The sequence below is a fragment of the Eublepharis macularius genome, chromosome 4, assembly GCF_028583425.1.
Source record: "Eublepharis macularius isolate TG4126 chromosome 4, MPM_Emac_v1.0, whole genome shotgun sequence".
NCBI classification, from domain to species: Eukaryota; Metazoa; Chordata; class Lepidosauria; order Squamata; family Eublepharidae; genus Eublepharis; species Eublepharis macularius.
In genome coordinates, this window is record NC_072793.1 from 37,577,416 (window position 1) to 37,865,773 (window position 288,358).

A 288,358-nucleotide genomic window follows, 5' to 3' on the forward strand; every position below is an offset into this window, starting at 1 on the left:
ATTCAGGTCAAACCAAATACAATGAGCAGAAGAGCTTCATTTTTTCTTATACCTCTATTGCTGAATATATCAGTCTCTGTCCAGTTAACTCCGGCCAGGGGGCAGAGCTAAAGAATATTGTTCAGCAGTCTGCACACGGGCAGCTATCCAATCTGTGGCCTCGGTCTGTCAGATTCCTGCAGAAATGGGCTTTCCTCATATTTGCTTTTGTTTTACCTTTTTAGCAACTGCCTTCTAGATAAAGTCTCCCAATGACATAATTCCCTACCAAATCAATGGTCACTTTAAAATACCATGAGGACAGGACTCCAATCCTGCTCCTTATTGGTTGAAAGGACCAGCAACAGAAAGCAGATGTGCTTGTAAAGTTTACAGTAAATTCTGCCTGCATTTTATTCAACAGTGAAGACGCAAAAGGAAACCAACTTTAAGAACTCTGCAGGTTGGAGAAGATTTATTATCTACTGTTTTTGCTGAGATCCAAGAAATACTCTAATTGCTAAACAGGTGTTGTTTGAAAGTGGAGATATCTTCACAGAAAAGAGCGGGTGTAGCCAGGATTGCTGAAGGGGATCACAAGCGACCTGGGTTGTATCCGTGATTTACTTGAACATACAAGTTTGCCACTCTGGATTATACTGAGTACTCAGTGCTCTTCTCTGCCATGAAGCTGTGCTCTGGGAGGTTTCCTAGACTGGTGCTTACCATTACAGTGCTATTCCTAATTAAACAGGTAAGAAACCATGTCATTTTGAGAGTTATCTATTTTAAAATATGGATGTTCGTTTGGGCTGATATCTCAGCATGTGTCAACTGTGTGACATTTCCACAAACAGTGCTTCTCTAACAGCTTATTGGTACAATGCATAACAAAGATATTAAAAGACGTTGCATGGTCTGTAGTCTCTAACTGTTGATCTTTTTCAGGTCAGGTATTAATGCTTTTGCTTTTCAATTGCATATAATTTATTCAGATTTTCCTTATGTGAGCGAATCGACTTCAACACGGGTTTTACTTTGTAATTTTACCATGTAAACTATCATTTGTTAATTTCACCTCACTGTTCTCCACCTTCCACCACACACATCTCTGATTTCCATTTTGAAAGCGTCTCACACATTTCACACGAGGCTTTAAAGAGGAAATATTGGTAACTACAGGTTTATATTGTTTATTTTATTCACTGCTGGAACTTTCTTTTGAGTTTTAGTCTTGGATTTAAAATCTAGCATGTTTACAAAACATCAGCAAATACATGCAGAATAACTAAAACTATTTCACTGCATAACCAGTTCACTGTGTATAGCCAAATATACACTTCTACAAATCTGAAACCACTTCCTGAAGAGTTCAGAAAATGCTTCAGTTTGCAAACTTTGCAAAATTGTTTTTCATGCTGCGTTAATGCATTCATTCATCTCAGACTGACTTTATAGACTGGGTTATAATAGAAGAATTTTAGTGCAGATAAACAGCCTTCACAATCTTTTGATTCAGGCAAAAGTTTCTGGAAAAGTTATTTAACTGACGATAACGCCCATCATCAATACATCTCCTCATTTGGTAAGGAACTGTAATATTTATCTCATGAGGATGATTGTCCTGGAAGAAGAGTATTAATAGGAAGCAAAACGGCTTTTACGTCACTCCCCTGTAATCTGCATATTTAGTCACTTTAATGGCATTGTGGTGTTACGAGTTGACCTGAGATGTTTTGATTCAGTAGTATGGTTTGGTATTACTATACTGGCAACAGCCACTATCACCAGATACCAATCGTATTGTATTGTTATGGATCACACTATCCCATCGTGGCAAATGAAGAAATAGTCCTCTGTTCCTATTTAGGATGACACAAAGAGCATAGAAAAGGTTAGTGCAATACAGCTGCAAGAAATTTATCACAAGTCTTGGACCTGTAACATTGAAAGATCCTCCTCTAAGATGCAACAAGCTGGATTTTAAAGACATTGCCAGGTCTACAAGGTGATGATGCATTTGAATTGCTAGATTTTTTTTTAAAGCTCCATCATGCTGCTTCACCTGTTGGCAAGATTAGGCTTTGTGAATCTGGCCATAAAAAGAGAAAAACAGGCCTGAGACAGGTGGCTTTATTTAGCCTGGGGGTTGAAGAGCTGCTATTGCTTTTGGTGAATCATTCTGCTTTGGGAATAGGATTGCCTGCTTGCTTCCTACCTACCCAGCATCTAGTAAGCAAGCACACACACCCCGCCTGCATGCACACAGACATGCACACACACACACACTGTTCCAGTATTCTAATTGCCAAGGAAGCAAATCCTATAAAGCAACACTGGAACATCTACCTGTTCAGAGAAATAGGAAATGCAAAATGATATAAAGCAGCAGCACAGTACAGAACTGATTACATAGGATGTACTGGTATGAAACTTGGGGCCACATGATGGAACAGTATCCTATCATGGCTGGTAGACTTTTCTTGATACTGGAAAGACAGATGCACCAATGTCCCCAGAACATTGCTGTCACTACTCAGTGCCAAAAATGTTTCTAATAGCTTAGTCCTTATGCATGTTTATTCAAAAATAAGTCTTGGTGATCCAGGGACGTAAGTGTGCGTAGAATTGCTGCATAAAAGACAGCTTCAATCATACACACACATTGGAAGCAAATACAGCTGAAATTGAAACAGTGAGACTTAAGTTCTATGCAAGTGATTGGTCTGTATGGAGACGTATGCATGGAGAGTGGATTGTGCTCATGTCTGCTGACATTGCGTAGTATTGTCCCTGACCTCCACATGTTTGAAAACCTGCAAGGTGCCTATGTGCATACAGCGATGCCCTGATGTTTGTTCAGAGCCTACATATGTTAGGGTATACAAATGTAGGTCCCTGTGCAAATGTTATCACAAACCCATGCAAACAGGTCATGGCCAGTAAGCTAACCAATGAACACAATCCAGAACTCTTCCACATGCCCATCTTGCTTCATCTACAAAAGCTTTATTTTCCAATAAACACGCATAGGATTGGGCTGTAAATCTACAAGCAAAGTTCATAACGGCTGTGGATTTAGGTAGACCAGGTGGCTGGTTTCCTCCTTGGATAAAAAACATAGAAGGCTTGCATGATGTCAACATCAGCTGCCAGCAATTGTCAATCCCACCCAGAAAGTGATTAATAGAGATAAACTGCCTTCTTCAATTGTTATGTTGAGGGATGCAGAAAGCAATTATCAGTAGTTCTATGAAAGCTTTTGGAAAGCTTGATTTATTCCAAAGTATTGTCGAAGGCTTTCACGGCTGGAGAAAGTTGGTTGTTGTGGACACTGTCATAGACACTGAGAGATCTCTGTCTTTTGGTGCTACACCTCTGAAGATGCCAGTCACAGCTGCTGGCAAAACGTCAGGAACTACAATGCCAAGACCATGGCTATACAGCCCGGAAAATCCACAACAACCAATATTCCAAAGTAGTTTAATCAGCTGGGAATGTTGACATGCTCAGAAGAGAAATCCTAGGCGGAATAAAGTGCAATGCTTGTGGTACATTTTCTCACCTCTTTTTCACTCTCTAAAATGGCCAGAAGAAATTAATTCCAGGTACTGAAATTGGTACCCGGGTGGACTGACTTGGATAATGTTTACAAGTTTCAGCAAATGCAGAATGATGACCACAGAGTGACCCGTTCCTGCTCATTTGACCGTTGAAATGAGAAGGGAAACCTGGCAGAACCCAGCAAGGCTGATCCGGTCCACAGCTTTCCCTTGCAGCACTGCCATACCAATTCATTCATCTTTTATGCATTTCCTTCCTTCTAGAGATTTCAGTATACGCTGTGCACTCATGTTCTACCTTGCAGGAAGACTATACCAGTTACATCCTTTTGTGAGAAAGTAAGAGTGCACTGGACTACTACTCTAGAACAGGCTTGCTCTACTTAAGTGATCATTATAGCCGCCATTGTATCATCTATTTTGTCACCTCAATTTCAGAATTCCAATATTTACTTCCCAGTTTTAAAATTAATTTTCTTTATTTCTCTTCACTTTTGCTAAGTATTTTGGCTATTTCTGATGCCAACGGAGGCAAGGCATGGTGAGCAATATGTAGGCAGAATGGACTGCATAGACAGCCTGCAAAATGAGGAGGATGCCGTCAGTTCTTAGGAGTGTGCAGTCTGGGATTCATGATTGAGCTAGATAGCCAGATTTATGCCAATCCAGCATGATCCAGATCAAATTGGAGAATCTTGGATCAGATCCAGCGAGCTAAACTGTGCTAGGAAGTATTTATTTGGTTACAGGTAACTGCAGCAGAGGCACAGCAACTACAAATGAGAGGGCAGCAGCATGAGTGAGAGGGCAGCCAGCAGCCTGAACAAGACGGTAGTGGCATGAAGCACAGGCAAGCTCTACACTGTGGCAGGAGAATGGTGCCAGGCTGATGGGGACAGGAAGCACCAGGCAGAGGGGATTCCTGTCTCATCCCAGCCCCTCCACCTCCACCTGAGCACCAAACTCCTCCAACTGCCTAAACTTCATGGCTCCAGTGAGCCTCACTCCACTCCGTTTGCTTCAGTTATTGTCTTCTCTACTTTTACACAGGGGTTCTTTGGATGAACATTGGGATTCTCTGGTTAGGCATTGGTTCTCCTCCTTCACTTTGGTTTTGTTGGGCTTTGTTGGTTCAGCTTCATTGGAGTGGGACTTGCACTTGGGACTGGCTTTTGGCCAGAGGTTCCCTTTGGATGAGGGTTTTCTTTGCCTGGAAAGCCTTGGAAATTTCCCCCCATGGAAACAATGGAGAGAGGCTGGGGGCAGCTTGTTCAGGGGACCATAGAATTGGATCCCAGAGTCCAATCTTCCTGAAATTTGGGGTGTCCTTAGTGGACAGGAAAGAGTAGGTTTCCTGAAATTTAATGGAGTTTACTTAAAAAACAACTCCCCAGCCCCCATAGGGAATAATACCCAGATAAATTCAGGATTCTCTAAGAAGATTAGAGAATATGACCCAGATTTAGGAATACAGAATTTTTTTTGTATCTCTGAAACCCAGACCCAGATCACTTGAATTTTGGGAAGGTGCACACCCCTATCAGTCATATCTTACCCACTCTGATATGTTCTGGGTAAATAAGTGTCAATGGACTGAAATCTCAGGGCTGGGTCTGTTCTGCCTCTAGGCTTGAGAAATCACACTGACAGTAGCAGTCTCTTCTTATAGTCAGCACAAATCCTGGGGTACCCCAGGCTCTTATACCAGGTGGTTAATGAGATCATAGCTTTAGGGGGTAAATATGACTCAAGGGTCAATTGAACTTGGCTAGAAGAGGAATCTTCTGGGCACCTGATACCACTTCCTCACTGAGGTGGTTTAGGTCAGGTCAGTTTCTGCATAGGCGGCTCCCTGAGAGATCTATGCATGCCACCTTAATTGATATCTTCCAAGAAAATCAGGTTATTAATGTAGTAAATAGATAAGTAGCCATTCTATTTAGTTTTTAGTGCTGTGTAATATTTACAAAGGCGCGGAAGGATTTTTCTTGATTTTTTTTCCCATTCGTACCAAGCATGATTGATAACATGCGTGCACCCTTACCTTTTGTCTGAGCTTTATTTTTAATCTGCTGCTGAACTGGGAAAGGAGAGAGTTGCAACTTTTTCTGTCATCAGCTCTCTTCCCTTGTCACATTGTGTGGCACATACATGCAGCAGAGGAGAGTAGATAACAGGGGCAAGGAAAGAGGGGGTGGGCATTCGGCAGCAGATTTTAAGGCACGGGGGAGGGCATATTCCACAGGTGGCAACCTTTCAACTTGGCAACATTTTGGTATGTTAAAAATAAATTAACGAATGTGTGGTTGGAGCATATTTGAAAAGGTACATCATATTTCCTCGACTGCAAGGGGGAAAAGGAAGAGGAATAGCATACAACTGAACATCAAGTGTTGTTTAGCACGTACAGCTTGCACAAACAGCGCCTGCAGGTTCACTCTTGATTTTCCTTTAAAGGTTCTCATTTTTGACTGCTCCCTGGTTTTTTTTAAAGCTAAGTTGGGTCTGCTAAGTTCAGTGAGCATTTCTTTGAATTTTTTAAAAATGCGTCATCTCAGTTCCTTGCCTCTTAAGACAAGGTTCATTGACCAACAAGTCTCCTTTCCCCTGTTTACATTTGGGGAGGGGGAGGCAGAGAGAGGGAAAGAGTACAAAAATCCATTTGGTTTGGATCCTGTCTCTAAATGAGAATTCCTTTCTCATGGCTCTTGAAAACAGTCTTGCCCTGAAGATCATCAAGTGATCCAGTGTACTCCCAGCACTTGAAACGTTAATTAAACTTACACATATTTTTTCTGATCCACACTAAAAAAGCATTAAGCAGCCAGGGTTGGTGTAACAACAGAGATGGGTAGAGGAAGAAGTTATTTAGCTCTTCCAGATTTCAAGGTGTTGTGGTCTGTTCTGAACTAGATGGGGTAGCAGAGAACTTAAATGGATACAGCAGTAGCCAGAGTAGCAAGAGGTTGGATTGTCAAATCTGAAAATGAAAGCTGGTTGAGATGGGGGGGTGGGGGGGTGGATCTGGTAGAAGGAAAAGAAGTTGGAAAAAGCCCATAAGAGGTAGGAAGAAAAAACTGGGCCAGTCTAAGATATTTCGGTGCCTGAGGTGGCACCACACTCTGTGTTTCACAAACAACTTATAAAGTAGCACAATCTACCTGTGCAAACTGCATTGCATGAAAGCACCACCACAGCTCTTGCACAAGTCCAACTTATTTGGTGAAGGTTATACGTTCTAGGACAGGTCTTCCACCTTTAACGATAGCCAAATACCTCAGTGATAAAAGAAGCTATGATGACTAGCCTTTTGGTGTAACAGCATTAGTTAGGGAGAATGTCTTCTCTGGTTGTGAGGTGGATCCTTCCCTTCTTACTTGAAAGAATTGCTGTTTGGCAGCACACACACAATTACAAATGAAAAAAATAGAATAATAAGAATTAGGAAGGAGCACCAGCTTTCTCCCTTGCTTTTTATGCAACCAGCCAGAATGTTAAAAAGCAAGCAGACCGTTTCCCCCTGAATGACTGGTAAACCTCTGTGGGTGATGTGGCTGCCACACATCCTCGAGGCAGCGGAATGTGTTTCCAACAAAATAAAAGAAAGGTAATTATTGACTTTCAGCCAACTGTCCAAATAGGTTAGAAGTTCACAATGTAAAGTCTGGAGAACAGTTGGATGGAAAACAGGAAAAGTTAGCCTATTCATATTCTGTGCTTCTCTAGAAAAATTTAGTAACCAGTCCAGGAACAGAGATTCTTGCGTACTGAAGCCAAGTTAGGCGTATGTTGTATTTCCCTGTCAGTACATGAAACTTTGCCAAGCTGCTAACAACTCAAGACACCACTCTTGAAGGGAAGGGCATTAACTTTCTGCTAAATGAAAAATAGATTTTCCCTGGAAAGCTCCTCTTTATAGGCATTTAAAAGGAAGTTTTGGCATATAGTTAAAAAGCTAAATCTGACAATTTGAACAACTGTCAAAAAATGTAATTTCCCATTTTGGGTTAGGATAATAGCAAATGTAATTTAGGTATATATAGTTGCAATATTGATATTCGACTGTTTAATCTGAAATAATTGAAATGACCCCTGCTATCAGCAAAAGCTACCCAGTCCACAATCCCATTGAGCCAAAGTAGTAGAACTAACATGCTACAGTCTTATTCAATTAAACAAGACATGCCTGTCATATACATTTGCATGATTTAACAGTCAGTGCTGTATTCCTAAAGAATTCCTGCCATTTTAGCTCCTTCTTCTCCTTACTCTGCAGAATTAAAAGCTATTTCATACGTGATGTTCTATATGGGAATTAGAAAATATTTAAAAACGTTTGGATATTGTTGCGTCTAAAAGAAAAATATCATTCATGAAGCAGCCTTACTAGGATTGCCACCACCCTCTTCAGAAGTGGAAAAGAGGGGGTCGCGAGACAGTCCTTAATCCTGGCTCCTCAGATGCTCTGGAGGCCCTGATGATGTCACCTCGGGTTGAAAACCAGAAAATATGGAGTCTCAGTGGGGCCAAAATCAGCCACGTTTGGGGCTGATATGGCCCTGCTGAGACCATGTAGCTTCCAGTTTTCCACTGGGAGTGCATCATCAGGGCCTCTGGAACACTTGTGTGTACCATTTTGCCACCTGCTGCAGTGGCTCCTGGCTAGAGATGGGCACGAACAGTAATACGAACAAAAAAAAAGCCACAAACAGCCTAATCTGCTGTTCGCGAACAAGGTGTTCATGAGGCCCCATTCTAAACTAACAGGTGGTCAGTCCAAGCCTCCTTCATTGCTGTTCTTCTTGCTGTTTGTCAAGCCAGACAGTCTGGCACCTGCAATCAATTCCCTTGGCAATTTAGGCAGGGATTGTCTGAACTCTGTCTGAACTCCTGCTGTTGTCCTGGAAACCCCAATCTAAGCTCAATTTAGCTTGATAGGCAGGTCTTTCTTTCAAGTATGGAGCTCCAAATTTGTTACAACAAGGGAGCAAAGACCAGGGGGGCTCCCAGCTCTGACTTTGCAGACAGTGGAAAGGGAGAGACAGTTGCTGTTACCATTTTGATAGAGAGAGTGCATTGGAGCTTGAATTTTCTTTGTGTGTGGTGAGATAGGGATCTACCCCTTCAAGTTCCAGGGCTGCTGCCAGGCTCTGGGCCAAGCTATTATTTATTATTGGTACCTTTCCTGCTGCCTGCTCAGGTCTGGGAGTGGTGCGGTAGGGATCTTGACCAAACTTGGATGATGGCTGGAGGAGAGCCTGCTGGCCCCCACGAACAGCCAACCGCGAACATGTTCGTGAACAGAACCATGTTCATGGTTGTTTGTGAGTCCCTGTTCATGGATGGCGATAAACAATGAACATCATGTTCGGGGGGGGGGGGTTTCTGTTAGTGCCCATCTCTACTCCTGGCCCACCCCCCTCCTTTCCCCCCTGCCTGTCAGGGGGCTGGCATCCCTAAGCCTTACCTTACAATATGGAATTGTACATTCTTTGATGGAGCTATACTCTTCTAAGAAAAGTCTCAACCTCACTCACATCATAGAGGGAAAACCATGAAAACTGAACTCTTTAAAAACTCTTTTGTAATTCAGACATTCCTTTTTTTAATTTAAATTTTGTTTATTTAGATACTTTTACCATGCTTTACTGCAATGAGTGTAGGCACAAAGCAGCTACAATATGGAAGAGCAACAGAACATAAATACAACAATTCTGCTATTCTATGCAGAGTTACTCCAGTCTAAGCCCATTGAAATCAGTGGGCTTAGACTGGAGTAACTTCGCTTAGGATTGCACTGCAAATCTATTTAGCAACTCACAGGAGAGGGAAAGGGACAGAGCAGGTGGTAAAATCTTTTCCCCTGATGGCAACAGTCCCCTGATGGCAGCAGGCACTTCTTTCCTTCCAGGAGGCAGCTCCCTTTAAGCTTCTAAGACTGGAGGGCAGAGCAAGAGATAAAAGATATGCCCATGATGGATGGCAACAGTCTCTTTCCAGGCGCTATCTTCAGACATACTTTCTTAATTCAAGTATTTATCCTTCACTGTATTGCAACTTAGGCTGTGTAGTCTGCAAGATGTGTCATATCAGTCATGTTTCATTGTTTAAAACCAAAGGATGACTAACAGAACCCTAAATGGAAAATTTAATTCAAAAACTTCACTTATCTGCCTCACAAGATGGTAATTCTATTAGCGGTTCCCTCAAAAAGATATTACAAGTGGGGAACCTCAAGGACTTGCAGAGGGCATCTCATCTTCCCCTCCCCCACCATGTCCTCTTTTCTTCCCTGCCCCCCATAGCCTCTCCTCCTTTTCCTGCTTCATTCTCTCCTTCCCACCCACCGTTGTCTGCCCCATCTTCACCTTTCCCCCTCTCCCCTATGGCCCAGTTGCATGGTGCTGGCTGAGCTCAGCCCATGGAGTGGAACCTGCAAAGACTTGCAGGGAGTACTTTGCTTTTCCTTGCATCCTTTTCCCCTCACTATTTCTTCTTTCCCTCCTCCTGGCAGCCTCCATATGCTCACCTTTCCCTGCGTCCTTCTCTCCTTCAAACCCACGAAACAACTTACTTTTTATCTGCCCCCTCCATCTTAAGCTATATTACTAATTTAATTCCTTTATATACTGCCTTTCTCCACAATGGGGGCCCAAAGTAGCTTACATCATTCTCCTTGCCTCCATATTATCCTCACAACAATCCTGTAAGGTATGTTAGGCTGAGAGTGTGTGACTGGATCAAAGCAGATTGGTGATTCAAACATGGGTCTCCCAGATCTTAGTTCAAACCATTACACTATACTGACTTTGGGCAGGGGGTACTGTTGAACAGTAGCATGCAGCCAGGTCTAGGTGAGCCATGCAAATCATGTGGTATCAAGTCATCTGGTGGCTACTAATGGGCCTAACCCCAATGAGTCCTCCCTCAAAAGCCAAAGCAGCACCAGAAAGGGCACCACCTCCTCTTCCTGCCTTTTTTTGAGAGAAATCAAGCCTGGAATACGTGCTAAACTGTTATGGTTGCCTAGCAACAGCCATTGAGGGCATCTGGTGCTCCTTTTATCATTTTGGGTCCCCCCCCTCCCGGCCAGGTATTCAGATTTTTCTGCAAAACTGGGGCAGTTTTCAGGCATGTAGGAAGATCTGTCTTGTCTGTTTGTGGCTGCAGTCTCCTGATTTAAATATCCACAGAACAGAGCTACTTAATTATTAGTATATAAGATATATGTGACCAAATTCTATTATTTTGATTGTGGGCCCTTTGACTTTTCTGTCTTCCACACCTTCTACAGAAACTTTCAAGCAACATGTAGAAATATAGTGAATCCATTTGATTTCATTTTGATATGGGGAATTAGGTCCTAGAATTGGACATTTTCAAACTGTTCTTGACTGTGACTAATCTAAAACTTTGAGAGGTTTTTTAAAAGTTTCAACAGATTTATAAGGTTAATAGTGTTTTAGTAAATTGGAGTTCAAATCCCCACTCAACCCTGTCACTGGGTGACTTTGGGCCATTTACTCCCTTGATTTAATTTACCTCACAGGATTGTTGTGAATAGAGGTGGGCACAATAAAAAAAAAATCCCCGATCAAGCTGATCGTGGATCAGTGCCAGCGACGATCCCGAATTAACAATCCACACCGATCATCTCCCCTTTCTGATCCGTGGATCGTGGATTGTGGAGGCAAAAGCGGAGGGGCGCCAGCGGCATCTGTGTTTGTGTTTGGCTGTCTGTGTTTCACCGTCAGAGCTGCCTATCAGGGTTTGCAGGGATGAGATTGGAGTGCCCATGGCTACAGAACACCCCCTCCCTCCCTTGGGTGTCTTCTCCCAGCTGGTGACTGCTTTGCTGCTCCGTGGTTGGAAGGAAGCCCTGCTGATCAAGGCAAGCTGGGCTTCCATTCGCGTTTCCAGGGCGACAGAAGGAGGGCAAACACAGCTCAGGCATTCCCCTGGCTCCGTTGCCAGGGCAATAGATTGCTGGTGTCTGAGTGTCTGGCTTCCCGATCCAAGCACGATCGCCCCGATCCAGCCCCCCTCCCGACCGCTGGATCATTGGCCGTGCCCAAGCACGATCCGCCAGGTCCCGATTGTGCGATTGCCATTATCGTGGGTTTTTTCCGATCATAATGCGGATCGTGCCCATCTCTAGTTGTGAAGCTAAAATGGAGGAGCAGAGAAAATTGGCTTCTGCTCTGAATTCACTGAAGGAAGAGTTAGGTAAGGTTTGTAATAGATAATACCACTTCAAAGCTGCGTATGTGTAACAGCGAACGCACAGTTCCAGTGAACTCTGAAAAATGTGATCCTGTCACAGAAGTAAAAACTTTACTGAAGATTTTGAGACCTTTCTAAGAACTGTATTTCTCATAGTTCTTCAACTCAAACTCATTAAAAAACCAGTTTATGTTTGTGGGATAGATAAGCCTTAAATGAGAAGGAGACTGTGCTTACACTTTCACAGTTCCTGACCTTCCCTTTCTGTCAGAGTTTAAATCTGTGTTGTGCACCACCTAGCAGTCTACAATTGTTAGGCTACAACAGTCAGAACAGCAGTGGCCTACTTTCCATATGCCTAGCTGATAATATAACCAATATGGTGAGCCATCCAAGATAAAACAGCGAGCCATCAAAGTATCCCACAATATTCAGCTGAATATCATCCGATCATTTTGCAACCTCCATGACACATTAACATCAAAACCATACTTTCTTGGCTCAAAACGATTGGGTACACTGCATAATCAATTTCCCAATGTTTAATTATTTTACAGTTCCAGGGATACTGGAATTAGTGTGAATTTTAGAAAGTAGATATAAGTAGCATCTCTCTCTTTCACACTCACAGAAAGATTTGGGTGGAGGAAGGGTTCTGATTGAAATAACTCAGAAATATACTAACTTGCAGAAATACTAGAGCTGAAATTGGTGAAGAGTTTCAATATTTCTGCCATTTCACTGAACAGCAGCACCTCTGCCAGAAGATAAATCCTGTCAGCTCACCAGAATTGCTTTGGTCAGAAAGAGAAGATGTGAAATGTATGAGAGAAAAGATTCTGTCCAGAAAAGATGTCAACAGTTATCTTGGTTTCCTGCTGAGAAATGGAGTGGAAATGAATGACAGGACACAGAAGGCCAAAAATTGAAAAGGCGGAAATGGGACAAGGGGGCTATGGGAGAAAGTAAAATAGAAATGAGAGATGCGTAAGAGAAAAAGTGAGGGAAAAGCAAATAAAATAGAAATGAAAAGGATGCTCTAAATGATAGAAGGGAGTTGAGCATTCAGGTGGAATTGGTATTACTTTGGATCAATTGCTTTATTCCCCTAAAAAAAGTAGTTTCTCCTTATTCCTACCAGATTTTTATTAGGATTAGGGAATTATCTGTTGTTTGTTGTTTCAGAATATTTTTAAAAAAAATAAGTGAGACTTTCACAATATCCTGAATGGAAATAATCACTTGTCATTTTCAGAGGCGCTGGGGAGCGGCTAGGCTTTCTTTAACTTCAAAGAAGCAGTGCCCTGGCATGAGGCATGGTAATCCCCTAGAAGGAAGAGTGAAATTCAAATGTCACTGACAACAAATATTGATAATAATAATAAATGTCAGGAAAAAGAAGGAGAAAGGGTGGTAGTAAGAGCTTGTGTCCTTTGGTCTGCCTGGTCATGAATATTGGCAGCATGTCATTTTGAGGGTTTAAGAGGTGGGAAAGAACGTTGTTATATTTGAGTTGATGCAGACACCCTCTCATTTAAGCTGGCCCTCTCTACTTTAACTGTCTCTGTTTGTCATATGGTAACATTTTATTCTATGAAAAGTCAGCCACTTCACTGAGCTGTCATAGTGTCTAATAGGATGCACAGAGGCGGCAATTAATTTGTCCTGTTTACGAAAATTTAACTTGGCAGGAATATATCTTCTTCACAACACATTGCCTTTCTGAGATAACCTAGGGTTGTAACTGATTGGTTTTCAGGTGTTCAAAATAAAATTGCCAGCTCATTGTCAGGTTCTACTCTTGTTCTTTTAACACACTTTGTGTAACCATATCATTTCACATCCATACGGTCATGATGTATTCTTTCTTTACCTGCAGGCCAAAGGATCTCTTGACACAGTAACAGTTAACTGGTATTCTTATAAAGAAGCATGCTTGAAAAAACTGCAATCATCTAAGGTAAACACAGGTAAGAAAAGAATGATCAAGGACAAATATGCCTTTTATTAGCTTTTATTAGATCTCTAGATTCCATCTGTGAGTTTGCTATAGCTTAATGGCAAAAAACATGCCTTGCTTTTAGAAGGCAGGAGGTGCATTTCTCCTCGGTGTCTCAAGGCTAATAAATTATTCTGACATGCCAGAGTTCCTGCCTGTCAGATTAAACTGTACTTTTTCTTTGTTTTAAATTTTTGATTTTGTAATTCACTTTTTAGAAGCCCATCAAATTTTGAAGCAAAAATTGACTGACACACATAGACCGAATCAAAGTCATTCTCTGTCAAAATCCATCGATGTGAATTGTTTCAGCTTTCTAGTTATTTGTTGTTTACTAAGAGATGTGGCTAACCATCTGTGCACAAAAGGCGCACAGAATTTTCCTGCTTGTCTTTCCATTCCTGCAGCCCCTTCTAACTCCCTAAATGATCATTCATGAATCCTGATATTGTGGGACCTGTGCAAAAGAACAGCCAGGTCAGTGGGCTAGAGTGTGGAAGAACAAGGGGATGAAATCGACCCTTTTCCTCTGCAAAACTGTGATTGCAGAAAAGCGATTTTTCCCCACCCCATTCCTTCCTCACTGCCCACCCCCATCAGTGCAGTGATGTCTCCACACTCAGGGCCGGCACACACATTGAGGCCAGGTAGGCGGTAACCTCAGGGTGCGGGGTGCCAGAGGGGGCACCGGAGGAGGCGCGGGGGGCAGAAGCGCACGCCATGGAGCTGCAGCCTCCTAGCCCTCCCGCGCCGCGCCGCCGCCAGCACACGTCCCCGGCTGGGCGCAGCAGCCGCAGGCAGGCATCTGAGGCAGCGCAGGGCAACCGAGCGGGAGAGCTGGGAGGCCACCGGCACGCCATCCCAGCTGCCCGCCACAGCAATCAGGCTGGTGGCGCACACGCGCCCATGATGATGTCACACGTGACATCATCATGCAGGCTGGTGCGTGTGCGTGCCTGGCCCACCAGCCGGCTGGCTGCGGGCGCCAAAAACCCTGGCGCCACTGCTGTCCACACTGGTCTTGCAACCCTAGGACTAATATTTCTGGGAGTCAGAAGATGTTGCAGATCTAAAGAAAAAGGAAAGAAAACTCTGCATTCCATACATAGAATGGCTGAATACACATTGCTATATTTATTCCCTACCATTCAGCCACTCATAGGATCGGAATAACAAAAATATACAATAACAAAAATATTACAATAACAAAAATATAAACTACAAAACTGCATAAACCTATCAAAACCCACAAAATAATTTTTTTTAAAAAAATTCTATGTCAACTTTTCACCCAATTCAGGGTTCCCAAGGCAGCGAACATCAAAATATTTCAAACATTAAAAAGTACTTAATATTCAAATATATATATATAGTATGTAAAATATGAAATATTTAAAACAAATAAAACATAATATTAACACATAAAAATATAGCCACATAAACATATAAAGGCACGCAAACAGGTAGGAGGCTTATAAAAGTTATTGAGGGAACAGCAGACCAAACCAAATCAATTGCAATGGTTGTTGTGGGTTTTCCGGGCTGTATTGCCGTGGTCTTGGCATTGTAGTTCCTGACGTTTCGCCAGCAGCTGTGGCTGGCATCTTCAGAGGTGTAGCACCAAAAGACAGAGATCTCTCAGTGTCACAGAGATCTCTGTCTTTTGGTGCTACACCTCTGAAGATGCCAGCCACAGCTGCTGGCGAAACGTCAGGAACTACAATGCCAAGACCACGGCAATACAGCCCAGAAAACCCACAACAACCATCGTTCTCCGGCCATGAAAGCCTTCGACAATACATCAAATCAATTGCATTCAGTACTCTGGTTTCTTCCTGATAAAAATGAGTCAGGTTTATTCACGGGTTCACACACTCTTTCCTTCCCTCATTCCATCACACACAAAGCCAAAACTGATTCCCCACTTGAAAAAAACTACAGTTTGTTATGATGTCCCCATTTGGTTAAGCCAGGTTTATAACCCCAGTTTGTAGGGGGGGGAAACCACCCGAGTTTGATCATCGCAACAACCTGCAGTTTCTTTCAGACAACAATCAAGTGACAGAGGAAGCAAATGTAGAAACCTGAGAATAAACCAAGATCACTAAACAAACCAGCATTTGATTGTAAGGTTTGAATATAGTCAGTGTGGTATATCCAGCCTTCTGTGGACTTTGTTGACCAGGACTTCCCTGTATCCTGTTCTCTCTGTAGACCACTGAACTTCCAAAAACTTGTGTCTGGAGGGTTAGCAGTGCCTTCAGGAACAGGGCCAAGAACAAAGTGTAGGTTCTATAGTGATATGCCATTGTGTCTTCATAATTCTGTGCTTGGATACATGCTAGTATGAGTTACAGTTCTCGTTTTTAGATGTATATAAGACAGCTTACCTAAATTGGTGGCAAAAATCCCACTGACTTAAATCGACTCAAGGTTCCATGGCACCACAATTCTAATGACATTCATGCACCTGATGTTGCCTTAAATAAACTCAGGATTTCCACCAGGGACAACCATTGATCTTCAAAGAGACTGCATAGGTTCCCCCCTCACACACGTACAAGAAGTGTCTTCTTTGATTTTCACTGGCTTAATTCCATCAATATAAACTTTGGTCGTTTCCATGTCAAATGATATGAATAATTACATTGTTAAAATGAGCTTCTGTTTGAAAGATCTCAGAACAGAACTACATTAAGCACGTGGTGGTTGCCGCCAAAAATGGCAATGACATATTGAATCCTCCACTTTCATTTGCTATAATGTGTACTCTACAGCAGCCAATCTATGTTCAGATATCATGAGGTATTCATTATTCCATACCAGCAGTTAATTTTGAAAGGCAGAGAAGAGGAAATGTGCAATACTGTGCCAAATGTGTAATACTTTGCCCTTAGGACATAAATAAATTGCCCCCTCACAGGGTGAGAGGGAATTAAATACAATAGCGCCATTATGGGTAGTGGCGGCACATTGCGTTTATGTGTAGCTCTACCCTCATGCCATGGACACAGCAACCAAATATACACATTCTGAAATTCGGTTATTGTGTTCGAGAAACTGTATTTCTTTAGCTCTACTTATATTTCCCTCAAATCATATCTTCTGACATTGGACTAACACCAATTCAGAGGATGAATTGCTGTTTGAACCATTAAAGGATCCAAGCGAAGGTATAAAAATTAATTTGGGGGCTAACCTATCTATTTAGGAAGTTCACATTTTTCTGGCACTTCTGGACACATCTGCAAAACCCATTAGCCCGTATTAAGATACTTTCACAGCTTTTAATCACAAAGTAGATCCTTAGCTGTGATAAATGGCAGATCTACGGATTCTACTGTCAGCCATGTTCCTACACCTCATGGTCCTGCAAATTAGTGTGACCTGGATGCTGATGAAGTGTTTCAGCACTCTTGCCAGCAGTGTTAGCGTGGGACTGTCCTGTGTTCTCACATTCGCTGAATAACTTTAAGTGGGAGTGTAGCAAATCCTGACAGGGTGACAGGGCAGGCACAGTCTCTGTAAATTAATAATCCAAGGTGGCTGTTCTGATATGGTCAGTGCTTTGGATTGCAGGCATTCTCTCAATTCTGTATCAAACCATGGGCATGATTATTTACTGAAGATGTTTTTCACCAGCATTTCTCTGACAATGGACTGGTTAATGTGAAGTTTTCCCAGGTTCAGCACATCACTCTAGTCTCAAAAGCTCCTTGATTTCTCACTTTCTTTCTGCCACAGCATATAAGCCTTCCTATCAATAAGCCCTATATGAGGTAGTCCTGTTTTCTATTTGTCCTTCCTTCTTTTGACTCTATGGGCCAAGCTACAAGTGGTGAATGACACTTGAAGGGCAAGTATTGGATTCTAATTAAGGCACGTTAACTAAACAAACTGCACATAGAAAGCTCTCATCCAAGTTAGAGAACCTATGATTGTTTATTTATCTAAAGAAATGTATTTACATAAGTTTAGTGGAGAGAAAGAACTAGCTACTGATCTAACTAGCTAGGATGGCTTTAGATTGAAAGTAGGCCATCTCTGTCAGGAGGAGACACCATGCTGCCTCCCCTGGTGCATGCAGGGAAGAAGTGAGAGAGAAGGGAAGGAAGGAAGTTCCCCTGGCGGGAAGGAGACTGATAGGAACCTATCTATCTAACTGACTCTATGGTTGTTGCCTTCCTTCTTCTCTGCTGGCAGTCCTAAAGGTAGGGTTGCCAGTTCCAGGTTGGGAAATTCCTGGAGATCTTGGGGGTGAAACCTGGAGAAAGTGGGGTTTGGGGAGGGAAAGGACCTTGGCATGGCATAATTCCATAGAGTCCATCCCCCCAAAGTAGCCATTTTCTCCAGGTGAACTGATCTCTGTGGCCTGGAGACCAGTTGTGATTCCAGGAGATCTCCAGCCACTACCTGGAGGCTGGCAACCCTAAAGGCCTGAGCAAGAGACATTGCCAGTCCCTTCTTCTAACATTCTACTCATCATTCCTTCAAAACTGTGTTCCACTCTCTGTCACATTTTCTTAAGCCATACTATCAGTCCCTCTCAACTTCCCAGCACAGGCCATTCTGTGACTTATTCCTGCATGATCTTTTTCTCTATTCTCCATTGTCCACTGAGCTCCCTTCTATCCCTTTTATTTTGGCCTCTGCTTCCAGCCTCCTCCACCTAGCCATCTTCTCAGATTCTGTTCTACTGCCACCACTTCTCTTTTGTATAAACACCTGAGGCAGGACCTGCCTCTGGAGGTCTCTGTCCCTTGACTTTCCTATTTCCTGGACCTTCTTCACATGATAGTGGGATTCACATATCTAGCTTTTCATACATAAACTGAGAGCCAAGCTACAAGTGATGCCTGACACAGGTTGGACACTTGTCAGCTTCCCTCAAGTTTTGATGGGAAATGTAGGTGTCCTGGTTTTACAGCTTGGCTCTCCATTACAGCTGCAAGACCAGGATGCCTACATTTCCCATCAAAACTTGAGGGAAGCTGACAAGTGTCCAACCTGTGTCATGCGTCACTTGTAGCTTGACTCTGAGGATTTAAGGTCTATTTTAATAGATAATGGAGTGTGGGCTGTGCTTTGTTTGAATTGTTTCCTAGCCCACCTCTGAAATGCAGATGCATAAAACAATATAGGAGAATGACCTGAGCAAAAGGCAGGTTTAGTATTCCTCCTCACCCATATGTGCAACTTCTGTAAAAAGAGAGAGACTCCTATTCCTCACTTTACATATGAATAAATACATGTAGTTCTCCGCCCAACCATTTCCCATCTACAGTTTGGCACTTGAGCTGTATGGCTGTTAAAAACTCTGCCTGCAAAGCTGTCTTTGTGTGATAGTTTTTCTCTGGCCAACTTTGTTTTTCATTCTTCTTACAGAAATATCTATTGATCATATTTTTATTGTGGGCAGTGAATAAGTTTTTGAAAATTCTATGACATCACAGCAACTCAGCTAATGACTGAGGGTGGAATGTTACAGACAAGCTCTGGTTCAAATATAATCTCAGCCAACAGCTTCACTAAATGGCCTTAGGCAAAACACTATTCTATCTGCCTCACTTCAATCTGTATTATTGGGTAATAATAACATGTATCTGGATGTTATAGAGATTATTCTTATATATAAATGCTAATTATTATTATTAGATTCTGAATCATTTGACTAAAACTGTGCTCTCTTGAGATCTTCCTGATTAATTTTTTCTCACTCATTTTGGTTTATTTCCTGTGGGTATGTTGCCTGACCAAGATGATAACTTCTGAGGGTTATTTGAATGCTGATGATTATTGTTATTCATTTTTAAACTTTTAAACTAACCTCTTTGCGTCTTGAGAACATCTTGATTCATTTTCTCTCACTTATCTTCATTTGTTTCCTGTTGATATGTGGCAAGACAAAATGTGACATGGTTAACCAGGGGTCATTTCATAAAAAAAGAGCTGCAGGAGCTCATCAGCATAACTCAGAATAACACATTAGCATATACCACGTCCCTTGACATCACCGGAAGTGTGTCATTAGCATAATTGATTTGATCTGGCCCAAAATGGTCAGGATTTGGCTGCTGTCAGATGGGGGAGTGTTCACCCACCTGGATGTGGCCCGATCAGGGCCGGTTTGGCCCCAATCCAGGCTGAAAAGGGCCCAAAATGACTCAAAATGGCCATTTTGGGCACGTTTTTGCCTGGATTGGGCCCAAAACTGCTGAGATCAGGTCAGTGCTGGGCAGGGGAGGGGTCCCCCACCAGGCACCAACCCAATCCTGGTGGTTTTGGCCCTGATCCGGGCCAAAACGGGCCCCAAATGCCCAAAAACAGGCATTTGGGGCCTGTTTAGGCCCAGATCAGGACCGAAACAGCCTGGACCAGGTCAGTACTGGGCAGGGGAGGGTTTCCCCAGGGGAGGGTTTCCCCACCCAGCACAGACCCAATCCCAGCTGTTCTGGCCCCGATCCCAGCAGAAATGGGCCCAGAATGGCCATTTTGGGCCGGTAGGGCCCAGATTGGGGCTGAAACAGCTAAGACCAGGTCAGTGGTGGGTGGGGGAACCCTCCTTTGCCTGGCACCGACCTGATCCTGGCCGTTTTGGCCTCAATCCCATTGGAAATAGGCCAAAAAGTGGCTGAAAATGACCATTTTGGGCCCATTTTGGGGCCAAAACGGCTGGGACTGGATTGGTGCTGGGTAGGGGAGGCTTCCCCCACCCAGCACCAACCTGATACCAGCCATTTCGGCCCTGATTCCAACAGAAATGGGCCAAAAATAACCCAAAGTGGCCATTTGGGGCTCCTTTGGGCCCGGATCAGGGCTGAAATGGCCTGGATTGGGTCGGTGCCAGGCAGAGGAGGCTTCCCCTGTCTGGCACCAACCCACTCCTGGCCGTTTTGACACTGATCCTGGCAGAAATGGGCCCAAAATGCCCCAAAGTGACCATTTTGGGCCCTTTGGGGCCTGGATCAGGGCCGAAATGGCCAGGATCAGGTCGGTGTTTCAGCCCCGATCCAAGCCGTTTTGGCCCCAACCGAGGCCGAAACGGCCCCAAATGGCCAAAAGTCAGATGGGCAGGGCCACCTGACACATAACCTGTTGGGGGAACTGCCGGAACGGCATTCTGGAGTGTTCCCCCTCAAAATGAGCCCTGTGGTTAACCAGTGCATTCTTTTGGTATGTTGTGCTTGTTTCGCTAGCTCATTTCATTATGCTGAGTTGCAAATTTGTTCAGTTTGTGTGTTTGTGAGAACCTTCAGTTACATCTAGCCAGCTTTTCTGCTGGTGAAAAAGTAAAACAGTGTCCCCTTTCCTGCAAAAAAGGCTTTGCTGGAGATCATGGAAACTGTATTGACAAAAGCAATTTAGAAGGTTTGCCAACTCTGTGTAGTAGAATTCCTGGAGATTTGGGGGCAGAGTCTTAGGAGTTTGGAGGGAAGGAGCTTAACAGGGACACAATGCTGTAGAGTCCACTCTCCAAAGCAGCCATTTTCTCCAGAGGAATTAAATGCTGTGGTTTGAAGATCAGTCATAATTCTAGAAAAGCTCAAGCTCCATGATAAAGAGTGTGAAACAGGAGTAAAGCTAGCAGCCCATCAGGATGACTTTGGGGCAGTCTTCCCTGACCCTTCCCCCCCCCCCCCAATTGTGGGAACGTGGATAGTGTGGAGTCGCAAAATAGCTGGTTGGGAACAAAGAGGAATAAACTGGACACAGTTTACGTTTATTACTACTTACCCTTTATTTACTTGCCAAACTGTTAATGCATAGTGAAGCGCCTACATACAATCTACACGAATGTTCGGTATGGTGTGAATAATATAAGCAAGGTGTGCTTGAATTGGTACACACCTTTGGAACAACATTGCACACAGCTGTCTACCGAAAGACTTACTATCGGGTTGTTTGGAGCAAGAGCACAAGACCAGGGATATATTAGGAGTACTTATTGAGGATTGTTGAATATTTGATATATCAAATATGAATATTTGATATTCATATTTATTCTGATATTCATATTTATTCTGTATTTGTTCTGTATATATTTATCTATTGTATTTGAAAGTTGATGCAGTTTGGGTATACTGTATATGAAATTCACTACATGAGCACTTTGCACTTTATAAAGCGGTAATTGAGAATTTTCTATATTGGTCTTACTGGGTTGATTGTATCCCATGGGGACCATCGGTCCATTTTGGTTGTGAGCATATACCCGTGGCAGCCTCTAGTAGGATTTTCCCATGTGGAGGTTAGCATCCCTATAGGATGAGGAATTGGGCACGGCTGAGTGAAAACACTAGTGAGATCTAACCTGTTGGTTGTAAAGATTTCAGCCTAAAAAATACTCATCTCTATCTGAAACGCTCATGTAAGTTATTGTTTGGATCTGTACAACAATAGTGATTGATACGCTTCATATAGAATAGGCTCATTCAGTGTGGGCATAGAATGTCATGTGATCCAGCTGTACACTTCTCTGAAGATATGAACTTAAACGCAAACCTGCTGGGTTATCACAGAAGTAAATACAGTATATTTAATACTTAGGGCATGCCCTGATGATCAGTTAATAAAAGCTAAAAATGTATATTCTCTCTTTCTATTGCAGGAATACAGTGCAATGGGACATTTGATCAGTTTGTTTGCTGGCCTCACTCATCTCCAGGAAATGTCTCTGTTCCTTGCCCATCTTATTTACCATGGCTAAAAAATGGTAACACAAGACTTTGAAAATCTGTGCAGGGCTATCATATGAAAATGTTTTTCTCTTCCTTTCCAGATTTCTGAGTTAGGTATCCTTTTGCCCTGCAAAGCTGCTGCCAACCAAGCCTCCTCTGCATTGATGACATATTGTAGTATCTTGAGGAAATGTTGCATCATATCTTTCCTAATCCTGCCATACTCTATACACGTTGCTGGGCAATATGTATAACTAAAGGGTCTAAAAACTGGGATCTGAGAACTGGCCTCTCTTCCACATAATAATACAGTCTATAAAGCATGCACTAAAAATCTATGTATATAGAGTATACCAGTTCTCTGTACTAACTCTATAGTATAGATCATTTACAGCTATTTGGGGCTTTGTCTGCAGGGAAAATTTACTTTTTTTCTTGTTTTTGGTTCCTTTTAAGTTTTAAACATTTTTATTCTTTTTCCCTGTATTATAGTTGTTATACATATTCATTCTTTAATCTTATCTTTATTCATTTCCTCTGGTTTCCATGGCAAACAGATTTTCTGCTACAACATTTCTATTTTCCACAAAAGTGGGATGAAATACTCAGGGGCTGTACTGTGCACCTGCCAATTAAATTTCTGCCAATTGCAGAGCGAGCAGAAGTAGATAGTTTGGAACATTCCCCTAGAAGAACAGGTAGAGGGCAAAATAACATGTAATAGTCCCTATGAATAAGTCCACCTGTTCAGAGGATGAGGTTGAACAAAAACGGGCAAGGAGAACCAAACTCTGACCCATTCTATGCACTCATAGCTCTCCAATGCTTTCACCGTCTTTCTTGCAGCCCAGCTCCAATACTGAATGTAAGCCAACCAGGGAGGAAAGTACAGAAAGCACCCAAATGCAGCAATATTAAGAAGGGAGGAGAGAGAAACAGAGTATGGAGTATAGCAATCAAACAGAAGGCATTTGTTTTATTATTTAACAAAATTTATATCCCTCCTTTCTGGACTCATGGGCCACCAAGAAAGCTAACACATTAAAATATGCATAATAAAGTCACATTTTAAAATGATTAAAACCAACCAAAGCAACAACAACACATCGTTAACAGTTAAACTAGAGTGAAAAACATATAAAGACATAAAAACAACAATTAAAACATTTAAAATAATTAAAACGTTATTGTTCCCAGACAAAACGGGAATCCCAAATGAAACAAAGTCTTCACCCACTGGTGGAAGATGGCAACAGAAGGGGACAGATGAGTCTCCCTAGGGAGAGAGTTCCAGAGTTTTGCTGCCGTGACTGAGAAGGTCTTCTTCTGGGTTGCCACCCGTCTAATCTCAGAAAGTGGAGGTTAAGTAGGATTGTAAGGGAGCAAACAGTCCATCAGATATGTTGATCCCATATAAGGCTTTGAAGGTCAACACCAGCATCTTGAATTGTGCCTGGAAACAAATTGGGAGCCAGTGTAGATGAACCAAGACTGGAGTGATATGGTCTTTACAGCCCACTCCAATCAACACCTTGACTTGAACATTTTGCACCAATTTTGAATACTGCTCAAGGACAGCCTCACATACAGTGCATTGCAGTAATCTACTCTAGATGTAACCAGAATATGCACTACAGTGGCCATATCTTTTCTGCCTGGGAAAGGCTAACCAGATGAAGCTGGTAAAAGGTATACAGCTGCCACTAACTCATCCAAGCAGTACTCCTGGATCCAAGAGAACCTCAAACTACAAACTTGTTCCTTCAAGGGAAACATAGGCCCATCCAGAACAAGTGACACCTGAAATCCCAGGTCAGATCTTCTGCTTACAAGTAGCACTTCTGTCTTGTCAAAGTTAAGCTTCAATTTTTAAGACTACATCCACTTCAAAACTGCCTCCAGACACCAGTCCAGGATTTCTACAACCTCCCTAGGATCAGCTGGAAGTGTGAGATAAAGCTGAATGTCACCTGCATATTCATGACAACCCAGCCCAAATCTCCTGATGACCTCACCCAGCAGTTTCATGTAGACATTAAAGAGCATAGGGGATAAGATGGAACTTTGCAGGACCCCATAAGCCAAAGGCCAAGGGGCTGAGCAGCAGCCCCCGAGCACCACCTTCTGAAACATACAATCCAGGTAGGACCAGAACCACAGCAGAATCATGCCTCCCAATCCCAGCCCAGAAAGGCAGTCCAGAAGGATACCATGACTGATGGTATTGAAACCAACTGAGAAGTCCAGAAGAATCATTAGAGTCACACTCCCTCTATCTATATCCCAGCACAGGTCATCTACCAGGAATGGAACATTTGAGACTGGTTGATAATTAAGGTTGCCAGCCCCCAGCTGGGGGCAGAGGAGCTCCTGTCCCCAGCTTACTGCTCACCTGGCCAGCAGGTGGGGAAAGGCATTGGGAAAAGACCTCAGGCACATGGGCAAAATGAGCAGCTGCACACCTGTGTCCCCTAGCAATTCCATCATTTCTGGTATGACCTGAAACCAGTGGGTTGTACCAGGGTTGTGCCCTAGTGCAGCCCATCAGCCCCTGGTGCGGCCCATTATTTCCACGTTTGCTGGAAATGCTGTCAGTAGTTGAAATCTCCTGTGTCCAGGGTATGCTTTTTAGAAGTGATCATCCCTTCTGTCAAGGAGGCATTAACTACCTTAGACCCAGTTAGCCATCCCCCCTACCCTAGCAGATTTAAGTAGCCAGGAAGAGCAAGGCTTATACAAGCAGGTTGTAGGCCTCAATCCTCCAAAGATCTGGTCTGAATAAACAGAAGGAGTATCCCAAACAAGACTGAATAAACAGAAAAGTATCCCAAACAACTGGACAAGTTGGCACCCTGGCACCACCTCCACCCGTCACTGCTAATGTAGAGTCCAATTTGGAACTATGAAAGCACTATGAAATGGTTACAATGAACAGTCCACCTCCTCTTGCAGGTCAGATCCCAACTAGGGTTTCCAGGTCCCTTTACCCTCCTGGCAGGAGGGGGACACCTGGCACTCACCTTCTCCTTGTCTCTCATGTGTGTTCTTTGAATGCATGCTTCCCCCACTGGCACAATGACATAACTTCCAGTGATGTCACTTCCAGGTGATGTCATTGCACTGTCCTGGGAGTGTGCCTGGGAGGCCTGTTCCCACGCCTTCCCCCTTGCTGGCCAGGTGAGTGGAGGTGGGGGGGAAGAGAGTGGAAGCAGGGGATCTCCTATCCTCACTGGGGGATCTGGGATCCCTAATCCCAACAAGCTTCTGGCCACGTGGAACAGCTCTGTTGGCCTATACTGTGCAGATGCAATGATTTTGAAGTAACATTGCTTGCACACCAGTTCTTCCCATTATACTCATTACACTTACATAGAATCAGATCAAACCCCATCCCCCCCAAACCAGCAATTGATATAAAATTACTTTTCAAGACAAGCTTATGAGCATTATCCCCTTTGGTAGCAAGGTCTGTACGTTACTTTGCTCATTAGTAACCTGTGTCTTACAGATCTGCCCAGTCACTCTCTCCTCACTGTCACCTCTGATCTTCTCCAGCTCTATGACCCTTTTTGCACTTACAGTTTAAACCACCATTTATGAGCATTCGCCGTGATCGCAATGGCTTTGGCATGGCACCCCCACGTTCTACATTGTCTGAGGCAGTTTTGATTTGGTGTCTTGTTTTTCACTTTAGACAAGTTTTGAAACCTTGGTGCAGTTTCGGGCTTTCGGGGCTTTGCAATTCATGTCACACTTTTTTTAAACTTTGAGTAGGAGTAGTAATGTTGCACTGTTGGACCTCCACCCCACCCCACCCCCCACCCCGTATTTGCTGATTGGGCTGTCCTGTGTCAACTGGAGAGGCAATTGGTGGCAGAGTTCTGGAGGAAAATGTACTTTTCATGCTTGTTCCACTCTTATTTTTTTTAAAGCCTCGCCAGAAAAGAGTTAAAATGCCACTGCTTCATCCCCTCTTGGCCGCTTTGTTTTGCAAACAGCTGTACAAAATGCTTGGGGTTTTTTTGCATTAACAGAAGATTCCGGGAGGGAAGGGAAAGCAGCCATTTAACCCTTTCCTGGCTTTTAAAGTCAGGGGAAATTAGCAGTAATGTTACAACACAGCAATCATTACAACTCATTCCTGGCTTTGAAAAAGAGACAGTGTGCGCATACCCTCAAGAGAGGAAGGGAAAAGCAGCCATTTAACCCTTTCTTGGCTTTTAAAGCTAGCAGGGAATAAGTAGCAACATTAAGAATCATTCCTGGCTTTGAAAAAAAAATAAGAGAGTGCTTGCATACCTGGAAGGAAGGAAGCCAACGAAGAAGCAGCCTTATGACCCTTGCCTTGCTTTATTGATAAAAATGGTGGAAAAGGAGTTCAGAGAGCTGAGGCGGGTGGGAGGGGTTAATTCCACACAGACCAATCAGCTCTGGGGGAAAAGGAGGGGGGAGAAGAGAAGCTGAAAGGGAGTATAGAGTCCACACTGACATTAATCAGGGCAGATGCCACTTAGCTGCGGCTTCAAAGTAAAATCAGGGTATGTCCACAGGGGGGGAAATCAAGGATACCATGGAAAAACATCAGTACTGCATCCCATCACTACCTTGCAAGTATGAAACTCCTGCAAACATGGGAAGCAGAACAGATACTGAAATACTCTCGTCCCAGTGTGAAAAGGACCTAAGTAGGATAGCCAAGGACCATTTTTTTTAGATATTACAGACTGCCATTAATTTTACAACTCAGTTATACTATAATTATACAAAGAATGGAGGCGGGGCGGGGGGTAGTGGTTCAGATTTTCATTAGTTACAACCTGAGCATGCTTCCTTATTGTCTGTTCCTTTGCATTTCTCAATCAGAGACATACAATCATCTGGGAATTTTGATGCTATGGTTAAATTCGCCTTTGTATGCAAGGTGAACCCCAAACTAGTGGCCTTGCTTAACAGTGCAGACCTAGAGGTAGGATTGCCAACCTCCAGGTGGGGCCTGGAGATCTGCCAGAATTATAATTTATCTCCAGGCAACAGAGATCAGTTCCCTTGAAGAAAAGGGACTGTATGGCATTATACCCCAGTGAGGTTCCTGCCTTCCCCAAACCCTTTCCAGGGTGCACCCCAAATCTCGAAAAATGTCCCAATCCAGAGTTGGCAACTCTTCCTGGAGAACCTCCAATAGGTATGCTGCTGCTAAACAGTAAGCCTTGTACATAATTCCAAGGGACATCCCCCTCCAGTAGTACAGTACAAGATTTACACACAAAGGCCATTTCCACACATCCCAGCATAAAGCTAAACTTACAGAATGAGAGCATCTTCCATCCTGGTGCAATTTCTAACATCATCAGATGCTCTTGTTCTGTAAGTTTAGCGCTATTCCAGGACATGCGGAAATAGCCAAAGATTAGAGAGAGCTAATATTGTGTACTGGTTAAGTAATAGGGCTGCAATGCAGCAGTTTGCTGATTTGAATGTCACCACTGCCATGAACTCACCAGTGGCCTTAGGTAAGCGCTCCTCTCAGCCCCAACTACATTGTGGAAATAATTACACTGACTTTGTTCACCACTCTGAGTGGGCACTAAACTGTCCAGCAGAGCAGTGCACAAATGAGGGCTGGAGCAGGGGGGGCGGTCTGCCCCTGGCACCACCAGGAAGGGGGCACCGGGAGCAGCTGCCAGCTGCCGGAAGCGTGTGGGTGGCAGCACAGGCAGCCTCCCACACTGCCTTTCGCCTGCCCCGCAGGACAGGGACGGCCAGCTGCCCCCTGTCCTACAGGGAAGCGAATGGCACGGGTAGCTTCCCAGCCCCGCATGCTGCCTCTGCTGGCGCACCACATGGGCGGCACACTCCACCCTGTGTGATGGTGTCACAGAAGTGATGTCATCATGCAGCGCCAGGAGTGCGCGCGTGAGGGGTCGGACTAGGGTTGCCCTGGTCGCCAGCAAACCCTAGATCCGGCCCTGCACAAATAAACTATTATTATTATGACTGCAGAAATCTGCATTCAAACCTACTGTGAGTGAAGATTGGCAGTAGTCTGGCTAAATGCAACATTTGTTTGTTGAATTCAGGCACTCACACTCATAACTTGATGACTTGAACCTCAGGGGCAGACCAGGCTGCCATCAAGGATTAAGCACCACAGAAAAAGCAATCGTTTTCAGAGGCATCCTTTCATGTATTTAACTGAGATATTGAATGTGACAGAGTGATAAGATAAGCAGTACACATGGATGAGTGAATCCATGCTTAGTAGAAGTCATATTTTTTTAACCTTATGCCCTGAAGGTGTGCTCTTATCTGTTGACCATCCAATAGAAAGCTAGTGGGGGAAGAATTTGTCTTGACAGTCATTTAGATTTCTTACAGAGTCATAATTTGCCATGTTATCCTGCAGCAAACATAGGAACACAAAACATCCAGTTGTCTCCTTCACTGGCTGAGAGGATATTTAGCAACATGCCTATGAAATCCCAGGAGCTCAGATTTGGCTAGATCCATTCAGTCAGAATCCTGTCTTTAATACGCAGCCCTGAGTTGGTTAATTATACCATATCAATTATTTTCCAAACCCAAACCCAATTAATCTAAACGACAGAGAAAGAATTAATTGAAATACAATCTTATCCTTTGGATTTAAACATGAAAAAAGCTTTAAAAACAGAGAATTAGGAGCATTTGACAGTGTTAATCCATTTATAAATATTGAGCTTTCCACAGTTACCTCACAACTAAACAGACATTATAAAAAGCCACCTATATCAAGCCAAGTCTCCCTTTTCTGGGGTTTTCAGGCAAGCGATGAAAGGGTGACAGCATTAAACTATGTCTGAAAAATGAAATTTGTGGCTTGACCTTTGGACCTGAATCTCTGTTTACTTTTAGGAAGTGAAGGAAATGTATACAGAGTCTGCTTGGACCAAGGAATTTGGAAAACATGTGAAAACTCCAGCCAGATTTGGACTAACCGTTCAGAGTGCATTAAGAATCACATGCAGTCAAAAGTAAGCAGCCCTTGCCTTTTTATGGTTTAACAGACTGACCTACTTAATCCTCTCTTGAAATCCTCTCATAGTCAAATTGTCCTTTACCTGTGTGTGAGTCAGTCATGATTATATCAGCTGAAAGTCAGTAGCTTTTGTATTTATTTAGAAGGGGATTAGGTGGTTTCAGGCTGAAGTGGTTAAGCTGAACGTTCTCTTCTTGCGTATGGTTTGGGCTTTCTCCCTTCTGTTGAGCTTGCTTTAAAATAAATGAGGAGGAAAATGGAACTCAAATCAAGCTAATAGAACATGGATGCACCATAAACACCCTTCATTTGTTTTGATACCTCATATATGACTATTATAGCCACACAAAATGTCTCTGAGCTGTAATGAATTCTGCAGCAGTAGTACAGGGGCTTAGTTCAAAACTATTTCTGGCTGGCTTTAAGGGAATTTTTGTTTTATCATAGCTTTTGAAACAACTGCCAGTAAAAGCAAAGGCAAGGTTGTTCTTTGCCCTCCAGCTTGTCTTTTTAAGCTGTCCAGTTACATGAATCTTGACTCTGCCACAAAGTTAGTGGGGGAGGCGCACATGTGCCAGAACTCCCCCAAACCTGCAATACGGGTACACACCCACCTTGCATGACTGTTGAAGTATTACAATGAGGTAACGTGGAATATTTCAAAACGATATGCAAATACTGGTTATTATTATGTGAATATTCGGGAGGGGTGCTCTCATACCCACCAAAAATCACCTTGGTGTCTACTGGACGTGCCTGTCTAGAGGACCCATATATTTTGCCACCGAAACACCTTCTCATGCTGGCCCTGGTGGGACCAAGATACACTGCAGAGCCAGCCCACCTTGGACATGAACAACACTAGCACAGGTCTGATAGACAATGATAGGCACAAGCCATGCCTACTGCCTATTCCCACACTGCCATCCTTCTCCAGTTCGCCAGTGAACCAGCACTGAGTGGCATGACGATTTTAAAGGGCTTTGGAATGGAGTTAGGGGGATGCTGCTAGAGGAGGGAGCTGAATGGGTCCTCCACATTTGCAAATCACAGAACTTTGGGTCCTGGTCAGCAGAAAAAATAACTGAACGCTCAAGTATCGTATATGAGTGACGAAGGAAGGAAAGCCATGAGGGGGAGGAGGAATGTGGGGGCATTTGTCATGTGCTACTTGTGAGGCATAATATATAAGGGAATATCTGCAGCTGCCCATAGACCCAGGCTGTAGCATTGGAAGTGTCCTTAGAAAATTCAGGTATTTCTTAACTTCACTCCCCCAAACAGCCCCTTATACAGTAGATACTAGTAAGCTTGCCACAACAATTTCACAGGCCACAATTGCCCTGTTATGAGCCAAGCCCAGGTGGGATCCTCTGGATAGCTGCACGTTATTGATATTGTACACACTACATAAAAACATAAGAACCTATGTGTTGGAGCAGACTGGGATCTATAAAAGCAAACACTGGGTGACCAGAAGCCTCTGTGACCAATTACGCTTATGCTAGGGATAGCCAATTACGCATACAGGGCTTATGCTAGGGATAGCCATCTGCTGTTACTTGCCTGCAGCTTCAGATGTGTCTGTGAAATGCCTCTGAATGTGGAGGTTACATTGAGGCAACATGGCTAATAATAATGCTATGATACTCTGTAAACAACTAACAAATGCCTCTAGTTCTCAAATACGTAATGGACAAATGTTCTCTGAAATATGTGTTAGAGGGATATGCTACAGGGTCTTCTCTACTGGGATTAGGAGCTCATATTTCACAGTCTAACTCCTTTGTTTCCTTGTCGTTTCTAGAATGAAAAACATCCACTGTATGTCACCCTCGGGCATCTTTATACTGTGGGATATTCTTTTTCTCTTGCTTCCCTTTCATTAGCACTACTCATACTGGTGTTGCTGAGGTTAGTATAAGCTTGTCTAGAATGGGAGGGTTTGGAATTATTCGGCAATATATTTTCCTGTTCTCAAGAAGAGCTGGAGCTTTCACCAGTGGGACATTGCAATCCAAAGGTCAATCATTATTAGGACATCATGGGGGCAGTGAAGGAAGCTTCTTTTTCACATTATTGAGAAACAGGCTCGGCTGAAACTGCTCTTAGTTGTGTAATTGCTATGAGATCTATAAGTCTGCATGGCCGTAACTGCATTGTGAATCATGGCAATTGATAGGATTGGAATGACTAGCTATGCATTGGTCAGATATTGTCAATGGACTGCCTGTGCTTTGATCATGATAAAATATTCTCACATGTTCCATGAAGTGAAGAATGTTCTTTGAAATGAGACCTGTAAGGCTTCATAAGAGTACTTGGAAGGGTGAGAAAACACTTGCATGGATGCCATCTTTTCATGATATCATAATAACATCTGATAACAATGGTAGCTGAGCAGTCCCTTTGGTCTGCAGGAATCAGGAGCATATAAAAGCATTCCGAGTGCCAGTTTGGTATAGTGGTTAAGAGCGGCAGGACTCTAATCTGGAGAGCCAGGTTTGATTCCCCACTCCTCCACTTGAAGCCAGCTGGGTGATCTTGGGTCAGTCACAGCTCTCTTAGAGCTTTCTCAGCCCCACCCACCTCAAAGGTGATTGTTGTGGGGATAATCATACTTTGTAAACTGCTCTGAGTGTGGCATTAAGTTGTCCTGAAGGACAGTATATAACAAATTATTATTATGTTATTATTATTGTCCTGTAGTTTTTTCCAAATAGCTTTCTAATGAAGGCCAACAACCTAGCTTCTGTTAGGAACTGCAGGCTTCTCTGAGCAGAACACAAGCTTCAGGAAGTAAATGCAAGTAGCTAGGCCCAGTATCTAGCACTAGCCCGAGTCCATTCATGTGGATTTCTACAAAATGTGACAAAGTGGTCTAAAAAAGTTCTGGGAAGGACTAGGAAAAGCAGATGTTGTTATCATTAGCAACATTTTCCTAAATCAATGAACTGCATACATCAGCGTCTTTCTTTAATGTTGTCAAGAAACTATTCTAAACCAATATATAGAATATCAAACATACTTGGGAGAACACATACTCTTGAATTAGTTATTTAACTATTTAGTTCAATCTTGGAAGCATACCATATGCTTCAATACTTTCAATCACTGTGAGTCCAAATTCTGTGTCCCCTTTCTTTTTATAAGTAGTGAGGCACAGTAAAATGCAGATGGTATTAATCTTCAGCCAATCTTTTTTAATTTTTTGTAGGATTTTCAAACTTCCATGCTTTGGCAAAAAAAAGTGTCGCTGCAGTAATTATATACAACACAATCTGCCACTGATGGTTTGAGATCTGTACAACATAATTCAGAAGTATTTCTAGTTAACAACATAATTCAAATTGAATACCATATGATAATACAGAATAATACAGGTTGAGAATACAGATAATACAGAAGCATCAAGCATAACCGCTACGTATTTATTTTTAAAAGAATATCTTTCAATACATGACTGATCAGTTGATCAAGTTTTTTATTTTTCACTTATCAGAGTCTAGCACCTGCCTTTTTAATACTGGTCGTATCCAATGACTCATTCTGGAGATTTATGGGCACTTACAGTGAAATCCTAAACAGAGTTACCAATCTAAACCCACTGAAATCAATGAGCTTAGATTGGAGCAACTCTTCTTAGGATTTCACTGTTAAACTCTTGGAAGAAGGGACAGCAATTTTCACTGATTCTCTACTCCTCCTTCAGCCCTATGCTGTTCCTGAGGTGCCTTGCCTCTAGGACCAAAATTTTGGAGGCTGCAATGGGGTGGGAGAGTCAACAAGAAATACTTACCCCACTTCCAGAAACATAAAGTGCCCTTAAGTTTTTGGAATAGCATGGTTGGATACAGGCCAAAATGTTCTTCAAAATCAAAATTAAACAAAACTCCAGTGGTACTGGCCACTCAACTCTGTGGATATAGTTCCAATTAGAGATGGGCACGATCTGCATTATGATTGAAAAAACCCACGATAACGGCGATCGCGTGATCGTGACCCGGCGGATCGTTATCGTCCACGGCCAACGATCCAGCGATCGGGAGGGGCCTGGATCGGGGTGATCAGGATCAGATCGGGGATCCAGACACTCAGGCGCCAGCAATCTATTCCCCTGGCAACGGAGCCAGGGGAATGCCTGAGCTCTTTGCCCTCCTTCTGTCACCCTGGAAACCCGAATGGAAGCCCAGCTTTCCTTGATCAGCAGGGCTTCCTTCCAACCACAGAGCAGCAAAGCAGTCACCAGTTGGGAGAAGACACCCAGGGGAGGGGGAAGGGGGTGTTCTGTAGCCGTGGGCACTCCAATCTCATCCCTGCAAACCCTGATAGGCAGCTCTGACGGCCAAACACAACCGGCCAAACACAAACACAGATGCCGCCAGCATCACCCACCATTCCTGTATCGCTGGGAACAGCGGGGCGCTCCTCCGATTTTGCCTCCATGATCCACGATCCACGGATTGGGAACGGGAGATGTTCGGTGCGGGTCATTAAATCGGGATTGTCACCGGCGCCGATCCACAATCAGCTTGATCGTTAATTTTTTCTGGATCGTGCCCATCTCTAGTTCCAATCACCATCTGCTATAACTGTGTTTATCTACTTAAGAGAGGAATCAGACAGAAGAATATTTTGATAACTAGTTATAGGTCGTTTTCACACTGCTTTCCGGCCACGGAACATCGCGCCGAACTCCTGGAATTGACAGCATCTTCCTGGTGTGATTTCACGCATTCTTGCGCAAAATTGCACCAGGAAGATGCTGTCGTTCCGGGAGCTCAGTGCAATGTTCTGTGGCTGGTAAGCAGTGTGAAAATGGCCATAATGAGCAGAAAATGGAAGAAATTCTCTACTCTATGGCCTGTCATGGCTGTGACTGTCTCCAGTCCTTTCTTGTTTCACTTAGTGACCCTAGAGTGCTGAGGCCAGTGTCAGGGCTAGCAGGGCATGGTATTTCCCACAATTCCCAATGGATAAGCTGCTACCATCAAGGGAGAAATCAGTCTTCAGTGCTGTTTGTGGCAAGCAGTAACTATTTGTTCAATTTGACTTAGGGTTGCCAGGTCCCTCTAATCCCCCGGCAGGAGACAGGGAACCCGGCACTCACCCTTTGCGGCGTCCGGCATCCCTTCTCACGTGTGCGCGAAGCACAAAGTGCGAAGCGCATGCTCCCGCATGTGTGATGATGTCACTTCCTGGAAGTGACGTCATCTTGTGGGTCAAAGGGTAGCCTGGCGTGCGCTCCCATGGTTGCCGAAGGGTTGAATCGCCCCCCTGCTGGTCAGGGGGAGGAGGTGGGAACAGGGGATCCCCTGCCCCGGGTGGGGGATTGGCAGCCCTAGTGTGACTCCAGTCAGTTGTTAATAGATTACACTTCTTTTCTTCCACAGGAAACTGCACTGCACAAGAAACTTCATCCATATGAATCTGTTTGCTTCATTCATCCTGCGTGCTGCAGTGGTTCTCATAAGGGACAGTATAACACACAATACTTACGTCTTTGTTTATTTTGCCTCTGAAAAGCCAAGTGATGAACATGGATGGCTTTCCTTCTTAAATGCGGAGGTATTACAACAAGCTCTAGCATCCAATACTAATATTAAATGGGAAAACAGGTGCCTGGCATTTGCATGAGTTCACAGTGAAATTCTGAAAATGGAGAGTTTGCTGGAAAATTATAGTTGATTGAATTGCTTCAGCACAAAGTGTTTTCATGCTATGTATATTTTGCTCCCCAAGCTCACCACCTTCCGGGCTGTTTGAAATGGTAATCATTGATGGGCCAAAGCAAAAATAGCTGGTGCATGTTCTAAATGTATTTATTTTGATTTATTTATAAAACATATGCAAATAAAGAACAAGATGATTTTAAATGGTACATAAAACAATAAACAAATGGTGCAGCAAAAATCAGAATCCAATTTCAGCAGCAGCCAAAATTTTAGCCATGCAGAGCTGCTAAACAGACATTGTTTTCTTCCTCGTCTAACAGTGTGAAATTAAGTTCATTAGAATGTGATGGTGACCCGACAGCTATCCATCAGAAAGCACTTAACATTTGCAGACAGCAAACTCAGTGTGAAAATGGGTTAAGTCCTGTTAGGGAGGGTTGCTAATTACTGAGCAGATGCTTCATATATTTTACCTGTCATTTATTGTAAGCATCTATTAGTACTCATTCTGCAAATTTTAGAGTTCATCTAGATGGCAGCTGCATGTGCTCTTTGTTAGGCATCATAGCACTCAAGCAGGAGACCTGGAAAATTCCTAGAAATGACCTCAAATGGTCTACAGTCAGCCTACAGGAGCCCACCAGGAAGATTGTACTCCTGGTCCTAGTCAGACATGAGGACTGACAAGAAACTGATGCTGGAGGGAGAACTCTGGGAATGAAACACCATGCTGTATAATAATAACAATAACATTCAATTTATAATCAAAAAGAGTCCAGTAGCACCTTTAAGACTAACCAACTTTATTGTAGCACCCTTCAGGGCAACTTAACACCCACTCAGAGCAGTTTACAAAGTATGTTACTATTATCCCCACAACAATCACCCTGGCCGTTTTCACATATGCCCCGGGAGATCACGCAAACTCATGGCATGAAGCTTCTTCCTAGCACAATCTCCCGGCATGATCCCCTTTAATGGCCCAGTGATGTCAGAAAAAGGGCCATTAAACAGGATTGTGCTGGGAAATCGCTCTAGGAAGATGCTTCTATGCAGTGAGTTTCGCACGATCTTCTGGGCACGTAGCCATGTGGAAACGGCCCCTGTGAGGTGAGTGGGGCTGAGAGAGCTCCTAGAAGCTGTGACTGACCCAAGGTCACCCAGCTGGCGTCAAGCAGGGGAATTGGAATCAAACTCGGTTCTCCAGATTAGAGTCCTGCCGCTCTTAACCACTACACCAAACTGGTTCTCCGTACTGGAAGCAGAAGTCAGAAATATTGACAGAGCATACTCTGTCCAAAATGGGAGCCCTTCTGCTTGAGCTGTATAGTTAGGTTCCCAAAGACTGATAATTGTTTATTGAGACTGGCAAAATACTTGGAAGGATGCCGCCATAGTGAAGAACTCTTTTGAGGGCTATGAAGACACACACGGTCTTCATAGTGGTCTAATCTGACATTGCTGTTTGGAGCAGGAATTTGGCTAGTCTATCAGGCAGAGTTTGGTAATTTTCTGCCTTCACCTGTTTGGGGCATATCGTTGCATTTTTGTTTCACTTTCCTTGTCATAGACACCTTGCTGCTTATTAGTCCATCTTTCTTTCTGTGAAGTACTATCCTCAGCAGGACTAATGTTAATGTGTTAGGATACTGTATTTGGATTTGGAAAACATTCCAGTTCATGAGATGGGACTAAAAAGACTTCCCTTATACTTTTATGATTTTTGTGGAACCGTGAGTGGCTTCAGATGTTAATGATATATGTAAATACAGGACGCACAGCTCATTAATGCTTATTTTTACATATAATTGTCAAGGCAAGAGGCAGGGAAGACGGGATTCAGTACTCAAGCTAGAGTTATTATATACAAGGCTAGCTAGAATCCTATTGGCTTCTCAGGTCACCTGGTTCTGTTATATTCTGATCATGCGTAAAGATCATGCAGCGTATATCAGTCGCCTTGGCTTGAATGCGATGAAGGGCTGTTCTACAGTGGTACAGCCCCTGCTTTTCACACAAAATGCCCCAAAGTCAATCCCTGGCATTGTTAGCTGTAGCTGGCTGTGTGCATGTAGAGAGGGGACTGCTTCTGAATAAAGTCCACTACTTTAGGAAAGAAAATGATGGTCTGTTTTGTTAAAGAAATCCATATTGTAAGAAAAAGCCATTCTAGCTATCTAACTCAAGGATGGAGAGAGATTCAGAGACTGTCTGTTACTCCTTTGATGGTCAGATAGAGAAAGAACAGGAGGAGGAGTAGCTGGAAGTCCCTAAGAACAGTAATCTGAGATCGGAGACAGCAGCAGAACCGACAAAATAGTCCTATTTTGTCATTATTTCCTATTGGTTTCAATGAAAGACGCACACATATCCCTTTCTTGGGTCATGGAGAACTTTCATGGTTCTCCATCAAAACTGGACAAAACTCAGGATGATTGTAGTATTCTCCAAGCACATCCACACCACCAAGATTCATGCAGATAGAATTAAAGGGCCCCATTTTCCAAGCAATGAATGGCACCCATGTTTAACATTAAAGTTTATGGGAAAATCAGTAGGGAAGATTCCAAACAGTAAAACAGCACTGCAGCTACTGAGCTTGAAGAACAGAAGCACGAGGAAGAGGCAGACTGACCAGGCAAGGGTATTTGGTGGCACAAGGAGGGTAAGGCATCTGGCCAGGCAACAACAGGAGGACTTTGAGGTAGGTTTGCTAGATTGGGAGAGAAGGGTTGGAGAGCAGCGGGCAAGCAGGGGTGTGCAGACTGAAAGGGAAAATTCGGCACAGCAGGGCAAGCACTGATAAGAGAGAGGAAAGCAAAGTCCCAACCCTTATCCTACATGATTGGAATACCTAAAACATGTATGCAACAGTGCAGCCAATCAAGAAGGCCCAGAGATTCTCTCCCCACCACCACAAGGAACACTGTGTTCTCTTCGGGTCTTTTATTAGGAAAATGCCTTGTAAAAGTCAAAGACTGCAATAACAAAAGAAACCAGAGCATAATGAAGAAAAACATGGTAGAGAATGTTATTGTTGCTTTAAGGTGTTTAGATGGGAAATTTTATTTAGTTTTCATATTCATTACAATAATTACCAAACACCCCATTTCTGTATTATTAAACTGTCATTTGTATTATTAAACTATCATTAATAATGAATGTCTGACCTGGATAGCCCTGGCAAGCACAGGGCCAAGCTACAAGTGACGAATGACACTTGAACAGCAAGTGTATTTCTCCCTGTTCACTTGCCCTCCACTCAATCCACTTGCCATTCAAGTGTCATTCGTCACTTGTAGCTTGGCCCTCAGTCTCATCAGAACTCGGAAGTTAAGCAGGGTTGGCCTTGGTTAGTAATTGAATGGGAGACCTCCAAAGAAGATCAGGATTGCAGAGGCAGGAAATGATAAGCCACCTCTGTTAGCATCTTGCCTTGTTATTTACCAGGTGATGTGACCTGACATTAACCCCCATGCCATGAAAATCCAACTGCCCATTGTCATACAATAAGTCTCTATTAAAGGGACAGGTCTATTGGCAACCCTATTGACAGACCAAGGCCCTGACAGTATAAGGCAGTATCTTGTATGCGCTAATATAGGGAATAAGGACCTGGGCCCTGCTAATACAGTTCAAGACTCCTGGAGTATTGCAATCTTTAGCATCCAAAGCTGTTTTGAAATAAAAGGATTCAAATATAGCTATGAAAATGAGGATTTTTTGCTGCTTTTAATTTTTTAAATTTCCATGTATTTGCATATCTAAATATTAAGTTGTATTAAAATACAGCTGTATAATTTTATTGATATTTCTTCTCATTCTTTCATTTCTACAGAAATTAACTGTTTGCAGAGTGGTCCAGCTTTTCGCACATTACTTCATTGGGGCAAACTTTTTCTGGCTTTTAGTAGAAGGAATCTACCTCTATAGGTTATTGGTAGCCACTGTGCTCTCTGAGAAACACCTGCTGCAGATATGTATGTTCATTGGATGGGGTAAATAAGTATATTTTTCTAGAATATGAGTTACAGTTTATTTCCTTTTTCTCACATATGCAATTAGGGCTGCTAACTGACCTTAAGAAAAATGTCCTTTTTCTTTAATATAGACTTAAAGTAATGTTATTTACCAGGTGATGTTATTTACCGCAGTGCCACAAAAAGTTTCAACTGCCTGCTTCCACATGTTAAGCCTCTATTAAAGCGACAGGACATACTTCTCCAGGCCAGTTGGCAACCTTATGACACAATCCTTAATGTTTCCCGATCCCCTTCCATTACCTACTCGAGTATTTACTAATCTTTATTTTGTATTACATAATTCTAAATGCAATCGGACCTATTAAGTATGCCACAATTTCCATCACCATTTTTCTTTTCTTCCACTTCAAGGTGTTCCAATTGTGTTTGTAGTCTCCTGGGGAATAATAAAACACCAATTGGAGCATGAAGGGTAAGTTATTGCCACAACAATGTCCTCCTGAATTGGTTTGTTGATTCCCTTTCAGCCTGCATCAGGCCATAAAAAACAATGGCTTGCTGTCTTTTCATAGATGTCTCAGGCTAGCTATAGATAACCCTTTGTTCTGTGGTGGCCAGTTGTCAATTTGCTGCAGAGACAGTATGACCATACAGTGATGTGAATTTTGTGAATCCCTCCCAAAACATTTTGCTACCATTCTGGAAGCTTGGAAAATTCTGTTTCGGAACATCCAGTGCTGTTGCTTAGCATTGTTGAAGCTGAGAAGGTGGGACAGTGCTTGGATGGGAGAACACGAAGTCCCAAACTTTCTATTAAGAAAGAGTGGGATGCATATGATGATGAACGTGCAAGAGGTGATTGCTCATATTAAACAGCTCCTACACAAGGTGGGCAAGCTGCATTGTAGACATGCCCAGGTGAACACAAGTGAATCATCATTATCTGCTCCTGTATATCAGTTGCTTTGACCTCCATTAGCAGCCTAAATAAGACATTGCATTACAATTCCCTTCAGCCAAGACCATTAGAGTAATACTCTGCAGTTTGGGAAAATGTATGCCTTGGGATTACTTGATTGGGAATGGATTATCGTCTAGGACTGATGCTGAAAAATGTAATCTTGATGAGTAAACTGATTATTATCCAAGGCAAAATGCTTAGAATTTCCAAACAGGCTTTATTACTTTCTAGAGAAACGGTGGGGCCGAAGGCAGGTGCACAGCATATTTCCCACTATTGGTTTCGCAGTTTAGTATTCACTTGGAAGCTTGCAAAGATGCTTTTGAAGGAAGAAGAATCCTTCTGGTTTATTAGTGGAGAGGCACTCATCATGGAAGGGGTGCATGTAGGAAGGGGTGGTGGAAGAAATCGATGCATTCCTAGAACTATTCTGTTAGGAATTCCATGTCTCCTTTTCTCTCACTGTTGTGATCTGATACTGTCTCTAAACCCTCTAGCCATTGACTAGCCGAATCATTTTTTTTAGAGCCTCAGAACCATGGCCGTTTCCACACAGCTTACCTTGTTGTGGAAAATAGCGAAATCTCGCGCAAAATCACGCGAGAAGATGCTGTTATCGCGTCTTCTTGTGCAATAACAGTGTCTTCTCGCGAGATTTCGCGCGAGATTTCGCTATTTTCCACAACAAGGTAAACTGTGTGGAAATGGCCCATTTCTAAACAAAGAAGGATTTGGTTCCCTAAGAGTAAAGAAATGTCATTCCTTGGTGGAGAGTGCTAATTTTCATTTTGCCTCCTTCAGGAGGCATATAAACAGCAAAACCTACATGTTCTGGTATTCTTAACATTAAAATCGAAAGATGACACTGCTATGGCCTCATTGAGTCAAAACGTATTATTTTGGCAATGGATTCTAGTTAGGATTGCCAACTTTGGGTTGGAAAATTCTGGAGATTTGGGGGTGGAGCCTAGGGAGGGCAGGGCTTGGGGAGGGGAGAGAGCTCAGCCTATTAAATGCCTCCAAAGCAGCCATTTTCTCTAGGGAAACTGATCTCTTTCATCTGGAAGAAGGGATGCCCTGTGTATGATAGCGGCTGTGTTAAAAGGAATCATAGAGTCTTTCTCTGAAACCAGTAGAATCCATCCCAATTTGTGGCTGCAAAAGGGCCAACTCCTGCTTGCTGGGGCTCAGCTTTCCCTGGCCAGCAGCAGCATGGGAGGAATCAACAAGCAAGCCCAATGCCACTAGCCAGGAGGACTGAGAAGGAGAAGGGCAAGAGGCAGCGGCTGCATTTGCCATCTTTGCAATGAGTAGCAGGCATTAGCTGCAGCCTCTCCTCCCTTCCCAGGAAAGCAGTCCAGGTGTGATTACAATGGCTGTCCTTGCCTATTTGCTCACCCATCTGGACTGGCTTCATGAGGAAGAAAATGGCTACATAGAGGGTGCCAGGCCTCCATCTGCTCACTTCTACAGCCAGTAGCCCTTTGCCTCAGTTAGGATGGCCTGGATCAAAAGTAAGGTGTCATGTGACATGGGCCATTTCTACACCCTTAAAGGGATAGCCCACTCTCGAAACACTGGCAATGTCTCCATTTGCAAAACGTTTGTGGGCCATTTGACTTCCATGGTTGGGGGGGGGGCTTTTTGTGACCATAGAAAGTGCATTCCCAGAAAAGGTGCAGAAAAAATGGAAGCCGAACAGCCCGCAACTGTTTTGCAAATGGAGACATCTGGATTCCTGGGGAAAAGCCACCAGCACTCGGTGAGTGGGCTGTCCCTTTAAGGGTGTGTGGAAACGGCCATGGTATTTTTGTTTTCCAATCCATCAGAGAAAATATGATAGCAACAGGTTAAGAGGTCCTATTACAAGCTCTGTTTTAAACGATACTATTTGTACATATAGAACATAAATGATAGCTCTAGTTTTGTCTTCCTTTCTAGATGCTGGGCAACAAATCGGAACATGACATTCTGGTGGATCATTCGTGGACCCATATTTTTTTCTATTGCTGTAAGGATCCTGTTATTGTTTGTTTCATGTGCCCCATAGTTGTGGTAGTTTGTTCTTTTGTATTGTCTGTTCACAAAATAGTGATACTGAGCTCTTTCCATTACTAGCTGATCTCTGCAATGTGCAAGATAAAGGCAGAAGCTTATATAAGAACTGGAAAAAATGTAGGCGGAAGGCAAAAGGCAGGACAGGGATACAGTCAAGCAGGTTGTGAAAACATGAAAAAGACAGTATTTTTTCAATGTGTGTATGTTTTTGGTTTAGGAGACTATATACTATAAATTCCATTAAAAGCAATCCAACTTACATGCAAGTAAATCAATTAATGCAGAGATCTTATGTGTGTTTAGTTCTCTTATGGTAATTGCATTGCAAAAGACAATGGTCCGTCAATAATTTCAGAAAGGATTTCCACCTGCGACTTTGTACATCCCTGCTTCTGCTACACCTTCAAATGCTAATCAAAATGATGCTCCTGGAGGACAAAGGATCCCCCAGGAACAGCCATGAAGGGGCATCCAAAGGTCTGGAGCAGGAAGAGAGGATCAACAAAAACTGCCCTCCATTTTGTCTGCCGAAATCTCTGGTGGATGAAAACTATGGGAGGATTTCCTTAAAGGGCCTGTTTAAAGAATCAAAATATTTAAGACTGTGATCCACCAATTACTTAAGCTGCCACATTTATACCTAAACCAGCATAGTTCCTTTGACAATAGTACACTTGATAAGCAGAGTTACTGCAGTCTAAGCCCATTGATTTCAATGGGCTTAGACTGGTGTAACTCTGCTTCGGATTGCACTGTGACTTGAATACCTTTCAGACTGCAACACTCCAGCTAATTCAGCATTTTCATTCTATACTGTAGCTTATTAGAAGTGTTCACGACATGTGCATCAAAACAGTTCTATTTTGAGTGTTAAATGCAGTTGCAGTTGACAACCACCATTCCTTCCTTCCTTCTTTTCTTCCCTCCCTCCTTCCTTCTTGAAATGTATATGATGCCTCTCCAGTGTCCTGCTTGAGTCCTTTTATAAATGTGTGCTAGCCATTTTTTCCTATGGAAAATCAGCTTTGCTAAAGGAATGTGAAGCAGAAAAGCAGCTGTGACGAAGGAGTACTTGAGCCTGCTTCTTAGAAACAAATTTCCCCTTCCTTCCAAGATGTTTTCCCACCATAGGATTCTATAGAGACAAAGAGGCACACGGAGGACTGGAGAAATAAGGATGGTTGAAGCACCCGTTCCTCCATGCCTATGTTTTCCCTGCTCTAAATCCTCCACTCTACCTCTCGTGATTAGGAAGAGCTACTTGGCTTTTGTTGTACATAATTGTGCATAATGTATGGTGAAGACCCTATGCTGCACAGGATGCAAGTGAAGGACATAGATGAGATAACAAACTTCAATGGTGTGTCAGTTAGGCTGGACTGCTGTATGTGTGAACAGCACTCACCTGTTCTGTTGTGTGTTGCACATCTTTGGTGTCCTTCTCAAATAGTGCTTCCTTTTCCTCCAGCAGCTGTGGCTAGCTTGGATCAGAACTTGTCGACTTGGAAAAAAAATACAGAATAAACCAAGGCAGTGGCAGCTGAAGTTGCTTATATAAAATTAAAAATACCTCTTTATACATTCAGAAGTTTAGTTTGTGCTTTTTAAATTTATCATAGTTCTATCTTTAACAGCTTTTCTCTGTCTATTGACAGATGGATAGGAAGGAAAACACTCACTGCATTAACTGAAACTAACTAAGGTGTGTTTTTCTCTTTGAAGGTTAACTTCTGTATCTTCTTAAAAATTCTAAAGCTGCTGCTTTCGAAACTTAAAGCCCAGCAAATGAATTTCCATGATTACAAATTCAGGTAGGCATTAAGTTCCTAGATTTGTACCAATCTGTTTAGCCTCTGGCAGCACTCTTTAAAACTCAAAACAGAATTTTACAGTAATTTGCAGTCACTTTTGCAAGGAGGAACTGACATTTTTAAAAGAACGTTAGACAGGAAAATAAGAAATTCCATTAACATGTACATCTGTCTTGAAATTAAGGATAGGGGACTCCATGTAGCATTCCAGTTTTCTCCGAAATAATGAAGATAAAAATTATTACTAATCTTTGCCCAGGTTGAAAAAGTTTTCAGGATATGATTTTGGAGAACCCAAAAGGAACTGCTGGGGTAAGGGAGAAAGGAAGACATCTCCCTCACAGTGAGGTGAGCCCTCCTTTTGCTCCCATCAGCCATGGACAGAGGATTAAGTTCAGAGACACTGTAATCCAGTTCTTCCCTTCCTGGGGTGGCTGCTGCTACAGCCCAAGAGCTCTCAAGTATAACACCACTCTGTACTGAATTGACCCACTCAGTTTTTCATATTAGCTGCCCCAGGAAATGAGCTAAACTCATTTCCTACATAGCCATTCCCTTCTGTCTCCAGGGTTGGTACCAGTTACTAGTCCATTGGTGAGGTATTCCCCACACCCAGATGACACTGAGCAGCGGTAAAAGAAAAATATAATTTTTAAAACTGCTGTTGGCTGATGTCATGCCTCTCTAGGACTTGGTCAAAACTCTGTGATAAAACCATAGCATTTTCAGTGATTTCTAAAAAGGACTGATGTCACTTCTGGTTCCCTCCAAGAAGTGATGTCAGTCCTCTCTCAGAATCGCTGATAACTCTATGGTTTTACCACAGAGATTTCACCAATTCCTAGAGAAACGTGATGTCACATCTGGATTTTCCAACTACCACCTCCCTATGTTTTTCCCCCTCCAGTCTCTCCCTGGTTGCCAGACTTACATCATTGTCCTCTCCTCCATTTTATCTTCAGAACAACACTGTGAGATAGGTTAGGCTGAGGGAATATGATTGTCCCAAGGTGACCCAGTGAGCTCCCATGGCAGGGTAGGTATTCAAACCTGGGTCTCCAATATCTTAATCTAGCACTCTAACCACTATATCATACTGGCTTTCTATATCCCCCCCCCCACCTGAAACAATATTCAGCTTGCACCAAGTAAATCTCTAGAGTCAGTCAACAAAGACATACTTGTTTAGCCAGATTATTTATTATTTGAAATTCTGCACACATTGGATAATGCACTTTCAATGCACTTTATCAATCGTTTGAGGTGGATTTTTTGTTCCGCACATGAAAAAATCCATTCCAAATGATCTATAAAGAGGTTTGGAAGTGCATTATCCAACATGTGCAGAATCAGCCAATATTTTAATATATTGTGTGAGTATTTTAAAGCTATTTATATTGTTTTTGAAGTAGTTGTAATCACCTCTGGTAGAAAGAGTGAAATAGAAATGATTATATTATTATATTGTATCCGTCTTGGTTTCTTGATCGGTTTTGCCTCAAGGTTATATAACTTACAATTTTATTTTATTTTAAGGCTGGCAAGATCAACTCTGGTGTTAATACCATTACTTGGGATTCATGAGATTGTCTTTTTCTTCATAATTGATGAACAAGTCAAAGGGCTTTCCAGGCAAATAAAACTCTTCGTACATCTGACGATGAGTTCTTTTCATGTAAGTTTTCAGGATAAATAGATGCTTTAAATACCAATTTTATTTTAAATGTAACAGACTACGTATGAGAAAAAGTAAAAAATAAAACACCCAAACCATAGGGGGGAAAAAGGAGGGGGTGTAGTATTTCACAACAAGGAAAAGAGATTATACAGTTCAATAGAATAATCAAACCTCTCGTTCTAGTATGGAATAAACAGTGCCCAGCACAATGGAAACTTATTATCTGCCTGGCATCCCTCTCTGACCCTAATATCAATTTGTCACTTTTATCATCTCAGCTATTTGCCGTATCTTTTCCAACCACTCTTAGGAGAGGTTGCCTTTTTCCAGTTTGGTGCCAAGTTAATCCTGGCTGCATACGGATGTATAATAAATTCATTGTGTCATATCTTGGCCTTCCCATTCAAGTTATAAAGAAGTATGGTTAATGGGTCTAATGATAATTTATAATCACCAAAGAGTAAGATCTAAAGAACCGTGCTCAGAGTTTTATTTACAGAACAGGGATTTCTCTTTCTCTTCTTGCTACAGCCTCAGAGGGACCTTCAGGAATGGTGTGGGATACAGCACAGAAGGGGACTAAAGTTGAGAGGGTGGGGAAGCATGGAAATCATTTACCTTCCTTTGTGCAGGCAAAAGTATCTTCCATTCACACTAACAATGGTTTTGAGTCAGCCTCATGTCTGACTTCCAATATATTTATATTAAAGGCCAAAAATGAATGAAACCCATTAAAGAAAAGGACATCTCTCTATATGCATAATCTATAACTCTTTCTATATAATATAATCTGTAACTTAAAATACATTAAATACTTCTGATACAACTTTTTATTAATGTTTCTTTTCAAGTTTTAAGGTGTAGCATGTACCTTACACATCAGTGGGAGCCTTGGTTGGACTTGCAGAAGTAGTCTCAGGTCTGATGATCTTGAACACCTCCAGGGTGGTTGTTCAGGGAGTGGACAGGGGCTTCAACATTCATGCTTAGGTGACATTCACTGCAATCCTAAACAGAGTTCCCTCGATCTAAACCCTTTGTTTTAAATGGTCTTAGACTGGAGTAACTCTTTTTAGGATTACACGGATTGTCAGGATGTTACCTTCTTGTGACCAAACCATTTCCGCTGAAGTCCCAGTTGTTCTTTGTGCTTCCCATCTGCAGGGGCCAAGGACCAATTAAGAAGGTCTGCTCTTGGAGACTAATGGATCCAGTTGGTTTCCAGAAAGCTTTGGGGGATTTTGAGAATCTCAGGGATAACACTTCTGTTGAGCTGGGAGCCTGGAATTCCAAGTCTCAGAGATAATTGATAGAATCACTCCTATGTGCCCTTTGCTACCCTCAAGTGAGCCCTGCTCACTGGTTTCTCTTGTTCAAGACGGCTGTGAGATGGCTATAGTGCTGTTGGTGGAAAAATCATATTGAGTCTAACAGCATGTCTTTTACATGTTTCTTTGCTGATAAAGACTCTCAGCCCCCATCTGACTTAAAAGCTACTATGGAGGCAAGTCAGTTGGTAAAAGTGTCAGAGGTACTTTCTGGTCAATATTATAAGGATCTTTTTGGATTGGTCTCCTTGAATAATGTTGACATTATCCTGAAGCATACTGAAAAGAAAGTGGAGTTGAGAGGCATGAAGCTAAAATGGTTTCCGTTTTTCTCTCTGGTCATTGCCAGACAGTCATGACGAGGAGTTGTCCAAAAATTTGGAGTTGGATTTCATCAGTATGCATAGTTTCTTCGCAGTCCAAATACATGGGGAAATCTTTCCAAAACTGCAGAGGAGGGCTGCCTGTCATGTGACAATGCAGTTCCATTTGTCTGTGAGTCGCTTCCCTCTCTCTTCCTCCTTGGCCTGGGAAACCTCTGAAAAGCAGAGGGAAAAAACAAGCTGTAGCTTCATGGTGAGGAGGGTGTGCTTTTTTCCAGGTTGAATTGCCAGGTTGAACCCATAGAATTGAACCCCTTGACCCAATTTTCTTGAAACTTGTGGAGGTCTTTAGAAGACAGGCAGCCCTCATTCCACTGCAGTTTTGGTATCGTTTCCCTCGACTCCGCTGGAGTCCGCTATATGAAATAATGGACCCAGTTATTTTTGGAATCCCCTCCAAAAGCCAGATCCAAATAAAATACTGGTATTTTTGGACCTCAATATTTGGAATGCTGATATTGATTGGATTCCCAGTACACCGATTTATTCGATGCACACCCCTAGATTAATATAACATTTGCCTTTTCCCAAGATCCTGGCAGTTTCCCCTTGATCACAGCTTGCAGGAAAGGGACCTAATGGCAGTAAAGGGACCTAGCAATGTATTCAGCAAAGTTAATACCTAATTATTAATTTTACTGATAACTTTCTTCACCTCTTCCCTAGTAACAAACAGTGCAATTCTAAGCAGAGTCACACCCTTCTTAGAGTCTCTGTACAGGAGACACCTCAAGTGCCACGAGACGCAATGTTAGCCAAGAAGCGTAGTTTTAAATGACAGAGCCGGAAGAGATCGCTCCAGAGAAGATAGATTCTCTCACAGCCCTCCGCCACCTCTGGTGTGCTGACCTGTCTCCTCTTCTGGAGCCTTTGTCCTGCCAGGGCTAGGTTAATTCAAAGTTTTGAACAGCGAGGGTGGCAGGGCAAAGACTCTGCCCTCGGCTTCTCGGCTAACATTACCAGCATCTCCCAACATGTGAAGAACACATGTCAGAAGTCTTGTGCAGAAACACCCTCAGTCCATTATCTTTAATTAAAGGGTGTAGCTCTGCTTAGGATTACACTAGCAAGCTTTCAACTTTCTAAGCTGCTCTATTTGTATGTATTGTCGATGTATTGTCGAAGGCTTTCACGGCCGGAGAACGATGGTTGTTGTGGGTTTTCCGGGCTGTATTGCCGTGGTCCCCACAACAACCATTACTCTATTTGTACCTTATCAGATCTGACTTATCAGATGAATATGTGGCTGTAAAAGTAAATAAAACGCCTTGGATCCATTGAAATGTTTCTATGGACAGTTGCTGCCCATTTTTCTCAGTTCCCTCCCTCCACTGCTGCCCAAAACACTTCCTGAAATGCTGCATCAAGGGAACAGGGAAGAAGTAAGCAATATGCTGGAACAATGTTAGTTTTCCTCCTCCATACAAAGGGTTCCCTTTTTGTGCTAAGTGCCTTTTCTCTAGAGTTTCCTTCACCACAATGTGCATGTCTGTTCTAAGTGTGCTCAACATGAGGCTGTGGAGATATAGCCCTGGGCTACATGCCCTGTTGCCTGGGCTATGAGTGCCCTACCTGTAGTTTATATAGTGCTACAGGAAGCTATGGCTGTGTACAGACTTGACCTTATCCTGGGCTAAGCCGTGAGTTGTGTTTGAATAATGGAAGATGGCAGGTTTTTTGCTCCTAATGAATTCAGTGGGAAGTGTTTCTACTTGCATCAGGGGTTTTCCTGGTGTAATGAAATGCCCACAGTAAAGGCCAAACACATATGGAGGGTCTTACTGACTAACCCTTTGTGCCCCGCTAGGCTCTTGGCCTTGCTCATATCTAACTGGCATCCACTGCCCATGGCATCTGTACACAGTTGCATGAACTCTGCTGTCCATTTGCTTCTTGCTAAACCTTCAGTACAATTACCTCTTTCATGCTCCTTCCACCTCAGGATTCTAGAAGGCCATTCTGGAACCTTGGAGCATCTGGAATTTGTTCTTCTGCACTCTGGATGCTGCTTTCAACTGGTCTAGTTGAATATATACTGAATCAGGACTAACCACACTATGGGATGGATCCAGCAAATCTCTAGTGAAAGGATCAGGGATCTTTGCACAAGGATCTTGAATCTTCCCTGCTTTCCTGTTCCCTCAGTAGCCATTCCCAGCCCAAAGTACATTGATTTCCAGGGTTCCAGGACTTGCATAAAGCAATAACCACACAAGTCATGATGTATACTGGGGAGAGGGAAAGGGGCAAACCCGTTCCATTCTCCATCTCCTGTCATTGGAGCTTTGCTGACAGTAGAGGCAAAAATGGCAATTTCACTTCCTCCTCCTCCTAACCCATGAACCGGAGTGGATATTACTGCATGTGGTACTATGAACCCATGAATTTCCTGGAGGTCGAATGCCGGGCAGAATGACATTCAGGGAAAATCTATGATTGTCAGTGCCTTCTAGCGATGGATCCAATCCATGTTCTTAAAAAGCCTGTTTATTTTTACCTTCAAATGCTAATAACATCATACAAATCCTAGTTTCAGTTAGTGAAACTGAGCAGGGGGCTTGAAGGGTTAAATTTCTTCTTCCCTTGCCCTGTGGCCCTGATTGAAATTGTAGTTGTGTGAAATTTACAGAAGTAACAGAGTTTCACAGTGGGTTCATTATGTACTAGCAAACAGAATTTCAAATTTACTTGGAGATGTGTTGGTCCCAAAGCAGGAAACATATCAAGTAAGTAAAGAGATGCAGTCTTTCAAACCTCTGTCTCAGTACAAGTTGTTTAAATTTTAGATGTCCTGACCGCAACTGCTAACAAAAACCCTGTGTACTGAAGTCAGATTCACATTAGTCCCATATGGATTGTTCAGAGCGGATTAATTTTTTTACATGTATAAGGCACAATTTTATCCCCCTGTATCAACCTATATGTAAAGCCTTACCAATCTATATGTAAAGCCTTTAGGATAACTCATGCGTAGCTGTACAACTGGATGCCATTAATATGCAGATGATACACAGCTCTATATCTTGCTATCCAAATCCCTTGGTGATGCAGTAGAGGTACTGAGTCACTGCTTGACAGCTATTATCAATTAGGTAAAAGAGACAAACTGAAATTGAACCCAGACAAGACAGAAGTGATGCTTGTTGGTAAAGCAGAGATCTTGAAGGACGTTGTGTTTCCGACCTTTGCTGGGATTCAGTTAACCCTGACTGACTCAGTTATGAGCCTAGGAGTTCTACTAGACCCATCACTGCTGCAAGAGAAGCATGTAAATGCAGCTGCAACAAAGGTGTTCTCACAACTCAGACTAACCTCCTTGACACGGCCAATCTGGTCGCCTTGATTCATGCAATGGTAACATTGAGAATAGACTACTGTAATTCACTATACATTGGTCTCCCCTCAAAGTCAACTCAGAGACTTCAGCTGGTGCAGAACGCTGCAGCTCATTTACTCTCAGGAGCTAGATGGAGCATGCATGTCACCCCCATTCTGCAGTCACTTCATTGGCTTCCATCAGTTACAAAGCTCAGTTCAAGGTCATGACTATCACATTCAAAGCCCTTCATAGCCTTGACTATTCATATCTGTGCAGCCGCCTCTGCCCCTATGTTTCACTCCGGCAGCTTCACTCACCTGAACAGTGCTTTCGGCAGATACTGCCCTACAGTTTGGCAAAACCAACAGCTGTCCATACACGTGCTTTCTGGGTGGTAGCCTCCACCTTATGGAATGGCCTGCCTGAGGAGGTCAGGAAGGCTCCCACTCTCCCGGGCTTCCTGCAAACTATGCAAAACTTAATCATTCGGAAGGGCTTTCTACCCAGATTATAGGGCTGTGTCATAAGAAATAGCTCAAAGAGAGATTCCTTGACAGGGACAAGGACTATACTTTTGGGTACTGTCTATGTAGGCACCTACATAGGGAGTTTCCACGTCGTTCCACGTTGTTAAACATGTCATGTAAATTAGTTATGCTTTGTTTCAGAGAGATTTCATCTCCATGCTTGCTTTCTGCTTTTCAGATTTTCTGCTACCATACCATACCATACCATACCATACCATACCATACCATACCATACCATACCATACCATACCATACCATACCATACCATACCGTATGTTTCACTGAATGTCCTAACTGTTGTTCATTATTGTACTTTGCTCAGTGAATATCCTAACTGTTGAATATATTGTATTTCACTTGCTCTGTGTAATCTGCCGTGAATCTCAGTGAGAAAGGCAGAGGATAGATAGATAGATAGATAGATAGATAGATAGATAGATAGATAGATAGATAGATAGATAGATAGATAGATAGATAGATAGATAGATAGATAGATAGATAGATAGATAGATAGATAGATAGATAGATAGATAGATAGATAGATAGATAGATAGATAGATAGATAGATAGATAGATAGATAGATAGATAGATAGATAGTAGAAGGCAGGGCTTTTTTTCTGGGAAAAGAGGTGGTGGAACTCAGTGGGTTGCCCTTGGAGAAAATGGTCACATGGCTGGTGGGCCCACCCCCTGATCTCCAGACAGAGGGGAGTTTAGATTGCCCTCCGCACCGCTGAGCGGCGTGGAGGTCAATCTCAACTCCCCTCTGTCTGGAGATCAGGGGGCGGGCCCACCAGCCATGTGACCATTTTCAAGAGGTTCTGGAACTCCGTTCCCCCACGTTCCCCCTGAAAAAAAGCCCTGGTAGAAGGTATGTTGGGAAGTTGTCTAAAATTGATGCTTCTCAAAACCTCACACGTACATTCTCGGAAGAGATAATTTCAGCAGAGTGAATGTAATTTTGATCTAAACCTTAGCCTCTAATTATTTCTACACAATCTAATGGGAAAAGCACAGCCCAGGTGGGAGTGATCTATTTAACTGGATCCAATTTAGTGGTTCAAAACTGCAAATCAGACAGTTCCTTGGGCAAAACTGTTAAAGGAGAAATAAAATGAATTACTGGATATTGGCATGGGTTTGATGCTTTGTCATATGGTTCTTCTGAGTCAAAGACCATTCTTCAGCAAAATAAAATTAGTTGTATTAATGTTCAATTTGGCAGCTTGATGGCTCAGGTTTCAAGTGCTTTTAGGAACAATATTATGTAATTGTATAAGCTCAGAGTTGAATTATATTTTGGCAAATTCCAATCAAATCTAATTTATCTTTTTTTTCTCTTCCAGGGATTTCTCGTAGCACTTTTGTACTGTTTTTCTAATGGGGAGGTACGTTAAAATGGTGATATCCTTGTTGCTAACAAATGTATGAACAGCATTAATGGAAACAAGCCAGAAACGCTATCACCAAGGCACAAAAAAACATTAAAGAAGGTGCCTGTACCATTTGTTTTTCCCAGAATAGGACTGACTAGCAGGTACAGCCTGTAGCTCAGGCTGGGTAGTGTTCTTTGTGGTCTTCTGGGTTTTATTATGGGAAGGTTATTTTCTGATTTAAAAGGTGCAAAAAATTTCCACAATGTTCTTTGGGGTAGTTAAGGAGAAGAGCACACAGAAACAGTTTGTTTGTTTCTTGAAATAGGCCAGGAGAGTGTGTTGTGAATGGATTAACTTTTGATCAGATGCCCCTGTCTGTAGTGTCAAGCAACAGGCTGACATGTTGCCTTTGAATTCCTCAGTTCATGAGAAGTCTCAGCCTGTCAAGTTCTGCAGCAGATTGGAATAGAGCTACAGCTGGGAGGGGTATATTTCATGAGCACTGTTATAGGCCACAAAACGCAGCACATTTTCTGGTGATTTTTCACAGTTATTTATCAAAAGGTGTGAAAAAAGATGGCATCTCTCTGGCCAAAGCAACTGGGCTGACATTCCCTGTCCCTGATCAAGTCACACATAGTTGATTATATGAGGCAGAATACGGATGGAGTTGTCTTACTCAGATACATTGAGAGAAATGCAGGGCAGATGCAGTATTCCACCTGCACTAGATTATTTTTGATGAGATACACACTCAGCAGGCCATTACCATCCCAATTTTGCCATAACTAATTGTACATAATTGGGCATGACTAAAGCTGCATCTGTTGGAAAAACAATGTCTTGTCTACAGAGAAGGCAGAAGACACAGGATACCTGCAGAGGGCAGCAAATCTGACAGAGCCAAGCTACAAGTGACGCCTGACACAGGTTGGACACTTGTCAGCTTCCCTCAAGTTTTGATGGCAAATGTAGGCGTTCTGGTCTTGCAGCTTGGCTCTCCATTTTATTGAAGTTTACAGAACCGCCCCCCCCCACATACTCAGCGGAGGGGAAGGGGGGCGCCCGGTGAGAATCCAATGCCTGCACTCCTCTCCTGACTGCATGTTCTCCCTCCCAGAGACTGCCTCTCTATAAACTTCAATTAAATGGAGAGCCGAGCTGCAAGACCAGAACGCCTACATTTCCCATCAAAACTTGAGGGAAGCTGACAAGTGTCCAACCTGTGTCAGGCATCACTTGTAGCTTGGCTCTTAGATAGGTGCCAGGATGGGATCCTTCTTTCCTCCTCTATTCTGTCCATCTTGCATGTCTCCAGATTGGTATTCTTAGGCTACTTCCTGCTTCTTCCCGAAAGTCCCTCTCTCCCTGTTTTGTGAGGTAGTTGGTATCTATTCTGTTTCTCCACTTTCTATCAAAGTTGTAGTTCCTGAATAAACTCTCTTCATTCACTCCTTAATCAGACTCAAGATCATTCCTAAGATACCATACCCTACAGGATCAGGGCAAATGTCTTGATGTGTAGTCTGGTAGGCAAGCAAGCAACCAGCCCAACAGGACTGTAATCTCAGCCCAGTTGGCTGGGCATGGTTTCCATTGTTCCCCCACCTCCACTAAGTGAGGGTGAGGGCTTTGAATTCCCTCAGTGACATCATCACGTAATCAGACCTGATTGGCTACCTGAAACTGTGGCGGCATCATGTTCATTACACGATCCCTGATAAGGCTGGGACCACACAGAAAAGAAGCCTTTTCAAGTTTAAAATAAAATGATGTCGAAGCAGACCAGGAGGCATGGAAAATTAGGATTTAGGGGGGTGGGTTTCCTGCACTGTTTTGCAACAAAATTTGAATGAATCAAAATTAAGTATTATTTTAGCCTGGAATACACACCCCTGTGCCACTTTTTAAAAAAAGTCTATACCATGTTATGTTGGTTCTTCAGGAAACTGTAAACACTTACCTATAAAGATCAACAATCAACAGGGAGGAGTTAAAGTACAGTTGTTCGTGATTGATAAGTAGTATAAAAGAAGGATGTGTGGGAGAGAAAGTATGTGGGAGAATAGACTTGTAAGGGAGACAACAACATGAATGAATGTTTACAATTTCTTCTGCAATGTAAAATCATATCAAAGACATTGAAATGATAACTAGCTACATGTATCTGGGTACTCTTGCCCAAATACTGTAATAGTGTTCTTCTTGATGTTGGCTTGTATACATCATGTAAACAGTACATAGAATGGCCATTTCCACATGCCGATAAGCCCCCAGAAAATCATGCAAAACTTATGGCACAATGGCATCGTCATAGCGCGATTTCCCGTCATGATCCTGTTTAAAGGCACGATGATGTCAGAAATCGCACCAATAAACAGGATCATGATGAGAAATCGCACTATGAAGACACCATCATGCCGTGAGTTTTGCGCAGTTTTCCGGGGGCTTACCGGCATGTGAAAGCGGCCAAAGTAGCAGGGCAATGACAGGTGCAAAATAGATCTGGAGCCACTGCAAGATGTTTGAAGTATCAGTTCATGTGCAGTGGCTGCCCACTCATTGTGGGTCACACTTCAGATACTGTGCAATGGTCCCAGAACCCTAAGAGTATTCCTATGGATTTCTACTTGTGCTTTCCTTGGCAGTCAGGGCTTCCTTCTGTAGGATGACTGAATGTTCTGCAGAGTGCTGCTTCAAGAAGGTCTGGAGCATGGTGAAAAGGGCTTATCTCTGTGCCTGCTCTGCAGGCTGAGTACTGAATGTCCCTGGATTCACAGTGCAGAATTTGCAAAACCCTGCTGAAGAATTCTCACCTGACTTACTGTGTCTCTGTTGTCCAGGTGAAAGCTGAACTGCATAAGCAATGGTCTCGTTTCCTGCTGGCATACCCCTTTGTTTGTCTGCCATGGGAGAAGATCAAGCTGCTGGGAAGGTGTCCAAAGAAATCCAAGAAGCAGCACTCCTTGGAAATCTCTCCGCCTCAGAGCATGCAGGTGACAAAGCAGAGAACGTGCTGCAGTGTGGAGCTCAGCCCCACATGGAGATCCAAGGCCAGAACAAACAGCTCTGACAGCAGTGAAGGAGAAGTCACAGTTGGTGAGACCACTGAAGAGCTCTTTGAAGAAAGTGAGATTTGGAAGCATGGGGCAACTGAAAACAGAGACTGAATAATGAATGTGACAGGGACCAGATCTCATAGAGTGCCTGAAAGCTACTGGAATCAACAATCCAGTGAAAGGCAAGGACACAAACAATTTACTCTCATTTACCTTCCAAATAATTTTGTCTAAGGCAAATGTGAGCAGAGCCTGCAAATGGAAGTGGAAAAGAAACGGTCCCACTTGGGTCCTTCAGAAGCCAAAAAGCTAGATGTGAAATTATGAAAAAAGGAACAGATTGATCACCTCCCCTAAAGTATCCTGCCTTCTCCTGTGGTACCTCTGGTATGTCTAAAGGTGAATGCTGCCCCATACATTGCCCTGTGTCCTTTAAAAACTGGTTGGCTGCACAGAACTGCTCTTCAGCTTTCCATAAAATCTCTTTTATGATGCCAGAAAATAAGCAGGTGGATGCCAGCAATGAATAAATGAACTGAACTGATAGTTGGGTTGTACACAGCACATTCGGCAGCTTGCATGTATATACTTATCAGCACATTTTTCAACCTCAGCTATAATAATTAAATGCTGAACTGTCTGGTTTCTAGGACAGCATTATTAATGGTTCTACTGCTTTTAAGATACACAAATACTTTATAGTCCTCATTTCCATTATCCATCCAACAAGTAAGTCATGATTATTTCTACTTTGCAGATAAAAACCCTGACATTTTAAAAGTACTGACTAACCCTGCAGAAAATCTAGTTTGGAAAAGGAACGGGAGGAGATGGGAGATCTGAGGGAACATAACCCACATGCATCTATTTTCAACTACTGAGACAAGGTGCAATGTGACTTATACGTACTAGATGAATAGGCGATCCAATAAAAAAATGATCAAATAAGCAAGTAAATAGGAAAGCAGGAAGCAAAACAGAAGTTGCCTGCAAATGCTTGTAACATTTCCACCCAATTTTTTTTAGTGAAAAGCAGCCCTCGGAGGCTGTGTTCTTGAGTGGAAGACTAGTGAGGGATGCTTAACCATGTCACAACTAGTACTCCGAGCCTTCTCAAAAACTAGCAACTGCTAGACTCTGCTTTCAGCTCAGCCCTACTGAGGTGGCAACTTTTTTCCCTCTCAAGCAGTGACAGTCTACAACTCGGTTCCCAGAAACGTGGAATGAGAGCCTGCCAAATGGGTTGCTTCCTTAAATATTTGTACTCTAAATTGCAATATGCCCAAACTGAAGACTGGTTTCTTGAAAATGCACAAGCCAGGCAAATTTTGCAAAGCCGTAGCATGGAGGAATGAATATGTGTTTTAGCTCTTGGCAAACCATTGTACCCCTGCCCCTGCCCCTCCCCCCAGTTTTCACAGCGGCAGGAACAACGGAATCCTAAACCCCAAACTTTACGATAGTTAGAAAAAATGGAGTAGGATGAAAACAGTGTCTGTACTTAAAGGATGCAGTTGCTGATTTTCCAGAGATTCTTCCACAGGAGAAAATGAAAAGTATAGAATCCATGTATTTGTTTTATTACAGAGGAGGGGGAAGGGACTCAGAAAGGTGAAAGAGAAGGACAGGTAATTGTGTTGAAGCTTACATGTAAATAATGTCATTTTTACAAGGAAGTCAATAGCAGCTTTAGGGATGGTTTGCAGATGGGAAAAGAGTTGGGGTGGGGTGAGAAGCTAAAGCTGCTGCTTCTGGCTTTGGTCACAAAAGGAAAATAGCCAGCTTCCTTCTGGGGCAGCACAAAGCCTCCCATCATACGTGTGATGCAAAGCCCCCAATAAACATGAGGGTTTTGTAACGAGTGCTGGAATCTCAGACAGGTGAAAGAGAAGGTAATTTTGTAGTTGTGATGGCTGTAGGAAAAGAGGGAAGTATTATTCTTCACAAGTGAGTGAAGAATAATAAAAGACCTTTAGGACATGTCAGGATGCAGTACTGGGATCAGGAGTTCATTGTCAAAAGTCTCCTTTACCCTTTCATCCTAGAGAAAATGTCTCAAGCTCCCTTGACCGGACAGTAAGTTGTACTCAGGAGGCAAGCTGATGATCAATTTATCTGAGGACAGAAAGTTGTTCATTTTGAGGATTCTGCCTGCCTTTTTTGTTTTTGTTTATTGCTTTTGTAGCCATTGACAAGAATTTCTAGAAAGTAATTTGGTTTAGTACGCCAAAGCACCTCTATTTTGTGGCATGTTTTAGGACATAACTCTTGTTGACATCACAATTACCTCCTTATGAAGACATTCTTTATTTTTGTTCCCCGTTCCAGGGTACCAAAGACCTAGATAACACAGGATTTGTACTACAGTAAATTTCAGTTTACTATAAACTTTCTGTCTGTAATGATTCTTCCAATTCATTCCTGATCCTCAGTTGGGAATACTATTGCAACATTTAATGAGAGGCATCTAAAATGGCACCCAAACTGCAAATACGTTGGATGCAAGCCACAGAAAAATTAAATTGAAGTCCTAAAAAGTTAATGGAACAAACTTCATTAGAACTGTACTTAGAGTCATGCAGCCTCCATGTAACAAACATCAGTTCCTTCGAGAGCAGCTGGAGCACTCTGGGATTCATCTCTCAGATGATGTGCTGAAGTAATGTTTACATAAAGGAAACTGGAGAATGCTCAGTACATCCCTGTTCCATATCATTACATTGGACAGACAACTCTGCAGACCTTAAGGGGAAAAAGTTTTCCCTATAGTCAAGGAAAAAATGAGCAGTCTGTACACAGATCCCTTGAACGCAAAGCTCTGTACAGGCCGGAAGTAACAGCATTACCCAGCAGACAGTACTCCTTTGTGTGGTTGTTTGGCACATGAAGAAACAAGGATCTCTTTGATCAGATCAACTCTTGTTTTGAGAACTTAATTTTTTTCATCGAATATTCAAATTAAACCAGTTCAAAGCAAAAAAAAAAGTCCTGAGTATAAGAGCTAGATTAAAAGAGAGAGTGGAACACTAAATTGTTCAACGATTTAATAAGTTTACTGAAAATTCCCAGACATTTTCAAGTTTACTAATTACATGGATTCCAGCAAGGTGTTTTAAAAAGCACCTTATTACTTCTGAGCAGGATCCGGGCTGGGCCTTTCACCAGGCCTGGCGTCAGAGAGCCAAGCTAGAAGTGATGAATGACACTTGCCTGGCAAGTGAACAGATTCTCGTGTATTCCTCCCTGTTCACTTGCCATGCGCTCCATTTGATCAAGTGGAGAGCAAGTGAATGGCAAGTGAACAGGGAGGAATACACGCGAGTCTGTTCACTTGCCAGGCAAGTGTCATTCATCACTTGTAGCTTGGCCCAGAGACTGGCCAAATGAAGAGTCTGTTGGGCCATTGGTTAAAGCTCTTGATATGATTGCCCCACTTCTCTCTCTCCTCTAGGGCTGGCTGTTGTGTGAGCTGGCAATTCTGGTGGGTAGATGATGTGGGAATCATTCTAAAGTTTCAGAAGCTAAAGTTTGAAGCAGTTCTGAGCTCTGGTTCCAGAAATCAAAAGAGGCAGAGCAGTTTCTAAGCCCACGCTGGCACCCTCCACATACTTGGAGATCTGATTGATGCAATCCACCCATCCAAGAAGCAGCTAGCCAGCCCAACAGGAAGAGAGTGTATATGGGTTTTAGCCAGCCCAACAGGAAGAGAGTGTATATGGGTTTATACATAAAGCATCCAGCTTTTGTGACAGTGCACATCTTTCCATATGTTTCTGTTTTATGCGCATGAGTATGGGAGGCAGCATGCATGCATGTCTCAGTGTGCTTGAAAGCACATGACAGACCAATGCTGAGATATTGTTTAAGGGCTACCTTGACCTTGAGCAAGGCCTGGCCCCAAGATCAGCTTGGAAATGTAGGACAAGATAAAAACAATTCCAAATTGAAGGTAAACACAGGTGCTCCTTGTTACCTTTTTTCTTGGATACGAATCATTTTCAGTGATGTAGTGTTTATTGTCCATCTATTCTTATCCAGTGTTGCAGAAGAGCCTCGTTAATTGGACTACTTGACCTTATTCTGAAGAAGTGCATGTGTGTCTAGGACATACATCTTCAGACCGCAAGTGGAGGCTTACGTGATTAAACAATTTTCCATTAAAAAAAATCCTGCAGGTGCATAAGACAACATCAAGTAAAAGAGTCCTAGCAGAGGCTTCACCCTAACATAACAAGGGATGGTGGGTTTTGTTACTGCTGTTTTTGTTTGGGTCGGTGTATTCTGTAGAGCAGGGACCCCTGACCTTTTTAAGCCTGTGCAGAACATTTGGAATGTTCTGCACAGCCAATCAATACTCCAATAGCCAATCAGAAGCCATGCTTTGTAAAAAGCCTCACCTGGTGCTACCCACTTTCTAAAAACACTTGGCGGGCACCAGAAAAGGTGTTGGCAGGCACAGTTGAGCCCATGGGCACCATGTTGGGGACCCCTGATGTAGAGAATCGTCAGCTCGAAATGGAAGTGGTACAACTGATATAAGTTTTATCACCTAATAGCACTTTCCAGGTAACACCATGTTAATTTCCCATTGTAAATATTTTGTATCGTACATGTGCAAAAGCTGGCAGATGTTTTTCAAAAAAGGTATCTGCAAAGTACTTTTAAGATAAATGCCTCTTATAACCACTAATGTATGTCTGGATTCTGCTTTTGGAAATCGAGATCTACCTCCTAGATATGTTCTGAATTTACACACTTTGATGGGAGAGTAGCTGTCTTTTGCTAATTTATAATGAAACAAAGACCCACAGGGGCTTTAGTAAGATGCTAGGCATGACTGGCCTATTTCTGTGCTGTCTTGGAGGCTGTGGAGAAAAAGGAACAGTGTCCCGCCTCTTTAAAAAGTAATACAATGGCATTAAAGGGTTTAGCACTTCAGTTACAGGTTGGATCATCAGATTATCACCCTGCAGAATATTGAAACATAAATCCATGGCAGGAAAGAACTAACTTGATGCTCCTGACCTCACAGGTCAGTTGGAGGATTTGCAGGGGGGTTCTGGGTCTGCAAATCAGTTTATAAATTAGAGTATGTGGGAAGTCTTAAAGAATAAATGAACTTTTGAAAATTAAGTATCAGGTGCAGCAGATTCTTTAAAAGACTGCAAACTTGTTCTGGCCCAGACTCAAATACAGTTTTGTAAATGTAGCAATAGAGTGAAAGCATCAACCATGGGGAAAAAACAATCTCAGATTTTAATCAGACAGTGCAAGCTATTGTGATTCCGGTAGCAAGAGGCTGCAAGGTCAGTAACTGGTGTAGAGCAATAGTTAAGAGTATCAGACTAGGACAGCAAAGGCCTGGTCAACCTTGAAGCTCATGGTTGTGACCTTGGAATAGTTACAGTCTGAGGCTCCTCATGAGACCTCTTACATGAGGATGCTCAACTGTAGGGAGACACCATGTTAGCCAAAGGTTCTGTCAATTTCACCTCTCTACAGGAAGGTATTTTTCAAAATACCAGCCAGCAGAGAGAGCTCCTCAGAGAGTTTGTTAATTTCATCTTTGCCGCTGGAAGGCTCTGTCAATTTCACCTCCCAAATTAACAAACCTCTGAGGAGAGATCTCCTCCGGCTCTGTCTTTTAAAACTACCCTCCTGTTGAGAGGTGAAACTGACAGAGCTTTTGGCTCTGTCTTTTAAAACTCTGCTTCCCGGCTAACATTGCATCTCCGTCCACATGAGCGTCCTTGTGTAAGAGGTCTTGTGTAGACTTAGAGTCTAACCTTGCTCACAGGGTTGCTGTGAAGATAAAATGGGGAAAAAGGAGAACCAAGTACACTCCCCGGACCACCATGGAGAAAGAATAGGTGAAAAATATAATAGAGTTTTTGACTTCAGAACTGCACACTCTTAGCCTTTAGAACAATTGAAAATGTATGCACAGGGGATTTGCTGAAGGCTTTTAAATCAGTTTTTCAGTGAGAGGGGACTTCTGCACTGATGCATGGTGGACACATGAAGCAGCCTTAGGGCTGCCACCTCCCAGGTGGGGCTTGGAGGTCTCCTGGAATTACAACCAAATTACAACCAGGTGGGGCTTGGAGGTCTCCTGGCATTACAACCGATTCATTCCCCTTGGGAAAATGGCAGCTTTGGTGAGTGGACTCTATGGAAACATATCCTCACTGAGCTCCCTCCCCAAACTCCACCTTCTCCAGACACTGCCTCTAAATATCCAGGAATTTCCTAAGCCAGAGTTGGCAACCCTAGCCTTGTATGAAATCTAACTATTAGTCCAACATAATCAATATTATCTAGTCAGACTGGCAGCAGGTCACCAGGGTCTTGGGTAGGTCTTTCATATCACCTACTACCTGATCCTTTGAACTAGAGACACCAGGGACTGAACCTGAAACCTTCTGCATGCTAAGCAGGTGCTTGACCACTGAGCGACAGTCCCTCCTCACACAGCCCTATCTCTGTAGTTTTACTAACCTATACCAGGGCCGTTTCCACACGGCTTACCTTGTTCCAGAAAACAGTGAAATCTCGCGCAAGAAGACACTGTTATCACGTCTTCTCAAGCAATAACAATGTCTTCTCGAGCGATTTCGCTCAAAAACAGCGTCTTCTCGAACAATTTCACACAAAAACAGCGTCTTCTCAAACAATGTCATGCGAGATTTCGCTGTTTTCCAGAACAAGGTAAGCCGTGTGGAAATTGCCCAGATCAGCCTTCCAGGACCACTCATCACTATGGCTTTGGCAAAAACAACTCCCTCCAAAAACCTGAAGCAAAGAACTTTCTAAAGTGCTATGAGTATTCCTTGTTTCCATTCCCAAGTGGAAGAGCATGAAAATATATACGGATTTTATTCAGCTGAGGGAGTGTGAAAACAAACACACACTTGAAGGAATGTTGATAGTTTTCTCGTAACTTTTCTGGTTTCCTTTAAACTGCATAGGGGAAGAACCACCAAATTTCCTTTGAGTTTTGCTATTAGGTGAAATTTTGGTAGTAGTTATGTATTCCAGTTTCACAATTAGGGATTTCCAGTGGTTTCTTATTAGTGTAAACCTACAGCTCATCCTAGGCAGTTTTTCCTTTGTTGGAGATCTAGACAGGTATATATTGCTGTGCCTTGGCACCCTTCCTGCAATGGGATTTTCAGAAGCATCCGCATGATGCTATTCATCTTGTTTCTGTGTTTCAATCCACTTTGCTGTGGTCTTTCCCCAGGCTGGTTTGATACAATTTTAGTCAGACAGTGCAAGCTATTGTGATTCAGGTAGATTGGAAGATCACAATCAAAGCGTCTTTGGATGTTTTGGCGACAGGTAGATGTGCATTTTTTCAGTCCCTGCTCACATTGGCACCATTTTCCTGACCTCTGTCCCTACAATGGTTATTTCTCCCATTTTGTCAGGCTTTGTTATTTTCTTTTAATCAGTAATAGTTATAGTACTATAATGTTATAACATTGAATCATCTATTATAATGATGTACTCCTTGCTGGCTTTCTTTCTTTTCAAAAGTAAATACTATTTGTTATGATACTGGCTACTGGCTACACATTTCTTCTCATAACTTGCAACCAAAAAGGCTAGTCTAGAAGCTTCCTTTTTAAAGAGAGAAAGAACGAGCAAGCACGGGAAACTAGTACATTGTTGCAATAGAGCGTTATCATGTTATAAGTAACACCTCAGTTAACGGTAGCTGCATTTTGGAAAAACCCTAAAGCCCCTGGCATAGAGCAGTGGTATAAAAAAGTTTGGGATGGCTAAGTTAGCGGACAGCATGACACAACTCAATAATGCTGGCTACAGCACTAATGTTCATACCACCTGGTACCCAATTCTGCAGCATCTCTCAGAAAATGATATAATCCCTCCTAGAACTATTTACAAAGATCTTCTACATTTTTGAAAACCCTGGCTGTTTAAAATTACAATATATTTTTATAATTTCTTTATTGTTATGCTTTACTGCATTTTAATGTTATGTTTTATTGCAATTAAATTTATTTTAAAAAATTTTTTAAATGTTGTAAGTAACACTATAGCTATTATGAATTGCTTTTAAAAACCCAAAAAAGCCTTCTAGTGATGGATGGGAAATGGCAGCCACGGAAAGTTGAAGAAGAAAAGTGAGAGGAAAAGTTATGTCCAGATGCTCCAATGCTGCTGCAAATGCGTCTGTATTCGTAACAACAAGAAGAACTGTTTCTGTGTGGAAGCAGCTGTCGTAGTGATTTGTTTTTTGCAGATTCTGCCATTTCTGCTTTTCTTCATTTTGATCACCTTACGTTATGACTACATTGATTATTTGTTTACTATTAAAAGCAAGTCGTATTTCCAGTGGTTTTGCACCTATGTAATTGATGGAATTTGGCCTGGCAGCTGGCTTAGGAGATGCTGTAGGCACAGTCACTATTTGTTGATTTACTTGGAATAGCTATGCCACAGAGTCATTATGTGTTTTTCATTAATTATTTTAAAATCCTCTAGCTTTCGTGTGTGTGTGTATTACTTTTACACCTGCATAGTGGGCAGAATTTAGCATATGTACACACATGCTCAGAACTTACTGGACTGATTACAGTTTCCAGATGGCAGTATGAGAACATTCAACGGTTGTGATCAGGTTTGGGAAACCGGTGAAATGAGCAGGGCTGGAGTATTAAAGACAAGCCCTGCCATACCAGGACTGGAAAAGCCATGGAGTACTTAAGAGCCAAGCAGGATTAGGGGCCCTGAAGCTTAAGCTTCATTAGTTTCATAGTAAAACCTCCCTTGGTGGGACTATATGTGTACTGACTGCAACCACACACCCCGTGGCCACTTGGGCTAAAACATCTGCGAAACATCTCTCTACTGACACTGAACTAGAAAGAACAACTTACCTGCTTTATTTACAATAGAATCAAATAAGTTAAATCTCTGTTATGACATACTGCCCAGTGTATTACATTTGGTGGGTGCAGAGAAAAGAAGGTAGCATGCACTGAGAGAGTATATTAGAACTGCACCACCACAACACAGTGCATTTAGACAGGGTTTTTTTTCTGGGAAAAGAGGTGGTGGAACTCAGTGGGTTGTCCTTGGAGAAAATGGTCACATGGCCAGTGGCCCCACCCCCTGATCTCAGAGGGCAGTTTAGATTGCCCTCCGTGCCGCTGAGCGGCGCAGAGGGCACTCTAAACTCCCCTCTGTCTGGAGATCAGGGGCGGGGCCACCGGCCATGTGACCATTTTCAAGAGGTTCCAGAACTCCATTCCCCCGCGTTCCAGCTGAAAAAAAGCCCTGCATTTAGAGTATTTAACTTTGCTGTTGTTCATCTTCTAATCTCTAACATCTTCTTTTCCTAAATAAAACCTGAATTCCAGAAAAAAAATTAAAACAGATTTAAAGCCATGCTAATTAGGCAAAGAGACACTTAGAAACATTCAGGGAAGCTTCTCTATTTCCCTCCAGTCTCTTTCTCCAAGAACACTAGAGTTCAAACAAAAGTTCTGACTAAAAGCTTTTGGGGGGGTTGGTGCCATGAGATAACTCCAAAACAAAATGGCATGAGGACTAGAACAAGAAATTGTATTAGGTGAGAAAATGGCATGGGAGGGGAGGCTGAAGCCCTGTCTCTCCCCTATCCTGCACTCCCAAGCGAAACTGGGCCCTGGAGCACTTGGGAACTGTAGCTCTCTGATGTAATATGTGACTGCAAGTTAGGTCAGGGGACCTCCAACCTGACTCATGCCGCATGTATCATCTTGCTGATCCAATTATTTTTGTGTGTGGGATGGATGGGGAAGGGGACAGGGAAAAGAAGACATAAACAGTATGAGAAAATACGTGCAAAGCAACACAATTTAGAACAATTTCAAGTGCTTGAAAAAAAGCAAGCTTCCTGAACATTTGATGAACTTGTGATCGGAGCAAGGGAGTTTTCTCGTACTGCTGAAACAATTATAGCTCTTTTAGTGGAACCAACCTGCTGGTGGGATGTTAGCCAGCCTCACTCTGTCTGGCAACCTTCAATTCTGCTTTCTCATGCATGGATAATCTTTCAGTCCATTCTGCTTATTGAGGAGTACAGGAACAGTCAACTGACCTTATATAATCCAAGTGGTCTGATGAAAACATTATTTTAAGCTGCTTCAACGGATTGCGAGATTGCATGTGTAAGTCAGTTGGCAATTTTAATCTCCGAAACACGATGCTGTTACTGGAGAGGTGTCATTTTTTTCCTATTGGTATGAAGACTGAGTCAGTCACTCGTATCATTCATTTATCAAGAAAATAAAACGGCACACCGAATTCTCGTTAAAGCAGCCCAAAAACTCACACCTCCCTTTTCTTCAAAGTATGAACAAGGAACAGCCTTTCCTAAGTATACTTTTGATTCTTAAACTGTCTCCACAACTTACAACAAACATAAAAATGGAGGGTGTAAAGCATTACCTTGTTTGCTTCCTGTATTACCTAATGGTTCACATCACTTAAGGTTTATTTCCTATAGAAGTTACTTCTGCCTAGGAAATTGCGCAAACTCTTGTGCAATTTGTCACACATGATAAACAGCATGTCCAAGTTTCCTTGATATAAGTGGAGTCGACTCAATCATCTTCCAAGCAGCCTTCCTCCAATTTAAATTGCTCTTCTCCAATCGAGGTACTGCTTAAATTGTAGAAGGTTTCAAACTTTGCTCAGTGGAGTGAGAAGATAGTGGTAGGATTACCCTACCCTTGTTAAAGATTTTGGGGTCTTCTGTGAAGCATTCTTAGGTAGCTCCAGAGCCAACTGTTATTCCTCATCATGATGGGTTGGATCTCGTGGACCTGTTCCACTAGCAGAAACATATTTTCTTCTGAAGGAAATAATCTCCACTAGCAGAATGAATACACAGGATCCAACCTAAAATGTGTAATGGTGAAATCTCGAGCACAGGTGTGTAATGGGGTGCTACCAGGGCTTTTTTTCTGGTAAAAGAGGTGATGGAACTCTCAAGATGGAAATGAGAAATACACCGGCCCTCTTGCAAAATGGCCGTTTCCTCCAGGGGAACTGATCTCTGTCTGGAGATCAGGGGGCGGGGCCACTGGACACGAGAGGTGCTGGAATTCTGTTCCATTGCGATCCTACTGAAAAAAAGCCCTGGGTGCTACCCAAACCGACTTCCACATATTAAGCCATCTTCATCATGCAGTCCTCTGATTTTGCAAGTGGAACTCACATGATATTTTGGATTACTTAAAAAGAAGCACAAAAGTGTAATCTTGCATGTGCTGCAAAAGATACCATTATTTATAGATGATATCGATGCAAAATACAGCAGAGTAGTATTCAAGACACAAAATTCACTCTTTGTTACAGTATTCCTATATGTATGATAGGAACATGGACAATCTCCTCCTAATGAGTGAAGAACAGGGTAAATCAAAATTAAGATTCTTAAAAAGGGGTGCAGGAGAGAAACTGAAATGACTGAAAGAATGGGAACTATCAGAAACCAAAGAAGCAACAGGCAAAGGATGTTCATATTTGACTTTGAGTCTTGGATCCCCAAAACCACATCAAGTAAGCATGATGCTTTTGCCTGAAGTGTGCATCTTGTGTCCTGGCAGACCCATCTTGTGCAGCTCATGTTAACGCTTAAGTGGGAGTTAGTGATCTGACCTCTCCCCCTTCTTGCTGCATCCCAGAAGGGATGCAAGGATTTCCTAAGGACGAAGGATTGATACTACCAACTCCTAGTTACAAGTCCCAACAGCAGCGCAGTGCAGTTTTCCCAGGACCAGAGCGGATTTGATCTCTCCCTCCTTGAGGAAATGTTTCAGTTTTAGCATATCTGCTGGGACACAGCAAGATGCTAGGTAGAGGGGAGATTCATAAAAATCATGTTCTTATCCCATCCCCTCCACTTTCTTCACTTCAAGGGATTGAGTTTCTGTTACAAGCTCCTAGAATTCAATGTTAAAATTCATCTTGGGGAACTGGCGTTTTATCGTTAAAATTTCCTATTGGCAAGGCAGAACACCACCCCTCTAATCTCCCCCTTCCCTGGACACAAAATTTCCCCATGGCATCCTTATTGATTAAATAGAGGATTCCCATGCCAGGAGGAGGGAAGGTCATAGAAGCAGTGTTTTGATCCTCCCTGGTAACTTCTCAGCTCAGTTATGTAGACCATAATGGAGCTGAGGGAGTCCGGTAGTTAAATCCTACCATCCAGGAAAAAATTATTTCAATGCACATTTGAATTTTTGCATCCAAATTCAGGGTAGAAATATCACATAATTTAATACAGCTGTCCAGTCTTTCAGGACAACAATCAGCACTGAAATATGTTCGCCCACTTCCTGAGGTAGTTCAATAGATGGGATGGAATTATTATTTTTTTACTTAATTCATAACCAAACTTTTAATTGAGACTTTTTATTTTCATAACCAACCTTTTCTCCTGCCCTTGGATGGCCTTAATATGCTTTTTAGATTGGGCTATAAAATCCTGAACAGTTTTAGCTTTCCCTGTGCATCCAGTTGTGATACCTATTTCTTGAGAGCAGTTAACCTTTAGTGTTATAAAGCTACAGAATCAGAGAGTGATGGTTTCCTGAAGCTAGAATCACCCTGAGGATTTTCCATCACTTCCTTGCCTTCCCTACAACACTCAGGAATCCCTGTGAGAATTAAAGGTCAGGCAGAATCAGCCTAGATATAAAACCCACCCAATTCTGTGGCCACTAAGATACGGAGGTAAACTAACCAAGAGCTTTGCCTCACAAAAGCTTATATCCTGGAAAATTTTGTTGGTCTTTAAGGTGCTACTGGAGTCTAATTTTGTTCTATTACTACAGATCAACATGGCTACCCACCTGAAATGGACAGGGACAAGATGGTTTTCTTTTTAAAGACTGAACAAGAACAAAGTTTTATTTAAAACAACACAACCTGAGGTAAATATAAGCAGTGAACATCCAGAAGTGGGATGACAGTTTTTAAACAGTATGTTCCGAGGATGGGGTGGGGGGGGAACTATTTCAGGCAAGGTTTTTTTTTTTACTATGCTACACTTGTTAAAACATTACACTTAAATTATAGCACCATAAATTATAAATTCTTTCAGTTTCCCTTTGATATCCCTTTAACCAGACTTTCCTTTTTCACCACCATCTTCCAACCTTCAACAAACAGAATCCAACTGTACAAATCCTGACAAATATTAACCCACTCTCCTCGCTTCCCAGCATTTAGCTGCTCTTGATTGTTCCTGGGCACCCTGGCTCTGGTGTAACTGGGTAAATTTCTTCTCTCTGGAATATTTTGGAGGTTACTTCAAAGGCACAATTTGTAGGAGTTTGTAACTGGGAGCCTAGCAATCAGCAGGATGGCTTCCAAAGCATGATTGCAAGTGTGAAAGATTGGGGGCTGCCCACCTGCCAAGAAAGTGACATTGTACACAGTTGTGGGATTAATTTTTTCTCTCTTTCTGGAAATGTACTGAAGTCCAAGCCTCAATGGAAGAAATTATTCTATTTGTGGCAGCAGCCTGGACTCAGTCAAGGGATATGATTTCAGAATACCATCATCTGTTTTAGTGAATTAAATTATACCTCCAATTACCACTTACCCTGAACAATCAGAATTAAGTGAAGTGTATATATATATATATATATATAGGTTGTTTTGGATACAAAGTATACCTATGCATATTTACTCAGAAATGTGTGTGTTGCCAGTGTGGTACAGTGGTTAGAGTATCAGATTAGACCTGAGACCAAGTTTAAATCCCCAGGCTGCTGTGTCAGCTTGCTGTGTGACCTTGGGCTAGTCACACACCCTCAAGCAAACCAACCTCACAGGAGGAGAGGGAATGATGCAAGCCATTGCAGGTCCCCACAGGGGAAAAGGCAGGGTATAATGAAGTAAATAAGTACATAAAAATAAGCCACACCGTGATGTACTACAGCAGTGTTTCTCAACCAGAGTTCTGCAGAACGTTGTCAGGGGTTCTGCAAGAAATCATGGAATAAATAAATAACCAAAATACCTTGAAAATATTCAATATCCCTCAAAATATTTCTGTTATTAAGGTTATATTATTTGTACAGTGTCTGGGTTTGTTTAAAATTTTGTAGAGCATTGATAACACAAATCACAATAATTTAGCAGTAATTGAATTGTAGTCCCCAAACATCAATTTTTTCTGAACTGTAGATGTTTTCATAGGTGGAGGTTCCTCAGAATTAAAAAAAAAATGTATAGAGGTTTCTCCATGGGAAAAAAGATTGGGAAATGTTTTACTAGATGGTGTGACTCAACTACCAGTATAATGGTGGTATTCAATATCCTTGGCCAGGGGTCATTTTGTAGAAAAAGAGCTGGAGGAACTCATTAGCATAACTCATTAGCATATGCCACACCTCCTGCCATCACCGGAAGTGTGTCATTAGTATAACTCATTTGCATATGCCACACACCCTGACATCACCTATTCCGGCTGTTTTGGACCCAATTCTGGCCATTCAGGGCCGAAATTGGGCCCAAAATGGCAAAAAGGGGCTGAAAATGGCCACAAAGGGGCCCAAAATGGTCAGGATTGGGCTCCTGATGAGCGGGAGAATGATCCACCATCCGTCAGAGGCCCGATCCAGGCCGTTTCGACCCCAATCCAGGCCGAAACAGGCCCAAAATGGCCGAGAGTCAGGTGGGCGGGGCCACCTGACATGTGACCTCTTTGGGCAACTGCCGGAACTGAGTTCCTGTGCGTTCCCCCTCAAAATGAGCCCTGTCCTTGGCAACATGAGTGCTGTGCCTGAAGGAGCATGCCTTCAGTGGCATAAACTGGAACAGGTGCTCTCCAGGATTGTTCCAGCACAACAATGTTTCAGTATAACATCACCACAAGGCTATGTGTATATGAGAGGTCATCAAAGAAAAACAAGTAAACAAATTATACCAGAAAGAGGGGGTTTGGCTTCCATCCACAAAAAAGCTCTTCAAAATTAGAGTCTTGATGTATCAGTAAGGCCAAAAGCAAGACATGAGCTGTAAACAGAGAAGGATAAAATGTATACTGAATCTTCTGAAGATGGAGTATTTGGTTTGCAATGTTGGACAACAAGACACACACTGAAAGTTAGAAGTACATACTTTCAATGACAAGCAAAGAAAAAAGTAAAATAATTACAAACATTAAACGGACTGACTAATTCCACTGGAATCTGCAGCTTCACTAGAATTAAAATGGCCATTATAAAGAAATTTTACATCCTTCTCATTTTTATAAACGGTAAGCGCTGACAAACAGGAAAAGAAAAGCACAATTATGTCTAGTTCTACTGTACATTCACCATTATTCAAAGGGGAGAATGAACAAAGAGCTTTATTTCACTAAATCCGGTCCATGTGTTTTATGTGCTCAAGGTTTGTGGAGAATCTGCCCCAAAGTGGCTCAGTATGTTTCATGACAGAGTGGAGAAATTTGAACACAGTCGCCTTTCCTTTCCTTGTATAAGGCTCAAAAAATGACACCACACTCATTCTTTCTGGTTCCTGCTGACTTGGGGGTCTAATTGCACGTGCACTACATGTGAGGTGGCTGAGGGAAAGCCCAAACCCAACTTGCATTTAACATGTGAATGCATTCACTGACAAAATGGTGTGTGGGGTGGGGGTGGGGGTGAGAAATGGACTCTCTAGCAGAGGCATTAACTTGTTCACTACTCTAGGTGAGGCACTAATCTGTCTAGAAGAGTGGTATATAAACGCAGTTATTATTATGTTCCAGCAGGCTTGTGCCCGTCCTAGTGAGGGGATGCTAATGTAACATCTACATCTTTAAAGTATAAATTAGTCTCATATGTTTTATTTCCTTTCTTAGTTCTGCAATAACTCTTTAGTGTTATGATATACCTTTCCTATACATTTGAGCTCTAGAATTCAGAGTGTTGTTATAGTAAATATAGTTCTCGTTTAAGACCTCAGACTGTATTCAGACAGTCTCACCTAGGGGTGTATGACCTGGGCTCGGGAGCCAGCAAAATAGCTGGATTTATGCCGATCTGGCAAAATCTGGCTATGCCAGTGCCCCAAGATGAACTCCAGATCTGATCTAGGCAGCCCAACTCAGGCTGAATTATCTGGTGGTAGGCAGCCACCCCAGGCAGCAGAACCAAGCACTAGGAGCAAGAGGGCAGTTGTGGTGACAAGGCAGCAGTGTGAATGAAGCCAGGCTCCGTGCTGTTATAGGAGAGGAGCACGAAGCTTGCAGGGTGGCGGAGGAGACTGCAGACAGAGTGGATTCCCATCCCAATCTCCCCCTCCCCCTCCGACCAAGCTCAAAAAGAGCCCCTCAAGCCACCACCACCAGCTGCTTTTTAAACTCCGTGGCTCGACAAGTCTCCCCCCTTGTTCTCTGGTTCAACATTGGGATTCTCAGGTTTGCCATTAATTCCCTTGCTGCAGTTTGGTTCTGTCGGGTTAAGGTTGCAAGGGATTAATGTCGAACAAGAGAATTCCAAACAAGGGGGTTGGCAACAAGCTATGAAGTTTAAAAGTCTTGGAAACGTTTCCCCATAGGAAACAATGGAGAGTGACTCGGGGCAGCTTGTTCAGGGGCGTATAAAATTGGACCCTGTGGTCCAATCTTCCTGATATGGGGGGGGGTCTTTAGTGGACATTCAGGAGTGGGTTCCCTGCAAATCTGGTGGAATTTGCTTTAAGAACACCCCTCCCAGCTCCCCAGACATTTTCCCGCATAGAGAATAATGGCTGGTTAAATCTTGGAGTCTCTAACCCAGATCAGAGAATCAGACCCGGATTTCAGGGATTTTTTTTTAGTATCTCTGAAACCTGGATCCAGATTATGCAGATTTTTTGGGGGGGTGCACACCCTGAGCCTTATGTTTGCACCTGGCTGCTTCTTTTCATGCATAGGCTATAACCTCCTGGCTAGGAGAGGTTGGACAGTAAACAGGAGAGTTTGGTGAAAGCTAGCAGTGCATTCACATGCACATAGCCCCGACCAGTAAATGAAGGAAATGAGGGAAGGGCAGCAGTTGGGTGGTGGCACTACTCCATGTATCTGGTGGGAGGTAGGAAAAGTGGGGTGAGTCCTCTCACATGCACATAGGTGCTCTCACCCCACCATGCCCGTTCAAAAGCAAGCCAACAGCATTCTCCATAGCACAATTAAGGTGTCTGGGTGCTATTGCTTTAGCCCTTGGTTTGAGACCTCTGTTGAATGACCAATTATTGCTTCCTTCCTGTAAGGATACATCAACCTCTTCCATGCATTGACCCTTTTTGACAGAACGGAATGGTAAAAATCCAAGTCCGGCAAGACAGAACACAATGGACTGTACAATTTATTTTACATGAGATGAGACAAAGCTTTTCAAGTGCATAATACAAACTCGCTGAAAATACAAAGTTTATGGAAATGTTTGTACATAGGACAGAAAAATTCTATAACAAATACTTTCAACATTTAAGGACTAGATCTTTAGCTGGGGTAATCCAGTGCAACTCCACCAACATTAGCAGTTAGGAGACATACCTGAACTGACAACATTGCCCTTAAATCTTAACGAGCATTTACCTCTTCAGCCGCAATATTTTAGTCATACAATTGCATGGGACAAAAAAGCCGTACTAACAGTTTTCACAACGACTAAGGGCTCACTGCTGTTATTCATACACAGAGCTTACAGTAGAATTAAGTTTTTAAAGGTCTAGTCAGCCAAAAAACTGCAACAAAGTATTACAAAGTTCAAAGCCATTACTGTTGGCAGAAGATACATTTTACTGTAAAAATTTAGAAACTGTTTAGTAAAAGTTATAGAATAAAAAGACCAGATAGGCAATGTCATTTTTTTAAAAAAAGAAAGTCTGATTCGGAGGACAGTTGGTTATGTCTTCCAAATCTACCATTACATCTTCAGAACTATATCATGCAACTTCCATTTGCTTTGGGAAGGGGAAAACAAATACAATCCGAATTCATTTATCCTTATAACCCACGATGTCTAAAATGTTTGGAAACAGATTTAGATAAAAGTGAGTGTTTTTCCTAAGGTTACTCTGACACAGGAGACACATAATGAATTCAATTATTCAGGAGAGAGGGACAAAACAATGTATATTGTGGAAACGGTAATTAAGAAGAAGATAAAACAAGATACAGATAACAAAAAATCTAGTGCGGTCCCATTCTGAAAAGGGACAGAAGTATCCATTTGCCAGATTTAGAGTGCCGCATAGCATGCTTAATATGCACAAATTTGGGAATAAGTCCTAATGAGATTAGTGGAACTTTGTAGAAAACATGCACGGGATGCAAGTTCAAGCTGACTGCAACAGGACTTAAACTCTCATTATGCACCAGGCTGCAGCCTCAGCCACATGCTCATTCTGTGACAAACATTATTGCTACTATTCAGGCATAATGAAAGAACCAGGACTAGAGACCCAAACACTAGAAACAGTCTTGGGTTTCTCTGCAAGTAGGATCTAAAATGTTATAGGGTCAACAGATTTAAGAATACTAGTAAAGTAAAATATGTAATGTCACTTTTGAAAAAGCTAGGCATCCCAAATATTAATTCTCGGAAAATCTTCCTTGGGAGATAAAAGGCGTCAGAATTTCTTTTATTTCTGTCATCAGAGAACACTGGTCAGTGGACTGAAGGCTGCCAGACTTGAAATTTGATTGGTTAATGAGTACTTCATTCAGTGATGGTCTCCTGGAAGTGGATAAAGCTCTAAGCTTACCACAGTCCATCAAGTAAACGATGAGCTCCGCATGCTTTCCTAACTAATGCTCTACAAGTTCTGTGAGTCTTACAAACCCTATATTAAAAACCCACACAGTGAATTCTGAGCTCAAAAATGCAAAAACTAATAATGTGTGTGTGTGTGTGGGGGGGGGGGGTGTTCTTTATGAGATTGTTTTGGCATCAACATACAAATGCCCAGACTAGCACTTGAACCACAGTGTAAGCAGAATGCAACTAGACTGTGCCCGAGGCCTATGACAGAACAATTTAGCCATCTTGTTTCACTCTCTGCTTGTGAGAAGGGCAGCAGTACTAGAAAACAGACTTTCTCTAACCAATGGCCAAGAATGCTTAGTGAATTTAATTTTTTTTTGGTTGCTTTATATCCCTAATGGATCGTTTTCTCTCAAAAACATTTTAACTTAATATAAGTTGGGGAAAATCTCAATTTCACTAAATGGTAAGAACCCCCCCCCCCCCAAAAAAACTTCTCAAACGGATTCTTTTTATCTCTGAAATGTTTTTTCCAAAAGCTCCTTATAAAATGACTCACATCATAAAAACAACAGAATATGGCTTATAGATCTAGGTCTTCCACAAACATTTGACATTATCTCAGGGTTATAAAGCATGGTTGTGACTTGCTTCTCACTGAAACCAATGGCAAATCTGTAACTGAGGTCCTGGATTGCACCCCTAATCATATGCCACCCTTTGATCTTCCTAAGGCAAGAAACAAGGACGAATGAACATGGGGTGCATCACTGGATGAAGCTCTGAACAGTGGAATGTACAGCAGAAATTCATGACAAGCTTACAATAAAAATTAGGAACATTTTGTTTTTACTTAAATGGAGTTTGCAAAAAGGACATGAGCAAGACAAATTATCCTAGATTTTGCAAACAGTTCAACACCCATCTAACTACTACTCACCCTGGAAATCTGACAAAGTCTTGATGAAACACTCCGAAGCATATATGAATGAATAAAGTAGTAATAGACATTGCACAGCCGGCAGGCAGACATAAAGCTTCACTGTCTAAAAACAAATGCCTGCTTTATATATTGGAATGCCAAGCTCTTGATTCATGGTGGGGTGGGGGAGAAGTTCTGCTCTTGTAAGGATGGGAACGAACAGCGATTTCACTCTGTCCAATGGTGAGTGGGCTGCATTCAAACACTTTCACAACCGCAAGGAAGCAGGTTTGTTGATTTGCTCAGGTGAAAATCAAAACAGGATCACAGATCAGAGTAATTTGACGCAGGTGGTGGTGCCAGCCCTTGGCAGAGCATGAGGTTAAGTTAAATAATGCGAACTTTGAGGCTGGACGCTAGTCAAATTGCTGCGAACCTTTTGCATTTGTACCAAATACAGCTGCACAATATATCCCTCAAGCTCCAAAATTCATTCTGAAGCACCTTTGTTATGGGTGCTTCCACCTCGGTTGGATTTAATTCTAATTGTATGGATTTGAGGATCATGTCCACCTGTGGGCCTTCTTGCAATACTTAAAGAACAGCAAACCAACAAAGGGAACAGTTCAGCTGCTTAGGCAACTCTATGATTCAGGACCACCATCCAGGTTCTTCTTTATGAGAACTACCCTGCCATAGCAGAAACATACAGTTTTGCACCCCGATAAACTACCATCCAGTTCTCACAGTTCCAACAGCCAATGAACATTACTGCTGGAAAGAGTTCATGGTGTTGTGCCACATGAAATGTTCTTATTTACACTATTCACACATGCCTATCCACATTATATACACAAGTACTAATCCTCTTAACTCAGAACTATTTCTATACTACAGATTTAAGTGAGTTTAAGTCTCCCCCCCTCCCCCTTTCAGGGAATTGCATTTGAGAGAGGGGTGGGGGATTTCTAAATGTATTCTCAGCAACACTGACAAACTACAATTCTAAGCATTCTTTGGCGGAAACCGTAACAGTTGGACTGTTATATAGTTTTATATGTCTATACCGGTAAATATGGCCTTCATACAGAAACTGCAAACTCGAGTTACCTAGAACGGAAGCCGCTGTTCCCCTCTTTGCAGGTGTCAATCTGTTCATTTGACACACCTGTCATCTTCCCATCAGAAGAAAGACATAAGAACTTTCCCCTGAAGATCCAGCCCCACGGACTGCTACACAGATTACAAAAATAATCTAAATTACTCTTTAAACAAATCTCGATTTTAAACTTTTTTAAAAGACAAGCATTACATTAGGCAACTTTGATACTAAAGACCTAGTCATTTATTATTTTATATATTTATCTATACCCCACTTTTCTCCCCACCGAGAACCCAAATTGCTTATACATTGTTTTTCCCAGCTCATCACAACCACCGCCTTGTCAAGTGTGTGAAAGAATGATTGGCCCAACGTCATTTACCTGGGCCTCCCCGAACCTAGCACTTTTAAGCACTACACTACACTGGCTCTCTGAAAGTTCACAAACGATTGTGTCAAGCTATGACACAACCATAGACCCAGTAAATTCCCTTTTAACGTGGCAGAAGTAGCTTTCTGCACAGCTGCATTGATCAAGCTCGGTTGCTCTTGGTAATACTGGCTCTCAAGCGTTTCAAAATGAAGGACATCACCGACTTCTCTTCTCCTAAGCTACTCTCTCTCTCATGGTACAGTAATATCCTAGGCAGTGTCTCTTTAAGTATTTCAAATACTTGCTAAACTGTTTTAAAACAAAAATGGAAAACAGCTAAGGCCTTATGTACAAAACAATCAAACGAGCTTAGATAAGTTATTAGCATCTAGAGCGTATCCATTCTTTTATCATTCACTTCAAATTGCTAAAAAGAGGGGAGACTGAAAGAATCAAATAATGCTTATCTGTCTAGTGACCGATGACCATGAATTATATGTGACTACCTGCTCTCTCTCTCTCTTTTTACTTGCCTGGCTTTCAATCATCACAAGCAAGTAGCAATACAGAATAATTATTCAAATTGTTTGAAGAGTCCTTAAATTTGGTCCTCCAACCCTTTCAGAATGGTTGCCTGTTAATTCCACTGGATGTTTCAGAGCTCTCATATTCTCAGTCATGGCTTAGTACACATCTGTCATGCCTTCCTTTTAAAAAAGGAAATTGCTGCTCAAATGTAAGCCCTCCTGTGCTCACAGCCATCTTTCGTATTTGCCTTTCTGTGTTGTTCGCAGATCAGTCTGGCTAATAATGGAGCGCAGGGTCAGCATGCCAACAGAAAGCAGCTGCAGAAGCCATCTGAGCAGCATTGCCAAGCAAACTCTAGAACAAACTTGTACTGGTTTTTTTAAAAAAAACAGAAAGTAGCAGAACATTTGCTTTCCCTTCCCATTCCACACTACAGAAAGATTGGGGCAGTTGGCTAATTCTTAGCTGCATGTAGGAAGATGATGATGATGGAACAGATGTACTGGGAAGAACTCAGAATTCCATTATGACTTCATCACTGCTGTGAGGGGGGAAAATCAGACATGAAAGGCAGCCTGCAGAGGCCCTGAGCTGCCTCAAAATGGATTGAAATGGAGCAATGCCCTGAAAACACATGGAATGGTCCTGAGAACCTAAAAGATCTAGTATTGGCAACAAATGCCAATGTATTTTTACAGCAGGAATACAGCAGACCTTGTTTGGAAGGCCTTGCATTTATGAGAACACCGAGTTGTTTTATCAGCTATTAAAAGAGCAGATCTAGCTCCTGTTGTAAACTGCTATCTCAGGAAAAAGAACAGATGACAAACAACAGTGCTCATGAACAAAATCAAGGAAAGTCCATGCAGAGACAGATTATAAGAACTCTTCTTAAAACCAGGTATGGCAGCAGACAGCTACACAAGGCTCTCTGGTGAGGAAGACAACTACTGTGTTTAGGTCTGCTAATATACTGCCTAGAAAAAATAGTAATCAGTTTTAAGAAACCCATAGGAAAAATATTTAGATAGCAAAATCGGACAGCGTTACTACTTCACTGCATTCCAGCTTCAAATGCATAGCTGACCAGCAAGCTTTAAGTTAACCCAGCCCCTCTAACCATAACCATTATACATTTCTAAAGACAACAGCAAGAACAACATGTTTATATTTCATAAAGATCTGCATATGTACGGAAGTGCAGAGTTAAAGTTATGTAACTACCATGACATAGGATCTGACAAACTTTCTGACGCCTGACTCTCCGGATAAACAGCTCCAGCCAAGGAACCCGTCAATAATCTCAGCAGCTCACGAGATGACAACATAAGATTTATAAATCTGTCTAGAATTTTAGTGATTTTTAGGAATGCTAATTTTAATTAGATAGTTCACCAAAGGTGAAAATGGGACATCATAGGTCACCAGCCTGTCGGGCTCATAGTTGGAGCAATCCTAAACCAGCCTACTCAGAAGTAAGTCCCATGATATTCAATGTGACTTGTTCCCAGGAAAGTGTCCAAAGCATAGCAACCAGGGAATGACAAAGTGAGAAACATCAATGGCAGGGAGAATATCAGCTAGCTACGTACCCATAAAAAGGAGACCAATACTTATTTAGTATTAAGCAGGAGATACAGTAGGAAGACCAGCCAGACACAGTTGAGAATTTTACAATTAATACATCAGATTTGAGAACTGAGACATCCCTTGGAAGGATCTGCACAGGCAGTTTCCCTTACTTTGGTCAATACATAGAGGAAAACTAACTAGGGATTGAAACGTATCATCTAGGAAGTAAACTACTAAACAGTACCAGAAATAGCAGGTAAGCCCTTGAAATCAAAGGGACGCAACTGAAAGATAATCTAGAGAATGGGAAGCTGGTGAAAGGATGCACAGGAGATGGAAATGTTGCTCTGGTTTCAAAACAGGAAAAAGGCTGCCTTGGAAATCTTTTTAATGCTGGTCTTTGTCCAAGTCTCAATTTCCCCACACATACCAATAGGATAAAATGTTCTTTTTGCAACCTTGATGGCCAGCTTCTTGGGGGAAAGATGAAATATGTTTCTTATTATAAGCAGAGGTTGCACTGAAAATGCTGAAGGATAAAGCAAAGAAAAAGAGCAAGTAGATAAAAAATGAAATGAGGTATAGCAAGCTATGTCATTAATTGGAGTAGATTGTCTGAGCATTTTATATACAGCTGACAGTGCAAGAATCAAGGAATCAAACAAATCATGTGTTGCAGATCATTTGAGCTTCTTGAGCGTCTAAACTTGGTCACTGAGAAGCTCAAGAAACTCAAATGATCTGCAACACGTCCCCTTTTAATTTTTTTTTTAAATTGCAAATGGGAAAGCTCATGATAATTTTTGGCAATGATGGGAGACCTGACCATTTTTTTCCAGAAAAATAATTTAGAAAATGCATAAAATAAAGGGCTACTTCATATGGCAACTGATTGAACAAAATATTTGGCAGTACAAAAAATGAAATCTGAAACTCACAGTAAATGTTTGATTTATGTAAACTTCAAAGCAAGACTGACAAAATTAAGGAGAGGACTGAGAAAATTAACGTCCGGAAGCCCAAAGTCAATTGGCAAAACCATGAAGGTCTGTCATAATTTCCTGTCATAGTGATGCTTCAGAAAACAACTAGTTTTATAGTATTCACACAATCATTTCTAACTTGCTGCATGATGATTTCTTCATCAACACCTGCTGAGAACTAAATGGAACTCGGGGTCTTGTGAAATAAAAACTGAGCTCTGACATATTTCAAAATGAAAACCTGGTTTTGTTGCCATGATAATCAAGAGCCAAAGATGTGTTAGGACCTCCTGATAACCAAGTTCCGCTGGAATCTTGCTGTGGCATGAATATAAGAATGGACCCATTACAAAAAAATCCAACCTGTATTTATTCATTTTTATTTTATTTAGGGGATTTAAATGCTGCCTCTCAACTACCGAGTTCCCAAGCAGCAAAAGAACCAAACCAAACCAAAATCCAAATCTAATGATAAAGTCTTGATTAATACAGTTTTGAAGTAAGACATGCAGGACAGGAAGTCGTGCCCTCTGCAATCTGTAAATTGTACGTTATTTGGTGAAATGTAAAGATCAAGTTATATACAGTATGGATCAATTTGATTTGTTAAACAGTCTTCCAAAGGAAGCATTCAAACCGTTCTTTGAAGAGTACCTGCTGTACAACACCAGAGTCCTAGCCAACATGGCTTTAAATCTATTCAGCCCATTCCTTTTCTGCTAGAGGGTATGGTAACGGCTGCAATTTTTAGATAGCTTCCCCAGGGGTAGTCCCCAGAAATATCAATAACATTATGAGAATATCATAACACCATGAGCTTGAGGATTGAAGCCAGTGAGTACCTGAGAGGGAATATAAGGAGGACCATCTAAATGGGCTTCCTTTGGGTTATCATCTCCTGACTCGTTACCTCTTTTCCCAGGTTACTGAAAAAGCCACCCTTGGCAAGAGCATTAGCAGTTATGGGAGCTTTGTTATGTGTAAAAAAAAAAGAAAAAGAAAAAAATTACTGTACAGCTTTTACTGTTATCCTCACAACACCCCTGTGAGGTAGGTAAGCATTGTGAACTCCATTTCATAGTGTAAGGGGAGGTAAGGAGTGATTCCTAGAACCTCCCTCTCCCATCTAATAAAATGGCAATGTTCAGGAGGGTCTGCCTGTTTTCCGAGCCATGTTCAATTTCAACAGTCCATTTGTTTGGCAGAGGCTTGCTGTGTCTAACATTACTGTACAAAGACAGCATCATGCAAGGGGAGTAGCACATATTAATTAATCACAGAATAGCAAAACTCTTTGTACCACACAACAGCCTTCACAGTTCATCATGAGAGCTGTACATGCTCAGCTAACAGGAGCCTGTTTGAAAGGAAGTAAAAAGAGTGGTTTCTCAACTCTGGAATGTTTGATGTTTAAGGCATAGCCACAATAGGAAATGAAGTAATGATCAAACATATCAATAATAAATATATAAGGAAGCCGATAGCAGAATGTCTCTCCTGTCCTCCTCCTGAGGCTTTACAGAACTCTCTTGAACTTGGCTGAGCCAACAGGCCTTGCCACTTAAGGCGGGTAACAACAGTTTATATCTCCATATCCACAGGTCTGATATCACCGGTTTTGTGTTCTTTTACCCACAGTTCCCTGTCTTTGGATGGATCCACTTTCTGAAGCAACTGATCCACAGGTTCTACTGTCTAAAAAACACAAGAAAAGCAACAGCAAAGTTTTCAGAGTGCACGTGAATATCTCTTACAATATCATCTAACAAAACTGAACCACTTCCTCATCAGCTCCCCCCCATTCTTTCTATACCATCTTAACTGCACATTTCCAATGTGACACTTATCTTTTGGCCTTGTGTTACCCAAGGGTATTGTTTCAAGGAACTAGTAGGCAACCATTAATTGATACCAGGCATTCCGCCCCCACCCCCCAGTCCCCCAAGTCTTGTTTCCAAAGTTATCCACAATGGATATATAAACTTGGGACAGATGCGAAATCCAGTTGGATTTACTTGCAACTGAAAAGATCCCTGCTTGCCCACCCAGTTCAGTTTCAATTGCATTCCAAGAGACAGCCAATGAGCACTCCAATCAAGTCAACTCTTAGACTCAATTCTGTTACTGAGAGCCAAGCTACAAGTGACGCCTGACACAGGTTGGACACTTGTCAGCTTCCCTCAAGTTTTGATGGGAAATGTAGGCGTCCTGCTCTTGCAGCTTGGCTCTTCATTTAATTGAGGTTTACAGAGCAGCAGTCTATGGGAGGGAGAACATGCGGTCAGTAGAGGAGTGCAGGCGTCGAGCTCTTGCCAGGCACCCCCTTCCCCTCCACTAGGTGTGTGTGTGGGGGGTTCTGTAAACTTCAATTAAATGGAGAGCCAAGCTGTAAGACCAGGATGCCTACATTTCACATCAAAACTTGAGGGAAGCTGTCAAGTGTCCAACCTGTCTCAGGCGTCACTTGTAGATGGCTCTTCAAGTTTACTTCTCCAAACTTAGATATGATTCAGACACAGACCGAGGCATTTTTAAGTTCCTTGATCAAGTCTCAGAGCCAAGAAATGCACTCTTCTGGACTCTGAAATTAGAAATGTATCTCTCAGTATCTGGATGCTCCTGAGTAGGTCTGACACATCCTTGGAGAAGTGATTCAAGCGTTTAGAAACTGTTCTTGAAGAGCATAGATCAAAAAACATTTCCCACACTTTCTGCATTTTGGAGAAGAAATGTTGGGGTAGAAGGAAGGGAGGCAGTGAGTGAACTACTCCATTCCTGCGGTACTGTCTTCAAAGTTTGCAAGCTTTGACATAAGATCTTCAGATCTAATCCTCAACGGTGGATGGAGATCAAACCCTAAACAGAATGAACTGTAGGAATCCGCTCAGCCCAGAGCAGATTCTCCACTCAGTCACCAGAGAGCCAATTCTGGAGGACTCTGCACAACTAAGGTTTTTAGATTCCCATGAGGCCTCCTGACAGTATCAGAAAAGAGTGAAGGACAAGCAGACTCACGCTTTGGTTGAACATGTCTGTCTCATGTCGCAGCTGTGTGTACTGGCAGAGATGCTGTCGAATCATCTCCACTCTCTCCACCTCCAACCTCTCAAGCTCCTAAAAAGAAACAGTCATTCAACATTTTCAGCAATGGATAGGATAAAGAATGGAACCTGAGCATAAAATAAAAAGTAGGGTTGTTTTCTATGAATACTACATGGAATTAGTTAGCACCTATCTAACTAAACAAATATTGATTCGCATCACTGTTTCTACCTTGCTGGGTATTGGTTTTTTAAATGTTTTTGGCAACTTTGAGAGCTGCAGTGAATTGATAGAAACTGAAAAAAAAAATACATATATGCGTAATACTAATATGTAGTCTCCAGCCAGTTCTGAAAGATTTCCTAACTTCTGACATACTCAAGTAACTCTATGGTTACATACTTAGCAACTGTCAGCAACTCAATTCAGAAAATATACATATACACAATATAGTGGATGAGTGCAACATACCAGAGAGGTAGTCACCATTTCTTCAAACCACTTTGACTGAGCTTGATTATAAAGATCCACACAACGCATGAGGTCATCTCCTGCAAAAGGCACGAAACCCATTAACCATCTCCGTGAGAACCAACATCAGGTGTAATGAGCATGCTGTTATTTATTTATGACTTTCTACGTGCAAAATGTAAGCACCAAAGAAAACTGCTGTGAACTTCTAGTGCAGGTAATCTATTCATTAAGAAGTGAAAAGTGATCCATCCTGATCTGGGGTGAAAGGGTAGGCCCAAGACAAACTCTGCTGATTCATCTAATTGGATGGCATGTCTTTTTATCTCATAACAATAAAAAGAAACTTTCCAGCTCCATAGCTGATTACTTTCCTTGAACTTCCTCCTTTCCTTTCAAAGTAATCACCCGAAGGCACAGTTCATGAAAATACTCAGAAACTGTGATAAGGAACAAAAGGAAAAAATTGCTGTTCTGCTGTTTTTTTTTGGGGGGGGGGGAGGCATTGAGCACTGATTAAAAAAGTAAAGAAAGAGGGAGAGGAAGTTAATTAGAATGTGATAAGTGAACTCCACATCAACACCACCATTTTGGATACTTGACATTTGTGTCAGCTGGGAAAATCATGCTTATCTTATGGCTTCTGCGTGCTCTTTAACTGGAAGCAGCATCTTCGTCTATCTTAATGTTGCTGTTACCCCATAAGAAGAAGAACAAATGCATAATTTAAAACACCCATGCTAATTCTGCTTAAGTACAGATGATTTTATAGTGAAGTTCTTCAGTCAAGACAAGAGGCCTTCTGAATATCTCTCTCGCCATCTAGTGTACAGAATCAGGTAGCATACATTTTATAAGACACAGAATTACAAAGAAAACATAAGGACAAGTTACGGCACTTCTTTCTCCTAGTCACACATCTTTAAGAACAAAGATCAGAAATCAGCACTGACTACTCTGTCTTAATCTCCCTACATCATTACAGAGAGAAAGGGGTGTGTGGGGGGGGAGAGAGAGCACCTTCCAAATGTTCAATGTTCCAATAACGACACAGCCCCAGGTGTTCCCAGGCCATTGCAGTAGGAAAAACAAGTTACAATGGCAACAGAGTAAAGGAAGGAAAACCCTGGAATTTATTCCTAGCACTGAAATAACTGTACTAGTGAGACAAACATTCTCAACCTTTCCAGGCCATGGGGACTATTAAGAATTCCCAGGAAATCTATGACTGGAAAGTTTTTTAGGGCTTCAAAGGAGAAGACTGGGAGAGGGGCACTGAACTGGATTACAGCCATGGCTGGGTGGGTAGCCCTCTTTGCCCTAATAGAAATCTCAGGCATCCCTTTAAGTTGTGATTAGGTATCAATATTTTACCTGTGCGCCCCCCCCCCCCCCCCGGGCATGGTTAACAGCTGTTTTGAGTGGGAATTGGCACTGGGGTGGTTACCCCTCCCTTCCCCAATCATTTTACCAGCTTCGCTTCACTTTTCACAGCATGCAGATCTCCCACATAATGTGTCATTTGATCCTTAGTGAGTGAAATTCATCAGATATTTGCACTTTCTTTATTCTTCCTTGAAATGGCTGCTCGTAAGTTGAAGTCCATCGTAAGCTGAAGTCCACCCCTTGGCTCAGTTCACAGTGGCTCTAATTCATCTGTTTCTTTTTTACAACATAATTCATTTATCTTCTATTACACCTTATTCACACTCACCAGATACTCACCCGCTTGAGTAGACTTCCGCCTGGCCTTCTTAATCTCCTCTTCTGTCTTGTTACTAAGTTTTATCTCCAGCTGCTGTGTTTTCATCTCTAAGTCCTTTTGCCTCTCTGTTAATGCTTTTCGGGCCTTGGAACAAACACAAATACCATAAATTCTCCTACAGAAAGAGAATATTAATGTGCCTTTACCATTTCATAAACTCTATTCTCTCTGTAATCACTGCCCTGCAGATATGCCCTGGGGGAGGGGGAACTAGTATTTTGCTACTTTCTGTATGTAATTTTTAGCATTACAGAGAAGAGGAAAACTAGAAACGGATACTAGATTTCTGGAACATTCAACACAGTACTAACAAAGGCAGACCATTTGACTTGCTGTAATTTTCTTTCGTCATGAACAGTTACTGATTTTACTGTCATTTAAATTATTTGTTACTAATAAACAGTGTTTCTTTTGTGCCACATGTGTTTCAAAGTAATGTAAGAGTTTTGGTGAAATAACCTGAGTATTTTTTTAAATACTTTATTTTCAGTTTTAACAATGCAACAGAACTGCCCATGTTACTAAGCTTTTCACAATAACATCTTCAAGTTAGGCAAACATACTATAGGTATTGAAATAATTTACCTTATCAAAGATAGTAGAAGACAAAGAAGTAAGTGGATATATGCATAAAACAACATGGTAATCCAACAATATTATAGAGTAACAATCAGGACTTTTTTCTGGGAAAAGAGGTGGTGGAACTCAGTGGGTTGCCCTCGGAGAAAATGGTCACATGGCTGGTGGCCCCGCCCCCTGATCTCCAGACAGAGGGGAGTTTAGATTGCTCTCCATGCCGCTGAGCGGCGCAGAGGGCACTCTAAACTCCCCTCTGTCTGGAGATCAGGGGGCGGGGCCACCAGCCATGTGACCATTTTCCAGAGGTTCCGGAACTCTGTTCCCCCGCGTTCCAGCTGAAAAAAAGCCATGGTAACAATACAGATTACAACTAGTGGATGAGGATGCAATCAAAGCAATTATCTATGTGATAGGTATTCAAAGTATTGCCATGAAACTATATACAAGTGAATCAACTATAACTGAGTGTTCATTACTAATCATATGATTTATAAAAGGAAGCCATTATTCTAAAAATGATGACTGGAATTGAGAATTGTCAAATAACGAGTATGTTTAAAGGGCCCTGGGTTTTTTTTTAGTACTCTTTATATTTATTCTAATCTTTTCATTGTTCCTATTTATTAAACTTAAATGTATTTGTATTTTAATGTGTTTATTAATATTTTTCTTCTATGGCATTAAAACTCCTATAAAAGCTTGGTTAACCAGCATCCGGTTAACCAGATAATTTGGTTAACTGGCATGCCAGCAGAGTGACTCAGGCATGTACCACCCCACTCGTTTGTGTGAATGGAGAATAAAATCTTTGGTAACTAGACTGTTTCATTAACCAGCAACCCCAAGTCCCCATGGACGCCAGTTAACAAAGCTTTTACTATCCTGTGTTTTGTTTTTACTAATTTCTTTTTTCCTTTCTTCTCTTTTTTGTATATTTTGTAATATCTAGAACATCAATAAAATTATGCTGGAGCAGAATTATCTTCAGTGACCGAAAGGACTCTACACTAACAGATAATACTGACACCTCACCAGCTTTATAATTTATATGAGACAGACTAAATGCTGCTGCAAACACTGTTTCCAGACTGAAAAAGATTCTGATGGGAAGAGTACAGCTAATTATTATGCTTTTATGAAGGTAGCATGGATGCATGCTGACCTTTAGCCTTCAAATATCTTATGTGAAAAATAACCTTCAATTGGATTAATATCTGGCTGTTTTGATCTTACTTTTTCTACTGCCGCATACCGACTGACCAGCTGTTTTCGCAAATCGGCAATGTGATGGTCATACTTTTTCATGTCTTTCTTGAAATTCTCTCGGAAGTTGAGCAGTGGTTTCTCCACCTCAGCCTGAAGCTGAAAAAGAAACCAAGAAGAATTTTTGGGGGGGGAGAAGAGCTAAATTTTGGGAGTACAGTCTGAAGTATCAGGTAGAGTTACACCAGTGTTGGATAAACTACCCTATGCAAAGCAGCCCACTGCCACCCAAGAAATGGCCTGTCTGCCAACTCTAGGAACTTAAGAGAAATTATAAGGAAGAGTTTTGACATCCGACTTCTGAAATCCTGGAACTGGATTGGGAAGAAGAAACAGCCTTCACAGCGGTTGCCCTGTCTACTGGTGATGGGCCCACTGACCGGATGAAAAGTTAACATACCTAAAAGAATTACTTTTGAGGCATAAAAAGGTCTCTCACATAGCATGGACTAGTCTAGAACCTCCGTGTTTCGCATGCTGGTCACTACAAATCCTGCCAAACCGAGAATGAGCTCTGCATGAAAATTCATCTTCGGAACACTGAAATTTGGGGGTTTGTTGCAGGCTCTGGTGGTAGAGATGCTGAACAACCCTGCCCAGCTATAGACTGATAAAATAGTTTTAATAAAATAACTCATCTCATTTTCCTTCTAAAGTAGAACTATGATAGTGCAGAAGATGGAATTTGCCAAGGTTTGAGATGGACAGAAATTCAAACACTTCCCCTGCATTCCTATGACAAAGTAGGTGCACAATTCACATACTAAGCTCTGTGCCCCGAGTGTCTGAGAGCGAAATTAAGATTACACCTGATCCTTCATAGGAAACCAAAATTGTTACCTGTAACAATTACATTTATCAGCTCCTTGCACAGCTTATTATCAGAGGACATGTACTCAGTAACGACTCATTAAAGAGAAATTGCAAAATTGTTAGGGTTTTCTCCCTCTTTAGATGTCTTTCCAAGCTATCGATCTTGCAATGACATGCTTTTTGAGAGGAAGAGTTATAGTCCAGCCAGTGATAAGCACTTCCAAGTCAGATTTGTTTCAATGGAAGAGTTAAGCATAAGCTTCAATCCCTCTCATTACAACCAGACTTCAAACCCATTAACTTTGGGTGTGTTGAGCCCAGAATTCACTTACAGTATTTTATTAGGAACTAGCATTAGGTGCAAAAGTCATTAATTCCATGAATAGCTTCTGGATTTGGAAACAGCAGGCGGCTTTCATTCTTCAGATTACCAGGTTTAGCCACGAGATTTCCCCCAAATAATTGGATATAAAGACAGTAGATACAGCTTACAGTTTTCAGAAACCATATCCATCTTATCCCAGCCCCAGAATAAAGACTCTTCATGAACTTAGGAATTACTTTGGAAGAAAACTTGAGATGAACCTCTGCCTCATCAGCCAGGCTTTTCTTCAACTGAGACCAAGCCTCACCCAGAGTCCTGAAAAAACACACAATACAATGCAGCCGTTTTTCTTCTTTATTAGGACAGGATTTTCACGAAGAATCATCATGACTGTATGCATTTCTATTAGCAAAATAATTCCATATGCAGCATATGATCGGGGCGGGGGGGGGGGCTCATACAGAGAAGGCAAAATGTTAATATTTTACATTACATTACATAATTTCTCTCTCCAGGATCAAATTCATTTTCACATTAATCTATGATATAATCAGGAGTATCTCCCAAGAAACCTCATTTCCCGCCCAATAGTGAATTCACAGGCTATGTTCGCAATTCCCTACTGCTGTTTAAAGTTATAATTACCATTCACTGGCATGAAACCATTGATGTTTGTACCTACATTCTTGTTTGTAATTGTAATGATTTCTGAAACTACTGACTTTTGTACATAAAATGTCACTTTTTGGTACACCAAACAGGACATCTTATACTGATACTGAACTGAAATGAAGCATAATTTGTAAAGAAGTCCAGAAAGCCAATGATTTCACCAGCAATTTCTCATTACTACCATGGAGCAATTTCTATGCCCTTACTTCTGGGCATGGAGTAAGAGTCACTGAGTGTGTGCATGCGCGCGCGCGTGTGTGTGTGTGGGGGGGTTACTTGTGAATTTTCTGCATTGTGCAGGAGGTTGGACTAGATGACGCTAGAGGTACCTTCCAACCCTATGATTCTAAGGTCTACTACCAACAAGGAATTTTTAGCAGTTTTAGTTAAACATAAGGCTTCTGGACAGATTTTTAAAGTCACATATGGGTTTTAAGAATGTCAGGGGATTATAAAGAACTCACATAACATAGCACAGAGATTGTAATGCAATCCTAAGCAGAGTTAAATTCTGCTTAGAATTTCACTGCTGCTCAGATAAGAGAAGAGAACGAACCTACTAAAGCAAATCATGTTTTCAAGCATGTCTTAGAGCCAGTCTCCTCCTCTCAGGTCATTAGTTGCAATACATGGTGAAAGCCATCCAACTATACAAAAAACAGTTTTTCTTTCATGAGATGGCTACTTGTGTTTTGACGGAACCAAGGTGTGGTCCAAGCAGACCTACGAGGGGGGTAATGAGAGCACACCCCAGAGGCTGAAGTATTTGGAGCATCCTCTGTTGATGCTCCAAGAGCCATCTACTGAGTCAGAAGTGTCACCATCTTCCGCTTTTTAGAATGCCGCCTCTTGGGCAATTTGCTCAGGAGGTCATGTTGACCAGGCAAAAAGCAGTCCTTCAGAGGTGCTACTTCCAACATGGCAACATCTCTCCAAGCATCCCTCATACTGTTTTTTAATATTTTTATCCTGCTTTTCCTCCAAGAAGCTCAGAGCCATGTACATGATTCTCCACTCCCCAGTTTATCCTCACATCAGTCTTGTGTGGTAGGTGAGGCTGAGACAGAGTAACCAGCCCAAGGTCACCTAGCAGCTTCACGACTGAGAAAGGATCAGATCCTAGTTTAATATCTGAACCACTACACACCAACAGGACATGGAAAGAGGCTTCAGTGCCTTTTGGAGCACTACAAAGGCTTCTTGGATGTCTTTGGCTGCTTCTACATGGAAAGCTCCTTGTAGCTTTCACTGCCATTGAGAATGCAGGCCATTCACAGCCGTAATCAAATGTTGATACACCAGTTTCCCCTGCACTTTCCTTGCCCCTCAAAGCTGTAATTTCTCCCCCTGCCACCAGAGGGATTTACAATAACATTATAACAATCTATATACTAAGTCCTCTGAATTCCCAACTTTCATTAAATTAGTAATTATCTAGACCTTTTTGTTGCAGAGATATAAGGGCAAATGTGTACCTCTACAATGAAAAGGGTTGAGTTTTTTTAAATGAGAGCATGAAAGCCGGAGATTCAGAAAAGCTAGTTAGTTAGATTGTTATAACATTATTATGATTAGGGGAGGATATTGTGTGGATACTCCAAAAAAGCTCACACTGGTTTGGCTGTCAAACTGGAGCAAAACCTTTGTGTGGAAGCAACCATCCTGCTTTGTGGTGAGGGGAAGTGCTGCTAGGGACTCTCACACTGCTTTCTTTTGTTGTTTTGGCTGGACAGCATAACTTCCTTTTTAGAGCTGCCCAGGAAATGCACTTCCTGTGCTAAAAGTTTTTCACAGTGAGCTACTTTCAGCTGAAAGCCAGAGATACCCTACAACTCACTGTTTCAGAGCAACATTTTCTAGCTGCCTCAACCAGTAAAATAATCCTTCACAGCAACCCAATTATTTTTTATGCTGATTTCCAAGGAATTAAAATCAAACAGAAAGGCCCTACACACAAAAGTGGATCATAGCAAGAGAAAATGATTTCTAAATAAATTAACATTTTTGTAGCGTAATGGAAGCTATGGGTTATCATAATGCACACGTACCCTTCTTCCTGAGCAGCCAAAGAGTTTTGAGATAGTTTAGACAAGTTTTTGGCATATTCTTCTTCAATCTTTATCCTGAAAGTGACGAAACAGAAATTGGTCATTTAGAAGTGCAGCTTCTCGTGACATCATTTCCAGAAAACAATCGCTTAGGAACAGGGATTTATACATTGCAGTTTTACCTGTAAAACTTGGTTGGCCATTTAAATTTCTCACCAAGCAGTGCAGGTCAGTACTTGTAATAGGCACCCCAACCTGATATATCTGAGATAGTATAAACAACAGATTGTCCACCTACAAATAAAGCGGCTATCTCCCTGTTAAGTGGGGCAAATTCAGAGCGGGTTGGATTCAGCAATAAGAGATTTCTGTCAGTGGAAGAGGACTTTCTCACCTCCCCTGCTGAAGTACCAAATTCTGCTACTGGTTAAGAGGGATCCCCCAGGATTATGTACAAGCTGGAGGGAGAAATTGGTGGAAATCCCCCCTTTTTATCACTCTCTAAAATCCTCTGCTGGATTCAAGCCGAAGCTCAATTCTTACTAGAAATCAGAACATGGTTTGATTAACCACCACAGCTCTCCTTAAGGCCAAAGGGACCTTTACGGTAAATGGAGAAGTGGAGCCCTACTTCTGTTCTCCATCTTCTCTGCTGTTTCCTGTCCCCATATCAAAACACTCTGTGAATCTTCTTTGCTCCACCCATGCTAACAGATTCTACTAAACTGGCACCAAGTCAGTGGTCTGACCCAGCTGTTCTGGTAATATACCAGGACTCCAAAGCCCACAACACAGTTAGAGACACAATTTATAAATGGCCAGATTGTGCCCTGAAGACCACTTCTGTGCTCAAGAGCTGTGCAGATGCTCGCAAGTCATTATACTGAATAGCTTCCATTGGGGCAAGAGAGTCTTCTATTTATCCGCCATTACATAATTACAGTGGGTGAATGGTAGCAGCGCTCTCACTTTCCTCTGGTCAGGCAGGCAAAGTTCACTCCTGGAACACAGAGTCCCAGTACTACTGCAAGCTGGAGAAGCAAATCTCCCGCCTATTATTATTTAGATAGCTATTTATAACAATGCTCTTGCTCTTCTGTGGGTAGTTAGTTATAAATAATGAGCAGCTATAAATAATAGCTGTTTATCTTTCTCTCTCTCGCCTTCTCCTTTCATGTCCTCAGATATTTTAAGTTATTCAAACCATGTTCCAAGAGAGCTGTACTCATGGAAAAAGGAAGGACAGGGTGGGGTGAAAAAGGATTTTCTTTTAGATGTGCCAGTAACACTGAGGCGAAGGTCTCATTGGAAGTCCAGAGAATTCAAGCGGATTTGTGATCCTAAACCTCTACACGGGGGGATTAAAACTGATCCTTCCCAATTACATGGACTGCTCCCACACCAAGGAGGCTGACAAACTTAAATATTTCCTAGACTGCAACCAACATTTTTAAATTCAACCACCCTAAATTGGAACAGTGGATGTCCAAAGCTATGTCATTAAACTTAGAAGCGTATCAGCAATGTCTGAAAGTCATCTTATGGTGTGTAAACATACAATGATCAAATTCAGACATCATTTTTTAAAAAAACATGGTTTGTTCATTACAAGAATAAAGTTTGTACTAGATCCAGAGGAGTTAGCCGTGTTAGTCTGTAGCAGCAAAATAAAAAAAAGTCCAGTAGCACCTTTAAGACTAACCAATTTTATTGTAGCATAAGCTTTCGAGAATCACAGTTCTCTTCGTCAGATGCATGGAGGGCAGAAAGAAACTGGTCAAATATAGAGGAGGAGAGGGGAGGGGAGGAGGAGAGAGGGGATGTAAACAACTCCTTTGATATGGAAATGTAAACAGCTCCTTTTGATGTGGTGATCAGTTTGCTTGTGTAAAGGTTCAAAGGAGTCTGCCGTGTTAGTCTGTAGTAGCAAAATCAAAAAGAGTCCAGCAGCACTATTCTGTACTGATCCAAACGCAAGAGAACCATACCATCCAAATTGACCCTTTGATTGCCAACTATGACCAGCTAAGCCAGAATGGCACGCACTTTGTAGGCTCCCACGTTTTTGAAAACAGACATTATATTTTACCTGCATCGTCGCTCATATTTTTGTTACTGTTTTATTATTTGTAACGGCCTTTGGCCTAATGCAATAAACCTTACCTACCTACCTACCTACCATTACAAGAATAAGCCAGAAGACCTAAGGGCTCGCATACTTCTCTCACTCCCGCCACATTGTTATTTTGATGTACAATCATTTGATTGAATAAACTGCAGTTTGTTTTTGGCCTACATGCCAGGATTCTAAGTTATGGCTTAATCATCTGGCCTCTTTTAATTTCTTTCTAAACCTTGAGGCCCTAAAGCTCAGAATCCTAGAAATCCAAATACTGCTACAAACACTGATTTCTTCCAAGAACTTTATACTCAAGGAAAGATGACGATATAAGGTTTTGGGTCTTTTGTAGCCTATACTGCTGTATTCCCCCACCCCCTTGCTCCAATGATGAAGACTGGCTGGGATGTAAAAGTGGGGAAAAGGCCATGCTGGAAGCCCATAAGAAAAAAAAAGTCAGCATTCATCTGGCCAATAATCCAAGACTGAGTGTGCTTAAGAGGAAGTGCACCTAATAGATTAGTCAGGCAGGATCTTAAGTAATGGAAACAATTAATCAATGAAACACAATGGTTTAATTTGGCCCAGCTCTGAGCTTCTAAGATACCTTTCCCGAATAAACTCTGCCATTTCTTTCTGCATTTGTTTCCCCTTCAACTGTTTCTGTAGAAGAATTTCAAATCCCGAGACGGTGCTGTTTCCTTGGGGATCCTTCTTGTCAGCCTGTTGGAAACACACAGTTAGGATATACACCGCGCACAAAAAATTGGAAGATGCATCACAACATTTAGGCTATAGTATAAAAAACCTGCAACTGTTTTGGAACTCACTCTAAACAGGTTACTAACTTGTGCCTCCAGCCTTTAAGGCACTTCAGCAACCCTTAGGACAATTTCAGGACAGCTTCTGGAATTCCCACTAGAGGTCACTGTGGCACACAGAGAACAAGTAACTAAGCAGCCGGCAGCTGATTCTTAAAATGTAAGGGGGAAACAGCCTTAGCTTGTGGTATAGGCAAGAAGACAGTTCAACACTAGCTTGCATTCAAGCATCTTATCCCAAGGCCTCAAAAGCTATCCAGAATGCTTTACCTGCCAGCAAGCACAGCAGGGCCCCTGGTCCCAACACAACCATCCTTATCCATCTCCCCGCCACTCTCGACCCCTTCTCTGATTTTTACCACTTTTCCCTCTTTCCATGGTAAAAAGAAAATACAGTGGAAGTTGCAAGGCACAGGCACTTCTGGGAACCTCTAGTGTGCAAGAAGGTTCTCTCAAATAACAAACAGGTGCAGTGCTAATTTGTCTGGGACCTTTTGGGTACTGGAACCCCCTTCCCCCTTTCTCCTCGCTATCAACAGGGAAAGGGGGGAAACACTTTGTGTTGGGTGATGGCATGTAGTAGCTTAGCTCTGCCCCCTTCCTACCAAGGTAATGAAGGAGGGGGTGTCCACATGGACATTCTCCTGAGAGGAAAATTGACCCTGGGAATTTCACAAGCCATGCTCCCCCCCACCATACACACCCCTTACCTAGGGAGCAGCTGGCGAGCCAATCCCAACATTAGAGGTTAGGCGGTTTTGAGGCATTGGGCCAGATCCTAAGGGGGTGAGCAGTGCATAATGGGTGGTTCAGCCTTGCGGTCAAAAAGGGTGGCATGAGCCATCCAGCAGCTGTCGGTGGCAGAACAGGGACGTTTCCACACAGCTTACCTTATTCTGCAAAATAGCGAAATCTCGCGAGAAGACGCTGTTATCGCGCGAGAAGATGCGATAACAGTGTCTTCTCGGGAGATTTCGCGCGAGATTTTGCTATTTGGAGAATAAAGTAAGCTGTGTGGAAACAGCCCATCACTTGCCATCCCACGTACCATGGTTAGGGGAACAACACAGCGAACAGCGAATGGCCTTTCAATATCAGGGATCCACTGCCCTATGTCTTGCCAATGCTTGCCAATAAATTGCGGCCATTTCAACCAAACGATAAGTGTCTGTGTATCATTCAACAGGACCCCAGCTGACACATAGCACATAAGTTGCAACATTCACAACATCTTAAGATCACCTTCCAAGCTTCGATTTTAACACGTTTGGTAACAGGATGTTACATCCTGTGTAAAGCTCAACAGTGGCAATAAATAGCACTTACCCAAAAATAATCACAGTAGCTCCATTCGGAAGGTTTAAGCAACTGCTGCTCTTGTACTGCATCAGGGTGAGGAAATGTTACACAGTTTATCTGATTGCGGGGGGGAAAAAAAAGAGGAAAATGCTGGATTCACAAAGCAGCTTGAAAACTGCGATAAATGGAGTACACACAAGTCAAAGTCTGTACAAATGCCTCTTACAGCTGACATATGTGGCTGCTAAATGCAATGCTCACGGTAGCCAGGAGGTGTCATAAAACACAGAGGGAAAAGTTCCTTGGTGGGAAGTCATTCTAACATCTAGATAACGTACCCAAGCAAGCAAACACTTCTGATTATCATACCCTATAAATACGATTACTTTATTATTTGATAGACAAAACTAAGGATGAGCAGAACCCGAGAAATTTCACAAGCGTCACTGAACCTCTTTTCAATTCCTTAAAATTCTTTGGATTCTAAGTTTTCCTGAAATTCTGCTTCAGATTTAGGGCCGTGCTATTCCATTCACCCCTGCCTTGAAACTGTGCACTAATCCCAACTTTTTGCTTCCTCTGGAATTCTTCAGAATGTTTCATCCAAGGAGAAACCTCATAATTCACCTTGAATTTTTGCTTCAGCTGCAATCTGGTGGCAATGCTAAACAAAACCTTTTTGGTCCTTGGGCATCACCAAGCATCCTTCGGGAAAACAATGAGATTTCACAATGGGGGGGGGGGACACACTGCCAAACTGAAGCTACTGAACCTAACGGAGAGTGAGTAGCTGATCAGTAATGAATGTCAGATCAGGTGCATGCTGCCCCAAGCCCCTTTGCATTCAGGTTATATTTCAAATCCCTACATTCTACTCTGGTAAACACATTCCTGCTACTGAAACCAACTGGAAGCCACCTGTCTGTTCCATGTGAAACTCCAGAATCACTAATATGAAAGCATTAAATGCCCTTTGCAGTGCACATTGAACCCTAAGATTCCCAACACCAGAGCCTAAGACAGTACATGAAAGCTGCCTCGACCTCGAAACATACACAGACCCACACAAAACAGCTGCTTTGCTTAACTGCCCAAGCACATAAAATTTAGAATGCCCAAGTGCAACTTCACAAATGTTGGAGTCATGCCCATCTCTAAAGATAAGTAACTTCTGTGGAGGATTTTTTTGGTATGCATGATGGTCCTTAAGTGACAGGACAGGCACTTTGAGAGATGCTACATTTTGCACCTATTTTCTTTAACGCATGGCTGAAAGCTACACCTTCATGGATCTTTCATTTACTGAATAACTGAATTCACGAAGCCCACCTGAAAGCATTTATTTGCATTCACAATCCACCCAATTCCTTCATCTCTGAACCAGCAGAAATGTATCAAAACACATGTCCAAAATTGAGATGCCTCATCCATTCAAAGAGATTAGAAGGTTTGGGCTGAGACTGAGAGAGTAGAAAAGAGCAAAATTTGTGGTAGGGTATGAGCTTTTGTATCTGGTCTCTGAAGAAGTGAGCTGTGACTCACGAAAGCCCATACCCTACCACAAATTTGGTTAGTCTTAGAGCCAAACTACAAGTGACGTCTTATACAGGTTGGACACTTGTCAGCTTCCCTCAAGTTTTGATGGGAAATGTAGGCGCCCTGGTTTTACAGCTTGGCTCTCCATTACAGCTGCAAGACCAGGATGCCTACATTTCCCATCAAAACTTGAGGGAAGCCGACTAGTGTCCAACCTGTGTAAGACGTCACTTGTAGTTTGGCTCTTATAGGTGCTCCTGGACTCTTGCTCTTTTCTACTGCTACAGACAGACTAACACAGCTACCCATCTTGGGCTGAGAGAAATGAGGAGCCATGAATTCTGGTGCAACCTCCCCAAACAAAGAGAGCAATCCAAAAGATCTGTTGACATGAATTTGATGTTGTCTCTGGGAATGCACACAGCTCCATGAAGAGGCTTTAATCAATAATTAAATATCTCCTGATGGGGATAGGGGGTAGGATGAAAAAAGTACTTATGAACAATTATTTTAATCTGCCAGTCTACAAAGGAACTGGAATATGTTTGTGCATTCCAACTATATGATGAAAAATAAATAGATAAAAATGTACAGATCATTTCTTCTGTGGTGCAATGGAAGCAATCACCTCTTTAACAGTACTAATGCCTACCTTGTTGCAGTAGCTTGTTAAACACAGAGATTCAATAAGGAGAGTGGAAAGTGTCATATTTCCTTCTGTTGGGAAAGAGGTGGAGCCTGTTTCACTCATTTTTAAATGAAAGGGATTTCCTCTAGTAGTGGAGCTGAGAAAATTTTTTGGATGGGGTGGGGGGACTACATGCTTTTAAATAAAAGTAAAAGATTTTTTTTAAAAAAAACTGTTCTTGATGTGAAAAAAGAGAAGAGTATGTTATCTGAAATGGATGCTAATCAGTAGGTATTTGCAAGAATCACACTAAAACGTACACAACTTTATTGTAACTGCACTGTTCAGGCAGGTAGGTCTAGTCCTGAATCTCTGAAAAGCATCTTCATGCAGTCTGACAAATGCCACAACAGAAAAATTAAGATTGCAAGGAATGCTAATGGAGGACAGCAAAGTTGCTCATGTTTAACGGCATCATGCTGAATGTGTATGTAAGGGAGGGGTGGATAGTAAGGGAGAGAGTGAACTTGCTTGAAACTAAAATGGCAATATCAAAGAATGAATGTTTCAGTTTAGAACAGGGTCAGCACAGACAAGCTAACCACAGATGTCATTTAATCTTGCCCTAAGGGACAACACTGCAATGCTGAGAGCTGCGGTCATTGAGTCTACCAGTTCCCCACACGGCTTCAAGAAAGGCTGAATTATTTTGTTTACAGTAGTGTTATTAACACTTGCTGGCACATGAAGGGTGCTGCTGTGAAATGGTTTGTTATTTGCCTACCGTAAGGATTGGGGCACTTCTAGGTTATTCAAAAAAACCCGCTAAATGACCATTTCTGCGTGGGTTACTTGCCTCAGGTTCAATGCTCTGGGGGTGTGGGTTTTTTTCCTGCTTCCCCACAGCATCGTGGTGTGTTTGTGCATCTCCAGAGGTTTCCTCAAGTTTTATCTAATCTTTCTCAAATCCGCTTTACTACGAAGTTTTAGAAAGGACTGTAGTAAGCCATGACAGCTATTATATTGGTGCTGGCTGGGGGGGGGGGGGTTCAGATTTTCTGACCAACATGGCAGCTATTTTCCATGACCCCTGTCCCTGCAGCAGCCATTTCCTCCCCCTGCATTATGGGCACAGCAGGTCCTCGAATTCCTAGGTTTCATTTTTTAAAAAGCAAGTATTTAGTCCCCTTCCTTTTCCCCTTAAATGTCCACAAGGAAAGGGACTAGAGGCTTGCTTTTTTAAAAAATGAAAGCTGGGATTTCAGAGAAACTGCTACACTTTTCAGTACAACTGTATATCAATACAACAATATTCTAGTGCTGATTTTTTAAAAAATATCAAGCCTTGGTGGCACAGTGGAAAGGAAATGGCCACAGGTAGGAGACTGAAGCAGGGAAACCTGCCATATGCAAGCCCCACTGTTGCTGCAATTTATCTGCAGCAACACCAGCAACAGGGACACCACAAAGTCCTTCCCTGTATGGAAGCCACCATTCTCTTAGCACTAAGTGCCAACAGCGCCCCCTGATGAAAGAGGAGGAGATACAGATGAATATAGCTACATTCTGGATGGATTTTTTAAAAAAAATCTGGCATCTTATATGGTGCAGCAAGGAAGTGGTAGAAGAATAAGAGTAATTCACCTGGGGGGTGGTAAGGGAAGGGAATAGCCTTGCTTATGTTCACGATCCATTTTGCTTGCTTAAATGACTAGCTAAGCACTTCCCCCTTTTAAAAATGTGTACTATGCAACCACTAGTATCTTAATACTGGAAAATGTTAAACATTTCTTTTGAAGAGCATAGAACATGGCACCCAGCTTGGGATGAAAGTTTTGGGTTACTGAGTACTCATGGTATCATAGGCATGGACGAGTGTGTGCTGATAATGTTCTGTTCAGCACCCCCAGGTGCAATGATTTTGCTTGCTGTTGAAGGTGTTCTTTTCCATCTCTACTAGCTTTATCTATTTGAATACAGACGAATCATGACTCTACCAAGACAGAAGTGCTTGCAAGAGGAAACCTTCTGGATTCTGTTAAACAAGTTAGCATCTCCTAAGTGAATTTAAAACGGCCCTTGAAATTCTTCAGACATGCTGATGCTCTTTTGAATTTCAAGAGACCATAGACACTTACAACATATTGAACAAACATGAAACATGCATTTGAGGTATCCATCAGAAATGCAACAGTCTTCCATTGGAGGAAAGTAGTGGGTGAGAATGTAAGCATTTGTGATGCTAAAGAACTATTCTATTCTGTCTTGTAGGGAGAGTCAAGCTGTGCTGACATCAGCTAGTATGACTGCCAAAAAGGACTTTGTGGGTCAGCTCACTACATCTGAATCAGCTTCCCACTTGGGTAAGCAGGATCAGGTGAGAAGTGCCTATGTCACTAACAGACCCCCCGAAGAAGTAAAACACTGGTACAGGTACCCAGCTCACCCAACTAAGAGACTGAGAGCCAAACTACAAGCGACGTCTTACACAGGTTGGACACTAGTCGGCTTCCCCCAAGTTTTGATGGGAAATGTAGGCATCCTGGTCTTGCAGCTGTAATGGAGAGCCAAGCTGTAAAACCAGGGCGCCTACATTTCCCATCAAAACTTGAGGGAAGCTGACAAGTGTCCAACCTGTGTAAGGCGTCACTTGTAGTTTGGCTCTGATTCAACCATCACAGCTGCCTTACTCCACCCTTGCTGACTTTTCTGCTAATGTGGTTTCTCCACCTTTTCTTGACAGACTTTTCTGCTAATGCCATGCAACGAAGTAGTGTTTAGTTCCGCTATAATGTAAATGCCCCTTGGCCTAAGACAAAGACCCTGAAAACATTTCTTCTATTACTGCACTTAAAACAATTTGGCAGCAGCCAGAAAACACTGAAAACCGACAGAGCTTCCACTTCTCTTCTTCTGACTATCCCTGAATGAGCAGGGTTATCATCACAGTTGGATCCTCCTTACAAAATCCGTTGTTCTAGCCTACCCTCACAGCTGGGTCACCCTTCAGTGATCCACGCATGAGATGACCACCACCCCACCCAATTGCTGAATGTTCGTATCCCACAATTCATTACCACAATATAAGTTATTTCCAAGAAACCGGTGCTAAAACACTGAAGACACTCAAATGACATGTCAAACAAGGGGGGGAAAAACTGAATGGAAGGAATCACTGAGAATCAACCCTGTTAAGGAAAAAACACACACTAATCGTCACTTCATCATATTAGAGTCCCCTGATGCTCTCCCTCCCTGTGTTCCAGTTCATGCCGAGATATGTCATGTTGTTGCAACAAATTCCTTTCCACTGCTGTAGCTAGCAAAAGAGAAAATCTCACACTTCCACAGGGAAATGCTTCCTCTTTCTTAAAACGCTGTAATCAAATCTTCAGCTAACTATGGGGCCAGATGACTGATCTAACCAGTCCAAGTTTCTGAGCCATAATGATGGGGAGGAATAAGTTGAAGCGTAATAAAACAATCCAGAGATTTGCCAGAATTCAAATCCTTTACATCTCATCTTCTCCTACTGAGAAATAACTAACATTTTAACTACTTCAGCCAAAGGTGACTTAATGGGGCAGCTTTTCAAAAACTGTTATTAGGGAACAGTTTTTCCTTCAGTCAGGAGGAGGCAAATCTATAAAGGAAACCAACCTTCAAAGGGAGGTTTTATAAAACCTCGGTGTCAGTTTTTATCATGGTGTACACTGCCCACGGGAACACTCCATTCTTAAAATGACTTTGTTGGCTTTTAATTGCTCAGGCTATCCAGAAGCAACTTTGAACAAAAGGAAACACTGCCTGCAAGTGTAATTTTAAAATCACAGCAGAAAGAAGTGCCTCCCACCCTCTCTCACATTCTGACATTTCTTTCCTGTCTCTCTGTAACAGCTCTTTGCTAGCTTCATCCTTTTAAAAATGGCTTCATTGCAGCTATTGCTGTAGAAAGCAAGCCCTGTGTTTACATCTGGAAAACATGAGGCAGACCCCTGCACACGGATTTCCCCCCACTCCGCTCTCTTGCCCTGCAGTGCTACTTGTTCTGGTGACTGGGTCACCATGACAACCAGAAGGGTGATCATCACTGTGGGGTTCTGCTTACCGTGAAGGTGGTCTCCTTATTCTGCTTCCGAGTAGGTGAGGGGGACCCAGGACTCTGAGGAGAGAGGCAAGAGGCATCGTCAAAACTGCACTCCACATCTGACATGGTATGTCTTTGGAGGGGGGGGGGGATTCAGTGCTGTATGCAAGTCAAATCTGAGGAGATTCCCCTTCTGCTTTGCCTTGTAGCTTAGCTTCTTTCCATGTCCACAGCTGAACTCTTGCACGGGAGACTCCTGCACTGTGCTCACGAAGCAGCACACGAGCTATGTACAGCAAGATAATTCATCCGAAACATGGTGACACCTCCCCTTCCAATCAGTGCCTAGCTTAGGAATTAACCCTTCAGCTGCATGCCAACTCTGGAGCAGGGCTTTTTAGTACTTAGTTACCCAAAACTCCATTTCTACTTCAGTTTCCTTTGCTGTAAGTTTAGATTACATTTAGACACATCCTATTGAATATTCTGCTTCTCTTTTAAAAGTCTAGCCTGTTTTTAAAAGTCTAGCCATAAGCAGCAAGAAGGAAGTTCTCTATACATTTGCTCTCTGCAGTGATGCTGTACCACACACTGCAGGTGTTCCCAACGCTTCCTTCCAACTCCATCTCCAAATTATGGAAAGCAATGCAAACAACCATCTGTATTAGAATGACAGCAATGGAGTAACCAAAATCAAAAAGCATAGTGCACGGTATTTTACAAAGGTTTTACATCTGTTCTAAGTGTACAGCTGGGAGGTTTTTCTGTAGCTCCTGTGCAGCAACAACAGCTTGATGGAGCATTTTCTATTGCATTGTTCACTGCAGCATGCTTATTTTTGAGGATTTTGTAGTTCTTACTATGATGCACCTCTCCACAGAGGAAGACATATGCATACCATGTTGCACATCAATATATATATATATATATATAAAAGCCATCTCTGACTTTATTAAACAATTTAGGGTTGCCATCTCCTGTTGGGAATTTCCTGGAGATTTGGGGGTGGACACTGGGAAGGGCAGGGTTTGAGGAGGGGAGGGACCTTGGCTGGGTATAATGCCATATCTTCCATGGCAGCCATTTTCTCTAGGAGAACTGATCCTTGACACCTGGAGATCAGATATAACTCCAAGAGCTCTCCAGACACCAGCTGGAGGTTGGGAACCCTATTAAACATATAAATGAATCTCCTAAGTCTCTAAATAACTCTTATTTAAGGTACTTTATTTAGGCAACTATACTACTGGGCAGTTTGTTCCTACAGTTAGGATCTCTTCCAAGGATCCAGCCTATATTTATGAGACTATAACCGGAAACCATAGCATCCATCTCTCTTTCTCTGTCCATCCACTATGGATTTTCCAACATATTGTCCATTTTCAATTTTTCCCTTAAAGGACCCTCTTGTAGACCCTGAATCTAAAAACTGACCTGATTTCATAAGGGGTTCTGATACCACCCCGATGGGGCAAGGGGTGCGTATGTGTGTGTCATTTGTTAAAATTACTTGCAAGTAGTCTATAACAGACATACATCCAAAATAACAGATTGGCACTGGTCCAGCAATACAACAAAAATTGTCCTCTACCTCAAGGAGGGGAAACTATGTAATCAGGTAGTTAAATAACTAAGCATTCTCTACAAAGGATTCTTTCTTGTAGTTCACCTCAGAACATGATCTTGAGGCAAGATATAGAACAGAATTCTTCCTGCTTCTCTTCCACACAGTGCACTTTCATACTAATTGAACTACAAAGTTCAGTAGCAAACCTCAAGTATTTGAGAATGGTCAGGTCTTGCTAGTTGGCACTGTTCAGCTACAACTTAAATCCCCTGCATCTTTTTTCTTATGTCAGATAAACAGGGCATATTGCATTCTCCAGGTTACCCAGCTCCATTTTTCTCAGGTGTCCTACTAAGCTGTATCCTTCACTCTCCACATTTAACATAAAAGAACACATATCTTAAGCTTACCATATAAAATCATAAATTTAGAAGTAACAGAACCTGTATATTGGTCTTACCATCCAGTAGACTGAAAAAAAACCCCTAGCAATTCCAACCCGTGCAACAGTTATATCCAGAGTACTATAAACGGGTCGAGGCAGACTCATGCAAGAGGAGCCTACAAGGCAAGGAATATCCAAGTAGTGCTAGCAAATGAGACGTCTGCACACTACAGGAGAAACATTATAAGCCTTAATTAATGTGGTTTAGGGAACAAAGAGTGGGAAAGTCAACCCCCTCACCCATTCACACAGTAGTGTGCATCCATGTCACTGTGAACCACTTGTAGAAGCTGAACCCTGTCAATCAACTGCCTTCTCAGGGCCAAGCTAGAAGTGACAAATGACACTTGAACGGCAAGTGAACAGACTCACGTGTATTCCTCCCTGTTCACTTGTGCTCCACTTGATCACTACGTGGAGCGCAAGTGGAGCGCAAGTGAACAGGCAGGAATACACGTGAGTGTGTTCACTTGCCGTTCAAGTGTCATTCCTCACTTGCAGCTTAGCTCTCAATCTGAAAGTTGAGAAGCTTTCAGAAGGCCATTCTCCCATGGGCTCATTTTTTCCAGTGACTCCTGCTGCCAAGCCCACCCACACATTGATTTTAGAAGGGGTGGAGTCTGGATGCAAAGTCCACGAGGAGGTGATACTTCTCCCACAAAAATCTCTAGAGTTACTACATTACAAGCTGTCAAATCTAGTGTTTAACACAGTATTTTTAGAATTTTCCACATAACAGGCTATTTCGGCTAAAAGCCTCTCTATTTAAAACAAAGCTATCATGTGAGAGAATTCTGCTTCCTCGGAGGAAGTGTTTTGACCTCCCTTCCCCCATAACATTACCTGGAAAAAAGAAGGGGAAAAGAACAAGTTGCTACAAGTTACATGTTCCACAGTGCTGTTATGCAAAAGAGAGGGGTAGGAGATGCCCAAAGCAGAACTTCGTGTTTTGATTAATCTACTTTCTTTTCTCCCATTGCAATTCCTTTTGCGTATCTCACTTCAAAGGCCCCAAATTTCAACTATTTCTGTCTTTTTTCCTAAGAAAAGGAAAACACTAGTCTGAACAGTGTTAAGAGTTCACACTGTGCTATTAGAATCTAATTCTCTCAGCCACAAGTGACATCTTGTGGGTGGGGGAAGCAGCACTGCTAAGAAGAGTGCAAAACTCTGAGCAGGGAATAGAAGAAATAGCCAGCAGACCTTTTTAAAACCAATGTTCTCATATAAGACTTGCTGATCCTAAAAAGGCTCAGTGGATAGCAAGTGATGGCAACTTTCGCTCACCTACCAAACATATAATGAATGTGCATCTATTTACTTATACCTTGTCTTTCTCCTCAGTGAATCTCAAAGCCATTTACCTCATTCTCCTCTTTCCCATTTTATCCTCACAACAACCCTGCATGGTAGGTTAGGCCAACAGTGTGAGATGGACCCAAAGTCACCAGCAATCTCCATGGCAGAGCACAGATTCAAACCTGTATCTCCCAGATCCTAGTCTGATGCTATGCTTGGCTCCCTGACATTTTAAAGTTTTCTGAATGAGTTGCAAAGTTATTCTAAAGGCATGCATACATATTGTTTGATGCACCAGCAACTAGAAGACCATGTGGTACAGTGGCTAGTGCATTGCATCTGGACATGCAAAGCTCAGGTTCAAGCACCAGCTCAGCTAGGAAGCCATCTTGGGAAGGTCATTTGTTATTAGTCTTAACTACTCCATAGCCTTCTTTTGAATTCCTGGGATAAAAACTGAAGTAAATTATGGGTTGGATCCCATGATCTGTCAGTGGAAGGTGCTGAGGGTCACTGATCTTCCTGGCTTTCCTCTCCCTCATCGGCAGCTGTTCCTGATCTTCAAAAGTTTATTGCTATGATCTCAGAATCTGCATGGAGTATTACCAATGCAGGTCAGGAGGCTGTGTGAGGAGGGGAAAGACGTGAAATGGCTCCTTCCTGCTTCTTTCTAGAGCAGATCTCCACCAACAGAAGAGGAAGAACAGAGTAATTTTTCCCCTTTCTCCCTCTCCATGGCAACCTCCTGACCCACATGGTTATTACTCTAGGCGGGTCCTGGGACTCCATGAATAAACTTTCTGAATTGTGCTGAAGTAGTAGTGGTAAGAAAATTGTGTTTGTGGTATTTGCTTTGCAATGGATGTTTCACACATGCAAGTGATAAACATGCCTGTCTGAACGCTTAAGAACATTTTAGTGCCAAAATGCATAATTTTGGAATGTTGCTGTTAACACCGTACATAAAATGGAAAACATTTGCTTCATTATTTTGTGAAAAGTCACACACGTTCTAGTTAATATAGCTTTTTTATTTAATTTGAAAGCATATGAAATACAAAAGAAAATTGAAGCCTCGTTTGAAAAATTAGTTTACACGAGGCATTCAAATTCGAGGAACTGGGGGAAAGCAGTATCAAATTAACAGCAACAGGGTAAGATAACACAGATTTCACTGGAGTTGTGTTTATCATTTAGAAAATAGCACTTTAAATTAACTGCATTTTATTCAACAGGCACGTAGGACTGAATAGAAATGCCACTATATTATTCAGTGGTTCTTCATATTTCAGTTCTATCCATTACACCTTATATTTTCAGACGTGTTACAGCGCTCTTGTCCGGAGTGGGCCTCACCCACCCCGGACTGGGCCCTTCCCCCCGAGCCGACGGACCCTCAGAGGGCCCGTTGCCAGCCTCCCGGCCCCCACCAAGCACCCCCACTCACCCAGAGGCCCGCGGCCGCGGGCCCGGAGAGGACGGGCGCCTCGGGTTCCCCCGGCGCACCAACGCCGAGCCTGCCGCGGCCGCCGGAGCAGCAGGGCCTCCGGCCGCCATTACGGCCGGAGCGGCCGGGCTCGCCGCCGCCGCCGCCGCCGCCGGGACGGCCAGGCCCGCCAACGCCGCAGGCGACACAGGAGCAGCTGGGCCTGCCGCCGCCGCCGCCGCCACCGGGTCCGCTGCCACGGGCGCCGCCGCCGAGGCTCGCGGCGGGGAGGAAGCCGAAGGCGGGCCGGCCGCCCGGCGCGGCGACGACGACAGAGTGGGAGGAGGGAGGCGGCCGCGGGGAGAAACCAGCACAGTCACCGCCGCGACCGCCTCGCGCCACACCCCAGGGCCGGGCGCGGCTGAACGCCGGCAGGGGGAGGGCTCTGCCAGGTCAGAGGAGGGGAGGAACGCCCAGCGAGCCGTCCCCGCGCTGGGTTGGCTGGACGGGTCTTGGGAGGGCTCCTCAGTCTGAAAGGCCACTGGGGATTGGTGAAGGGTGAGAGAGGGGAGAAACGGGCACAGAGGCAACAGCAGGGGCGGAGGGGGTGATGGAAAGGTGTCTAGCCCAACTAGGTGAAGGCAGCCAGGTGTCGGGACCGGGGAGGGGCGATTCGGGGAAGGGGATTGGTGGAGAGGCAGGAGGCAGAACCAGGAGGGACTATAAGAGGGAAGCTCCCGATGACGCCGGGGAGGAGAAAGCTGGTTGGAAGGTTGGTCAGAGAGAGAGTGCGAGAGATTTCCAAGGCAGCAGGTAGGAGGCAGAGGCTGGTGCTCAAACCACTGCCCCTACCAAGTCTGAGGCAGAGGGAGCTCCCTCAACCGCCCCCTGGTGGCAGCCCAGAGGACGGCAGGACGAGGGGAGGACGCGGCCGGCGGGGCGGGGCCTCACAAACTGGTGGAGAATGCAGGCACTAGCAGCCCCGTGAGGCCCCCGCGCCCGCACCTCCCCACCCCAGCTGGTTGGAGCAGCTCCCGGCCCCAAGACGCGGCCTACCGCTGGCTGAAGCCCACCACGGACGAGGGCCGGAGGATAGCCGACCAGGTGGTGCTCGAGCAGTTACTGCAGGTGATCCCCGCTCGGGCCCGGAACTGGGTGGCTTACAACAAGCCCGCCACCCTGAAGGAAGCCACCACGTTGTGGGAAAACGTGATGGCCGTGGAGTCCCGGGAGCCCGTGAAGCAGGACCCTCGCCTCGGTAACGAAGGGAGCCGTAACGCGGGCGAAAAGGGAGGGCGAGCCCGACCAGGCCCTCGGCCGCCTGCTCCCGGACACCTGGGGCGGATGACCGGAGGACCCCCAGCCGGGCCCCGGCTGGCCCTCCCACCACCCGTCACCCCCACTGCAACCAAACCCAGCGGCCCCGCCCGGGAGACGGGAGACAAAGGACCGTGCTTCACGTGCGGGCAACGGGGACACTGGAAGAGGGAATGCCCCCTGATGGAGTGCGACCTGGGATGGGACACGGCCCTGCCCGCGACGAGTCGGGCCCCCCGGCCCCCTCCCATGCTCGTCCTGGTTTCGGTGATGGGGAGGAAGTTGACGGCACTCCTAGACAGCGGAAGCTCCGTGTCAATGATCCGCTCCCACCTGCTGCCCCCGGACCTGCCGGTGGTCCGCCAGGCCGTCATCGCCTGCGTTCACAATCACGTGGAAGAGTGCCCGGTTGTCCTGGCTCCCGTGACGTACCGTGGGCAGACGTGCGAGACGCCCTTGGCCCGGGTGCAGGCCTTACCCTACCCGGTCTTGCTGGGGAGGGACTCCCCCCACTTCCATCCCGCCATGAAGACGGCCCTCCCCCCCGACCGGGAGGAAGCTGGAGAGGTCCTGGCCGGAGAGGATGAGGAAGACGACGCGGAGCGCCCGGGGGGGAGCGGAGCCGGGGATGCCCCGGCCCAACTCCGCCAGGGATGGGGAGCAGAACCCCGGTTCGCCACCGATCAAGCAGAGGATCCCTCACTGGAGGACCTACGCCGGATGACCGCAGTAAGTGAGGGCCGGGTCCTTGACCCCCGCCGGGCAGGGCGGCTACCGCGGGTCGTCCGTGCAGGGGGGCGTTGGTACCGCTTAGTCAAAGGGAGCCAGGGTGAAGTGTCCCAGCTGTTGGTTCCGGCTGCCCACCGCCCGGAGGTCCTCCAGGCTGCCCACGACCATCCGTGGGGGGGCCATCAGGGCGCCCGAGCTACGGTGGCCCGGATCGAGGCCCACTTCTTCTGGCCAGGGCTAACCAAAGAGGTCAAGCGCTACTGCCAGGCCTGCCCGCTTTGCCAACGACAAGCCACCCGCCGGCCAGCCCGGGCCCCACTGGCCCCGTTGCCCATCATTGAGGAACCCTTCGCCAGGATTGCTATGGACTTCGTCGGTCCCCTGCCCCGGACCCCGCGAGGGGCCCGTTATATCCTGGTCCTGATGGACTATGCCACCCGGTACCCTGAGGCCATTCCCCTCCGGGACATGAAGGCCCCAGGGGTCGCCCGGGTGTTGCTACGGTTCTTCTCCCAAGTGGGGTTGCCCCGGGAGTTGCTGTCGGACTGCGGGAAACCCTTCACGGCCCAGCTCACCAGACACCTATGCCGAACACTACACGTCCGACAGATTTTTACCAGTATCTACCACCCTCAGACTGACGGGCTGGTAGAGAGGTTCAACCAGACCCGGTGGCCTCCCCCGAAGGGCGTCCCGCCCCCGAGTACGTCCGGGATCTTCAGGCCCGTCTCGAGGCGTGTCGGGCCGCCGCCCGTGAGCACCTCCGCGAGGCCCAGCGGTCCCAGAAGGCCTACTACGACCGGGGAGCCAGGGCTCGAACATTTCAGGTGGGAGAGAAGGTCCTAGTCCACCACCGGGTCATGGGCCCGGGCCCAGGGGCCCCGTGGCGTGGACCCTACCCCATCACTAAGGTGCGGGGGCCCCTGTCGTACGAAGTCCAGTGTGGGCCCAGTCCCCGGCATCGGAAGAGGCTGCATGTCAATGATCTAAAGGCCTGGCACGAGGCGGAGACACTCCAATGCAACCTATCTCCGGACCCCCTTGAACTTCCCGCTGGCGAGTTGCCATGGACCCCAAGCGGACCCACCGGAGAGGAGCCAATCTTAGACCCAGGCCTCCAGGAGGACCAACTGGCCCAGGCGAGGGCGGTGGTCCGCCGGCACCCCGGCCTTTTCTCCTGCCGGCCGGGCCGAACCGCGGTGCTGGTCCACCACATACCCACCCCCCCCCCCCGGGCAGGTGGCGCGAGCCCCCTGGAGACCCTTGCCCTTAAAACGGTGGGAGATCGTGGCCAAGGAAGTAGAGGACATGCTCCGTCTCGACGTGATTGAGCCCTCCCGCAGCGCGTGGCGGAGCCCCATTGTGCTGGTGGGGAAACCGGATGGCTCCGTCCGCTTCTGCGTGGACTACCGGCAAGTCAACGCCATTGCCACCTTTGACGCCTACCCCATGCCCCGGGCCGACGTGCTGATCGATCAACTGGGAACGGCCCGTTACCTGTCAGCTCTGGACCTCACGAAGGGGTACTGGCAGATACCCATGGCAGCTGAGGATCGGGAGAAGACGGCCTTTGCGACCCCCCATGGCTTGTTCCAGTTCAAAGTCATGCCCTTCGGCTTGCATGGGGCGGCCGCCACCTTCCAGCGCCTCGTGGATCACGTGCTGGCCCATTGCCAAGGGTTCGCCCGGGCCTACATAGATGATATCATCATCTTTAGTCCAGACTGGCCGTCGCACCTGCAGCACCTGAACATGGTCCTGGCGGCATTGGCCGGGGCCGGCCTACGAGTCAACCCCCGCAAAAGCCGGATTGGGTTCCAGGAGCTCACATACCTGGGGTTCCAAGTGGGCCACGGGGTCCTCCGACCCATGCCCGATAAGGTCACCACGCTGGAGCAGAGCCCCCGCCCTCGAACGAAACGCCAGATGCGGCGCTTCCTGGGGCTGGTGGGCTACTACGGCAAGTTCATACCCCACTTCGCCAGCCGAGCCAGCCCCCTGTCCGACTGCCTGCGTAAGGACCAGCCCGCCACGATTCGCTGGAACCCCGACCGGCTCCAGGCCTTCGAAGCTTTACGCGGAGCCCTGTCTGGGGCCCCCGTGTTACGGAACCCGGACTTTGAGCGACCCTTCCTCGTCCAGACGGACGCCTCCGATGTGGGGCTGGGGGCGGTCCTATCCCAGGAGGTCGACGGCCAGGAACACCCCGTGTTGTTTATCAGCCGGAAGCTGCAACCCGCGGAGGTCAAGTACACTACCGTCGAGAAGGAGGCCCTGGCGGTGAAATGGGCAGTAGGCGCACTCCAGTTCTACCTGTCCAACAACCACTTTACCCTGGTCATGGACCACGCCCCCCTGCTGTGGATGGCCCGCATGAAGGACCACAACCCACGGGTTCTCAGATGGTACCTCTCTCTGCTCCCTTTCAGCTTTCAGCTGCGGCACCGGCCAGGTCGACTCCATGCCAATGCGGACTACATGTCACGGATCCCGGAACAGCAGATGGACCAGGAAGCGCCGGACCCCAGGGGGGGGGTGTGTCCGGAGTGGGCCTCACCCACCCCGGACTGGGCCCTTCCCCCCGAGCCGACGGACCCTCAGAGGGCCCGTTGCCAGCCTCCCGGCCCCCACCAAGCACCCCCACTCACCCAGAGGCCCGCGGCCGCGGGCCCGGAGAGGACGGGCGCCTCGGGTTCCCCCGGCGCACCAACGCCGAGCCTGCCGCGGCCGCCGGAGCAGCAGGGCCTCCGGCCGCCATTACGGCCGGAGCGGCCGGGCTCGCCGCCGCCGCCGCCGGGACGGCCAGGCCCGCCAACGCCGCAGGCGACGCAGGAGCAGCTGGGCCTGCCGCCGCCGCCGCCGCCACCGGGTCCGCCGCCACGGGCGCCGCCGCCGAGGCTCGCGGCGGGGAGGAAGCCGAAGGCGGGCCGGCCGCCCGGCGCGGCGATGACGACAGAGTGGGAGGAGGGAGGCGGCCGCGGGGAGAAACCAGCACAGTCACCGCCGCGACCGCCTCGCGCCACACCCCAGGGCCGGGCGCGGCTGAACGCCGGCAGGGGGAGGGCTCTGCCAGGTCAGAGGAGGGGAGGAACGCCCAGCGAGCCGTCCCCGCGCTGGGTTGGCTGGACGGGTCTTGGGAGGGCTCCTCAGTCTGAAAGGCCACTGGGGATTGGTGAAGGGTGGGAGAGGGGAGAAACGGGCACAGAGGCAACAGCAGGGGCGGAGGGGGTGATGGAAAGGTGTCTAGCCCAACTAGGTGAAGGCAGCCAGGTGTCGGGACCGGGGAGGGGCGATTCGGGGAAGGGGATTGGTGGAGAGGCAGGAGGCAGAACCAGGAGGGACTATAAGAGGGAAGCTCCCGATGACGCCGGGGAGGAGAAAGCTGGTTGGAAGGTTGGTCAGAGAGAGAGTGCGAGAGATTTCCAAGGCAGCAGGTAGGAGGCAGAGGCTGGTGCTCAAACCACTGCCCCTACCAAGTCTGAGGCAGAGGGAGCTCCCTCAACCGCCCCCTGGTGGCAGCCCAGAGGACGGCAGGACGAGGGGAGGACGCGGCCGGCGGGGCGGGGCCTCACAGCTCTGAAACAATGAAGTCCACTGCAGAAGTGTTTAAAAACACATCTGTCAGCTACTATGAATATTGCGTTACAGTTTGGAAATGCTACTGGCAAAGACCAAGTCAGGATGACTTCTGAGGACTGAGGAAACACAGTTGTCACCACGTTATCCAATAGGCTACAATGCAAGCTTCACAAATGCTGGGAAGATAATTTATCCTTTGCCGTTCTCACTATATTGAGTGATGAGAATATAAAACACTAATGGAACTTTTAGAAAGTTCTGATCTAAAAGTCTACCCAGTGCAAAGAACTTTACGCTAGAGAACTTTAAGTCACTTGTTTGGTAGCACTATTTCAGCATGCTGCAAGGGTTGGAGACGAGGAGAACTTTTCATTTTAATCATGAGAGAATGTGGAATTTATTGCTGCAAGATGAATCGTATTTTGTAAAAATCCTAGAATGAATCTTAAAAAACTGCCTAAAGAACAGAGACTCATAACGTAAAAGGATGCTCAATGAAATTGTTACTAGAAAAGGAACTAATTCCAATCAGTCCTTTAAATGGAAAGTGATTAGTACATCGCTTGATCAGACAGCAGAACTCCACACTAGAAAACTATCACAGATGCTTCAAGGTGATCAGAATTAATAAGAACATCCCCGAAATAAAAGTAGCAAACAGAGAGAGAAACAGAGAATACAAGGGTCTTACACGCTTCAGAGCACAAACTGAGTTATCATTAAATTAAAACTGGCACAAACTGAGTTATCATTAAATTAAAACTGAAGAGAGAAAAGCACTTTCCAATGCTTCCTTCTCATTGGAAGTATCTATCAGTGGTATGTCTAAATAAATTTAGAGAACAGACTTTCTCAGCATCCAAGAACATTCTCTGTGCTTACCTGAGGGTCACTGCTGACTTTGCGGAGACTCATGTGGCTAGGTTCTAGTTGAGACACCAAGGCTCCTGGTATGTGATAACCATTCACTGTAAAAAAAGAGACACATGGCTTATGATGTAGAGGGTGTATAGCTAAATAGTGGAAGAAAATGGATTTACAGCATCTGCAGCTTTCTGTCAACGTAAAGAAGTTTAACCTGGCATGCCTCAAGAGGTGTTAATGCATATTCCAAACCACTACACCACAAATCCAGGAAGTCTGAAATAAACACACACTACAGATTACCACAATACCAACTGCATAAATATAAAGAGGCGATAATCTTCACATGAGTGCACCAGTTAAAGAGTGGCTATTGGGACGAATCATTTATTGTAAAAGCTCAAGCCTGGGTGAAATTGTAGGAAGGTTAAGGCAAGCCCACACAAAGGAACCACTCCTAAACATACACTGATTTATTTACGTTGCACCTGTCAAGAACTGTTTATATTTCTGTTTCCTTGGCTGATCTCTTCCACTCTCTCCGGTCATGGTAAAGCTCCTTCTTTACTTGCATTGGGGCTTGATGCTTGGCTGGCCTATTCTCTTATCTAAATTTTCCACACAATTTCAAGACCTCTCAAATAACATACAGAAGCCCGTGCCAGAGATTGGTTTAGTCACAATTTGATGGGGGGGGGGGGGGATCTTTATATATATGAAACGTGACCGTTGCCACATTTGTTGATTTTGTATATAAAGTACAGTCTTCTCTCTCCCCCCACCCCCTCAACCTGGTGTGGGTTGTGTCTGCCTTCCTCATAGATTTTAGGGCACCATCTCCTAATAAATATCATGCCATGGTGCCACTTTTAAGAGAACGGAATTGCTTACAAGAAGGCCGGGTAAATGGTGGTTCTTGGAAGCATCAGAGGCAAAGCATTCGTCTTAAGTCCCCTTCCGCTCCTCTTTAATGGCATATGGTTTTCCTCACTGTTCTTTGTATACTCTCAAGTATTTTATAACTCCTGCAATTTGGAGGACAGAGCTAGCTTTGGGAAAGTGAGATGTGCTCCAAGTCTCATTCCGGCACCCTGATGCTCTCTATTACCAAACACGTCTCACTGCTAAAAACTGCTTAAGGTCTCAAAGGAACAGCACTGTGGCTATAAACATTCTGTTCACAGCCAAGAGACAGTTCACAGAAGCAAGAAAAAATTCAAACCAATCCTTCATTGGCTGTATCTCTGCTGAGGACTTGACATGCTCTAGCCTGCCAGCACCACTTCCATGACAAGGTGATTGAAGAGTCACAGCTACTCTTTCACTTCGTAGAGAATTCCATACAACACAAAGTATCAAACAGTGAAAGTGTATGTGTATATATATATGGCTCAGTTCAGACGTTGTGTGAAACCATGGTTCAACTAAGCTATCTACAGAGAGTATGACTATTTGAATGTGGGCCACTTCACTAACTCTGATTAATTAGAGTCCAATAAATCAATATCTGAAGTCAAGATCTGAAGGCGGTTTACTAATCAAAGTTAGCCTTAACCCCTGTTTCATGTGATGTATGACTGCAGAAATCCTGGTGCAATTCTGGCTTGTTTGCCAACAATGCTCTCCAGTGCTACCCACAAAAGGCAACGAAACTACCATTTGTTGAGGCAATTCCGGATTAGAGTGACTACAAGCCAAACATAGTTAAGAGTTTCACATGATGTCTAAATTGAACCTATATGCACCTGCATGGGTATGTGTTTGCTGACAGGAAGTCAAAGGCACATGCCCTCCATGCTGATACACCACGTACCTGTAGGCAAGGAGTTCTTCTGTGTCACGGGGCTCTTTGGGGTCCCAGGCACGCTGCTTGGCCGTTCCCAAGTAGTCTCTGTTAAAAAAAAACAACCCATACATGTGAGTGTAGCCAGAATCACCAAGAGATACAGGCGAGTCTTCCTGCTGTTTCTTCCCATCGCTATTGGCTCCTATACATGTCAATCATCATTACATAACAGACAGTTACTCTGCTTTATAATACAGCCCCCAAACTGACAGCTCTCAGAACATGCGCAGGTGACAGATTTTGCCTCATGCTGTGTTTATACTCAGGAAGCCAGAAGCACACGCTCAGCAGCCGACTGGGGATCCCATCTAGTGCTTAAGTCTGAAGCACCTGCCATGACCGTGTTGTTGGGATCCGGAGAACGGAAACAATATGTCTGATTTATGAAATTAAAGCTGTTTGGCTATGATCTCAGCATCCTACAGTCTCATCCTCAAGAAAGGTTTTTTTGAGCCAATGATCAGCAGCAACAAATCCCTGTTTTTATATTTTGTAAGTCATCACTCCGCCCTGCAACATGGAAGTAGTGAAGAAAAGTAGGCATTGAGTATATACAGAGTGCTTTCCTCTCACCATTGAGTATTTAAAAAAAACATTATTTTACTTTATTCATACCCTACTTTTCTCCCCAATGGGGACCCAAGGTGGCTTGCATCATTCTCCTCTCCTCCATTTTATCCCCACAACAACCCTGTGAGGCAAATTAGGCTGAGAGCATCTGACTAGTACAGCAAGCTTCCACGGCAAAGTGCAGATTTGAACCTGGTTCTCCCAGATCATAGGCCAACACTCTAACCACTGCTCCGTAAGTAGTCATAAGTAACTGATTACAAGATAATCGGCACAATCCTATGCAGAGTTACTCCAGTCAAAGACTATTGAAATCAATGGGTTTAGACTGAAGTAACTTTCCACTGGATTGCACCGTAAAAAGCTGTCAGAACAGAGGCTCTTGCAATCTCTTAAGAGCATAAGAACCATTTGGTTAATCAGACCAGTGGTCCATCTAGCCCAACATACTGTTTCACAACCAGTTGCCCTGGAGAGCCATATAAGCAGGGCATACAGTAAATGCTGAGGCCTTGGCCTGCTGCTACCTCCCAGCACTGGCATTCAGAAGTTTGCTGCCTCTGTAGATGGAGACTCTACTTCTCCTCTCTTGCATGGTCCTAAAAATGCACACTGCTGCCAGTCAATGCAGGGGAGCCATCACGCAGCATGCATTAAAAGCACATTTATTTTACTGAACTCCTTTCCTTTGAAATTCAGCTGTTTTCCTCCTTCGAATTGTAATGGTCCAAGTTTAATTTACTTAGATTATTTTGACCAAAAACTACTGCTTTATTTAACTGTTTGACTTTTTTTAAAGAGACAGAGAGGTTTCACAGCTATGCCAGAAATAATACTTCATGTCACACAGTCAGAATTTGGCAAGAAAGACAGTTAAAAAGAGAATAATCACTTGCAAATTATAATCGCAGATAAGATCTCTGGCAGCAGGTGGCACTGTAACTTTGAATTAGCCTCAGACTACAGCTCCAGAGGCATTACTAAGAGAGGAACTCACTTGTCAGCTTGCAAGTGATGAATTCGGTCTCTCTCCCCCCCTTTAATTATTGCAGGGGAAAGACTATTTCAAGCATCTAGTTTTTGTTTTGAGCTGTGTGCTCAATGCAGGGAGAGCACATACAGAGCCTAGGAGTTATACTAGATCCAGCGCTGCTGCTAGAGAAGCAAAGAAATGCAGCTGCAAAAAAGGCCTTCCCTCAACACAGGCTAGCCTGGAAGATGGCCCCTTACCTTGACATGGCCGATCTGGCTGCCTGGATTCATGGCACAGTAACATTGAGCCTAGACTGCTCTAATGCACTCTACACAGGCTTCCCCTCAAAGCTGACTCAGAGTCTCCAGCTGGTGCAGAACGCTACAGCTCGTTTATTCTCAGGAGCTAGATGAAGCATGCATATCACTCCCATTCTGCAGTCACTCCATTGGCTTCCCATCAGGTACCCATCAAGGTCATGACTAGAGATGGGCACGAACCAAAATACGAACCAAAATTAAGCATGAACCAGGCTGGTTTGTGGTTTGCAAACCATGGTTCGTCAGTTCCCATTTCTGATGAACTGCCATGAACTTTTAGGCTGGTTCATTTGGTTCGTTTTTTGGTTCGTCACTGCAGACAGCCTGGTGCCAATCAATCAGTTTCCTAGGCAACAGGGGATGGACTTCCTGCAGACCTTCTGCTGACCTGGAAGTGAACTTCTGCTGGCCCATAAGTGACCTTCTGCTGGCTCGGAAGTGGTGATTTTCTGACCTGGAAGTGACATTTTCACGAACCAAATGAACCGGTTCGCAAACCAGGGGCAGGTTCGTGAAAGTTCGTGGTTTGTGGTTCATGAAATTTGACGAACCACGAACCGCATAGTTCAGTTTTTTCTGGTTCGTGCCAATCTCTAGTCTTGACTATCACATTCAAATCTCTTCATGGCCTTAGCTGTCCAACCACCTTTTCCCCTATATTCCACCATGGCAGCTTTGCTCATCTCGATAGGACCTTCTACAGATACCACCCTGCAGTTGGGCAACATCAACAGCTGCCCACACACATGCTTTCTCTGTGGTAGCCCCCACTTTATGGAACAGCCAGGAAAGATCCCACTATGCAAAACTTAAGTATGCAGGCGGGCTTTCTACCCACATGACGGAGCTGTGTCATAAGAAACAGATCAGAGAAATGATTGATAGGGGCAAGAACTATATGCTACTCTGTGGGGTACTGTCTGCTGATATAGACATGCAGGCCTAAGGAGATTCCACATTGCTAAACATGCCATGTAAATTAGTTATGCTTTGTTTCAGAAAGATTTCATCTCCGTGCTTCAGATTTATGCTCATTTTTCAAATTTTCTGCTACTATACCCTATTGTATGTTTCACTGAATGACCTAAGTGTTGTTCATTATTGTACTTTGTTCAGTAAATGTCTTAGCTGTTGATTATATTATAGTTTCCCTCACATTGTGCAATTCACCTTGGATCTCAGTGAGAAAGACAGACTACTACTACTTAGGGTTGCCCGGTCCCCTTACCCTCCTGGCGGGAGTTGGGAGGGAGACCTGGCACTTACCTGAATACTGTCCTCATGCACATGCAAAGCATGCGCGCTCCCAGCCTGCATGATGACATCACTTCTGGAAAGTGACATCATCATGCAGGCCTCATGCTGCTCCTGGAAGCGCTCCTGCACTCCGCAGTGGGCTGAATCAGGCTCGATTCGGCCCAAATTGGGCCACTGCAAAGCGCAGAAATGCTGCTGGGGCAACATGATGGAGTCTTGAGTGCTCCTGAGCTCCACAGTGGCCCAATTCAGCCTGAATTGGGCCCAATTTGGCCCAAATCAGGCTGCTGCAGCAGCACGGGAGTGCACCGCGCTGCCCAGGAAGTGTGTTCCCCACCACCTAGATAAGCAGGGGTGGCGGGTGGGAGCTGGGAATCCCCCTCTCCCAGCAGGAGACTGGTAACCCTACTACTACTACTACTACTACTACTACTACTACTACTACTACTACTACTGATAACAACAACAACAAACACTGCAAAAACCACACATCAGGCTATTCTAAAAGCTACACTGGGGGATGCTCAGGAAGCATTATATAGAGAATATGGAGAAGCCAAGGTGTGCTTGTGGGCCAAATTGCACTAACCCCGCAGGAATGAATGAACTGGAACACAAAGCTGTTTTCTTCAAGGATGAAAGAACATACAATCTCTTGGGGGGTGGCAATAATATTTGCAGATGCAAAACCTGGAGCAGATTATCCCCAGCACCTGCCAACAAAACATGACTCTGCTCCCTCTGTAAATATTCTTCATTTTCTCTGCTATTCCTAACAATTGTGCTTTCTATCCATTCCTTTTCTGCACTAGGAGACTGGTGTCCATGGCTGATTTGTGAAGCCTGCACAACCTAGTTTAGGTACTGCACTGCAGATCATCTCATGATACCGTGATAAAATTGTAATTTGTGCTCCAGTGATTTTATGTAAAACCCAAAATGCTTTGCAATGCAGAGTCTCGCTATATGACTGTGTGTGCACAGCAGTTCTTTAACTTCTGCATGCAATTCAGATGCCTTTCCTAAAAACTGTGCTTCTGTTGTAGGAAAAGTATGATCTACCCATGCTGATCTATGTTGTGTTCACACTCAGGTTACGTGTATTACCTGGGGCTTCCATTGAAAACTCCCCCCAAATCTCAGCTGGTCCAAAATGAAGCCGCTAAGCAACTGCCGGTGGCTGGAGACACGAATCATATCACCTTTGAGCTGAAAGATCTGTACCGGCTGCCCTTCTGTTTCCCAGCCCAATGCAAAGTGCTAGTTCTTCTATTTAAGGTTCTGAACAGTCAGGGGCTGGGATATGAGAAGCACCGCCTCTTTCTCTACTGTCCAGCCCACCAGTTAAGACCTGCATTCCAAACTCTATTCTCTGGTGCCCTGGCCTGCAGACGTGAAGCAGATGGCAACTAGAAACACAGTGTTTTCAGTGATTTTTAAAATTTCTGTATATTATTTATAGTCCTCCTTTCTCACTGAGACTCAAGGCAGGTGATACAGCGTGAGTCAGTACAGTCAATTTCAAAGACAGTCAATTTCAATTAACAATGTAAGAGTCTATATAAATTTGTAAAGATTTCAAATCAGTGAAAATCCAATACAGAGTTGATGAAGTGCTGAAATAGAGCATAAGCAATTCTTACACATTAAACAATATAGAAGAAACTATGCAGCAAAGTTATTTTTACAGCGACAGTTCATAGTAGTAAAGTCTATAGTCGCTATCCCTTTACTAATGCATCTCTTTGAGTCCATACTACAGCCTTCCTGAGTAAAAAACCCTCTTGAATGATTCAGTTTTGCATCATCTGGATGGGAGCTTTCCTGACCTCTTCAGGTAGGCCATTCCATAAGGTGGGGGCCACCACAGAGAGTGCACGTGAACATGCAGCTGTTAATTTTGCCCATGTGCAGGGTGGCGCCTGCAGGAGACTCTGTTCAGATGAGAGAAGCTGTCATGGAGGAACATAGGGAGAGAGGTGGTCCTGTAGGTATGATGGACCAAGGCCATGAAGAGCTTTGTATATGATAGCCAATATCTTTTGTATTGATAGTTCTTTAGGTTGTTTTTATGGATTGTACTGGGCCAGAACACATGGAGAATTTCTGCTGACAGAAAGGGAGTGGTTTTTGCTAATTTGCCCATCTTGCTGCAGACATCTGACTAGTAACTACCTCATTATGCTGTTCCTGGGAGTTCCCATCTCCTAACAGCAGCATGGGGGGCATTGGGGGCTGCAGTAGAAGGGGGCAGCTAAGAAATCACACTTTGTAGATAAAATCCTTCTAGCAGTAGAAATTTGGTTAGGATCCAAGCCACTGTGCGTATGTACGCAGATGCACTGACTCAGGTGTTTTCTGCACGGTTAATTTACAGCGATTCAGATTTCATTCTTCTTCTCTCGATCTCCAGAGTTCCACATGAGAAAAAGAGGCATGAGATTTAGAATCAAACTTTCCTTGGCTTTTCCCCCTGTGTACATAAGGCCACTTTTTTAAAGTTGCTGTTGAGTCACTGCTGATGCATCTTATATGTGTGCAGGAATCTTAATCCTGTACTGCTTCTCGCCCCCACCCTTCCCTCTCCCTGGGTGCTGATTGGTTGGCCACCTGTTGGAAACCACTCCTTCCCTCACCAGCTCCCCACACACAAACCCTTTATTTTTTTTCAAACGTGGTTGTAAATCTGCAACATCATTTCTCATATGGTTGTATTGTGAAATTACTGCAAATTCATAACCTTACAAACTGCGCCCGGAAATTACATTTTTATCATCTGACAGATACCTTGGTGTTAGGAAATGCCTGAAACAAAACCTAAGCAACTGTGAATCCCCCTCCCCCTTTTTTGGGAGTTGCAATGCTGTGACGTTTGTGCATTCTTCCCCTTTAAGCACAATGTCCATCCCATTTCCTGATGACAATTCATGTTGCCCACTGATCACATCTTGGGTTTACTTTTTTATTTCCTTTCTTTACAACTGTACTCTGTGATTTGGAAACAGGGGTGAGGGGCTTGGGTCAAGAATCCGCCTACTCCATCCCAGAGCACAGCCATGTGATGTGAGGAGGCCATTGAGAATGCTGTTTTGTTTGGGCAGCAGCATTTCAATCTTTCGCTCTGGCACAGAGGTGCTGTTTTTGCACCAAGCAGGCAATTCAAACCACACCAGAGCTATCTGCTATCGGAACAAGCATGAAAAGTATTTTGTAGGTTCCCACCAGAGCTCTGCTGCTAATTGCCTCTCCAGATTTTTTTTTTTAAATGGTGGGCACAGGACTGCCCAATCAGCAACTACAGGTAGAGGGAGGGGGTGGTGAACACACTGTGTTCCATCATTGCAATGTTATGATGCATGCACTGAATTTTTTTTTTTAAAAGAGTAGCGTCAGCTCCAGCTCCAGCTCCCACAAAAGGCAGCTTAGAATCACAGAATCATAGGATTGGAAGGGACCTCTAGGGTCATCTAGTCCTAGAGGTCCCTTCCAAACCTATGATTCTATGACTCTAAGCCGCCTAACAGACACATCTCAAAATGCCTGAAATGAAAAAGGAGACACCAAATCGCCTTGATGTCATGCAGTGCAGAATGCCAAGCCAATTCAGCATGGATCGGTGTGAATACTCAGAAGCGCTGACTTAAAGTGTGCCATGTGGAATGGGCCTCAGAAGGGTCTCTGAAGAAGTGGTATATAAATTTTCTAAATAAATATAAAGAACAAATATCCACCAGAGAAATGACATTAAGTAAAGTTCTTCCCATTTTAATTTCTGCTTAAGGCAATAGGAGCAGTACTGGATAGACAAGCAGGCAGGCACAAAGACAGACAGACAGAACAAATATCGTATTCTCTACCATGCAAACTGCTGTAATCTGTAACTGTTAAAGTCAGATTTCCATCCCAGTTAGAGTGGCTGTCATTGCATTAAATGCTGCAGGGAATGTGGTTGCACAAAGAGTGGCTGTCATTGCAGGGAATGTGGTTGCACAAATATCACAGGTTCCTAAGGATAATATTTGTGGTAGAACCTACACCATATTTTTTTAAAGAGATACGCACTAGCAAAACACTAGTATCATTTGTGAACTTTTTGCTTCTATTTCTTTAAAAAAGCAAACATATAAAAAACAGTTCTCTCTCTCCAGGGTAGAACACACACACACACACTTTTACTGTAAAACTGATAAGGTGGTTCCTTGTGCCAAGCCCAACTATGGATCCTTTTAGCCCACTACAGCCTAATTACCACTCCAGAGCCTCCATGTTTTCCACAGTCTTGTTGCTGGAGTCTAAACAGAGAGTTCCAGGGACTGAACATGGAACAAGTATATAGTGACACTACAAGTAAACTATGGCATCTGTCTAAATAAAGGGGAAAAGAATGCTCCCTCCAAAACTATATGAGAAGAAGCTACTGCAGCGTTAGCATTTATTTAGAGTTCAATATAGTGCTAAAAAGCATTACCTGGAAACACTCCAAAGGATTATTCATGTAACCCACATGATCAAGTACTTTTTTGGCTAAAGTTACACAACTTTTGTGGTGAATGGGTCAATCATGAGTCACAAATTGTGCTTGTCACCTCTCTGCCTACATTAGGAAGGTTTGTGGTCATCACGAGTAAAAAACAACAACACTGTTTTTCCTTAAATTAAATGATTCAGATAAGCAACGCCTGTAGCCCCCACCCCAAAAACACAGTAATATCCATGTAGCAACTAGGCTTGCCAACCTCCAGGTGGGACTTGGAGATCTGGAATTCCAATTGATCTTCAGGTGACCGAGGTCAGGTCCCCTGGGGAAAATGGTAGCATTGGACAGTGAACTCAGTGACATTATAACCTGCTGAGCTCTCTCTGCTCCACCAAACTCTGCCCTCTCCATGCTCCACTCCCAAAGTCTCCAGGAATTTCCCAACCTGGAGTTGGCAACCATAGTAGCAACACAACTCCAACCGCCGAAGTGTTAATTAATGAAAGAAACTGATTTTACATCAAATTGTTCAGCGTACATCTCAGCATTTTACCAACTAAAATCACCCTCACTATAATCTTCCTTGACTGCAACCATTTTCCTTCTAACCACCTAATATATCACCTTTTCAATGATACTGCCAGGCTTAACCGCAAGATAACTAGCCTCAGGGTATCTGGGTTATTTTAGCTGTCCTATTAAAAAAACTGATTACTTATTTAGAAAATGTATATGCCACCTCTTCAGAGACTGTTTTGCCTAGTTCCTTGGACTCCCTGAGCTGAATATTAGCATTAAAAAGAAAAAGAAAAAACTACCAGTGCACCAATGGTGTAGAAAACTGCTTGGCTCAAGTGCCAGTTATCAGTCCCCACAGATTTAAAAACATAAGCCATGCTGAGGGCAGACAATTAGGAAGCGCAACATTATTAATGCCAGCAATTTACTTAGCATTCCATTTCCTATTTTGCTGTCTGCGGCTTTTATTTTACTCTTGTTTGGAATGTCTGCATAGACTTGAGATAGCAATAGTGAGTCATATGGGGTTGCAGCAGCACATAGTACATGAATGCTAGATAGGAGCATGGAAGCATTAGCATTTTCTTGGTGCATTTCATAATGTAAAGGGGATAAGAGGATGTATTATTTCAACTCACATGCACAGAAATGAGCAGGCATTGTTCTCTGAAATGTGATCCCAGGCTTGTGGATTTTGTTTTGTTTTTATCATGCTAGATTTAATTGTACAATGCAGAGAAATGACATGGCCCCTGCCTGGAAGTTCAGTCACATACAGATAAACATTAACCTATTTTGAAAAATGACAGTGCAATGATGGCTTATTAGCTGTTACATCATTCACAACAAGGATCATACCTCCCTACTAGAGATGGGCACGAACCAGAATACGAACCAAAAAAAACCATGAACCAGCCTGGTTCGTGGGTTGCGAACCAGTGGTTTGTGGAAGCTTGTTTCCATGAACTTCCATGGAACTGGTCTACTGGTTCCAGTTGGTTCGTATTAAAGGGCAGTTTAAATGGACCCTCCCCTTCGCCACCTGCCAACTGATAGTTTAAAGGGACCTGCCTCTTGCAAGTGGCAGGACCCTTTAAATGGCCCAAACCCCACAAACCCCAGCTCCAGCCCCAGTTCGTGGGAGTTTGTGGTTCCTGGTTCATGGAAACCCCATGAACTACAAACTGCATGGTTCGGGTTTTTTGTGGTACGTGCCCATGTCTACTCCCTACAGCCTGTATATTTCCTGTCTTTTCTTGTTTTTAAGTTTTCAAAGTTCTTTCATGAATATTTGTGTCTCATGTAACCCTTCACAAGAACAAGACGTGGTGACAAATCCTATGAAAGAAAAGGAATTTGCAGAAACATTTAAAAGACACAGAACAGGTCCTAGGAATGAGCAATAAATCTCCAAAACCTCCACTGTAATTTTGCCTCATTACCCTTTCTGGCTGCATGGCTTTTTGTCCCCAATGGTCCTCTGAATCCTTGTATTGCCTTTTCAGGGATCACAGGACGTTGTTGGAGGAATGGAAAGGCAGGGAAGTCTGCTTTCATCAGTATCTTTTACTGATGGTCTGTAGGTTTCAACCAGAGGAATTTTAGAATGAGGGCCATGCATAAAATGGCACTGAGACATGTAGGATGGGATCCTGCAGTGCGCTGAAGGCACTGATGGGTGCAGATCTTCCTCTTGTTCCTTTCCTTCCAGCAGCCATTTCTGACCCTTGAAAGGCTGATTCTCAGAGCCAATCTACAAGTGAAGAACGACACTTGCCTGGCGAGTGAATGTGTACTCTTCCCTGTTCACTTGCCATTCACTTGCGCTCCAGGAGCGCAAGTGAATGGCAAGTGAACAGGGAGGAATACACGTGAGTCTGTTCACTTGCCAGGCAAGTGTCATTCTTCACTTGTAGCTTGGCTCTCATTAAGACATCTCAACATTTCTTGTGTGATAAGGTGTGCTTGGATTTTGTTTGGTTACTCCTCTTGTCTTTCTGCCACACAACTGCTAACCTTTAATAAGCGGCAATTAAAATCTCAATTAATATCTAGTCATCTTTCATAAAACTACCACTTCTAATATCACACAAAGAATGGCACAAATGGCACTACAGGAATAGTGCAATATGCCCATCAGCTGTGGCCTGGTATCATATTTCCAAAACTTGTGAAAATTATGTCAATCATGTTTCATCAACATACGAATTAATCATGGCCATCCTTCTTTTAAGCCTTCAGCGCTAAATATTTATACAATCTTATTGTTTACACAGTCACTGTAAAAAAGGAATGTTTAAAAGACAGATAATTTTAAAGGAAAGCTATTCTAACATGACTGAATTTACCAGAGCTGCTGCTTATAAAATGGTTTTGGAATTAACAAGCAAATTTTTAAATGTGATTCTCTGCAATGATTTTACTTTCTGCCACTGAACCAATAAAATGGTGGAGGGGGGAGGGTTAGGCAAAAAATAAAGTTAAGGCAAAGAACCAATTTTTTTAAAAAAATATATGCTTTTAAATTAATAAATCTTTCAGCTAAATCTTCTTTAATTTTCACACACATAAAGAGTGACCATTTAGCTGTTACGTAACAGAAGATTCACAGCCACCCCTACAGTGTTATACTGCCATATACTGGCAGTTACTAACATAACAAGACAGACCACAACTATAGGAATTCTCAGAATAGAATAAGCCTGCATTTGCAGCTGCCTGCATTTGCAGAAAAGACCTTTATGCAGTTGGCACGAAAACAGATTCTTCGTGAAGCTAATGTATTTTACATTAATGCATTTAATAATTTGGCGGCACAGCATCAGCTAAATTGTAACATCAATGAATTATTTTAGCAGTTGTTCAGTGCCACTGCTAAATGAATGCATCAACTAGATAACTATTATAAAGAACAGTAAATGTCTAAGGAGGATGCAGAATGAGTAAATTAGAAAGCAAGGAATGTATGCGATACAAAGAAAGAGAACTGTAATAGCTGCTCCAAAAGGCACAATCCAAACAGTTCTAAGAACACAATCCTAAAAGGAGTTATACTCTTCTAAATCCACTGAAGGATGTACCTCTGTTTAGGATTGAGCTGTAAATACTCTTAAGCAGTGTTGATCTAGGTATATAAAACAAACTTTTTCAGAAACTGTTCATTGTCCTTTCCTTGCTTATCAGTTCAAAGTCACAGCAAGCAAAAACTGTTCTCACGTGATAGAAAGGACCATGCTTCCAATAATTTGGTTGTGCTTCCACTGGGATGGCCAAGTACTGTTCTTTTAAAATTGCAGTCACATGTTTGAGGAAAGCAAGTGCACAGCCGACAAAACAGATTGCGGGGTGGGGTGGGGAGCTGACTTACATATTCTAATACCAGGTCCTCAGAGATGTAAGTAAATTTATTTATTTGAAACACTTCTTGGCTGCCTTTACACCCAACTGAGATTCCCCAAGGTAATGAAGCTTTCAAACATTAAAACAGCATTTAAAATACCATATATATATAAAAAATATTTAGAACAATTAAATAAAACATAGACACACAAAAAGGGAGGAGGGCTAATAACAGTTAGTGGAGGAACACCAAACAAAGCAAAAAAGTCAACTGCTGGTGGAAGACAACGAGAGAGGGAGACTGACAAGGGGAGGGAGTTCCAAAGTTCTGGTGCTGTGACGAAGAAAACTAGAGTTGCTGGGGCCCCGACGGGGGTGGGGGATCCACCATTCCCAGCCTCCACACCCGCCACCAGTCACCTGGCCAGCAGGGGGGAAAGGGCAGGAACGGGCATCAGGGGTGCTATCCCAATGTGGTGCGATGACATCATTGCGCAGACCACGAGTGCTCCCATGCTTCATTCTGGGCTGATTTGGGTTTGAAACAGGTTGATTTGTTAAGAATTGCTGGAGCACTTTCGTGGCCTGTGCAATGACATCACTCCTGGAAGTGACATCATTGCGCTGGGAGCACAAGCACAAAGACCTCCAAAAGGTGAGTGCCATATCCCCCTCCGTCCCACTGGGAGGGTAAGGGTACTTAGCAACCATACAGAAGACCCTTCCTCAGATGGCCATCCATTGAAGTCCCAGATAAGGTTGTCATGTGTCCAATTTAAGCATTTTCCCTTTCTGTCCAGTAAAAAAACCTTGAGAAAATATTTGACATTTAAATGTCCGATATTTTCTAATTAAGTAAGTCTGCAACCACTGTGGCCACATTCCATGAATGTGCTCTTTCTATCCCTTGTGGCTTGCTAAAGCAGTAAGACCCCCATCTGCTTGTTTTCTAGAGTAGCTAGTGATTTCTGAAAGAACTACCACTCAGCAGTTAGGCAGGACACTCCTAGAGAAATTTTATTGGATTGACCGAAGAAAGCTAGAAAGAAAGATACTAACATGGCTACTCAAGCTGGTTTCAGCTAACTGTGGAAGTAGATGGTGGCAGGATTGAACCTTCTAAAGAAAAGTAAAAAAGACAAGGGGTCATGGTGGGGAAAAAAGACTGGAGAGTTCAGAGGCAGTGAATCCCTCAGAAGCAATATGCAGACAGGGTATATACCTTGTAGTTTTATCTTCTGCGTAGCCCTGGGAACTGCAGGCACTTTACTGCTATTAGGTGCTTTAACGCTCCAAGATTTTGCTCATTGAGAGTTATTTCTAAGTGAACATGGTTAGGATTCCATGGTAATTCTCCTAGTAACTGCAGTAGGAGGGTTAAGCACAGGGCTTTTTTTGAGGCAGTACTTACTGGTACTGAGTTACGACACCTTTCTGGGGGCTCACTCAAGTCCTGAGGGGGGAATCAGTGGAAATCAGTGCAGCCTTATATATGAATACTAGCATCATTTTTAAAAACAAAAAGCAATGGTTAAGCATATGGTGTCTCGCAGGACAATAATGATTATCAAATTCATAGCTTTAGGTAGATTTTGTCTTTTATTGTGCCCCTTTTATACTGTATGAAATTTAATTTGCTACTCTATCTGTGTAATCTTATGCAGATTTACTTCCTCCTAATTATTTTGTTGATTTCTGTGGGCTTGGACTGAAAGTAACTGCATAGAACTGAAATGCACATTATAATAAATATAATCATGAACATGTTAGAAATGTTAGGGTTTTTTAAATTCAGAAATGTGCAACTGCAAAACTATAATAAATTGGTCAGGCTTTAAGGTGCCGCAGGACTCTCTGGCCTAGTTCTCAAAAATATGGTAAACCTGCGTCTGTACTGTATACTTTTAGATTGTAAAAAAACTCATATTCAAAAAGAAACATCAGAGACAGCCAGTATGATGCAGTGGATAAAGTAATGAACTAGGAGCTGGGAGACCCAGGTTCAAATTCTCATTCTGCCATCAAAGCTTGGCGAGTGACCTTGGACCAATCATACATTTTCATAACCTGCCTCACAGGGTCGTTGCAAGGATAAAATGGAGAAATAGAGAATGAGGTAAGCGGCTTCGGTTCCCCAATGGGGAGGAAAGTAGGTATAAATGAAGTAAATATATAAATCAAATAAACCCTTCTGCACTAGGGTTGCCAGCTCCCCTTACCCTCCTGGCCGGGGGGCGGGGGGGGACACCTGGTACTCACCAGTTTGAAGATCTTTGCACATGCGCAAATTGCACAAGCACTCCTGGCGCCGATGCGATGACGTCATTTCTGGGAGTGATGTCATCATGCTGGCCATGGGAATGGTCCTGTGCTTTGTGCTGTTTGGAGCCCAAATCAGCCCCAAGCAAAGCACAGAAGCATTTCCATGGCCAACGCAATGACGTCACTCCTGGATGCACCCCGCTGGGAGCATGCCTATTGCAGGCTTGCCCGAGAGGTATTTTGCCTTCCAGGTCCATTTCCCACACTTCTCCCTCCCCCTGCTGGCCAGGTGAGTGGTGGCGGAGGGCGGCAGCTGGGAGCAGATCTGTCGCCCCCACAGGGGGACTGGCAACCCTATTCTGCACACAGTGAGAAGAGCTCCAACATAATCTTTTCCCTCACATGTTAGTTTTCTATGCGTGCTATGTGCAAAGATCTCTGCACAGATGTTGGCGCCCTGTTATGCCCCCCAAATGTTGAATAAAGTTGGGGGGAGGACAAGCTGAAAGAAATTGGGAGAAATTGATGTGAACCAGCAGTTGTGGTAATACATATACAACACTTAAATATACATTTTCTTTTTATTACTTGTCCCCTGGATACCATTACGTGATCAGGAACTCAGACGTTTTGCTTTTGAGAAGATATAAAACAGCAGTATAAAGACAACTTTCCCCCCCACCAACAGCACCTCCATTTTTGGGATTGAATTTCGGTTTATTAGCCCTAATCCATCCCCAAAATGCTTCCTGTTAACAGTTTCCACAGCCTCCCTGGGATCTGCTGGAAGTTCAAGACAGAGCTGAGTGTCATCCGTACTGGTGGCAGTCCAATTAAAATTTTCAACTAAATTCTTTAGATATGAAACTGTTTTCACGATTGTATCTCATTCTATAATCTGTGGATATTTTTTTGCTTATCATGCTTGTTAACTAGTTCTAGGATCTTGCTAAAAAAAAGGACATGCTCAAGACCATATAAGTGAAATGTATCCATTTCAACAACCTGGACACTCACTTAGAGCTAAGCTACAAGAGACGAATTACACAAGGATGCGAAAATGAAGGGAGTCGCAATGTTAGCCAGGAATCTGAGTTTTAAAAGACAGATTGGAAGGCTTTGTCAATTTCCCCTCTCTACAGAGCCAGGAAAGATCGCTCCTCAGAGGGTTTGCTAATTTCCTCTTTGCCTCCAGAAGGTTCTGTCAGTTTCACCTCCCCTTCTAGGTGGTGAAGAGGAAACAAACCCTCTGAAAAGGGATCTTTGCTGGCTCTATAGAGAGGGGAAATTGACAGGGCCTTCCAATACCGGCTAACATTGCAACTCCCTTCACGTTTGTCTCTTGTAGTTTAGCTATTAGCCAATAAATCTCAGATCAACAATTTAGCTGCTGAGAGTTAATCAATTCCTCTGTCAGTTTTATCACTGTAGGAGCCAAGCTATGGACTGTATTTGGCAGTGTTCATGAGAGCATATGTATTCTGGCATTTCATGGGCTATGCTATTTAATATTGCATGTTGTTATTGGAATAATATCATCATTATTTATCATTTATATTGTTTTTTTTCTCCTGCTCAGCTTCAGTTTATTGTCTCAGCAAAAGCTGCAACGATCAGTTCAAAATAACGCTACTATATATAAATGTCCAGAATAAACATTGTACTTAAATAAAAGTCTCAAATTTGATTTATGACATCCAATTTGGACTAGGGGTATTTTGCATAATATGACTATGGGAAATTCAGACAAAAAGTAATATAAAACCAGTGCAACTATAATTTATATATAGCCATCATGTCACCTTTCCCAAAAGAAAAAAATTAAAAGAAAACCCTCCAGAGAATTATTCTGTATATTACCTTCAGTGCTTTTGCCATCATTTAACCAGGTATTCATAGGAAATATAGATTACCCTCCTTGTTTATGAACAATCTCAAATTGCAACATGTGATCATTGTCATATTATAGTCTTTATTCATATATGCCACTGTGAATGGCAAACACAATGGAATAGGTATCAGATATTGCCCTCTTAATATTTTAATGTATGAATATTGTGTTATTGTATTATTTGTTTCCCTATTAATCCTCCTACAGTGTTAATCCATGTTAACCTAGATCCCCCTGCTCAACCCGATCTCATCAGCCCTGGTAAATATTTGGATGGGAGACCATCAAGTCTAGGGCTGTTACACAGAGAGGCACGCAATGGCAAACCACCTTTGTTCGTCACTTGCCCAGAAAACACTGTGGAATTGCTACAGTCAGCTGTAACCTGACAGGGGGGAAATGGTGTTCTTCCTTAGACACCGAGATCAGTGTTGAATTGCGTCAATGTTCAGGTGGCTTGACTAATTAATATAACCTAAGCAAACTCCAAAGGCTATACTACAGAAGATGACCCAGTCTTGACTGTGGCCTTTTCCTATGGAAAACAGACTATTGGATACTTACTGTGAAGGATCTTTCTCTGAGAAAAGGAGGAAATCTTGGTGGGTGATTCTCACTCTCCATTCAAGGAGGCAGGAACAAAGTCTTTCTACTTCCTGTCTCCTTGACGGGAGTCGCCCATATCCTCAGTTCTGGGGACTCAAAAAGCAGTTAATGTGCTAAACTATCAAACTCAACGCTCTAGAAAGTTTAAAAAAAAGAAAAATGAGTAAAAGCAAGGTAAAAAAAACAGAAAAGGAAATGGTCCTGTTGATCGGAAGAGTGGAGAATGACTATGACTTCAGGAGGTACAAGATGTCCTTCAGAAGGGAAGGACCCTTCAATGGTCCATTCTCCCTCTGAGGTGGAGAACATCTTAGTGGAACCTCCCAAAGCGGTGTCCTCATTTTATGGGTGGGTCATCATCTTCTGATTGTAAAATCTGTTGTAACGCCCTTCTACCAAACGCTGCATCAGCTGAGTCGTAGATGATCATCTTGTAGCACCTTGCAAATGTGGATATTGATGACCAGGTGGCCGCCTTATAGACCTCTTCAACTGTAGCATGTCTGCTGAAGACCACATGGGTTGCAGCACTTCGAACTGAATGGGCAGTAATCCCAGATGGTGTGTTTAATTTTTGTACTTTGTAAGCTTCAATAATGCAGGCCTTAAGGGTACTGCTGATGGTCAATTTTGACATCCTTATTCCTTTATTTGGTAGAAAGATATAAATGAATAAGGAATCAGTTTTCTTAATAAGTTCTGTTCTGCAAGTAAAGGTTTTCAGTGCCCATCTTACATCCAATGTATGCCACAGCCTCTTTTCTTAGGATGAGTGAGATTCAGGCAAAACGATGAAAAACAGATTTCCTGATATCTATGGAAAGATGAATTCACCTTTGGTTTAAAGGTAGGGTCTGTTCACATGACTATTTAGTCCTAATGAAAAATGCACAACTCAGAAATGACCAACAGCATGCCTTGTTACAATACCCTCCTTGCTGATGTGACTGGGATAAGAAAGAGCATTTTCATCCTCAGCCATTTAAGAGGAATTTCTTTAATAGGTTCAAAGGTAAGGGTCAACAGCACGGTGTGTAATTTCCATGCTGGAAATATGTGTGTTTGAGGCAGATCTTTTAGAGTAGCACCCTTGAGAAAGTGACATATGAGAAAATCAATAAAATATCTAATAAAAAAAGAGAGTGACATATGTGGGGGTGATTGTAGGCTCAGTCCCTGGAATCGCGAAAACACTGTTGTCAGAGCTGCAACTTGTCATCTTTGTGTAGAGGAGTCTGCTAGCATGGCCATCTTGCAAAAAAGACAGAATACATTTGATCTTGGGTTTCAAGAGGTCAACACCTTTTCTTCTGCTCCACCTGATGAAGGCCTTCCATGTTGTGTTGTATATTCTGTTTGTAGTATGTTTCCTGGAAGGATTAGCTCCTGGAAGCTACTAAAGTATCAGTCTCTTCCCTGGAATAGCCTAGTCATAAGACGTTGTTCTGCTCAATCTCCAGGAGGTTAAATGTAGCTGGATAGGGATGCCAAACTGGGCCTTATTGAAGCATGTTTGGAAATACTGGAAGGATTAGGGGTGGACATGTTGACAGTTGCTGAAGAGCAGAAAACCATGGCTGCTAAGGCCAATACGGTGCTATTACTATGATTTCTACTGTCTGTTCTTTGATCTTCCTGATCAATTTTGGAAGAACGTGTGGGGAGGGGATAAGCAAACAGAAGATCGCTTGGCCATTGGAACATCAAGGTGTCAGTTGTTTCAGCCTTGAGATCATAATATCTGGTGAAATACCTGTTCACTTCAACAGGTCCACCAGAGGAAGACCAAGGTGTCATGATCTTCAGGGACCCCCTCCTGAATGGTCTGCCTGCGGAGCCAATCTGCATTGATAGTCACAGATCCCTTGATATGTTCTGCATTGATGAATGCCAGGTTCTTCTCTGCTCATACTAGGATCTTGATTGCCTCCTTGTGTAATGCTGAAGATCTAGATCCTCCTTGTTTGTTGAGGTAGGTTTTGGTCAACACACTGTCCATTCTGATTAGAACATGTTGCTCTAGTATTCATAGGCTGAAGTGCAGTAGGGCTAGATAAATCACCTGAAGATCCAGCATGTTGATGGGAAGGTTCATCTCGCTGCTGGACCATCACCCCTGCACCGGTAGTATTGCTCCTCATCCAGACACACTTGCATCCATGAAAATCTGTTTGATTACTGGACTGCAGTGTTGCTTTCCTTGCAGATGGTCGGGCATTCATGTCCGTCATACGAGGCTGGTTTTTACTGTCAAGGGGACCTGAATGAAAAGATCTTGCTTGTGCATAATTTGTAGTTGTAAAGGTCTCAGAAGTTGCTGTTAGGTTCTTGTATGTACTTGTAGACACTGGATGATGTCAATGCTCAAAATTAGTAGACCCATCAGTCTAGCAAGTGTCATCAGTGATGAAGACCTGGCCTTGATGACCACTTGTGACATTTCCTTTATTTTCTTTGCCTTCATTTCAGTTAAGAAGATGCAGTTGCACATTGTGTCTAACAAGACTCCCAGATGTTCTAGTCTCTGTTTGGGTTGTAAAGAACTTTTCTGTAAGTTGATAAGGAAGCCATAAACCTGTAGACATCGGATGGGAAAAATCCTCACTGATTCACTCAACCTAGGGAAGAATCCTTTGTTCCCCCTTGGGGCTGCCCCCGGGTTCCGAGGTGGATGGACCTGTTTCTTCTCCTGATGAATTCTCCTGTAGTTCCAAGGCTGCCATGATCTTGGATAGGAGATATTAGTAGTCCTCTGATTAAAAGAATCTTATGGATTGTTCTGGAATTTCTATCTCATCCTCTTCCACATCTGAAAGGAACTCCCCTTCTTCCCTTTCACTATCTGCATAAATTTCTGGTTCCCATTGAGTTATCTTTCTCTCTCTCTCTTTCTAGTATAGGTTTCCTTTCTAGCTGCCTTGGTGGGCCAGCTAGGTTTCCTTTTGCATGAAATTGCCCCTTCTACATTTCCCTGTTTAGGAAGGGAGGGGCAGGAGGATGAGCAAGCGGGAGACCTCTCTCTTCTCCCAGCACTCTGACAAAAAATGGCAATCCCTCATAATTTGACTAATCATAGATAATATCTATATTCATAGATACTATCTCAATTCCTGAGCTCAACACATTACTCATGAATAGACCTTTGCCATCAGCACTGATCCCTGGGGCCATTGCTATTTGTATATCTACAAAATGGCTTGACTGGCTTTTGTTGGGTCCTACATCCATTGATTGGCTTATGGATGAGGGGAAACCCACTCCGCAGTGACCTCCCAGTCAGTTGGTAAGGTTGCCTGAGTCCGCTGGGCCAGAAATGGCTGCCGCAGCTTCCTTAGATAGGGAGGGAATGACGCTTCTTTTGGGTGCACTTTTGAACCTTTGCTCTTTTTGCACTGAGGGTCTGAATCCACAACCATGTTATTCCTCAGATAAAAAGGTATTTATTAATTAGGATCATTCAAACATAAAAGGTTTGAATGAGCAGCCGCTGTGGTCTTTGAGTGATCTGTGCCGAATGATGGGACCCCAAGCTATTTCAGTACCAATCGGCGTGAATGCTCAGCATTGCCAGCTTAAAGTGGGCCATGGGGAATAGGCCATAATGTAGTAGTGGCTTTTAACAAGTTGCAAAATATGTAAGTTTTAAGAGTAATTTGAATATAAAGGAATGGAATCCGAAAAGGTGCGAGTTAATTTTAGAAGAAGCTTTAAACAGCCAAAGTTAAATATGCTGGTTATCAAAAGCTCTCTTTCTCATCCCTAGATGGAGACTGAGGAATTCAGTGGCGTTACACATCACGGACAGCAGCAACAGCAGAAACAATTTGTACTTGAGTCCCACGTCCCTCATAGCTGGGAAGCTTGTGAAGGAAGAAGAACTGGGCCCATTGTTAGGGTAGACAGCCAAATGCCTTTCCAATGAGGGCAGACTGCCAGCTCCACTTAAAGCAGCATGTGTACGACTGTGTACCAAACAGTTCATCGCTGGACTCTATCACTCTCTCCTCTTTAGACCTTCTGCTTTTAGTTAAGATAGGAAGATTATGGCTGGGCACCCACTCCACATTTAGTGAGCTCAATTCTCTCCAAAGGAGCTCTGACTCTCTGAGCAATCTTAGGGCAAACCTGTAACCAGCACAGTACTCTGTTCTGCAGTTTTCTACATAGCCAGATTAAGAAATACCTGTTATGTTTGAATGATCCTAATTAATAAATACCTTTTTATCTGAGGAATAACATGGTTGTGGATTCAGACCCTCAGTTCCTGTTTGTATGCTACCTAGTTTGCCAAATTGCCACTGACAAAACTATATTTTGAACTGATACCTCCACTAATGCCTAGAGAGCTAAATGAAATCCTATTCTGGTGGTGAAAAGCAGCATCTACTATTTTGAGGGTTTTTAAAAAACAATGTCTGAGTGTATGGCTGATTCCGCACACGTTGGATAATGCACTTTCAATGCACTTTATCAATCGTTTGAGGTGGATTTTTTGTTCCGCGCACAAAAAAGTCCATTCCAAATGATCTATAAAGAGGATTGGAAGTGCATTATCCAACGTGTGTGGAATCAGCCAATGTTGCACATGGAATAATATTTTAAATGTTTATTTATAATGTTTTAATTGTTTTCAACTGTATGTTATAAATTGTATGTTGTTACACCCCCCTGAGCCCGTCTGACGGGGAGGGCAGTCTAGAAATGTAATGTAATAAATTATTATTATTATTATTATTATTATTATTATTATTATTATTATTATTATTATTATTATTATTATTATTATTATTATTATTATTATTATTATAAGCACAAGGAAGTTGAGAGGGAACCCTGGTTGACACCCTCTCCTCAGTATTTCAAAGAGTTATCTTTCCCATATTCTAGAATGCAGACCCTGGGTCGTTCAATGTTTCTCTCTTAAGAAAATGTTAATTTATCTACTTAAGATTTTTATTCTGCCTTGAGATTAAAAATTTCCAAGTTGGCTAACAGAGAGAACAATTCATTATTGTTTTGTATGTTGGTTTTAGTATTGTTGTTTTCTTGTTTTTATTGATTTTAACTTGTTCACCGCCCAGAGCCCCTGAGGATGGGCGGTATATAAATTGAAATATAAATAAATAAAAATAAAATACAAAGCAATATATAATTTACAAAAATGCAGAATAAAATAAACACAAAACACCAGAAGAAAATAAAAACAGGTATCACATCCATTATTTAAACAGCAGCAATTATAAAAAATAGAACATAGCAAACTGACAGCAAAATATAATAAAACCAAAACAATCTGCAACAAAACACAAATAGAAAACAACAGTGGAATAGTGGAACATCATTACATATTAGCCCTCAACTAATTTGAACAGCAGATTTCATTAAAACAGGGTTTATTAAAGCTGCAGAACAGGTGAGCCATAGAACAGCATCCCATAAAATATAGCACATTAATCAAAAGTTAACTGAAATAAAAGTGTCTTCTTCAAAACACTAGTAAAAATTGTGCGGCTCCTTGGGAAAGACTGATCTATAGTCATTACACCACTACAGAGAAGGACATTTTCCCACCTGTACCTGGTAGGGCTGCCAGTCCCTGCTGGGGGCAGGGGATCCTCCACTCCCACCTTCCCCCTGCCCCTGCTTACCAGGCCAGTGGGGAGAATGTGCCTCCCGGGGTGCACCCCCACACACCACAGTGACCCGATCCGGGCACAAGAGCGCTCCCAGGGTGGCCCTCCCGGAAGTGACATCATCACGCAGGCTGGGAGCACACGTGTGCAGAGAAAATGAGGTAGGTGCCAGGCCTCCCATTTCCCGACCGGGTGTGTGTGGGGTGGGGGGACCTGGCAACCCTAGTACCTGGGGAAGGCCTCAGAAAATCTCAATGCATGGGCAGGATTATATGAGTTCAAGCAGTCCTCCTGACAATAGAGTAGATTTGTTCAGAACAGATATTGTAAGAGCCATTACTTTTCTTTTTAACCAACATCCACCTTTGACAATTAAAAGTCTTGAATCTCTAATCAAACGTTTAAGTAATGCTGCGTGAGAAAAGGCAGATTGTGATGAACTTATTCTTGTTGTTTTAGAAATATTTCAATTAAAAGTTATTCTCATTGGCCTTTGCAGTAAAACCCCAGGAAACCACAATTTGAAATAACCCAGCAGGAGTTCCCAACTCAGAACTAAAACCCAACCGCCTATTCAGAACCATTTCAAGAAAAATGAGCAGACTAGATCGAAGAAGTCTTTATTCTTCACATGCATTACTATGAAAAACAGAGTATGAGAAACAGCTTTTAAAAAATTACCCATCTGTATATTATATCTGTTGCGGCACCAGATATATTTGTATTTGCTCAGGCAAAGACTGTTATAAGTGCTTGCCCAGCACAGTTTTTAAAAGGTCACAGAACCCTAAGGACATTTTCACAGGCAGCTTCAGCAGGCATTGGTTTTAAATGGCCCCTAAAACCCAACACTGGCTATAATCCCACTTCTCATCTCCCATTAGAAATATCCACATGCATCATAATAAGTCTCACATGGGAAATTGGGGTGGCTGAGATCAAACACCGTGGTTTCGTAGATCTCAAGAGGAGAGCCTTCTAATGCCCTTCTCTATTGAAAACACACTGTACACTATGAGCAGAACCACAAGTGACAAAAGGCACAGATTGGACACTTGTTAGCTTCCCTCAAGTTTTGATGGGAAATGTAGGCATCCTGGTCTCGCAGCTTGGCTCTCTGACTGCTGTCCAATGGACTTTTCAACTGTCACTTGTCCAACATTCCGCCAAGCTGCCTACATTTCCCATCAAAACTTGAGGGAAGCTGACAAGTGTCCAATCTGTGCCTTTTGTCACTTGTGGTTCTGCTCTATATCTCCAAACGCTGCTGTCCCTTGTGGTAAGAAAAGCTGTCAGGGCCACAGGTCAGAGCATTCCTGGGCAGTGAAACATTTTAAGGCTCTGGGAGGAGTTCTCGTTAATTCAGGCCACTCATTGGTTCCCTCTGATCTGGAAGGACTACAAGACTTCAAACTCTAGTTGGATCTTTTACGTGGGCAACAACAGTAGATACTGATTCCCAGTTTGTGACTTCAGATTCTCACTGGTTCCTACACCAGTGTAGTGTGATGGTTAGACTATGATCTGGGAGACCCGAGTTTGAATCCCCGCTCTGCCTCTGCTGGGTGACCTTGGGCCAGTCACATCTCTCAACCTAATCAAACTCACAGAGCTGTTGTGAGGTTCAAATGAAGGAGGGAAGTACGATGTAAATCATTTGGGTCCCTATAGGACAGAAAGGTGGGATATAAATGAAGTTTTAAAAAATTGAAATAAAATACTCTATGGTTGCCTATAGCAGAGTACTGCCACACCAATTTACTTTTTTAATTTATTGACTGTAACGTATTTTAACCCTGAATGGACACCAGGCAAATTCACACAATTCAATTTGATCAGCATGCTGGTAGACCTCACATTATCCAGTTACAAAGTCATTAGGAGAAACAAAGTATTAATAGGAAGATTACAGTAATTTTCCCCATCACTACAAAATGAGAATTGCTGCCAATTATATACATAACTCAGCATTCATACTTCATTTTACTTTTCTCAACAGGCCTAAGGATACTTGGGGCCTGCTCAGGTGGAGAAGAAATATACTGTATCGAGCCAATTTAAATATCTGTCACAGTGATCTACTCTCATCAACATCTCCTGTCATCTTTAGCAGTGATGTCACACACCAATTTGAAATAGTATTTTCTAGTGTCAGGTTTCAAGAGTTGCGCACATATCCTTCCCTCTATAGAGAACTCAATTGACTTTTTTTGAGGAGAAGCAATCCCCACCTTTTTTTTTGTTACAAGATAATTCTTCAAAAATAAAGGCTCCTGAATCACTTACTATTTGTCTCTGAACATCTTTCCAGTTTTACAAGATTTTACAAGATTCAATGACCAATATTGCATGTTGCATTCCAGACAAGGGTGAGACATTGGTCTATATGGCGATATGAGAAAATGTTTCTAATGTTTGTTTCTGCCCCCAGTCTTTTCAATTTGATTACCACAATACAACAACAGGAGTGCAGGTGCCATACAAAAACTACTACAGAGCTTACAGAATAATACGACATCACTGTTATAGTTCTAATATTGGAAAACAGCAGGGAGTTGTACCAGAAAATCTAATACAGGAAGCTCACGAAGAATAAGTTCTCTGATAGTGCTAAAAATCTACCAGTATGTAACAAAATGCCCTTAGATCTTCCCTCTGCACCATTTTCCAAACTTGAAGTGGCTGCTGGAGAGGGAGCTATTTGTCCCATTGGGATATGCATATGTACTGATGAGCTTCTATAATGGAGCAAGCAGCAGCGTCTTGGGACTGGAAGAAAATGGCATGAGAAGGGAAGGACTACACTATGTTTTTAAGTCCTAGTCCTACTTGGGCCTGCATGTACTGGCGAAGCACTCAACTTCAGAACACTCCTCTTCACCCAAACTGGGGATGTCCCTGGGGAAAACATAATGTGTAGTTAGGCCCAGGTTGCTTGATTATCTAACACGTTCCACAGTACATTTTATGGGATGAAAAGCTGCACTACATGGACAACAGAATGCTGCTAAGCGAAGAAACCATTTGGAATGAGAATTATTGTTCCTTAATGCGCTGCTAATTCCATACACTGTGAGAATGTATACCAACAATAGCTCTTCCCTTCCCTTTGCTCAATTGTCAGAAGATGAGTTATACAACATACAATTAGTTACTCAAGGCAAAAGCTCACCAAATACATCTCCTTCCACCACTCCAGGGCATTCCATGTTGATGACAAGGATTCTCCTTTACTCCTTCATACATAAGAGAGTGGCACTCCAATAATTCCCTCCCCCCCAACCCCCACAACCCCCCCCCCCCACACACACACACACTCCCTGCTTCCTTCTGCAGGGAGGCAAACAGCTTTAAACAAAGCCAGTGAGAAAGTGATGCTGAAACTAAATTGTTCCACCCAGCTGAAGGACAGAAGCAATTCTATGTCATACAAGGGAAATTTCAGAAGCTGTGAGCCAAGGAAACTAAAGAGGTATATGCAAGAGCCTAAGGAGGCTAAATGTCACCTACTGATTACTACTTGTTTTCCCAGTCTTTGGCTGCAGCCATCAGTACGATTTGCATGTGCCACAAATAAAATGCTAATCCATCTATAGTAAATTAAAATAGACCTGGATATGTTTTCTTTGGTTGGACTTTGCTTCAGGGATGGGCAGATGTTTCAGGACAGACGGTTAAGACAGGACAACTGTACAATGGAGATGGGAAGTGGGCATGAAAAAAGGTGATTAGAAAGCAAATTCACTACCTAAAATTAACAGGATGGAAGAAGGGGAGGGTGCAAGAAGGTATGTTTCAATTCCTGGCACTGTTCATGAGAAGACAGTAGGCAAGGTAAAGGGATACTTGCCCAGGTGTGCAAAGTGCTCCATTCATCTCCAAAGCCCAAGACAACCAATGAGCAAGGACACTGGAAGTTACAGAACATACAGTATTAAAGACACAAATCCTGCTGGAGCAGGCTTCCATGCTTCCCTTTAAGGGTGCTACAGAAATAGTTTCTTTGCAGCATCACTTCAAGCTGTGTGCATGACTTCTCTTATGGCAACAGATCACATAAGCAAAACCTCTCACAGAGACAGCAAGCTTTGATAGTAACAGTAAACTATTTGCAAGGGGCAGGAGGAGACTGAATCCAGCTATCTCTTCCTGAAACAGGTGGCTGGCACTGTCAAAGGCAATTGTTTCTAGTTCTGGATCAAAGCACAGGATGAAACAAAAGAAGTCGGACATCATTGGGTAGCAAGCTGTACTTAATGTGGCATTCCACAAAATCAGGAAAAGGAACAGCTCACATTTGCCATACTAGAGTTTAGAAAACTGGACATTTAGCAGTATGTACAGAAGTAGTTGACAGGTTTCAACATCTGGCACATCATGCGTTTATGCAACACTGTTGGTAAGAGAAACACCCTGTTGTGTTTCTGCTAGACAGCGGGGCCTCTTGCAATATGATTCTCCAGACTGAATCAGAACCAAATACAAACCATTAAACAAAAGCAGGCACTCCCTAGAAATGTTCATTGAAAACACTAAGTGGTGAACAGGAAAATGCGGTCTTGTTTCTATCCCTCTGAAACAACAAACTGTCCCAAGTGATGTTTACAGGAGAGGATGAGGAAAGAGAATGGATAAGAAAAATCTCCAGAGGAACCAGGGAAGGAGCACTGTCATTTTCCGGCTTTGTGCCAGGCTTTGGGTGGGGTCAGAAGCGGCCAGAGTTTTTTCCTAATGTCTGGCATGCAATGAGAGAACAAAGTGCTGGTCCCACCTCTCTCTTGAACTCTGTGTGTGTGTGAGAGAGAGAAGCACTCAGAGGAGGAGGCAATTAGAAATAATGGCTGGCTAACAAGAACAGCCAATATTTGTGAACCCCTGGGTACTCCTTATGCTTTTCTGCAAGAAATCAGCCAGATAACGGAACAGTCCACCAGCTACAAAAATGACATCATTGTAAACCAAGGGAAATAATAGTGTAAATATAGGAGGGAAAGGGAAACAGGTCAAGAGTGCTGGGCCAAAATAAGTGGAAGAGTTTAAAAAATAGTTCATGACAATTGAAAAGTTGCCAAATGGAAGCATTCAGAAAAGAGTGAAGGAACAAGTTATTGCATCGCAGATGCAGTGCGAGAGGGTGACAGGTACAGCAACACCTCCTATAAAGCTGTTTCATTACAGCATTTTTGTCCTGGGTGTAATTTTTTAAGAAAACGGGGAGGGGGCGACTGGCCAACTGCATGATCAGCTTTGCTGGAAATAAATATGGCCAGACCAAAAGCGCATATGCAACAGCCACCCCCCCAACTACACCAGAGGTCTAAACAAGACCTGCACAGCAGACGAACAGAGCCTCAGTCTGAGCCACAGGCTCTCCCAAGAGGAAGCCTTGATGTGGAAGGTGACCTGGAAACCTTTCCAAGAAGCTCCTGCATAGATGCCTAACAGAGGCAGTCAACTGGAGGTTGGCAGCTTCTCCAGTTGCCACCTCATGTGTCAATCAAACATCAGAAATGGCAATCCTGTGAACACATTCCTGTGAGAGTCAGTAAAAAGTCCAGAAGCACCTTTAAGACTAACCAACTTTATTGAGGCATAAGCTTTTGAGAAACACAGCTCTCTTCATCAAATGCATCTGATGAAGAGACCTGTGGTTCTCAAAAGCTTATGCCCCAATAAAGCTGGTTAGTCTTAAAGGTGCTACTGAACTTTTTACTATTTTGCAACTCCTCTGGATCTATGAGAGTCGGTGATACTGATAAAGGAGGGGTTATTGTTTTGCCAGGTAATTTAATAGACAAGCCAGAAGACTGCAGAATTCTGTGGCAGAAATGGGGTGGAGTGCAGCTTTGGAACCAGTACGCACACGAGTTACCGAGTCACTCTTCATTCAGCAGAGTGAGTGGTCTCTTTTGGGTAAGCAATTCACTTCAATGAGTTACTTCCTCAGGTCACACATTCTACAAATGCCGGTTTCCAACTTTGGAAACAGTTACAGATGTTTAATGAGCAGCAAGAACACGACGTGTCATCCTCCTTCTCTGAGTCAAAGAGAACTAAAGAAGGCATCCGGTAAACTAGACCTCAGACAGCAACATGAGACACTCTTGGCAGTGGCAGAAAAATGTAAATTTGTCTAAAGAGGAATAGATGAGGTCTCTGGAGGATTTATCCCTTGACTGAGAAGAGAAGAGAAGAGATCGCAGCTGCATTACATCAGCAACAACAGCAGGAAAGCCCTTCACATGCTGACAAATACCTTCCAGCTGAATACACCACCCACACAATCGGAAACCAGAGCCAGTTTCCCAACACACTGATCATAAAAGTACACTTTAACCACATAAGCTCCGGAATTGCACAAGGGTTGGAGAGGGGCAGACCTATCAAAAGCAGCTAAGTTTGAGCTTTTCAAAATTGCCCCAGGTGGCAATTCAGTATGGGCTAATTGTCCGACAGATTGCTTTAAAATCCTGTAGCAGTCTCCCAGGAGTCGAGGTTAATTGATTAAGAAAGCAACAGTTATCACTTCTGTCACATACACACACACAACCATGAACCGTTCGACCACCTCTGTCCTTCTCTGATTCCATGCTTTGCTAAATGCTTGGGAGCTGAACAAAAAAGCCACAGGGGAGAAGCTAGTTCAGCTCTCATATAAACATTTGTCAGCTCATTCAGAGGCTGGTGACAGCATTTCGGCAGCAGGGGACTGTCAGCAGATTTGCAGTATCAGCAGGCACCAATGTACACACACACTCCTCTCCATAGGCTTTCCGCCAAAACTTCCAGAGAGGAAACAGAACCTCTACCTGGATGCGAGCACAGAGAAAGCCCAACGCGGGTGTCAGACTATGGAGGACCAGGTGATCCCGTAGGCTGATGCTTCAACTTAACCCACCACACAATGTTCCATGCAAGCCTTACAACTGTATCGATTTCCTTAGTGGCTGTGCATAGAGAACACACGTACAGTTCATCACAGAGCACAGCTGTACAGTGCGCCACAATGGCAGGCAGAGAGATATCGGCCTCCCTCCCTCCAAAAGGAATTGTCAGGCACCATCAGCCCATCTCTCTCACTTGCTAGTCATGCACAGGATGCAAATGCTGTACTTCACAGTTCCTAACACACACAGCATTCAGGAACAAAGTGACCAGCCATAACCACCCTCATGGTGGCTTCCGCTGTTATCAACACTTGCCTTTTCTTTATACTCCCTTCCCCCTCCTCACATATGCCATTTTTTGCCTATTAAAGCCAATTTCAATAATGGAGATGCCCACACATGTCAGTTTTTAATCAAACTGTTAAATAATAATGGCAGTATTAATCACATTCCAGGGATGGGAGAAATTTTAATAATATGCATATTGCCCAACTCCAACGACTATCCAAAGGCTTCACCCCAAAAATGTGAAGGCAGGTTCCAAGGATAACCAAGGAGGAGGAAGAGAGATGTTCTGGGGAAAAAGAGGTCTACTCTTACAAGGTAGCAATGGAAAACTGGTGACGCTCTTTAAGAAAACAAGAAACTTGGGGGGCAGTTAAAGGTGCTAAAGTAGGAAGAGCAAAGTTCACAAACTGGGATGTGCAAATTGGTTCAATGTCACCAATTCTTTAAACAATTCTGAATCTTTGTTATTTTCATTCAACTGTACTATTTTATTTGACTACACAGCACACTTATTCTTTGGTATATCTTCTCAAAACTGAATCAAAAGATGCCTGAATCAAAAGATACAGGTTGCTGTAAATACTTTTGATAAACATGCTATCGGTGTCTTCTTGCAGGAAACAAACCCACATTTAAAACCCATATTTAGTCTGGTTTTTTTAATAATCTATTTTTTATTTTTAAAACAGGAAACGGGGTACAGAAAAGAAAGGGGGAAAGGGAGCAAAGATTTAAAAGGAAAAGATTGCAAAATTGTGCATTACAAAGGCTATCAGAGAATAAATATCATATAACAGTCAAAATATTTTTTTTCAAATAAACAGCACAAACAAAACTGAAACATACTTCGTTTCCTCAGCCTAGAAAACCTCATTATTAAATCAACCTATGATTATAATAATGAGGTTTTCTAGGATGAGGAAACGAAGTATGTTTCAGTTTTGTTTGTGCTGTTTATTTGAAAAAAAATATTTTGACTGTTATATAACCTTTATTCTCTGATAGCCTCTGTAAAACACAGTTTGTAACACACACACACGTATATATAACAAATGTTAATTCTTACACTTACACTTATCTTATCTCTATCTTTATATTTATATATTTAAGATATATATCCTAACAAGAATTCAATACTGGCTATAATAAGTTGTATTCTACTAGTTATACTATATTAATCAAATTGAAAAACTTATTTATGTATACAAATTATATATCTGTTCCAACACATACTTAGTATTTCTGACAACATTCTGAAGAAGTACCCTTTATAAATGTTTCATATAAATGAGAAACGAAGGACTAGGATATGTTGAGTCTGCCAGGGATCTGAGTTAAACCTCAGTAGCTGATTTTTAACATTTACATGAAAAGTAGACTGGAATAACTCTTCTTAGGATTGCAAAGATTGCACTGTAAGTAAAACACATAAGAAAACCTGTGTATAATGTGCTTGAAGTGGAAGTGGAAGCACTGCCGGTACCAGGGTCTCTGGCGCCTGCGGCAACCCCACCCCCGCGTGTGCTGTGCTGTGCGCGCGTGCCACGGACTACACGGTGACGTCATCGCGCAGCGCAAGCTGGGGCATTCGCCAGCAGATGGCTGGGGTGGCGGGCGAAGGCTGCTCTGCGCTCCGCACGCCACCCCGGCAGCGGCTCGTGGCTGCTGCGCCCGGCTGATGGCGTGTGGCAGCAGCAGCACGGGGCTGGCTACAGCAGCTGCGGGCCAGCCACGCCAGCTCCACAGCATGCGCCTCCACCCCCAACACCCCCTCTGGCGCCTCTCCAGGGCCCTCGCTCCTGAGGCCACCGCCTACCTGGCCTCTATGGGCGCGCCGGCCCTGAGCGGAAGGTAGTAGGAAAAGAAGAAGACCCAAAAGAAGATGGCTTGACTCAGTAAGGAAGGCCACGGCCTCCAGTTTGCAAGATCTGAACAAGTCTAGAAATGATAGGATGTTTTGGAGGTCTTTCATTCATAGAATCACCATAGGTCAGAGGCGATTTGATGGCACATAACATACACACAGTGTGCTGGAAATAGCATCTCTGCTCTGCTTTGAGGCAGGATAATTATCCTTGTCTTTTTTTAAGAAAAAAAGCTACAGAATTAGTAAAATGGAACAAAAATCACTATAAAAAGAGCAGAAAAAAGTCTGAGAGAAATATCTTGGACAGTCTGCTTAAACTTAAAGGTGTCACAGTAGTATCCCTTGTCATGTCTATTGGCAAAAATACTGTCATTAGTTCATTAGATCAGGATTCAGCTACCAATATTCGTTTGGGAAACCAGGATTCAAACTCAAAGCCTAGTTTGACTGCCTTCTCTCTCACTGGAGGGCATTATTAGGGAACAAGCCAGAATGTCTATGTTTCTATCATAAACTTTAATTAATAAACCAACTTCAGATCCTAGCCAGACAGCTCTAACTAACCATAGTTAGTGAAGTGGCCTGCATTCGGACAATCAAACTAACCATGGTTAGTTTAATTAAACCATGGTTTTGCACAACGTCTGAACTAAGCAAAGGAGAGATGGATACAGCCAACATAACTGCTTAATTTTTCAGGGTACACTCTCAGCACACAGTCGAGGAATCACTGTGCTAACTCCCGCACAGATTTGCTGGTTAGGTTCCAGAGCATAATTTGACACCTCTTACACCACCATCAAATCAACTTGGTAACCTAGAACACTAAGTAACAAGGAAAAGAATACTTAGGATGTTTAACAGCCCATTTACAAGTGCCCCAATGATACTTCCCCAGTTATTTCTATACTTTACAACAAACAGTTAAAGCACAACAAAATACTGAGGCTCAGGGGAAAGGAGGAGGTACTCAGGAAGGGAATGGACTTTGGATTTAACGTACCTTGTTTTTCCTCTCCTAAACAACTGACTTACATTGAAACAAGACGATTTTGATGAAATTGGACATCAGCACAGATCATCTCTTCTAACTCCGACTGAGGAACTGTCTTTTTAGTCATACCTACCTTCATGTTACACATACAGTCAGTTTTGATTTGTTCACAGACAGGATGGTTTTCGCAATCTGGACAAGCCCAGAGACATTTATTTCCTGAAATTCAGGCATGACGAGAGATTTTCTTTCCCCAGTTTTGCCATATTCTGCAAAATATGGGGTTGGTTAATATTATCTAAAGAAAATGGACATTCTAGAACTTGAAGAGTGATCACATCTGTATAGATTTCGACAAAGAACGTAACAGCTATCTACTCAGCCCTGAACAACATCCTGAAAGAAACAACTCTAAGATCATACCTTATGCAGTGACTGCTACATTGGAGAAGCAGTGAACACCAGGGCTCTCAAAAACTAAGAAGTAGATTGTTAACACTTTTCCCAATTCAATGAGGCAGTCATATAAGAGCAGAGGAGTTAGCCGTGTTAGTCTGTAGTAGCAAAATCAAAAAGAGTCCAGTAGCACCTTTAAGACTAACCAACTTTATTGTAGCATAAGCTTTCGAGAATCACAGTTCTCTTCGTCAGATGCAGTTATATAAGAGTCATATAAGAAATGCTTCTGGATTCTGTCACATCTGCTCAGAGATGCTGTTGTCCCAAAAAGTACTATCCTGTCAGCTATTCTCTATCTGTTCTCTTTTCACCTCTTTGGTATAGGGACAATTTGGATCCAATTTAAATGGTCTGGGACAAATGCCATAAATGGAGTTCTTAATGATATTTATTTAATAAGGGAAGAAATGAATCTTAAATTAACAAGATACTGAACAAGGGAGGGGGGATGTGAGTATCTATGCATGCAGTACTAGGGAAGAACAGAGCTAATATGGAAGATAAATGTGCATAGATAATATTATACTAGGAATGAAAATTCAGGCTTCCCACCAGGGTTCCACACCTGCTGCAGAAGTAAATTGCCTCACAAGATGGTTCCTGGATTCAATTTCCAGATTCCATTAGTGACCCTCTTGAGGAAAGTTGCCACAAAGAAAAATACTACAATCCTTGGCAATGTACTCACACTAGATATGGGGCACCCTTGGTGTAACTCCTCATAACGTTTACTCAGAGAAGAGGTTCTTACAAAAACTGAAGCAAAAAAAGCCCTTTTGGGGAAAACAGAAGCAAACAGTTTCGCCAACAACACACAAACACCTACAGCCACCACCCTTTGCATATTGTGCAATCAGAATTCCATACGTGTTTTGTCTGCTTAATCTCTTGAAACAGTGGTGGGACAATCCTGCAGGGATGAAATATTTCAAGAGTTAGAACATCCCAGCTTTAAAGAGGCAATACTAAGGCTGATGCTGAGATCACAAGGTTGATCTATGGACATTTCACAATGAGCTTTTTACAATTTCCCCACAGATTTGCCTCTTATGAAAAACCCTGAGCCACCTCCTTTGTTGTAGCAATAGAGACCACAAAGAAAATAAACCCTCAAAGCCCACCAAAACGTGGTTTACAGGGAAACAACTGCAGATTTCACCAGGACATTAACCATGAATGGGAGCATATCAGGAGTGTTTGTGTTAAGGAATCACTGACAGGATAGTATTGGTTTCCCCCCCCCCCTCACAATAGGCAGGTTCTGCCATGTTGTGAATACCACACAAAAGCTGTACTATAATTTATCTCAGAACCTTCAATTACCCTCCTTTAAGAGTGACAACACATCACAGAAAACTTCTAATTTTCTCAACAAATAATGTACCAGCAACAAGCTAGGCTAAAGCATGAGGTTATCAGAACCTGTGGGGGACATGGAAGATGTTCTGTGGGAGGAAGGGCTGCCTCAGATCACAAGACAAGCAAAGAGCACTCTGCTGAAGATAGTGGCTTGCCAGAAGTAGGCGGGTCACACTTAGATTCTAGAAGTAAAAATAGAAGAACCATACTGTATACAAAATGTATCACATCTTTCTTACAAGGAACTCACATGGGGCTTTGCCTGTTTTATACTCATAATGATCATAAGAGAAAGTGAGGCTAAGAACTATTGACCTGTTCGAGGCTACAACGTTGGCTTCACGGTCGCAGCTCAGGTTCTCACTTTTCAAGTCCGATGCTCTACGGCACTAGCTCACTTTACAAGGGAATAACAGCCACAAATTGTGAAGAAGAAAATATTTTCAGGGATCAGGATAGGATTAGAAGTATCTTTTTATATAGACAAACATTTTTGGAGAGTTCAACGCTCTCACGGAATATTCAGAGAATATTTACCCCTTGAACCTTTACAGCTGAACAAAGCTGCTGTATTTGGGATCCCTGCCTGGATTTAGATCTGAATTTTGTGGGCTTACATTGGCCCATTAGTCACACCCTCTTCCCTACAATACACACAGACATGCACACACACACACACACAGAGTAACTACTGTCAAATCACAGAAATGCACAACACACCAGGAGGTCATGAGTGCTAATTTTTTGAAAGGGTACCACTGAATAAAATGCCCATTTTGAGACATCTTTACTTTGTGATTTTGTTAAGAATGTGATTCTTCCTCAACAAAGTACTAGAAATAAAAAGGATTTTTGGTTGCTGACTTCACTGGTTTTGTATATACGGGATATGAAAGAAAAATATCTCCTGTTTGGAGAAAGTTTTGTGGAGCACAAACACTTCAATATATTTCATCCTCTTGGATTTATGTCCTATGTCAAAGAAAAAGCTCTAGACCATTCCTCACTGCCAAGTTTGAAACAACCTTGGATTAACAAGGGGGAAAAACTGCATTAGATTTCCTTTTTCAACCAGCTTAAACACCCATTGCCTGCTGTGAAGAACTGATCCAGAAACCCATCCCTCTGCCAAAAAAACTACAAAAACTTTCCTTTCAATGACTTAGCAATGGAATCTGAAAAACATCCTGCAATTTTTGCCACTCACCAACAGCAGATAGTGAGCCTTAAATCAGGTATTTCCCAAAAGTATGAAGGTTTATTTATTCAGGAACAACAGAGGGACCATCCCCTTAAAAGTGTCCTTTATAATGTTACCTGAAGAGTAAGATATTCTACGATGATGCAATCCCTGGTCCAGATAGCAACTAGCTTCTTAGCAAGGAAGGACAAGGTGCTGAGCACATGTTGTACCTGTGCTGAAATCACTGTACGAGCTCCTTGCTTGGTTCCAGTTCAGTTCAAAGTATTCAGCCTCTGAAATCCTAGGAAGTCTAGGCCCAATACACCTGAATCAGCGCCTATGTTTCTCCCAGGATACTGTATTCTTCAAATGAGACCTCTTCTAGGCGTCACTGCTACTTGAGACACACAAGACACCATTCCCAAGGAATTCCTTGCCTTAAAAAGCCCCTTTTGTCAGTTCACTGGAGACTTGAAAACAGGTGGGGAAAGCTTTTTTAAATTTTTTTTATTGTCTTTTTCTAGTGGCTCATCATCATAATTTTAACTAACCAACAGTTATTGGTAACTTGGTATCAACCATTTGTCCTGTCATGCTAATTGCGAGTTATCAGTTTTAATTACAAGTAAATAACAGTGCAATCCTAAACAGAGTTACGCTAGTCTAAGCCCACTGAAATCTCTACGATACGGATTTTCCAGTACCTTTATACTTAGGCTGTTCCCTATAAAATAAGGGGTTGCCCTCCATAAAGCACAATTGTTGTGAGTGGGGGCCTGATTACTCATCCACTAGCATGACTCATCTTTATAGACGTTTTCTACAGCCCCCCACTAGTAGGGTTGCCAACCCCCAGGTGGGAGCTGGAGACCTCCAGGAATTACAGCTGATTTCCAGGTGACATAAATCAGTTCTCCTGAAGGAAACAGCAGCTTCTGAAGGTGGACTTCATAGCATCGTATCCATGCCAAGCACTCTTCCTTCCCCAAACCCTGCCCTTTACAGGCACCAACACCAAATCTCCAGGAAATTCTGAAAACAGAATTGGCAACCCTAGCCTCCAGACACAAGAAAGCCAAGCCAATGTCATACTCTTATCTAGTTGAGAACAGTTCTCCAGCACTGGGTCTCCCCATGAACAAAACTGCTACACTGTAAGCTGCTACAATGCAGCAGATATTTATGAAGGCCTAGTTTGCACATTCAGTCGTGGGAGAACTGTCCTCTCCCAAGCAAGGGACAAGATTTAAATTTATAACTGTTAGGAAACCCAACTACCATTTCGGTAAGCATCTAAAAACGGTTAAAGCTTCATTAGAAAAAACTCTTTAACATGCACCATTTGCTCATGTTCTTCCTTTTCTAGTATCTGCATTTATGTTTACACCAGATAGCAGACATTATTTTTCACCAAATTGATACATAGAATTCCTGTATTACGTTGTTTGAATATGCTAAATTCATTATGAACTGCAAAACTATACTTTAAAATTTAAGATCAAAGCAGAATACAACCATACTATAACATTTTACTGTACTATTTATACTTGCCATTGAATCTCAACTGGCATTTTTATGATCCAGTTTGAAAGTCAAGAACACTATTTTAGAGTTAATTGATAGTCCTTTTGCCTTCTCAGTACAAATACTGGAAGACAAGTATATTTTTCAGGCGCTCTTTTTATGAACTGTGATAAGTATTTTATGTGTCAGAGATTTTGCTTTCTGAATTTGATCATCTCTGTTTCTGATCATGAACAAACTGTTAATTTAACTGAGGGTCAAAACCATGCATCTGACAAAGAGAACTTGATTCTCGAAAGCTTATGCTACAATAAAATTGGTTAGTCTTAAAGGTGCTACTGGACTCTTTTTGATTTTGCTACTACAGACTAACACGGCTAACTCCTCTGCATTGTTGAAGATTGTAGCCACAGTTAATTTCTGAGAAACTGGCTTCACTGCCCAAGGTCTGTGAGAATACAAGATGTATACTAAACTATACTAAACTAATAAAACTCCCCTACTGGTATAAAATCTGAGCCTTGGCTTTACATTTCTTTAATCAGCTGAAGTTCAGGTCACCGATGCAAAAGTTTTAGAGAAGGTCTATCCTGTCTGATGATGTCAAATGTATAGCTGAATGAACAAACATTTGAATATGGGCACTTCATTTTGTCTCAACATTCAAACTACAAGTCCGATCCTGTTCCTCCAACGACTTCTGTAGTTAAAGAACTGTGGTGCATAATGTCATAACAATATCAATTTCACCCATTTTACATTTTAAATCAGCATTATGGACCAATCCAGATTTTAAAAACAGGAGGAAATCTTTTCCACGGAAGGCTTGGACAGATAGTGGGATTTTTACTTTGGATCAACTGATAGGCTACAATGAATTTTTTTTGCAATTTTCTCAGCTAAGGCCTAGCTATGACTTGTCAACTTTTGCTAAATGGCAATATTCACAACTACAACATTTGTATCCAAATAGGGCCCTACAGCATTGATTGTTTCAGAGACTCCTCCACTTTTGGATATTCTCATTATATCAATGCAGAAAATGAAACTTACGACATTTGTTTATAAATATTTGATGTCAGTTAAAGAAATAGGATATAAAGAGTCTCAAGTACAAATGGAATAAGGAGTTAGATTGCTCAGTCTTGATAAAGCAATGGGATAAGGCCTTAGCTGCTGTATCTGTAACTTTTCTGGGTCTTAAGTTGTAACTTATTCAACAAAAAATTATGTTCAGGGTATCCTGGACACAACACCTTTTTAGTATTGAACAAAGCAAAGGCCTAATTTTTGGCATCATAACCTACAGGACATGTCTTTTAAGTAAATGTTTTGGGCATGTCCAGTTATTCGATCATTTGGGGACGAGGATATAAGTGATATTAATTTTGTATTCAAATACTATTGATTTTTTAAGATGCTCATGCACTTTTAAACTATCTACTTGTATCCTTGAATCTAACTAATGGTCAATGAAAATGGATCCTCCATGCCCCTACTGTTGCAAAAGACTTATACTACAGTGGAGTGACAAACGCCCACCTCCCATACTTCAATGGATTGAGGACCTTACAACTTTATCAATATTGGACGAATTTTTACATATTTGGAAACCTTTTATGGATGCTTGTGTGTAGATTTCTCATAGTTGTAATACTTTTATTTTTATTTGTATGAGGCTTGTTTTAATTTTCCTCTTTTTCCAAATAAAGATATTTTTAAAAACCGTGCAAGTCAGTTCAGTTCAGTGATATATTGTCCATTCTTCTTTGCACCACGATCAGTTACTTACTTAGCCATTTTGACAGCCCAAGGAAGGATGCCAATCCTGAATACTATTGCCTCGTTCTGATTACTAACAGTGCACAATTCAAAAAGGTCACTGGAGCGGAAGTTTGATATACATTGATAGACTGTTAAAAGTATAACCCTGTGTAGTGTTTGCTAACATCTGGGGTGCGTTAGGAGTGTTGTGGACTTTGAAAAACACTGCTGAACTTCCAAATTCTCATTTTACCCCTATCTAATCTTCAGTACATGATCGGAGTCACACACCTCTGATTTTCTACTTCTGCTGAAAAGCAGTATTGGAAGACTGAATGTGATTCATGGAATTAGGCAACAAGCACAGAACCAATGAGAAACTGCAACAGTCCCATTCTACGTGGCTTTTTGCTCTCACCAATCCTCCAAACAAAAGTATGACTCTTCAACTTGCTACCTTAAAAACATGCCTTACTATTCTACATCGAAACCAAAACATTAAATAATCTAACAAGCATAACACATTATTTAATGTATTTACAATTAAACAATATATTACATGACCTTTGGTGCCCATTTTGAACACCCAGCCTGGCTACCGTGAGGACACGTTTCATATTGCTGTGTCCTAATTGCCCTAAAATCCATAAGCCGTAAGATCATGTATTTGAATTTTGAATAGATATGCTCTTCCATCAAAAAAACTTGGCTCCATTCCCCACTGTGTGTGATGAGAGAAGAACCAAAACCATAGAGAGGGTTTCCAGCTACCAGGAGAAAAAAGCTGATCACTTTAATAGAGGCTTAATGAGATGTTATTTATCTCCATGCCATAAAAACTTAGAACATTTCCAAACTTTAGACCTATATTAAAAGGACAAGACATTTTTCTCCAGGTCTGTTCTCAACGTACCTTAGAGTAACCAGTTATAATATTATAATACCTGCAAAAAGTTAAGCTACAAGAGACCCAGCATTCCACAAATACTGTTGCTACTGAAAGGCCAATATAAAAACTTGTCACACGTGTGAATGTGAAGGAAGCAAAATCTGGAATACAAAAGATTCTTGTAACAGAACACCACACAGACCCATGAGCACTGCTCTGTCCTGCCCTCCAAGATGTCAACGAGGGTCTGCCAGTCCCCCACTGGGGATCTCCCCCCCACTTACCTGGCCAGTGGGGGAGGCATGGCTCTCCTGGGGGCACACTTCTGGGAGGGGCAGTGTGCTCCTGCAGGTCCAATTCAGGCCCGAACTGGCCCAGATCAAACCCAAATTCGCCCACTGTGGAGCACGGGAGCGCTCCTGCGCTCCGCAGCAGCCCAATCCAGGCCCAAATTGTCCCAGATTGGGCTGCTGCAGAGTGCAGGGGACTCCCACGCTCTGCAGCAGCTTGATTCACGCTGAATCGACCTGAATCCAGCATGATTTGGGCCTGATCCACCCTGATTCGGGCCTGATTTGGCCCCCTGTGGAGCGCTGGAGTGCTCCCTGGGGCGGCTGCGGCCCATGCAATGATGTCACTTCCTGGAAGTGATATCATCACACAAGCCCAGGAGCATGCACACCTTGCACTTGCGCAACTAACAACAGGGCAGATAAGTGCTGGGTCCCCCACCTCCTGTTGGGAGGACAGAGGACCTGACAACCCTAGTGTCAACACACCAGTAGCCATCCAAGTCACTGCGCCACTCTCCCGGCTTTCCTGACCCTTGTAGGGGGATCTCTTTTCCTCTTTCAGTACCACACCCACCAACTGGCCCTTGTAAAAATTATCCAGAGGGGATCAGAGCACCCAGCTTCCTCTCCCTACATTGCCATTCTAAGGCCCTATCTTGTTCATATGTCTCCTGTTAACCAGCAACTGGTTTCCATGGCAACAGTTTACTGCACTTTTGCCCCACTGGGGGATTAGCAATTTGCCAACTGACTCCCTTTCTCCTGGTGCCCATTTTAAATAGAGTGTTCAAATGCTGGGTGTCTACTACTAGCATTCAAAATTAGGAAGCATTTACTAAAAATAAAATATCTACACACATATTCTCAGCACAGCAACAGATTGAGAAAGAAATCAAAAAAAGAGTTATAAACATGCGATTCCTCTGTCCCTCACTCTGTACATACCCTAGCTGATTTTATTCTAAGGCAGGCTCTCCATGGGTGGAAACAGCCCCCTTCCAAAAGAAAAAGCTTCCCCATCCATGCCAAGTAGTTTTATTATCTCTGTTGACCCACTCCTTGTGGGTTAAAGAAGCTTTTCCTGAAATCTCCAGGGAAATGCCTTCTAGCATCTTAAATGTCCCATATCTAGGTCCCTTCCTAGATGTGGCGGGTAAGACAGAGGTGTGCCCATGGGGGGCAGGTCAGAGGTATGAACTGGCTATTTCATTGTCTCTGGCAAGGGAGGCCATTAGCATTTCTAAAGCATCGCTTGGTTAGGCTGGAGAACAACTGACGTCCTTCCACCTGCTAAGAGAGAAAAACTTTTTAAAACTAAATGTGAAGGTTGTGTACAGCCCGAAACTCCAAATTAAAACAATTTCTCCATGATTCTGTTTTATACTAGGTGACTATGAAGGTTGGGGGGGTACGCTGTGAAGGAAAGGACTCACAAGTCTTCCCTGTGACTTTGGGGGGGTCCCTGGGAGGTTGAAAAGCTTTGAGACCATCCTAAATATCTACTTGGTAACTCCCTCCCCTCACTCCCAAGAGATGCAAAAAACAAATTGGGTAGGAATTGCTCCTACCAGCGACTCACCGAGTATTTTCTGCAAAATGAGTAGCTTATCTAAAACTCTTTACCTGCACTGCTGTTTAGAGGCTCCACTGAATCACTGCACCTGCCTTTTTCACTCCTATAAGCTAACACGAGATCTATAGCAATTCCAAGCTATCATGCTCCAGGGACGGCAAGTTTACCCTCTGCCCCTCTCTGTCACCACATTTCAGACAGCAAGACCAAATAGGAATGGTGTGTTTCCACAGATCAGACTCGGCGCATTTAAAATATATGATGATAGAAATACTGGGCTGGATTCTTGGATGGAAGATATTTCTCCACAAGGTCATATCAGAAAACAAGCTGAAACGTGAATCAGAATCGAATCCTTATTTTAAAAATACAAATAATTTGCCATATACCCCAGTAAAACTTAATTTAAAAATGTTATGTTCAAGCATTCAGGTTGAGCAAGGGTACAAGGAAAAGGTGAAAACAAACAGTCCCTGTTCCCTACACTTGGTACATCATAAACAATGTTTAAATAGGACATTTGAAGTCGCAGCAGTTTAAAGTTCAGCATTACCTTGGTCTCTTTTTTGAGACTTCACCACATTGTCTCTTGCTGCATGGACAAGATGGAGAAGCCCATAACTAAAAAGGTTAGTCTTTCGTGGCTTGTCCTCCCCAAGTCAAGGGCAGGATAGAAGAATAAGAGAGCTTCTTCCCTGAGTCCAGAGAATTTATAATGAAAATATACTTGAGCAGCTTGGCTTCTTCCCTCACTGTCTCCTTTAGGTGTCACCTTCCAGCAGGGTGTGAGGACAATAAACTATTATCCTCCTTCAGCCAGACTCATTAACATAACCAAAAACTTGAGTGCTCTGTGCTTGGACTTGGATGGCTCCTTTCCCCCAACCCCCCCTTTTCTGCCAGCTACAAGTTTACAGCTGGATTTCCTGAGCACACACAGAGTATAGTCAAATTGATTGAAATATTGGGGTGAATTCTTAGGTGGTGGGCATTTTTCCACAGGACCATATCACAAGGCAAGCTGAAATGCAAATTAAAATAGGCTCCTTATTTTAAAAATACAAATGATTTGCCGTGGACTCCAGGAAAAAAAATCGAACATGACTAGCTTAACTGTCATCTCGCACTAGGTCTCTGTCATATGAGGGAGACAATATAAGGATCTATGTGTGTTGTCAGAAAATGGGAGCAGCTGCTAAGAGTACAGTTTTACACAGACATTTTTCTAAGTTCAGGAGACATTGATTCAAGAAACGTTTGGCAAAAGAGCCCAGTCAGAAACAGATACAGAAAAAAACCCTGAAGTTAGTATCTTGTTATGAGGCAATTAAAAATTCTGACTGCATGCAATGCACATTTATGCAGAGTCTGAATCAACAGTCTGCCGTTTCTAGTCTTATGAAGCTTTACTAAACCACAAAGAAAAATGCTTTGTAGGGAAAGGACGTATGATGTATTACAAATCTTCCTCACACAAGAATTCCCAAATGTCTTTTATTATTAAGGGAAACACAGATTTCAAAAAGATGCATCTAGTTCTGCAACACCACAATTCTGCTGCAGACTTTCCTTATTTCAGCAGCTTAACCCCTCACCCCTCCAAAGGTAAGCCGGTAATCTTATCCGTTTAACCTTTGTGAATTGAATTATCACCCCTAATACACATATGCCCTGACCTTGATAGCCCAAGTAATACTAATCAGATCTTGGAATCTAGGCAGGGTTGGCCATGGTTAGTAATTGGATGGGAGACCTCCAAATAAGACCAAGGTTGCTACACAGAGGCAGGCAATGGCATACCACCTCTGTTAGTCTCTTTGCGTTGAAAACTGTAGGAGGAGTTGCCGTAAGTCAAGTACGACTTGATGACACTCTCTACCATGAATACACATACGGCCCCTGAGTGTCAGATGCAAGCACCCAAATACAACAAAACATAACAGTGTCGCAATATACACAGAGTAACCCATCCAGAGCAATACCATAAAGTTGAGACAAAGTCCTATGGAAAATAGTAACATTACCTGTTATAATAAAACGTTCACACAGTTCTCATGTGACACACCTTAATTAGGCCCAGGTATATGTAAAAAAAGCCATCAGCTCCCCCTAGCGCCCAAACAAACTGAGGCTTTCAGTATGCCAAGCCTATTTTGGTTGTTACTCAGTAAGTCTGTCAAACATTGCAATATCAAAATTCTTTGTTCATTATCAGTACCACACCCATTTTCAAAGAGCAGAGGAAAATGCAAAGCAGTAGAGGAATATGTAGGGTAACCAGGTTCCCCCCACCTCCCGGCAACCAGGCTTACCAGTTGCAAAGGGGCTCATGATACTCCAACGTCACTCTTCATGCACCAGGAAGCGATGTCTGTGCATCACTGGGGGCTGCTGAGAAAATTCTGGTATTTGGGCAAAACTCTATGGTTTAACTCTAACGATAGAGTTTTCCCCAAATACCAGAGCATTCCAGGCATTCCCTGGCGATGTGCTGCTATCACTTTCAGTTGCACAGGGAGCGATGTCAGCATGCAGGGATCTTGCTGACATTCCCCCACCTTTTCCCACCATTTTTCCTCCACTGGCCAACTGACCAGAGAAGGGAAACACCCACTGGTGGCAGGGGGATGGCAAGCCTAGGAAAATGCAAAGAAAACTGAAACATTGAAAAGAAAGTTGTGTACAATTAGGACACCATTCCACATGAGAAGTTTTAACCCCAGCTCAACCCAAACATCTACTTTCTAAGAAGTCGAGAAAAATGAAACACTTGATATTTCCTGCTGTAGCCTTCAACGGTGTTCAAAGGGAGGAGATACGTGCAAATATGATCAGAGAGCCTAATGTGGAATCTGTAGTGAGGTCTATTAAACACTGTTCATCGTTACTTCTATATGTACAAATCCAACACCCCCAAAAACCTGGGCGATGATGCAGCCACAGCTTTTTCTGCCATGTTCTTGCCCTAGTCTCTTTATGCATCTTCCTTCTCTGCAGCATATGAACTCCCAAGTTTACTCAGCTGACCCAGCATCCATTACATTAGAAGACCACAATACATTTCATCCGCCATTATTTCTGAAACAAAGTTGTCCCTGTGCTTATAAAGAGCTAACCTGGATTAATGTAAAGGTACTGAAAACTCATGAAGAACTGAAAGAAGCACCACTATTTGATCCAGGCAAGGTGCCCAGGGAATGCAAGCTTTTAAGCTCTGCTCACAATAGATTTCTCCACTATAAAAAGCAACTCCTGACTACCACAGTAGCAGAATACTTCAATTGCAGGCTTACATTCACTTGCCTAAAATTTTTAAGAACTTACATTCCCTGGAGTTGGCCTCTCTAACAAAGTGAACTTTTCATTCTATAGAATCCAAATTAAGACTATTTGGTCACTTGAGAGTACAAGGGAAAAACAAAAGAAATCCATGCATGAAACAGGACTGAATTGAAATGAAAAATTAAAGAGATGTCTAGCCATTTCTCATAGTAGTTTCATTTTTTTAAGCTTAGTGGTTTGTTTTTTAAAAGATACATATACACATACCTTTCTTTATATGGGATTTAAGTGTTCAATAAAACCCTAACCAAGTTAACAATATGAACTTATTTTTATTTGGTACCAATGATTTATAATATAGTTACTGACTTGTTAGCCAGCTTACATTTTGGGGATGTTATACTATCAAAATAAAATACATAAACGGAGAAAACAAAATGAAGCTTACCGTTGGTGTAAGTGTTCACATAGTACCTGCGGCCCTGGGGAGACATATAACTCTGCCAGCCAGGAGGGAGAAGGCCATTCTGAGAATCTTCTCCTGTTGGAGGAGTGACTTTTCTAGGTTTCTGTTGACAGAAAGATATAACAAGTATGTTAAACTGGCTTTCAGAGAACGCAAAGGAGGCTAAATAAAACATGTACAGTATGAAATTCTGAGGTATCCTCTGCAGTTCCTGAGGGCAGGATATGTGACTCAGAGAAGTAAACATCACTAAGAACCCAAACACCCCAAATTATCTTACTATCTACAGTCTGGGAAATGTATTCTGGCTATCTCTGAAAAGCACAGACATTCCCTTAGGGGCAGGGAACATGGTGGAATGCTGTAGAGCCTGTATTGTTACTTTGGCAATCCAACACATTACTACATATGACTTTTGGAAAGGAAAAAAACAGTACTCTGACTCCAAAGAAGAGTCATCGTAAAACAGATTCTGTATGTTTGGCCTGCACGTCTAACAATATGTCCGGTTACTTGTTTGGTGTATCTAATGTATTTTTAAGATCTCTCATCTAAGTATTTAAGATGAAGCATAATAAAACTTCTATTTATGTATTATTTATTTGATTGTACCTATATACCATCTTTTTCCAGCATGGAATTCAAGACAGTGCTCATGATGTTACCCAAGAGATTTCCCATCTAGACAATGGTCAGGCACATACATGCTTAGTTTCAGCAAGTCTCTCCTGATACGCCTTTCAACCTGAGATCTGCAATGAAATCTACAATGGCAAACAGGAAATTTCCACAACCAGTCTCCCCTATGATAAATGTTTACGACTATCAAAAAAGCCAGTTATCCGCAGTGAAAGATGTATTGCGCTAGTGGGATTTATTACCAACTGTGGAGCCTAGAAGTTCTGCTCTACAGAAAGGTGACTAGCACCACCCTAAGGCCACCATATTGAGTCCCATAGAAAAGAGTCCAGTAGAAGAGGCCTAGAAGAGGGATTTTCAAATTTTCTCACGTTATACAGGATTTTGCTCCTGATGAAGCCTCTTTAAAGGTAACAGCAAGCAGGATCACCTTGCATTGTTTCATTTCTCAGTTTACAGAAAGACAGTTTAGAATCGGGGTTCCCAATCTTTTTGGTATGGTGACCCATGGGTTCAAGGACATAGATCGAGATGGGCAGCCGTGTTAGTTTGTCTGTAGCAGTAGAAAAAATCAAGAGTCCAGTAGCACCTATAAGACTAACAAAATTTATGGTGGGGTATGAGCAGTGTCCCCGCTAATGTGAGCACGTGAGCAATCGCTCACAGCTTCTGACTCCTCTGCTCACAGCTTCTCAGATGTAGCTCACAGATACTAACCCTCAGGCAGCCCCGCCCTCCCACTCAGCCAGCATCTGCAGGTAGGCCCTACAGGGAAGGAGCAGGGATCGAGCCTCATCCCACTTCTCTGCTCCCTTCTGGCTGTGGCTGGTTTGGCCCCCAGGGGGGTGCCAGAGAGCGCCTCCAGCCACTGCTGGCTCTCTAGCTGGGGAACAGAGCAGAGCTGAGTGATCGGGTCTGGCCTGACCCATGAAGCCTGAAATCGCTAGGATCCCCTCAGCCCCAGAGAGCGGAGGAGAGGAGGTAGCGCCTCAGCTGCCACCATGGTGGAGGCATCATTTAACTTGGCCTTGGCGCAGGAGGCTGAAGAAGTAAGCACTGACACACAAAAGCTCATCTTGAAATAAACGTGCTAGTCTTTAAGGTGCCATTGTGTGTCTGCTTTATTTTGCAGCAACAGACTAATACAACTACCCCTTTGTAATCAGCATGGACATATCCATTTTTATACAGAAGTATACTCTGATTTTTGTGGCCTCTCACCTGATGGCTTTTATTGTTAAATTGTTTTGATTGTAATCAAAATAATTCAATTGTAATTTTTTTTAAAAAGGAGGTCACTCAAAACTTTAATGAAAGTTGTTGTTTCGACTCACAAAGTAGATTTTTAGCTCACAGCACTGCAAAGCTTAGAGGGAACATTGGGTATGAGCTTTTGTGAGTCTCAGCTCTCTTCTTCAGATGAAGATGAATAATAATAATAACAACAACAACAACATTCAATTTATAGACCACCTTTCAGGACAACTTAATGCCCACTCAGAGCAGTTTACAAAGACATTATTATCCCCACAATAATAATCATCCTGTGGAAGAGGAAACTGGATTAGACCTCCAGCTCACCATCACAGACCTTCCTTTCGCAACTCCAATGGCTGAAATCAGCAAGGTATATGTATATGGGAGAGAGAAAGCTGGGCAATGCTCCAAGAAGACAATGAGCAGATGTACGTGAGCAGCTTCTGACTGGGTACACCCACTAGGAAATCTTAGAACTGTTTTTTCTCAGACCTGTCAGGGGTGACATATGTGACAGTACAGCCCCCCTCCAATTTATGCCACAGGAAAGTTGCACAAAGCAGTAGGTCACCTACAGAGTAGCAAAAATGTAACACTAAGGCCCTTAAGACTCATTATCCTAGTAGCATAACAGCATTACTCATTGCAAAAGTATGTGCTGAACGCATCCCAATGTTATTCTTGTGCATAATGCTGCTGTACAATTGGCAGGTCTTCATCTATTCAGTACAAACTTCCGCACCTGAGTCAGAAAGCATTCCAGTATGTGGCCAAGGCCATGCCCCACTGTTTTGGTCTCCCCTTCAATAAGCACAAGCTCTAAAGACGGTCTGGGATAAACCTGAGCTGTAGTCTTCCCCCATGTGATACCACTAGTATGGCCTTTTCATTTTTTCCCTCCCCAGCTGGCATTGGCTGATGCTGGGGGCTCTTCCTTCTTATATAAACAAACTGACAGCAGCTGGTCCAGGGGTAGGTTCAAATATTACCAACCTGGTAATTCTGCAAGAATGAGCCTGATTTAATAGCATCAAGCTCTTGTCAGTTAATGAGGAGTGGGAGAGAAAAGGCTTAGACTGAAAACTTCACTCCCATTAGCCGGTATGGTATGAGGTCATTATTACTGAATTTGAACTGCAGTTCAAAGTGTTTTCTAACTAGAGCACATGAAATTCAATAAATCTGACCATCTGAGTATGAAAGAAATAGGCTACGTATTTGGAAATATGATAAAAAAAACCTTAAGTGCTTTTCAAAACCTCTTCCAGTCACCCTCCAGATATCCCCATCTTATGGGTATGGGAATTGAGAGACTGGTCAAGTGTGGAATTGGGAGATTGGTCAAGCTACCCAGTAGTTTATGGCTGAACAAGCATTTGAATCCTTGAGGTTAAACTGACTAATCAAAGCAAAAAAAAAAGCATATTTATTTAAAAAGACAACACAACAGGCATTTCCAAGGGATGTGAGGTACAAAAATATCTCGTTATTTTCAGTCCCAGCTACCATAAAACACTCCAGGAAAATGTGGTAAACACAAATCCATAAGAGTATACATAACTTGAAGATTGCACACAGGCCATGGTATGCAGCTTTCTATCGCAGCAGGCAAAGAAATGAAATCAGGGAGATATTCCCCCCAAATTGAAGGTACAATCACCCTCTCTCCTGTAGTGCAGATATTCTACCAACTACATCCTTCCTGCCTGTTTCCTTGGGGAGTATAATGGACCCCCCCACACACACACACTCCCCCTGCGATGAGGCAGATTTTCCCAACAAAATTCAATTTGCCTACTTTAGCTGAGCAGCCCCCAAGGGGTGTGTTAATCTTTGTGATTTGCAAGTCTGTTTGTCCCACCCTGACAGTCAGATATAATTTTGGCTTTTGAGCCCAGCTCAGGAACTTGATTGGGAGAAGTAGGAGCTGTCTTCCTTCTTGTTGGAAATGGCACTGGAAACTGTATAACGTTTAGTTTAGTTTATTATATTTATATCCCACCCTCCCCACATGTAGGCTCAGGGCAGCTAACAACAATATTTAGATACAAATTTAAAACACACACTTAAAACTGTAACACATAACAAAATACATATGGCATCGTTGCTCACTACTACTACTACTACTACTCTTCTATTAATAATAATATCCTGCCCTCCCCGCAAGCGGGTTCAGGGCAGGTCACAACAGAAGACAAAATATACAAGATAAAATCACAATCAATTAACACAGCTTTCTAATAAAACACCTGCTCACCCTATAAAAACCATATAACATCTGACAGAGGTGGAGGTGCGGCTTAACCATGTGTGGTCGCTCATATATGGGGGGGTAGATGGTCAATACATAACAGGCTGTCCTAGAACTATAAAGTGCCAATAATACAGGTGGAACAGCTGCTCTCAGGGCAGCATGGTAGGAGCATGGCAGTCAGGGTGGTCAGAGAGGGACGTCGTCAGGCCTCAGTCAGGTCCAAGAGCATCCCTGCATATAGCGAGTTACAGTAGTCCCGTCTGGAGGTGACCACTGCATGGATCACTGTGGCTAAGACATGGAAGGAGAAGTAGGGGGCAAGTTGCCTGGCCAGCTGAAGACAAAAAAAGGCAGACGTGGCAACTGCTGAGACTGGAGCCTCCATTGAAAGTGTGGCATCCAAGGTCACGCCCAGACTCCTCACCATCAACGCAGGCATCAACTGCAATCTGTCCAGGGCTGAGAGCCAGATCTTCCCACCCAACGTCCCATGGTCCAGATACAAGACCTCCATCTTCAGAGGGTTCAATCTCAGGTGACTCTGTTTCAACCAAGTCACCACAGTCTCCAGACCTGAACCAAGGCATCCGGTGCAAAATCCAGTCAGCTGTCCATTAACAGATACAGCTGGGTGTCATCAGCATATTGATGGCAGCCCAGCCCAAAGCTACAAATCACCCAAGCAAGGGGGCACATACAGATGTTAAACAACATTGGGGAGAGAATGGATCCCTGCAGGACATCGCACACCAAAAAATGGCGTGATGACATCTGCTCTCCAAGTTTTCAAAAAGAAATAATACCTTTATTTACAGGCAGGGATTAATTGTCTTCAGTGAATGGAAGAGCCGAGGTAAAATTTTGTTGGTAGTACAGAATACACTTTGAATAGCAGGCAAAATAGTTTCCTTGAAGCTTGATTTCTTATATTCTTGGTTCTTAACAGTGAGAGGTGTTTAATACATCAGTTACAGCCACAATGTTTCTTCACAGAGTTTCCTATGACAGCTCAGGTTTCCTGGAATTAGTTTACAACTGTTTCCCCTTCACAACAGATTGGAGTCCTCCTCAAAGTCAAACCCCCTTTAGAAACTGGGCAGGAAAATTAATCTTCTCCTAAGAATATATAACTCTTCTTTTTTTTGGCTTGAAACGAAGTCTCAACATACTACCAAATCACCCATGCCAAAACACCATCCCAGTTCTATAGTGTCTGTGTCAAGCAGCCATCAGCTTATGCTGACCCTTATACTAAGAATTCTTCTTCAGGACAGTGATGTTACAGTTAAAGCAAAAGATTTCTCTACCCTCACTCCAGAGGGGAACCTATCTGACCATTCTTGTCAGACTCGCTCACAAACTCTCTCTGAACAATCCTGTCAGAAACCAACTGTCATCCTGAAGGCTGGCTCTAACTGACCAATCAGAGAATAGGGAGCAGCCTGTCACTCAAGCTCTCTATTCCAAGCAAGAGTTAACTCTTTCCCTCCCAGCTCTCTAATTGCTGCACCTAGGAAACCTGCTTTCTAGTGCAGTCCCTCACAGAATCATAAGTGAGTGCTGGTCTTTATATATACTTGTCTATAACTTGGTGACTGAGGCATCTCTTGGTGACTTCTATGTGTTTGTTAATCATTGTAGCAGAACACATGTATCACCTGTTATGTCTGAAGCCCACAGATATCTAAATATCCAAAACAAAGGGTACTTACACTAACTACAGATATCGAGAACAAAAACATGAGGATTCATTAGCTTTCTAAACGAGGTACTTTAAAAATATGCAAAGGGACAAGAGTTGAGGAGAAACAGGACTATGCCCTGTTGCCAAGGCAACCAGGCTGATACTTCTACATGTTGAGAGTGTACACACAAATGTTATGTCCCATTGATAATAATGCAGTGTACAGGAATGATATCGATATTTGAGTAAGGATGTTGTTGCTCTGTATTACATCCCAATACAAACATCAGCACTGTTGCCTCAGCAACAGGGACCACTTTCTTCTTCTTCTTCCCAAGCAGCAACTGTCAAAGAGAACAAATGAAAACATGTGTGGAAAAAACTGCTCACCAGCAACTGATGCTATTCAAGTGGTTACCTGTGCAGTCACACTAATGGGTTCCATGCCTGCACAAAGCCTTAATCCAGAACAATTTGGAGCTAGGCTTTTACAGCTGAAGTCCTTCATCCTTTCAGGCCTTTGTGGTAGTAAACATGCCAAGAGGAGGAGCTGTGGTTTCCCACTCAGTTCTGCAGCACCTATTGCAGAAAAAGAGGGTCTGTGGGAGTGCACAGATGGCTACTTAAAGAACGTTTGTCATCTCTGTGCATTCACATAAGTGGGGGAAAGATCACAAGCGAATATATCTGGCAGCAGGCACAAGTAAAGTCATGCAAAGAAAGCACTAAGCTGCAATGTCAAATGAGACATTCTTATGAGCTGACATCTAAGACATAATGTTTAATCTTTAACAAAGGTGGAAGACTAAGAGCAGATAGCCACACTGCCGAGTTCTGATAGAGGGACATGTGTGCTGAAACCTAGGGACATCACTACAGCTCTCACCAAGTGTGCTCATGCAGTCATATGGTGGCATATGGGCTAAAGCATAGCAGATTTTAACAGTAGCAGACACCCACTTGTTGAAATGCTGTGAAGCTCATCTGGCCCTCTGAAGGACCCTCTGAACAACAGAAGAACAAGCCAGGGCACTTTCTGAAATAACCTGCTCTACGCAGAAAAAGTGCCAGTGTCTTTAGATATCCAGTGAAGCACTCTTTCTGCCTCTGAATGTGGGGAAATAAGAAGAAGCAGATTTTGCCTTAGGTAGAAACCAGAAACAATCTTTTGCAGAAAGGTTTTGTTTTTGTGAGAATGCAGGTAGAGAGGGTAAGAATATTTCAGTGGACCCCCAAGCAGAGCAAATGGCAACCAAAAGGGTAACCTCCACAGAGAAACTGCAAAGATTGCAAATGACTCAAGGCTTAAAAGGTTTCTTCATTCACTGTGAAAGCACAACCTACAGATGCCATAATGGAGGAGGGTGGAGATAGCTGAATAAAGCATAGCGAGGCCTTCGAAAAAAGTTTTCACTATAAGTCGCATGAAGAGAGCACTCTCGTAGGAGCTGCTGTAGCATAGTGGTTAAATGGCTGGGTTGCAAATCAGCGCTCTGCTCGTTTGACTCCCACTACTGCCGTAAGATCTGCAGGTGGCCTTGAGTAAGCCACTCCTTTCAGTCCCAGCTCCTCCACTGTATTGAGGGGATAATAATAACATTGACTATGTTCACTGCTCTGAGTGGGCACTAATATGTCCAGAAAGGTGGTCTATAAGCACATTGTTCTTATTGTGGGTATGGTTGAGTATGGGACAAAGTCCATTATCTGTCTTATGAATGGTGATGTGTGTGTCCCATCATACGGTTTTCAAGGTATAAGATGATCAGAAGTAGCTTATCATTGCCTTCTTCTGCACAGTACTAAGCAAGATTAGCTGAAGTGTCATTGTCATTTCCTATGACAGATCCTGCACCAGTGTCTCCTTCCACTACTGCTGCTGTCCAGTAATTTCTCTTCCATGATTCCTCTGCCCCCATCACCACAGAAGGTGTCAATTCTCTTCTGCTGATGTGACCACTTATTCCTAAAGGGGGTGGATGCATCTAAGCCTGGTCTCTCAGCTTTGACCATTCTGCCTCAAGCGACTCACTCACTGATACTCACATTAAGGCGAGTATCCAAGAAGGGTGAAGTACTAAGAATAAAATCCAAGACTTGTTTGGGATGGTAGAACCACTTCTAACACCTGCTTCTCTAGGAGGGAATTGATGTCCAGTTGGGGGAAGTATGTTTGAACATTCTGGGAAGGGGGGGGGGGGAGAGGGGGCAGAACCAAGCAAACTATTCCTTATCCAGCTTGACAATGGTCAGTCCACATGTCTTCAGTGATAAACTTGCTCACTGAGAGATGTTGACAAAGGCATGGGAAAGTAAGAAGAGAAAAACAAAGCTGGAATTAAAGGATCTGTTTGGATGTTCCAGACGATTTGGATCACTGTAAGCTGAAACTGCACCTTCATATAAAAGGACTTGAGTGATATCACAGTCCTGAACTGCAATAGGTCTTCAGAAGACCAGAAAGGCCTGGACTGATTAAAGCCTCCTGACCACTGCTTCGGGGTCTTGCAAGAAGGGCTGATGAGACCCACAGACTTGAGTTACAAATCAGAGCTTTTGTGCCCTCTCCAGAGCAGATCATCATTACATATTTTGGCTCCAGCAGTGAGTATCATGGAGCAAAAGGCAGGTGTGGCTGCAAAGGGTTGTTATGGCAATGGCCATGGAGCCACAGCCCATGATATAGTGTAAGGTGCTAATCTGCTGCTTAGTGAGACGCAGTACTTCAGTTTCAAAGATGAGAGTCAGCTCCTTGTTGTGAGTTGACAGGAAGCCCAGAACGTAGGATATTGTCTCCCAAAGGAATTACTGGCAATGGGCCATGCAGACTAAGTAGTCAGCACATGGAAATGAATGCTGAGGAATAAAACTTCCTACCTCATCCATTCCATGCCATACCTCTTCTGTCAACAGCAGCCAAATGTGAAATTTAATAAATCTTGCCTTTGGGAGGACTCCACCATGATAAGAATTAGGCAGAAGGTGGGGGAGGAGGAAGTTGCATCCTTCTTGTTGCACATTTTAGAGGCTCTTGAGGCATCTAGACATTATTGGGACAGAGGCAGGTTTTTCCCAGGGATCCTTTACAATGCAATAATGCAGGTAATATAAGGACAGCCAAGTGGGGTAAGAGCTTCCAAGTTAACAAAGACTGAATCTTGGGCTCTCAAAAACGTTGCCTGATATTGAATCCACATGATATAGCTCTTACATATATATCCACATCTCCTTGGAAGGTGAAACTGTCATAGAATTTACTACTGAATGAACCAAGAACAATCTAAGCCTTGCACAATCCACAAGTCATCATCTTCATCCCTGGATGGGAGAAGGAGCATGACGAGCCTCCTAGATGTCCAATAGATGGTGGCTGTGGGATAGGCCAGTGCACAGAAGGCTAACAGCTGAGGCGCAGTGGAAGCCAGGAAATGAAAAATGAAGTCAAGTAAAGTAGATGACGTAAAAAGAAGAATAAAACTGAAAAAAAAGATCAGAGAGAAAGATTTCTTTTTAAAAGGCTTGTCTCAAAGAGACAACCCCAAGGAGAACGAGAGAAAACTGAATGGAAAGCTGCAATCCTCCCACTTAGGCATGAACACTATCATGTGAGACTGAAAGATGGGAGGACTCTGTGCTTAAAAACCTCATTCTAGAATGTTCCAAACTGAGGCAACTCTGCAGTTGTGAAGCCCACTGGTGCAGAGACCACAAAGAAAAGATTTCTACCCACAGAGTGTAATTTTTCCACACACACCCTCCCACAGTAGTCCAAAATACTTCCTGAAATGATGTTCCTGAGGGTCCTCTCTCCCTCAAGAGATGTGGAGATATCTGGATGCTAAAGACTGCACAAACGTTTTTATGCCTCTTCAAAATGGCATCTTTTGAGGTGAAAACCCAGCCTCACAAAAAACTCAACACGGTTACCTCTTCAAACATAATGCTTTTCAAAATCTAATTCACCTGCTACATATCTTGTTCTATGAGCTATATTCACAGTAAACTGAATCTAGATATTAAGAATCTACAAAGGTGTCAACTGACTGAAAGAGAGGCCTTTGGAATTTCACAGGACGTGTTCATTATTCTGATTTCATGAGAATATGTCAATGGTTTAATACAACCTCTTTTGCACATGGTATTTACACAACAAGCAATAACTGACTCTTCCATTTCCCCAAAAGGTATTAGACACAAGGATTCTTCTTTCCAACTATTTAAAATATTTGACAGCAGATGCTCAGGAGTGTTCACTTGTCCAAATCTGTAATTAAGCCTTGAGGGATCTTAGCAGCCCATTAAGCTCCGAGGCACCTTAATCAACACCTAAGGGGCACTACAAGGCAACTGACCCATCTCTATTATTCCTGCCAAGAGCAAGCACAACTGTGCTAGAAGGTATAAGGATGCACCAATGGCAGTTCACATGCCCCATCCCAGCCCTAGAGAATGGGAAGGAGTCAAGGGGGAGAAGAATGTGCTGAGAATGGTAAATGGGTCTTTGCCACTGACGAGGCAAACACACTTGGGGACTTGAGGGACTGCTATGGGTGCATGTTCTGAGGCTTTAAAAAAGCAGGCACTGCAAGCAGTAGGGCAAAGGGGGAGTCCTACAGGCATTTTCTCATTAGTTGCACAGCAGGGTAATTCACAATGGAGCCCACTGCAACAAGTTCCCTACCTCGTGTCCCAGAATGCCACCATTCTACTGGATGAACTGAGCTAGCTTCAAGACAACTTGGAAGTAATAAAATCAAAATATGACCACAGTACAAAAAGATATAGCACAGACCAGTTGCAATCGTGAAAATAAATCACTGAGTTTTTGTCTCCGCATTCTAGCACCCCGTGCTAGCATCCATCTGTGTACATCTGTCCATGCAGAAAGTGAAAAAAAACGAGCATTCTACAAGATACTTCTCAGCGCACATCCCAACCCAGATATGTACATATGTTGTTTTACAAAAACACCATGTGGGGGCTGCTGTGTGCCAAAAAACTGAACTATACATCAACCAGCTTGAAGAAAATAATTGATGCGTCAGAGACCGTTACAGAAATTGCATGCAATTTAGAATAGAACAGAAGAAACGGACTATTTTTAAAAAATTAGGATTCTGATGTTTTGCTTAAGGAGATCCCATTGTGACAGTAGCAGAACACTTGCTTGACTTACCGAAAGTCCCGGATTCTAGTCCCAGACTTCTCAGGACAGAGGATCTCAGACACCCAGTGGGGGAAAAGACTTTGCTTTATCTAAGCCTCTGAAGAGCTACTGCCACTTAGAGCAGACAATTGACGGACCAATGATCTGAAGCAGTATAAGGCGGTTTAAACAGGTAGAACACATGCACTGTGGGAGCTGCAAAGTGTTAAGGGTGGGATTACAAGCAGCAAGAAATGTGCGGCTGCTGCCCACAACAGCAGTCCCTCATCCCTTCCTGTTCTCTGAAGGTTGAATCCAGATTAAATTTTCCACTAAAGGAACGAGAGGTGTTATTTCCACCAATTCTGCCATCCTGCTACGAGCTCCTGATCTGTCCCCATCTCATTCCTGAGGACACTCTGGCTCTAGTGTTCCCAGCCTCCTGGTGGTGGCTGGAGATCTCCTGGAATTCCAGGATCTCATTACGCAGGCTATCTATTTTCCCCGCTCAAAATTAGCCTTCCTCTTTGAGCCATGCTGTTAAAGGTCAACTCAGACCAACTCAGAATTGTGCTTTTTGGCACAGAGACGGTTAGATTATTTGAAATATAAACATTGTTATTTACACATGCAAATGTGATGCAAATGTGATGCAACTTCCAGGAGATCTGGAGATCTCCTGGAATCTCCAGAGCACATATATCAGTACTCCTTGAGAAAATGACTTCCTAGGAAGGTATATACCATGGCATTATACCCTGCTGAGGCTCCTCCTCTCCCCAAACTCAATTCTCCCTAGCTCAATCCCCCAAATCTCCACGAATTTCCCAAACCAGTGCTGGCAACCCTACCTGTCTCCCAGGAACAGCATTTCTAGCAGGTCAGTGGGCAGCAGCAGGAGTTGAGGAGGCAAGGAAAGTTTGTTATGCTAACTAAAGTGCCTTCCAGTAGCAGAAAATTTAGTTTGATTCCAACCATGACTGAATATAAATTTGCATCATATTTCCATGTGCAAATAACAATGTTTATATTTCAAATAATCTAACAGGCTCTGTGCCAAAAAGCACAATTCTGAGTTGACCTTTAACAGCATGGCTCAAAAAGGAAGGCTAATTTTGAGCGGGAAAATAGAGAGCCGACATAATGTCTTTGAATTTTATGAATACCACAGATCAACACGGCTGGGTCCTTGCTGCAACCCCTTTCTACAATCTGTAGATCTCTGCACCAGTCTAGATCATCAAAATGTGCCCCAAAAGTAAGTCTCTTTAACAGCTGCACACGAAAACTCCACAATAAATCCATATTCATTGTTATACTTTCAGTTTTGTATTAAACCACAATATCCTTTCTAGGTATGTTTCAAGCAAAACAATTGTTGTTGCTAAGGAAAAAAAAGTATTGCTAGCTAAATTAAAGTGTGAATATGCATGCATACAAGCACAGAAATTAATATTGGCCAGGCTAGGAGGACAAACTGGCTTATCCACAGTGCACGGCCACAGTATCAATTCTGCCTGCATGACAGGCTCATGCAGAAATGCAATGCAAATCCATTAAGCTGATCTACATTGGAATTCTTTGCTATTTGCATGCCCTGGGATCTTGAGTTGATTTCTCCATACAGTAATCAAGACTAGTCTTTTCCTCTCAAAATGGGAGACTGCAGGATGCTACATTTTGTCACATCTGAGTCTTGCAGTCACAATGTTGCCCACAGAAGTCCAAGGAATTGGCAAGTACTTTTACTCTTGCAGCAAGAATTTGATAAAACAATAAATAACATGGTCCTCCAGTTCTGCCAACTATTAATGCTCATCATTTTCTTGTTAGTGAGCACATTTGCCCCAACAATTGTTATATTTTTCCAAATACAAAGGCTTCTCTCTCCCACACAGTCTCAATGTTCTTTTCCATTTCCCAGTGAATTGTTTTTTGTTTTGTTTTTTTCAGATGCCAGGGCTTGCCCTCTCTGCAACGCTTGGCCGGCTGCATTATAACAATTTAACAGATGCAGCAGTAGGCACTTAATAAAGATGCTTTGAAACACGCCTTCTTTTTATAAGGGTGCTTCGTCACCGCGATTCACAAAATTAGTTATATCCTTCCCCCTTCAGCTATTCGTGTTTGTTTCAACCAAACCACGGAGAGTTATATAACGCTGTCTTAGGAGCTGATCAAGTTGTTCTGCCCTGCCCAGACTCACACAGCATCAAAGAAGGCTCAGAGAACAGAGGTGACCAAAGATATAATTATGACTAAGCTTGAAGATGAAGGGTGTAAACGGTATCTAGACACATAAAATCCAGGATTTCTCAATACATCTTGTGTTTCTCTAAATAGCGCCATCTTACCATGCGCTGCTCTTGCCAAGTCCCTTGTAGAAGTTCAGTCCCAGGCAGAAGTTGGTCAGACTCCTTCTCCCTTCCCAAAGGAAGAAAAGGAACTGCTCCCTGCCTGCTCTGCTTTTTGTGAACAGGCAGAGACTCAATGCCCAGAAACAAAAGTCAGAGGAAGAGGAACCACTCTGACGAGCCTCTGTGTGTGTGTGTGTGTGTGTGTGTGCATGAAATGGTCATTCCCTTCACTCAGTTTTGTTGTTTGGAAATCAAAAGGGTTCATTCTAGAGACTTCCCAGATGTGAAGCTTCTGGAGAGCTCTTTCCCTTTGCCAGCTCTTAAATGTCTGCGTAGGTGAGGGGGAGCACAAAGCCAGGGTCTGTGCCACCGACCAAGTGGCACGCCATGCTCAGACAGAGCAAACAACAGCTGCTTTGTCAAGATCGCCTTAGTTTGGCCCCAGCCTCTGTAACCTTCTGTGCCCCTCTTCTGGGAAACTTTTCTCTGAACTTACATCAAGTCAGTCCTTTGTACGGATTGACCAGCCTGCATTCTATACTGGAAAGTCAAAAAGCAAAATAATGTGACCAAATGGACACTCTATTTGCTCCTGCTTAAGCGGGACTGCAAACAGAGGCTAAAGTATCTGCTGTCTGGTTTCCTCCAAGAGAGACTGAGAGCAGGGCTTTCTGCTCCACTTTAAACTGGCTCTACGATGGCATCATATAACTAATTCTAATTAGCTACACACAGTCATCATAAAACCAATTCAAAGTGAGAGCTGAATGCATTGCTCTCACTCGAAATCGGCTTTAACGGCATTGCAATGACATCGCATTTATAATGTGACTAGCTGGAATCACGGTCCCAGGAACAAGAAACTGTAAAGAGGGGGAAACGATGCTAGAGCAGCAGTCAAGAGGAATGGTGCATGTTAATGAACAAGTTCTGAAATGGTAAAGTGATGCTTTGAGAGAGTCAGGGGACATTTCAGTCTTCCCCATTACCAATTTTGTCCTAAAAATATTTACTGGAGAATATTTAGAGTAGCATTTATGATGTGTGATCTAACTAGCTTTTCCACTTGCAAAAAGGTAGGAAGGATCCCCTTGCCCCAAGCAAAAAGTCTGTGCTGAGGATCATGGGACCTGTATGGACAGTCTCTTTTTCTGTGCCTTGCTTGTGAGCAAAAATTGCTTTGGTCCCTGTGCCAGGAGAGAGACAAGGTGAGGCAACCCTGTTGATCTAGATCTCCTGGCAGATTTCAATATCACTGATCAATGTATCTGCCTGGGACTGGCAGGTGGAAATGAGTATAAGGGAAACCTATCTTCCAGCGGTTTCATTGTAAGCAGCTTTGGGTCTCCGCTGAGAAGAAAAGTAGGGTATAACTAGTTAAATATATAAAAATATTCAACACACAGTTGTGGCACTAGGTGTTATGTGCAGACAGTCAAAGCACTACTGAGGCTTCCCAGGGAAGCTGTCCCTTTAAAGTTCCATCTTATCTGTCCCCTTACAGCCTAATCAAGTCTCTGCTGAACGGTTCTTGCCATTTTTCTCACAGCACTCATAAGCAAGTGTTTGGGAGGTAGACGGGGCTTCAAAACTGTTTTATAGCTAGATGAGTCACTGATTTCCGCGCCCTCCATTGCTGTTATTTTTTAATCACTTTAGTAGGGCTATAATAAAATGAAACAATATAACAAAAGAAGCTGAGGACAGGAATTGCTAGATCTTTAAGTGGCCTATAGCAAGAGCTGCGTAGACCCTCCCCCTCAAACCTGCTTACACTTTGAATGTCAAAAACAGGACTTTTAGTGATGCAATATGCAAAGTGACCACACTATGCAGAATCACATTGCAAGTAGCACAAGCTGGCTATTGATTAGCCTCAAGCTCGTTATTGATTAGCCCAGTCAATTTATCACTGGTGACAGATAGTAATGAGTGAGTCACACCCACTCTGATGGTATCTTCTATCATTTGCATTCTGCATGGTAACGAGGCAAACCTACATCTCTCTTGTATTGCTTGACCTTTGGGGTTCTTTTTAATCTACCTATCTAGTACATTTTTATCCCACCGCCCTTCCTCCAAGGAATTCAGGGCAATTTAGAGGGGCTGTCCCCTCCTCCACTGTAGCCTCACAGAAACAAGCTTGTGAGGCAGATGAGGCGAGGCTGATAGACGGTGTATCAAAGTCACCCGACAACCTTCATGACATAAGTAAGGATTTGAACCTGGATTCCAAGATCCTAATCCAACACGTTAACGGCCACACCACATATATTTTTGTCACAGTTTCTTCTCTCTGTGCTCACAGGATATACTCCAACCTACTTCATACTTCTAGTAATATGGCTGTGGCCCATGAAAGCTTGCATGTACATTGGTTGTTTTTGCTGCAACAGACTAATTAGCTCTTTATATACCTCTTTTGTAACAGCAATAAACACTGTCTCCTAGTTTGTTTATGGGAAGCTTAAAGCTTAGACATCTACATGGCTATAGACTACGCTCCATGCAGCCCAGGATCAGTATATTTATCGGATAAAATGTTTGATTTGAACAGGACAGACCCAGGTTCAAATCTCAATTCAAAGATCACTGAGCAATTCTTGAGAGACAGACTAAATGTGATGGTGAACACATGACCGAAACAAGTTTGCCATTGCTGTTTTAAAGCATTTTCCAAAATGCTACAAGGGCCCAATTCTGATTGGATCCATGGCATGGAGCCCTTTCCCCACCACCACACACCTTTTAAAGTGCTGAAAAAGCCACGTGTAGGAGTGTGCAGACACACACACACACCACGCAGCTGTTTCAGCACTTGAAAAGGTACAGGGGGGAAGCTCTATACCGTGGGCCTCACAGTATTTTAAAATCACCTTAAATTGGTGGTGGTGAACCTGTGGTGACCATGAGATTGCTGTCATATTTAGTTTGGCTCTGAGCCAGTCACTAACTCTCAGCGTAAATCCTTTGACAGGGCTGCGGAAAAGATAATCTCCATGTATATCAACTTCCCTCCGACAGCTTTGAAGAAGGATGGGATATAAACTCAATAATTAAGAGTGCAGATAAGAAAGAAGCTTTAAAATACCAGTTTTATTGTCTCTCCCACCAAAGAAGTTCCTGGTTCTCATGTTTGGGGAAACAATAATTGTAAACATACAGATAAGTCTACGAAATCAGAAAGGTTGAGATTGGGCTTCCCAAAACAGTATCTGTCCTTGCACAACTCTCAATTCCTGTCTCACTTCTTCCACACCTACTGGGTCCGTGTGTCAAGCATTCCTACCCACGCCAACTGCAATCTCTGACATACCTTACGGGGGGGGGGGGGGAATGAGCCACACATTCTACAGGGTGAAAATGAAGCAAGGAAAGGACATTATTTACTTTCCTAGCATAGTATCCCTAGATTCCAGGCATTAGAAAAGCCAAGTGTTTCCTTAGCCAGTATCATTAACTGCAACCAAAAACTCATGACAGTGAGCTTAAATACATCTTTCCACATAGCTTAGTTAAGCCAAGTAACTACAGTGAACGCTGTCTGACCATGAACCCATGAAGAATAGCAGCTTTACACATGCTGAATCCTCAGATTAATGCTGCTCACACGGAAACAGCTTCACATGACTTCCTGATCCATCCTGAAGAGGGCAGCCATCCAGGGTGAAAGTTCAGCCTTACTCAGAGAAAAACCACTTCTCATTTACCAACTGCGGGAAACCACCCACGCACCCACAAAAAGAGAGATCCTACAAAGGAAACATCTGTGCCCTCCGGGCAATTATTCGTGCATTCCTCTTCATTATTCGTTGGCAAATCCCGATCCTCCCAATCTGTTGGAATTCAGATCTAGATTTTATAAACAGACATGCAGAACTGTATAGGAATGACAGCCCTCCTGTCATACGGTCCCCCCTCAGGAATCACTGTAAACAACCACAGCAGTAAGTATTAGGATTGTTGTTTTAGGAACATATCAAAGGTTTTTCAGGCTTGATATAGAATGTGAATGCAACCAATGGGCACTTGCAACATGCATATCATACAGGACTCTCAGAGAGCAGGGCAGTGGCAAACAGAGTTGCTGTTGCTGCTGCTGTTTGAAATCGCCTCCTCAGCCATTACATTCATCACCAAGTCACAAGAAAGTATATTACTGCCATTTATATACAAGATTCTAACTACTAGCCTCCACCAAGGCACAGATTGCAGATGGCATTCACACCTATGCCTGCCAATAAAAAGCTAATACAAAGCTCCTCTGCTACTTGTTTCACTGAATATTCTAAAGAGAAGGTGGTGCCACTGAGCTCAGTGCCATTGATGGAATTGCTGGGTACTTTAAAATATTTCCATCGCTGTTTGCAGAGTGGGGCGGGGGGGAGGCAGGACCCAACCACAAACACAAAGAGAACAGAGTAAGAAAATCCTTACACTGCATGCCATGCCTCAAAAGAGGAAGGCGGGTCACCAAACATTACTGAAAATTTGTCAACGTTAACAAATTTCCATTTTGCTTTTAAAGGAGCAACGCTAAATTTTTTAAAAAATGGGATGGAAAGGGTACCACAGATCTGAGTGGGGTGAACACTTGAGGTTTTCCACTGACCCACCCACCACCACCCCATACAGAAACACACACAGGTTATGCCCAGGCCAAAATGCCTGCTGCCTGTTTCAGATTCCTCACTCATTGTTACGTATATAGTGACCCTGTGGTGCACAAGATCCTCATATACAGCTTTATCTATCCCCAAATTCAGCACAATAGTAGAACAACATGAAAGAAAGGGGAAACCCCTGAAAATAACATGTACGGTGGCTTTCTCGTTAGAGGATAAGACTGGTCACCACTGCAGGAGGGCCATTGCTCTGTATGAACCACGATCAAGACAGATGAGAGAGAAGGACGCATCATCAAGGGAGAGTGGAGGAAGAAAGGCTCTTTCATGGCTATAAGATGGGTGTGGGGTCATGTGCAATGAAATTTACTTGCCAAAATACTGACTGCAGGTTGGAGGTGTGTTTTCATTAACGTGCTGTTTTCCAGAAAATCCTAGCATGATGAATTCGTTAGCACTATGCAATACAGATAAGACGGGTTATTCTGTTAGGAATGCCGAACGTGGAAAACTGTGCTTCCGTACAGATGGCTGGATGAGATGACATAGATCTTTTACTGTAAACAGGACCATATCAGTTAGGTAAGGGAAAATTATCTACACGGCAACCTATTTCGAGACATCCACCTGTTTCTTATTGAGATGAAGATCTGGATTTCACAGAGGATTTCTACAGAAGGATGGAAAGATGATTTCTGCTGATCCTTTCCCTTCCACTGAGTTGTCCAGATCCCACCATCACAGTGTTCCTGGAAGTCCCGTAGACTCTCAGAAGCACAATGGGAGGTATTTGGGGATACAGTAGAGCAGGAAGCCAAGAAAGACACAATCTGCTGATGCAAGTCCTTCTATTAGTAGAAATTTTTAGCAGAATCCATGCTAATGCAACATGAACAACCATTCATGGACAGTTTGTCACATAGGACATTCTGCTTAGTAGACTGCAAGAGAGGGCTCTGGGGAAATCACAAGACCCCAAATAACATTTGGGAATCTCAAATACAAAGTGAGGAGTCAGGTAGAATTGTGACAGGGTCCAGACCTTTCCCCACCACTCTCAGTTTTCATGTTGCTTGCTAAAATTTTGGTTCTTTCTAGCATCTTTATAGAACATTTGGTTTCCATGGCACCAGATATACCGTGTGAGATTTGGCTTATATTTAGAAACTGGAACAAGGATCATGTGAGCACCCAAATAGATATGCTGCTGTTGTTATAGCAACCAACTTCTATCTACGATTACTCAAATCAAGATTGTTTTCAGTTAGAGAAGAGAATTCACTGTTGAACAAAGACCGCCTTAAAAGTCTCATGGTTTCAGGGACTGGACAACCCAGGACTGTTGTTACTTATTTTTTAATATCAAAGACTAGAGGCAGGCTGAAGCACAGCAGCGTTGCTACACTCTTCATGACTGGGCGCTATTCAGTCACTGTACGGTCGGAGCGAATTCAGGAGGCACAGACATGATTGGCGCAGCTTGGCCTGTGATGACCCTTTCAAGAATCACTTGCTCAAATCAATGAGCATGTACCAAGCCCAGCCTGTATGCACCACCATTTCTTTGACAACCACACTCTATGGCATCGCTGATTCGTCCGAGCTCTCTAAAGGGCTTTGTTGCCCTCTTAACGATGGAGAATAGGCCTGTTGTTTTTGAGCAGCCCTGAAGCTGTCAGAGTCACAATGCAGGGACTAGGCCAGCTGCAAAGTGAAAACTCTAGGGAGGACTTGCACCACACTGTCAGGGAGTCCACTACACAAAGCATCATGAGGATGAATCCCAGTCTCAAGAACAAGGAATGTGCAGCTTCACAGGAGTCTGTAGAAATGAATGTGATCTTCCATGCAGCTCTCTCCTGCCCTGACTGGGTGGGACATAATGCTACCCCATACCCCAACAAGGCACCTGAGCAAATGGTAGAATTCCCAGTATGAGACTGTCCTATATGCGAGACGGGAAGAGCCTTACAATCAGGGAGCCTTACAATCATTCTTTCTCTGGCTTGGAGAGGCTCTTCCTCAGTACCTTCACTTTATTGCTTCTCTTCTTTCCCATACAAGTGTCTCTTGGTAAGTATGCTAGCTCAGAGTTAATACTTCTGAGCCCTGGGCCTGCGTCCTCCACTGCCTGGAGCCACTGGGAAAGATCAGAGGAAGGACTCAAATGGTTAGGGAAGCTAGGTCCCTTAAGTCCCCCAGCGAGAGACTGGGATGCTGGCACTTACCCTGCGCTGACTTCTGAGTTCTCCTTCGTGCACACACTCTCCTGGACATGTGTGATGATGTTACTTCCGAGAAGTGACATCATCACGTGGGTCAAAGGGTGGCCTGAGAGTGCGAGCACACTCCCCAAACTGCTGAATCGCCCCTCCCCCCGCGGGCCTGAATCGGCCCCAAATGGGCCCATTGCGGGGCGTTGGGGCACACCGCGGCAGAGCGCAGAGGTGCACCGCACTGCCCAGGGTGTGCCTGTGCCACCAGGGGGTGCCCTGGGCGGCACCCTCCCATTGGCCGGGTAAGTGGGGGGAAGGGGGAGCATGGGATCCCCCGCCCCCCTACAAATGGTGTTCTTCCATCTATCTTTTCTTTTGGCTGGTGAGAGAAGCTCCCACAAGGTAAGTCCTGGCGCCATATTCAGGTTGCCTATTTAGGCCCTATCAGTTGCTCCATGGGGAAGCAAGCTCATGCTTCCTGCAGCTAAGCTCTCCAGCCCTCTTCTAAGTGCTTCTGCTGCAGATTTACAGTCTACAAACCAAAGGGGCAGCTCCCAATCCACCAGTAGCAACACAGAGTCACTTACAGCCTGGCCATACTGACTTCTATTTAGGATAAGTGGCACAAGAAGCAGATGTCTGGCTTCAAGGGCCCCTCCTATCTTACATCCAGTCAGGGTTGAGCATGTTTCTTATTTAGTTATACTCCACTTTTCTCCCCCAACGGGAATCCAAAGCTGCTTACAACTTCATTCTTCCCTCCTCTATTTTGCCTTCGCAACAACCATCGCATGAGGCATTAAGCTAAGATACAGAGACTGGTGCAAGGTCACCCACAAGCTACTATGGCACATTAGGATTTCATACACATGTCTCCCAGATGCTATTCCGACACTCTTAACAAATTTCACCACACTGGCTCTCAAGCAAAGAGAACTTTTCTTTCCCTCCCAGAAAGATGGATTACCACCCTTGTCCTTTCCTTATTTGGGTTCTTGGCTAAGGATATAGAATTTGTTTTTAAATATCTTTATTCCTCCATACCATAGCCTGTTCAGATGTCAAAAATCACATATACTGCCACACACATACATAGAAGGAAGCAGGATTGTACCTGCTGGCCCCACCCTTGGACATCTGTACAAACAACTGGAAATCTCCATAGGTTGAATAATCAAATGTGTATATATCTGTTTACATTCCTAATCAGCCAGTGTACAAAACCAGTATGGACATTCCAGCTGTATGTGCAGATATCCAGAGGTGGGGTAGCAGGTGCATACAGTGTACACATTTTTGAATGTCTAAACAGGGCTCTTAGTTTTCTTTACCCAGATGTTGACTTAAGAATTCTTAACTTGCTTTAAAAATAGTTCTGCAAGCTAAATGGCTGTAAGAGCACTTTAACAATCCTCAAGGGCCAATTCCATAGCAAGGAGCAGCAAGGATTTTTGGAAAAAGCAGGTAAAATGTAGCCATCTCAGAAGCGGCACACCCTCCCTTACTGGTGTTAGTTGCACCTTTTAAAACATTTTGAACTTTAAAAAAATGTTATTGGACTTATTGTGCTAGTTTTTGAATGGTTTCTCCTGTCCATCTGCCTCACATCTCTTTTGGTGCCTGGTGGGAAAGACTCCATGATTCTGGCATTCTAGACACAACTGTAATAAGTCATTAGGGCAATGTCATCTTTCACAAGACTTTACTGTCCTCTCTAGGATGCCAGAACCTTAAGTATTCGCTAGCCGGGTGAAGAGGAGGACCAAGACAGCAATGGAATGGAAGAAGAGTTGAGGAATAAGCATTCTCAGATTTTGGCAAGAAATCTCTTGTAAAAATTATGTGTGATAAACTTTCGAGTGACAATAATGATTACTACAGAATCAATAGACTGTGATTTTTTTGTCAGAGAACTATCAATAAGAACTAAGGATGGGTTTAGAGCTACTGTTATCCTGTAGTCCCCTCAAAATGACCAAGGTAGCTTCAATACACAATCAGGAAGGCATTTTCTCACAATGTGTCTTTAACTGTGCTGCTCTATGCAGAGTGACTAAGCACAATAGTTTCAAGTAATTGTGGTGATGATGGAAAGTGCTGCCACGTGTCAGGCAACTGATGGCAACCACATAGGGTTTTCAAGGCAAGAAACATTCAGAGATGGTTTGCTTTTGCCTGCTCTGCACAGCAACCCTGGTCTTTCTGGGCGGTCTCCCACCACCCATTACTAACTAGGGCCGACCTTGATTAGCTTCCTAGAACTGATAAGATCAGGCTAGCCTGGGCCATTGAGATCAGGGCTCAAAGAAACTGTAAGAAACTTTATATGGCTCAATGTAGTTCAAATTCAGTTTCTCATTATTTCTTACTCGTTTGCATACTTTTCAACCCAACAACGTAATTATAGATTAACTCCCCACAATACAACAGTAATTAACCCATAAAAAAGGGAATCAGACCCCAGGCCCCTACACACTACACCACAAAATGAAGTCATCAGGAACAGAGACCTCCAGCCCTGCGGCACCCATTCCAGCATGAATCAGACCCTGCCTGCCACCCCACTACTTCCTGAACACACAGAGACAGCATGGCTAAGTCTGATTTATGGTGGGAGAGGCAACGGCTTCACAGAATATTTAGACACTCAAAAAGTTACAGTATTTACCCTAAAAGGAAGACTAGGTCCCCCCCCCTGGTATATGCAATTAAGAAAAAGTGGGAGTCATCTTACATTCACATACAAGTTACAAGTAGGTACACTAAATAACATTTGGAGGATATAACAGCACTCTCTCTCTCTCTAGTGTTAGAGCCCATGCAGTTCCTTGGTTTACTGAGGGGCTGCAGGAAATGAAAAGACAAGGAGGCAGCTAGAGCAGCAGTAGAGGAAGACTCAGAAAGAATCAGAGCCAAGCTACAAGTGACGCCTGACACAGGTTGGACACTTGTCAGCTTCCCTCAAGTTTTGATGGGAAATGTAGGCATCCTGGTCTTGCAGCTGTAATGGAGAGCCAAGCTGTAAAACCAGGACACCTACATTTCCCATCAAAACTTGAGGGAAGCTGACAAGTGTCCAACCTGTGTCAGGCGTCACTTGTAGCTTGGCTCTCAGGGCCAAGCTACAAGTAACAAATGACACTTGAACGGCAAGTGGATTGAGTGGAGGGCAAGTGAACAGGGAGAAATACACTTGCCGTTCAAGTGTCATTTGTCACTTGTAGCTTGGCCCTCAGATAAGTCATGAGGAAGAGCTCATTTTAAATCATGCTCCACGGAAGTGATAGTGGTGAAGAAGCAGTACTTTTGTGCTACCCTCGTGTAGGCCAGCAGAGCTGTTCTGGGTGATCAGAGGTCTGTTGGGATCTGGTCTGCAGGAGGAACTAGACTACTTGAGGGCCCGCTGTGACCATTTTGCTCAGCTCTTCGCAGATAAAATCTCTCGCATAGTTTTGACTTGGACTCTACATTAGTAGTGACAGGGTGATGGTGCCAGTGTGTGAACTTGTCCAGTTGCTTGAGTTACTTGTCAGTTTATTCAGTCAGAGGATGGGGACAGAATCCTTCGAGGGCTGAGGCCTACCACCTGCTTGTATGACCCTTGGCCTTCCTGGCTAAATAAATCTGTGTGTGTGTGGGGTGGGGGGGTGAGGCTGGTCGACTGGGTCTGAGAGGTAATTAATGACTCCTTGAAGAAAGGGGTGGTCACCCCAGCCTTGAAACAGGCTGCGGTATGCCCACTTTTAAAGAGGTCTTCCCTGAACCCTTTGAGCCTGGTCTGTATGCAATTATTTAAACCAATCCAAAGTACATCGCCTGATTGTTGTTTCTGTCTCCAAACATTTCAACAAGATAGTGTTGTCTATCATGGTGGCACATAAATCCACTGTAGCAACAAAGACTTGGTCTACATTCAGATGGAGATTATCAACTAAAGCCATTAGTAGGGATGTGCACTGAGAAAAAATTGATTAAAATTTCAAATCCAGACCTTCATGGGAGTAGTAGAACATTACCAGTTCAGATTGAAATCCGTGTGCGTTTTTGCAGATTCTGGAGGTCAAGCCAATTATTTTAAGTGGGGAATGTATATGAGGGGCTGAGGCTGTTTATAATGATAATGGCACCAATTTGCACAGAACATGTTCCTCCCTTTAACCTAAAGGGAGACGCCAGGGCTTTTTTTCAGCAGGAACGCGGTGGAATGGAGTTCCGGAACCTCTTGAAAATGGTCACATGGCTGGTGGGCCCGCCCCCTGATCTCCAGACAGAGAGGAGATTAGATTGCCCTCCGCACCGCTCGGCGGCCCCCCCCGATCTCCCTGTCTGGAGATCAGGGGGCGGGGCCACCAGCCATGTGACCATTTTCTCCGAGGGCAACCCACTGAGTTCCACCACCTCTTTTCCCAGAAAAAAAGCCCTGGACAATGCTCTATTGGTGGAGGGACTGCAGATAAGGAAGGGTATAAGTATTTATTTACCTTGTTGTCTAAAAACAGTTAAGCATCTAAGAAGCAAGACAAGGGAGACTGTACCTAACGTATAGTCTCTTAGGAGAACATTCAGTCTGGTTAAAAATCTCAACAGGATTCAAGGCTTAGATTATTTTAATGTGCACCTTTTGGAAATATGCAAGGTTTCAGCAACTTATGGGTTGCAAAATCTCCAAACAACAAATCACCTGTGTGTCTTATTTACATTTCTAGCTATTTATCTATACATTTTAACATGATTTAAGCATCTGTAATAACATGAATTATTACTACTACAGGATTACATACTCAGAGATTGCACATCTTTCTTAACAGTAGATGTAATAAAAAACAGTTTCTTTGACTACTGCCTAATTTGGGGAAATGGGAAGGCAAAACAGAATATAAATTATGTTGCAACTTAGGTTACTAAATAGGGAAGTTAATACAAAAGTACATAGATCAAAACCCAAGATTTTATATATACTCCTGTTTTACATATTGGAATGGGCGACATGAAATTATAATCTCTATTTTTGTGTATCTAACTGGGTACTGCCAGAGATTGCTGTCCTCCATACTTGACAAAGCTACAATTTGGGGAAAATGTTGAATGGGTTTCTAAATGATATTTTAATTGGAAGAACTGCTGAAAAGTCTGTTGTGATTTAAACTGTGGCTGTTGACCACTGAAACTGGGTGAGGGTGTTCTTTACCCACTCCCTCCCACTAGTGTAGCATTATCCCTGCGCACACACCACCCATTTCAGTTCTCTTCTCCCCTCCCCATATTGACACTATCAAAAAGAGAGGCCACACCCCTCTCACACTCCATTTAGATTCATCGGTCTTGGCGGGTCTAATGAAAGAGTCATACCAAGATGCCTCGAGCAGGAATTAACAGAACAGCAGATTGTCCTGGAGGTCCCTGTCAATTGACAGAGGCCCCATGAGGTACACCCATATCACCTCATGAGAAGAGTACCTGGAATAAGCAGCACAATTCTCTAGCATTCAGTTTCCTCCACTGCTACCAGCCTCATTAGGAAATGGGGAATTTACCCAGTGTATCCAGTCAGGGATGGGCCCTATACCAGACTGCAGCTCATCTGTATGATCAGTGTATCCCAAGGGATCATGGTTGGTAAAAGCTCAGCTTTGCTTGGATTTCCGTCCAGGGCTGTCCTGTAGCTTTCCCCATGAGGTGCTTGAACTGTCTTGGCATAGCCTTGGCATATAGGACTAGTTTCAACAACACAGATGTTCAGGGATTCCTGTGTTGTGTATGTCAGCTGCTGTGCCCAATTGGGTGTGTGGTTAGAAGTCTGCTCCTGAGTGTCTGAGGTATAGTCCTACCCTTTTTCTTCTGGTTTGCTTCTGATTCATGCCAACACATGCTGGTTTTGCTGTTTCTACATATGGCTGAGCTGGGGCGTTGTCTGTGTGGCACTTCATGAGTGGTAGGGTACCCACAATGGGATTACTGTGAGCTCTGGTGCAATAGCTATGCTCCCTAAACCTTGGAGTTACTTTTGTACAGATTTCCCTTCTCTTTAGTGAACAAAAAAGATACTGGCTTGGAGTACTGACATTCAGGGTTTAGCTATGGGCAATTAGCCCTGTAAGGTAGTGGACACTGCAGCCTAAATTCCTTACTTCAGTAAAGCAAGCCATTACAGATATCACTTCTCTACAGAACCATTATTTATTTGCTTTCTAACTCAGTAGCACAGTATACACAGTGCACATCATACAGTGAGAGCTACTGTAGTGTAGTGGTCAGCATGTTGGATCCAGGTTCAAATCCTCACTTTGCCACGGAAGCTTGCTTGGCAACCATGGGCCAGTCACACACACTCAGCCTAACCTACCACACAGGACTGTTGTGAGGATAAAATGGAGAAGGGAATAAGCTACAGTAGGTTCCTATTAGAGAGAAAAGTGAGGTATAAATGAATAAAATAAATGTACAAAATAGGATTGCTGTGTGGAGTCATGTGACTCACAGGCAATCGCATCCTTTTATATTGCTTCCCCTGTCCCCTCTCCATCCTGTGTGCCTCTTGCTTCTCCTGACCCCTCTCCAGCTGGCACTTTTCCTCCCCTTTTCACCTGCTACTGCTTCTCTCACTTCCCCTGCCCTGTACAGCCACCACCTCCTCCTGGGCTCACCCAGCAATTGCACCTCTCTCACCTCCTCAGCTGCACTTCTCTTAACTCCTCCATTCCTTCCCTGCTGATTCTCCGGATACCGTTGTGCCTGTCTGCCCACTCCTATGCAGCTTCACTGGAAGTGCCACACCCAATAGCTTCTGTCCCCCCCACCCTCCACAGCACCCTTTCTCCCATCACCTCTACTATTTTCCTCTTGGCACACCTAACAGCAGTACCTAACAGCTGCTCTAGCTGGTTTTGACTCTTTACAGGATTACTATGTAAACATCAAAATGTTGGCCAAGACCTCATGACAATGTCACAAGCTCTCAGTTCTTCCCTAAGTAGGTTAAATTTTTCAAGTTTTGAAACCCGGTGATTCTCGAAAGCTTATGCTACAGTAAAAGTTGGTTAGTCTTAAAGGTGCTACTGGACTCTTTTCGAACAATTTTTGTGTGTGTGTTTTGGATTTTTAAGCAAACCTGGGGGCTGAACCCAAGTTTGACCAAACATTCCCCCAGTCTGTACCTAGCCCCAGCATGTGAGTTTTTCAATCTGCAGCCTGAGGTCCATGTTCAGCATTAGATACATGATTGATGTCACCTTGGGTGCAAACTGCCAAAAAGCAAGGGATAAATGTCTTAAATATTTGCCTGGAAATTAAACTGGTTCCAATTCAAGACCTCAAGTACATGCCTAACTTGAAGTGGTAGGGAGGGGGAGGAACATTCACATACTTAAAGATTAGGATAAACTAAACACTTTGCAGGATCAAGAGTATTCCTGGCAACTGGATATACAGTGCATTTATTGATAGCAAATGTATTATACTTTTCTTTCCTACAGTAAGAAAACAACGCCAAAGTAAAAAACTGGTTGGGAGCCTTCAAAGAAAAGGGAACTAATCCTCTGCAGAATTAGAGAAGCTGTTAAAATGTATTAATATTTTTGTGCAAAGAAAGCAACTAAATTCACAAACATGACATTAAACTTTGCAGGCATGGAACTGCACTACGGACAAGAAGCAAGCCACAAAAGGAAACCGAAGAGGTCAGAAATATGGGCAGGAAATAACAAAATGAGATTCAGCATGGAAAAATGCAGCTAGGGGGAAAAATCAGCCAAACAGAACTATTCAGTGGGAGGGAGGTCTTCAGGAAAAAAAGAACAATTATTGCATTTACAATCCAACCCACCCCACAGCTGGGGAGCATGTGTCCCTGCAAATAGAAATCAAGAGAAAGGGAGAGAAAGTGAAAATCATACATCAATACATAAGAAAAGCACCCTATAGAATGAATCCTATTTTAGCTTCAATACCTTCACTGTGGGCTATATAGTGAATTTTCATCACCAGATCCGAGAAGAGAACCCAGTATCAGCTGGGAAACAATCTAGCATGGTTTTGTGCATGAGCAGAGAGGTATCTTGACACAGTAGGATTGACATTCAGGTTCAAAGGTTCAACAGCCTGCTAAGCATGAGCATATTTTTTAAAAAACCACTGAATATGTCAAGTGAGCCCCTTGGACATTTTTGCAAGCATTCCCTATGAATGGACAGTTGGCTTTGCTGCTTTCGTTTCTTTTTAGAACTGTTCCATGCTGCTCAATTTCATGTCCTTCAGTATTTCATGGTTGAAACAGGGAGACTTTTGCACATGAGTGGGTAAAGCTAGAGGCAGAGTCCAACAGCCCAGAGGCATAAACTGGCATAAAACGGTGCAGGCCAAAATAATCCATATTCAAATATACCAGAGCAGAAAGCAATAATTAATGCCAAAGCTAAAAGGCAAGCCACAGATTACCAGGCAAGTCTGCTATACTGCACAACCATAAAATGTTAGCATATGACCATGTGGGCCAAACAAAGTGTGCAACAGATTCACAGGTCTGGAAACCTAGATCTCTGGCAAATGTTTACAAAGTAAACAGGGAAGGGGTGATGTTGATAGAAGAAACAGCAGGTGAAGGAAGGATACCTAATACCCCTGAGCTGCTGCTTCTTGCCTTCCTCCCATTCACTTCTTTCCCAGTCTTTTTTTAAAAAATCATTCAGAGCATTTTTTTAATTCCACCCTTCTATCAAAGACCTTGGGATGATGTATATGGCTCTTATTGACACCTCCACTGTATGTTCACAACAAACTTGTGGGTTGGTTAGGCTGAGAGTGTGATTGGTTCAAGGTCACCCAGCTAATTTTCATAGCAGAGTGGGGATTTGAACTTGGGTCTCCCAGGTTCTAACTCTTAATTATTAGGCAACACTGGCTTTGCCAGGCATAGCAAACATCTGCAGAAAGAAATTGGCTGGAAGAAAGCAGAGCAGGCAAGAAGCAGAAGGCAATGGAAGCATTAAGATCTCAACCCACTAACTTTTTAACCCATCCTTTCATTACTTTTTAGGTGACTGGCAGGGATCCCAGGCCAAGCCTCTGCCAAACATCTTGTTTGGCACAGAATCCACTGGGTACTAAAGAGCTGGCACTGACTACATCAGTTCTTAAGTGCCATTACTGGCTACAAAAAATATTAGCTGAAAGGTTTGCAGGAAGGCAAATTCAGTACTATATTTCGAAGATAACACACAAATTTTAGAAGTGATAACTGTTTAACCAAAGTAATTTCGATAGACTTATGTTGTTTTATGTGTTTGCACTTGTTGCTTTGTTGGCTACTTTGCATCTAAGGTGGGATATAAATATTTTAAATAAAAAAAGAAAAACATCCTATCATCATTCAAGTTGACTAATCCTGGAATATTTGGTCTCCAATGAAAAACTCTACCACTAGACCCTCAGAGGCCACTGCCAGTCTATTTATTTATTTTTGGGGATATTTCTATGCCACCTGTTCCGAGTCCTGCTCAAGGCAGCTTACAGTTAAAAGACTAAATGGAGAAAATGAAATATACCTTCCCCAAAAGTTGATTCAGAGGATTATAGTAGATTTTTTTCAGAGAAGCAGAGTAGGAAAACACAAGTTTTCAAACTCCCCATTTCTATGCTACCTCATTGTAAGATGTAGCAACAACTCATACTAAAATAGCCCCCTACAGAAAACAGTTGTGTCCTTATTTGAAAGCATATAGGAATAAAAATTAAGACTGAATAAAAAGAAATCAAGAACTAAGGGCCTCCCCTTTCTCCCTTAGGAAACAATTCAGATAGAGGATATTTGGACTGAAGAGTCTTCCATACAGATTGTCCTCCATGTCATGCATAAAACGTAAAGTGCTTTTCTACAAACTAAATTCCTAGCAACACTGAAGCTGATGTTACTACATGATATTCTCTCCTACTTTTAAAACGCAGGTTTAACTGTATGCCAATTGCCAGGCACCTTTCTTCTGAAGAATGTCACTTTAACACAAAACAATGTTTCTTGTTAAATACTTAGATTTTATTTATTAGACTTTTATATCGCCTCTCCCTTGAATGAGGCCCAAAGTGGTTTACATCATTAAAATAACAATAAATATTTATTATATATTAAAGCTAACAACATATTGTTACAGTTGAGGAGGTCCCACAAGATTTTAGATACTCTATCCAAAGGGCTCATAGTATACAAAGCAAAGCTGCAAAATAAAATGAAATTTCCTCATGATGAAATAAACCCCAGGCTTAGCCAAATGACCAAAACATCTTAATTATTTATTTTTTACTGTGCTTTTGCTGCAGGAACAGTGAATCTCACAGCATAATGGGGATTTGAAACCAAGTCATAATCGGATAGTCTAAAAACTACATGATATTGGCTATGTGTACACTGAGAGATGGTTCCATAACTGAGGGAAGGCAGGGCACTAAGAACTGCCTTTTTTTGAGTACTTACTGTCTGAACTTGTCACATAGATAGTATTATCAAAAGAATGCAGTACATCTCAGAAATCATAACAGAGACTCACGGAAGGAAGTGGTCAATGAACCATGCTAAGAAAACTGACAGTTAATATTGATATTCATTGACTGCTGTAATATATATGATCCCAGCTTTCCACAGACATGAGAGTAAGAAAATCAAGAGAGACCACTTTTCATAATGTTTTTTTGTAAGGCCAACAGCTTTTACCAGCCTTCAGTCTCCCTTACTTAGGAAAACACGTGCACATAGGGATTGTCATATGCCTGCTGGCACTCACAGGAAAATTAACAGCAATGAGTTTGGTAAATGGATTATCTCCCATTGTCAGGTTCAGATTGTCACTGAGTGCCCATATATCTAAGGCAGAAAAGGAGAAATACAGAATACAGAAGAGGACTTACATCTTTGATAAAGGTATCATATTCTGAAATCAAGTATTGTTAAATACTGCCTTAGAAGAGTAACATTTCTGTAAATCTGTTCTTGTATATGCTACAATAAAGTTGGTTAGTCTTAAAGGTGCTACTGGACTCTTTTTGACTTTGCTACTACAGACTAACATGGCTAACTCCTCTGGATTTCTGTAAATATGCATCAGAGATCCCCCTACCTTGTGCTCACAAGTCCCGTGGCACCCACCCACGTATTTCCTGGCACCCCCTTGTTTCTCCCCTGAAAGGATCTCTACTCTAAATCAATCATTCGATCCTGGCCTTCTTCTACTTCGCTGGGGTAGGAGGTGCTTCAGAAAAGCCCTGGAGACATCCTCCTTGTCTCTACAGGGGGTACCTATTTAGAAATCACCAAACATTTGTAGAACTTCCTAAGTTTTGTTACTGATCCAGTATCCTCCCATAGCAGCCATTTTATCATGGCACTCAATACTTTTTCTCAAGATTTCTGAATTACCCACAGGTTTAACAAGGTTGGCCCCTGATATACATCATCAAGATACACTGAACACTGTTTGAAAACAAATTTGTTTCAACACCAGTTGGAAATCTCCATACAAGATTTATGGATTCATGTTTCCTCCATTGCCCACTGTTAGTTTATAATATTTTGAAGTTCCTCTCTCTCGTCCCATAGATGACCTAAATCTTCTTTGAAGTGCCATGTGGAGCCTGGATTATGCAGATTGATGTGGGAGGGACAGATAGATGGCCCTTTGATTCCTCCCAGAGTGCCTGTTTTTCTCACAACCAATACCGAGGACACCTTCCCACCCCCTTCCCCATATCTTGACGGTGTTCGAATTGCTAACATGGTTGTCATGGTATCTAAAGCAGGAAATAGTTTTTTCAAATGCAAATGATAACCAGATAAGCAGAGACTATTTACCTGTAATCCAACAGATGTGCGTTCCTCTGTTTCTATGAACAGTTCATACACAGGAACATTAGCCTCCTTACAGAAAAATCAAACATCACCTGTAGTGGCAGTACTGTCAACTGAAAGCATTGGAGGAGGGAAGAAATCTCTCCTTTAGTGAATGAGTCCAAAGACAGCATTTGAGAGACCAGCATGTAAAGTTGTCAAACTCTCTACCATCATGTTTCTATGTTGATGTTATGGTCCTATTTAATTCTTTACAATCCCTTTAAAACCTTCTTTTCTAGCATTAAGGGACTGGGGTGGAGGGGAGAGCTGGGAACACATCCAAAACTTCAGATCAACACACAGCCTTGCAGAAATTGCTATCACAAAACACAGTCCAATAAGCCAATTGGAAAGGAAGCCTTTATTTACAACTCACATTTAACTCCAGATGACACCAGCATGAGCCCAAACGAGGCCTGCATCACATTATTCATAGATTTCCCAAACCTATGACCTCAGATATGTTCCAAGCACGTTGGCCTGCTTAGTCTTTGCCAAGTCCCTTAGGGGGTTGATGCAGACACATGCTTGCAACATCTGCCATTCTGCACAAGGCCCAATGAACATGATGCACACATGTTCTTTCAACACCAACCTTTATTAGAGAAACTTGTTCCCTCTCCATTGCCTAAGTATGCACACTTCTATTTGCTAAGACTACTGAGGAATCCTTTCTCATCGGATAACTGATGCTTTCAAGCATCTTTATCATCAGTGATAAATTCACACTTCAACCTCTACCCAAAACACATTCAATTTTTTATTAACCCTTAATGTAGTAGAAAATCTGCAATATTATTATAGGTGCTGACAAGGAATAGTCATTTTGTCACATATTCCACAGGAATGTCTGTTGTAACAACTGTAAGAAGGAGGATTGTGGTATTATAAAGACTAACCAACTGTAGCAACAGCTAGTCTAGATATTGTATCTGATGAAGTAAGCTCTGGTACACAAAAGTTCATACCACAAGAAATATGTTAAGTCTATAAGATGCTACATTCTTTTTAAAATTTTGTCACATGGTTTCAACTTCATTAGGGACTATTTCTTGTGCTCCTTTTCTTGAAGTTGGAGCACAATGGCCTGCAGAGTGTTCACAGCCTTCATGTGACACACAAATTCTCTTCCTATCTCAGCAGATCTTGGAAATTCTTGAAATCTTTTCAATAGTTAATGGGTATATTTTAACAATCCAGCTCAAGTTCTTTTGCTACTACATTTTTGAAGCTCCACTGCTCAATCAGAACATTTGACATTTATCAAGCAAGAACAGTCAGACTTCTGTATTGCCACCTTTTTTGCAATGTTAACCATTCAAGATATCAATATCACCACAATGGCTTACATAACCGTACAGAGCCAACCCGTGTAGAACTCGACATTGATGTGATTTTTTTAATCTACTAAAATATATGTTTGGAGATTTTACAAAAAAGTAGTTTATGGCCTTTTGATACCATTTCCATTATTACTCAACTCCTGCATTATACACATATTATTAATTTTTACAAACTGCCTACTCAGGAAAACCGTATCACCTTGTTTGTTTAAACTGCAAATGGGCCTTTCCCCCCCTACTGCTTGAGCCCAGTAATTATTAAACTAGCTTCCACACCACATAGGCATGTCAAAAAGACAAGTGTGTGAGGCAGTAATATGAAGTGATTAGGATGCCTGACTATGACTGAGGAGACCAGGGTTCAAATTCTCACTGAGCCATGAAGTTACTGTCAGACTTTGGATCAGTCACAAATACAACACACAGGGCTGTTGTGAAGAGACAGCAGAAGGAAGGAGGAAACAACTCTGAGCTTCCTTTGAGGAAAGATGAGATAAAATAAATAAGAAGAGGGCTGATGAGGAATTATGGGGTTGAGGGAGATCAATGATTAAATGTCACACACAAACACCGAGGGGCTAGATGAGCAGCTTCCTGCCCTAGACCTCAGCAGCTGGACGTGACAATTGGCTTGATGGATGAGCTGCAGGGCAAGCAGGAAACTAGTTGTACAGTGCTAAACCTGGGTGGCAAAGTGCAGAAGGGAAGGATTTTTACTTCTCCCTCTCCATGACAACAACAACAACATTTAATTTACATACTGCCCTTCAGGACAACTTAACACCCACTGAGAGCAGTTTACAAAGTGTGTTATTATTATGGGAGAGTTGATGAAGTGGTGAGGAAATTAGTATCTTCTTGCAAACATTTCCTCAACTTTAATTTTACCACATGTGAAGTTGTCAGCAGATCAGCGCCCTTCAGAACTTAAAGGTTTCCTTGGATAGGAGAGTGTAATTTATTTGGACCAGAAGAACCACTTTCTCTCTATTCATAATTAATCTCCTCCTCACAACTCAGCTCCATAGTTTACAAGGCCGGAGTTTTAAAAGACTACAGAACCCTGGGTGAGTTAGGATTTGGGAGATATGCATATCTCAATTGTAGTCTCCTTCTCTGGGATACTATAATCCAGGGATCCCCAAATGTGGCATTGGCTGACATCTTTCCTGGTGTCCACCAAGTGTTTTCAGAAAGTGGGTGGGGCCAGTAGGGCTAGTGCAGTGTTTGCCCAGCAGGACTTCTGATTGGTCACTGGAGATTTAATTGGCTCTGCAAATTTTTTAAAAATTGCTTTGCCTCCAGCTGTCAAAATAGCACAAGACCAAAGGTAAGCTAAGGGTATGCAAGAAAGGCATCCTTTTAATTGGATCTACCTGAACTGTTGAAATTATTACATTCATGTATAATCTCACTCCCTGATCTTTTGAAGTTGGCCTCCCTCAGCAGCCATTCTGTAGTTGGCTTCATCTCCTGCAGAAGCCATTTTGTGATTGTACCCACCATCTCACGTTTTTTTTCCTTTTATTGCCATCAACAATTCATGGACCATTCTAAATATATATAGAAAGGTTTAATTTGGATAAGTTGTATGTTTTAGATCACCTCATCCAATAATTTTTTTTTTTTAAACCAATTCATGGACCATGAGGCAAGAGCAAGTTCATGATGCTTATCAGGCAAGAGGGGTGGTTTTTTTGGGGGGGGAGTTTAATACTTTATGAACTGTGACTTTTTTGGATACCACAAGAGTCTCCAAGTATGCAGAAACACCTAACTTTTCTGGAGGTTGTCTACTGATAACACCATAAGACACCATTTGCTATTATAAGGAGTGATGTTAGGAAGTCCATTTACTTTATTTCTGTTCTAACTTATACAAACATTACTATAACAAAGCTGTATGCCCTAAAAAGCCCCAATACTAGCAGACACTTTTTTAAAAAAAAATCTAGAAAAACCTGTACCTATGCAGATGAACAAGTTCTGTTTCAAGAGGAAAGAGCAGTATTAACCTGCAGAAGTTTCAGATTCAAACTTAAGGTTGAATCGATATAAACGAACAGTCTAATGAAAAAATCAGGATTGTAAAGATTCCAAAAAATGATGAATGGCTAACAGACTTGTTTTGGTAGATGAGCAACCTTAACACTATTATTTTCCCTCAAACTGAACATATGAAGCTCCCTGACACTGAGTCACATCTAATCCAATACTGTCTGCTCCATCTGGCAGCAATTATCCATGGCCTCAAGCAAAGGTCTTTCCCAGTATCCAAAATCCTTTTAACTGGGATTCCAGGGACTGAAACTGGAACCTTCTTCATGCAAATCTCAGAGCTGTGGACGTTCTCCCAAAACAAGAAATATACCTTATATTTTTACTTGATATCAACACAGAACCTTCCTGTGCAAGAAAACAACAGAATACCTCTCTGGTTGAAGCATTTCTCCAAAGCATAGTCACTTTGCATCATTGCACTTACCTCATTGTGCGTGACCAGCTGGTATTTTAGCACCTGCACAAAATTATTAATGTGACATTAACAAAGTGATCATATGAACTGAGCTTAAGGAGCACAGGTTGCAAAACTGGCACCCTTGCGGCCAGTTTAGAAAACACTGTGTTACAACAAAAGTGTGTCTATGAAGAACAATTTCCGAGGAATAGTATGTTGGATGGAACTGAATACACACAAAACCAAACTGATACATACCTGAAAACAAAACCCTCAACAGACACTCGCGATCACAGGAATGGTCTTGTCTTTGCCCTGGCAATTGGGTCTGCTTTTTAACCTGTATTCTACACAATGAAACTATGACAGCAACACCATAACATAAATTTACTTATTTGATGTAATCTCTATCTTAGAAGCTGGTTAGTACTTGGATGGGAGATCACCAAGGAAGTCCAGGGTCACTAAGCAGAGGAAGACACTGTCAAACTACCTCTGAATGTCTCTTGTCTTGGAAAATCCTGAAAGGTAACCATACGACTTGATGGCCAAAAAAAAAAAGCACCTTTGCATCTACTACCTTCTCTCTAACAATGTAAAACTAAAGTTCCCCCATATATTAAAAGGTTCTTACTTAAATTTGATTTTTCCCTTCTAGCAACATTTAAAAATTTATAATATAACAAAAAAAATAGCACTATTCTATCCAGGAAAAAAATTCAAGTAACTGTATTTTTTTTCTTACGTCTGATAGTTGCCATGGACACCAGACAACTTTGTATGTATCTGTGTCTAATTAGCCGCCCCCACACTACACCATAGCAACACAGCTAATATTGTCCTCTTAAGATTACTGGATTGTTTTTATTATCAAAGCATATTGTTTTCTAACTAGGTCTATAAGAGTTACCAGTTCCTTAAAAAGGGACATGCTAGAATGCAACCTACTAGTAAAACTTTTTTTTAAAGAGAAAAATATTCTTTAAGCAGGCTATGAAGCAGTTTTTCAATGATAACTGTGGGCCTGGGATACTTTCTTGGATGGATTAACATAAGAGGATATCAGTATATCTGCACGCTTCTTTTACATCTCCAATACATCTCCAATCCAATGCAGAGGAGCTGGCAATTTACTGGCATAAACCAGGGAAGGGATTTACAGGAGGCGAACAACTCCTCTGTAAAATGGTTGTATATCAATTGAACCTTGCTTGAGTTTGTATGCAGTCAGATGCAGTACAAAACAAGACACGGAAAAGAGATAAAATGCATTATCAACTCATATATTCGGTTACAACTAGAGGTGGGCATGAATCCTAATACAAACTAAAAAAAAATGCACAAACTGGGTCAGTTTGTGAAAACGTGATTCGTGGGGCCGTGTTTTTCACGAACTCCACGACTTTTTTTGCCTGGTTCATGAGAGTCATGAGCAGTGGCCTGTCTGTTTCACACAACCTGCAATGCCTTCAGCCAATTGGCTGAAGGCGACGCGGGGTGTTTGAAAGTGACAACCCCGTTCTCCTGCGGGTGGCAGGAGAAGGTGGCTGTCTGTTTCAAACGCCCTGCGCCAGCTTCACCCAATCAGATGAAGCCTGCATGGGGTGTTTTGAAACTGACAGCCTTCCCTTGCTGGTTGCAAGCAACAGAGGAAGGCTGCAACTTTCAAATGCCCCACGCTGGCTTGCAAGCGACAGTAGAAGGATTATTATTATTATTTATTATATTTATATCCCACCCTCCCCGCAAGCAGGATGCAACTGTCAAACGCCCCGCACTGACTTCGCCCAATCGGCTGAAGCCAGAGTGGGGTGTTTTGAAACTGACAGCCTTCTCCTGCCGCTTCCGACAGGAGAAGGGAGCTGTCAGTTTCAAACACCCCGTGCCAGCTTCAACAGCTGGCGCCGGGTGTTTGAAATTCCACAAGCCACGAACCAACTGGTGAAGTAGGGAAAGTTCATGAAAGTTTGTGATTCGTGGAATTCGTGGAACCACGAATCACATGGTTCTTTTTTTTCAATTCGTGTCCATGTCTAGTTACAATATCCAGCAGATGTGCAATAAGATCCCTCTATTATATTCTATCATGGTGTGGCCTTCTTTGAGCTCCATTCCTTAAAGGAGACCTAATAAAAGGCATTTCATGCCACAGGGACACCATCAAAAATACCTGGAAAAGTACTGCTGTTAAGGGAGAAAGTAGATTCTGCAACAGTGGAATCACACACTCCTGGTGCCTTTTACCATTAATAGATCCACTAGCCATTACTGCTTATCAACCGAGGAAGTAGGAACAATGGTTGTTGTGGGTTTTCCGGGCTGTACTGCCGTGGTCTTGGCATTGTAGTTCCTGACGTTTCGCCAGCAGCTGTGGCTGGCATCTTCAGAGGTGTAGCACCAAAAGACAGATCTCTCAGTGTCACAGGAACAACTCCCTCATCCAAGCAACATAGCCAGTGTTGTTTCTTTCAACTTTTGTACAACCCAATTCTATCTTTACTTACACTATTTTCTCCTTAATTTCTTCCACTAACCCATCAGATACGTTTATCTGGAAATAAGTCACAGAGATGACACTGATGTTTACACTCAGTTATGCATAGGATAGTCACAATCTTAATTCCCCTGATCTAATTCATTCTTTAATACCACGATTTGCTAAAATCTTCCCCTACTGCATCTCCAGTTTTGTCTATATAATCCAGTTTCTTCTCACACACATGTTACCAAGTCAACTAGCTGATTACACGTTACCTGTAACTTCTTCAGTTTTATATGACCCTATTGTGTTCCTCAAAGTCTTAATGTTTAAGCAAGAAAGATGGCAATACAAATAAATTCTGAGTGTTCGTCTCCTGAACAGCACACGCTACTGTCATTAGGAAGCAACCTAGAAACACTGAAGTTCTTTCACAAAAGAAGCACTGCTGGGATCTCTAGGCAATGAAATCCAACAACCCTTTCTTATACATGTTCAAATGTTAAGGTTCGCCTACTCTTAGCAATACCATACCCACATTTAATAGTGCGGATGTAGAAGGAGAGAAGAAGGGGCATGTTCTTGTGCCCACCATATAATAATCCTAATGCATGCAATGAGATTTCAGCTTGGTTTTATGCACAGGGAGGCCCATGTAACAGATACAAAAAGCAAAGGGGTGGATATGGCAGATGCCTCTCCAAGTAATATTTTACATATATATATATTTACTATTAGAATGATGGGAAGCAATGGAACAAAAACATACAAGGTGTCCTTTTGGTGGCCTTTAACTCTCTTGTGTACATTCAAGAAGCATTCAAGAAGCACTATTTTAAGACTATTTTGTTTCCATACTAGAGCATAAGCTTTGCATTCTGTAGAAGAACAGAGCTACATTCTGACATCATGACAAACTTCTAACAGTTGCAAACACTGGTTGCTTGCCACGACGGTGAGCTTCCTCTTTCCTCCTCCAACTCTCCTCTTACATGCAGCACAGCTGAAAGCTTGCTGTTTTAGGAAGCCTTCAATCAAACTCCAATTTGCTGTGATGTTTGAATATCTATGCAAATATGGCGGTTTAGAATCCCAGTTTACAGGGAAGAAACCATTTCCAGTTTTTCCAGGCATCCGCATTTGGACATCAGTACAAACTGTAGTTTGATTCTAGACGCCCCAATCCACTTTCTAGGATTTCTCTTACTGCCCAGGAAGAAACATCTCTTTTATACATATTACCATAATCCAGCACTTATATTTTGCCTTCTTCCACTGAAGGAAATACAACTCTCAGCATATATCTAAACACCCTCCTCCATACACATACAAAACCATGATGAAGCCATTCATATACAACAGTGAATGAGCCCCAGGGGCCCTCTCTGAGTTACCAATTAAACAGAGTTAATCCCATAGCCAGGGACTGTTTCGCAGAGCAAAGAAAAGAAATCAATTTACAATTGAACTCTCTCCTAAAGAACAGAGAGGGGAAAGTTTTCATTTTCTATCGCAAGTTCAGACCGTCCCTGCAGTGTCTAACATGAACAGTACTGAGGTCAGGAGGCTACTGAAAACCATAAAATAGTGAATCTCACATTCAGACAATGTGTCAGATATACAAGAGCTCATTTTTGCCACTCAGCTGCAAAACCTAATGTGGATTTATGCATTTAAATAACAGAGTGCACTGCCACTTGATTTTTCAGAAAGAGAAGCTATGGGGATGTTTGAAACAATTGTTATATAAAGTTTGTATATTTTAATATTGTATTGGATTATCCTTTTAATGTTAGTATTTTATTATTTTAATATTGTATTGTATACCACCTCAAGCACTGAACATGGTGGAGAGGCAGTATATAAGTTAAACAAATAAACGAATTAATTAATTTGAAATACTAAGTCCAAATGTATTGTAACAACTTTAAAACCATACCAAGTGATAGCAAGACACTTGGTTATTTTATTTATCTTTATTTTCCATGCCTCTTCTTGCTAGACCAATATGGAAGTAAAGTGGTCTCTTCAGACAAGAGTGGCAAGTCTCAACTTCATTTTTGTCACTAAAGCAGTACCATTTCCAACCCAGCGCTATTAATGCTTTATTCTGGCCCCACACAATAGACACAAGCAAAACAGAGGAGTGATGCTACCAAGAGCTGCTCCATTTGTTTTGTTCTTAATTTGGAGCTGCTCACTCTTTTGAAGAATTTCCCAAGTTTCTAAAGCCTCAACTAAACTAACTCACAAAAGGGTTTTTTTTAATTAAAAGCCTTCAAAACAATAATTAGCCAAAAGAGTTCAAACATCATACTTGCAAACTGAAGGGAAAGGGTATACCAGTAGGGACAACAGTCTCACCAACAAAATGCTACAAATACACACTGAAAAACTGTGGGTTAGAAAAAATGTCATCTGGAACATACACCACAACTCAGTAGCAACCAAGTGCAACCTTGCCCCGAGGCAAACAACAGCATAGATTTCAGGCAACTAATTCTAAACAACTCATTAATTTCTTGCCTCCAGCCTGCATTTATCTATGTCTGCACTCGGAATGACACGGAACTGTGACTCAGTAGAAACAGGAAAGAACTGTGGCTGGACTGTAACCTGCATGCCTACTTTCATATGCCACAAGTAACCAAAGTTAGTTTTTAAGCATGAATCTCCATGCAGGAAAGGTGGAGGAGTAAGACTCCTGTGCAAGTCCAGCAACAAGTCAGCTTCACACACAATTTTACTTAACTACAACATATTGTAGCTTTGCATGTATTTTGGGGGGGGGCACACTGCACCAGAAGGTGTGGACAAAGACTGACAGGGATGCAAGAAAGGAGTTTCAGCTGCTGCCCCAGACTAGGGTACTGCCCCCCACAGCAAGTGTGGTCAGTGCCACCTTTACAGACCTTTCCATTCCAGCAGGCCTTTGAGCAGGTGACTATCTGACAGGGACACATCCTTTTTATTCTGTCTTATGGATGGTTCTTATGATGGTATTTTAACTATTGTTTTACCGTGATCATAAACCTTGGGGTAGACTAAATAATATTTGACAGTACAGAGGTGAATCTTGGACTTTTTGCTTCAAGTGCACAAATGTCAAAGCCAGCTTAATAAAATACTCATCCGGAAAAGTCTGATGTGTTAGTTGCAATGTCAGTATCACATGAGCCAGATGTACAGAACTCATCTGTCCTAGGCAAGCAGCCAGTACAGAGGAAGACATTTTCAACCCCTTGTTGAATCATTTTCTGCCACACATACAACATCCCAACAAGTTTTACATATTCAGTGCAGTCCTAACCAAAGGGCTTGCCAGCACTGACCTTGCCCTATCAAACCCTTTCAGAAAACTGGCCGTCAAAGAAAAGAAAAAATTGCCATTAATAGCTGCTGAGCAGAAGTACCAGAACCCAGTCCAAGCCTGGCAGGAATTCTTTGCAAGCTTTATACACTGCCCTCCAAGTTTTAGTCTGCAAGTATGATGTGTTTGGCCAGCCTATTTCCCCCACCATTTGTACCTGGAAACAATGAAAAAAGTAAAAACAGCTTAATCACAATTCGTGCTTCACTGTCTTCCCGATATAAAAGCTATCACATTATGAAACCAACACTAGTCAATCAATTTAAGACCCAGCTCTATTATTTTTGTATACTACATGCGAGTTAATGGTATGTACAAACAAACTGTACACATCTTAGCCTTATGCATTTGCTGTGAGGGTATTAGCCATCCCCAGACTCTGCACTCATGGTACAGCTGTAACTGAAACTTTACCTCATTTTGTATTTAGTTGTGCCTTGTATTTATCCATAAGAGCTAAGTTTATACTGCCCTTATTGAGCATGTTTCCTCGTTGCTCATATGATTTTCATCTGTTATATCTTTTGGCTGGTAAAGATAGGGGTGTCAGGGCTCGCTGCTGCTGCCACTGGGCAGGGTGCCGGGCGGTCCACTCCTGACGTCAAAGGGGGGCAAAGGGATGCTGCAGGACCCTGCTCGGTGGAAGGAGGGGCGGTATACCTCACCCAGACTCCCTCTCAGTCCACTCACTGGTCTGCTCAACCCGCACCACTCACCCCCTTTGATCTCCGCCGTCTCCTCCTCCATCCAGCCTCCTCCTCGGCTCCATTCCAACTCAACACCATTACTCCTCCTCAACCCACCACCCCAGAGCTCTTCCTAGCCATCCTTTATAGGGCTTCCTTTCCCTGCCCCGTCCTTCTTCCAGGCTCTTTCCCTCTCCTGACGCGGCCCAGCTGTGCCTACCCTCGGGTGTTTCCCTCCCATTACTAATCCCCCCTAGGCTTCCTTGCCTTTCTGGCAGGGTGTGGTTAAATGCAAACAATCTCCAGCTGAGGTTCCCCTGGCCTTGCTCCTGAGAAGCTGCCCTGGCCAGCCTCTGGGCTGCCTGCCTGTTGATGCTGGGCATGGCTGCCCTTCCCTGGCTGGCTTTCCCCTCTGGTTCTTCCCCTTCCTTCTTGGATGCTGGCTGTGCTGCCTTCGCTGGAGCCTCTGGACTCTCCGCCTCGACTGCTGAGGTGCTGCGCCTGTTCCACCCTGGCACACTCTCTGTCAAGGCAGCTGGGCAGTTGACTCCCAGGGGTCTCCTGTCCTTTTCTCCAGGTAAGTCCGGGGGCTGGGCTGTTGACCACGGACAAGGGGAGTCAACCTGTCTTGGTAAAGTTTATATTTTCTGCCCTTAGAATTAGGCAGGCACATGCTAAAAATACCATTGAAGTTAAGCATTAGTGGTCTGTCAATTCTGGTGGGTTTTTTTGCGAAGGTGCCATGAGGCATGTAGGCATTCTGATTTTGAAACAAGAATGCATTCCCCCCCACACACACACAATCAAGAAAAAGGTTAGGTCCAACAAATATACAAACAGTAATACAAGATAAGCCAAGCTGTGGCAAGCTAGTACCAGTCACATCTCACTGCATGGAAAGGAATGAAATCCAAAGCTGTGCTACTCAGAGATGCAGCTTGGTGTAGTGTTGGCCTAAGATCTAAGAGCTGCAGATTCAAATCACTACCTTTCCATGAAAGATTCATATCACTACCTTGTCATGAAACTTACTTTGCCACCTTGGGCCAAACACTCTCTCAGCTTATCCTCATCTGTCCTAGGCAAGCAGCTTCTTGTGAGGCTAGAATGCAGGAGGGGATACCGGTATATAACCCCCTGAGCTCCTTTCTGGAAGAGCAGGATGAAAACATACTAAATGAACAAGTAGTCCTAATCCATTTCTGCATTCATGGACAACAGCTTTCAAACTGTACAAATACACTACTGAAACATGTGCACTTCACTGTATACTCTAGAAGCAGTTCTTCCACAAGAGCAATTAATAAGCACCCAAACTTTGCACACCACAAAGCACTGAGAACTTCAGTGCAGTCCCCACTGAAGGGTTTTTGCTGTAAAAATCCTGCCACAAGGCAAGAGGCTGCAGCCTCAACTCTCTCCCAGATTTCACTGCTGAAAGTGATTACTTGTCTTGAGATTAGTCCTATTACGAAGCAGGTGGTGCAAGAGAGGAAGTCAGCTGCTATTGACACTGCAGACTGTACAGAGCTCCCTCCGGCTTTGAACTGCAAGTCATGGTTGTGGCTGGCATGCAAACATGTTTAGCCAACTCATCCATAGTTGTGCCACATATCATCTTGCTATCCTGTGAGCTAAACATGCTTTTTAAAAGAGACAAGAAGAGCCCTGGCAACCAAATAATAATCCAATATGCTAGTTTCACGATTCCCAAATCAGGCATGCCAAGTCTTAAAATCTTTTTATAAACCTCTCATAAGTGTGATTCTACAACTTCCTCAGATGACTTTGGTGTTGGGTCAACTACTTGCATGACTAAAGTTTTTCCGCAACCTCAAACAGATGCATTTTTCTGGCTAAACGTAGTCATCTCAGAGAGGAGATCTGTAGTTATTTTAGCAGTCTGAACTGTTCAATGACCATTCAACTTAACAACTTGCACTAAGTTCTGTGTATAAAAGAGTATATCATGAGACTGAGGTCCACGTTGGTTTGCACTACATTTCCTTGCAATGTAAAGGAGCTGACAAATTTGCATCAATTGCACTGTTCCATGGCAGGGAAGGTCACTTAACTTTCCACCAAAGTGGAAATACCAAAAGATTGCCATGAAGTCATCACACACATCATGGAATCAGAACAACCAACTGATCCTCTAGTGTTTCCCAACCTATTTTCCATGGAGGAACCCTGCAATTCATTTTTAAATTCCAGGGAACCCTTATCTATTGGAAATTTTTACAGGCCAGAAAAAGTTGACAGTGGAGATCACGATACAATTATTCTGCTTTATACCCACATATAATTCATCTTACATAACCTTAATAATCGTGATACTTCAAGGCATATTTGGAATTTTTCATGGTATTTCAAAACTTTTTATTCCATCATTTCTTGCAGAACCCCTGATGATGTCCTGTAGAAACGTGGTTGGGAAACACTGGTCTAGTCCAACTACCAACTTTTATCAAGGCCTTTCAAACTGTTCCCCAATTACGTGTGCTCAGAATCCCAACGCACAGCCCACTTCTAGCACCAAAGTCTGTTTGCATAACTGTGCCATGAACTGCACAAACCCAAAACACTCTTAGTTTTTTCAAGAAACTTAAACTAGCTAATGACTTTAAAAATAATGCTCACTATTTTGACTACAATATTAAAAAAAATTACTTCATTTGCATTGTTTATTGGATGTCCCATTCTGTTGATTTTACTGTATTATCCACTGCGAGGCTCTGTGAGAAAAGCAGACTATAAATAATGCAATAATCTTAATAATTATAGTCTACCTTCACACTGAGACTCAACACAGATTACAAAGCATAAAAATAAATTTTAAAAAAAACAGCAAAGACATCCAATAAACAATGCAGTAGGATTAGAAGTACAGAATTTGAAAACAATGCAAACAAAACAATTTCTAGGACATTACATACCCTAAAGGAGAAAGTGTAAAACTAGCTGATAATTCAGTAAAAGGAAGGAAGGTAAAAGGATACATACAATAAACATATAATTCTAACGCTTATAAAAGGGATGTCCTGAGCTATTATAGTACAGTTCTAATCCTTTTATAAAAACAGCCTCCTCAATAGTTCTGTTTTGCACCCTCTGTGAAATGATAGAACTGCGGGGGGCCTTCCTGACCTCCTCAGGGAGGCCTTTCCACAAGGTGGGAACCACCACAGAGAATGAATATGAACAGGCAACTGGTGATCTTACCCACTTGAACAATGGCTTTGTTCAGTTAAGCAAAGTTATCACAACAAAGCATAGCAGGAAAAGCAATTCTGTAATTTTGCAGGTCTAAAGTCATTAAAGGATTTGTAGACAATAACTAAAATCTGGAATTGGACCCGGTAACTGATAGGTAGCCAAAGGAGTGAATGCAGAATGGGTATAATGTGCAGCTGTGCCTAGCTCCTTATAATAACTGAGCTGCAACATTCTGTATCAACTGGAGTTGGAGTTGTTTTCAAGGGGCAGATCCATGTACAGCGCAATATAATAGTTTAGCCTTGAGGTAACCATAGCATGGATCTTTATGGCCAGATCAGACGAATCAAGGAAAGGTGCCATTTGCAAGGCTAAATGAAGCCAGAAGAATGCTTTTGTAGCTGTACTGACTCGATTCTCCAGCAATAATAGTATTTCCAATACAACCCCTAGGCTCTTAACTGAGTCAGCAAGTGATCAGCTAAACCATGTTCAAAATGGCAACCACTTCTCAAAACAATTTTACCTTCATCTTTCCAGGACTGAGTTTCAGCTTTTTCACTTTGTTTAACCACAGGAGCAAAGCACTGGTTCAGGACCTTCACAACATCACCATGTTGTTTGGATAAAGAAATATAGAGCAGGCTGTCAAAAGCATATTACTGGCAGCCTACACCAAAATCACAGATGATTTCCCTAACTTTAAAGATTGACTAGCATGGGGACCGAGTCTTATGAAACCCTCACAAGGCAGGTCTCACATCAATGACAACTGGTTTTCAACAGCAACCCTCTGAGTTGCCTAGGAAAATATTAAACCTCTGGGAAATAAGTTTATGTGCACAAGGAATAACAACGCTTAAATTTTATGTTAATCCCAAGTCATTTTTTAAAATTAAATTATTTTCCCCTAGCTAGGATTTAATTGGGGTAACCTAACTTGACTAATTTAGTAGATTTTTAGGCATTTCCATCCTCCATGGAAGAACTATTGTTAAATAAGAGTCTGGACTATAAGTTCGACTCAGAGTACATGAGCACTGCCTTGCAGCTTGAAAGTGTTGTGGTTTTCTGCCATACATCATCAACAACATTAGCTATGACACTTTAGTTAACAATAAGGTTATTTATTCCACAGGCAGCATGGGCTGGTACACACAAATCACATAATGAACAGGACTAGGGGAAAAAACAAAGGCATATCACAGCACAAATGTGTATCACAGAAACTCGAAGAAGAGAACTGCTTTCACAAAACATCTACAAATGCAGGTCTTTCAATTTGGTCACCCTAGAATGACAATAAGTAACTGCTCCTGCTACCATGTTAGCCAGCAGACACCAGACACTTCTCTCATATAAAATTTAATTCAGTTGATGAATTACTCCATAAAACAAAAAAGATCAGCTGTAATGTCCAAAGTGACCTCTATCAAATATTCCAAAAAACAGACTTTAAAACGACTCAAATGTCAACTGTGATGCTATACAAATCATTTGAAGAGGGGTAAAACTTGGTAGTATTGTCATTACACTTCCACATAATGATGGAGAAGTACAATTTATCATATACTTTTATTATTATTGTGGTCTGGGTTTCATTACAACTGTCTTGAGTAGGAACATTCAAGCTTATCAAAGACTCTTGCATCCCCATAATAATGTTTGGTGTAGTGGTTAAGAGCGGGGGACTCTAATCTGGAGAGCCGGGTTTGACTCCCTATTCCTCCACTTGAAGCCAGCCGGGTGACCTTGGGCTAGTCACAGTTCTCTGGAGCTCTCTCAGCCCCACCCACCTCACAGGGTGTTTTGTTGTGGGGATAATAATGACATACTTAGTAAACCGCTCTGAGTGGGCATTAAGTTGTCCTGAGGGGCGGTATATAAATCAAATGTTGTTGTTGTTGTTGTTGCCTGAACTGTCTGTTTTATAGGCAAGCATCCACACCAATCAAGAACAGAGCTCAAAGCATATATACTGCCATGACTCACTGGCTTGATGGCTATCTTCCTAGGCTTCTCACAAAAAGAAGTTTCACTAACATCTCATTAAATAAGACATTACTAAAAGCTATGCTGTAGAACACCACATAAAAGATCATAAAAAGCCCAACTCCATTTAACCCAACAGCTTCTGTTCCAAAACATCAGTTTCTGCACAATCTTCTTCAAACTTACAGCTTGCTCTTGTTAAGAGTTGGCAAGCAATTCATTTTCATTTCTGTTACTCTGTAACTAACCTGGATAGCCATTCAGGCCAATATATGCACAACATACATGGGAAAGACAGTCAAAAGGAAGAGCAAGTTACAACACTGAGCAACTTCCGTAGTTGTCATTTTACTGATTCATCTGTTAAGCAAGTTTTGGTGTGCTGTAAAGAAATATATACACATAGGTCTACTGAGGGAGGAAAACATTGTATCCATGAGTTAAAGGCCTAGTTGCACTAATCAAAAGAACTGCAAAATCTCTAAACCGCCAGTCAAAGTAAAGTATAATCCCATGCTGTTATAATGCATATTTATAAGCACAAATAGAGTTATGGACTAATAAAATACCTGCAATTATACCGTCAGTCAAAAAAAATCATAATTATACTGCTAGTTCAAAAAGATGGCACAGTCCAAAGCATTCCACCTTCATAAAAGCAAAGCATTTGTTAGCGCTCATAAAGAACTTCTGTCCTAGAAAATATGCTGACACCGTGCATTAAATGAATGTCTTTCTTGGCAAACCAAATGCTCCATTGCTATAAGATTTAAACCAATTATTTTAAAGTGATGACTCAATCAGCCTGATGAATAGAGCGGATTCTTCGTTTGTTCAGAACGTGAAGCCCCACCCCCACCCCGCCATCCTCAAAATCACAGTGCAAGAGGTGTCAATTTAAACTGCTAGGCCAGGATTGTTAAACTCCTCTCAAGTTACTATTAGGCATAATAAAGGTTGTTACTTCGCAACCGCAACACCTGTGAATAACTCAGTGCTGCAAGAGCGAACATAGCCACTGTTCCCAGCCGGTTCCCTACTGTTTTCCACTGCTCCCACTCACCTGCTCTAGCAAGCCCGACTCCAGGTGTTCTGCACAGCAAATGGGAGAGGGATGGATTACAGGAATGAGAAAGAATAGGTTAAGAGGAACCATGACTCCCTTCTCCCCAGCTATAGCAGTAGATTTAAATGTCTCATGTCCAAATACAGCTCAAGAAGATGTCTCTTAATGCATGAATAGGTAGTTTCAATCATGTGGCGCTATCTCTGTGAGATCACAGTACAATTAATACCCCCATGCATTGCTCCTTTTTACCATCATTCACACGTTAGTCTCATGAGCGTACTGCTGACTTTAGCAAGTCAAAATGTCATTCTCTCTTCAACGCACATTTTAACTGACCCTGTAAAGATGAAAATTGGAAGCAGACAGCACCCCTGTGGAATTCGCGATCAAAGTTAATATTTCACATTGCTCATGGCACTATTTACTTCCAAATATGTTCTGAATCGGGCTGCAGTTCAGAGCAATTTTTCTTTCAGGTGGAAGGAGCCTTATGTAATGTCACAGTTAAAAAATAATCAACATTTCCAGATTTTTTTTTACTTTTTATAAAATAACAGTCAAGACTGTTGCTGAGGATACTAACCCAAGTCCTCAAGAGAATTTGGGGGATATTAGATCAAGCTGTTCAGAGATATGACAAACAAAAGCAAAAAGTATTTTCTGTCCAAGAAATGAAAACCCAAGCCTCCATCTCTCACAAAGGCCCATTTTATATTAAATGAACCTGTGACCAGCTTGCGCGTCCTCATGTTTTGTTAAAGAGTAGTTGCACACTTCAAGATTTTTGACCCACTCAGTTGTTCCTTTTTTTGCATTTAACTGCATGCAGATTTACACTAGTAGATCTGCACATGAGTGGGTATTGCTGAAATAATAATGTATTAGTGAAATAATTCACCTTCTAGGATTTTCTCATCCACAGTGGGGGAAAGGGGGAGTTTAAATAATGATTTTGCCCCCTTCCATTGTTTACTCATTTATTTACTTAGAAAATGTATGTCTTGCCTCTCCAGAAACCTGACTGAGGTGGCTTACAGCTAATATAATACAAAACCATTAAACCATAACCACTTTTTAAAAAGCCATTAAAGCACTGTTCATCATCCAAGGTCTCCCTCCATGGTTTTTTCCCCCCCAATAACAGCTGATCTGTGCTATTACTAATACTGTATCACAACTTCCCCATGCCCCGGGCATCCAATTCCCAGGCAGCCACTCGTGCAACTCCCCTACCACATCCATAAGGCTGCCCCAGTTTTCAGCTAACTCTAACTAGAAATGATAGTGTTGGAATAGTGTCAATGATTTGAACAAAAACTCCTGGAAAAAACTGGAAGCATAACAGGAGCAGCAGTAGACATAAAGATGCCTCATTTCCAAATATGGCTCAAGATATCTCTTAACACAGTTAAAATAGTAAAGAATCCAGTAGCACCTTTAAGACTAACCAACTTTATTGTAGCATGAGCTTTCAAGAGCCACAGCTCTCTTCATCAGATGCTGTCTCTTCACATCTGATGAAGAGAGCTGTGGCTCTTGAAACCGTATGCTACAATAAAGTTGGTTAGTCTTAAAGGTGCTACTGGACTCTTAACAACTTTGCTACTACAGACTGACACAGCTACCTCCTCTGGATCTTAACACAGGGTACGTGAATAGGCAGTTTCAATCATGTGACCTCTGTGAAATGCTACCAATGCTGTGGAACCACAGTAATAATAAGTGCAAGTATGACTAATGGCAATTATGTCACTATTGTCTGATAAGAAACCACCAAGGAAACACATGATGGAATGTCATTATGTTCCATGGTTCCTACTGCTCTTTATTCCCCACAACTTTCAAAGGACAGGAAAACCCCAAGTGCAATGATATCACACCATGTGTCTTCTTTAACTAAAAATCACCAATAGAGCTACTGACAGAGTTCATACCCTCTTTGGGCCAGACTGTAAATTTTGGCAGGTTAGAAACTTCATCTTCAAAGTGAGATGAGCATCCTCATTGTCAAGTTCCTTTGTGGCTCAGGTAGTAAACCTAACTCAGATCAGTATCCCTCATTCCCCTCCACTCCCATCTTTTATCAGCTCCCCCAATAGAGAATGACATTGATGGAGAGGAGACAAAATTCTTGTCATGTTAACTCTACCCCTCTACCTTTCTTTATTCCCCTACTTCTTCACTCAGAAACATTCCCAGAACACCTGGAATAACCGGCAGATATCATGAGCACTGCACTAGATGCACCCAAGCAGAGGAACTCGGGTGAGAAAGATATGGAGGAACATCTAAAGGATTTTTTTTTCTTCTGAGCTGTCACATTGTTCTTTAGCAGTAAGGCAGATAAGCTGCAGTGGGTAGAAAACAAGCAGAAAGGAGAGAGGGCAACTTAATCATATCACTGGATGTGCCATCCTGTACCAATTCAAATAAAATAAGCTGTTTGACAATTTATCCTCAGTTGTTCAAGCTGGAATCTGAGGTGAGCTAAAGGGGTCTGCCCATCTCTAGTTACCAAGGAGCTGAAATGTAGCAGCCACCTCTTTTGTCATAATGTATAGCTTAAGCCTGAAAGGGACAGGTCACTCCCAAATATTCATGCACGTTCATCTGAGTCCACCAAATTGGACTCTCATTGTACATGTTACACTAATGCTAAAACCCAAGAGTCTATTAAGAACCAATTATATACAGCGGGAACATTAAAAAGAGGCACCTTCTGCTACACACTTTTAGCATGTGATGAAGTTCGCAGGTGTATAAAGCAAACAAAAGAGAAAAGGTGAATTCAAGGTAAAAGAAAAGCTAGAAGAACAAACAGTCTTAAGTGAGCCAAATACTGGTGCTTGATAAGTAAATGGTACAAAGTAGAAATCAAAAAAGTTGATTAGAAAATTATATATTCTCTATAAGAGGCAAGTTCTTCAGCAACAATCAAGAAACTGGCCACTCAGAGCTAGTCTGGTTGTTTTGTTCACATGCAATTAACAGGTTTGCATGGAAAAGAAAATCCAAGAGGCGAGGCAAACAAATGCTACTTCGATGGTTGTTGTGCATTTTCCGGGCTGTACAGCCATGGTCTTGGCAATGCTACTTCATCAACCTTTCCAACAATTCAGGGCTGGTCAATTCCATCCTTCCGCTGCTCGTCCCAGTTATGCTTAACTACAAATATTGTAGAGCAAAGATGGTTGTTGTGGGTTTTCCGGGCTGTATTGCCGTGGTCTTGGCATTGTAGTTCCTGACGTTTCGCCAGCAGCTGTGGCTGGCATCTTCACCTCTGAAGATGCCAGCCACAGCTGCTGGCGAAACGTCAGGAACTACAATGCCAAGACCACGGCAATACAGCCCGGAAAACCCACAACAACCATCGTTCTCTGGCCGTGAAAGCCTTCGACAATACATTGTAGAGCAAACTTCGTAAAACAGCCTAATTTTCTAGGACTGATGCAGTAAAGTCTGGAAACATCAGAAATGCCTCTAGGAACATACAAAATACTTTCAAACCACTTAGCACCACAAAAAGACCACATACAGCTCAATTACTTTCCTGGGCAATGTTTCATTAAAAACCAGAAATTAAGTGCTATTCCAAAATCATGAGACTGGAGAAAAGAGTATATGTGGGGCTCATTATTTGCCTTTTGTTAGATAAGGGCTCACTAAGATTTTTTAATGAAGCACAAAATGTCCAAAAATATTCACTGAAGCAGGAATTACGCACCACATGAAAACCCAGCTCTTCATACTGTGCCCTTTGCCAGGCCATGTTTTTGACCTCTGTCTGTAAAATGAACAGACAAGACCACTAAGAGCTGAAGATGGGCATAATGTGGGTACAAAGGTCAGGTTCTCATTCCACCCATTAAAGAAGCCAATTCAGCTTTGCCATGGTCCACGTTTAGTCTGTCAAATGTGCTCTTCTTATATTTATCCCCATAGCACCAAAAAATGAGCGTATTCTTTTTTAGCAATGCTTAACCTGGACCAGGCTTGGTCAGTGCCATGACTCACTGATGTACCACCTGCAGGAGTATTGGACATTTTCTTTGCAGTTGTCCACACAAAACAACTAAACTGCTTAATAACTGTCACAAGTTTTTTAAAGTGTTTTTTAAAGTGTTTTGGTGTAATAACTGCTTAATGGTTTGTTTGTTTGTTTGTTTGTTTTTTAATCATCTGTAGCGGCCTTTAATTGGTACTCTCTTGCAGTAATAATTTTTTTAAAACCCAGGATAACTTTCAGCACAGGATTTGGGATCCAACCCAATGTGTGTGTTATGTGCCATCAAGTCGCTTCTGATTCACGACGACACTATGAATGAAAGGCCTCCAAAACGTCCTGCTCAGATCTTGCAAACTGGAGGACATGGCTTCCTTTCAGAGTCAAGCCATTACATTTCAGGGCCTCCTCTCTTCCTACTGCTTTAAGCTTTTCCTAGTATTATTGGCTTTTTCAGACAGTCTTGTCTTTTCATGACGTGACCAAAGTACGATAGCCTCCGTTTTGTCATTTTAGCTTCTATGGAGAATTCAGGCTTGATTGATCTATACTGTACATTAATGAAAAGAAATATGATTAAGTTGTGACCGAACCAAGTCCATTCCCCTGTTCTGCCAGTCCCCTTTTTACCCTACTGGTAAAGTAGAGAGAGATAGAAACCTTCCATCAGATTTCTCAAAGCCTTTGGAGGGGACAGAAGAAAAGGAAGAATAACTGTCACTTGGGCGTACAGAGTCAAGGTATCCTTTATGCAGGTTAGGGATTTGGCTCTCTGTCACAATCCCTTTAGGGTAAGGAGGGCTGTTTCACCTGGAGTGGTTTAAACCCGCTAGTTTAAAGCTCTCGATTTACACTTTCTAATACAAGGGAAAGCTACAGAGCAGGCTGAGGGTCTGTGGATTTGAGCTCTCAAGTGTAGTTTTAAATAGACAAGGAAATCTGAGGGAAACTTGGTTGACTTTCCAGCACAGCGTACAATTCAGAATGTCAGGCTAGGATCTGGGAGAGCCAGGTTTGCGTCCCCAGTGTGCCATGGGTGACCTTTGGCCAGTCACACCTCTCAGCCTAACTTACCTCATAGGGTTGTTCTGAGGATAAAATGGAGATGAGAATGTTGTATGCCACTTTGGGTCCCTACTGGGGAGAAAAGTGGGATATAAAGTTTAAAAAGTAAAAAAATAAATTTCAGAAAGTATTCAGGAGTTCCTAGCTAACTCTCAGTCTCTCAGCAAGTTATATTTGTGTACAGTTGATCGTGAATACCCACAACTTCTCTTCCCTTCTCAGAAAAATAAACTTATTTCTTGTATTTTTGTTCTCTTCCTCAGTTGTTAGGGCAGGCAATGTTATAATCAAATTGCTATCAAAGCAAGGAAGAGGTGTTATCAAGATGCCTCAGAAACACCACCATCATTTTACTTCATGGGTGGTAAACTTATACATATATAAATATTTCTCTGGCCTCCTAGAACACAGTGCTTGGTGTGTTAGGGAAGTATGGTTTGGAGTTACTGTCATAGCTGACTTGAATGACCCCTCTGCTAACACAGCAGTTAGTCAGTCTGTACTCTCAGAAAACTACCTGGATGGCCAATAAGCTTTCAATTCTTGAGAGAACAATGAGTGGATGCTCCTTTATTCTGCTTTTCAGTTGTGAGCTCCTTTGGGAGTCTACTTGCAGGTATAAGAATCATATACAAATAATGATTAAAGTATAATGCAAATTTTTCTTTGTGGGAAGAATTCAAATTGTGCTGGATTCAAGCATGATAAAAAGATACCCGGCTGCTTCTGCCTTTCCTATGATCTTAGCAATGGAACTTATGCTTATTAGTTAATTTAATTTACAAAATGTATACCATGCCTTTCTGCCTTCATCAGGTCATCAAGGCAGCTAACAGATTAAAAACGGACTGCTCTTGAAAACAACCCCAAAATTCAGCAGCCCGATGGGAGCATATCTTTCCCATATTAAAACAAGACCTATTTCATGGTGCTGGCTATGATCTTTGTGACCAGAACCCACTTATCAAAAGAACTGCCTCCTCCCATATGTCCTTGTGCACCAACTATGACCTTCAGGCTGCCACCTATTAGCAGTTCCCTCACTTAAGGTCACTGTCCTGGTATCAACCGGAGCTTGCACCTTCTCTGTTGTAGCTCCCACTCTATGGAATGGGCTCCCTGAGGAGGGGAGAAGAGTGTTGTCATTAAAAATCTTCCAAAGGTGCTACAAGGTCATTTTATTTGCCAGGGTTTTAAAGGGGTATAAATTGAAGGTATCTTTTGCAGAGAGAGGGTACCTGTGGTTTTATTCTACTGATTGCAAAATTATGTTTTATAATTTTGGAAGTTGCTAGGCAACCACAGCAATATTGCTGAGCCTTCCAAGCTTTGCTTTCTGTAACATGGAAGCCAAAACAGTACTGAAAAGGTCCCAAACGGCCCCACCCATCATGTTCCCTGTTGAAGGAGGACTTGCTGGGGGCAGACCCAGCAATGACTTGTGCACTTGGGTCCAACCACGTTCAGTGGTTGCAGTCACAGCCACATGAATTTACTCACAGAATACTGGGTGGGCTACTGTATTATGTTTATCTCTGAGGAATTTATCAAAGATTAGGCATTTCCCAAGAATCTATCACAGAAAGAGATTCTCAGAGTTATTCCTACTGGGATTATTCTAGATTTACTGAGTTTACTAGAAAATAGACCCTCTACATACCGGGCATGCAGAGACAAGATGCACAATAATTAACTTATTTGAAGCAGCAATATTTTGCTTCAGAAAAGTAGCATGAATTAAAACACATGCATATATACAAAACTCTCTGGGCCTTTCCAGAGAGTTGGTTTTAGCACAAAGATACACAGTCAGTAGCTGGTGCATCATTCAAAAACATTCATCAAAATTCCACCCACCTGGAAGTCAATTCATATAGGCTATATTTCTCAGAACGCTTTTCTGGAAGTAAACATCGTTGGATACAATGGAATTAGCTTCTAAGAGGATCTGCTCACTGCTCCCTCAGTGACTTAACTTTCTTGCAAAATAGTTGTTTGAATCAACCCTGAGTTAGCAAAGCTGACTATTCACATGCTTTACTCCAGTTCCTCAACATTTTGTCTTTCCCATCCTCTGCTTCAGTTTACACCATCAGCATGATTGCATAAGGGAACCACAGCCCATGATACTGCAGTGTGTCATATGGCAAGAGAAATGCAGAAGAATTGCTCTAGAGGAAAAAAAGTGTACCTATTTTAGCCCCAACCAGGCTAAATTCAAGAAATCATTTTCTAAACTAGGATTAGACCCAGAGATATGCCAAGTTCCAGCTTCAAAAATATTGTTCCTTGGAAGAGGGAGGGACGGAGCATGAGAAGATGCTTGTAAACCAGGGATACAGAAATGTGGCAGATGAAGAGCGTACGTCTGATGGGTTTCAGAGTGCAACTTAGCAAAATCTAGATTTTACTAGCTTTTTGACCAGCAAAATATTGGCTGATTGGCAACTGTATAAAGAATAGAAAGAAAGCTTCTAAATATATACAACTGCTTTTCCTTCCCTAACCGCTACCTGCCCTAAACAACTGGATTAAGATAAAATTCCTGGTGAGAGAGCAGCAGCCCATACACGAGCTTTCTCTGTGGTGGCCCCTACCCTGTGGAATGGCCTGCCTGAGGAGGTCAGGAGAGACCCCTCTCTCCTGGCTTTCCACAAACGAGGCACAACTGAATTATTCAAAAAGGCTTTTTACTCACATAGGAGGGCTGTATTGTAGGGAGGGGGTCTCAGATGCTTTGCTAATGAGTTAATGACAGACTTCACCACTATGTTGTCTTACCTATCTTTACATATTACCTGTTGCTTATGTACTCCTATGTACTTCCTGTGCTTCATATTGTCTAATGTCAGTCCTAGAATTGATTGTGCTCTGTTTCAGCATTTCTTCAACTCTGTATTGGATCCTTGGTAATGCTATGTCTTTGTAAACTTGTATTTATTTCCTCGGCATTGTTTATGGAAATGTCCTTGACGCTGTATGGAAATGTCCTTGAAACTGATTGTATTAATATCACTCTATGTAATCCACCTTGAGTCTCAGTGAGAAAGGTGGACTATAAATGATAACATAAATAAATAAATTTAACACTCTGTGTAAACAGGAACTTAACCTCTATCTCAGTTCTTCTATTGTTCACCTACTCAACCCTGTGAAAGCCGTGACACAGGCCAATGGCAACGAGGACAGCGATGCTGGCAAAAATAGCTGTTGATGTTTTACTTATGTTGTCCATTGTCTTACAGCGACACATCAATTTTGTTTTAAAGTCATCTATATTAAAAACAATTAAAATAGTTCACATTTTTTTGAAGTCAGGAGTATATTTATTGTGAAAATGTACTTAATACCAACATATAACCTCTTAATATTGAGTTTATGATCCTCTTAAGAACTTACAAAAGGATAATTAACATTAGGAAAGCATTTATTGTCTGTCACTGAACTATAGTACTTAAGGTTCTTACGTTATTGATTGATACTGGGGGCCAGGGACTAGCAAGTCACTACGAGTGTTATCCCACTAATCTTCTAAGGAGGTGTTTACTTTTCTTATGTCTAGTAACTACCTCTGCAACAAACAGAACACTATAATTATAAATGTTTATGCCTACCACGCAAAGAACATGGACATCTACTTTCTACCTCAAGGAGACTGTTAATCGGTTCAACATAGGGCTGCCATTCCCCCGCCCAGCTCCCTCTCCTCCCCCCAACCCCACTTACCTGGCCAGTGGGGGACATGCTCCCTGGGGTGCCCCCAGGCAGCGCAGCGCACCCCCGCACCCCACCTCAGCACACTCCTGTGCCCTGCAACGGGCCCATTTCGGGTCAAATTGGTCCCATGGGGGGCGATTTAGCCCTTTGGTGAGCAAGGGAGCGCATGCTGGGCCGCCCTTTGACCCACATGACTTCCTGGAACTGACGTCATCACTCACGCCAGGAGCACGTGCAAGGACAGACTACAAAGATTGAGGAAGGTGAGTTCGAGGTTCCATGGGACCTGGGAACCCTAGGTCAGCAACTACTACCAACCTTTGCTTTTAGCTAGGGTTGCCAGCCTCCAGGTGGTAGCTGGAGATCTCCTGGAATTGCAACTGATCTCCAGGAAATAGAGACCAGTTTTCCTGGAGAAAATGGCTGCTTTGAAGAGTGAACTCTACGGAATTCTACCCCACTGAAGCCCCTCCCCTCCCCAAACCCCATCCCCTCCAGGCTCCACCCCCAAAGTCTCCAGGAATTTCCCAACCTGGACCTGGTAACCCTACTTCTAGCTGAGATTGTTTTTGTGGAATGTGAGCATGGCAGAACAGCTATGTGCATAGCAGAAAGGAACACTGGAAACAGTCACTTCAAGACACAGGGGTTCACTATGCAACTAGTCAAATACCCAAGAAGGGCACTAAATTAATAGGTGTCTAACAGACCACTACTGCCATAGTGTGTGGAAATTCCAAGGTTGTCTACCTTACAAATTCAGGAAGAAATCTCAATCAAAGTTTGCATACCTGCAATAATAGCCTTCAATAGATCCCAGCAGCGCTATAGTAAGACAAACGTCTTCACTTTGCAAAGATAAACATGCCTTCTACACAGAGGAAACAACTCATCTCTTAGGTGGCTGGCACACAGACCTATTTAAATTTTTTTCCAATTGACATATAAAACTGCTACTCATTGAAGACAATAACAACTTGCAGCAAATGGATGGGTGCTGGCAAAACCTCCAATTCCCAAGCTGTCTCCATCACTACTAGAATGACACATGATGCTTCATAAGAGAGATCTGCAGTCTGAGAAGTGACAGTAGCTATAAAAAGATCTGACAATTTTCACTGGAACAGAATTTACATTGCTTCTTGCTTTTTTACATAAGTGATTTCTCAGAGTCATCAAGCAAAGAAAGAAAGAGAACTTGGTAAATACATCCAAACAATCTGTTCATATGTTATTAATATTGGGCAAGTGTCACTAGTCCAGGATCAAATATACATTCAGAAAACATTGAGCCATTCTAGAGCAATTCATGTTTTCAGACCTAGGCTTAGAAAGCTCACAACAGTGTCAAGAAGACTGTATTTTTTGGATGTCCTCCCAAATCATTAACAAATTCCAATTGAAATTAAACAAAGGTTATTAAGAAGAACACATGATAACTAAGAGAAGACAAAAAAAATTGATGGTACTGTTTTTACCTTCTGAATTACAGGCTGCTGTAGAAACTAGAATGCATTAAAAGGCCAGACATGAATTACAGGACATCAAACCCACACACTGACTTACTTTTCCCTAGTTTCTAGGTTCACTTTTAAAAAGGCCACAAAAAGAAAAAAAAATGTTTGTAGTAGTCACACTTGCCAGGACGGAGAATCCAGATCATCATGTAACAGGAAATTAATTTTGCAAATTATTTTGCAACTACCTTTGCATAATTTGAATTATTGAGCTGGGAGGGGGGGTATGCTTGAATTGGCTGCTCTGCAGAAAACTCTAGCATAGAGCACCCTTCTTGTTTCTTCCTGTGGCATAGCACAGCTTGAATTTTATGGGTTAAGTCTGAAGAGGTCTAATGATGCAACTTTATGGCCGTTTCCACACACATTAAATAATCCACTTTCAATACGCTTTAGTGCACATTTGTAACAGATTTTCCATGTGTGGAACAAAAAATCCACTTCTAAAGGATAACTAAAGTGCATTGAAAGTGCATTATTCAATGAGTGTGGAAACGGCCTATAACAATGTGCTAAAATCAGTCACCCGCTACCTATAACTTATTCTGATAATAGAAGTTTAAGGCTTCTGCACCGCCAAGAATTGTTAAGAAGGGCCTAGAGGCAGGCACGAACCAAAATACGAACCAAAGTTCATCATGAACTGGAGCAGTTCAGTGTTTGCTAACTAGCGGTTCGTGGGAACTCATTTCTCATGAACCATGACAAATTTTAGCCCAGTTGGTTTAGTTCATATTTTGGTTCATCACTGCAGACAGCCTGGCACCAATCAATCAGTTTCCTAGGTAATGGGAGGAGGGCAGATGGGCTCTCTGCAGACCTTCTGCTGACCCGGAAGTGATGTTTTCATGAACCAAATGAACTGGTTCACGAACTGGGACAAGTTTGTGAAAGTTCATGGTTCATGAAATACAACGAACTACAAACTGCACATTTCAGAATTTCCCAGTCGTGCCCATCTCTAGAAGGGACACATATGGCAGAAGACAGCTAAACAAACCTTGAGCTAACAGGGAGGGAAACTGAGGATTGAAACCACAGGAAAGGGTAAAGTTGAAAGACTACACATGTTCCAACCAACACCGGGACAGTCCTGTTTTCTCATATTTGTCCTCGGTCTCCCTATTTCCTCTCTATTTTTGCTTCCTAGAGATATCTTATTAAATTTTTACTATACAAGTTTACTAAAGTTGTGATTCTTCAGCATTCAGCTCCCTCAAAAGTTCTGAGTGGAAGCTGGATGCTTTCTGAATTCTAGTGTGCACAGAAGTATAAATGCACACACATGAAGGTAAACATGTTGATAATGTATTTGGGGACAACTATATTATTCTAATGTATATTTACCCAAATGAAGTAATATCCTATTTGCTTTCAAATTAGTACAGATAACCAGACTGCCATATAAATTGGCAGGTCAAACAGTATAAATAGGGCTATAGTAACTCCTCTATCATTTGAAACAGGCCTAACAGGAACAAACTAATTTGAGCGCAATTACACGCCAACAGAGAAATAAACACCACATAAGAACCATTTCAGAAACTTGGTCAGCAGAGAGCAGTAATAAGGAGATGTGATATTACCTCTGGAGCAAAAAAGATTTTCACCTTCAAAAACAGGAAAGGGAGTGAACTTACAGGGCACACCAAGCAATTGGGAAAAGTGCCCTACATGAGACAGAGCTTCTGTACTATAAGTATCCTTTGCAATTTGGCTCTAAAGGTTTAGGACTACAAATATAAAGCAACAACTGTTTCCGCACTACCTAAAACTAAGGCATCTGTGTTTCAAACACACAGAACCCTACAAATGGTCAACAGCCCAAAAGTTCTCAGCCTGCATTCCCAAACACTCCAAGTGTTGGGAAAACACAGAGATGACCTTTCTTTCATAATATTTGCACAGCAGGCAGACTGTTCCATTATCTTATTGATGAACAAAAATTAAATTAAATCAAGCTTCGAAACTGGGTTACATTAAGACGTTATGCCAAATTCATGGGTAGAACTTTCCTTCCAATATGCTCAAAGTGTGTCCCAAATATATTTTATTCTTTCCAGGATCCTTTTATAAACTTCAGCCTGGTGTTAATAGCATGAAATCTCATCCATGAAGAATAGATGGCGGTTGAGAGACCATCCATATTGCTATTTTCCACACCCTTTCAATAGACATTAAACTAGATTACTGTGCACACAAAAGGTTGGGGGACACCTAGAATTGAAAGATCTGAAGACCTGCCATCTCTAGGTTAGTCTAGAGATGGTTTATCATGAGAAACACATTTCTGCCTTCCTCACCCCCATGGCAATTCTAACATCAGTCCCCTGCGACTTCATCACTTATGTCATAAATAGCAGTCAATAATGATGCGTGGAACTTATGGAATCACACTCTACACAACAATGAACATACTACTTGGTGAAGAATAACCTTTCCCCCAAGAATATAATAGTTTTATTTAAAAGTTGGGGAAATGCACAAAAGCACAACTTGGATAAAAGCTGCATGGACTGTATGCTGCAAATTCACATTTTGACCATTTATAGCACAAAACAACTGTGTGAAAACACAGGCAGCAAGCAGCCTTTCTCCCAAAGCCTACTCGGTGAGGGGTTTTTATTAGAAGACACAATGAGCAGGAATCAAGACTCTGGGATTAAACTAGATGTGATACAAAAGATCAGGATCTTCCCCGACCTTTGTTTTTTTAAAGTTCAAAACAGAATGGGGGAATTTACCCTTCCCTCAGCTAAACACCCACAAGTTCTCTGTGTGAAATACTGGTGGGAATTCAGAGATTCTACAAATCAGCTTGCAAACCACTGACAGTTTTTTGGGACCCTTGAAGACTATGGCCCAAGGACTGTGATCAAATGTGGCACACAGAAAAAACATCTAGCAAGTCTCCTAACTAGAATCCAGGATGTCTCTTTCTAGACTGTTCTGTACCAAGCTAAAAGCTTTGGCAATCTTTTTCCTAACAATTAGAAACAACACCAATTCCATCAACATGTAAATGATGAGACTGGCTTACAGCTGCTGCGGGACATTACATTAATATCATTCAACTGCACTTGCACAGCAGTGCACATCCTAGCATTGCCTGAGCTGAGCAATGCTGAACATTTAAGAAATAAATCCTGCCAAAGTAAAAGTGAATGCTTTTTAATGGGAACGTGTGTCCCATATGTTGCTTCTCCTCTGTCACTCCTCCTCAGGTTCCACAGATCAACAGAGTGGTCTATCAGAGCTTAGCCAAATTGTAAACATTGTTTTCTTCCAATAGGATACGAAGATAGCCAAACTAGGAGTTTTGTTTTGTTTTTTAAAAATAGCACTGTTTGAGTTAATCCCCAAGGGAACATATGATGTACAGAAAACCCTCTTGCCGGAAAGAAGTAGCAGCAGGGCCACTTTAAAAAAATATCAGCCCTATCTTTCTGGCAAGATCTATGTGCACTTCAGTAGAATCATGGCAAAGTGGGTGTCAAGAGTGCTTTGCTGTTCTGCAAGGTTCATTTTTACTTCAGCTGACACAAAGTCAGATATTTCATCACGGTTCTTTTAGCAGAGCATGTTATCGCATCAAAGGGTCCTACATAGAAGAAGCCCTTCATGCATGGTTTGAACAGGAATAAAAGCCTACCTACACACCTTGAGAAAACTACACTCAAGAATGTGGAGAGCTCTTCTGAGGTACAAACCACACAGTGGAAGAGGTGCTTTTCGAGACAGCCTTTCTTCACACTGCAGAACAGGTAAAAGGATCCCAAGACATGCTGCTCGTCATACCTTGAAAATCTGCCCATGATCAAGCCTGCAAAGAAAATCTACCCCCAGTTCCTTCCACAGACCCCTCAGACACCCCACCCCAGCGCACGATGCAACTGCCCGCACCATTCCGCATCCCACCTCCACATACCAGAAGATGTGTCAACATATACGCACTTACAGATTATTCCCCACCCCTCCTCATGTTCCACACGAAGGGAGCTTCACACCTCCCGCAACAGCCGTCTCCCCCACGCCCACAGCGCAAAGGCTACACTCGCACCCCACACACCACCGATACTCAAGCAACAGCAAATGCTATCCGCACCACACCAAATTACCCCCGTAGTCCTCCCAGCCTACCCACCTCCACCCCTCAAACGCCCCCCCCCCCGGACCAGAAGCGCCCAACAACACGGCGGAGAAAAGTTCCCGAGCCCAGCCCAGCCGCCCTTCCCCGCCCGGGACAGCGCACCCAACCGCCCCCGTCCGCGGCGCGCCCACTCCCGCCCCCCGGAGCGCAGACCCGCCGCGCGCGCTGCCCCCTCGACCGCTCGCCCGGCCGCCCTCGCGGGCGCTCACCTCGATCAACTGCACGTAGCTGGCCGGGAACCAGCCCCGCAGCCCCTCGGCGGTCTCCCCTTCCCACCAGCCGCCGTCGGGCCCCGCCTGCAGGACGGTGAGCAGCTCCCCCGCAGCGAAGCGCAGCCCGTGCCGGTGCCTCTCCCCGGAGAAGGGGTACAGGGTCCTGCAGCGCGCCCCCAGCCCCGGCGCCGCCCGCTCCTGCCCCGGCGGCGGCATCGCCCAGCCAGCCAGCGACTTCGCCAACAAAGTCGGCTCCGGCCGCCACAGGTGCCGAGCCGCTCGCCTCTGGCGGCCGGGCGCCTGCCTGCTCGCCCCCGCCGCTCTCGGCCCTCCCAGCCAGCTGGGCCGGCGGATTGGCCGCCTCCCTTCCCCGCACCGCCCCCTGGGACAGGCGCCCGCCCTCACACACCGGCGCCTCAGCCAGAGCCGTCCCTCCCCTGTCAGCGCTGCGGAGCCGGAGAGAGGGAAAGCGGCGTGGGACAGCCCAACCGGGCCCGGCGAGGCCTCCCCGCCGACCCACCCTCGCTCTGCCCCTCGGGAGTTTCACCGCTGCTCCCCTTTCCCCAAGGCAGCCCATTGCTGCTGCTTCCCGCCCACTTCCACTATAGCGACAAGAAGCGGATGGCGCTGGCGCATGAGAATGCCTTCGGCCCCACATTGATATCGTTTCCTCGTGCGCCTCGTTCAAGGATTCCCTTTAAATTCGTCGGAGGCGCGTGTCATATGGGTGCTCTCTTCAGGGGCGTACAGCTGAGCTTACATTCTGCGGCAAACCCAGACGCCTGTCAATGTCGGGCCGACACAGTCGAGATTTATACTGTTAACTGCTTATAAGCGACTGCAAAAAGCCAAATTACTCCCCATCTCCGCCAAAAAATTACATAATTAAGGCAGAACCAATACATGTAACATTAACAAACATTTACAGCAGCAATTTAACAGCAAGACACCCGAATCAAATTGTTTTGCCCTGCCGGAGAGCAAAAGTAAAATATAGCTAACGTACACATTATCTCCCTAAGATATTATAGCTACAGAAGTGCATTCGGAATAACCTTTGTTCAGGTTCTGGCTGCAGCTAAAGGTAAAGAAAACCTAAGAAGAATCATCTTGTCCTACAGTAGCATCCTCGATGCCTCCAAAAAGCATGACAGCAGCCCTCCTTCACAGTTGCCCACCGGGTCGTTGAATCCAGATCGGAAGGGGTCTAGAGCGTTAGCGTTTTCCAAGAAGATCTGGAGTTGGCCAGCTACTGCTCTCTCAATCACTTTGCCCAGAAAGGGCAGATTAGAGACTGGGCAATAATTGGCCACATCATTTTTGTCTAAGGATGGTGTTTTTAATTAGTGGATGGATAACTGCCTGTTTGAGCGGCTGGGGGAAGATGCCCTGAGTTAGTGATTGATTTACAATAGACCTCAGTGATTCACTTATGTAGTCCTTCCTTGATTTTAACAGCCAAGATGGTGCCTTGAATCTCAGTGAGAAAGGTGGACTATTGATGATGGTGGTGGTGGTGGTGATATCTATTGATATACCTCCCCTCCATACATTTGTCTAATCCCCTTGCCTAGGGGCAGGCCCCACCACACCTGCAGCAATGCAAGCCCCTCCTTCCTCCTCCACAATGACAGCAGACAGCCAGATCAACTCTCTTGCGGCACCAGCCAGGTCATGCTCCATTGTGATGGCACCAGCCTGTCCTCAGGAGTACCCACCCAAGCTGCAGCACCAAGGAGCTACAGGGATGGTTCCTGGACAAATGAACCATCATAGCAGGCACTGAGTGGGGGCAAGACTGTGAGCAGTGGGCAAGACAGGTGTGGAATGAGGCATCTGCCATAATGCCAGAAGGGTGAGAGCAGGAAGAATCTGTCCAGGCCAATGAGAGCTTTCATCCAATCACCAGCACTACCAGGTCACATGGTTGGGGTGGAACTGGCATCCCACTGGTTATTTAAAAACAGCCAAGAAGCAGGGAGCCCTGATGTGGACAGCCCACGTGAGCCTGATCAGATCTCAGAAGCTAAGCAGGGTCAACCTTGGTTAGTAATTGGATTGGAGACCTCTAACAAAGACCAGGGTTACAGAGACAGGCAACGGCAAACCACCTCTGTTAATCTCCTGCCAGGAAAACCCCGCTAGGGGTTGCCGTAAGTCAGCAGTGACTTGAGGGCACCCTTCACCACCAAGAAGTAGGGAAGGGTTGTTGTAACTGATCTTACTCAGAGTTCTGGGGGGGAGGGCTGGTGTTGCAATCCCCTCCCCATTTTTGCTGAGTCTTAGCAGTCCCTCTAGTGGTAGAAGCTGTCATGACAGAGAAGCAAGCAGTAGACTGGGGCAGGAGGAGCCCCATACCACTTTTAAAACCATTTGAACCAATATTTATTTATTTAAGTATTTGTGCTCTACCTTTCCACATAGATCAATAGCCACTCCCACACACCGTGACAGTGGATTTCATAAATTAAATATGCTTTGTGTGAAGAAATACTTTCTTCTGCCTGTCTTTAATCTACTGTGTTTAGTTTCGTTTAGTGATCATAAGGCCCAATGTTATTGAAGAGGGAAAGAGGAAATGTATTTTTCAAACAGTTCATAATAACATCTATGATATTACCCAATATTGTTGTTTTTCCCAAATCAAAAGCTAGCAAAGTTACTCTAAGCTCTGAAGAAGACACGTATAGGATTTGGTACTTCTCTCCTTTATTGCAAAGCTTTTTTTAAAAAAAAAAGTCAAATCTATTAAAATATTAGTGAATTTAATAGGGCAACATGAAATATTACTTGCCTTTCTCAACATGTAGTCATGTTTTCAAAAAGCAAGTCTTAAGTATTATCAACATAGTGGTGATGAAAATATATACTGTTGCAAACTCAGGATCTATTTCCCTTATTAATATGAATTAATATTAATCTGGGCTTGACACTTGCTTCTGAAAAGGTTGATTGGATGGAGGTGCTTGGGTCATTTAAAAAATCGCTAGTGGAACAACTGGTTTGTAACCTATTTTCCATTTGCGCAGTTTATTAAGTTTTTCTAGGATTCCATAAAAAGCTGTTTACTCCCAAATACACCAAAGTCATTTCCCCAATATATTAAGTGAAGCCTCCTCAACCTTTTCAGATAAACCTTAACAACATACAAGACCTGCCACGGTGCAAGCATGTGTTGGGAAGTTACATGGCATCTTGGTCATATGACAGGAAGAGGAGGAGCCAGAGCATCTGAAGCTGCCTGTGCTAAAGAATGAATATACTGCCTTGCTGCTTCTCTCAAGATTAAGGTTCCCAGGTGCCCACCGGTGGCAGGCAAACTCCCGGGGGTTTGCCTCCTTGCCCGCCAACGCACTAGTGAACAGTGAGAGGTGGTAAGCCCCTCACCAGCAGGCACCCCGGACTATGTGCAGTGCGCGTGCGCTCCTGAGGTGTACGACGACACCACTTCCAGAAGTGACATCACACCAGCCATGTGAATGCTTCCGCACCTCCTTTGGAGCCAATTTTGACCTCAAACGGGCCAAATCGGCCCTGCACAGAGTGCAGGAATGCTCATGCATCCAACACAATGACATCAGCCCCCCAGAAGTGACATCATCACGCTTCCAGCACCTCCTGCCGGGAAGGTAGAGGGGCCTGGCAACCTTACATCAACATGCATTCAAAGAAAGGCAGAATATGTGGCACCTTTGCTCTTTGCACATGCACAGCAAAAATGGTAACCCATCTGAGGGTTGAAGACCACCACTCTAAAGTTCTAATTAGAACAATATCTAGGGTAGATTGAAGACTCGGCCCCCTAACCACTACTGTGAAGAAAAGGACCAGGAGCTAGCAAACTATACAGCCCAGCCAACCCCAGTTATGGGCAGGCAAGGAATGACTTGTCCCAGTGCTACATTTCCAATGCTCCTTCTCCAAAAATTATCCAGGGGAAGTTCCATTGTCCTTAGCTTCAACACTTTCCTCTTTGAGCTGCATCCCCCTTTATACTCTCTCTTTATACTAATATATCTCCTATTTTCTTTCTTACATTGCCAGTCTCTCCATTCTTCCAATATCTCTTTATCAGTCCCGTTAGTAATTCCTTCACCGGCTTTTATCTCCCCATCTGTTTCTTCTCCTCTCCCCATTTTCCATCTCCACATCTCTTTCACTTGCCTCTCCGTCTCTTCTTAGTTATAGCTCCTTTTTCTCATATTTGTAATTACTCTTCTAGGTGCACTGAATGCTGTGTATATGTAGTGGGGATTTGTGGGACAGCCTTGCAGTGGCTAGTCTCCTTTCTCCACGGTTGAGGACAGAGAGGCTGTTTCCACACGTCTTCTCCCCCTCCTGAAAAATGGCGCAAAACTTACAGAACGATGCACCTTCATGGCGCGATTTCCTGACATGACTTTGCTTCGTGGCGCGATGATGTCAGAAAACGCGCCATGAAGCGAATTCATGATGGAAAATCGTGCTATGAAGGCGTGCTGTTCCGTAAGTTTTGTGCCATTTTTCGGGAGGGGAGGATGTGTGGAAACGGCCATGGTCATGTTAGGGGAGCAGTTATTGCCTCGCCACCCCTTAGTATGTGGTGTTCCTCAGGGGTCAATACTCTCCCCGATGTTATTTAACATCTATATGTGTCCTCTCGCCCAGCTGGTGTGGAGTTTTGGATTGGGTTGTCATCAATATAATGATGACACCCAACTTTATCTGTTGATGGACAGCCGGCTGGAATCCGCCTCAGATACTTTGGCCAGTGATTTGGAGGCTGTGACTAGCTGGTTAAAACAGAGGCAACTGAAATTGAATCCCATGAAGACAGAGGTCCTGCACCTGGATCGTGGGCTGACAGGTCCTGGGATCCACCTCCCAACCCTTGATGGGACACTGCTTGCCCCTGTGCTGGTGGTGAGGAGTTTGGATGTGGTCCTGGATGCCTTCTTGACAATGGAGGTCCAGGTCACGGTGGTTGCCAGATCTACATTTTTTAATCTTCACCTGGCCAGCAACTTGTTCCCTCCCTCTCGACCGATGACCTAACTGCAATGATCCATGCAACGATCACCTCCAGGTTGGATTACTACAACTTGGTCTATGTTGGGCTGCCCTTGGGTCTGCTCCAGAAACTACAATTGGTCCAGAATGCAGCAGCGCGTATCCTGACTGGGACTGCGTTCTGGTCACATATAACACCGGTTTTGCGCCAGCTGCACTAGCTCCCAGTAGTATTCTGGATCAGATTCAAAGTTAACCTTTAAAGTCCTTAGCGAACTGGGACCAGCATGCCTGCGGGACTGCCTCTCACCATATGTTCCCCAGAGGCTGCTTCATTCGGCAGATGAACACCTACTAGTAGTCCCTGGCCCCAAGGAGGTTCGCCTTGCCTCAACCAGAGCCAGGGCTTTCTCGGCCCGGGAACAAATCTGGTGGAACTCTTTGTCTGCAGCAACTCTGGTTCATTCAGAATTGCTATCTTTCTGCTGGGCCAGCAAGACAGAGATGCATCAACTGGAGTCTCTGATCAAGATTTGGGTCCAGTAGCATTTTAAAGACCAACTAGATTTCCAGGGTATGATTCCACATGGTGAGATTCAGAACAGATTGCAACCCCCCCCTCTCCCCCCAAAACAAAAAACCAAACACCCCATGTATTTTCTTGTTTCAAGTAAAAAATTGATGGAATTTGGAGAACCATACCACATCAACAGCTTGACTGGTGCAACATTAACTAGAACACAATATTACACCAGTGTTGCAGTAATGTTATGATAGCACTGTAGGCAACCATGCCAGAGCAAATGTTTTAGATCAGGTTAAAAAAGAGAGATGAGGCAGGTCAAGAATTCTTTGGTGAAGACGTACCGCTTTTCTCCTAAACAAAATTTTTGTGTAGGCAGAGATCAGTTTTAATTTTTAAAAGCATCTCTCCTTGGAAGTTGTCCAAAAAGGGGGAAAAATTGGCAGACCAGAAACTCCCAAACCCGAAACTACTTCAGAAGAAAGTCAAGCCGTGGGCTGGAAATAAGGGCAGTTCTATAAAAAGATATAACATTTAACATGCTTGCTTTATTTCCCCTCTTAGGTGTTTTGTGACAAATGCACTGGTTGTAAATGTTTGAATAGTTCTTGTTTTTTCCATGGGCAGTAGCCTAGTAAACTTAACAGCATTACCTCCAACCACACCAGCCACGTTATCCTAAGCAGTGTGGCACCATTCTAAGCACGTTTATTTTAGTGGCCTCAGAAGTGTATAACACTGCTTTAGGATAGCACTCTTATCTGTTTAGGCTGGAGCATGAAGTCTAAGGGATTAAGCACTCAATATCTACTGAATTTCAGTTGGAGCCAAGCCACTGTGGGCTGCTTCATATATCATCTAGGGGCACATCTATGTCTGAAACCTTGCGTACATTTTTCAGGGAATGGTGGCCAGTTCTAGCTCCCTGGCTTGCAGATCTGTTCATACATAAAACTTTTCACATTACATTTTTTTCCCGTGCACACAGCGCATTCTGCAGGAATACATCAAACGTGTATTACACAACGTGGCTTCCTTCTTTGAAACTGCATTCATAGTTACAAAATAGTAAAGAAGGCCTTGTAAGTATCTCAGCCCCTTGAGCTAAAGATTGTTACAAATATTTGACTAGATTATTACATCTGCAACTGCTGTGGCTCCCCAGTTAGGTTGCTGAATTGTCAGAGCTCAATCCACTGGTATGAAGTGTCTTGCCGGAAGAAAGGGAAAGGAATGAACAGGGGGAAATTATGTGAGTGGTTGCTAAGGAACTACCTACATCTCCTGTTCAGAACACAGATATGATAGGGAGCACATGAGAGACTTTCAAGTTTACTTTTTTTCCATAATAAGCCTCAAAATATTATAGCAACTAGGAAAGGGCCCTGTGGCTGACCAAAAACGAAACCAAAAATCTTCACCTCAAGAGTAATAGGATTTGGCAGTAGCATCATGTTCTTAGGATGATGTGTACCCGGCTGAGGTTTGCTGTTTTTGTGACTGGAGATGTAGCATTTTTAGAATATGTTTTAATGCATCCTTTTAATGCATCCACTCCCCACAGCAGACCTGCATAGGAAGTTTCGACTTTTGCTCATTGAGACAATTGCCAGGGACCAGTACAGACAATAATGCCCACATAATTGACTTCCTGATGTGAGTGCAGGGACATCTTTGATAAAGCGCCTGATTTTCCCCGTGATACTTCTCATGCTTATGGACTACATTACCATACTGGGACATGGGAGGCTACATCATCTGGGTATTTCTCTTACAGTACACTTACTGAATTATTAGCTTTTGCTGGAAGCCTGTAACAAGTTATTACAGCTAAAATTATTCCTTATTCTGGGTGTAGATAAACAAGGGACGAGTTATCCAAGTCATCCATTGAGTCTAGATATTCCAGGTTAAAGTTCAGATTAGATGTAGATTTACACTCATTTGAGGGAGAAAACCAGATGCCACAAATGAGAGGCATTATGTTAGAGGTATTTGTAAACAATAACAACAGCCATAATCTTATGTGCATCAGAAGTGAGGCGCTGCAATAGCACCTCGTTTGAGTTTGTCTTCAGCACCATCTGCTGGGGTGGGAATGTGGAGAGAGAATACAGGAAGTGGATCGCATAAGGCTGCAACTAAAGAACTGCGTTCTGATTTAAAAGATGTCCAGGATACACAAGGGATAAACCAGGATAAACAAGGGATTTCATTGCCACGAGATGCGGTGGTGGCAATTAACTTAGGTGGCTTTTTTAAAAAAAAGATAGGGCAAATTCAGGTTGGATAATATCAAGAACTATTCACCCTGAAAGCTAAAAATGGCATCTCTGTGTTGAGAGGTGGTGTAATTTTGACTACTAGTTGCTGGAGGGCAAACAACAAGGGACTCCTCTTAAATCATATTGTAAGATGCCATGACCTGTGGGAGAAGCAAAGTAGAAATGTTTGAAATAAAATAAATCATGTCTTTTCTGAGAGCTTTGCATACATATTTGGCTAACTGGTGTTGGAAATAGATCATTTGATTCTTGATAAATTGTTAATCCGTTTTCCAAGGCGTTGAAAACATGTGGCCTCATAACACCCCTGTGAGGTAGGCTGGGCTGAGAGATAGTGTCTTGCCTATGAGCATGTGTTTCATAGTTCAGAACAGATTCACTACATTTAAAATTCAAGTAGAAGTATATATTGCCTTCGACAATATATAGAAGTACCAGAGTTTGCAAAATATGAGCATGGAACTGATCATTGTGATTAATGCATGTTTTAATAGTTACTAGGCTTCCCTGGATTAAAGACAGAAGGAGATACTAGAAAATAATTGCTCCCCATTTCTGTGTTTAATGCAGATAAACCTCCAGGGCCGTATAATGCATACATTACAGGAAGTTTCCAAAATTTGGTGAATGTTGACATTTGTGTATGGTTGCTGACAATCCTATATGAATATCCTGAATTCCTGAAAACAGATGTATATTTCCCTCTTTTTCAGATATTCAGGTGTAAGTACAATCACATTTCAGTGACTATCAGTTACTCACCAGCTTTATCTGGGATTATCAATACTCACATATAAAGCCTTCAGTCTTCAAATTTCAATCATTCACTCTGTGTCAAGAATATAATGTCAGCTTCGGTACTACCGACTGATATTGCATATATATTATTAAATAGGTTTCAATAACCCTTTCTTTCATTTTTGCAAAAGGATGGAACCATTTGCCCTGATCCCTCCCTTCACTATGAACCCAGCCGGTGGGGTCCTAAAAATAATAAATCCAATAATGGATATTTGAAAAGCATTTAAACTGCTACATTAAGGATTACTGCAAAACAATAGTACTATGAGCCAATTCATATACTTGAATATGCAGGAAAAACCTGCTCATGTGGTCTACTTATGTGAGCAATCTAACAGCAGAAGCAAGAGACTTCCATGACATCATGGCTTCTCTGATATTCTACAGCTTGTATGAATAGACCACCCATGAGCGTTTTCCCATATATTAAAATGGCTAAACGATCTCTATACCAGTGATGGATATAGTTCCTTGCTTCATGGCTGAATACTACAGATTCCAAAAGAAAGAGAAATAGTACAGAGTGCAGTAGCACCTTTAAGACTAACCAACTTTATTGTAGCATAAGCTTTCGAGAGCCACAGCTCTCTTCGTCAGATGCATCTTTATCAGATGCAAAAGAGAGTGTATCAGATTTGATTAAACTTTCATTTTTATTCTGAACCTGTACAGAATATGAGGCTTTAGGTTACTCAGCCCTTCAAAGGTCCTCTGCCTTGAGCAACTCAGCCCCTTCTCCTTATACATGGAACTGACGCTCAGAACACCTATGGGATGTATGCACGTGCTGTCAACTTGCAGCTGACTTATGGCAACTCCAGCAAGGAGCAGAGGTGGTTTGCCATTGCCTCTCTCTGCAGAGCAACCCCTCCTTCCTTGGTGGTCTCTCACCCAAGTACTGACCCTGCTTAGCTTCCAAGATCTGATGAGACTGGGCTATTGCACGCTGCCTCCCCCACACCCTTTCAAGTATCCCTTTCAAAGGGTATCCCTTTCAAAGGGTAGAGGGGACCTTTTCCGTGAAGCCTTTGACAGAACCCCATAGTTCCCATTTGCTACTGAAACTAATCCCAGCGGTACTCAGTGGCAAGTTTACCTCATCACAGACCATCAGGATAAATGCCCATGGAGACCCCCAAGTGTCCAGGGTAGTTTTCTGTAGTAGACCACTATGTCTGTTGGCAAACAAACAACAGTCTTGTGTCATACTTTGTGAAATGCTCTGAGTGGGTGTTAAGTTGTCCTGAAGGACGGTATATAAATTGAATGTTGTTGTTGTTGTCGTTGTTATCTAGGACAGTATAATCCAGTGCTCAGAACCAGTTTCTTCACTCTCATCTTTGCCAGGGATGGCTTCCTACCCATATGTTGTTCCCTAGGAGGCACAACTGCTATTAGTTGAGCTGGGGCATGTTCACTGGATCCAGTTTGATCCAGTTTGCACTGCATTCTCAGTATCCCTTATGAAGGGTTGTCTGTCTCTCACTGTGTTCTGGAAACTATTTCTCTCTCTCAGGTTGTGGTCTCACCTGACAGTCCCAACCCCTGATCTTCTTGCATCACTGCTTGGGATTTACTTCCTGTTTCCAGAGATTTCTTTTCCACTCTTGGCAATTCAGTTCTGGAAACTGGTTCCAGGATGGAGTGTTGGGTATAATCCTGTTGATTTCTGCTTCATGTTAGATAACATTATCTGAGGTAGAGCAATTGTAGTAAGAAGACCGAGGATACTATTCTTTAGTTATTTAATTAATTAATTAAAAATTTATTCTGTTCTCCCCACTCAGAGCGGATCACAACATTATACAATATACAACAAAAATACAGAATAAAATTTAGCAGCATAAATATAATCATCAATAACAACAATATTTTTAAAACAGCCATGCACATATTGAACCCCCACTCAGCCTAAACAACTCGTGGGGCAGGGTGGCCAGTTACAGATGGATACAGGATCAGGAGGACATGCGCTCCCCCTGTGGCAGGAGGCCAATGTGGACAGCTTGGGTGGCCCACCCACCTCAGTCGCCATATGCCTGGTGGAACATCCCTGTTTTGCAGGCCTGGCAGAAAGGTAATAGATCCAAATGAACCTGAGTTGATGCAGGCAGAGAGTTCCACCAGGTTGGTGCTAGGGCTGAGAAAGCCTTGGCCCTGGTTGAGGCAAGGTGAACTTCCTTGGGGCTGGGGACCACCAGTAGGTGTTTGTCTGCTGAGCAAAGCAGCCTCCAGGGAATATATGGCGAGAGGTGGTCCCAGTCTGCTAAGGGCCTTAAAGGTTAAAACCAGAACCTTGAATCTGATCCGGAATTCAACTGGGACCCAGTGCAGCTAGCGCAAAACTGGTGTTATATGTGACCAGAACAGAATCTTGGTCAGGATGCACGCCACTGCATTATGAACCAGTTGTACTTTCCAGAGCAGTTTCAAGGGCAGCCCAGCATAGAGCAAGTTGCAGTAATCCAACCTGGGGGTGACTGTTGTGTGGATCACTGCAGCTAGGTCATTGGTTGAGAGGTAGGGAGCAAGTTCCCTGGCCTGGTGAAGATAAAAGAATGCAGACCTGGCAACTGCCGTGACCTGGGCCTCCGTTGTCAAGGAGGAATCCAGGACCCCACCCAAACTCCTCACTGCTGGTACAGGTGTTAGCAGCACCCCATCAAGGGTCAGGAGGTGGATCCCAGAACCTATCACCCCACACCCCAGGTGCAAGACCTCCATCTTCATGGGATTCAGTTTCAGTCTGTTCTGTTTTAACCAGTCACAGCCTCTAAAGCCCTGACCAAGGTGTCCAGGGTGGAATCTGGCTGGCCAGACATCAACAGATAGAGCTGAGTGTCATGAGCATATTGATGACAACCCAGCCTGAAGCTCTGCACCAGCTAGGTGAGGGGACTACTACTTTGCTGCATTGGATGTTTAAAATCCCCTGGACCCTATGGAGTACACCTGAGAGTGCTTAAAGAGCTTTCAAACCCTTGTCCATCATCTTCCAGGCCTCTTAGAGGACAGGTGATGTGTTGGAAGACTGGAGGAGGGCAAATATCATCCCGATCTTCAAGAAAGGGAAAAATGATGGTCCTGGGAGCAACAGGCCAGTCAGTCTGACTTCTGCTCCAGGAAAGATAGTGGAGCAGATATTAAAGGCATCAATCTGCAAGCACCTGACAGACAACATGGTGATATGGGGAAGTCAGCATGGATTTGTCCCCAGCAAGTCATGCCAGACCAACCTCATCTCCTTCTATGATTGAGTGACAGGCTTATTGGATTGCGGGAATGCTGTCATTGTAGTTTGGCTGTTTTCACATGCCTGTAACCTCTGGAAAATTGCGAAAAAACTCACAGCACAATGGCGATTTTCTGTCATGATCCTGTTTAATGGCATGATTTCTAACATCATTGCACCATTAAATGGGATCATGACAGGAAATCGCTCTATGAAGACGATGTCGTGCTGTGAGTTTTTTGTGATTTTCCAGAGGGTTTATAGGCATGCGAAAATGGCCTTTATCTGGATTTCAGTAAAGGTTTTGACAAGGTGCCTCATGATGTTCTGGCAAACTGTGGTCTGGACTCTAGGATGGTTAGATGGATAGGGATAACTGCACCCAAAGAGTAATTGTCAATGACATCATGTCTGATCAGAGGGAGGTGTCCAGTGGAGTGCCACAGGACTCGGTTCTGGGCCCAGTGCTTTTCAATATTTTTATAAATGATCTGGATGAGGGTGTGAAGGGATTAATCATTAAATTTGCAGATGACACCAAACTGAGAGGAGTAACAAACACCCTTGAAGATACAGATAGAATTCAACAAAATCTGAACACGCTGGAAAAGTGGGCAGACTTGAGTAAGATGTGACTTAACACAGAATAGTACCAGGTTCTCCACCTAGATAACAGAAATGCAAAGCATGCATACTGTATGAGGGATACACTTCTGGGTAGTAGTGTGTGTGAACAAGATCTCGGGATATGGGTGAATGGGAAGCTAAATATGAGCAGTCAGTGTGGTACAGCAACAAAAGCAAACACAATCTTGGGGTGTATCAATCAGGGCATAACATCCAAATCCCAGGATGCCATTGTTCCACTATATATTGTGTTCGTCAGGCCCCACCGGGAGTATTGTGTGCAGTTCTGGAGGCCTCACTTCACAAAGGACGTGGACAAACTGGAATGGGTGCAGAGGAGAGCAACCAGGATGATCAGGGGCCTGGAGACCAAGCCCTGTGAGGACTGAGGGACTTGGGAATGTTCAGTTTGGACAAGAGGAGGTTGAGGGGAGACATGATTACTCTCTAAATATTTAAAAGGATGTCGATTAAAGGAGGGAAGGGAGCTGTTCCTGTTGGCAGCAGAGGATAGGATGGGAAACAATGGGTTTAAAGTACAGGAGGGAAGGTACCGGCTGGATGTTAGTTACTTCATGTTAAGAGTAACTCAGCAGTGAAATCAGCTGCCTGGGGATGTGGTGGGTTCTCCCTCATTGGCAGTCTTCAAGGGCCAACTGGATGAATACTTGTTGGGGATGCTGTAAGCTGTTCCTGCATTGAGCAAAGGGTTGGACTAGATGGTCTATAAGACCCTTTCCAGTTCTATGATTCTATACTATATGCAGCTATTGCCAATGTAGGACAAACTATTCTTTGTACTAAAATGTGCCACTTCACCTCTGGGACAGCTGTTCACATTCAGATGTTCAATTGTTATACTATGTTCAGTTCACTTGGACCTCCTGAAACATACTACTGCCTTTTGATCCAAACCCTTATCTACTTGATTCCCAAAGCCTTTTTATAGCCTTGTGATTAAACATTTTCCTCCATCTATCTTTTGGGGAAGTAACTAGAAGCATCAGCATATTGCATCAATGAAATGAGAGGGCTCAGATAATGTTCAGTGATTCCACACACGTTGGATAATGCACTTCCAATCCTCTTTATAGATCATTTGGAACAGATTTTTTTGTGTGCGGAACAAAAAATCTACCTCAAACGATTGATAAAGTGAATTGAAAGTGCATTATCCAACGTGTGCGGAATCAGGAGAAAAAAAGATGGCAGCATTCTAAAGATACATTGGAATATATAGAGATAACAGAGAACACTTAGCAGTTAGATGAATACCTGAATTTCATAATGTGGCTTCTCTTCTATCTCTGCAAAACTGAGCACAGCTGATAGGCTAATTTCTGTGGAGAGGCGTGATCCATACATATAGATGTATGCCTGTGTCTACATGACATAGCTGTCTCAGTATTTGTCCCTCAATGGGGTCTCTGTTCTACTGCTATCTGTGTATAAAGCTGCTATTCTCTAAGAATGACTCATAAGTGAAAGTCTCTTACAATTAAATGTAAAATGTGATGTTTGTAGAATGGTAAAGATGAGGCCCTAATCCCTTAAACCTCCAGGAATTCAGAATTAACATTCCCATGACAACTTTAATCCTTAGACATTTGCAGAGGAGTACATGAATTTGCAGAAGGAGAAAAGAAATCCTGCCTAGAAGATCTGCTTATAAACTGGCCTGGTACCTGAACTCATCATTAGTGCTGAAATGCTGCCAAACTCACTTTTGGTTTCCTGATAGGAGCATAACAAGGTACAGCTGATTCCTTTAACTTCTCTCCTTCTCTAGCCAAGGCCTCTGTTTAGCACTTCAGACTGCAAACCTAAGAAAACTTTCCTGGGAGAAAACTTCACTGAATAAAATGGATTCTACTTTCAACGAGACCTACTTAGGATTTCTCCTGTAGTTTCTGGGTTTTTTTCCCCCCAGTAAGGGTATATTTCGTGGTTTTCATTTTGTACATTGTGATTTCACCAGATGTAGTTTGCTGCAAAGATTATATGAATCTGGTTGTTTGCTTCTTAAGAACTAGAATAGGTCCTCATGCATGTTTACACTATAAATATAAACTGTTTTCATACCTGTTTAGCTGTCTTGGATCAGATCCATCAGTTAACACTAGGAACTATTTTTTTTTAAAACTAGGAATAATAATAGGGTTACCAACTGGCCTGTTCCTTTAACAGAGTCTTAACAGGATATTATTTATCAGCTGCTGTAGCACAGCGGTTTGGCTGTGAGTCATCATTCTACTGGTTCGAATACCACCACTGCCATGAGCTCAGTACGTGGCCTTGGGTAAGTCACTCCTCTCAGCCTCAGCTCCCCAGCTGCATTGTAGGGATAATAATAACACTAACTTGTTCAACACTCTGGGTGGGGCACTAATCTGTCCGGAAGAGCAGTATATAAGCACAAGTGATGATGATGATGATGTAGGGTTACCAGGTCTTCTGCTATACCATAGCGTTTACCACAGAGTTTCTGCTGAATGCTAGAGAGACATGATGTCATTTCTGGGTTTGCCATAGAAAGGATGTCAGGTCCTCAATGTGATTGTGCTTCCCATGTGCCCACCTCCCAGTCTCTCATCAGGTGCCAGCCACCAGCTGACAACCCTATTACCAGGTTATATTTACCTCCATGCCATTATCAGACTAAATTGATCATTTTCACCAAATCCCCCTTCCCACTGTAGACCCCTCTCCCCCAGGAGCAGTCTTTCATGGAGATCCATGGGCTGGAGTGGGAAGGGGGAGGCAGGAACATTCCATTCTGTTGAAAAATTTATTCTGGATCCAGCCTTCAGCCTCTGTTTAAAGGATGAGACATTTTTCTCCAGGACAATCAGCAACTCTAGATAATATGACAATGAACCATCACAAAATTCCAGTTCAGTTTAAATAGGTAATATAACGTATGAAGATGCTTTATTTGTCACCTGGACTCTGGAGCAGTATTTCTAACAATGCCCAGCATTTTCTGCCATCTTTCTAGGTTTCAACTTCCTTTTAGTTTGAATTTTCTTTTTAATCTGAAGTGAAAAATGCACAATTGCATATAGTATTTTTTATTATATATTGCCTCTTGGACAATAACGGGGACTGCACCTCCTTCTTTTGCGCTATTTAAATTTTCAAGACCAGTACCAACAGGCTGGGTAAAATGTACCAAATCTCTCCTTTTAAATCAACTGGTAATGGAGAAGGACCACAAAGGAAGTGTAGGAATAGCACAGAAAATGGAAACAGAAAAAAAAATACTCTTCGACTTGGTGTCATGTTCATATTCACAAAAGTGGGATAGACTGATCTTATCAGTAACACCAGTTAAGTAAAGAATGAATACTTTTAACAACATGTACATAGCAAGCTAGATAACTGTCACTGCCAGCAATTGTAACAAGCAATCACTGAACAAGGAGTTAGCTGGGCTGGGTTGATCAAGTGGGTCCAGGAGATAGTAAATGTCTCTGCACAAAGGTGTAGTTCCAAGTGCATTGAAACAGGCAGTTTTGAGAGTCTCTCAACACAAGACCTCTTACCTGAGGACGCTCAAGTGAAGGGAGATGCAGTGTTAGCTGGGAAGAGTAGTTTAAAAAGACCTCTCTAGAGCCAGCAGAGACTGCTCTTCAGAGTGTTCATTTATTTCATCTTCACCTCCCCGAAGAGTATCTGAAGAAGTGAGTGGTGACTCACGAAAGTTCATACCCTGCCACAAATTATGTTAGTCTTATAGGTGCTACTGGACTCTTGCTCTTTTCTAATGAAATAAACAAATACTCTGAGGAGCAATCTTTGCTGGCTATAAAGAGGTGAAACTACACTTCCCAGCTAACATTGCATCTCCCTTCATTTGACTGTCCTTGTGTAAGAGGTCTCATGTAGAGAGACTCAGAGCCAAGCTACACATGACACCTTACACAGGTTGGACACTTGTCAGCTTACCTCAAGTTTTGATGGGAAATGTAGGTGTCCTGGTTTTACAGCTTGGCTCTCCATTACAGCTGCAAGACCAGGATGCCTACATTTCCCATCAAAACTTGAGGGAAGCTGACAAGTGTCCAACCTGTGTCAGGCGTCACTTGTAGCTTAGCTCTCAGATCTCTGGATCTCAGGTGCCCTAAACTGGCACCTGATGGCCAACATTCCTTTTGGGGCAAGGTGCTTGAGCAGGTAATGGCTATACAGATTCAGGTGGTCTTGGAGGAGATGGATTATTTAAACCCATTTCAGTCTGGATTCAGGCCTGGCTTTGGACAGAAATGGCCATGGTTGCACTGACTAATGAATTTCTCTGGCAACATGACAGGGAACTGCATCCTTGTTGATTCTCCTGTACTTTTTGGTGGCTTTTGATACCATCGACCATGATATCCTTCTGGAGAGGTTGGCTAGGTTGGGAGTGGGGGACATCATGTTTTGTTAGTTGCACTTTTACTTGACTAGCCGATGCTGGAGTGTTTGCTGTGGCAGTGCGGCTTGGCCTTGATGCCTTTAGGCAGTGAAGTTCTTCAAAGTTCCATCTTGTCTCCCATGCTGGATATTGACTAGGGTTGCCAGCTCTAGCTCCAACAATAGTGGTAGCATATGAAGGTGGATATTGGGAAAATGGTATTGTGCAACACCTTGACATGACTTCCAGATTGGAACCCAGAAGTGATGTCACCACATTGCGCAACACTGTAGGATTTTCCCCAAGCTCTGTGGTAAAAACAGAGAATGTGAACCTTGTTATAGCATTTGCAGCATACTTGTTAAAGAACAAGCTTTAATTAAAGGTTTCCAAGTGGTCTCCAGCACAGCCTCCAGCACAGATCTTTAAAACAGTTGCTACGGTTAAAATATTCAGCTTCTACATAACACAGAACAACAACTACCACTAATACAGATCCCACGCAAGGCATTCAAGTGTGCAACAGCACCACCTACTGGTAAGAATGATTATATAATCATTACAATTTTCACCCCTTTAATTAAACCTATAACAGAATATTTAGGAAGGCATATAATCTCTAAACCAAAAAGGGTTTTGTGTGTGTCTTCTTGCTCATGTTCTGTATTCATAAGCCAAGCCTATGTCATTGATAACTGAGGCTTCGGGTTCTGGATATCTTGCTAGGTCCAAAGTCTATTCTATTGGAATAGTGGGGATTTTGCCTGTAGTGTCATCTCAGAATCTCCTGGGCTGGCTATTCTTCCTTAAAGACTGGATGCCTTCAGAAGGTAGAGGTACATGTCTGCTGTAGGCTTCTGAGTGTGTTGCTCATCCTTTCCCACTTGAAACATCATAACACGATGCTCCTTAGTCCCATGTGGTCCTATATAGTTGTGCCCCCCCCCCAATATGAGTTACAGCTTGACTGCAAGACCGGTTCCCCCTCCTTTTGGCCACCCATTTGTGTACTATTGGCAGGGATGGGGTGTAAGGTCGCTGTCTGGGGGCGGTGTTGTTAACAGGGATTCTGTAGTTTTATTGAATTTTTAATGTAAATTATGTTTTACTGATGTAACCCGCCCTGAGCCCACTTGCGGGGAGGACAGGATATAAGTTTAATTAATAAATAATAAATAAATGTGCAAGAGGAGACTCGGTAGGATACCATGGATGATAGTATCGAAGGCGGCTGAGAGATCCAGCTGAGAGATCCAGCAGAACTTGCATAGGGTCACATTCCCCCATCTAATTCTCAGTAGAGGTAATCAACCAAGATGGCCAAAGCACGCTCTGTTCCAGATCCTGGCCTGGAGCTAGAAATGGGTCCAGAAAACAAGCCTCTTCCAAGAACCCCTGGAGCTGAGAAGCATTCACTTGCTCTAGCAAGTGCCAGTTCCAGATTTGGTTGGGCAGGATCAACTTCATTAAAATTATCGCTTGGTCCAGGAGCAGCAGGGAAGGCTCTATCAAATAGCTTTCATGGAGCACATGAATAAATATGCAGATTTCCCCCTTCTTTCCTCCTCCTTGCTTGCATTCATTTCTGCTTTTCAGAAGGGCAAGGCCGCCCTCATGTAGGCCTTTTAAGGGCTTGCAGAGCTGCTTGTAAGAGCCACAATCTGCACTGGAAAGCTGCAGGTAAAATGCTTTGGCATCCCCGTCTTAAAACATTGCTGCTTTCTGACCACTCCACTCACTCACAGAGACCAGAAGCTCAAAGTCAGCCGGCTACTTGCTGATTTCAGGTCCACCTAAATAAATTTCTTCTCGGGCAATAAGGCTTTTGCCATCATGAAGCCGCTGCCACCAGGTGCACCACACTCTTAAAGGAACAAACTTTAATAAAAGGTTTCCAAGTGGTCTCCAGCACAGTCTCCAGCACAGATCTTGAAAACAGTAGCTACAGAACACAGAACAACAACTAGATCCAATATGGAACCAACCCAAGCCCTCAGATGTGCTCCAGAAACACCCACTGGTAGAGGTGGTTATATAATCATTACATGTAGTACAAAACGGCACTTCTGGATTCCTTCCTGGAAGTGATGTTGTGGTATTGCATGATGCTGGTCCCCTCCCCCATATTCCTCTTATTCAATTGAGCACTGGCAGGCGGATGGGTGTGGGCAGTTCCAGTGGGGGTAACCTACGGTGGCAACCCTAATCCAAGCCTATAGCAAGAGGTTTGGGTCTCCTCCATGACATGTAGCACCGTTTATCGGTTTCAGCGAATACAGCAGCTTTGGCCAATCTTGCTGAACGAGAGGTTTGGGTTTCCTCCATGACACATAGCACCTTTTATTGGTTTCAGCGAATGCACCCACTTCAGCCAATCTTGCCGAATGAGAGGTTCGGGTCTCCTCCATGAAACATAGCACCTTTTATCGGTTTCAGCGAATGCACCAGCTTCCGCCAATCTTGCCGAACGAGAGGTTCGGGTCTCCTCCACAACACATAGCACCTTTTATCAGTTTCAGTGAATGCACAAGCTTCAGCCAATCTTGCCGAACAAGAGGTTTGGGTCTCCTCCACGACACGTAGCACCTTTTATCGGTTTCAGCGAATGCACCAACTTTGGCTAATCTTGCCGAATGAGAGGTTCTGGTCACCTCCACGACACGTAGCACCTTTTATCGGTTTCAGTGAATGCACCAGCTTCGGCCAATCTTGCCACAATGATACCTGATCTGATTTTATTCAGGTTAGATTACCGTAATGCACTCAGTTGTGGAGCTGCTTCTGAAAACAGTTTGGAAACATCAGCTGGTCAAAAAAGGGGCAGCCAGACAACTGTTGGAGAGGAATAAAGGGATCTTTAATGCTGAAAGGTCTGTACTAGCTGCCCATCTATCTCAGTTTAAAGTGCTGGTTCTTATTTTTAAAGCTCTAAATAGTTTGGGGCCAGGGTACCCGAAGGATTGCCTCCTCCCATACTACCCAGCCAGCCAACTAAGATCTTCCTAATCATGAGCCGTGCTCCCTGTGCCTCCACCTTCATAGGTAAGGTGGACGGCAGCCAGTGACAGAATTTTTTAGTTTTGTCACAACGCCTGTGAAATGCCCTGCCCCTTGCGGCTCACCCGAGGGCTACACTAGTGCCTTTTAGATGTCGTGCCAATTTATTTTAACCCAAGCTTTTAAGTTTGTTCGTTTGAATTTTAATTTATTCAATAAAACATTTTAACATCCTTTTATAGTCTGCTTTTAGTGATAGAACTGTGTGAGACTCGTTTTAAGCTGCTCAATGGTTTAAGTTTTTATGATCTGGCTGGGTTTTTAATAATGGGTTTTAGGATGTTTTTAATTTTGTTTTATTTGTAAGCCTCCTGGAACAGGTTCCCTGGGCAGGTGGCACAGAAATATTATAAATAAAAAATAAATAAATAACATACAGTAATTTTAAAAAGTTTTATGTCTAACCTTTTTTTAGGGAGACTATTTTACATTCAAGGTAGTCTTTTGGGTAAAAATAGTTGTTATGATTAACTAAAATGGGATTGGTCCTAGAACTGTTGGGCTTAGTTGTCAATATTCACCCATCATTCTTGACTCAGAGTGTTTTTGGTCCCTGGTGGGATATATTTTCTGCTCTACGTTTGAATATATATGTCAGCTAGCCTCTCTGTTGGGGCTGCCAGCTCACCTTCTCCCTTCCACTCATTGACCTGTACCGCAGCTCTAGTTCTGGACCAACTGTAATATCTGTTTACTCCTTTCTTCTGTTGTTTTCTAAATTTTATTTGCAACTTAGGCTCTGTCTGTTTCATCTTTCACCTTCCCTGACTAGCCAATGCTCAGTACCAAGATGGTAGCAGAAAGAGCTTCCTTTCCTTTCCTTTCCTTTCCTTTCCTTTCCTTTCCTTTCCTTTCCTTTCCTTTCCTTTCCTTTCCTTTCCTTTCCTTTCCTTTCCTTTCCTTTCCTTTCCTTTCCTTTCCTTTCCTTTCCTTTGAATCTCATTAATTCATAAATCTTGAGCTGCGGAAAATACTTATTCCTGATTTCTTGGATACAAGGGCTAAAAGGATTGAGACATTTTTGCAATAGAGTAAATTTAGAATCCTTATCACTAAGCAAAAAAGCCAGAGCTTTGGGAGTATTAGGGGACAGTTGATTAATTAAAGGCTTAATCCCTTGTATTTTCATAGAACCTACATTCAAGCAGGGCATGAAAGGTTGTATTCATCCTATTAAGGCCACAAGTGCAAATTCCGTCAGAATAGGGCCTATTCAAAAATCTCCCCTGTAAAACCATTGCTGGTATAATATTCAGTCTTGCAAACAAGAAAGCTCTGCAGTATCATGGAATTGTAAGATAGTACATATGGGGGGGTAGGGATGTGCGTTTTGGCATTCAGAATGCCGAAAGAATGCCGAAACAAAAGTGTTTCGGCTTCTTTCGGGTAACCTGAAACGTTTCGGGGAATGCCGAAATGTTTCGGCATAGCCGAAAGAAAAAGCCGAAACGTTTCGGGATTCTTTCGGCATTCTTTCGGCATTCGAGAATCGCCATTTTGTTTTTGCTAGCCGTTTGCCTTAGCAAGCGGCTAGCAAAATCCTGCTGGAAGCAAAGGCTTCCTGCAGGCTCTTAGAAGAGGGGAGGGGGGGGAGAAGGAGTGAATCACTCACTCCTTCTGTCACCCCCCACCCCTCTTGCAAAGGAGGATAGGGAATCCTGCTTTGCCTTGCAAATGCAAGGTGCAAGCATTGCATTGCACTTTGCATTTGCAAAGCAGCAGAGATTCCCGCCAAAACTAACAGGTAGGGGAGGGGGAGCAGGAGGAGGGTGGCTCTTGGAGTGTGGGTGGGGAAAGGCAGGGGAGGGGGGACTTTAGGAGTCACCAATCCCTCTGCTGTATTTTCATGCCAGCCAATAGATTTAAATCTTTGGCTGAGGCTGCAGCAGGGGGTTTAAATTTGGAGCTAGACTGTCTGGAGCACCTCTGTTGCTGCTGCTGCTGACCGAGAGAGGAGAAGAAGAGAGACTGCACTGCACCTGGAGCCTGGAGGACATCTGCCTGGAGGATCAACTGTGCTGCTGGACATCCTGAGAGGACACCTGGTAGGCCTTTTTAAAATTTTTGAAAATTTTTTTGATGCTGGGCAATGTGCTGCTGTGGCCTGCCTCTGCAAAAAGGTGTTGCAGTTTATTCTTGGCATGGCCTGGGGGACAGGTTGGGCAGACAATGTTTGATGGTGGGGGGGGGTTTCAGCATTGGTTGTTGTGCTTGCCTTCTTTAAGCTTGATCTACTGTTTTAAGATTAAAACAAGAGTGTGCCAGCTTTGGGCCTACACAGGCCAGAAGCTCTGCTGGGTGTCTTTGGTGCCTTTCTTCTGGCTGGCTCTCACAGTTATGCTTCACAATCTGGAATGGTGTGGCTTATTTTTCTGTGTCTGGTCCCCTGCTTGCAAGGATTCCCAACAGGCTCCGTCCTGATCAACTGTGCCAGCCTGCGGCCCACACACAGGTCTGCTGCTTTGGCTTTGGTAACCCTTTTTGGTTGCTGGCCTGGCACTCACAGTTGTGCTTCACAAACTGGAATGGTGTGGGCTTTTTTCCTGTGTTTGGTCCCCTGCTTGCAAGGATTCCCAACAGGCTCTGTCCTGAACAACTGTGCCAGCCTGCGGCCCACACACAGGTCTGCTGCTTTGGCTTTGGTAACCCTTTTTGGTTGCTGGCCTGGCACTCACAGTTGTGCTTCACAAACTGGAATGGTGTGGGCTTTTTTCCTGTGTTTGGTCCCCTGCTTGCAAGGATTCCCAACAGGCTCCGTCCTGATCAACTGTGCCAGCCTGCGGCCCACACACAGGTCTGCTGCTTTGGCTTTGGTAACCCTTTTTGGTTGCTGGCCTGGCACTCACAGTTGTGCTTCACAAACTGGAATGGTGTGGGCTTTTTTCCTGTGTCTGGTCCCCTGCTTGCAAGGATTCCCAACAGGCTCCGTCCTGAACAACTGTGCCAGCCTGCGGCCCACACACAGGTCTGCTGCTCCGGCTTTGGTAACCCTTTTTGGTTGCTGGCCTGGCACTCACAGTTGTGCTTCACAAACTGGAATGGTGTGGGCTTTTTTCCTGCGTCTGGTCCCCTGCTTGCAAGGATTCCCAACAGGCTCCGTCCTGATCAACTGTGCCAGCCTGCGGCCCACACACAGGTCTGCTGCTTTGGCTTTGGTAACCCTTTTTGGCTGCTGGCCTGGCACTCACAGTTGTGCTTCACAAACTGGAATGGTGTGGGCTTTTTTCCTGTGTCTGGTCTCCTGCTTGCAAGGCTTCCCAACAGGCTCCTGAACAACTGTGCCAGCCTGCGGCCCACACACAGGTCTGCTGCTTTGGCTTTGGTAACCCTTTTTGGTTGCTGGCCTGGCACTCACAGTTGTGCTTCACAAACTGGAATGGTGAGGGCTTTTTTCCTGTGTCTGGTCTCCTGCTTGCAAGGCTTCCCAACAGGCTCCTGAACAACTGTGCCAGCCTGCGGCCCACACACAGGTCTGCTGCTTTGGCTTTGGTAACCCTTTTTGGTTGCTGGCCTGGCACTCACAGTTGTGCTTCACAAACTGGAATGGTGAGGGCTTTTTTCCTGTGTTTGGTCCCCTGCTTGCAAGGATTCCCAACAGGCTCTGTCCTGAACAACTGTGCCAGCCTGCGGCCCACACACAGGTCTGCTGCTTTGGCTTTGGTAACCCTTTTTGGTTGCTGGCCTGGCACTCACAGTTGTGCTTCACAAACTGGAATGGTGTGGGCTTTTTTCCTGTGTCTGGTCTCCTGCTTTCAAGGATTCCCAACAGGCTCTGTCCTGAACCACTGTGCCAGCCTGCGGCCCACACACAGGTATGCTGCTTTGGCTTTGGTAACCCTTCCCGTTTGCTGGCCTGGCACTCACTGTTTTGCTTCACATTCAGGTTGTTTATCGTTGGTGGACCTCTTCTGGACTGGACTGCACTTGGTGGACATCGGCCTGCAGATCTCTGCGTGGAGGATCAACATTGCTGGACATCTGCAGTGGTGGACTGGTAGGGTTGTTGTAAAATTTGTTTTTTGAGCTTATGTCTGCTGCTGTGCCTACCTGCGAGCATATGTTTTGGCTCGGTCTTTATGGCTTGGGCTAGGGGGGGGCATTTTCTGGTTGGGCAAGAAGACATTGTTTGGGGGTTAGGGGGGGCCAGCATTGATTGCAGTGCCTGCTTTCTTTCATGTTTCATTTGTCAAGTTTGAGTGTGGGGTGGGCTTGAACTACTGTTTCACAGGACTAAAAAATGAGTGTGCCAGCTTTTGGCCTGCAAAGGCCAGAAGCTCTGCTGGGTGGATGTGTTTTGTTTTGCTGCTGGTTGGCCCTAGCCTTTCAGGGGGGGGGGCTGACTTGGCTTGTGCAACGGGGCCTTGAATTTTGGGGGTTGCGTGTGCGGCATGTGGTGTTGACTCTGTTAACATTTCCAATTTTCTTGACAGCATCGCGGAGGAGAGGAGGACCAGCTGCAAGACCGCCTGAACATCGCTGGACTGCAGGACTGGTGTTAGTGTGAGCGAGTCCGGGTTCACATTTGGGTGGGCTTGGGGGTGGGTTCTTGCTAGCTTGGGAGGAGGGAGGCTCATCTTCAAAACACCACATCCACACCCCACACCAACATACCACAGATACATTGGTCCCGCTAAATAGTGTCTCTTAGGTAGGTAGGCCAGTTGGTAGGTGATCAGTGGATAATTGCCCTCAACATAATTATTAGGGAAACCAAGCCTAGTTTTTTTAAAAAAACTAAATAGGGACTCAGCAGGGAAAGCATTAGTGAGTGAGTGTTAGGTTTGAATTATATATATATATATATATATATATATATATATATATATATATATATATATAAAATTTGTAATAGCTGTCAATAGGCTTCCCATTAGTGCCCCCATAACTAGGGTTCCACTGCCCATCTCTGGCACCCGTGGTGGTGCCAGGCCGGCCCGGGCATACTAGTGTGTGAGTGTTTAAGGCTTAGTCACCTCTGTTATTGGGGTTTAGGGCCAGCTCAATTCCAGAGGAATTCAGCTGATTGGCAGGCTCAGGTTCCCTGACATAAATAGGGTTGCTTAAAAAGGCACTTGATTGTTCATCTCCAAGTCACAGAGCCACTAGAAGCACAGATTTAGAGCAGGTTAGTTAGGTCTTGAAAACAAAGTTGACCTTTGTTTTCCAAATCTTTTCTGATTAGTTAGGGTAGATTTTGGGAGGGGAAAGTATGTCAGAGAGGAAAGCAGAGAGGGGCCCCGGGGGAAAGGCTAGGGAGAAATCTAGAGGGGAGGAGGGGAGGGGGAGGGGGACTGCTGCGGCAGCCCCCCCATTTGAGCGGAGGAGGCCCTCCCCTGCGCTGCTGCCGTTCACCAGCCTGGCTTCTGGTGACAGGAAGAGGGTTCGCAAGACTCTCTTTCCTGAGGCAGCTGCTGGAGGGCCACCCCCAACCCGGGTGCGTGAGGCAGGTGCTGGCACTGGGCGGGGGCCTGCTGCTGAGGCTCCTCCTCCTCCAGTGGTTGTGAGCCAGCTGCTGGAGGAGGGGCAGCATGTGGTGTCTCCTGGGATGGGCGCAGAGCACATGACTTTCCCTGCGCTCCCGCTCACCCCAGGAACCCAGAGGATGTTGGAGGAACTGCCCGTGAGACCCCCCCCGGGGCGGTCCACCCCAGTTTCCTCTGAGGCCAGCAGCAGGCCTCTCGCGGCTGTGCAGGAGGAGAGGATGCGGGAGGAAGAGGCAGAGACTGTGGTGGAAGAGCCCACATCTCTGCCCCTTCAGCCTCGTCCATCCCCACCTGCCCGGCCGAGAGTGGGACACGGTGTGTCCGGCCAGAGCACCTCACAGGAGGTGCCTCAGGGTGATCCGGAAAGCGCTTCTCCTGGGAAGCGTGGGATGCCCTTTTCCTCCGAAATCTGGAAGCACTTCCAGACAGCGGAGGATCCCCGAGCAGCCCTGTGCCTGCATTGTAGGCAGCGCGTCAGCCGTGGCAAAGATGTGTGGCATCTCTCCACGTCTGGGATGAGGTACCATATGAAGAGGCACCACCAGGCGGTGCTTCTTCGGGAGGAGGGTTCGAGTGGTGCCGCACGGCCGCCAGCTAGCCAGAAGGAGGCAGGCTCCTCTGGTGCTCTCCCCCTAAGGGTACCTGCAGGAAAGGGACGCCAAGCCTCTCTCCCGGAGATGCTTGGTATGCAGGGCGCTAGTGTGCCCAGAGAGGGGATCCGGAGGGCGAGCAGGCGCATCACGCGCCACATCGTCAACATGATAGCAGTGGATGGGCAACCGTATTCCGTAGTTGAAGACTTCGGCTTCTCAGGGCTGCTCCGAGATTGCTTTCCCTGGTACGCCGTCCCTGCTCGCACGTCGTTGAGCAGATCGGTGGTGCCCTCGTTTTACAGGGCTGCCAGGGATCATGTGAAGGCACAGCTGTCCCGGGTTTCCGGGAGAACTGTGCACTTCACATCGGACATCTGGACCTGCCCAAGTGTGCAGCAAGCGTACCTCTCGCTTACTGCTCACTGGTGGGAACCCGAGTCGGTTCTGGGTGGGGGCCGGGGGGAGGTGCCTAGCACAGCTAGACAGGGAAGGATGGGAGACCGCCAGGCCGTCTACTGCAAGGCCTTGCTTCACGCCGAGGTGCTCGACGTGTCCCACACGGCGGAGAACATCGCTGCCACCTTAAGGAGACAGTTGGATGAGTGGATAGGCCAGGGACCCGCCACCGTGGGATGCATGGTGACGGATGGTGGCAAGAACATGAGGGCAGCGGCGCATCTAGTGAGCCGAGAGAGCATCTACTGTGCCGCTCACAAGCTTCACCTAGTGGTGAGAGATGCGCTGGGGTTGGGCTCCTCGAAGGAACTCGTGGATACCCGGACCCGTGAACTCCAGTTACTTGTCCAGAAATGTCGGAGGCTCACGGGTCACTTCTCGCGCAGCGTGAAGGCCACGCACGAACTGCGCCAGACACAGGTCAGGACAGGTGTGCCAGAGCACGCTCTGATCACTGACGTCACCACTCGCTGGAACTCCACCTGCGCCATGCTTGAGCGCTTGGTGGAGCAGAAGGCCGCACTCCACGCGTGGCTCTCCGAGAACCGCAGTGCGAGTCAGGTGGGTGAGTTCAGCCGGGAGGATTGGCTCACCATCACCCAGACAGTGGAGGTCCTGAAGCCCTTCAAGGACTTCACTGTGGCGGTCTCGTCAGACACGGCGACCCTCGGTCTGGTCATTCCCCTGGTGCACACGCTCCAGAGGAATCTGGCCACCCTTGCAGACCGGGTCGCGCCCCGTGCTGACCTTGTTCCAGCGGTGCGCGCATTAGTGAGAAGGCTGCAGCAGGGCATAGCTGCCAGGCTAACTCCTCTCACTAAGGAAGAGTCATACATGTTGGCGACCGTATGTGACCCGTGCATAAAGGGCACTTTCGCCGAGCGGGACGGGAACCTCACCCAAGCCAGAGACGGGCTCTGCTCTTGGGTGAGGCGCAGGCAGGCCAAGAGGGGACGCCTGTCGACAGGGGGGACGCAAGAGGGGCCCTGCCGTGCGGGTCCCTCTGACGCCCCCTCTGCGCAGGCCCCCCCCCGAGGCCACCACCGGAGTGCCGATGGAGATGGAGATGCTCCGGTGGGCCCTCGTCCCCTCTGGGGTCGTGAGGACCGTGAGAGAGGATCCGGCGGAGGCGATGGTCAGGGACTACCTTGCGGAGCCCTGCGAGTTGCTCTCCACCGATCCGCTCAGCTACTGGGCCAGGAAGGAGTCGGTCTGGCCGGACCTCTCCCTCGAGGCGCAGCGGCTGCTCTCATGCCCTCCGACGAGCGTGGAGAGCGAGCGCGTCTTTTCACATGCGGGTGACATTGTCGGCCCACATCGCACTCGCCTTCTCCCATGGAGAGTCGAGCAGTTGACCTTCCTGAAGGTCAACTCTCGCCTCTTCGATTTCTCAGGACTGGACTTCCAGAGTGACTGAGGTGAGCCCAACTTGTGGCCTGCATCCTCTGTGAGTCCAATCCTTTGGAATCGCGCTCTCCCCTGTATAAAACCCTGTATATACAGTTAAAACCGGCCAGTAGAGGGAGGGTGGTTAGGAACCAGTGGCAAAGGGAAAACACCCAGCAATTTGAAAGCCCCCCCCCCCCAGGGTATTCAAAACATCTCCCATCACTGAGACAGACCCTGTGGGACCAAATTTATTATGAAAAATAATGCCCCAGAAACATGGATTGCTACTGGAGGGAGAAACAGGTTAGATAGGGATTGCTTAGGTGTTTTTATCAGATGAAATCCTTGTAAAAAAAAAATTGAAGAAGAATTGTTGTACTGTTTTTTGAAAGTTGATGTTCTGTTCATGTAAAAAAAAGAGAAAAAAACCCAAAAAATGTGATTATGTTTTTTAAAAGTTGATTGAATGTTAATGTTTAAAAAAAAAAAACCAAAAAAAATTGTTGATGTTAATGTTGGGTTTGCATGGTTGGGGGATGCGGGAAGAGTGGTGGATGGGCACCGGCCAATGATGATCTCTCGCAGATGTTCCCAGGTAAATTCTGAGGCTGGTGTGGGGGTGGGGGGAGACCTCTGCAGAACTGCTCCAGAAATACCATTGTCCAGTGCCTTGGAAGTGCCCAGTTCAGCTTTGTGTGTCTGAACTGAAAGCACAGCCACAGGAAATGACATAGGTTCTGCTGGACCCTGTTGCAGTGGTTCCCCCCCATTCAGTCGTTTTATGGAGGGAGAGTTGTATTAGGCTGGTAGTTATGATCATCTTCTGTTTCCATGCCCTGTTGTGCCCGCTCACTATGTAACCTGTGGAAATGTTCAAAACTTTACAGTTTGTCCATTTCAAAAGAAAAATTGTTGTTAAGATTCTCTGATGTGTAGTTAATTGTGTTGTGTTGTGCTGTGAGGGACAATAAGTGTAATATGTTGTGTGATTTGTTGACCACTTGTAATTTGAAAATGATAAAATAAAGTTTTTTTTAAACTTAATGATTGTGTGTCTGTGTTCCCTTCTTTGATGGGAGGTTGGTTCCCAGCATAGGGAACAATGGGGCAGGCTGGCCAGCCTGTTCCTGGGGTACTGGGTGTGGGGCAGCTGAGGGTGGTTTTGGTTCTGAGAGGGGCTGAGTGGAGGATTTGGGTCTGTGTGTGGCAGCTGGGGTGGGGGAACTGGGTTTGTGTGGGGCTGTAAGGAGTGGACTATGGGGGATGAGAGCACTGGTCGTCCTTTGTGCCCAAGTAGGCCCCTGCTACTGTCCTGGTGTGGGCTTCCATGCCTCTATCAGTTGCTGGCCCTCCTTTGCCATCTTTTTCAGAAATTTTCCTAGGGCTGCCAAACTCCTGGTTGGGCTTGAGTTCAGGTTAGAGAGAGTAGTTCCCTACAGAGAAACTGGCTGCTTCCAAGGGCAATCTCTTTAGAGGGCAAATGTGGACCATGGATTCTGGGGGAGATCCCTACTCAGATTTCCCTTTCCACAAGTCCCACCCCCAAATTGCCAGTAACTTCCAAGGCCAGAGTTTGCCACCCCAGAGAGATCCCGTTCCCACCCTCTTAGCCTTGGCATGAAAGTTGTAGCCCCCATGGAACACTTCCAGGTTCCTGATTCCAAGCCCAATGACACCAATGTAAGACAATCCAGCCCTCCATCAAAAATGGATTTTAAATAGCAGTGGGATTGGGCTTCATTTCAGTCATTCACATATCTGGTTGTGTTCCCAAACATTTAGCTTATGTTTTTTTAAATCAGCGTATGGCACTTAAAGACACTTTTAAATGGTTTTAAAAACATATTTTTATTATGAAGTATTTAATGTGGCATTGCTCAAGGGCAGGCCTTTTGGCCAAATGAGCAGTATCAGTACAGTAAAATTTAGACAAAGCTCATAGGAAGAAAACGCATTCATACTGTCAAGTGGGAAGAAAGTTTTAATTTACATGTACCATGGACTCCGAAAAAGACATGTAAGTGGCCTCCAGACCAAATCAGGCCTGCTTTCTCCCTTGAAGATATCAGTTGATGATAGTGCTTACTGATTAATGTCACATCATGAGAAGACAAGGTTCACTAGAAAAGACAATAATGCTGGGAAAAATTGAAGGCAGTAGGGAAAAGAAGAATACCCTAGATGTGGTAGATTGACTTTGGTTTGCAATACATGGACAAGGTTTTTGGGATATTTTGGAGCTCAATAATTCTAAAGTACACCATAAGTGATTTGAATGCATAAAACATACAGACACATACACATAAAATGTATATACCCCCTCCCCACCAAATTAAAGGTTTATCTTATGCCCCGGTTTTCTCCCCCATGGGAACCTATAGTGGTTTACACATTGCTGTTCTCCCTTGATTTGTTTCACCCTCATCACAACCAGGCTAACAATAGACAGCTGCTCCATGCCTCACATTGGAGTGACTACATCCACCGATGGCCTTCTTAGTTGTTGGAGGGGGGGAGGGGGGGAGGAAGGAAACAACGCACTCCTGCCCACTCTATCTGGGGCCTAGGTGACCAAATTGCTTGGCCTTGGCAAGGAGCCAGTGGTGGGGCGGCACTGGTTCTGGGGCTCCGTCCAGAACATTTGTCCAGGGCCCCAAAATCACCTAGACTGCCTCTGGAAAACACAACACAATTGTTTACTTAGGCTGAGCCAAGAACATCCATCAAGCCTACAAGGCACAGAATCAGAGTCTGCCAGATTCTAGACCAACTCTTTAGCCATTGCACTACAGTGGATGTCTAAAAATTGTTCATACCCCCACCAGCAACTTGAACATTTTTCTCCAAAAGGCACACAACTTGGCTGGGTCTCAAAAAGGACTATGATGCATGGGCCTGTCAATGCATACTGTTACTAAGGCTCTGGCCGGGGGGAGGGGGGCATTGTGCCAATGCCACCCTGGCTTTGGAAGGGGACAGTAAAATAGAAGAAATAATCTAGGTTCAGTGCCTCCCCCCCTTCTCTGTCTCTCTCTCTCTCTATAATGTGTGTGAAAACATTACTGACAGACTATACCATCACTGAAGCCTACAGGATACTTAGGGTCTGTTCACACACGCATGATCATTTCATGGCAATGCTCTGGCATGATGATGTCTGTTCTAGGAAGTGATGTGATCATCACACAAGGCTGGGGAGCACGCACAATTCACAGCAGGCAGATTTGGGCCACAAGTGATCCTGCTTTGGCCTGTAGGGCCCAAATCAGCCCACTGCAAAGCACAGGAATACTCTCAGGGCAGCCAGATGACATCAGTGACATCACGGCAGCAGCCCCAGGAGCGTACCTTGAAGGCTCATTCCCTGACTTTCCCCCTTCCAGCCAGGTAAGCAGTGACAGGGGGTGATAGGTGAGAGTGGGGGATCCCCCACCAAGGGGAAACGGATCCCTAATTGTGTCTGAAGTTGTGGAAATCAAATGGGTCATTACCTCCATATTGCTTCTGTCTTTGAGGGACTTACATGCACATTATATTTAACTCCAGATTTCTTGATTGTCAAGGAATGCATGTGGTGGGGGGTGGTAGGAAGGGTGGGAGAAGGGCCCCTGAGGGTAAGGGTGGCATTTGGCATGCAAAATGCCACCCCTGGCAAGACAAGCCTCCCCCAGCTGTCAGAGGTAGAGATGGGAGCACCTACTTGGGGAGGCCATGAAATGCCCCCCCCAAGTGGGAGCAGGCTGAGCCTTGGTGGGGGGTGGGAGGAAGGGTGGGAGAAGGGCCCCAGAGGGTTGGGGGGGGATTTTGTTGCAGTGGTTCCCCCCCATTAAGTCATGTTATGGAGGGAGAGTTGTATTAGGCTGGTAGTTATTATGATCATCTTGTCTAGTGTGGGCTTCTGTTTCCATGCCCTGTTGTGCCCGCTTACTATGTAACCTGTGGAAATGTTCAAAACTTTAGAGTTTGTCCATTTCAAAAGAAAAATTGTTTTTAAGATTCTCTGATGTGTAGTTAATTGTGTTGTGTCGTGCTGTGAGGGACAATAAGTGTAATATGTTGTGATTTGTTGACCACTTGTAATTTGAAAATGATAAAATAAAGGTTTTTTAAACTTAATCATTGTGTGTGTGTTCCCTTCTTTGATGGGAGGTTGGTTCCCAGCATAGGGAACAATGGGGCAGGCTGGCCAGCCTTCTCTGCAGGTGGTGGGGGGGTCAGGGGGGTGGTTGTCTGTGTGCCAGGGCAGGTGCTCTTTCCCAGGGACGATTTGGCACTGCCACCATTGTGGCACCCCTGGTCTGTGCGGAATTGCCCTGGGAAAGGGAGTTTAGGGGTTCCCAAAAGGGGAGGGCAGGCCAGCCTGTTCCTGGGGTTATGGTGGGTGTGGGGCAGGTGGGGGTTGATTTGGGTCTGTGAGGGGCTACTGGGGGGATTTGGGTCTGTGTGTGGCAGCTGGGGGGGAATTGGGTTTGTGTGGGGCTGTGAGGGGTGGACTTTGGGGGCTGAGGGGACCTACTTGGGGAGGCCATGAAATGGCCCCCCAAGTGGGAGCAGGCTGAGCCTTGGTGGGGGGTGGGAGGAGGGGTGGGAGAAGGGCCCCTGAGGGCTGGGGGGCATTTTGCATGCAAAATGCCACCCCTGGCAAGACAAGCCTCCCCCAGGTGGAATTGGTGGAGAACAGAGCACCTACTTGGGGAGGCCATGAAATGCCCCCCCCAAGTGGGAGCAGGCTGAGCCTTGGTGGGGGGTGGGAGGAGGGGTGGGAGAAGGGCCCCTGAGGGTAAGGGGGCATTTTGCTTGCAAAATGCCACCCCTGGCAAAGGAAGCCTGCCTCTTCATTTTTTCCCCATAGGAAATAATGAAGAAAGATTAGCAGCAGCATGCTAACAATATGCTGCTCCTTCGCTTTCTTATGGGAGGATGGGGGGACCTGCTTTGGGGGGCCATAACATGGCCCCCCAAAGTCCAATCTGTCTGAAACTTGGGTGGTTGTTAGAGAAGGGTTAGAGGAAGGCCCCCACCAATTTTGGGCTTATTCGGTGGGAAAATGCCTCCTCCAGGCGTCCTGGAAGACGGAGGCATTTTCCCATAGAAAAAAGCCGAAAGAATGCCGAAAGAATGCCGAAAGAATGCCGAAAGCCGAAAGCCGAAAGAGATTCTTGTTTCGGCTTTCGGCTTTAACGGTAGAGAATCTTGTTTCGGGTAATGCCGAAACAAGAAAGCCGAAAGTTTTTTCCTTGCACACCCCTATGGGGGGGGTATTGATTTTGGGAAAGAAAGACCGAGAGAGAGGAGTGAGCAAACTCCATGGGTTCTCAAAATCAAGCTGCTATAACCAATGTCTAGGACACCACTTTTGATCAGAGAAAATGCTTTGGATTTGCCCATCTCAAAAATATCATCAATCAACATTCCAAGTATCATTAGTTTCTCATCCAGGGTTTTCATCCAAGTCAATTTGTGAGTATCTTGATTTAAAGCATCTAACAAACCATCTTCAGCACAGAGCAATTTTAATCTCGGTTTAAAGGCATAAAGCCATGCTCTTGCTTCCAAGGATAGCTGTTCAAATTCTGCCCACAATACGTTAAACACACAACAGAGGATATTCAAACTTTCCCTAAGAAATTGTGCTAAGGGTTGGTCAATATTATCAGAGATAGCTTTAATCCAAATAGCTGAGCCATAAAGAATAATGAGGGCCACTTTCAGATTAAAAGCTTGCCCCGCTCCAGGAATATACTTCCCTCCTCTATTGTGGAAAAACCTGTTTATAGCATTTGTGCATGGTTTTGCTTTATTAAGTGCTGTTCTAAACTGAGCAATCCAGGAGAGAGCTGCCAAAAACAGAATCCCCAAAGAGGAGAAGGTCTTGACTTCCTCGATATTGGACCCGTTGATTGACCATTGAGACAGGTTCCATTTCTTAGTCTTGGTGAAGACTAAGATCTTAGATTTTGAGTAATTGCTTTCTCGAAGGCAATAGTTGGAGAAAGACTGCAGGCCCTCTGCAGCCCAACCCTAGTTCGAGACAGGATCACAGCATCATCTGCATAAATCCGAATAGGTACACCAGTCTTAGCTAATTTGGTGGATGGCAGCAGTTATCAACAATTGATGTTGCATCATTTAAGTATAAGTTGAAAGAGCTTCCATAAGCAGCTTCTTAGGAGAAGCTATGAGTTAAATTGCCCCAAGCAAAAATGCTATTGATACTAACATGGTGCTGAGAAATTTAGACAAAGTTGCTACTGTGTAAGAAGTTCATTAGCATGTTGTTCCCATCAACAATGGATGATTCATTCCTTTGTTCAATATAAAGTGAACTAATAACATGAGCCAGTTTGTTGCCTGTAACTTTGGCTGCCTGCAAAACAGAGTGTAAAACATCCTATAGATTCTGCACTACAGGATCAGTTGTACATGAGATGCATGCCGCAGCACCCAAGCTACAGCGTTCAGACCCACATTTCAAATTGATGTGCTGTTATCTACATTAGTTTAGAAATAATATTGGTGCTGTGCCAAATGACCCTTCCTTCCACTTTCTGCATTGTCAAAGCAGTTGCCTAGCTTCAGAATCATCCATTATCATTGTCTTTCTTCCAGTCACAGGAAACCATTGCACAAAGTATGTAGAATGTAATAAAGCACATTTCAACCACTTTCACAAGCGAGGTGGATAATAACAACTTTATAAATTGTTTGTCCCCAAATATTTATTTCTACCAAGATGTTGTTTGTGCTCTACATGCAACTCTCATTTTTACTTTGTGAATGTAGACTTCTGCTTCTGACTACAATTCAAAGCAAGGTACGAGAACAGCTCTAGCCTCAAAATAGCTCTTGGAGACTTTGTGACTCAGAATCTCTCTAAACGAGATGAAGTGTTTGAGCAGAGGCTCAAGTGAAGAGAGGCGCAATGCTAGCCAGGAAGACGAGTTCTAAAAAGACAAATTGGAAGGCTTTGTCAATTTCCCTCTCTACAGAGCCAGCAAAGAAGATTGCTGCTCAGGAGTTTGTTTATTTCCTCCCAAGCTCCCAGAAGGGGAGGTGAAACTGACAGAGCCTTTGGGGAGGCGGGAGGAAATAAACAAACCCCCTGAGCAGTGATCTTCTTTGCGGGTCTGTAGAGAGGGAAACTGACAAAGCCTTCAGCTCCATCTTTTAAACTCCTACGTTTCCCAGCTAGCATCGTGCCTCTCTTCACTTGAGCCTCCGCGTGTACTTCGTCTCATTTAGAGAGACTCTCTGAACGCCCCATTAAAAATCACATTCCCTCCTCTGGATTTCCTGCTTGCTCTTTCAGTTATGAGAACTGATTGCTCTTGATTGCTTGGAGTTGAGATATGTGATGCCTCCAATGGGATTTAAAGTGGACTTTAATCCTTACTCCTGCCTATTCCCCCGTGCCTAGTACCTATAATCAATGTCAAGCTCTTTAACCTAATTATTAAGAAAACTTTTTAGTCTATGTAGAGAAAGTTTGTACTTGGTGATTTCCCCCCCCTGCCTATATATGTGCATTATTAGTAACTAAGAGAAATCCGCAAGTCTGGTGTGAATGTCCAAGTAAATCATCATCTGGGATTCTAGTGTCACTCTCATTAGCACTCAGTGTTTGGATAGTCATGACAAGGCTCCGTGAGTCACAATGAAGGGTTTAGTTATGTCAAAGCTGCTTTGTTATGCCTCTTTCATTGCTGGAAAGAGGGTTTTTTTAGCAGTGTCAGGAGTTAGAAAGTGTCTGAGGAATGATTAAGACCTTCAAACATACATCCATTTTTACTACATAGATGTATCTGTATAGGAAAAAGAGGACATAGATAAGCACATTTGTAAAGATCGGGTGCATATCAGTTTTCCAAGGAGCATGCACTGACAATGGGCTCCCAGTGCAATATGCATGTGGTCTACTTGTGTAAACATTAGAGGAGCTTTTCACAGAAGATTACAGTGGCTACGTTCATTTTTTTAAAAATGTGATTGGTCTTGTCAGTAGTCCACATAGGAGCAGTTATTTCTGAAGGTATGCTCCGCTCACAGTACTGTCAATACTGATTCTCAGAGTACGGGGGTGGGGGCAGGGTTTTTTTATTCCACCTATAGCAGAACAGCTTTGGAAATGTGAAGCTACAGGTCATTCTTATCTCTTTGATGAATGTTTGAAAACATAGATGTTCCACCTTGCAACTAATCCGCATGCAGCAGCAGTTATCTAGCTCTTAACTTTACTTCTGTAAAACGTTCAATACCACAATCCCATGGGCATCTCTGTTTTTCATAGGTATCCAATTTTTGAAATAGCGTGAAAAGGCTAGACTAAAAATGTGTTACTTATATTTTATTCAGGTCAGATAATTTATATGTACATTGACTCTGAAGAACCTTACATTGTACTGAATCAACACAGCCGTTGCCAGCTTGATCTTCTGATTTCTGTACAAAGAGACAATTCAGAAGTCAATTCGGTACAGAAAATCAAGTCAAAAAAACATTTAAATGTTGCAGAAAATAATAAAGTAAAAGAATTATTAATCTGGACATAGCATAGGCCACGGGAGTATACCAATACAGGGAAAACACAGGAGATTTCTCTGCTGCTGCTGCTGCTGCCGCCCTACCACTTTGTTTCCAAAGGGCTATGCAAAATGCTTGGGTTTTTTTCTCTTTGCAAAGCCTGAAACATGCCTTGGAGGGAGGGAAAAATCAGCTATTTAATCCTTTCCTGGCTTTTAAAGCCAGGAGGGAAGTGCAGTAATGTTACGTTGCAATGCTTCAATGTTACAACGTTGCTATACTTTCTTGCCTTTGAAAAAAAAAGAGAGTGTATGCATACCCCAAAGGAGGAAGGGAAAACCAGCCATTTAGCCCTTACCTAGCTTTTAAAGCCAGCAGGGAATAAGCAAACCTGCAAACATGGGAAGCAGAACAGCCGGCATTTGAAAGCAGCAACAGTTTTCTTGCACACAAGAGAACTGTTGCTCCTTTCAAATGCCACTGCTTTTTTCAGCTCATGGGGGATCCCCTCCCATCAGCTGAAAAGCAGCCAGTGCACACCTCTACTGCAGAACGCTCATCTCCTGTTCCCTAGGAAACTGATTGATTGGCGCCAGGCTGTCTGCAGTAATGAACCAAAAACAAACCAAATGAACCAGCCTGAAGCTCATCTGGTTGTCAGAAATGGGCTCTGATGAACCGCTGGTGTGCGAACCATGAACCAGCCAGGTTCATGATGAATTTTGGTTCGTATTTCAGTTTGTGCCCATCTCTAGTCACTAGTAGAACAGGGCAAGGCAGCATAGAATTCCTATAGAAAACTTTTACATTGACATTCTTGCTCGTGGAACTACAGAAAAAAAAGGTTGTGGAACACTGTGAGAATGTGATGGCCTCTGGCTAATAAACTTTGTTATTGTTGTTGGTTGTGGAATACTGCTTTCTTGATCCATCTCTTGCTCAGGGTAAGAGCCAAGTCCAGGATAGAAAATAACTTTGGAATGACTCTAAGGTCACTTTCACAATTTGAGTTAAAAGGGGCTTTGAAATGGGAATCGAAAAGGTACTTTGGCTGGAGTGCTATTTTGCATTGCAAATACCTCTCATAATGGTCTCTCCCACATTAACAAAGATCAGATGTTAACATAAAGAGCAAGAGGGAGGCTCAAAGGCATTGTAAGCCTCACATGTGAAAATGTCCTGAGGTTTATGCTTGAGGCTAGTACTTTGGTATGCTATTCCAGAATCTGAATACAAACAGTTTCAGGTGGATACCCATGTTGGTTTGCAGTAGAACAGTTGAGTCCAGTAGCACCAAAGGAAGCTTGACTCTCAGAGCTTATACCCTGAAATTCTGGTTGGTCTTTAAAGTGATACTGGACTCGAAGTATGCTGAACACAAATAACTGTATGTGACTGATAAAAAGAACCAGTCTAGAGGCCTTATTCGGGGGGGGGGGGAACTCTTACCCCTCCACCTCTATCTTGCCCTGTCCCATCCTCTCCATTCTTCAAGGCACTTTACTTTCCCTCAGGGCCAAGCTACAAGTGATGAATGACACAGGTTGGATATTTGTCAGCTTCCTTCAAGTTTTGATGGGAAATGTAGGCGTCCTGCAGCTTGGCTCTCCATCTGCTGTCCAATGGACTTTTCAACTGTCACTTGCCCAACAAGGGATTCCACTATCTCTGTTTACTCTTCAGCTTCTTTCAGCTCTGTTAGAGATTTATGGTATTTTATATATCTTAGTTTAGTAACTTAGCAGAGTAACATAGCAGAGTAATTTAGTCAGAAGCGTTTAAACCCTCACAAACGTGCATTAATTAATCCTCAGACAAAATTCATAGAAAGATAGAACTTACAGTTTATTGTAGCAGATTTCTCCATAGCAATATCTTCTGGTAATATCAAAGGGAAAGATCTATCTATAGAGTTACATTCACTAAGCTAATACCACGGCCTGAAAATATAGGCAGCAAGGCTGGAAGAGGGTTTGTGGACAAAGAGAAGGGCTCCATGAGGAGCATGGTGGCTTTACATCTTTCTCTTGGAAGAGCATGAGGGAAGGTGTGAAATCTCCCAAGAAGCACAGAGGCAAGAGAGGAGGAGTCAGTAGGCGTTCCCACCTTAGACAAGAGAGTGGCAGATTGCTAGACTTATACATTACATTCAAAAGAGACATGCAGCGCCCCCCAGTGTCCAAAGGCAGGCTGAGTCGCCTATTCCAACAAGCTCAAGCTGAGATTTCCTGTATTTGGATAAATTTGTAATGGCCTGCTCCTCCTGATGTGACCATCATAGCAGCAGAATAGCTGCAGAGGAAAACTTTCATATAGTAAACTATATTATTATAGAGAGCCAGTTTGGTGTGGTGGGTAAGAGTGAGGGACTCTGATCTGGAGAACCACGTTTGATTTCCCACTCCTTCACTTGAAGCCACCTGGGTCAGTCACAGTTTCTAGTAGCTCTCTCAGCCCCACCCACCTCACAGGGTGTTTGTTGTGGGGATAATAATAACATACTTTGTAAACTGCTCTGAGTGGGCATTAAGTTGTCCTGAAGGGCGGTATATAAATCGAATGTTGTTGTTGTTATGGAATAGTATTCTGGCTAATGTTGATCTGTCTATCCTACATGTCAAAAGGAATGGTAATGTGTGTCTTGGTGGTAGCAAGTGCTGCCAAGTCATAGTTGACTTATGGTGACCCCTGGTAGGATTTTCATGGCAAGAGACAAAGTTAGTTTGCCATTGTCTGGCTCTGCAACCCTGGTTTTCAATGGAGGTCTCCCATCCAATTACTAACCCAGCCTGACTCTGCTTAGATTCTGAGATCTGACAAGATCAGGTTTGCCTGGGCTATCCAGGGTGCTTCCTCATTGGGCCCTTGGTGTCAGGAAGCTACTCTGATCAAGTGCCCCAAAGGAACAGGGTAGCTAAATCTGTGTGAAATAGGGTTCCCAGGTCCCCTTACCCTCCCAGCAGCAATGACCCACACTTCACAGGGGGCAATTTGGGCCCCTTTAAAGCACAGAAGCATGCCCACCTCCAGGCACGGTGATGCCATTTAAGGAAGTGACAGTGCAGTATGATGAGTGGTTGTCCTCTGCTGGTATAAGTCTAAATGCTTGGGTAGGGCAACCCTAAGATGGTGAAGCTTGAGTGTTACAGTAAATAGCATGAAAGCAAATTAGTACAATGGAAGACATCATGAAAGAAAGGACTTATTAAAGAATGATGTCTATGGAAGGAATGGAACCCTGTGAAGGGACACCCTAGAGGGTCACCTGGCAAGGAGTGCTGTTGTCAAGAAAGGATTACTATCACCCCATTTGACATACAGAGTGGCCGTATAATAGTGACACCTGCCCTGCCTGCACGTTAAGTGATATTCCCAGGATTTCCCTACTATGGAAGACACGGACAAGTTATTCCCTGCTACATGTTCATTTGGACTGTCTTGGCTTTGAGCATGATTGGAACTGTTTGAAATTTGTGCACTTACAGACTCCTCAGCTTGTCTCTGATATGCCTTTACCTTCAGCTGAAGCTTATCCACCAGATCTTGGAGCCTGAAAACATTCTTGTCCTCTCCAGTCTGCTTGGAATGCAAGTGGAATGCTAACCCTGCAAGAGATCTGAGAGAGGCGGCCTTCAGGGGCTATCGGGGTATGAATGCGCCAGAAGACGGCAGATAGAAAAGGTCTTTTGCTGAATCACTGTCTCTTGCTCAAGCCGGGAATATGAGAGAAACAATGGGATAAGTGGCATGCAGCTCGTTTGATGCGAGTTCTTTGACTCCCCATCCATATTTTTGCAAACCTTTGATGGACTCAATTCCTTGCCTCTGTTCATCGTCAAACTCATTTTCTGACTCACACACCTACAAGAGAATATTTCAATGGGGGGAAAAGTCAGAACCCCCCCCCCCCCCACACACACACAGGAAAAAAAATTGATGGATATATGGACACTTATTCTAGTGATTAATTTTGGAGAGACATCATCAAAAGGATAAACTTCTTAATATCACTTTTAAAAGATTCTGTGCAAACCATCTTTGTGATGAACAGCCCCTGGTGTTGTGTTGCTCGCATAATTGTGAGGCCCAATTCACACGTGCAACAATGCCTGAAACATACAATGGAGAATTTGTAAGTAGCTCCTCATATGGTTCTGGCAATTTTTACCATGTGATAAACAAGGCAATAATGAGGGATAAAACTGCCCTGGTGAACCTTTTAAGAGTGCCTTGCCACACGCAGACACACCAACTTATAGCTGCAATTCCAGCAACAATCCCAGTGGTTGCAGCAGGAGCACTTACATCTGTAAATACGTTTCTGGCCTTCTCCCCAGCACTCTAAGCCTCCTGGATGGCATCATAAGTGTCCCCCTAGAACTGAGCAAGATCCATCTCCAGCTTCTTCTTTGTGTTGAGGAGGCTTGTGTTCTGTGTGCACAGGTGACCATCCTTTAACTTCCCTCAATACTCTAATGCAATCTCGTTGGCTACCAATGGCAGCATCAAGTCATACTGCCACTACTGTGGACTGGAATACTGGACAGTTAAAAGATGGTTCCATATTAAGTAACAGTGAATAGGTTCTGCTCGTGGCTTACATGAACTAGCAAACTGACCGTCATATTTGGGGATGGGCAACAGTTTCCTATTACAGAATGAATTCATTCCCATTGAAGTGGCTTACATTATTCTCCCTTCTCATTTTATCCTGACTTATTGTGACTTAGCTTAGGCTGAGGAAGAGTGACTGGTGAAAGGTCACCCGGCAAGTTTCCATGGCAGAATGGGAATGTAAACCTGGATCTCCTTGATCCAAGTCTAAGTCCTTGACTCTGGCTTAAGAACAGCCAGAGGAAGAAATATGAAAACGTGAAAAAGGACTAACAATGGAAAAAATCAGAGGGAAGCGTACATGAAAGAAAACAAGTCCAAAGTAGTTCATATACTCCTTGCTTCTTACTCCTTGCAGGGAAAAAAACCCTAAGAGCCATGTAGCGTTTGACTTTGCATTTATTTTTACTATCCTAGCCAATGGCCTTTGAAAAACCAGTTTTCTCTGCATTTGATGGATCTTGATCTTCCCAATATCTTATGGGAAAAAGTCCTATAAAAAAAACATTTCTCCTAATGTGCTAAATCTATTAAAATACACGAAAACAGTGTCCATCGCAGTAAGCAGTGAAACTCCTGTAAATTCTAGTTATTCTTACATACTTGCTCAGACAGCCCACCGCAGCCTCTCAATTATCTGAGGAAAATGTAATTAGCTTTCCTCACTCCCAGTATTTGACTTGCCTGCCCCGGAGCTCTTAGCAATATGGAGCTAATGAGCTGTTTCAATTTAATTATGCATTCAATTTCTAGCCAGCAGATGGCACTAAGAATCTGAGGGATTCTTCTGTAAAGTATAACCTAACAAATTTCTGCTTTCCTGTCCAGAAGAAAAAGAAGCCAGCAAAGACCTCGGGATACATGAACCAGTAATAGTAAAATCTGCTGCTCTTGGAGATTTCGGTGACAAAAATTGATGCATCTATAATAAAAGGATGCAAGAATCAGTTCAAGCAATGAGCTGGGGAAATACATTTTCTAATCTGTGCTATCCTGTTCTGTACTTGTCACTGAGCAACCTCTGGATGGCAGGAATATACTATGAAAGAGTATGTGACCACATGAAGGGAGACAAAAACCTACACCCCCAAAGAAGTAGTACCAGATAATCATCAAAGTATAATTGAATCCAATGACTTTATAAAAAAAAATGAATGGCAAAAATACACCTCAAATTATTGATAAAGTGCATTGAAAATGCATTATCCAACATGTGCGGAATCAGCCATTATTTTCCATACCACCAAAACAATAAAATATCATTGGTATAAAACTCTTGATACAATGAAAAAGATAAATAACAAGCTATACAAAGATGAATTACAAACTAGAACCGTTACTTAATTACCCATGAATTCAGAAAGTCATTAACCAGTTTTTTCTCTCAGATTCAAACATTGCCAGGTTACAGTGGTAAAATAACTGCTGACTCATGCTCTTTTATAAGAGAAATTCATTGTATCTTAAAGGGGCCAAAAATAACTCTGATAAAAGATTACAAATCCAAGCAGTCATTCAAACCATTAGGTTGTATAGTATCCAGGGAATGTATCCAAAAAGCCTCCATCTGAAGCAAGCAGGGCTCATTTCGAGGGGGAACACGCAGGAATGCAGTTCCGGCAGTTCCCCAAAGAGGTCACATGTCAGGTGGCCCTGTCCACCTGACTTTCAGCCATTTTGAGCCCGTTTCAGCCTGGATTGGGGCCAAAACGGCCTGAATCAGGCCTCTGACGGGGGGTGGTTCACTCTCCCATTCAGCAGCGGCCCAATCCTAGCCATTTTGGGCCCCTTTTCGACCATTTTCAGCTCCTTTTTGCCATTTTGGGCCCAATTTCGGCCCTGAATGGCCAGGATTGGGTCCAAAACAGCCAGGATAGGTGATATCAAGGGGTGTGGCATACACAAATCAGTTATGCTAATGACACACTTCCAGTGATGTCAAGGGACGTGGCATATGCTAATAAGTCCTGCTAATGAGTTATGCTAACGAGTTCCTCCAGCTCTTGTTCTACGAAATGACCCCTGGAAGCAAGATACGATTCATATCACTATGTGCGTGTTTAAAACTGTATAGGTTTTCAATAACAAAAAAATGAAAACTGGTAGAGCCATGATTTATCTCCAAAAAAATGAGACACAAGTGGTGCTTGAGATTTGTTGTTCAATTTATTATGATGTTCTGTCATTCTAGCTCTCAAGAGACACCTTGTCTTGCCAACATACAAAAGGTTGCATGGAAAAATTAACACATAAATAGCACAGATGGAGTTGTACTTGGAGTTCAAATAGTCTTCATTCAAATATTCTACCTGTAACCAGGTGCCTGAATGTTTTAAGTTGTATAGGCTGAGAGCAATCCAAACAATTTCCACACTTAAAATGTCCACTCCTGTTGAAATTAAAGAGATAAAATATTTTATTTTGCCTAGATTGCACCTATTTTAATCACAACTCCGTTCAATTTCTTCTGAATGCGAAGGAATAGACGAACAGTCGAAAATTAGTAACAGTTTACATGCTTGGTACGTGTCACTAAGGATCTCTACTGATATCAGGTCTGTTACCAAGCAGACTTCTCAGATGTTGCACAACATGCAACTTTGTATTCCAGATGGGAATATGTCCATTATAACGACAATGTCTAGGCAGATCTTGTGAGGCTGTAAAACTAACTGGTAAGAGTCAGCTGCTGTACTGGGCTGAAGTGAATGGAGGCCCACATGATTCCTTGACGCTTCTCCCAAATGTAACTGGGAGACCCCCCTCATTACCCCATCTAGCACCACTAATGTTTGTAGAGCCTCTGTTGTTGGATTTAGTCACCAATTGAGCTAGGTAGTCAAGCTTAGAGAACACTGAGGGCCAAACTACAAGTGATGCCTGACACAGGTTGGACACTTGTCAGCTTCCCTCAAGTTTTGATGGGAAATGTAGACAGCTTGGTGGAATGTTGGACAAGTGACAGTTGCAAAGTCCATTGGACAGCAGTCAGAGAGCCAATCTGCAAGACCAGCATGCCTACATTTCCCATCAAAACTTGAGGGAAGCTGACAAGTGTCCAATCTGTGTCATTCGTCACTTGTAGCTTGGCCCTTAGTTGTTCAAAACTCCTTTTCACAGTTTTAGTGGTCAGTGAACAGAGCTCATCCAAGATACTGCTTGGGCTTCTAGGCTTCATTCATTCATTCATTCATTCATTCATTCATTTTATTTGTAATCCACTCTATCAGCATGCGAGGAGTGGGGGAATAGAATCTCCATGTTGCTCCGCATGCAGGGTGCTGTCTTGAAAAGTCTCAGTGGTGGCAGATAAAGCTGTATGTTGATTTGAAGTAGAGACATTAAACGAAGGGATGTTAACAGGGGAAAAATCATTGCCAATCTTACTTTGGATGCTGGAGGAGGAGTAAAATCCCACTTTGTGGAAGCCCTGTTGCTGTACTAGCTGCAGCAACAGGGAATCTACACAAGCCTGCCACTATGTGGAAAACACCCATAAGGCAAGTAGCTACAATACAGAGAAAGATAGGAATCAACCTAATTAGATGGCTCCTTTGCAAAGGGAGAGAAGAACTATAGGATGCTGTGGCTGCTTTCCAGACTTTGATAACAGAGGGCATCATTAAAGGTAAAACATCTTTAAAAGTGAATTTAGGGGGAAAAAATCAATGAATTAGGAACCCAGATACAGAACAATTAATATGACCTGCTCTTTTCTGCCATCCTTCTTTCATGTTTATCATTTATTCATAGTAACAACCCCGGTGAGACAGAGATACAAGAGATGGGGGGCTGAAGAGCTGTTTCCCCAGAATGTGTACAACCTTGAAGCCTTCCTCCCAAGTTAGAAGTTACATCAGGATGGAGTTGTCCTGCTCAGAAATCAACTCTTGGAAGCTTTAGAGGGCATGGAAAGTTGTGATAATGGTTGTTTCCACAGAGGTGATTTGCTCCACCTTGGCTTCCTTACTGTAGAGCTGTTTGGGGGGACATGCGCATAACATCATCCTACCAGAACAAATGTCAAACCAAAGGATCTTGCCAAAACCAAACTGAAGTAAGGGATACTATTGCAAGCCCAATAGAACCAGTATCACTCAGTGATACCAGGAAGAAGTCATGGCCAATGTGAGAACACCATATAACAGAACCAAGTACCAACATGAACCATCCAGCAGAGCCATCAACCTGGCACAACTGCTGGCAATGGCAAACAAATACACACAGTAGTATAAGATCCCTCTCACAGGGAAGGCCTCAGAAAGTGAGAAGGAGAGGGATAATTTGGCGTAATCCAAGTTCTCTACTCTCTGCAGTCTGCACAGCCTACACTATCAATCACTGGCTCAGAGGAGCCTCGAAACAAGGGGCCAAGCTAGAAGTGACGGATTACACTTGAATGGCAAGTGAACCGACTCACGTGTATTCCTCCCTGTTCACTTGCACTCCACTCAATCGAGTGGAGCACAAGTGAACAGGGAGGAATACACATGAGTCTGTTCACTTGCCATTCAAGTGTAATTTGTCACTTCTAGCTTGGCCCATAGATTCAGAAGATACCCTTCATCACTGGCCCTCCTGTTCCCTCCCACTCCTACAAAGAAAGATAACAGTACACAGAACAGCATTCACTAGCTTATTTTTGGGTGTTTCTGTGAGTTTGCTTCTGCTTGTTTTAACAATTTGGCACATACAGTACACGGTGTCAAATTCTCTACTTTTCCTATATCTCTCTGAATCTTTCTGATCCAGTGGTAAAAGGATAGCATTTTTGGTGCTGCTTTTCTTAATTTTCTGTACAGAATTGTGCCAAGATCCAAGGGGCGTGTTCACCGTGCTGATTGGTTTTTGTTTTGTTTTTTTGGCAGGCAGAAGATTCCAAGTTGGAGTGCTGCATTTTGTAGTGTGCCCGGTAGATAAAGTGTCCCTCTGAAGTAATCAGTATAAAAATGTTAGGATTGCTGAGTGCTGCACCCAGGAAGTGGCTGGTAAAGGCTTGAAACAGCAGCAGGAAGGGAGAATGATTGACGTGTTCCTTCCCCCTTCTGTGGCTAGCCAGAGAGAGAATGGCAGTTGGCAATAGAATGATAAGCTGATGGTTGGTGCTAACAGAAGAGGCAGAGGACAGTTAGAAGAAACGGAAGAGTTAAGGACTTAGAGAGGACTACATATCAAAGCCCTGCGACTTGTATACCATGTTTTTGCACCGTGGCAGTGCTACGAAGTAGTGGGTGCATGATTTTTTTTGTGCATTCTGTGGCAATGGGCACAATATGGGGTTGCATGCTGAGTTATGGGTGGCCCCACAATGATGATGTTACTTACCTCCATGCCACAAGAAGCTTCACCAGACCATTTCCACATGTTAAAGGGACTTTTTTTTTGCATCAGGTTGTTGGGATTCTTACTCTTCACACTAAGTAACTATGGAAGCAGAATGGCCTCTTCAGTCAATAGTGGTGGTAAACCTGGGCTTCATTTTTAGCACTAAAACAGCATAATCTCCAACCCAACACTACGAGTGTTATATTCTGTCTCCATGCAGTGGACAACAGTAGGACGATGGCAGGGGTCATTTCGTAGAAAAAGAGCTGGAGGATCTCTTCAGCATAACTCATTAGCATATGGCACGCCCCTTGACATCACCAGAAATGTGTCATTAGCATAACTGATCTGCATATGCCGCACCACCTAACATCACCTATCCTGGCTGTTTTGGATCCAATCCTGGCCATTCAGGACCAAAATTGGGCCCAAAATGGCAAAAAGGGGCTGAAAATGGCCAAAAGGGGGCCCAAAATGGTCAGGATCGGGCCGCTGCTGAACAGAAGAGTGATCCACCACCCATCAGATGGGCCCAAAATGGCCAAGAGTCAGGTGGGTGGGGCCACCTGACATGTGACCTCTTTGGGGAACTGCTGGAACTGCGTTCCTGTGCGTTCCCCCTCGAAATGAGCCTTGGACGATGGACATATTGCTGGGCATGCATCTTTGCTAAGACAGGGAATGATTTGACATTAGGGTTGCCAACTCTGTGTTGGATAATCCCTGAAGATTTGCAGGTAGATACTGAGGAGGTCAGGGTTTAGGGAAGGGAGGGACCTCACTGGGGTATATGCCATTGAGTCCACCCTCCAAAGCGGCCATTTTCTCCAGAGAAATGACACCTGTAGCCTGGAGATCAGTTGTAATTCTAGGAGATCTCTAGGCCCCACTTGTAGGTTGGCAACCATGCTTGATACATAGGTTTGCTAACTGGACTGGAAAAAATTGTTGTATCCCTTTTACAGAGGCTTAATATGTAGAAATGGGCAAGTGAAACTTTTCACGGCATGGAGGTTAATACCACCATCTGGTAACTAACATCCTATTAAACTTTTATTAAAGGAAAAGGATATTTTTCTCCAGGCCTGTTGGCATCTCTATCATAGATCACAATGTGAGACTAGGGAAATTAACAACAGGTTCTAAAAGCCTGAGGTGCTGAAGAAATTAAGACCCCGTGAGGATTGTGTGACAATGCAACAAAATAATCTGTAGTATTTAGTTTCAGTCTTAACATAAGAATTTTAAGGCTGGACATTGGGAATGTATCCTGAGATTAATTTGTGATGTAAATTGTTTTCTAGTTAACTGTGAGTTTATGTTCTTAGTTTAAGCTTTTTGATATACACTTTGGTTAGCTCCCCTTGTTTTAGCAGTTTTTAATGTTGTTTATTCATAATTTTTAAAAAGATATGAAGAATGTAAAATTTCCACCATTTCTAAGTTAAGGGCATTTACAAAGGAACAGGGTCTAAAGAAAAAAGCCCACGTATGTTTGTCCAAAAAAGAATAGTTACGATTAGAAAGAATCTGAGCCACCTTACTATGTCGGGACATTAAAACATAATTTTAGTTCATATGATATAAAAACCCTGGGGACCATTAAGGGGATGTTTTTTTAATCTATAACATTTGAACTAGGAGGCACAAAAAGAATAAGTAACTATAAGAATAACTATAAGAGTGAATGGTAACTAAATGGCTTCAATTGTCAGTTAGATAAAACTGATAGGCCACATCATGAAGAAGGGCCAGACATAATGTGAGGGAGAGCAGGGTTCACCAAAAAAAAAAAAAATACACCATTTTATATATGCAAGGATTGATACAATCTTTATTTCCTAGACATTGGGGACAGAATAAACAAAAATTACAAAACAAGATGACAAAGATCTTCACATTTTGTGCATTTCTTCAGTCACCTTCAGCATCCTAGGCAAGCTTATTCTTCACTTTTGACTGCCTTTCCAGCATCACGGGATTTCACGCGCAGTTTGTTCACCTGGGACTCTGCAATGTCAGCCCGCTCTTCAGCCTCTTCCAGCTCATGCTGAATCTTGCGGAACTTGGATAGGTTGATGTTGGTTTGTTCCTCCTGAGAATGGTGAAAGTCGTGTGAAAATCAAATGTTCTACTTCTGTTTCATTTGGGAAACACAACAACTTTTTGGGGGGAGGGGGGGACCTAAGGTGAAGGTACAGATTTAAATCTGTTACGTAAATCTGATCAGTAAGAACAAAATGGCAATCTTGCTTTTCTCAAAGACAGTATAAATTCATGTTTAAACTGCTTATAATGTCAATATAATGTCATCTCTGTTTAGCCTAGTGAAGAATTAGATTTAGCTTATTTTAAGAAATAATCTAGCCAGCAAAATTTAAAATTTCATGAGGCACTAGTGTGTTGGGTAAGGCTATGCAATTAGACAATCATAAGCTTACAACGATGGACAGTATATGAAATAATCAATGTTGAATACGTATGAGAAAAAAATAAAACTGAACGAAATGAAATATATATGCCCAAAGCAGATATAATTACATCTGCAACCTGATCCACTATCAGTTATACAGGAATAGTTCTTGACAGAAGTATTTTGATAGAGGTTGATGTAATACAATTTAAAGTAAATGAGATATCTCTTTTAATCCAGTTATTCAGCTGTATATGGCGTCTGGAGCTCTGGTTTGCTTCTATATATTCATAAAAGGCAAAGAAATTGGGGGAACATAAAGCATTAGGATCATAATAACATAAAACATACTCAAAATTGGGGAGGATTTTATTTGGAGCAATCATGAAAGAATGCATTTTAGTATGTAAACATTTAGATGCATTTGTTAAGGGAGAAGAAAGCAAAGTGTCCCATAAAATATATTTTCAAGGTCTTTATTTCCAAATTGGGGGGGAGGGGAGGACCTGATCTAGCTTCCTTGTGCATGTGTGCTGTGGAGCCCCTGATGACATCATTTACAGTGAAAAATAGAAGCAGCAGAGTCTCACTGGGGGCAAAATTGGCCCCAAACATAGCATTTTTAATATGTTTGGGGCCAATTTGGCCCTTCTGAGACTCTGTAGCTTCTGGTTTTCAACCAGAAGTGCATCATCAGGGCCTCCAGAGTATGTGCCATTTTGCCACATGCTCTAGTGGCTCCCAGCCTGCCTCCCCCCACCCTGTCCAGGTGAACAGAGCCAGGGTGCGAAAGGTGGGGGCAAGGGACACGTGCCCCCAGCGGGGGGCTGGTAACCCTACCACATCCAGTTTTAAACTGAAATATAATTATTTTCCCATGAAGTACTTACAGATTCTTCAGATTGTCTCTTGTATGCTTTCACTTTAAGCTGGAGTTTATCCACCAGATCCTGAAGCCTCAGAACATTCTTCCGATCTTCCTCAGACTGAAGAAATTTGGATGATGGAGGAGGAAAAAAATAGGTTTCTATGATTTAAATTTTTTACTCAGTTCAACTTTCCTAAATAAATCCTTTTTTCCCCTAAAATAGAAGAATGAAGAAGACTAGTACAATGTGCTTGGGGGTTGCAGCAAAATATAAGGAATTAGGGAGATTAATCAGAGGAGGCAAAACACCGCTGCAACTTATTCAGGAAGGCATATGGATTAAGTGGGAATTGAAGCTTCCCATAGCATGCAATGGTGTTAATGTTTATATGTTGCCATTTAGAGGTGGTATTGGCAGTAATTAGGTTAATTATATTGGAACAGGAAAAGGGAGGCAATAAAAAGTTCAGTATTTATTTAATTTATATTGCTCTGTTTCTGGGAAGACAATTATTTTCTGTTTCATAAAACTGTAATCCACTGCCCAGTAATGGTAGGATATAAATTAACATATACCTTCATAAACATTATTATTATTTTAAAATTATTTATGTTATTCTTTTTTCTCCATATTATCAAATGCCCAGTTTTACTAATTAATAATTTCGGCCGTTATCCCATGGTCTAAAAATAGCACAAGACTCATGGAAGGCTGCCAGCTTCCTTCCATGATTTTTTACGCCATCCATTTACAAAACGGCACAAACATGATTTATGGCGTTTTGTAAATGGATGGTGTCAAAAATCATGCACGGAAGCCGGCAGCCTTCCGTGAGTCTTACGCTATTTTTAGAACATGAGGAAACAGCCTTCATTAGAGTGTTTATCACAGCTAAACTTTCACCATGCTCACCTGGTAGGTCAACTCTTTTACTCGTCTCTCATATTTGCGTACACCCTTAACAGCGTCAGAACTGCGCTTCTGTTCATTCTCAACTTCTGCTTCTAATTCCCGTACCTGGAAAAAAAATGAAGATTTTAGTTGTAACTTATATATCAGAGTTAGAAACATCACTATAACAAATAGTTAACTGTTGTTGTGGTAGGCACAACAACAAAATGACTGCCTCAGGAGGTGGTGCCGACCACAAAATGGCTGCCACAGGAGGCCGAGCCACACATACAAAGGAAGCTCAAGTGCATAGGAGAAGAGGGGAAATTAAAAATACACTGGAAAATATGAGTGTGAGAGAATGAAACAAACACTGTAGTGACAGCAAACAGAGCCCCACTTGGCTGCACTCGCTTTTTAAAAACACTCGGTGGGTGCGATGAAAGGTATTGGCAGGTGCCATAGCAGTCACAAGCACCACTTTGGGTACCCCTGCTTTACCTATTTGGGAGATTTCCCTTGGTATACAAAAAAAATGGGGTTGGATCCAGAAAAAATTTTCTAATGGCAGAAAGGAACTTTTCTGCCTCCCTCCAGCCTGCTGATCTCCTCAAAATGCTGCTTCTGGTGGGTAGGGGACCCTGAGGAATGCATGAGGAAGGTCTGCGGTGGGAAGTGAAAAATACAGATTTAATCCAGATCCTAACCATGATTAATCAAATGAGAGAAAGGAAGACAAACTTCTCAAAAACCACCTTGATCTGCAATGAAAACATTCCAGAAGGGATGGAATTTTGAGAGCAGCTGAACATTAGTTAATGGAAAGGAGGGGAAGAACTCAAGCTGCCAAAGCCCCTGAGAACATAGTGAATTCTAGCGGGGGAGATTTTGAGAAGTGGGATATTATTTCCAAACAGTCCCTCCTTTTTGCAATGCTCGCTGGGTCCCTGCTGGTGGGAAACTATTTTCTACAGAGACTCACTCTAGCCTCCAGTTTCTGGAGTTGTTTCTTGCCACCTTTCATTGCCAGCTGCTCTGCCTCATCTAGACGGTGCTGCAGGTCCTTCACGGTCTGCTCAAGGTTCTTCTTCATCCTCTCCAGGTGGGCACTGGTGTCTTGCTCCTTCTTCAGCTCCTCCGCCATCATGGCTGCCTATTAATAATGAAATCAATCCAGTTCAAGAAACCTGCCATACCAATGAAAACCGGGTTATACTTTTCAAAGGAAAACTCCCTTCAGCTCACATCAGTGATGGCCTTCTTAGCCTTGTCTTCTGCATTGCGTGCTTCCTGTACAGTCTCTTCCACTTCACCCTGGATTTGGGCAATATCTGTTTCCAGCTTCTTCTTGGTGTTGATCAAACTGGTGTTCTGTTTGGGGGAAAAAGGGTTTAGTGTTATTGCTTGAATAGAAAAGGCATAAACTGTCAAACATTATTAAAGTTTTGCAAGAAAGAATTATATTCAGGTGCAAAGAATAATGGCATCTACTCAGAAACAAGCGTTTGTTTATTTGATACCTAGCCGTACTTCTAAACTCCCTTCAGAGTCCCAAAGGAGGCCAAAAATTCTGTAACTCAATCTAATAATAATCTTCATAATCCCTGTTGGTTGGTAAATATTAGTCAGGCATAACTTTTTTCAAAAAAATGGCAACCAGTCAAACGTTCAGAAAGAAAGACATGGAAACAGGATTTTCCTCACATATTAACCAAGCGCAGATTTTGCCCTCTATAACAGGGCCTGATATACTTTATTCACTCTCAGGGACAGCATAAGGACATAGTTCCTTTGAAGCTGACCTGTGTGTGGAGGAGCTGCACGCGCTCACTGGCGTCCAGGAGCTCCTGTTCTGCCACTTTCCTTCCCCTTTCTGTCTGTTCCAGAGCTGCCCGGAGCTCCTCAATCTCAGCCTGCATCAGGTTAGCCCTGCGCTCAACCATGGCCACCTGCTCCTTCAGGTCTTCCTGGCTCCTCAAAGCATCGTCCAAATGCAGTTGTGTGTCCTGTCAAACAAAGTTGTTGTGTATCTTAAAATCCTTGTTGTTATTAGACAATCAAGGTTTCTTGGCTAATTGCCTGAAATTTCCCAGAAATACCTTGAGCTGTCCTTGTGAGTTCCTGAGGTTCTTGAATGCCTCAGCAGCTTGGCGATTGGCATGGCTCAACTGGATTTCCATTTCATTCAGATCTCCCTCCATCTTCTTCTTTACCCTCAAGGCATCATTCCTGCTCCTTACTTCAGCATCTAGAGTACTCTGCATGGACTCTACCACTCTCAGGTGATTCCTCTTCAGCTGATCAATTTCCTCGTCCTTCTCTGCAATTCTCCTGTCAATATCAGACTTCACCTGGTTGAGCTCCAGTTGGATCCGGAGGATTTTGCCTTCTTCATGTTCCAGTGAAGCCTAATGGAAACCATTTATTACTGCTGATAATAATGAACTAAAATCGACAGCTTCTTTCTATTATATTAAAATGCAGTAGGCATTATATTTAACACAGAATATTCTGCATTCTTTACTGCAGAGGAGCACTGTTTTGATCAGTTTTATGTTCATACTTTTCACCTAGTGGTTTATAGCTTACTTCTGGTTTATAGCATGTCATAGGACAAGAGCTCCTTGTCCAGCTTCTCCTATGACCAATCTCATGTTTACCTCAGCTTCTTCAAGAGAAGCTTGAAGTTCAGATTTCTCTTGCTCAATTTGTTTCTTCACTTTCTCCAGTTCATGAATGGACTTTCCTCCTTCAGCAATCTGTTCCGTGAGGTCAGATATCTCCTCTGTTGGTTGTCCCCCACAAATGTTAGACATTTAAAGAGAAAACAAGAGTGTTTATAAGGATGAGGATTCAGGAAGGGATGAAGCAAATATACTCTGGATGTTACTGAAATAGTGTCTTCTTGAGTCATCCAATCTCATCCATATGCGCCAGAGTACTAACGTGCTTTTGCCAATAATTTTATTGGCAACATTTAAATTCTTATACATGAGCATCTATTCAGCTTTAAGAAGGACTGGATGAGCACATGCCTTCTAAATGATTTTTTTAATGCGGGGAAGGGCCTTCAGCAGCTCTCTCTTCGATCTTAGGTTGTTTGAGTAAAGTGGATTATAGAAGCACTATGATAAGAGCACGTAGAGTATGCTCACTGATATACTTGGGTTTAACATTGCCACAATCCATTCCAGCTTACTTCGATTTCTTGACAGTTCCACGTTATCGACGATTATTTATGTTAGCCAGATTGAATGCCACTCCATCAGGAGAGTTGCTGGGACGTTTAAATAGGGTTCCCTACTCTGAGCAACTCTGCCAATGTGGCTCTGGCCAAACAGACACTCTTCAACACTGTCTATTTGAATGTAATACTCTAAACATGGCAAGAGACAGATGGATCAAGCCCTATATCCAGGACCCAGGAAGTATAGAGGACAATTTGAGGCTCCTCTTAGCAGGGGTGGATTTCAATACTACTTTAGCAGTAGCCAAGTTCCTCTCCCAATTGGTTAAAGAAAAAACTCGCTAAATTTTAGTATTATACAGATTATATATTAAAAGATTTTTCCTATTTTAACTCTAATTCTAATGTGGCACTGCTCAGAGCCGAATTGGCTGTATGAGCAGTATCATTAAAAGTATGATGCGGGGCACAGTCGCCAATTTACTTTACCAGTAAAAGTCATGCTCTAGCTTCTCCCTGTTGGGCATTCAGTGTTCTAAATCCATATTAGAAAAGGAAATAATGGTCTTACGCTGAAGATTCTTATTCTCGCGCTTCAGCGTTTCCAACTGATCCAAGGACTCCTCATAAGCATTCTTCATCTTGAAGAGCTCTGTGCTGAGTGACCGAGTCTCCTTCTGCGAAGCTTCCAGTTCAGACTGAGCTTCCTCATACTTCTGTTTCCATTCTGCCAGAACCTGCAAAACACCATGAAGAAAACATAAGCAAGGAGTTTATGCACTACTTTCAAATCTCTGATGTTGACCAGATATACCTTATCAAAGTTCTTTTGCTTCTTGTCTAGAGCTGCGCAGGCTGCATTGGACCTTTCCACGTCAATCATGAGGTCCTCCACTTCATTCTGCAGTCTCTGCTTTGTCTTCTCAAGAGAAGCACATTTGGAATTCACAGCCTCCACATGTTCTTCAGCATCTTGCAGGCGCTGGGCAAGCTTTTTCCTGAAAAATATTGAAAGTAAACAGCATTTACCTGTTTAGGCAATCTAAGGGGAGAAAGGGCTTTGGCTTCACATTATAAACTTGGTACATCTTTTTTTTCATTTACAATACAAACTATTTTATTTATGTGCAGCACTGAAGAAATAATTTAATCACAATATCTTTAAAACCAAGTGATGAACCAGCAATACATCTTGACATGGGAATATTTCTTTGGGGTTTCTTTTTTTCCCCCATCCGAGCACTTTTGAGGATTTGACAAAGAAAGTATGCAGTGTGCTAACTGCAGTTACCACTGGCAGCGCATCCTAGAATTTGGCACATAGGTCCAGCATATCAAAACACTGAGGGGGATCGTTTTGAAGTGATGATAATTCAAAAGATTCAAATAGTTAATATTTCTTATATTGGTCTATTCCTAGGGTCATTACATACTTCCATGTATATAAGTAGATTTCTCAATATTTGCTGACTGAAAGTGCATTGTGCAGTGTATCTAAGATGATATGATAAAAAAAACTGCATCTGTGATGCTTAATCTGTGATTACTGTTTCATATGTACAGGAGAACAGTTGTTGAATGAGTATGCTTGTGTGTGTGTGTGTGTGTGTGTGTGTGTGTGTGTGTGTGTGTGTGAGAGAGAGAGAGAGAGAGAGAGAGAGAGAGAGAGAGAGAGAGAGAGAGAGAGAGAGAGAGAGAGAGAGAGAGAGAGAGAGACTTAGGCTCAAATACCGGATCATAAGTGGATTGTTTCAGGGAGCCCATCTCTGGATTCTCTTTTCTTGTAGAAATAAATTAAAACAAACAATATATTCTTTGTTAGATCTCATAGGCCATCAACCTGAAATTTATTACCAGGTTACTAATTAGAATTTGCAGAAAAGCAAATAATATTTAAATTGGTCATGAAAAGAAATTACTTTTTAAGTTACAAAAGGCTGAGGAAGTAGAACTGAAAAATTTTTATATAGCAAAATCAAAAAGAGTGCAGTAGCACCTTTAAGACTAACCAATTTTATTGTAGCATAAGCTTTCGAGAATCACAGTTCTCTGCATCTGACGAAGAGAACTGTGATTCTCGAAAGCTTACGCTACAATAAAATTGGTTAGTCTTAAAGGTGCTACTGGACTCTTTTTGATTTTGCTACTACAGACTAACACGGCTAACTCCTCTGTTTTATATAGATTAGACCTTGTTGAACACAACCCGTTTCTATTCTGAATGTAATATGTGCAAAAATAGGAAATGAAGTCTGAAACACAAAAATGTATAAAACTATTTCCAGTAATGAAGTTGCCCTGGGTTAAGAGTGGCATGCAGTACTAGAAAACTGACAGCATAGTCGTAACTTCATATAGGACCCTTTGCAGAAGAACAGCATTTGTCCTGAACGCCCTGTTCTCAGTCTCCACCCTCCAAACACACACATACTTGGCCTCTTCTAGTTCTTCCGTGCGCTGAATTGCATCAGTCTCATATTTGGTCCTCCACTGGGCAACCTCACTGTTGGCCTTGGACAGGGCACGCTGGAGCTCAGCCTTGGCTTCCTGCTCCTCTTCAAATTGCTCCCGGAGCAAGTCACAGTCATGGCGTGCAGATTGCAAAGCATGGGCCAGTGCATTCTTCGCCTGCGCAAAAGAATTGATTTGTTCAAGGATTTCCCTAAATCTTTTTGCCAAACTTTCTGAGAATAACTGTTTTTATTTCCAATTATAGAACAATGTAAAGAACAATGTGAAAGTTAAAAAGAAAAATTAACAGAGTGAAAATGAAGGGTCTCTTTCCTTATCTGCGTTGTGACTTTCACTTTACAAACCTTCAAGCAGGGCACTCTAGTTTTTACTCATTGTAAATTGCAGAGTTTAGGCGCTAGAGGCACTTAACGATTCTTTGTATATATTTGCCTATACAATATTGTTGCCCTGACCCGGATGGCCCAGATCTAGCCTAATCTTCTCAGGTCACAGAAGCTAAAGAAGGTGAGCCCTAGGGCCAAGCTACAAGTGATGAATGACACTTGAACGGCAAGTGGATTGAGTGGAGGACAAGTGAACAGGGAGAAATACACTTGCCGTTCAAGTGTCATTCGTCACTTGTAGCTTGGCCCCTAGTTAGTAATTGGATGGGGGACCCCCAAGATCGGGACTTCTATGCTGTGGCAGGAAATGGCTTCTGTTAGTGTCATGTCTCAAAACCCCCAGCAAAGTTTGCCATAAGTCAGCTGTGACTTGACAGCACTTTACACACACCATATCATTATTTTATAGGATCCTATATTTTATAGGGTAATCTCAGATGCTTTGGTTCTTTACAGCTTTCTGCAGAGTATCATTCTATCACAGAAAAATCTATCTACCAGATCTAGATGTAAAGCACACCTTTGTTTCTTCTTCAAGTTGTCTCTTTAGTTCTTCAATCTGTTGGGTATAGCCTTGCTTCCCTCTTGAGAGCTGGGAAATCAAAGAATCTTTTTCCTCTATCTGACGTGCAAATTCACCTGAAAAGGACAAAAAAGAATGGAAGAGATTGAATAGTACTGGTCTAAAGATTATTTTGGGAAAAAAATAGGAACAATGGAAAGATCTAAAACATAATAACATTAGTAATATATTGTATTTAACTTTGATCATCTTTGAAGGTATTTCCCCTCCAACGTTATAAACTGAGAAGAAAAAGAAACTTATCATATTCCCCTTCTGATGACATATAGAAGATCTGAGAACAGGAGAGAAATGAAACATTCCCTTTGAACATTACACAGAAGAGGAGTCAATGGAATGAAAAGTGGCTGCACATTTATGCTGGCAGCACTTATTTAGCCAATGCCTCTTTCAAGACTTTCGGGTGGCAGAGCTCATATGTAAACCAAATAATTAGGCGCAAAATTGCATTTTCACAGTTTTTATTACTCTAGGCAATATTGTGTCATCCTGATCTTACAAATATATGCATATTTCAATTAGATAGTATTATGATATGGGCTTTGTTAAAAACTGTTCATATGAACTTTCTCATAAAAATTACTAGTAGTAGAATCAACCACTTCTACAAATACCATGTTAGAATATGTCAGCTCCCTGATCTCTCAGTGTCACAGGTGCTACACAGGTCTTTTGGTGCTACACCTCTGAAGATGCCAGCCACAGCTGCTGGCGAAACGCCAGGAACTACAATGTCAAGACCACAGCAATACAGCCCGGAAAACCCACAACAACCATCACACTAAAATAGTTCACCCGAAGCTGTTTGTACATAGTGGAGTGCTTGCAAGGCAGCACAATGCCTCCCTCCCCCTCCCCAGTTCAGCCTCAAAAGACAAAATACGCTCATGACCATTTTCAGGATCATGCTCCCCACTAACAGATCAGCAAGGGTGAAACTGCAAGCACTATAAGCTCGTTGGTTTCTGCCAGGAAGCCATGGTAGCTCTGTAGACCTTTATTACCTTTTGACTAGCTAGCTCCCTTGCCATTCAGGAATTGAGTTCCTGAACTTAGCCTAGCCTTACATTACCTTTATCTGCTAGATAACTTCCTGGGTTGGGTCATTTTCTTCACTGCTCCCATCTTGGCATGACCAAGACTTGTCATTTCAGCATATAAAATTTGCTATAACTCCTATGTAATTTATAATCAGTCTTACCCGTTTCTGTTTGTAGACGAGCTCTTTGAGCACTCAGATCATTAATGGTGCGCTGGTGTTCTTCCTCCTTTGCTTTAACTTCACTGAGCTGATCTTCCAAAGAGCGGCTTAATTTTTCAAGAGTTGACTGAAATGAGTGAAAGGAAATACATTGAAATAGCCTTCAAACAAATACTGTAAAAGTGAAAAATGGCACACATTGAATTGAGAAAGTAAAAATTTGACCGCTTATAAAAATAATACAGACCAGGGCTTTTTTTCAGCAGGAACGCGGTGGAACAGAGTTCTGGCACCTCTTGAAAATGGTCACATGGTTGGTGCCCCCACCCCCTGATCTCCAGACAGAGGGGAGTTTAGATTGCCCTCCGTGCCGCTCAGCAATCTAAACTCCCCTCTGTCTGGAGATCAGGGGGCGGGGGCACCAGCCATGTGACCATTTTCTCCGAGGGCAACCCACTGAGTTCCACCACCTCTTTTCTCAGAAAAAAAGCCCTGATACAGACTGTCTATTGAGAAATCTTTACCCATGCCAGATCATGTATCATTCCAACCATAATCAAGGACAATTTTCAGAACAAACCTAATGAACAGGACAAAACATTCTTGAAGGAATCTTGATAATGTCTACTCAGATGTAAACCCCATTTTATTGAATGGGGCTTACTTCCAGGAAAGTGTCCTTGGGAAACATGAAAATCACTTTTATTTATTTATTTATTTATATCTATTTATATTTATTTATTTATATTTATTTATAGTTTTCCTTTCTCACTGAGACCCAAGGTAAATTACACAGCACAAGTAAATAAGAACAACTGCTAGGATATTTGATGAACAAGTACAAGGATCAAAGTAGTTGAATAAGGCTGAGTGATTTGGGTCTGTTAGAGCTGAATATTTTAAAAAAACATCATTACATATTGTTTAAATTTTTATTAAAATTTAATTCCTGGCACCCAGATCCTGAGTATTTACTTTGATGAATTTGTCTTTGATTGCTTTCACAATGCTGGCATATTGTTAAATTTTTCTATGGTTTGAAAATATAGCTGTCATTATGCTACATTGCCAATACGTAGAAGCTTATGAAATAAATATTAGGATTAAGCTGTAAGACTCCCACCTCAGTACAGATATTTTTAGTTTTCAATAATATTAAATAAATATTGTGTTGCAGTGTACTAAAGAGCAAACCTTGGCTTTGGAGACAGACTCCATGTTGCTGGCAAGGTCATCAATCTCCATCTTCAGCTCACTCTTTTCCTTCTCCAGCTTCTGTTTGACACGCTGCAGGTTATCAATTTGTTCCCCAAGTTCAGCTGAGCTATCTGCATGCTTCTTGCGGAGAGCAGCCGCAGTGGCTTCATGCTGCAGAGTGGCCTCTTCAAGGTCCCGGCGCAGTTTCTGGAATTCTGCCTCGCGTTTCTTGTTCATCTCAATCTGAGCTGAAGTTGCTCCACCAGCTTCTTCCAGGCGCTCACTGATCTCTTCAAGTTCCCTGGAGAGATCAGCCCGCTGCTTCTCTGCTTTAGCCCGAGATGCACGTTCAGCCTCAATCTCCTCCTCCAGTTCCTCAATACGGGCCTAAAGAAAGGGAAGCAACCATGAAGAGTCAAACCTGCTTCTCAGATGAAATAATTCACCCAGTCCCAAGGAGAACGTGATGCAACTTGCCTGTAGCTCCTTGATCTTCTTCTGAAGCTGAGAGCCTAAGGCCTGCTCATCTTCAATTTTGCTTTGGAGCTGGCTGAGTTCAAAGTCTTTCCTTTTCACAACAAAGCACAATGTGTTTGAGTCCATATCAAAGATGCGGCATAAGGATACACCCCCCCCTCAAAGTTCTTCCAGAGAGAACTGGACTTACTTCTTAAGCTTTTCATCCAGCTGCTGTTTATCATTCTCCAAATCCATTGTGGATTCTTGGGCCAGCTTCAGGTCTCCTTCAAGTTTCCTCTTAGCTCTTTCAAGGTCCATGCGAAGCTTCTTTTCTTGCTCCAGTGACCCTTCAAGCTGAAGCAAAAGAAGTCATAAAGAGGCTGCACACAGAAGTCCACCTACATCTCAGATCTGTAATTTCCCACATTATTGTGCTCACATCGTCCACTTGCTGCTCCAGCTTGGTCTTTGCTTTGGTCAGAGTATTCACTTTGTCCTCTTCTGCCTGCAGGTCATCTAAGGTCTGCTGATGGGCCTCTTGGAGGGCCTTCTTTTCCTTGCTCAGTTTGGCAATGTTTTCATCCAAGACTGCCATCTCTTCAGTAAGGTTTTTCACCTTTTACAACAGAAATAGATCCAGAATGTTATCATATAATGCAATGCAGATATTACAGTCTAACTTTTTAAAATGAACTTGGATGTATTCTTGTCAGTACCTTGTTCTCAGTGGCATGCTTTTCCTTTTCAACCTTGGCCAGGGTTAACTCAAGATCATCGATGTCTTTCTTCAGCTCTGAGCATTCATCTTCCAGCTTCCTCTTCTTGGCTGTCAACTCAGCATTCATTTCCTCTTCATCTTCTGCTCGTTCCGTCAGTTCCTTAATTTTGGCTTCCAGCTGGATTTTGGTTTTGATCAGCTGGTCACATCTCTCCTCAGCATCTGCCAAGCCATCAGATTCCTACAGATGGAAAATATCATAGCCCTGATCCAGAGCATCATGTATGCTGTGGGACACAACCACTCATTTCAATGGTTTGAACCAGTCTACTAATATAAAATACCTATGGCTTATATCCTACCATTGAAATTAATGGGGCCAGTAATTCATCAGTATTCCTGAGTTTTGTAACAAAACCCCCTTCATGCTTTTACAGGAAAATACACTGGCTGTGTTAAATGCTCAAATAGACACACACATTTATTAAATATAACCATATTTATGAAATAGTAGAGTCCTGTAGCACCGTTAAGACTTTATTATAGCATAAGCTTTTGAGAACCAAAGCTCTCTTCATCTTGCCTCTGACGAAAACAGCTGTGGTTCTCAAAAACATATGCTACAATAAAGTTGGTTAGTCTTAAAGGTGCCACTGGACTCTTTACTATTTTGTTATTACAGACTAACATGGCTAACTCCTCTGGATCTATGACCATGGAAAGCATACTTATGAAAAATCTTAGTTAACCCCTATTCCCTTTGGAAATTTCACTGTAGTACTTGAATTTCTAACCTACAGCAGTGGTTGAATTTCTAACCTATACCACATTAATAGGACAAAAAATGTATATTGTCACTAGTAATGCTTACAGCTTGGACTTGGAGCTGCAAGTCATTTTTCTCTTGCATCAGAGACACCATTTTTTCTTCCAGTTCCTTCCGTTTGGCCTCAGACTTGGCAAGTTCTTCTTTCGTTTTCTCAAACTCTTCCTTCATGTTGGCCATCTCCTTCTCTGACTCAGCACTCTTCAACAGAGGCTTAATCTTAAAGTACAGCTTCATCCAAGGCCAGGTCTTGACATTCATGAATGAACGAACATTGTACTGAATGGTAAAGATGGACTCCCTGTAAGGAAGGCAACAGAACATCTTAAGGATGATTCCAGAAAAAATTCAGTCTGACTAAAGGTGTTTTATTCTGGTCTACAACTTATTCCCCTCCTCATTCTAACCCACTTTACGACGTTCATACTATATTATTGAATCAGGATTTGTTTATTTGACAAAAGGGTGGGCAGTATGTAAGAATGCAACCTTATATGCTGCTACCTCATACAGAACTTTATTAAGGTTTGCTTCTCAAGGTTGTTACATGTACCCCAAAAACTTAATGTATATGAGCTGCAAATGCATTTTTTCTGTGATATAAATATAGTTCTCTTTTTGCCCACCTCATTTACATACTATGGCAAACGCACACATTTGCTGCCATATACTTTGTGGCCCTCAATGTAGTTTACAGTATTGTCACATCTGTATAGTAACGAGGCTCTTTAAGGCATAAATCCTATTAAAGATGTCAAAAGTCTACCTCCTTTCCATCATTTTCTTGAATTCCAGTCTCATCACATAACCGCGGCACACTGCTTGTGTCCGTGTAATCAGCTGTGCCAGCTTGTCATCTCTCATCTCCTCTAGAGTACCCAAAAGGCCAGCTTTGAAGAACACCTGGAGAATGAAAACATTTAAGAATATTGCTCTGTGTTCCAACAAAGCTAGATGTTTCATTCTTATCCCCCAGAATAATTTTACCTTGGTGTGGCCGAATTTGTACTGGGTGTGGTCAACATCAATGGATCCAAGAAGTTTCTCTGAAGCCTTCTTGCTATCTATGAATTGTCCTTCCGGGATGGCACTTGCATTTAATATCCTATATCTGTTGAGAAAAACATATTGGTTTTTTATTTTACTAAGTAACACTTATTTCTTTTTTCCTTTATAAGCATCAGTAAGAACAAAACCTAATTTTGCTATAGAACGTCAGCCTCATGCCCAAATAACTCTCTCTACATATGCTTTACTTTACTAAAAATCTAATGAGGAATTCTGTCACCCTCTATTTAGTCTATAAAGCTTCTCTTGAGGCCCCGTTGTTGTGCTGTTAAACACTGATGCTTTCTTCAAACGGCGCACAGCCTGGAATATGGCCCCTACCTCAACACAGCTGATAACATCAAGGCTTGGCATTGTATATAGGTCTCCCCTCTAAGTTAACTCAGAGACTCCAGTTGGTGCAAAATGCTACAGCTGAGTTATTATTGGGAGCTAGGAGGAGCATGAATACTTCTCCCATTCTGCAATCTCTCCAATAGCTATAAGTTACTGGACTCAATTCAAGGTATTGGCTACAAAGTTCTTCATGGCCTTTGTCCAACATATCTTCAGGTCCTCCTCTCGCTCTCTCTGTTCCACCATGACAGCTTAGCTCATCTGAACAGGGCCTTCTGCAGGAACCACCTTGCACATGGGCAAAATTAACAGCTGCCCATACATGTGTAATCTGTGGTAGCTGCTGCCTACAGGAAGAGATCAAGAAAGCTCCCACTCTCCTGGCTTTCTGCAAACTATGCAAAGCTGAATTATTCAAGAGGGCCTTTTACTCAGATAGGAGGACTGTACTATAAGGAAGTTGTCTCAAAGGCATCCATCAGTAAAGGACAAAGACTATAAACATTACTAGATTCAGCATTTCTTCAACTCTGTATTGGATGTCTGCTGGTTTTAAATCTTTGTAAATTTGCATTTATATACGCTTATACATTATTTATTGACATGTCTTTGAAAGTGACTGTACTGACTCACACTGTGTAATCTGCCTTGAGTCTCAGTGAGAAAGGCGGACTATAAATAATGTAAAAATAACATAAATACAAAAAAAGGTCCATTATAGATATCAAGAATTTTTCAATTTAAAACATAGAATCCTTTGTTTATTTTTTGTCTCATCCTCACTTCCTTAAACCCTTACGTGACAAAAATTACACACATGAACTAATTCCTAATTTAAATGAGATTTTAATTAATAGTCTAATTTACAATGTTGTGTTGAAAATAGTTGTTAAGACAGAACTAAGAGATATAATAGCAAATTACTGTAGCCACATACTAACCTCTGTTTGAAGTCACCATAGATGATCCTGCTGGGAAATCCCTTCCTGCAAATTCTGATGCCTTCCAGCACTCCATTACACCTCAGCTGATGCAAGACGAGCTCATGCTCCATGGCACCTTAGAATATTAGAGTGTGGATTAGCGCTACATGGTAGGAATCAGAGGAAATTAATGTGTCGCACGTTTCTTTTGGTCACAATATCTTACCAGGAGTTTTCGTTTCATTGGGAATGAGGCAACGCACAAAATGAGGGTGAGTACTCTTCAGATTGGACATCAGCTTGTTTAAGTTCTCCTGTGGGTCCAGAAGCAGTTATTACAATCTATATGTAGATGAAGCCCAATTCACTTCTACTACAGAACAGGCAAGTCATTTTGGAAACTCATCAACAGCCTGTCACTTTGTCAGGAGGAACTATTGCAAAGAAAACAAAGTCATATTTCTCCTCCAAGCATCTACATCTTCTCTTTGGATTTGACCAGGGCTTTTTTTCAGCAGGAACGCAGTGGAATGGAGTTCCGGAACCTCTTGAAAATGGTCACATGGCTGGTGGCCCCGCCCCTGATTTCCAGACAGAGGGGAGTTTAGATTGCCCTCCGCGCCGCGGAGGAAGCTCAGTCTGAACTAGAAGCTGCGCGGCATGGAGGGCAATCTAAACTCCCCTCTGTCTGGAGATCAGGGGGCGGGGCCACCAGCCATGTGACCATTTTCTCTGAGGGCAACCCACTGAGTTCCACCACCTCTTTCCCCAGAAAAAAGCCCTGGATTTTACTAACAAATCCAAGCTGTTTTCCTTTGTAAACAATGTATATTTTGAATGTATTGATCCATTTAATTTCACATAAATAATTTCCCCTTCAATTTTCTTTTGAGTCTGACATTTATTTTCAGTTTCACAAATGAAAGAAATTGTACCGTACCCTGAAGAGAGCAGATACAGTCTGGAAAGAGGAACCCTTCTTTTTGCCGCCTTTCTTGCCACCGCCGCCCTCTAATTGATTTAAAAACATGTCATTAGAAAACAATATTGTATTTAAAAAAATCAAATGTGATTAGTTTTAATATCTATGAAAGTTTTATACTTTTATTGTATTTATTGTTAGACGCTTATTGCATTGTCATTTTTACACCTGATAATCCACCTTAAGTCTGTGCAACAAAGGCAGGCTATAAATAAATACATAAAATCATTTCATGAATTATTCATGAATAAACGTATCAGGCCTAGGAATAAAGAAACTTTCTCTGTTGAATGACTGGCAGTGCAAGCCTAAGAATGGTTACTCCAGTCTAAGCCCATTGATTTCATTGGGCTTAGACTGGAGTAATCAGGGCTTTTTTTCAGGGGGAATGCGGGGAAATGGAGTTCCGGAACCTCTTGAAAATGGTCACATGGCTGGTGGCCCTGCCCCCTGATCTCCAGACAGAGGGAAGTTTAGATTGCCCTCCACGCCGGCGCAGAGGACAATCTAAATTCCCCCCTGTCTGGAGATCAGGGGGTGGGGCCACCAGCCATGTGACCATTTTCTCTGAGGGCAACCCACTGAGTTCCACCACCTCTTTTCCCAGAAAAAAAGCCCTAGGAGTAACTCTTATTGGGATTGTGCTCTTAAGTTGCTAATTATCCAGCAGTTACCAGCATCTGCAGGGCGATCAGCGAAGAGTAAGGCCAAGGTCTTCATGGATGATTTCTGGAATAGCCCCACAACAGTTTCATTCAGGGGGTCCTTGTTCTTGTCCAGCCAGCCACTGATGTTGTAATCCACAGTGCCAGCATAGTGCACCAGGGAGAAGTGGGCCTCTGCTTTGCCTTTGCCAGGTTTGGGCTTCTCAAAGTTCTTGCACTTGCCAAGATGCTGGTCATACAACTTATTCTTGAAAGAAACGTCTGTTGCCTTGGGGAACATGCACTCCTCTTCTAGGATGGAGAAAATGCCCATTGGCTGAAGCAAAAAATAGCAGATATATAAAGAATTAGATTAATCAAAGTAGCATTTATTTTGTACAGTTGAATTCTGCATACTGAGCATCCAATATACTTAATTTAATACAATTAACTTTATGAAAGCCATATCCCTTCATCTTGCCCTTAGGCCTTGTTTCAGTTT

General features: G+C 43.1%; 3 protein-coding genes across 5 annotated transcripts in view; 1 reads left to right on the forward strand and 2 right to left on the reverse strand.

Annotated features, from left to right (window-relative positions):
* The first annotated feature begins 637 nt into the window (after nucleotides 1-637).
* Nucleotides 638-56,454, forward strand: GLP2R (glucagon like peptide 2 receptor). The gene is made up of 13 exons (XM_054978056.1): nucleotides 638-733; nucleotides 13,645-13,735; nucleotides 22,373-22,477; nucleotides 29,334-29,452; nucleotides 31,265-31,371; nucleotides 34,851-35,025; nucleotides 38,971-39,130; nucleotides 39,527-39,587; nucleotides 42,018-42,087; nucleotides 43,857-43,945; nucleotides 45,482-45,620; nucleotides 52,528-52,569; nucleotides 55,401-56,454. The coding sequence occupies exons 1-13, from the start codon at nucleotides 665-667 to the stop codon at nucleotides 55,725-55,727; spliced, it is 1,554 nt and encodes a 517-aa protein (XP_054834031.1). The 5' UTR covers nucleotides 638-664; the 3' UTR covers nucleotides 55,728-56,454.
* Nucleotides 56,455-79,952: 23,498 nt separating this feature from the next.
* On the reverse strand, nucleotides 79,953-222,653 carry GAS7 (growth arrest specific 7). Of its 2 annotated transcripts, none has more exons than XM_054978841.1 (14): nucleotides 222,409-222,653; nucleotides 159,067-159,187; nucleotides 114,377-114,454; nucleotides 112,582-112,667; nucleotides 101,359-101,412; nucleotides 95,114-95,203; nucleotides 93,574-93,689; nucleotides 90,848-90,922; nucleotides 88,364-88,442; nucleotides 86,960-87,088; nucleotides 85,108-85,231; nucleotides 83,383-83,462; nucleotides 82,885-82,983; nucleotides 79,953-81,564 (listed from the first exon to the last, which is right to left on the reverse strand). In XM_054978841.1, the coding sequence occupies exons 1-14, from the start codon at nucleotides 222,625-222,627 to the stop codon at nucleotides 81,451-81,453; spliced, it is 1,464 nt and encodes a 487-aa protein (XP_054834816.1). In that variant the 5' UTR covers nucleotides 222,628-222,653; the 3' UTR covers nucleotides 79,953-81,450. The 2 variants fall into 2 exon arrangements, with proteins under 2 accessions (XP_054834816.1, XP_054834817.1); XM_054978842.1 differs by lacking the exon at nucleotides 222,409-222,653 and adding an exon at nucleotides 172,419-172,478.
* A 47,853-nt stretch (nucleotides 222,654-270,506) lies between these two features.
* The window catches only part of LOC129328109 (myosin-4-like), a 25,362-nt gene continuing 7,510 nt past the window's right edge, over nucleotides 270,507-288,358 (reverse strand). For both annotated transcript variants that reach the window (XM_054976886.1, XM_054976887.1), the window contains 25 exons: nucleotides 287,887-288,193; nucleotides 287,171-287,241; nucleotides 286,457-286,544; nucleotides 286,249-286,366; nucleotides 284,891-285,014; nucleotides 284,670-284,806; nucleotides 283,949-284,204; nucleotides 283,076-283,318; nucleotides 282,799-282,975; nucleotides 282,568-282,713; nucleotides 282,378-282,468; nucleotides 281,898-282,287; nucleotides 280,704-280,830; nucleotides 279,440-279,558; nucleotides 278,493-278,689; nucleotides 276,876-277,059; nucleotides 276,633-276,798; nucleotides 275,535-275,659; nucleotides 274,974-275,282; nucleotides 274,677-274,880; nucleotides 274,120-274,245; nucleotides 273,857-274,027; nucleotides 272,896-273,000; nucleotides 272,005-272,100; nucleotides 270,507-270,796 (listed from right to left, as the gene is read on the reverse strand). In XM_054976886.1, the coding sequence (XP_054832861.1) occupies nucleotides 270,644-270,796; nucleotides 272,005-272,100; nucleotides 272,896-273,000; nucleotides 273,857-274,027; nucleotides 274,120-274,245; nucleotides 274,677-274,880; nucleotides 274,974-275,282; nucleotides 275,535-275,659; nucleotides 276,633-276,798; nucleotides 276,876-277,059; nucleotides 278,493-278,689; nucleotides 279,440-279,558; nucleotides 280,704-280,830; nucleotides 281,898-282,287; nucleotides 282,378-282,468; nucleotides 282,568-282,713; nucleotides 282,799-282,975; nucleotides 283,076-283,318; nucleotides 283,949-284,204; nucleotides 284,670-284,806; nucleotides 284,891-285,014; nucleotides 286,249-286,366; nucleotides 286,457-286,544; nucleotides 287,171-287,241; nucleotides 287,887-288,193 (4,230 nt within the window). In that variant the 3' untranslated portion in view covers nucleotides 270,507-270,643. The remainder of the gene's footprint in view (nucleotides 270,797-272,004; nucleotides 272,101-272,895; nucleotides 273,001-273,856; nucleotides 274,028-274,119; nucleotides 274,246-274,676; nucleotides 274,881-274,973; nucleotides 275,283-275,534; nucleotides 275,660-276,632; nucleotides 276,799-276,875; nucleotides 277,060-278,492; nucleotides 278,690-279,439; nucleotides 279,559-280,703; nucleotides 280,831-281,897; nucleotides 282,288-282,377; nucleotides 282,469-282,567; nucleotides 282,714-282,798; nucleotides 282,976-283,075; nucleotides 283,319-283,948; nucleotides 284,205-284,669; nucleotides 284,807-284,890; nucleotides 285,015-286,248; nucleotides 286,367-286,456; nucleotides 286,545-287,170; nucleotides 287,242-287,886; nucleotides 288,194-288,358) is intronic.

Coding starts and splice junctions, on each gene's coding strand:
- GLP2R (XM_054978056.1), top strand. CDS start 665: ATGAAGCTGTGCTCTGGGAGGTTTCCTAGACTGGTGCTTACCATTACA. Junction 35,026..38,970: donor TTTCCTTCTTAAATGCGGAG/GTATTACAACAA, acceptor TCATTTCTACAG/AAATTAACTGTTTGCAGAGT. Junction 43,946..45,481: donor TTCCATGATTACAAATTCAG/GTAGGCATTAAG, acceptor TTTTATTTTAAG/GCTGGCAAGATCAACTCTGG.
- GAS7 (XM_054978841.1), bottom strand. CDS start 222,627: ATGCCGCCGCCGGGGCAGGAGCGGGCGGCGCCGGGGCTGGGGGCGCGC. Junction 101,413..112,581: donor AAGTCAGCAGTGACCCTCAG/GTAAGCACAGAG, acceptor CTCTCTCCTCAG/AGTCCTGGGTCCCCCTCACC. Junction 90,923..93,573: donor GCAGAGTTTATTCGGGAAAG/GTATCTTAGAAG, acceptor CGTCACTTTCAG/GATAAAGATTGAAGAAGAAT.